At 35.0% G+C, this 288358-nt stretch overlaps 2 long non-coding RNA genes across 4 annotated transcripts; one reads left to right on the top strand and one right to left on the bottom strand.

Annotated features, from left to right (window-relative positions):
- The first annotated feature begins 22438 nt into the window (after positions 1–22438).
- Positions 22439–173952, top strand: LOC112657786 (uncharacterized). 2 transcript variants are annotated; one of them, XR_007412286.1, is made up of 11 exons: positions 22439–22911; positions 30998–31112; positions 35402–35478; positions 36635–36930; positions 66565–66665; positions 113986–114083; positions 117763–117888; positions 136770–136836; positions 162654–162699; positions 163100–163228; positions 167331–173952. It is a non-coding gene; the product is annotated as an uncharacterized LOC112657786 (long non-coding RNA). The 2 variants fall into 2 exon arrangements; XR_007412287.1 differs by lacking the exons at positions 36635–36930; positions 162654–162699; positions 163100–163228 and having other exon boundaries at positions 22441–22911.
- On the bottom strand, positions 54101–110956 carry LOC112657787 (uncharacterized). 2 transcript variants are annotated; one of them, XR_003135292.2, is made up of 5 exons: positions 110828–110956; positions 106650–106774; positions 60221–60304; positions 58978–59131; positions 54101–54289 (listed from the first exon to the last, which is right to left on the bottom strand). It is a non-coding gene; the product is annotated as an uncharacterized LOC112657787 (long non-coding RNA). The 2 variants fall into 2 exon arrangements; XR_003135293.2 differs by lacking the exon at positions 60221–60304.
- Positions 173953–288358: the final 114406 nt, after the last annotated feature.

A 288358-nucleotide genomic window follows, 5' to 3' on the forward strand; every position in this document is an offset into this window, starting at 1 on the left:
AAGAAAAATCAGTTTCATTGCCAATAGTGTAGTAAGTAGGCATTATCTTAGCTTATTACTGCACATTGGAGTTTATAATGCTTTAATGAAGGATGAAGGAATAGAATTGAGTGGAACATCATGAAATGATGAGGTTCATAAGGACAATAACATTAAGGACTGATTTGGAAATACATTTTTGTTTTTCCAAAGGACAGATATTAATATGTAACATCATTATTAACTTGCATGTTTAAATATAATATGCTTTGAAAAATATAGTTTAATAAGTGCATAAAATGTTAAATTTGTTGCAAAAGTAAATATATATAATTATATAAAGGAAAAACAATTAATTTGGAAAAATATATTTGAAACATAAGGTAAATGTTTTAAGAGTATCACTTGTTAAACAAATGAAAACTGTCCAAGGAAAACTTTCCTCTGGGAAGCTATAAAATAAGATACGCCAAAAAGATGCTTTAATTCTTTTTTTTTTAATTCAAATTAGGTAACATATAGTGTATTATTAGTTTCAGGGTAGAATTTAGTGATTCATCAGTTGCAAATAAAACCCATTACTCATTATATCAAGTGCCCTCCTTAATGCTTTTCACTTAGTTACCCCATCTACCCATCTGCTTCCCCTCCAGCAACTCTCAGTTTGTTCCCTATTGTTAAGAGTAGGTGCTTTAATTCTAATTTTCTTGGTTAATAGCACGAAAAGCAACAGCTTGAGGGTTTTTTCCACCTCTGTGAATGTTTGCTAACCTTTATTTTATTGTGATCTCTGGTGATATTTGTCAACATTAGAAGGTCAAGACAACAATTGAGAAGATGTGTATATGTACATTCACATACACTATTGACAAGTCACTTGGACTAATTATAAACTCTAAGACAGAAAATATTCTTCTTAGAAATAGGAAGAGAGAGGATAGGATGCCTGGTTGGCTCAGTCAGTTCAGCGACTGACTCTTGGTTTAGGCTCAGGTCATGATCTTGCAGTGTGGGGCTGAGCCCCACATTGGGCTCTATGCTCAGTGGACTGCTTCAGATTCTCTCTCTTTCTACCTCTAGCTCACAAGCTCTCTTTCTTTCTCTCAAATAAATAAATAAACAAACAAATAAATACATAAATCTTAAAAAAAAGAATAGGAAGGGGATCTTCCATTACTCTGGTAAAAGATTAACTGGATGTATTTAATTTCATAATATTTTATGGCTACACTTATAAACCTCTTCCTTTGTAAAGGATAAGTATTGAATGAAAACATTTTCTGGTCAACAGCAAGAATAAATGTTCATTTGGGGAATTTAAAAATAGTGAAAGGGAATAAAGGGGAAGGGAGAGAAAATGAGTGGGAAATATCAGAGACGGTGACAGAACATGAGAGACTCCTAACTCTGGGAAACGAACGAGGGGTAGTGGAAAGGGAGGTGGGCAGGGGGTTGGGGTGACTGGATGACAGGCACTGAGTGGCACACTTGATGGGATGAGCACTGGGTTATGATATATGCTGGCAAATAGAACTCCAATGAAAAATATACAAAAAATAAAAATTAAAAAAAAAATGATCACATGTATCTGGAATCCCCATGACAGCTTTTATCCCACATTCCCAAGTCAGTTTTCTGCTCTGGGACAGAAACTCCATGGGAAAGGAGAATGCAAGATCAGGAAACATGAAAAGTCAATCAAGCCACTTGGATATCTATAACATTCTACTTGACTAAAGCACTTTTATTTTACAGAATGATACATATTTTCACTCCTTTAGAGAAAGTGTGCCATGTCTTACACTGAGATCAATTATCACAAAGAAGATTTGACTAGCAGAATCTTCATAGGTTCAATTAGCCACAAAGTACTATCCTTTGATATAAGAGTTAGATAATAGCCTGCTCCAAACATGATTTCAACAGTGCAGAATCCACAAAGATTTTTGAGCTCCAGTATATGCACACTTTACTAAAATCTATTCCACATCCTCATTCTCATTCCAACTATACCTTAATAAAATGGCAGAAATGTTACATTCTCAAGACAAATATTTGTGAATTAGTGAACTGAATAATTTTTATAATGACCTTTTCTTTCTTTCCCTTCCTTTGCACCTTATTAAAGTACCATATCTGAGAAACACATCTCCAGTCTGGGCTGGATGCTCAGAGCTATGGAGATAAGGATAAAGGATGTATACTAACTCTGTTTGAAGTGAACTGTAAATTCTTCCAGGTTGAATTCTTTTTTTTTTTCTTTTTTAAGATTTTATTTATTTATTCATGAAAGACACACACACACACACACACACACACACACAGGCAGAGACATAGGCAGAGGGAAAAGCAGGCTCCATGCAGGGAGCCGGACATGGGACTTGATCCCAGGTCTCCAGGATCATGCCCTGGGCTGAAGGCAGTGCTAAACTGCTGAGCCACCTGGGCTGCCCAATTCTAGATTGAATTCTTAGAGGATTCAATATGTGTAATAAAACCTAAATTCTCTAAAAATTTGGATACTTGTGAAACATCACAAAAATGCCAGGATATGTAAAAAAGGTAGAGTGGGAGCTCTCAAGACAAAAGGCAACAATGCAAAATTTAAAACAGCTGGCAGCATGTTCTACTTCATGATATGAAAGTGTCTTAAGCAAGTTCTTGAATATATAAAATTAGGGACAGTATTGGGGAAATTCATATTAGAAAAAGGTGAACTGATTTGCCTAAGGTATCTTAGGTTCAAAAGAGGAAATGAAGTCTCTAAACAGCCAATCTCATGCTCAATTCAGTTTATCATGCCTGGAGTAGGTGAGCCAATATGTAACTCAAGGTCATTGAAAATTTCATAGTATATGTCTTATGAAACAATTTTAATGAAATGAGCTATTCCAGTACACTCACAGGTGTGTAATAGCATTTTCTTTTGATCTTTAATTCATTTACTTCACTTTCTCCTGAGTTGCTTTAAAGTAGAATTTTAACAGTTAGTTGCAAGTTCTTCAAGCTAACTCTTTATTACCTAATCTTGTATTCTCTGGAGCAAATGGCCTTGCCTAAGAAGGAGCATAAATAAGTACAGATGTAGATGAAATTTGATTGGACTTAATAGGCAAAATTGATTGTGACCATATATTTTTATGATTTATTTCCAATAATATTAAAAGGGAATCCTAAAAATAGAAATACTAATCAAATTATGCCTATGTCTCATATGAGCATAGATGTAAAACAGAAATCCATTGTTTATTATCTGATTGTAGATCACGGATATTGACGTTAACTGAATTTCCATCACTTCAATTTTTCTATTTATATGGTAATATCTTATTATAGAAAGAGTGATAGTGAAGTATAAAATATTATCATATAAGATGTATATAATTATAACTATATAACATATATAACTATAACTATATATAACTATATATAATATATAATACACATATATATAATTTTAACAAAATTTATGTAAGAAAAATTATTGTATATTAGGATAATCTACTTAGTCATTGCATTTAATTTAAAAATTCAAGTGACCATTAGTTTTGAAAAACAGTTTTCTAAATTTATGAGTGCTTTGCTCATGAAGAGGTTAATTCCAACCACTGACTATAATGTTATAGGACTTCTAGAATAGAATAGGAAAATAAGGTCTCAGAGAATCCATGAATGCATAATACTACTAGGATATACAACAGTAAAGGCATATAAATAAAACCTAAAATTATTGAGTCCATATATGTGATTATAACTAATATAAGGAAAAATTTTAATGAGAAGAACATTCTAAGAAATTTTTTAAAGAATGGAGAGTTAAGTCCTAAGAATGTTAATGGTAGAATAACTGTTTTCATATATGATTCTATCCTTGTTTCATTTTAATAGGAAAAGTAAAAATGATACTTATTATTGATATATTACTGTAAGCTGAACAATTCAGTTTAAGAAATTGCAATTAGATGTCTCTTTGCCGAAAATGTATATTGTATTAATATATTAATTAAATATAAATCAGTTATTTATATATTATTTAGTTATTATTATGTAGCATGATTTTTTTTTAATTTTTATTTATTTATGATAGCCACAGAGAGAGAGAGGCAGAGACATAGGCAGAGGGAGAAGCAGGCTCCATGCACCGAGAGCCCGACGTGGGATTCGATCCCGGGTCTCCAGGATCGCGCCCTGGGCCAAAGGCAGGCGCCAAACCGCTGCGCCACCCAGGGATCCCTGTAGCATGATTTAAAAAAAAACAAAAAAAAATTTATTCTAGCTTCCCATCTGGAAATTTAATATGAAAAAAAAGGCGAGCCTATGAGGTTAAAATTTTTTGCATAAATTTCCCCCACTGAATTTTACCAGTCTATATTTTGTTTTACTTCCTTCAAGGTAAACATTTCCTCAGGACCCAAATCAAGGAAAACAATGGATGGTGAAATGTGAATGGTATCATATATGTGAAAAAGCAATGTTTTGAAAGTTAGAAAACAAAGATTTTCATCTAGCTTGTTCTAATTACTAGCCCAGATAGCTGTATTTTGTCCCAGAGGTTCATATATTTTTCTTGGGATTTATAAATGTTCTTGGTTCTCATTAATCCTTTATGTAGAGCCTCATATTTAATGACTCAAAAGAAACTCTAATGGTGCCCTTGTGATCTGATCAGTCTCTTTAGTTCAAAGTGAGGCAATTCCATAACATCAGGATAATATTTTTTTCCTATGTATTTTCCTCTTCTGGCCACCTTTGTGAAACAACTTTGTTGTTGCTATTATTTAATTCCATCATCAGCACTGTCAAGATGTTCTTACTCATCTTTTCCTCGTGTCATACTGATGCCTTGCTCCATTATTTTCAGTCAGTAAATAACCACACGGGAATTAATTTTTTGTCTCTACCCTCAAGGCTCTTAAATTTGATGAGGGGGTTTTGCCAATGAAACTTTTAGAGGTCTCGTCATCATTCCAAAAGTGTCTGAATATCCATGTATATGTGACTGGGATTCTAACTGACATGGATGCTGAAATCAGCCTCTAGATACTTATTGCTACGCCGTCAGCCTCTTAGGTGGTCTTTGCTGCTGGCTTGGTGCCATCACTAATCTTACTGGAGTCACAACTATGTCCAATTTTCTAGTATTCAGGGGAGAGTCATTAGTCATTAATTCTCCTGTTGTTGGAGAATTAATAATTTGTGTGGTTATTCACTTATAGTCACTATCACTCATACTGTTACAGTCAGTGTTTGATGGAGTCATTGTTAGTGAAGGCAAGAGTTTTGTCCACTTTTGGGCCAATAAAGAGGATGCTTTCCAATCATCCTTTCTATAAACTAATTTTGAACCATCTTACCCTTTAAATTTTGATATACCTGTGAATTTTTGAGGTTAAATTTTAGTTTTTATGGAAATTCAATCATCTGAAATAACTGAGGCTTCAATGGTAGCATTATTCTATCCAGGGCTCTGATAGGACAGATTCCTTTGCTAGAGGTAATCTCTGAATAATGAGTTCCACTTGTGCTGCTTTTAGTGTAGACTCACATGAATTATTCCTATGTGTATCTATATGAATGCTTGTGAATTTTAAAAACTATATCATTTTCAATTATTATTTCTGATAGTTTTTTTTTCCCTGAGATTTCTGAGGCTAGTAGAAAAGAAGGCTGTTGATATCTAGTTAGAATCTCCTCCTAGGTAGAGACTACTAGGGCTCCAGTCATACCCACTATGGCCAAATGATTTTTGGCTACATAGTTTGTGTAGCAGATGCTATTGGTGCTCTGCTCAGATGCTCTCAGGTCTCTTTAACTAGTTCAATGCATTTCTTCTCTAGTTTCTGTGTTCTTTTGCTTCTAACAGCTGTACTTGTGACTCTCTTCCAGGAAGTTTCCCAGAGCTACATGAACCATTTTGCATACATGCAGAGAGAGTTAGAGGTGCTCGTGGAAGTTAAATCATCAATTGATACCCTTAGCCACTGATTGAATGGTTGACTGATTTGAGAGTATAAAAGGCCAGCATTGCACAGTGAAGTATAATTTATAGTCTAAAGCTTCCCTGCAGTACCAAAGTGAGCCTTAAACTTTTTCCATGTGTAGATTCTCTGAATCCAGCTTTGTTATCCATAAGGCTTTGTTGACCTCAGTTTCCAGCCTGTGGAAGGACAAAAAAAAATCATAGAGAAGGAACATCTTCCTCTTTATCAAATGAAGGATTAACACATACCAGTTCTAATTGTATACTGTTGGCAAGAATCCGCAACAACACCAGACCTAAATGTCAAAGGGCTTGGAAACTACTTCCCTAGTACTAACTCTTTGCTATGGAAGGGGAAGACAAACTGTGGTGTCTTCCTAGCTATCGGAAACACTGTGGTTTTATTGGAATCTCATCATCATAATCAGTCCCCTTGGTAAAGTTCATATAGGTTTGTTTTAACAACTATTATGAAAAACACAGATTGTGAATTAAATTCTGCTCTGAATGTGTATGTATATGTGTGTATATGCTTAACATATTTTTAAGTGTTTCTCATGGAAAAATTGTGTTAAGCATATGGACTGAAGAAAATAATTTTAAAATATTATGAGTTTTTAGTTTACAGTATAGGAGAGGAGATTAATACAGAAATCCCCAACTGAAATGCTGAACTGAATTAACAAGTATTATATTAGTTGTATATATAATATACACACACACATACAAACACAGTTAGATAAGTGAATATGTATGTGTATATATCAGATCAAAGGAAGTAATTATAATTTATGGGAAAGAAATTTTTTACAATATAGGTGACATTACAACTGAAACTTTATAGAACATAGAATTTTCATAGATTGGAAAATCCAAGAAAAATATTCCATACACTGAAAATTTGGGGTAAATTCTTGAAGATATTTAGATTATATTGTTTAATGAAATTATGAATAGATTATTCATTGATTGTTCTGGAGTATATATGATGATGGTTTAGAGATACACACAAATTAGGTTTCAGAGGAATTTGTATGCCACGCAGTGGGTATTGCACTCTATTCTTGAGGGAATCAAAGTTATTTGTAAATAGAAAAAAAATCTTCAAAAAATTAAACTGAGAAATGTGGATATTTTGCTTTTCAACTATACATTCCTTAGGCTGGCTTTCAAAATCAACCATAATCTGATAACCTGAATAACCTCTGATCAGTTCATTACCTGAGATTTTTTTTTTCTTGTTTTCTTATCCTTTAACATATAGGCCTTTCCCAATGTTGTTCTCTACCACAAAGCTTTTCTGGCTATTCCAGTTGTCTTCTGAAGTTCTTCCACTGAACTTTCATGGAATTGATTTTACCTGCTTCTCATCTGCATTTACATACAAACTTCTTTTTTCAACTAAATTTTAGACATTTCTCACCTAAGCTTTCATGGTGTGTTTGTTCTATATTTATTGAAAAAGATAAAACAGTACCAAATACAAAGTACAAAGAACAATTTCTTTGTTTGTTGATTGGCAGAGAACTTTCTGCTATACAAGGGATGTCGTTTAACTCAGGTAGCGGAGTGGGAGCTCTTGTCAACACACTGTAGGAAAGGACTAAAGGCATTTTCTGTAAAGATCATGTTTACTCTATGTACGGGAACCTGATGGAAGTGTGGTTATGTAAGGATTTTGTAAACAGCTCAAAGGCTATTTTTTTAAATGAACATCTTTATTCCATGAGATATTAATGGCTAGACTCCTACTGTGTTGGATGCTTGCACAGTCTTCAGACCAATTCTATAGCAGTTGGACATTTTTAAATTAATCACTGTAGATTGAAAATAAATGTTTCTGAAGTACTAAGTTGATAGGGGAAAGCTTCAGGATAAATGAGTTCTAATAGAAAAATGTCTGCTCTTCTCATAACCGATCTGTATAGTGAAAAAAAAAAAGGATTCTGTTGGCTGTCCACAAAAATTCATTGAATTTCTGCCATAAAAAAAGCTCATGATATTGCTTTGACCTAAATCTGATAGTAATTTAGTACCAGTTTCTTCCATAGTAACCCTAAGACAAACTGTGGTGTCTTCCTAGCTATTAGAAACACTGTGGTTTTATTGGAATCTCACCATCATAATCAGTCCCCTTGGTAAAGTTCATATAGGTTTGTTTTAACAACTAGGTCTGATTCTGAGCAAAACAAATTACCTGTCTTGTTATCTGTTTCAGTCTGTAACATAAATAAAAATTTGCATCTTATTATTATTATTATAGCAGCATTGTCTTTGCCAAAATAACCAAAGATTAGTGCCTCTTCTGTTATCAGTCTCACTATGCAAGTGTTTAAAAATAATATCTTATACATTGGTGTATAAGTTTATACTTATTGGAGGGCTTTCCATTTTTTAATTAACTTTCATTGTGTGATTGCAATGATTTGCACAGTTTTAAATTACCAACCATGTGTTCAAAAATACTAGTTTAATCTATCTTCTGAGTCCAAGATTCATATGTTCAAATTTCTCATGGATGACCTAAGGCCCCTCAAACTCCAGTACTGAGCACATTTTCTTTTTTTTTTTTCCTTCACCAAAACTTTTATTTGCCTTGTATTTAGAATTTGATTTAGTTGCACCACTTTCCCTCCAAATATTCAACCGAGGCCTCTTTTTTCAGTCCCACCATTCCTTTAATTACTCAAGCAAGGTCTTCTACACTTTCTTAAATTTCCTCAACTCCTATTCTCTCCATCTTTCCTACATGTTTAAGTTCAGGCCCTCAAAACCCTATACAGACTATAGGGCATAGCATCCTAATTGTTGCTACTGAGAGCTGTTGTGTCTGGCCCTACCTCCATTTCCTACTCCCCACTGCCACCAGAATAATCCACACACTATTCTCCTATTTAGGACACTACATGGATCCTTGCTGGCTATGGAGCAGAGTACTAGTACCTCTTCACATGTTGTCCACTCTTCAAATCTCTGCAGGCTCTGACTCTTATTCTTTACTCCCATATTGAACTACATATAGTTTCCATTGCTCACTCAGCTGTTTTATTCCTTCATGTTTTGTAAACACAGTCCCTCTGTCCTAGGGTGCATGAAGTCTCTGTTGGTTGCTAAATTCATATCCATTTTTCAAAGGCTTACTCAGATGACATACTGCTGAGGTTTCACTGGACCATTTCCCAGTGCAGTGCCTGGCATGCCTTTCCCAAAAACAGTCTGTTCTATTCCTGTACTTTTATATAATTACAGTATATATAACATTGCTATAGGTATTATATTTTCAACTTTTATCTACCCAAATAGTATGGTTCTTGTATGCAGAGACCTTATAGTATTCTTGGCAAAAACTCTCTAGCATATAATGCAGTGCCTAACATATTGTAAGGACTTGTGCATTTTACTTAAGCCTAGCTGATCTTGTTAGATTTCTGTAATATAGGTTAGTAGAAATTTTACTCATTATACACACGAGGGCTTCATATTACATGGCTAAATAAATAAAGGCATTCAGAGATAAACTTAAGCTGAAAATATAAACAAAATACTTGGCACTTACCCTCTAAAATGTTGGGGGTATATACATGCACACACATACACATACACACAAACGTATATATTAAGATTTATTTATTTTAGAGAGAGCGAGACCGGATGCCTGGGTGGTTCAGCAGTTGAGTGTCTGCCTTTGACTCAGAGCATGATCCTGGAGCCCTGGGATCGGGTCCACATTAGGGTCCCTGTGCAGAGCCTGCTTCTCCCTCTGCCTATATCTCTGCTTCTCTCTGTGTCTCTCATGAATAAATAAATAAAATCTTTTTTTAAAAAAAAGAGAGCAAGAACATGAGCAGGGGAGAGGCAGAGAGAGAGAAAGGGAGAGACGCAGACTCTGCATTGAACACAGAACCTGATTGAGGGACTTGATTTTACAACACTGAGATCATGACTTGAGCCGATATCAAGCCAGATGCTTAACTGACAGAGCCACTTAAGCACCCTAAAAATAAATTATATTATTAAAAATTTCTAATATTATGTAATTAGATTTTTTACATACATGCTCACCCAATGTAAACTGAAATTCCAAAAGTAAGACATTTGTATTTAAGTAACTTGTTATTTTGATTACTGAGGCAGATAATTATGAGAGGCCGCATCTTTAGTAGTTAAGAGTGTGTGCTTAGCAGTAAGACTTACTAGTTTGAGTTGTGCTTGTGTTTTCTCTATTTGTGTGGCCTTGAACAAGTAATTCAATATTTCTATGATTTGGTCACTTCATCTGTAAAATGTGTCCTGCTGGATGGTTGTAAGGATTAAATATATTATTATGAGTAGAATTATAGTTTCTGGCACATATTGTATAATCTACAAGCAGTGTAATTGTTGTCATCTATAATTAGCAAGCATTAAGGAATCCTAGGGAATACACACATATATGTGTGTGTATATTTACATATGTTATATGTATGTATAAACAATGGAGTACAATAGTTTCTCTGATCAAAGTTCTGACATCTATGAGCTTAGATCATCTATGCTTTCTTAACTTTTATTTTCAGCTAGTAGTGAATCAACATTAGAGTAGGTCTTGACTCTGGTTGAATAGGATTCTTTGTTTAGTTATGACAGATTCATAGAATCTTCAAAAGACCACGGCTTTATGGAAATGCTTTGAACACACTTACAAAAGGAAACACTGTATTGGTAAAGATGGTAAATTAGGAGTAAGGCATTTTTAGTAGAATTCATTAAATAGCAAATGGTGTTTTATCCCGTGATAGAACGTTTCCAATGTTTGAAAACACATTGCCTTTTTAGATGGCTCATTTCACCTGTAGACCCATCTGAGAGCTTGAAAAACTTTCTATAATAAGATAAAGGTTAATTGGGATTATCAAAGTCTTTGGATATGGTCAAATCTGAGGCTGAAAACTCAATCGGGCACTCATTTTCTGTGTCCAATAGGAAAAGTAGCAAATATCCTGAGATTCAGTAACATGGTAGCTGGTACCTAGTACACACCCTACAAATATTTACTTATGACCTTTTTTACTTTATAAGAAGTTATATTCAGTTTATTTTCAGCTTTCACCCACTAATACCTTAAGATTGTACAACATTATTACCTTATTTATATAAATCCCTTTAAGATAAAGATCTAGAGACTTTTAACTATTTTATAACATTTTTCAAGACATAATTTTATTAACTGATCATGCTCCTCTAGATGTGTTTCCTTCTATCTTTAATATTTTTTTTAAGATTTATTTATTTGAGAGAGAGAGCAGGGGGAGGGGCAGAGGGAGAGAGACAATCCAACCAGATGCCCCGCTGAGCACAGAGCCCAATGTAGGGCTCCATCAGAAGACCCTGAGATCATGAACTGAGCTGAAATCAAGAGTTGGATGCTTAACCAACTGAGACACACAGGCACCCTTCTATCTTTAATATTTTTTAAAAGGCATATTGTATAACTAGAGAAAACAATCTAGGTATGTTTTGACTATAATAGGTATACAAGTTGTAGAAGTTTATTTTTAATTGATTAAAAAGAAGGTGAAACTTGCTTTTATGTTCATCTTATACAATTGACAATTAATATTGAGAGGATATCAATTGAAACTCCGAAGCTGCTTTATAATTTTCTACCATACTTTTTGCTGGTAAGCCACATTTCTTTCCAATCATTTTTGTGCAATTAGGTTTTTGGACATAAGATATCCCTTGTGTAACCTTATAATTATTTTGATTAAATCCGTCTTGTTAAATTTGGCCCATCACTTGAGCCTGTCAGATCTTGGAGCATGATCATCATGCCTACCAAATTCATATAATTCACACATTTTCTGAACTTACCTTGGATATTTTAATGCAAGTCATTAAGGAAGTAGAAGATGAGGCTCTGTGACTTTCCATATCATCAAAATGGGCAGTGATTCCATATCAACATTTGAATATGGCCAGTTAAGCAGTCAATTCACCTAATGTCACAAATATCAATTGAAATTAGAAATGTAGAGACTTAAATTTTTTCTTGTGCTTATTTAATACTGAGTTTGGGAAAATGGTAAAGTGCTTTGTATTAGATGTTTCTTCCATTTATATAAATGGAGGAGACTAAAGCTAAACTAATATTGAGCTTAAGTAGTAGATTTACACTAATGGTATCAAGACTTCTGTCTTATAACCTTGTACTTAGGAGGAAATAAGCCAATTCGGAGAAGCTCTTTTGTTCTGAACTACTTTCACCGTTCTGTGCCCTACACCAGTCTCTCTCTGTCCATCTTACACACAGACACACATGCTCACACGCCACTGAACTAACTGCCTTGGTGAAGAGGGACCAGTAAGTAATCAGTTCAAATATGACTACACTAGACATTCTGTCCTTATCTTCAGGGCTTATCTTCTGTCACTAAATTGTATATCCTTAAAGGTCTTTTGCCTACTTGTTCAACTATTAAAAATCAAACCAAAACAGTGCTAAATTCTCTTTTACATCATTGTAGATTTCCCTATTTCTCCTTTTAGTTAAATTTTGATTTTATATATTTTGAAGCTCTGTTATGAGTTGTGCACAAATTTAGTATTTCTCCTCTTTCCTCCCTTCATTATAAAATGTTCCTCTTGCATGCCACAAAACCACCCTGACTTCAGTGGTCAGAAAACCTGGGAGTCAACTCCAACATTTCAGTCATTCTTATTGCATATCCAACTCTATCACCATGTGAATTTTACCTCCTAATTTATCTTGATTCTGTTTATTTCTCTTGAAATGTATCCCCGCTATCTAGCCTTCTATCTTCTAACTGGTCTGCTTTCATCAGTCTTTCTTCCCTTAGAGTATTTTTTATCAAATCAGAAATCTGATTATGTTCATCAGGTATTGTCATTGTTTCCCTTCGTTTTTCATAACCTAAATCTTTAATGTAGCCTACATAGTCCTGAATATGTGGCCCTTTCTCTCCCCTCCCCCCTCATCCCCTCCCCTCCTCTCCTCTCTTTTCCTCTCCCCTCCTCTCCTCTCTCTGGCTTATCTCGTCATCCTTCCTTTTTAAATTCTGCTTAAGATACAGTGGCCTTTCTTACGTTCCTTTTAATAATCAGGGTCCTGTCATCATAAACCTTTTAATATTCCATTTCTTCTTGAAAGAAAACCTGGAACCATTCTTTTTATCTAGAAAACACAATATACAAATCACAATTCAAAACCACTTCCTTAGGGAAGCCTTGCTAACTATGCTGACCAGATAACATTCTCCTATTTTATATTTTCTGTTGTGCCATTATCTCTCATTCAGAACACTTATATTTATGATTTTATGTTTATTTTGGCATTTGATGCATTTCTATCTAGTCTTATTAGACAATAGGCTCTTTGAATAGTTCTATTTTCTTCACCAAAGTATGTATATCTTGCCAGGGATCTGGCAAATATTTCCTGCCCAATAAAAACTCGTTGAATGAACAAATCAAATGAATGAAGAAGATGCATTCACGGCCATTTCTACATTGGCTAAAATAGAGCAAAATAAGAGCAAAATAAGTCTGAAGTTATTTCAAAATTTTCCAGAAAAAAAAAATCATAGCCAACCTTCTCATAAACACTTGGCCCTTCCTTCCTTCTCTCCTAAATGAAATTGCTGTTTTAACACTTAGTGCTTAAATGATTGTTCTTTTTAAAGCAATGCAAATAATAGCAATTATACAAATTATAATATTTTCCTATAACTTATACCCCGATAAATTTTTGTAATCATTATTTAAGAATAGTTACTGTATTCTTTGCAGGTAATGCCTTTAGCAGTGAAAATGCCAATTTAGAGACATTTTTTGATGACCTTTTTCCCTTAGCTGTTGTCACCCACCATCAAAATCTAAAAGTTCAAGCTTTTAGTGAGATATAGGATTTGATTGAATGTCAGATTCCTCTATGCATCCTAAGTTATTCATGTCTAATTGTGAGACAGAGATCCTGTATTTAGAAAATGTAATATTTAAGCTGCTTAATTTTTTATTTATGAAAAAAATGTATATGAGGAAGAAAATGGTGAAATGGCAAACAGGAAGCAAAATGAACATGGTTTTTCTATATATATGTGTGTGTACAAGTGTAAATTTAAGTAATTAATTAATAACTAAATATACAATGAGAAGCTAGGTTATTATCAAGTAAGATAATTCATATATTTTTATTAGCTCCTTTTTTGCCCTAAGTAAGCACTTGGTAAATATTGATATTGATAGTTGAATTATCACTATCATTACTGGAGCTGTTCTTATTTAACCTTTAAATTGTACCACATCCTTCTCTTACAAATGTTCAATTTTATAATAGAAGACTTTTAATGGCCCAGAAATTTTAATGGCCCAGAAATAGACCATTACAGAGAGTCATACTTTCTTGCTGGTATAATCCATCATGCTAAGTCTTTCGATGTCTAGGTTTCTTAAATCCACATGAGGAAAAATTGAGGAGGTGTTGATTGAATAATAAGCTTTTAATACAATATTAACAAGTAAAAAGTGTGCCTCATATGGAGTTGCTAATTTATTTTGAACTAAATTATTGTTTGCTCTAGTTCTCCTTTATTTTTGTTATAAACAAAAATATTTCCTTAACTTCTAGCAAGGTGTATAGCATACAGCAAATAGTAGGTGTAATAAACATTTACTGTGAAATTAATTAATTAATGAGATCAAGCTAAATTTTGATGATAGAAAATACACTGATTATTCAATTTTATATGAAACTATGAAGCATGCATTCCACTATGCATGGTTAAGTTTAGTTTTTTCTTTGTTTAGACATTAATCTTATCAATTCATTGTTTACCTCATATGATATACCAGGCAGTGTCAAACTGAATCTTAAGCAGAGAATAGGATGTAGCCTGACAATGGAGGTTAGGATGGCTAGAATGTGTGAGGAGGGAGAGGGTAGGCTACAAGCAGAAGGTCAAATCAAATCTGACCATGTTTGGAAATGAGGTGGTATTTAATAGTTCACATGCACTACAATGCTATTTGAGTGAATATACTTCAGCGTATCCTTATAAATGCATATCCTTATCCGTGGAATGAGATTTATGAAAAAATGTTTATACATTTTGTCAATTCTATAATTCTGTAATTCTTTACCGATTTTTTCTTTTCTAAAAAGGACAGTTTTAAACATGACAAATTACTGTTTCATCATAGATTTTTAAATATTTTAAGGCTTAAAATATTCAAGGGAAGTAATAAAATTACCGGATCAAGATTTGCTTTTTTGTGTGTGAAATAATTATTTATTTATTTATTTATTTATTTATTTATTTTTAAAGATTTTATTTATTTATTCATGAGAGACACAAAGGAAAAGGCAGCGACATAGAGGGAGAAGCAGTATCCCTGTGGGGAGCCTGATGTGTGACTCTATCCTAGCACCCCAGGATCATGACCTGAACCAAAGGCAGATGCTCAGCCAATGAGCCACCCAAGCGCCCCATGAAATAACTTTTAAATGCATTACTTTCATGCCTTCTGAAGTTGGCTAGCATTCCATTCTTGCAAGTACTGGAACCCAGGGTCATGTTCTGAACCTTTTACTGGACTTCTTGCTTCTCTTGTACTCTTACAACATATATATCCCTCAGGTGAAATCACTACAGGAATAAGAGTTCTGGATGATTTCCACATTTTGAGGTGCTTGACATATTTAAAAAAATGTTAAAATTCCACAGCATTGTGAATGTTCACACATTACAAATAATACTTAACAAACACAAATAAAAATTGTTATTTGTAATCTCACTAATATATAATATTGAGAATTTATGGTATATGTCCTTAGAGAATTGGAGACCTTGCACAGTTTTTGTGTGTACTCTCCTTTTGGTCAGCTCTGCCCATTACTTAATATACTCTATGTGTCTTTATAACAATAAAAATAGAACTTAACCAATACTGTAGTTATCCAATGTAATATAAAGCCAATATACTTATAATGCATTTCCAGTTTCTGTTAACTTTTCAAAAAAATAGGATATACCTAAGTACACATTTGAACTTGTTCATACAATGTATAGACATAAATTAAAAATTAGGCATCTATATTTATGACTGGGATACAGATAATTCTGGCCATAAATCACATATCTAATTGAATAGAAAATTATAATATAGGAACACATGAAATGCCAACCTCTGCCAATCATTTTAAAACTTAAAGATATCTAAGGATGTATAAAATGTTCTGAAAACTGAATATTTTTTGAAAGTTGCAATAGGTTTTATTTAGGAAGAAAAACTGGTTTATGATTAAGTTGAGTATATTTCTAATGGAGAAAAAAGTGAAAGGTCAAGTTTGTTTCTATTAAAGAGATTTCCATAAAAGAATGACTAATCACAAAATACTTGGTTACAATTGATAAAATAATATAATTTGGATGCTATTAAAGATTAAAGCAAAGACTCGGTCTTAAGAAAAGAAAGAAAGTATAATATACAGAATTAAATTTAACTATAAGGAATTAAACTGTGTTTTTTCATGAATTAAGTAACCATTATGGGCTAAATAGTATCTCCTCCAAATTTACATATCAAAGTTCTAATCCCCAGTATTGTAGGATATGACTATACTTGGAGATGGGGTCTTTAAAGAGATAATTAAGTTATAAATAAGGTCATCGAGGTGGGTCCTCTTCTGACATGACTGAGGACCTTGTAAAAAGAGGAAATTAAGACAAACGGTGACAGAAGATCATGTGAGGACACAGGTAGAGGATGGCCATCTACAATCAAGGGAGAGAAGCCTCAGAAAAAAACAACCTTTCTGACATCTTGATTTCAGACTTATGGCCTCCAGAACTGTGAGAAAATAAATTTTTGTTGATTAAGCCACTTTTGTGATACCCTGTTATGGTTGCTCTAACAATACACCAATTAAAAACTCAAAGTATAATTAATGTTTCTGTAACTAACATGTTGTAAGCATTAGGAGAAATCTCTCAAATGAACTAAATTACTTTGGTGATAGGCTTCCAATAAAACTGTTATTTGTATGCTAAAAATTCCTAAAATATGGAGGTCAAAATGAACAAAATCTATGGGAATTGAAGCAGAATAAAACAGTAATATTTAATAAGCAGCTAACTAGAGATATCTTCATCTTAATCTCACTAATGCTCAGTGAATTATAGGGGCTTAAAGAAATGCCATCTCTGCCTTCACAGAATTTCTGGTGATGATGATAATGATGATGATGATGATGATGATGACAATAACCATAGTTTGGAAAACCTGTCATGTGTTAAGCAGTTTACCAAGAACCTCATTGTCTCACTTAAAGGGAAAGTCATTATTTTTTCCTTACTTTACAAATGAAGATCAGAGCATTTAAATGATTTATCTAAAATTACACTATTAGCAATTAGGGAGTTGCCCCAGATTCTCTACTCATAATCACTAGTATTTGCTCATTTAATAAAGAAAGAAATTCCCCAAGAGACAAATTATAGACATACAGTAACAAATATATACAACAACTGCATACTCAAGTATATGTGTTGCTCTAATTTCAGTGTTTCATTTTTTCTTGTCATATGGGTATGTTGATGAAATTGGAAAGACTGCTACTATTTTAATATGTATGTGCTAGTATATGTATTATTTTATAACATACAGTAATAAAATGTGAAATAATATAAGCCATCTTCATCTTTTATTTATACAAGTACACTATTTTATACTATAATACATGTTATTTTTTAATTTAATTTAATTTATTTTTAGAGCATAAGTGAGCTAGTGTAGGGTAGTGGGAGAGGAAAATATAATTTTTTTTTAAGATTTATTTATTTGAGAGAGAAAGTCAATGAGTGACTGAGCATGGTGGGAGGGAGAGTCTTTCAAGCAGACTCCCCACCGAGTATGGAGCCTGCCATGGGACTCAACACCAGGCTTGATCTCACAACCCTGAGATAACAACCTGGGCCAAGAATCAGAGGCTTAAATAACTGCACCACCTAGGCACTACAAAAGAAAGAATCTTAAGTAGGGTCTACACCTAGTATGGAGCCTGACACGGGGCTCAATCTCAAGAACCTGAGATCATGACCTGAGCCAAAATCAAGAGTCAGATGCTTAACTGGCTAAGGCACCCAGGCTTACTGGCTAAGTAACCCATGAGTTACTTTTCAATGTTACTGACTATTATAAAAGTAATTATTATTTAATCAAAATTTTAAGTGGTGAATATATGTAGCTGTACATATTTGGTAAAGTATTCAATGTTCTTTTTTAGGAATTGCCATATTGCAGGCATATTTTAGCTTTTAGTAAATAGTCTTCTTTTAGAACATAGAATTATCCTTCATTTCTAACAATTTTTTAAATTAGTCTTTTTTTTTCATTTTTATCTTCCTTTCCTTTCTTTCTAGTCCTGTAGATTTCAGGTTTACCTCTATATCTTTTATGACAAGATCAGAGTTGTACTTCATGACAGCCAAGGTAAACAGCATGAGAAGTCGAGCTCCCTAATTTACAGAGAAAAAAAATTGTTCATAGAACTCTAGTAAATAATTTCTGTAATAATTGAAAGCTATATCATAACTAAACTTCACCTTTTTAAGTCTGAGACAGAAGGATGGTAATATTTCTTATGTCAGTGACTATATATTACTACAAATATTTTGAATGGAATTTTTACAATGCACAACTATAGAACTAAGCTTATAAAATAATCATATAATATTAATAACAACATTAAAATAATAACTAATACTGAGTTTTTACCCTGTGAAGTATCTTACATTAAGCACCTTACATGCATTTTTCTCAATTGTAATAATATTATTGGCGCCTTTTATGGTTGTACTTATCTGTGGGATAAAAACATGGAGGAACAGCACATAGTGATCATGTAACAGTCAATGCAAGGTCAGCTGGAAATTCTAGCATACCCAGTTTGCTACGATATCAGAACCCGAACTTATAAATTCTCTTATGGGAGCTTTTAAGATTATATTTCTCTGGATAGATGTATAAGATATAACTGAAGTTTAATCAGCAAGATGCACCTTTTTTTTCAAAGAATGCTCCAGGACAAACTTTCTCTCCAGCAGATAGCTACAGGATACTGAGAGCAAGTCTCTACTTGCTCAACCATGGTTCTTAGCATAAAAGCAGGATTAAGTAGAGTTTGCTTTTTGTATAATTTTTCACAGAAAGATTTCTCTAAAGATGGGGACTGCATAGGTTAGCAATCAAGAGATCTCCCCTGCACGGCTAGAAACAGAGAATAGGTAAAATGTGGAGAGCCCCACCACATCTTCCTTATCTTTCCTGACTCCATAGAAACTTTTCCGATTCTGAGGAATGTGTATTTAGCACATCTGATTTCAAAGCGTAGATCAAAATTTTTCTTTTATATTAATGGAGTTATTTTACCTCGAAATTCATAGAAAAAGGAGTCACTTTATGTTCCTGAATTAAGATTTAGTAATACACCAACATAATAAATGTATGCACAAATTATTACACCAGCATTTTTACATAATGCATTTTTATACTTATGCTGAAAGTCAATAGATTAAGATTTTGTATAAAGGTATAACTTTATTCCTTTCAGTGAGCACAGATTTGTTCTCATTGAATTTTGGTGACTATCAAGAGTAATATATATTAGGAAGAAGAGGTATTAATAACAGCTAATACTTCCAAATATGATATGAAACCCCACTTAATTATATCTTATCTGGAAAAGAATAATAATTAATAATATATTTGAAGGTAGAAAAAAGTCAAAATGAAGATAAATATTAGCCAAAAAGTTAGACTTTAGAGTCAGTACCGCAGAGGATGAACTCATAGTTGGAAGTAAATGAAATATTTCTCACTTCTTCTGACAGAACTTGATTAATTCAAGGAATGCTTTCTCTGCTGCTTAGCTTCTCAGCACTCACACCATCTGCCCATATTCGGCTTTGGTTTCTATTTGGTTTTACTTGTGAAGCAACATAAAATGAGAAACTCATTAAAAACTTTTGAGACACATCCCATGTAGACACACAGAAACCACTCAGTAGCTGCCAGTTTTATAGAATCAGATACACATGATCTGTATGGAATATTTTTTGTTTTTAAATTCAGGATTTTAGGAGCACCTGAGTGGCACAGTCAGTTAAGTAGTGCCCTACTCTTCGTTTCAGCTCTGGTCGTGATCTCAGGGTCATGAGATCTTGTGCTCTGTGCTTGGTGTGGGGTTTGCTGAAGACTCTCTCTCCCTGGGCCCCTTCCCCGACCCCTTTCTCCCTCTCAAAAATAAATAAATAAATCTTACAAAAAATAAAAATAAAATTCAGGATTTTAGTCTAGGTATCTATGGTTAGTAATGGAAGCCACATTCAGAATATATAAAATGCTCTGAGGTTGATAGTATGCTGGATATTATGCATAACCTTGTAAAGCTTGATTTGATTATTCCAATTTAAACTGAAGTTTTTTTCTCTGAATTTCTATAGTTTGTGTACTTTTAAAATACTCTTTATTGCCTATTAATTTTCATTACTTTTCAAGCATGATTATTTCCTGTTTCTCATTAATTGAAGGCAGTGATCTTGTCTTTTAAAAATAAAATCAACATTATAGTAAAGACTACTGCTTGTTGATTACTTGCCAATTACTAGTCTGTTGTAAATGTTACCTTCCTATTTTACTTTTGAATATCGCAGGAAGGTACAGCAGGTTTAAACTCAATGATTTTTTTTTTTTATTTCATTACCTGCTTGGTGGTAGGTTTTCTGTAGCAGGTTTTCACCATTTATATTTCATTCTATCCTCAACAAGACTATGTATAACTGGGAATTACAGTATTCTCATTTAACAGAGATTAAGATAAATTAAGTGATTTGCCTGAGATTACAATTAGTAGCATTCAATAGAGAAGTGTTGAATCCCTATATTGTATACCTGAAACTAATATAATACTGTATGTTAACTATACTGGAATTCAAATTAAAGAAACAACAATAAGTAGTAGCATTCATTCTCAGTACATCACAGCTGTAGTGACACTGAATTAGAATGAGTGGCACCATATTACGGTGTGGTGAAATATTAAGGAAAAGAGATTCATGAGATTTCTCCCAATATATTACATCAGGACTCCGGGTGGCCCAAAAGATCTCCAGTTCTATATGCTTTTTCAAAACCTCAATGCTGCTTCTTTATGAGTGGAATAGTATTAAACATTAACTGATTAATGAATTTAGGCAATCTATCTTAATATTTTTTAGAAAAGAACTTGTTTAATATGATCTATTTCATGAATTCTCAATGTTTGTGTCTTTCGGAAGAGTTTGGAGCTTGCATATGTACGTGTATATGCATAGTTTGTTCTATTTCAATATGTTTTTATTTTGTATTTTCCCTGACAGTACCTATTGTGGTTTGAGCATAAATTACTATATGTGATACTGCTCTATGTTATGTGTTTATCTTTTTGCATGATGGGGGAGGTTTTCTGGCATGTTATAGCATCAGTTATCTTCCAAGTATAAGTTAAAAAATAAAAGAATAATTGCATAGCAATTTTTAGATACTGCTCATCTTTTCATATCATGTGTAAGGATTGTCAATTTTATATCCCTAGTTTAAATGTTTCAGTGACAAGTAAAATGGTAAATATAATATTTTATTATACTTGACTTTGCCTTATGACTGTTGATATAACCATGCCTGTTTATAGCAAAGTTGGGGAGTGCTGCTAGATGCTGACAAATATGAATGACTCAATTCAAGACACTGTACTATTTATGTTAGTGTTCTGTTGTATGATCTATGCTACTTTGCACATGGTGGGCTGTTATATTTGTGAAACTCTCCATGGTCTTGGTTGCCTCTCCAATTTTTTGATTGGCACAGAAAAGTTCTAAAACTGTCCAAAACCACTCTTCATAATGTTATTATCCAGAGACCTCCATGGGACTTGAGTGCCCCTTAGGATATACAGTCATAGATAAGTTTCCTAATGCTTTCTGTTCTTGCCCATCCTTACCTTTGATAATTTAGTTGGCACAGAGATGGTAGGATAGAATCCTGGGTAGGCGTTCTGTCATCCATGTCTTTCTTTTCTTTGGATCTTGACCAAAGCTTTTGAAATGAAAAAAACACAAATTAAAAAAATGTTTTTAGGTGCTATAAAAATAAAAAGTTCTATTCCTAGAAGTTTAAACCCCTATTAAATTATTCCTTGATTCTGGTGGTAAATCACTAGTGAGGAGGACTTTAAGAATATGATTTTGATAAATTTTAAAATAAAAGAAGTTGAATTCATTTTTCTTGATTTTTGTTTTTTTTTTTTCTTGATTTTTGAATGGAGCCAGGATTTTTCTGTCTTCATTTTTACAGCTGGAATTTTTAATAATTTTCAGATAAGTGAAATTTAATTTGGTTTCAAGCATATACAGAAGTTTGTGAGGAAGGAAAATATGAATTTCTTGGCATTTCAGTGACAAGGCTTTACATTAAACTTTTATTGTCATCTTTCTTGAATCAAGAGCAGGAAAACGCAGTCCTGAGGGGAGTTTCATTTGCATATTGCTCAACAGCTTGACGTCTTCAATTGGAACACAGCAAAGTGTACAACAGGCCACCTGATTTTTCATAGCCGAGAACGAAATGGGAAATTGAAGAGAAAGAAGAATTTCATTCCACTCCACTTATTTGGTTTAAATTCACTTCAAAAAAATATGAAATGTCTCATTCAGTTTAATTCATGCAAATGAAGCCTATAGAGGATGACAGAAATCATATGGTAAAGACTTTCCCAAATGCTCTGACTGAGAGTGAAGCAGTTTTACACCGTTTTTGAGGGGGATACCATAAAATACTGTTGAAATAGCTGGAGATTGTATTGAAAACCTTCGTAGATTGGAGGAGAGTAATAATTTAGGATTCAAATTAAAAAGAAGGTAAGTAATTCAGCAAAACATTAGAGGGCTTTCATCTCTTTAAAAATTAATGTTCTTTTTCTTTACCATTTAAGTTGGAAAACGGACTATATGACTACATATTCTCTTGATAAGTGTGTACATATAAAGACAGTATCCAAATAATTTAGTTTATACAAGTCCTTTGTCTTGAAACACCCAGGTAATTGAAACAAAAGAAGAATGTTGACTGTCTTTGGCTCTGTTCATTTAACTATTGTCACATTATTAGCTTATTTTTCTCTTTACATTTTTATTGCATTTTAAATAGTAAAATAACAGATGTGGCTGTTCCTTGAGGACTGTGAAATGTATGTAATTTTAGTTACTATCTTCAGTATTGTTGTTATTCTAACCCTGCATGAATTCTGTATTTCCAGTATACATGTGTTATATATTTGGTCATGAACATTCATTGACTATTCAGTTTTATTACTGCTCTGTCTTTACTTAGAGCATTCGTCTCATTTGTCTGTGGGTTTGTTGTGCTCTCTGATAGACTTTTAATAGTATAGTCTCTGAAAATGCCACTATATAATGCAATTAATTAATTGATCTCCTAAAATTCAACTGACTTTGAATCTGTGTTTTTTTTTTTTTTTTTTTTTTTTTTTTTTTTTTACTTCTCAATAAGCCTTTGTGTTTATACATCTGAGCTTTAGTTGTGGAAAAATTTGTATTATACCTTTGAAATGCTCTTCTCTCTCATTTCTTCCTTCTCTGTTAATTATGCTATGTGTCATCTCTTGGATTTGTTAGAATATTCATCTTATTTTTTTTCATCTTCTCCCCCTACTTTTCATTGTTTCATCATTCTATTTTAACTTCTTATTTTTTCCTCGTTTATTTTCAATGCTTTTATTGAATTTATCATTCTAGTTATAATATTTTAATTTGTAATAGCTCATTAGTTTGCAAATATTCATTGTTACATTATCATGTCCTTGTTTTATTTATGCAATATTACAGCTTTCAGAGTTATTCATTATAGTTTCTTCACAAGAGAATGTCTTTCTCTTTTCTCTGTATTCTTTTTTCCCTGGATTCATTTTTTATATTTTTCTTTGTGTTCTTTTTTTCTTTCTTCCATGTAATATGCATTCTCTAATGGCTGCTGATTTTTAGATATCTATTCATATTTGAGAATGAAATATGAAAGAAATAATTAGACTCTTAGTGTTTGTAGTCAAGTTTGCCAGTACCTGGAAGTCTATTGTCTTTGGTCATTCTTCTTCTCTAGCAAATGTATATCTGGTCAGCCCTGCAAAATTTGTGATGGCCAATGCAAACTGGAAATGCAGAGCTCCTTGTTAAAAAATTAAGAACCTCAAGACTGCAATCACAGAGCTTTAAAATAAAAGTGTGATCCTTCTAAGTGTGGGTCCCCATAAGATGACAGAAGATGCATACCCATGTATCTGGCCCTATTTCTAGTTAATGTTTGCCTGAAATCCAGTGTTCTGGGAATTGCAATCCTCTGCAATTCATCCTCTGTAGTGAACAGACCTTGGTTACTTATACTTGCAGTTAATTCCCCATTTTTTAGCCTTGTGCCTCACTTATACCTTCTACCTTTTTCTTTGTTCTCTGTTTTAAAAAGTCTCTTTAATTTCTATTGAGAATAAGGACTACATTTTCTAGGGGTAGAGTGATGTGTTCTCCAGCACAATGGCAAGAGGCTGTCTATCCTTTCTGTGTACAGACTTTCAACCCACCACCCAAATTTCAGCCTATGTCCTATATCTGCATTCTGAAACCTTCAAGTCCAGGGTCCCAAGAATATTGTTTTCTTTTAGATTTCTCCCTTTTAAAGACATAAGTAGTAGCTTTCCCCACTCTTTTAACTACAATTCATTTTATTCCTCTATCTTCTTTCAATTTTCCAAAGCTTTGTTGGGATCTCTTGTCTTTGGTTACCTTTTCTCCTATTCCCCTTATTCCTATGATTGTATACTTGGCTTTCCTGCTTTGTCTCATTTACCATGGTGTACTGTAGAATAGAGGATCCATTGTGTGTCCAACCTGCCATAAGAGTAATTATCTTCAAAATATTTAAAAATTACAAATAAATGCATAAAAATAAGGAAATGTCTTGCCTTATTAATAATCCATTTAACACTAATATACATTTGATCCCTGAACAACTTGAGGGTTATGGGTGTTGACCCCTGTGCAGCTGAAAATCCATGTATAACTTTTGACTCTCTCAAAACTTAACTACTAGTAGCACAGTGTTGACCCAACGCCTTACCAATAACACAACTAATTGATTTAAACATGCATTGTATGTTATATGTATTATATTCTTACAACAAAGTAAGCTAGAAAAAATATTATTTAAAAAATCATAAGGAAGAAAAAATACACTTACAGTACTGTATTGGAAAAAAAAATCTGCCTGTAGGTATACTTGCACAGCTTTAACAGGTGTTTTTCATGATCAACTGTATATTAAAAATAAAACAATAATAAAAAAATCATTGGACTTTGACATTTCTTTTGTTAGTATGGAAAGTAGAGTGGAATTTGGGAGAAAATGAATTTAAGGATTTAAGATTGAGAGGGATATTAAAAATTAAATTAAATGTAAGTCTTTAACCATTTCTCAAACAATATAGCAGTTCTGTCTCAAAGTTTACACACAAAATGTATTTGTCTCCCCTTTGTGAAGGAAGTAAATGAGTGAATTTTTAGAAGTCTTCCAGGTGACTAACTTGACTCCCTGGTTTCCATTAGATACTAAAAATTTATTGATGTTATGGTTCATGAGAAAATGAAGTACAACAAAAACCTTTACCAAATTTAAACATGGTAGAGAGTAAGAGGAGAAATGACATTGTTTAAGATGGTTGCTACTTTTTTTTTTTTTTTTTTTTTTTTTTTTTTTTTTTTTTGCTGGTTTGCTTTTCTACGGTCTCATTAAATTCCACTTTACTCTTTTGTTTTATATAGTAGAAACAGCCTTGTGTCTTGATATTTTAAAATATATTCCTCTAAAGAGGTTGGAATTATTTATTTTTAAATATTACTTTGGAACATTCATTATATTGCCATTAGATTGCTGTAATATATTACAATCAGGGATTTCTTGAAAACCACTTGGAAATGTATCACTTGGAGATTTTCACTCAACATCCAGGAATGAAGGAGAGCATTGAGTGTATTCAATTACAATATCCAGTCAGAGAGGGGTAGTGACCATAGAGTGTCTCTCATGTCAGGAATTTTTTCATCATGAAGGGAGCAGGTTACTAGGTGAAAATGCTAGCTTTAATTTGTTTCGAGCCTTTTCATAGAAACCAATAGAGATATATCATCCTCATATCTAATGTATCTTTTTTTGAATACCATTCTCCTGATGCATATTTTTTTCAACAGTCTAATTCATCATGGATCTTTAGACTATTAAGAGGTGTATGTTTCAATGAATAATCTACAGTGCTCTATTCTTGATATCCTTTGATATCATTAAGACATAGCAAGGGATTAAGGGTACCAGCTGTGGTATCAGAAAGACTTGGATCTTGAGTGCTGGATTACCATTTACTAGTAAAATAAATGCGAGTAAATTATAAACTCAGCCTAAGCCAAAAGTTTTCAAAATTGTGTGCATATTGGAATTACTGGGAGTTTAAAAATATGTACTGCTAACCCTTGAAGAACAGGTTTGAGCTGCATAGGTCCACTTATATCTAGATTCATTTTAATAAATACAGCACAGTGCTATAAATGTATTTATTTTCTCTTCCTTATAATTATAATATTTTGTTTTCTCTGGCTTACTTTATTGTAAGAATGCAGTATATAAATGCATCACATTCAAAATATGTGTTAATTGACTGTTTATGTTACTGGGAAAGGTTCCAATCAATAATAGGATATTTGTAAAGTTTGGAGGGAGTCAAAAATTATATGTGGATTTTTGACTGCACAGGAGTTGGTACTCCTAACCCCTGATTGTTCAAGGGTCAACTATATTCAACATCAGGATGCATTATGTGTCAAATAAATCATTACCTTTGTTTTTGGGATCTTGCCTCACAGAGCTCCCTTAGTGACTTTAATAGATAGCAAGGGCTGACAATGTAGCCTCCAAGCCTCATTCTCCTCATCTTTGAAATGGGTATAATTATAGCAACATTATTATATGATTATTTTAAGAGTTAAATGGGAAAAAATGCATGCATAGTACATATCACAATGCCTGTAGCATTATAAATAATTCATAGCTCCCACTCCCTAGCTGAACTATAAATACAGTTAAGGAAGTGACTATATCCTTCTTGTTCACTATTTTATGCATGGAACATACAAAGTATTTTTGTGGATTCAGTGAATCACTTGCCCTGTCTTTAAAAAGAGGAGAGAGACATTGTAGCGTTGACTTTTGTTTAGACTCAGAGACACTTACAACAGAAAAAAATATATATACATATTGATTAGGTTCTGCTGTAGAACAACTTCTTTTCTAAAATGATTGTCCTAGTTATTATTTCTTTCAGGCTAATATATTACCTTATCTTAAAAGATACACATATCTGCCTTCCATTGTATCTATAGAACTTTCTTTTTAATTTCCCTGTCCCTCTTCCCCTCTTGCCTTCCCTCTCTCCTTTCTTTTCATACTTCTTTTTCTTTTTTCTTTCCTCCTCCTCATTTCCTTCCTTCTGCCTTCTCCCCATACTCACTTTTCTATCTCTGTCTCTATCATAGGCAATCTTTCTTGGTTCCAGGATAAATTGCTTTTCTCTTAGCCTTGACTGGCAGCACTCCATTGACTCTGCTTACTTATCACAGGCAATAATTGTGAATTTGTCTTCTGAGTTACAATACCCTCCTTCCTTGTATTTTAGTGGTACATTTTAGTAATTAACGATCCAGCTTTGTAAATGACAAAAAAAAAAGTACAGGTTGTAACTCCAACATTTGTATTATTCTTCTTCCATAGAGCTGATATTAATGTTACTTATTAGTTTTTTATACACTGATTTATTCTACCAAAATATTTTGGGTCATTATCATGTGTCAGGCCTTTTATTGATACTAAACAGAACAAATATACACCTAGCCTCAGAGAAAGGCATAAGCTTGTGGAAGTCTCAACAAATAAACAGATTATTATTGAACAGAGCAATGCATGCTGCAGGGGAAATATTAAGCATCTTCCCTATACTTCGTGGAGTGCACATTGTAAGGGTCTTCATTCAGTCCTGTCTACATGGGAGGCAGGGGCAGGGCTCATACCATCTGAACTGTAGTTCAAAGAAGGAAAGTAGGAGTCAACTTTGAGGAATAAGGGGCAAGGGAAATGGGACATGACTCAGCATTCTGGAGTAAGGAGATTGGTGATAAATGAAGTTGGAGAAGCTGGGGAAGCTGGGTATTAAGGAGCTTGGGCTTTATCTTTGGGACACAAGGTAACCTTTAAAAATTGCTTAACAACTTGAATAATGCATAATAGAATTTCCTTGAAAAATCAGATTTACATGTTAGTGTAAGGGAAAGTAAGAGGAGAGCTGAAGACATAAAAAAAAATAAAAAAAAAAAGCAGAGAAATAGGTATAATGTGATACATTTTTAAGCCAATCAGGAATAATCTCACCCTTAACATTAGCTATAATAACAAAAAATGTTGAGCACTATATGCCAGGTAGTTTTCTAAGAACCATACTCCTAGTAACCACCATATAGGTAGATTATATTATCATAATATGATGACGATATGAAAGGTAATAACCATCAGTAGTTAACTGCACAGATGGGAGGCCAAGCCACCTGAGGTCAAAGCTTCACTTCACTTGTTTTCCATCTGACTTTGGACTAATTGATTCATGCACATAAATGCATATACATAATCGAAAAAGTTTTTTGGGCCAGTTAGGGGTTTCTTCAACCCATACTTGCCACTTTCTTGTTCAATGGATTTTAATAAAATAGTGAAAAAAAGTTGTAAATAATAGCAAAAGAAATGATGTTCAAATCTGATTGAAGTTAAACTTTAAACCTCCATCAAAGAAACAAAAATCAAACAAAAACGAGATGAAATAAATTGTGTGCAAACGGGGACTCTGGAATTTGGAGTAGGGTAAGTAGTAGAATGACACAGGAAGAAGGGGACATAAGTAGACTGATTCCCTGATGCTGTTTGAGGAAAGGGGGGCTCATCTGAATTTCAGTTTTCATCTGAAAAGAAACTTCATAGAAAATGCCTTTTTGGAATCCTGCCTTTATTGCTTCTCAACAGTGTGACCTTGGACAGATGACCAAACTTCTCTTTTCTTCCAGCTTCCTACTCCACGCTTACATAAACAATAGCATTGAACTCATAAGATGTTGTGAAGATTAACTGAGCTAACAAATATAAAATACTTAGGTAGTTCTGACACATAATGTCGGATATATGTTATCTATTATCATTGTTAAAACATCCTTCGGATTTCATGTATTACCATATTTGCTTAGTAGTAAATTGTGTATATTTCTAATCTTAAATTTTTAAAACTTTAGGGCCATAGGCAAGAATTTCCTCTCATTGCTTCCTGAACTGTGGTATGTTCTGCCTTGGTAGACTTAAACTATAATTTTAGTGCCAATCAAGGAGAGCTTCTAAACTGTCAGTGAATAGTGCTCAAAATTGGGTACCATGCAGAATGAGTAGCAATTGCAATAATCATCTCTTGTCTATGGAAGATGGTGGTCATCTCTAAGGGCCCACTTGGGGAGCTAGATGATGTCAAACATGCATGCTGCAAGCATAGTGCAGGAACTTAGGTTAATAATGTTAGAAACCAGCTGAATGTGGGAATTTGGAAGAAATAGCATATGGAAGGTGATTCATGTACTCCTTTATCTAACATGAAATGTAAAATGAATGCTAGTTTGTTTTGTTTGTTGTTGTTTCCTGGGGAAAGAAAGACCTCTGGGTAATATGATTACAATATGACAAAAAGTTCAGACATTTTTTCAGAGGCTAAGAGGTGTGCTTGGGAAGGAAGAATTTGGACTACACACTGAACACCCTTGGGGGAAGATGAAAAGAATCAAATGCCTTAGAGATTGAGATACACAGCTGGATAATGCAGAGATAGATCCTTTAAGTTGGAACATGGGGTGAAAGTTGGGAAGGCTTTTGCATCTGTGTTTGACTGGTTACTGAATTTGGAACAAGTTTTCTGCAGGGCAAAAATTTCTATGGAAGCATAAGTTTTTCAGCACCCAGCAGGGAAAGGATAAAAGAACTTGCAGTTTCCTGAGATTAGATTTTTTTTTTTTTTTTTTTTTTTTTTTTGCCAGTATTGTGGCCTGTACTGGAAATACATGGCACAAAATCAAAAATCAAACATTGCTGATTTACATGAGCAGCCCAGGGCCAGGGAAATGGTAGCCAACTTAAACACAGAAGTAGCCTAATCTTATTCAAATTTCCTTCTAGGAGAAGCAAGTTGAGAGAAAAAACAGCACAGCACAAAACAAAAGAATAAGATTGTGTGGTTGTGGCGAGGTCCCATATTTGCGTCTTCATGCATAGGTTAGAGTCAGATGTTAAGAGATGATTTGAAGTAATTGTAGTCCTGGTAAAGGCAGTAGGTATATGAAAATTATGAGTTTCAGATTGGAGTGGAGTTAGGTGTAGGACTCAGTAAGTTACCACCTGTGTTGACCACTTTCTTCTAATATAGGTAGAATGAGTATATTCTCTGGAGTCTACCCAAAAAGAAATCCATTCTTATTGTGAAAAAGAAAAAAAAAAAAACAGAAGGAAAGAAAAGAATATCCTCAGAGCTATGGTACTGGGAAATTGACAAAGGCTCCAGATGAAAGCCAGTAGAAGTCCAGGAAATGAGGCTAAACACTGAATCCGAGCTGTGTCAGAAGTTTCAGGCACTTTTAAGAAGACTGACAAAGTCTTAGTAAAGATGCATGAGCAGGAATTATGGGTAATTAATGCCAAGTACTACTGGATACTGAATAACAAGTTAACATCACTTTTAGCCATTGGAGTGGTGGTTGATCTATGAATCAGGCCATAATTCATAAGGTTTTAATCCTTTATACTGACTACAAACAGATTCCAATAACCTGGGAAACAGTGTGCTGAAACTGGATTTTTGCAGAAGAGACAAGAGGCTACCTAATAATGCTACTTCTGCAAATGGGTGTCCAGAATTGAAAGGTGTGACTGAGTAAGTGTTCTATTTGAAATCAAAATTTGTTTTTGATGCTGCATGCTATTGTTGCCTATAGGATGGTAATATTATTATATACTTGCTAAAAGTGCAAAACGTCAGGAAGCACTGGACCCAGATTCTGAGACATTTAAGGTAGATTTGATTTTAATAATTCCTGAGCCTAAATTATTTTTTAAAGGATAGTTACAAGATAGGAATATTTTTCTATCTTTACAAGTGAGACATGCATGATCTGCTTAAAAAGGAAATAGTGCTTAATAGAGTAAAAATAACCCAGAACTTTTGGGAGTGCTGTAGAATGATCACTTTCTCCAAGATCAATTTTTCTAAGGACAGCATAATAAAGAACTTTTAATTAATGCCATTAGCTTCTAGTCTGGCAGGTATTATGGGTCACTGAATGTAGGAACACATCATAAATCTTGGAAAATTAGAATATATGTGGGTAAGAGAACACTGAAAACAGATGAAAGTGATGACTGCATCGTTATAAACCCAAGGTGCACCAGACTGCCTGCAGCATGAATGGTTTCAGCTTCAGATTTAAAGAGCAGGTATAACTAGAGAGCCATCAAGAAGACAGGGCCTCTTTTCAGCAACCATTACCTGTATAGGGCCAAAGGCAGAGTATGGTTCTCAAAATTAACATGCACAAAACTGAATTTTTGATATTCCCTCCCAAAATGACTCCTTCTATATCTTTGTATCTGCGACACACCTCTGTCTCATTTGTTCAGGTCAAAACTCATTCTTGACTCCTCAGTTTTTCTCTCATACCCCATTCTATTAACAAAAACTATTAGATCTCTCTTCAAACTGTACTGAAAGTTGGATGACTTCTTACCACAACCCTTCTTACCCTCTGATCCATGCCACAACCATCTTATGCCTTATTCCAGTACCTTTCTACATGGTCTTCATTGTTCCATCTCTATCCACAGTGGTATTCATTAGGACCTTTTGTTAATGTCACTTTTCTCACACTGGCCATATAATAAAAATCTACTCCCCTCCCCCACTTAAACTTCTGTTTTGCTCATGTGACTTGATGGGCCAATGAAATGTATAAGAATGTACATGTATCCTCTCTGGGCAGTAGCATTAAGAACCAATGTGATTAATGGAATTTACATAATCAATTCACTATGGTTCCTATTATAAGCCCCCCAACCTTGCCGACTATGAGTAAATCTGTAGGATGAGAGAAAAATCAGTTTTCTTGCTTCAAGCCTCTGAGACTTTCAGGGTGCAACCAGTTTAACTTCACCTATCCTAACTGATAAATTGTTCCAGGAGATGCCAGAACAGGAACAAAACCCAAAAATATTTGGCACTGGTTATGGCATTGTGTGGTAGGTGTCAAGGAAATATTATTGGAGGCCAGATGGATGGTAATCCATGTTATATAGTGGGAAAATTCTAACCTATGGTCACATGGAAAGCAAGTATTTTACCCATTGAGCTTGTAGCTTTACGCAAGAGAATAAGTGAACATCAACAACTAGTTTCTTACTTTCGACTTCATTTTGACATGTTACAACAGGAAAAAGATAAAACAATTGGTTGGCTTGCAAGAAAGAATGAAAGAGATTAAAGAGAGTTCTGAAATGTGGGATTTGGCAGAATAAAGTTACAATTGACTTCTAATTCCAGATAGTAAAAAGAAAGCTGTTAAGGCTTTTAAAAAACAAAAGGCTAAAATTCAGCCTGGCAGCAGCAAGGGCCAAAACAAAAGAATGGCCATCAGCCACCTGTTAAAGTCTCTCAATGAATGAATTCTTTACCTCATAAGTCTTTTCAGTTGCACCAGAAGGTCAAGAGAAAAATACTAGGGATGGGCCTCTCCCAGGATATCTGTTAAGTTTATATTCACAATAAAGTCTGGAGAGCAGGGCACATCTCCAAAACAACTTAAGTAGGATTATTGGTACATGAAGATGACTGTAAATATTAGGAATTAGGTGACTGTAACTTTGCAATAATTGTACTGTTGAAAACCCCACGAGCCTGTGAAATTATGACTATTAAAGATTTAAAATATAGTCCCCAGACCCCAAATCTTATGGTGGTAAAGATTTAGCAAGCTGCTCAGCTTGCTAAATGGACAACATTTTCTTATATCCATTTCAGATGTATACACTGAGGATAAGGTATACAGGTCAGAGCCCAGAACCCTTGAGAACTATAAACTTGAGCACTATTCTCAGGTAGCTAACCCTCACAGTGGCCACTCAGTGGGAATGGAGAATTTCTATGGTTCGGTGACTTCTAAGTGCTTCCTCCCCATGTCCATTCTTCCTATTCCTTACCAGAAATATTTATTCAAGTGATTCTATTCTTGTTCTGTGAATCCAGTGGGAATAGGATAGAGGGGTAGATGGTAGAGCATTTTTGTGTATTTATTTCTTTTTTAATTTCTAGGTCTTTAGAACAAGAAGTGGCACATCTGGACTTTTATAGATATATTTACTTCTGCTCTTAAATCATAATATTATTAGACAGAATTCTTGAACTTTCTTGGGGAGTGTTAGGAGGTTATTTTGCATGTGGGGAAGGGAGCAAACTAAATATTTGTGATCATCAGGGAAGCATATTAGGATGTTTGAAAATGTCTGTTCTGCTTTGGACAAATTGTAGATTGAAATTCTTTACCCAATTCAAAGCAGTCAGGTTATATGATTTTCATGGGCCAGTGAAATGTGAGCAGAAGTGATAGTAGAACTCAGTAGCAGAAGCTTGAAGAGTCAATATATGGTTTGTCGTGCCTTTGTCTTTATACTTTGGTTATGAAAACAAGTCCATTGGTTTGGGTCTTTGAGTAATTGCAATGGACATAATCTTCTTTTGACCAAGAATATAGATATAGGACAAATGTGAACTAGTTTTAGGTTGCAAATTATTTGTTTTCAGGATATTTATCACTTGTTATAACTTGGCCTATCCTAATTACTACAAACCCAAATTCTACCAACAAGGCAGAACCTAGAATGATCATATTAAAGCCTCATATTATTCACTCCTCTTCATGAACCTCTCCAGTGGCTCAGAGTAAGACAGTCCTAATATGAATTTTCTTCCTTCTAACTTTCTAACCTAATTTTCTTTGACTCTCCATTTCATTCTTTCTACTGTAGCCACACATTAGTGACCTTGTTCTTCTTAGAACATGGTAGCCACATTCACCCTTTCGTTTGCTATTTCTTCTGCCTAGAACACTCTTAACCCAATTATACACTTGATTTTCTCTCACTTCTTATCACTTTATCTCTAATACTTTCCTGGCCACCCTTTATAAAACAAAGCAATAGCACCTGCTCTTCCATTTCCATCTTCATTTGTTTCCCTTTCCTTTAAAACACTTGACACTCATTGGCATATTGTATGTTTACTAATATACCTCTCCCTACCTTTTCCACATATTGTGCACATACTAGAATCTAAGTTCCTTGATAGAAAAGGCATTGTTTTGTTTGTTGCTGTATCTCCAGTTCCCAAGACACTATGTAACTGACAGCAGTCAATAAATACTAAAAGAATGAAAACCAAAAGAGATAAATTAGAGATGTGTCTTTTTTTGGAGGTGCTTGTGTAATTGGACAATATAATTTTCTTTGGAAGGAAGTAGGGACATTGCAGGAAAGAAAGAAAATCCATATTATGGTTCTGGTCATCTAGAGAAGGCAGAATGAAACTGACACTTATGTACTATAGTTGACTATCTTCCATTAAAATATGTGAAAATAATTATTTACCAATTAGGGATATACATAAAAACAAACAATTTTTCTGTCTTCAGTCCCTGCAATTGGGAGAGCTAAGAGAGTGAAGAGACGTTGGAAGAGTTAATACACATTTGTATACAGCTGTCAAAGCCTTTACACTCTGAGGTGCCAGATTAGAAGGCTTAGAAGAGGAGCTATATCTAAGAATTTAGGAGAAAAAAAGACTATGGCATTTGTTGTTAACAAGATAATTGTTGATTGACCTATCTATAAACTTTACTTTTTTTATTCAAAGCCTTTCAAAAATACATATAATAAGTATATGTATGGGGTAACTTTTTCTTTTTCTTTTTATTTAAATTCAAGTTAGTCAACATAAAATATATTATTAGTTTCAAGATAAGATCTCTTTTCTAAGTGGATTGATAGTAAGTCTCTAGCATGTAATTTCCATATCCTAAGGGATAACAATATGTTGTCTCTTTAGTGAACTAAAATTTTAGTCATTATTTGTCATACTTGAAATCTATGGATGTTGATTTTCTATTGCTCACATTTCAGATCACTGACTTCTTATCTGGCGATTAGATGTGAACTACCGTGGATGTAAGAATCACAGTCTCTCCTAAAAGAGAAAGGTAAGGCTCAGGCCCACTCCAAAATTTTGGGGGCTCAGGGCAAGAGTACAAATGGAGGCCCAAATAATAATGTATTGATATTAAAATTTACCAATCAAGCAGAATATAAACTACATTCTTTATTCTGTGCTAGAATGACACCTTGCCCCCTTCAAATCCCACACCTAGCTCCATATTGTGGAAGGAAGGCCCTCTCTTGTATTTTTATGGATACTTTAACCTTAAATACCTAATCTCTGTATTCAAACCCTATAAACTTCTGATCCTTTGGCTATGTCTTGGGACTAGGAATACACATACATCTTTTTGGATTTTGGAAGATCCAGGGGAGAGGCCAGAACAGGTCCTAGAAACAAAGTTGAGTAATTTGTCCAATAATTCTGAGACCTTTGGTATACGTGGTCTAGACATGGGGAGTATATTTTCAGGTTGGATATATCTCTTGACCTTGCAACCATTTTTTCCCTCTGGAAAAGGGGGTGGAAAGTTGGTCAGAGAAAGTCCAAAATGAGACTTTCTATACTGCAGATCCCGGAATAGTTGCTTCTCTTGCTCACATTTAAAGGCAGTGTTGAACTAGTAAGGTTGACATCTAGAGGCTCTTCCACAGGATAAGACATATCAACACAAGCTTGTGTGTTTTATAACCCTAAACCCCTACTGAGCATGTAGCTCAGTGGGATTATTCAAAGCTGCAGACAGTAGTAGAAAGCAAAAATTAGGTCTTTAAGAGGGTAATATAAACTTTGACTAAAGACTGTTCTTTTTAGGAAGAGTAGAACATTTAATTTATTTAATGAAGTATTTTATGGAGCAATTTGGAACCTCATAAAGGTGCAGTTAAAGCAATTGGTGCTGATTCAAAGAATATTCCTTGCATAATGACTTTGGATCCTTGGGGAGAGAAGGAGGCTATCATTATATAGAGTGTAGTGTTCTTGGCCCATGGTCAGCAAACAGTTTTAGTTGTACAGGAACTATCCAATGCAAACTATTGAACATCATAGTGTTCTATCTACATATGCTGCAGATCTGCCTATAAATCTCTGAAATTAATATGCATTAACTTTTGTTCATTAAAACTAGATATTTTGATGCTGGGTAATTTACTGGTATTAAAAAATAATTGCATCTCTGTATGCTTGAAATCCTCCAGAGTAGCAGGACTGCTTGTGAGAAAAGTGCTCCTCTTAAAGATACAGTCTGACTCAAGAGGAGATATTGACTATTGATTGCTATGGAAAATATTAAGAAGTGTTTTGGACTACTTCCAATCATCCAACTGAAGGATCATCCAACACAAAAGATTATCAAAGCTTTGTTAAACATGTAAAGAATTTTCCTCTTAAAATAGGCAGTGAAATTACTGGATTGCTTTCTCCAGCAATTCTCAAGTTTTGGATCAGAGGAATCTCTTGAAAATTATTGTGGACCCCAAAGAGATTTGGCTATGTGAGTTATATCTATTGATATTTACCATATTCAAAATTAAAATTTATAATTTAAAATATATAATATTTATTAAAATTACATGAATATATATGCAACAGATAGTTTATAAAATATAACTATATCTTTCCAAAGAAAATAGAAGCTGGCATTATTGAGGCACCTGGGTGGCTTAGTTGCTTAAATGTCCAACTCCTGATTTTGGCTCAGGTCATAATTTCAGAGTTGTGGGATTGAGCCCTGCATCAGACTCTGTGCTGGGTGCGGAGCTTGCTTAAGATTCTCGCTTTCAAAAAAAAAGATTCTCTCTTTCCCTCTCTCCCTTATTCACATGCTCTCTCTGTCAGTCTGAAAAAGAAAGAAAAAAAATAGCATTATTTTGAATTTTTCTATTGTTTTTTTTTACTGCATTGAAAAGCACAAAGTTTGATTAGCAAGTTAAGTTTGGCAGTATTGTTCTATTCCTTATTTTTCCTTCTTTCTGCTCCCTCTCCCCCACATTCGAGACAGTGTTAGGTTTTGATTGTCCTCCCTTTGAGTAAACAACAAGAGTACAGATATGAAATTCCCATTGTTCGCTGCCCTGATGAACATCTGAACAGATGTTGGGCAGGCAGCATGCACTGCATGATAGGAAGGAAATACGACCCTTAGAAATGGTACTAAGAGCTCCCAATGTTGGGGCGTGCTCACAACACTTTGATAGATATAAATTAGGAGTTAAATGTGTAGCCAAGATAGTAATTTCCTTGCTAGGTATACCAAAGGATTATATATGGATTATATATGTTATTATATATATATTTATATATATATTTTAATATTTTAAAAAATTTATTTATTTGAGAGAGAGAACAGAGTGAGTGAGAGAGAATATGAGTGAGAGGGAAGGGCATAAGGAGAAGAAGCAACAGGCTCCCTGTCAAGTGAGCTGATGTGGGGTTCTGTCCCAGGACCCTGGGATCATGACCTGAGCCAAAGGCAGATGCCTAACTGACTGAGTCACTCAGGTGCCCCTGGGTTATGTACTTTAATATGTGAAAATGATTACCTGTAAGATTTCCACTTTTCTTATTTGAAGTAAAGAACAGACATTGGTTATTTTATCATATAGGCCTTAAAACATGGCACAGCACTTGCTAATATATTTGATATGCTTTCTTTTTTGGATGCCTTGCTTTTGATGCTTTGATAATTTAGTTTGTATAAACATAAATTGCTCTTCAAATACTTCTAAAAATACTTTATGTTAGAAATATTTTCTCATAATCATATTTCTTTCACTATGTTATCAGGTGTTATTATGTGATTATATCTCTGGGTTCTTTCTATTTCTATTAGACTATAAACTCTGAGAGAATAGGATGCTAGCACAGAGCTTGACACATAGTATGCCTTCATAGTGTTGCTTAAATATTTAGGCCTCTTAAAGTAGTAGTAGCTGAAGGCTAGCCCCACTGTTTCTGACTCATTGACTCATTATTCATTTTGGTTTTCCCTTTCTGGCCCTTCTTTCTACATGTGTAGATGCTCAGTTCAGTATCTCTTGCTCACTCCTTCCCCACATAAATCTTAGATATTTTGAAAATTATTGAGGACCTTATCAGCAGTGACTTGTGGTATTTCAAGCCCTAATGCTCTTTTAGCTATGCACACTTAGGCAAGTATTAAGGTCTAATTCTTTTACCTCAACTGAATCTAAACCCAGCTATAAAATTTTATCATTTTTTAATCTGTTTGCATTATTATATTTATCACACCGTATAATAATTCTCATTTTATCATATTGGCTATTTTTATTTCTTTTTTTATTATTTTAAAAAAACTTTATTTGAGAGAGTAAGAGTTCATGAGCAGGGGAAGAAGCAGATGGAGGAAGAGAGGGAAGAAGGAGAGGGAGAAGCAAACTTCCCATCGAGCCAGGAGCCAGACTCGGTGCTTGATCCCAAGACCCTGAGACCCTGACCTGAGCAGAAGGCAGACACTTAACTGACTGAAATACCCAGGCAGCCCTTGTTTGCTATTTTTGTAGGGGAAAAAAATAAGCATCTTAAACAATTATTTCTGATTGATTAATTAGTAGGCACTGTATATTTATAATTTATTTTCATAATTTACATGGTACAATTGCATCTATTATTAAAGAAGATATATCACATCCCAGCAACATGTTTTGTTGTCAAAGCTTCAACACCAGAATATTAGACACAATAAAGAAAATAAAGAAAATATGTATCAGCACTTTAGAAGGAGGTAGAAAAATGTTTAAAAATCATAGAAAAAAAAAATGATCTTTGTCCAAAGGAGAAGAAGGAAAGATCCCTACAGCTTGACTAGCAAAACAAAAAAGTATGAAAGGTATGAGAAATTCTCTATGAAGTTTATTTTCCAGACACATCTATGCAAGATAGATAGGGTAGGGAATGTCCTGGAATTTAAAGAGGTTGTAACTTAGGCCCTTTGGCAGCTGTGGTGGCTGGGATGGTCTTTCTGAAGCCCAAGCTAGGCTGTTTCCTGGTGTGTGTCTATGGGCTTGAAATACCTTGGAAGAACCCTTTTTAATGCCTTCCTCTGGCTGTCAGGAATGCTTAAAAGGTTTCTATCAGACTTACCGCTCAGAGATGAAACATTTGAAGTGCACTGTCTGGTTTAGGTAATACATTGGCAGCAACTATTTTATTTCAAAGAAAATCCATCAATTAACAAGTGAACATGACAGATAGAGTGACAGTGTTTCTCTGTGTTCAAAAGAGGTAGCTAAAGAAAAGGGAACACTGGGTATCTGAAGAGGAAAAATCACCCCTGGGGAAGAAAAAAAGAGCCCCCTGAGAATGCAAAAGCTCACAAAATAGATCTGTCAGATCCTTTCAGACTTTGATGAAAGACACAGTGCTTGATATTAGGAAGACTCTGGGCAAAACAATTCTTCACCTTAGATGAATTCTAAGCCCAACTAAAGACAGAGATTACCATGAAAGGAAAAATGAACCAAGAGTTGGAAAAGATCAGTGCAATGCAGAATAATTTTGCCTACTCCATAATTTGCTTAGGATGAGACTTACCTACCTCCAGTCGGTGCTGACACAATAAAAATCCAGGCATTAAGATAGTTTTTAATTTGAATCTGTGGAGGCATGCTATCAAATGCCATTACATCTTAGCAAGGCCAGCATGAACGTTAATATGTTTGCTGTCAGAAAATGTGTCCTAAAATTTTAATATAATTTAACTAGCATTAATATGTGCCTTCTGTGTATAGCACTATGTAGGTGCTATTGGCAATGCATTGATAGAAGACAAAGAACTTGCCTTCATAGAAGTTCTAATAGAATAGGACAGCTATGGTATAGAGGCAATGTGTATGTATTTAAGTGGGCAACACTTTTATTCCTAGAGCTGTATATTTTTATAATCAGTAGACTCCTAAGCATACAATTAATTGAAGTAGAAATCTTGCAAATTATTTTTTTAAAGATTTTATTCATTCATTTGACAGAGAGAGAGCACAAGTAGGGGAGCAGCAGGCAGAAGGGGAGGGAGAAGCAGGCTCCCTGCTGAGCAAGGAGTTCAATGCGGGGTCTGGATCCTAGGACCCTAGGATTATGACCTGTGCCAAAGTTAGACGTTTAACTGACTGGGCTATCCAGGTGTCCTGCAAATTGATTTGTTAGTATCTCTTACTTAATATTTCAGAAAACATATTGTATTAAAAGCATGTGTTTAGTGATTATCTACTTTTAATTAAAACAAAAATGAAAAGTTTTTGTTTTGGGTTTTTTTTTTTTCTATAAAGAACAGAGAAATTTTATAATGACATTAATTTATTAAAGACCCAATCTAAGGCAGGCAACTTCCAAGACCCCTTAGTGGTCCTTCTCCCCTACTGTTCATAGCATTGTGTAGTTCCCACCACTTTGGATAGTTCTCTCCTGTTAGCTAACTAATGGAATATTGAAGAAATGAAAGTGGATTTCTGAGGCAAGTTCAAAATAGTCCTTGTGGCTTCTGCCTTGCTGTCTTGTGGACCATGGGCTCTGAAGAAAGTCAATTGCTATATTGTGAAAACACTCAAGTAGCCCAGCAGAAAAGGCCACATGGTAGTAAATTATGTTTCTCCAGGACAACCAGAACCAACTTACTAGCCATTTTAGTAAGCCATTTTAGAAGTGGATTTTTCAGCCCCAAACAAGGATTTCACATGAATGTAGTTCAGGCTTGTCTGTATCTTGACAACTTGTTAAAAACTAGACTACAGGTCCAAAATCAAAATGGAGTTCCTTACGTTAAGTCCCACATCACCAAACAAAGACTTAAGCACAAGTTTGGCTTTCTCAGGAATGGGAGTCCTACACCAGGTAATCAGGAATCCCCTGATCAGTATTACTTAGGTCATCTGCCTGATAAACCCCTGCCATTCCCTAAAGGAAAGTAACCTCGTTACAATCAGCCCACTTTTTTGCCTAGTATAACTTCCTGTGCCTGTTCCTTTCTGCCTATGTAAGTTTTTCATTTTGTACAGCTCTTAGAGCTCCTTTCTATTTGTTAGATTGAATATTGTCCATTCCAATTGATTTTTTGCTCAAATAAACTCTTAGAATTTTAAATATTTTATCTTTTAATAAACTTCAGCAGAGAACCTGTGCCAGCAACACTCCGCTAAGCTCTAATGTAATTCCTGTCCCAGAGAAACTGTGTAATGAGAAAGGTTTATTGTTGTATTAAAGCATATAAGTTGGGGGGGGGGGTCATTTTTATATGTAGCAGTTGATAACAAATCCATAGCCTTTAAGTATTCTTTTCAATCTTAAAATCAATGCAGACTTTGATTTCGACTTCATGTGAAATACTTGGTTATATTAGAGTATCAGCTTGTTTCTTTATGCGTTCAACCTGGTTGTCTCTAATCAAGCAGAAGTGTGATGCTGCAAATACCTTTTCTTTTGCTTCAGGAGTAGCAAGTAGGCCTTCTTGTCAACTGTTTCAACCTCTTTAATAGCTGGTGAAAGTGTTGCTGTCAGCTATGGTTGTTTTCTTTAAACTAACACTAATTCAGTATAAGCAAAACACTTTCCTCTTAAATAGTTAAGCTTCTCAGACTCAGTGAAATCTATTTTCCTTTTATCCATTCTTTGCTCAAAACATAATGCATAATAAAACAATACATATCCTTGATTACTATAAAATGAAAGTGATGGAAGAGCATATCTGCCTGTAATAAAAACATCAAAAGCAATTTAGCTGCCCAACAAATGTAATTTTAACAGGGCAGGGTATATTATGTTTGCAGAAGATATGTGAGCATATTTTATTTTCAAAGAGTCAATGTTGCCTTTTTAAAGGGATATTTTCTATATTTCAAATGTAATAGTATAATTGAGATGAACAATACCATTTTAATATTCTTATAAGTCTATCCCGATTTTGACCTTCTAAAGCTCGACTACCTCCAATCTAATCTCCAAATTTATGCAACCTGCCTACAAACCAGAATATAAATTCATATTTAATTTATAAATATATAAATTTTTTGAAAATCCAGTATTAGTCATGTACCTTTTCTTATGGATAAAGTATTTAATTTTGTATTACTCTAAAATAGTTGAAACATTTTTTTGTGTGTGTAACTTTTATTTTACCTACTTGGTTTATATGTTCACAAAGACCAAGGAGATTTTGAAATTTTACTTGCTGCTCTGAGCTCATTTAAGCTTGGAAATGATGGAGCAATTTTAATGTATAATATGTCTAAGTAAATTTTAATATTATCTTCCCTTGAATATATTTCAGCAAATGCAGTGTATTTTAATTGGTATAAACACCAGCAATAATAATACAAAATATATAGAACAGTATTCAAGATTTAACCTATAAAGTTAACCAACTTCACAAACATAGTCTATGATTTAATGGCTACAAGTGCTAAATCAAATATAACTAAGGCTGTTGCCTGGAAATTTTACCAAAAGCCTTCTTAGAATATTCTCTTCTTTAAGGCAATGTTGTTCCTTTTTTATTCAAATTATCCACATGTTTACTTAATTCCTTTAGTTTGCATGTGTAGATATGGTCTTAATCCCTAATGTTGGATGATGGTAAAAATATAATTTGGTCCCACTGAATCTAATGAAGTGAGGGTATTATGCTCTATTATTCTCCAAAAGATCCATTTATGTGCATTGCACTCTGGTCTAAAAAATAAATCTTGCAGTTCAAATTGCCATATGCTCAGAATTTTAGCACAGGTGAGAGCACAGTAAGACCAGCTGCTATTGCTCTAGATAATGATATCATGTAAACAAGAGAAAATATCTTTTGAAAATGAATACATATTACTCTTTCAGTTTGGAAACAGAGACATTGGAAAAAAATAAATACGGATATTCTTAACACTATTTTAATATCCTTGTCTAAGTTTAGAAAAACAGTTTTTCTCTGACTTCCGTTGGTTGATTGGTTTGGCTTTCAAAAATTACTTCCTTTTTAATAAAACATAGGTTATATAATTGATATATGTATTTGCATGTGATTTTAAAATAACAGTACCATAACAGTACTCACACTAAAGTTACAAATATATGGGGCACCTGGGTGGCTCATTGAGTGCATTAAGCATCTGCCTTTGGCTCAGGTCATGATCCCAGAGTCCTGGGAGTCTGTGTACAGCTCCCTGCTCAGGGGAGAAGTCTACTCCTCCTTCTCCCAGTCCCCTTGCTTGTGTTCTCTCTGTCAAATAAATTAATAAAATTGAAAAATAAATAAATGTACAATTATATGTATGGAATAAAAATCCAGATAAGACATAGTTCCCAGTACTTATGGAAATTTAGCATATGATAAAGTTAACAACTCAAATCACTGGGACCAAGATGGGCTTTGTAATGAATGGTATTGGGACAACTGTGTAGCTATTTGGAAAAAGAAAGACACAACTAGTTTTGTGCTCCTCACCATGCACAAGAATTAATTATGAATTTATTAAGAAACTAAATATTTAAAAAATTGAATCCATATAGCTACTAGAAGAATACAGGAGTCAATGCTTATGTATAACTCAAATCCAAAGATTTTGAGATTAACTGATAAATTTGATGATGCAAAAATATGCATGGCAAAACAATAACAGCAAAATTCTCATCAACAATGGCAAAAGACTTCTGATAAGTTGAAAGAGAAAATTTGTAATGTATGGCACAGAAAGGGGACTAATATTAGTATACAAAGAATCTTAAAAACTAAAGAACAAAGAATAAAAAAACATGGAAATAAGCAAAACATATGAAAATACAATTCAATAAAAGATATAAAAATAACATGAAAAATCCAAACAAATTCATATCAAACTAATGAAGTACTGTCTCTCAAAAAAAGTGAAAAATTTAAAAATATGACAATACATTTTGTTGGGGAGATAGACTATCTTATACGTTGGTTGTTAGAATACAAGCAGTAAAACCCTCTCAAGTGGGATTTGGCAATAGATAAGAGGCCTATATATGTACTTATTCCCAAAAGAGCAATTCCACCTCTAGAAATCGACCATGATGATATATCTCCCACAATATGAAAATAAACTTTCTCAATGCAAGATTATTCATTGCAGAATTATTTTGGTGGATTTCAAATAATTGAAACAACCTAAATTTCTAAATTGAATAATGTTTTAATAAACTATGACACAGGGGTGCCTAGATGGCTAGTGGATTATGTCTGACTTGATTTCGCCTCTGTTCACTATCTCAGGGTTATGAGACTGAGCTCTCCCCCACTCGGCATCAGCTCTGTGCTCTGTGGCAGTCTGATGGAGATTCTTCTTCTCCCTCTACCCCTCCCCCTGTTCTCCTTCTCTCTCTCTCTCTCTCTAAAAATAAATAAATAAATCTTAAAAAAAATAAACAATGACACCTCCACATAATGGACTATGTAACTGTAGTAAGGAATGAAGAAGATTTCTATGAACTGATGTGAAATTATTTCCAGGATATTTTGTTAAGGTATCAAAAGCAAGCATATCTATTTAATACTGCCCTTCTTATATGAGAAAAAAAAAAGGAATATAAGAAATAAAAGAGCAGAAGAAATACAAGAAGGGCAAACCAGAAAGTAATGAGATTTTGTTACCTGTAGCATGAGGTGTAATGGAGAGAATGAAGGAATGAGAGCAGTGTATTAGGATGAGGGAGAGACACAGGCAGAGGGAGAAGCAGGTTCCATACAGGGAGTCTGAGGTGGGACTCGATCCTAGGTCCCCAGGATCACACCCTGGGCTGCAGGCGGCGCTAAACCGCTGCGCCACCGGGGCTGCAGTGTATTAAGATGAGAATAGAAATTCATCTGATTATCCTTTTTATATAGCTCTGCTTCTTAAAAATATGTGAATATTACACATACTCCCCCCAAATAAATAAATAAATAATTAAAATCAACCAGGTTGTGGTTGGTGGGAATCTAAAATGGAATTTAAAAAATAATCAATGAACCTAATTTACTACAAATGAATACCATACACACTAAAGGGAGAGGTGAAGAAAAGAATAAGCCTAAGAAAGGCTGGCAAGTAGTAATCTGAGTATAAACCATATGGCTAAAGACAAAAATAGCTGTAAAAATATTATGATCTACTTTTTCAATTTATTTTTCATGGGACATGGGGTAGCAATTCTAAAAGTAGTTTATATGTATATTAAGATTGAAGAAGTAAAAAAAAAAAAAAAAAAAAAAAAGAAGAAGTAGATGACGTTATTACAGTTAATGAGAGTTATGTTCTATAAAAATAACAAATAGAGAAAGGAGGGTGGCTAGAATGAACCCCATCCTGTTGAGGTTTAATTGGAGATATTCATAGAAATTCATACTCTGTTTCTCTGGCTCTCTGGCTCTCTGTCTCCCTACATCTACAGATTGATTGAGAGATAAATGTAGATGTATATGTATGCATGTGTTAATGTATTATACATACATATATTTCCTAGTTCTGTCCACTGAGGGGCCCAGAAGGCAAGAAAAGCCAGTACCACACACAGTATCTAATGCCATTCCAAATAACGGGGATTTGTTGGAGAAAACACTTATCTCCAGGGTCAGGTCAATGAAACACATCATAAGGTTAAAATATCTTATAGTACCAGAAACAGCAATGCAGTGTTCCACAAATGATGGAGGCATGTCTAAAGGATAAAGGATCCAAATGACCAAATCTGGGACAATTTTAGCAACAAAATAAATAATGATAGAATTGATATGTAACCTAAAGAATAAAGTGATTATTCCTAAGCCCACATTGATATTAACAAATTGAATCAATCAATAATTAAGTTGTGGAACAGCTTTTCCTTACAACAAAATTTCAATTAATAAATATGGAAATAATTAAAAATAGAAAACCATCATTAGGCAAATATCACAGTAATAATGGCAAAATCCATCATTGTATGATAAAGTAGTTGGCAGAAGTATGATGAATAATAAGATATTTACATAATATCTAAGAATCTTCTCACAAGATAATTATTAAATACAAAAGGAAAATAAGAACATTATAGATAAATCTCACAGATACCACCTTAACCAAGTGATCGAATTTGACATTACCAAAAATAGAACATACCAATATCATGTATTTACTTACTGAGGAGAGTTCATTGCCTTTAGAGTTCTTGCTCAAAATAAACAATCCCATTCTAATCATGAGAAAACATCACATAAATCAAAATTCAAGAACATTTTATAAAATAACTGACTAGGTCCCTTCAAAACTGTCAAAGCAACGAACGAAAAGATTGAAAACTGTTTCCTAAGGGAGTTTCTACCTATCTGTCTACGTTCTAAATCTCATAGCTTTATCGTTTTATTTTCCCTCTTCTGATCTCTTTACACTTGTTGGTTAATGCCTTATTTAAAACACGTTGTTATCACTTTTGGAGTTTCAAGAGAAAATGGGGGCTTATATTGCATGCTTTATCAAGAACATTTTGAAGTGAATCTAGCATTTAATATTTACTGCAGTATATTGTAGTAAAGAATACAATGGCTTCTAGAAAACAACAATGTCTGGATTTTTTGTCAAGGTATCCCCATCATTGCTTCTGTACTATCAGTGCAAATGATGGCATAGTAAGAAAGCTATGAAAATGCGAGAAAACAGTTGACAAATGGTCTCAGGGATTCCATGTCCTCAGAGCCTACTTTAAAAAAGAAACTATTCTAAAGGATATATTTTAAGACAAAAAAATTAAGTAACTTCTAGAGGATGTACTCAAAGAAGAAATAAGTCTTAAGAAATATTAGAATGTTAAATTTCTACCATTCAATAATTAATGATGAGAAATATAACTGTGTAAATAAAGATAAACTTCGAACGTATAAAACAAGCAAGAACACAATTCTGTTTTCCTTTCAAAAGGCTGCACTGTCAATTTCTTTAATACCTTCGGAGACCTCGCCCGGACCTATAATTTCATTTCTTTTTTTTTTATCATTTTTTTTTTAATTTATGATAATCACAGAGAGAGAGAGAGAGAGGGGCAGAGACATAGGCAGAGGGAGAAGCAGGCTCCACGCACCGGGAGCCCGATGTGGGATTCGATCCCAGGTCTCCAGGATCGTGCCCTGGGTCAAAGGCAGGCGCCAAACCGCTGCGCCACCCAGGGATCCCTATAATTTCATTTCATCTCCTGTGGGTTAGGGTATGGGCGAAATAGATAAAGGGGATTAAAAAAGTACACTTACCTTGATGAGCACTGAGTAATGTATAGAATTGTTGAATCATTACCTGAAACTAATAAAACACAGTTTGCTAATTATACTTCAATAAAAAATGCTGAATAAAAAAAACAGTTACAATGTCATGAAATGTTTGGGAAAAATTTACCCAATATTTACTAGACCTTTAGTAAAAACAAACAAACAAAAAAAACAAAAAACATTGCTAGAGGAAATAAAAAATATACCAATACATTGAGAGATAGTCCATGACCATCAATTGGAAGACTAAATGCTGCTAAGATTTTAGTTCTTAAATTGATCCATAGATCAGTTTTTTTTTTTTTTAATGGAAATTGACAGGCTGATTCTAAAACTTATTTGGCAGTGCAAATAAATAAAGTAGCCAAAACAATCTGCTAAAGAACAAAGTAAAGAGGTTAAACTATGTGATTTTAAGACTTTCTCTAACACTACAATAATCAATACAACTTGACAGTGCTATAAACATAGACATATTGAAAAATGGAACAGAAAGAAGTGTAGCAGTGGGTGCCCGCAATATTCCCAATTGATTTTTGACAAAACTAACAAATGAATTAAACACGACAATGTAGTCTTTTTTTTTTTTTTTTTTTAAGGTACTGGAATATCTAAATCCTGATATGTAAAAAAGAAATCTCAACTCATGTTTAACACCATATATAAAAATTATTTTAAAATTGAGTATGCACTTAAACGTAAAGCCAACAATAAAGATCACATAAGAAAGAATTCATGTGACTTTATGATAGATTTCATAAACAGAGGATAACAAAAAAACACTAATCATAAAAGAAAAAGAGTGTTAAATTGAACTTAATCATCTTAGGAAATATTTGGTTTGAAATATACCCTTAATATGAAAATGCATGTATATTTCACAATTCATACCTTGATATACTGTTTTAATATTTATTATATATTTAATATTTATATTCATTTTTATTTATTATACATGCATATATTTAAATGTTTTATTCAAATATAATAAAAAATCTTACAACTTAATAAGAAAAAGACACATGACCCAATTAGAAATGGATAAAGGTTTATACCTCATAAAAGACAAAATAGACATTAATAGGCATTAATAGACATTAAAAACATAAAAGATGATTAACATCGTTAGTCTTTAGAGAAATGCAAATTAAAACTGAAATACTCCTCGCACTTACTAGATCTCCTAAAACTAAAAAAATGACTGATGATAGCAAATGTTGAGGAGGCTATGCAGCAACTGGGACTCATACATATTTTTGTGAAACATTTTGGTGATTACTTATATAAGTTAACATAAACTTACCATATGACTCAAGATTCTTTTTTTAAGATTTTATTTATTTATTTATTCGTGAGAGACACAGAGGGAGAGAGAGAGAGAGAGAGAGGCAAAGACACAGGGAGAGGGAGAAGCAGGCTCCGTGGGGGAGTCCAATGCAAGACTTGATCCTAGATCACAGGATCAGGCCCTGAGTCAAAGGTAGACACTCAATCACTGAGCCACCCAGGCATTCTTCAATAATTCTACTCTTAAGAGAAATGAATACCTAACACAAAATATTTGTCCAGAAAGTGTCTTGCAAAATTATTTTTTCTAGAAGCCCTATTCATTTATTTATGATACCTCAAAACTGGGAAGAATTCAAATATCCACCATCAGGTACATATATAAACTATGGTATATTCAATGGAATATTTGTTAAAAAATTAAAAATTGAACTACTGATACATGCTACTGTAGTGAGGTATTTAAAAAAATACAATACTGAGTGAAACAACTCACACACAAAAGTACGTAGTTTTTTTTTTTTTATCAATTTATGTGAAATGCTAGAAGGTAAACTAACCTTTAGAGACAGAAAACATTTGATAAAATTCTCCTGGGAAGCCATCTGGCCCTGGACTCTTGTGTCTTGGGAGGTTTTTGATGACTGCTTCAATTTCCTCCCTGGTTATTGGCCTGTTCAGGTTTTCTATTTCTTCCTGTTCCAGTTTTGGTAGTTTGTGGCTTTCCAGGAATGTGTCCATTTCTTCTAGATTGCCTAATTTATTGGCGTATAGCTGAATGGATAAAGAAGATGTGGTTTATGTATACAATGGAATATTACTCAGCTATTAGAAATGACAAATACCCACCATTTGCTTCAACGTGGAGAAAATGTTTTGATGGATGGAAATATAAGTTTTCTTTTGGATAGAAGTTAAAATAGGCTACATTCATCAAATTATATAAGACATAGGACACATTTTATTGTAAGTGAAACTTTAATAAATGAACTAAAAATGTAAAACAATACTACCTTTAATGTCACTATTCATAGATTATCCTTTACTCTTTTTTTTGTATTCTATAAGGATACTTCTATCTATATAAATACTTATTAAAGTAGGTGCATGGTCCACGCATTTTCTCTTTACTTTTGCAGCTAAGAAATTTCACCTGGATGAACCAAAATGAGGATAATTTAGCAAGATTCATATTTGATATTTACTGGTATTTTGGAGTCTTTTTGTAGCACATGATTATTTTTTTCTTACATTACTATTTTATTTTCTATCATCTATCTCTTGTATTTTCTTTTATTCAAGAACTGTTAACAGGATGTGTGTTGGAATTTTAGGCTCTGTGTCTCTGTTTATCAACACTTATTTCCTACTTCAATTTCTGTGTTCTTTTATTCTGCATTCTTAGAAAATTCCTTATTTGACCTTTACTTTCCCTACTCATTTTATTTTTAAATGTTCAGTTGGATTAATTTATTATTATCAGGACATTTTGAAGGTAATGTTACTGTCTTAATTTCAACAATCATAGCTTTAGTTGCCAAAAATTGCAGTATTTCTAGTTCTGAGAAAACTTTTCAATTTCTAGGTATGATAGCTACTCAAAGTCTCCAAAAATTAATTCCTAATTATAATTATTTTAGAATTTCCTCCTATTTTCTGGTGTGTTCTTTTGCTTTGTCAGTTAAGACTTTATTGAGCTCATGGCTTTTCCTTGTAGCTGTTTGTTTTTTATCATATATTTTGCAATTTTTGACTGCTCTGATCCCGGGACTCCAGGATCAGGTCTCAGTGCTAAACCACTGAGACACCAGGGCTGCCCTTGTTGTTACTTTCTTACTGTACCCAAGTTATAAAATAAATCATATCATAGGTATGCATGTATAGGAAAAAACATAATATATTGGGTTCAGTACTGTCTGCCATTTCAGGCTTCCAGTGAGGGTCGGGGAATGAATCCACCATGGACATGGTGGGGTCTACTCTATAGGGAAGTGGAAAACACAGTACTTTCTTAGCTTACTTGGGAATGTCTGGGAGTGTAGGTTTTGATTGTAGTGTCCCCAGCTCCAGTGTTTTGGCAAGGAAAAGAAGGACAAGGACCTGTAGACTAGTGCTTTTCTTTAGTGTGTTTGAGCAACTTTAATTTTTTCCCCCTGGATGAAGAAGAATCTCATTTTTTCCTAGTGGCATTGATTTTACTTCCAATGTTATGATTTTTATTTTTGTTTTGTTTTCATTTTGGAAAGAGAGTTCAACATATTTAAATAGTCATCTTGAACCAGTATTACTACTTGGCAACTTTCATTTCAACAATAGAAATTCCATGTGTTTACCTCAAATAGTATTCTTCTATGCATTATTTAAATGGCTCTCTTTCATCACATTTTATCAATGCAACTGCCATAATGACTTCACTAATCCCTTTCCATCTTTCCATACTATCACCAAATCCCTGGTGTAAAATGCAAATTGTGCATTTTTAACATTAAAAAAAGCACCTCTAAGAAATTCTGAAAATAACTACACATATATATTTACTTCATCTTGTCCTTATTCAGAGTTCTGAAATTTAAGCAAATTCATCCCAGATTGTATACATAGTCCTTTTCTAGTGGCAAAGATATTTGATATACTATACTTGAAACAGCCATTAGTCTAAGTCATAATCAAAATTATTAAAACAAACATGGCTAATAAAAGAAAAAAAGTTGAATTCAACACTTTAATGCATCTGCTTTGAAGTTCCACTTCACATAATGCTGGCTAATTTTCACATCTATTTTTCTCTGAACTGACTTCCAAGGATATTAGAGAAATGCTTGGAAAAACATATTTTAAGGGACAATTCCTTAAAACATCAATTCTAAGAGTAAGATGAACAAAAGCTATCATACAAGTGGATAGCAAATGAAATTTTCTCGATTCGTGAGATGAAGATGAAACCTTGACAAACTTCCACATAAAAATCTTCAAAAGCTTATCACTTAAGACATTCATGATAAATTTTGATTATTTGTTCTGGGTTTTCATGAGTGATAATAAACAAAATCTGGGAACTTAACTCTATTTTGCCAATGAGTTTCTTTTTTTTTTTTTAATTTGCTTATCTCCCAGTTCATCTTGTTGTAATACAAATACAAATGCCACAATTAGTTTTAAAAAATCAACATAGGGACATCTGGGTGGCTCAGCCATTGAGCATCTGCCTTTGGCTCAGGGCATGACCCTGGAGTCCCAGGATTGAGTCCCACATCGGGCTCCCTGCATGGAGCCTGCTTCTCCCTCTGCCTGTGTCTCTGCCTCTCTCTCTCTCTCTCTGTGTCTCTCATGAATAAATAAATAAAATCTTTTTAAAAAATCAACATAATGATGTTCCATTAACATTTCTCTAAAGTAAAATATGACCTTGAATCCAGAAATAATAACCTTTGAAAGGTAAATGTTGGAGGAAAGTTAGAAATAACTTCATATACAATACCTCTGGCATGTATATTAGAACCAAAACACTTTGTGTAGTCCAGAACTGATTGATGTCCAAATTAACCAACATTAGTATGCCTTAAAGAACTTCAAAGCTTCCATCTGAAGCAGAGACTGAAATAGTTAGGTTAGTTGTTATTTTTGTCCTTTGGACTTGTCTTTTTTCTCATAACTCGACCCATGTGAGATTTTATGTAGTCTCATGACTTTAACTGTCACCCCTTTACAGATGACTTTCATCTCAGAGTCCCTAGGTAGGAGCTTTGGATCTATTTCCAATTGCACAATTTGACAGAAGCATACTTTGTTCAAATAGTACTTCAGATCCAAGAAACTTGCTCTTTCCCAAGTGTTTCTACAACAATCAACTGCACTACCATTTTTTTAACCATCCAGATCATAAAGTACAATTTAAGTCATCTTTAACTTTTCCAACTTCTTTACATTGAATTCATTTAAAACTTCTATTTTCCTGCATAGCTGATCCTATACCACACTTTTTCATTCCTGTGGTCTTTGCCTTAATCTAAGGCCTTCATCACGTTCCACCTAGAAAACCATGCCCTAGCCTTTTAATTTGCCTACCTGCCTTCTTTCTTCTCTCACTCCTTCCTGTTTCTGTATTTTACCTCTGGTCTCTTTGTCATAATTAACCAGACATATTTGTCTTAAAACATAAATATTATGATACTGAAATTTTCTGAAAAATCTTTAGGGTCTTCTCCATGAATAGCTAATGGCCCTTTTTCAGAAATGTTTACACAACAGTATCTCTCCCCACCCATGCTCTTCTGCTATGGACTTTGGCTCTATCCACCAAAATTCACCCACCTGAATCTGGCACATATTACAGCTTTGATCCACTGAATAAGGTAGACTTGATGTGCTACCTCCTGATGAAACTCTTAACTGCTGTGCAATTTAACACTTTTTGGCCCTTGAAAACAAATTGCCATATAAAAAGTATTACCATGCTTTATGAAGCCTGAGGCACATAAAGTATGGTAATACTGGAGGAGAAATGAGAAAGAAAACATCTAGTCTCTGGACATGTGAGTAAAGAGGAGGCTTTGGAAGTGCATCCTGCAGCCTAAGCTCTTCCATCTGACTCCATGTTGAACAGATATGAACAAACACATCACATCCTTCCCAAATTCCTGACTCCTTCATTTGTAAACAAAATAAAATGGCTGCATAATTTTTTGGCATAGTTTATTTTGCAGCAATAGATAATTGAAGTGATGGCAAATAATTTTTTAAAAATAATCTAATATTTTTGCTGTAATCTGGACAAATCATGACTTCTAGCCAAATATTTTACTTTGTTGAACTTATCCCAATTGTGCAGATCAATATTAGATTACTTCTTATTTTTTCCTTTTACTATAAACCTGCATACTTTATATTCTTTACAAATACTGTTAACTTGAACTAAAACCCTCCAAAGAGGCAAGAACTCCAAAGGCTAATCATTCTTGTAAGCTACTACTCAAATATCACCAGTTTCTAAAGTGTTACTTTGTTCCTGCAGCCCCAAATTTCTCTGTGTGTTCATCATCATAAAAGCATTTTCATTTGATATTTATGCCTTTCTTGCTTTTATCACATTGTGTCCTTACATGGTTTTCTCTCCCTTGCCCATGTTTGTTAAGTAGGCTAGGCTCAGTGGGGGTAAAAATATCCTAAATTTTATTAACTCAGATAACCCACAGTGCAGTAAATGAGTGTCAGTGAGTGGCTTTGCACTCTAGTGGTGGTGATTTCATCTAGTAGTTCTTAAAAGTCCTTCTAGCAAGTGTTTTACAGCTAGGAGATCTTCACATCCTTCACTGGATCTTCTGCATCTGTCCTATAGCTGAGGAAGGAAATAGCAAGCAAAGGATTTCATCAGCAGTTGAGAAGCAAAGTTAATAAGTAAAATATAGTACTTTTACCTACATTCCTAGGGTTGGAATAAATCACAAAGTTCAATTTCAATGCAAAGCAAACTAAAATTATATAATAAGAATCTTAAACATGTTCTTTTAAGTTTCCATGTAGAATTTTTTCAGCAAAACTATGTCTTGGTACAGAGTTGATGAGCCATATGACAGACTTGAGTTTAATTTGATCAGGTACATCCAGCTTGCTCTTCAGAATGGCAGCTCAATGTCCCTAAGCAGCAGATCATGATGGTTCCTGTCAGTTTTTTTTTTATCTTGCCAACACCAGATATTATGGTATTTTTACTTAAACAAGACCAAGAAGATGTTTATGTATACAATGGAATATTACTCAGCCATTAGAAATGACAAATACCTACCATTTGCTTCAACGTGGATGGAACTGGAGGGTATTATGCTGAGTGAAGTAAGTCAGTCGGAGAAGGACAAACATTATATGTTCTCATTCATTTGGGGAATATAAATAATAGTGAAAGGGAATAGAGGGGAAGGGAGAAGAAATGTGTGGGAAATATCAGAAAGGGAGACAGAACATAAAGACTCCTAACTCTGCGAAACGAACTAGGGGTGGTGGAAGGGGAGGAGGGCGGGGAGTGGGGGTGAATGGGTGATGGGCACTGAGGGGGGCACTTGACGGGATGAGCACTGGGTGTTACTCTGTATGTTGGCAAATTTAACACCAACAAAAAATAAATTTATTTTTAAAAAAAACACAAGTCCAGTAGGCATAAAAGAATATCCCATTGTTGCTTAACTATTTAACATTCAATTATCTATTAATTATGAACAAATTTAATATATTATTATTTTTTAAAATAATTTTTGACACTTACTTTTTTATAACTTTGTCCTATTTTTCCATTGATATGCAAACTTTTCCTTTGGCAAACTATTGGCAAACTATTCTTACATATTTCATGCGTCTGTGTTATATATCATCCTACCATCTACTCTCTATAATTTTGGTAGCGGTGTTTTAATTGAATAGAAATATTCAATTATAATTTAGTCAATTTATCTATTTTCTAATAATTTGCATATTTAAAAATTTGTTTAAAAATTCTCTTCCAGAGTCTATTTTCTTGCATTTTTTGTAAACATGATACTTTTTCTTTCACATTAGTTCTTTGATCTATCCACTGTATGCTCATATATGTCATATTAGATAGGAATTCAACTTTGTCTCTATATACTGAGTCAGTTTTTTAGACGTCATGGCCAGAGTAGTTTGTACATTTACCATTGAATTGCAGGATCATTTTTATCATGTATGTCTTGTATGTCATACATATCATGTATGTATATTAAGGATCATTCTTTCAGGCCTCCATTTGTTCCATTAGATATTTTTCTGTTTGTGCAACAATACTATCCAATTTTTTTTATTATGGCGTTGTTGCATGTTTTAATGTCTAGTAGAGTAATTCCTCTTGTTACTTTTTTCATTTTTTTAAGATTAAGTTAGCTTTTGTGGATCTTTATTTTTTGAATAAATTTTATAATAACTGAATTGAAATCCTGAAAAATATCAAAATGCAATATTGAATGGGATTGCATTGAATGAACATATAAGGCATAATTTGGGGAATAAGCAGCCTCTTTGTGTTATGATTTATTTTATGCTATCACTTTTTTTGGAGTTTTAGGTCTCTTAAGATCTTTATAGCTGATACTCTAAATAGTTTTCTACTTGATTATATATGGTATAGACAGATACAAAATTTTATGACTTGATTTTATTTCTAACAACTTTACAAAATTATTTTATCAGTAACAAAAACCTTTGAATATGGATTTCTAAAATGATTTTCAGACATTTGTAAATACAGCAATTTATTTTTCAATATTTATATATTTTCACTTTGCAATATTGGTGATCAGGGATAGTAGTATTATGCTAAACAGTAGTAAGTACTCTGGGTATCTTATATTTTCTATTTTTGTTTAGTAAAATACTCTATCAAGTTAACAGTACTTTCTATACTTTCTATTTTAAAGTTTTATGGCTTTTCAGGATGCCTGGGTGGCTCAGGGGTTGAGAGTCTGCCTTTGGCTCAGGGCCTGATCCCTGTGGTCTCGGGATCGAGTCCTGTACTGAGCTCCCCCTGAGGAACCTGCTTCTCCCTCTGCCTATGCCTCTGTCTCTCTTTCTCTCTCTCTCTCTCTCTCTGTGTCTCTGATGAATAAATAAGTAAAATCTTAAAAAAAATAAAATTTAAGGCTTTTCAGCTTTTCCACATTTTTTGAGGCAGTAACATGATTTTAAACTTTAACTTATTAATGTGGTAAATTATCATTACACTTATGCTGATGTCGAGGTATCCTTGCATTTTAAAGGTAAAACTACTTGATTCTGACTGTATTTTTTGAGAACAGTATCAGATTTGGTTAGCTAATATTAAGATTTTAATGTAATATTTTATTTATTAATAATCAAATTTAAATTTAATTTAGGATTTTTGATTTAAAGTTCAAAGGTGAAGTAGATCTATAATTTTATTTGCATTGTATTTATTTGGTATTAGTATTAAGATTATATAAGCCTTATAAAATGAGTTTGGTTTCTGTAACTCTTTCTTCTATTTTCTCTATAAAATATTTTCATTCTTATCAGAGACCTACAAAATAGAAATTGTCATTCTTAATTTATAGTTGGTATAATTTAAGATGGAAACTATTATAATTTTCTCAAGGGCCAAAATTTCAACCAAAGTCTATATGATACCAAAGTCTATTGAACTTTTCTATAGTTACATATAACCTGTCCATATTCACGAAATATCCGTGAAATGTATTCCAGCCTGGTCAGGAACCAGGCTGACCATGTCTGCATCCTGACTGCCATTTGCCGCCTGAATGATCTTGATTACTGTATTAGAATGAGTGATATGAAATTACTGATATTTGGATGTTTTAATTTATAAAATGACAGTATCATATGATTTAACCTAATATTTAATCATTTGTATTCCTCAATTTCTTCATCTTTACTAGTGTGTTAATAGCATGAATCCTTTTTTTTTAAGGAACATTACAAATCTATGTAGGTAGGTTTCTAGAATAGTTCTTGAATGATAGTAAGAGCCTAGGGCCAGTAGCTTATTATAATTACCACTTATTTTTAAAAGTTAAATCTAAGTGTGTCACCTTTATGTTAAATTTTTATACATCACATGAAGATATAATTTTCAGAAAGTGATGCTGGATGGAGGTTCACACTAGTGTAGTGATTTTTACTTCAACATTAAACATTGTTTCAAAAAAAAAAACATTGTTTCCAAAACAGAAGGAAATTTTCTTACAAAATTTTGGATTTGAAGGTATGCAATTTTTAAAATTTTTATTTATTTTATTTTTTAAAGACTTTATTTATTCATAGAGACACACAGAGAGAGAGAAAGAGAGAGGCATAGACACAGGCAGAGGGAGAAGCAGGCTCCATGCAGGGAGCCTGACATGGGACTCCATCCCAGGTCTCCAAGATCAGGCCCTGGACTGAAGGCGGTGCTAACCCGCTGAGCCATCCGGGCTGACCTGTTATTATTATTATTATTATTTTAATTTTCGCTTTTAAATAGTGAGGTTTTTGTTTTACCCATAATATGCATTGTTTTAATCATCTAATTCATTATTACTCATTTAAAACAAAGTGTTAATTATAATTGCGTCAGAATGCCAGCTCTGCATATCTACTTAAAAGCATTTCAGTATTTTATAGCTGAAAGTGTTTATTTCTCTTTTTAAATTTTTTTTTAGATTTTTAAAATTTATTCACGAGAGACACAGAGAAAGAGAGGCAGAGACACAGGCAGAGGGAGAAGCAGGCTCCATGCAGGGAGCCTGACATGGGACTCGATCCTCAGTCTCCAGGACCACACTCTGGGCTGAAGGCAGCGCTAAAACACTGAGCCATCGGGGCTGCCCAGAAAGTGTTTATTTCTAATTTAGAAGATTAATGTCTTGCAGTTGGGATACAGGAATGACAAACACAAGGGGATGACTGCAGAGGGAGATTTAGAGTGAATTCTGGCAAATAGAGCAACAGGCAAAATCTCTACTGGTTATTTTGTTGGTATTGTAGAACCAGATCATAAGCATTATAATTAAATTAGAAGAAATGTCCTAGTTCACATCAAACTGGAGGTTAAAGAGTATTTATCCTTAGTTTCAACTGGAATCCAAATTCATATTCACTCTGTTAACCTGCAATAGCAACATGAATGGAATAGATTGCCTTGTACATAAATATTTTTATAGATTGTTTTCCCTTTTATCCCAATTTATATTTTTCTTTATTATGATTTATTCAATTTTAGGTAACATAAGCTGCTAATAAAAATTCAAAAATATAGACTTGCTTTTTAAAAAATTCAGCTTAATTAGTGCTTTAAAAGAATGTCATATATATTTCTTTTGTCACTTAAGATAATTTCAAAATCTATAAGCTATTTTTTTAATATTCAGGTATACATAATATCCATTCAGTAGTTACTTTGTTCTAATAATGATAATTTTTAAAACAGCAAAGTTAGGATTCAGAGCCTGATTCAAGCGTGTTTGGATATATAAACACTCTCTTACCTCTTTTTAGAGAACTCACCCTTTCTGCAACTGAGAACTGCTGTGTAAGTGGAGTAAGTGGCCAACTGTGTGGCTGGCTTTCAGAGACAGTTGTAAACATTTTGCAGTTGGCCAAAAACATCGTTTTGATTAAACTTTCTTCCACTGGATAAAACACTGTCTCCAGAAGGCACCTGTTAAAATCAGAAATGAATTATTTGCAAGGAGGACTATGCTGAACAGAATAGAGATGTTGGTTAAACTTATGCATATCGCCCTGGAGAGAGCTCAGTTCCTCAGATAAAGACATGAGGATACTAAATGATGAAATTTTTGCCTGAGGAATTTACCAGGCACTGTAAACACAAAATGAAGTTCGAAAGAATAGAATGGTCATATTTGAAACATATGGAAGGGAATTATTTATCTGTGTTTGTTCTAAGGGATTTTGTACTATCACACACTTTCTTTTTTAACTCCTTCCCAGATGACCGTATGGTTCTGTAGGTAGGGTAAAATACAGTGTGGAGCCCTGAGCCTAAAAATAGAAAGCACTGAACTGGAGGTAGAAATGGGGAGAAGGTGATTTCATTTATGTACCTTCTAAGCATGAGATACTTTTAACTCTTAATCCCCGCTGGACATGAATTATTAAATAGCTAATAGTATAATACCAGAAAGATAACCATTAAAAATAATAATGTACCTGCTTTTATCACTATTTTTAAAATACTGTCTAGATATAAATCAATAAATTCTATAATTTATATAAGCCAATAAAATTAGGAGAAAAACAAAAGTTATAATCTTATTTTTGTATGTTACCAATCTACTATATGACTGCTAAATAATTAAAAATAATTATATTTGTTGTGGGGAATATGTCTGTGGTCCATGAAAATATATATTCTTGAGATATATAAACTCATCTTAAATGAGATAATCCAAATAATCCAGCTATTTCCCTGAAAATGTATTGTTTAATATCTGAATATTATTAAGCCATTCTTTATTTGATCATTTTGAAATTCAAGTAAGAAAATGACACTGATCTTGAATTGTGTGAAATTATTAAGGGGATGCCTGGGTGGCTCAGTGGTTGAGCGCCTGCCTTTGGCCCAGGGTGTGATCCTGGAGTCCCGGGATGGAGTACCACATCGGGCTCCCTGCATTGAGTCTGCTTCTTCCTCTGCGTGTGTCTCTGCCTCTCTCTCTTTCTGTCTCTCATGAATAAATAAATAAAGTCTTAAAAAAAAAAAAAGAATTTAAGCATAATTGCTTACATAACTCCAAGCAAAATCAGAATGAATTTGGTCATATTCCTTTACAACACCATCTTCAAAGGACAGAATTTATTTTGGGTAGTCCTATTAACCAAAATAAAAACAAAATCAGAAAATTTTCATACCTTTACATTCAATGAATACACTTTCTCTTTATTCAATGATAAAACTTTAAGCTTTTTATTCAATGATAACTTAAAATTATGATATAATACTTTATAGAAAATAGATTGCCTTTATTTTATTATTATTATTATTATTATTATTATTATTATTATTATTATTATTTTTAGATTGCCTTTAAACATGCTTTTTTCAGTATTGGCTTTTATCATTCCAAAGTTAAAGAGAGATTACAAAAGAAATAGAAAACATAAATACAGATATTCAATCAGAATATTATCACTATTTTTGTTCTCCCCAAAGTAGAATGCAATTATAGCTTGTTTTCAAAATGGATGGTTTGAAACACAAATCTCTAATATTTCCCTAATCATTTCAAAAGGAAATAAGTATCCTTTAAAAGTAATTCTGAGAATAGGAATGGTGTTTTTTAAAACAATGTTTACTAGGAGAGGTTTTGCTAATAATATGAGGATAAAATTTTTAAAAATCATGTTTTTAATGCTATATATTTATTGAACATCGATTATACCAAGTTATCTTGTAACTGTATACTTGAGCATACTTGTAAATGAGCATACTTGTAAATGTCTCCTCTCATCTTCTGTTTCTCCCTCTGTCTCTGTCTCTATGCCTTTGTCTTTAGTTCCTTTGCAATTTTGATATATAACAACACAATATGAAAAGATACTTAGCAATTTGTTTCACAGGTAATCTTTCAGCTATTATAAAATGGGGTAATATTTTATTATTTTTGCCTGCTACTAGATTAGTATATATTTACATCTGTGAAACTACTACCATGTGCGTGTTTGGTCGCTCATTCATCCACTGATTTTTTTTTTTTTTAACCTATACAATGTCTTATATCCACAGTAATCCCATAAGGTGTATTTTGTTAGTGCTATTTTACTTTACTTTATTTTATTTATTTATTTAATTTCATCAATAATGAAAGTAAGCATCTTAGTGCCTGAGTTACTTGCTTAAGATTCCATAGGAATCTTAACAGGAAAGATTTTAGTAGACTAACTGCCTGTCTTCTGATTCTCTCCTCTTCCTGGATAGCAGATGGACTAATTACAATCTATGAGTATACTTCTTTCATTTTCTTTTCTTAGAATTTACCTAAGCAAAATTGAATTGATTGAAATGCTTTACTTTGTATAGTATTTTGTATTCTGTCATATATGATAGATAAATAGGTAAATAAATAGATACATGTATATATGCATACATATAACCTACAAATATATATATGGATATATACATATTATATATAATATAATTCATTCGTTTATTTATTCATTTTTATTTCCTTTTATGACCACAATGCTCCTACCAAACTTTCAGACTATCTTCAATTTCCAAAACTTCTGTGAAACTCCGATTTACTCAATCCCAAAGATCCCTCCATTATTTCATAATATTAATGACAATGATAATAATAAATACAACAATTTAATGTTAATAATATCTGATATTTATAGAGGTCTTATTAATTCCAGTCACTGTCCTTTGTGTTTCATATGTAAAACTGCACTTATTTCTCAAAACTCTATGAGATAATTACTATCAATATGCCACTTTCACAGATGAGGAAATAAAGTCACAGGAAAATTCATTAATCTGTTCAGAGTCACAGCTAATAGTGATAGCATTAGAATTCTAAGTTCAGGCAGTCTGACTCCAAGTCCATACCCCTAACCAATAGTCCTTACTTGTTTTTTAATAATACTTCTGCATTTACATTACTTATATCATTTTGCCTCACGTTATAATATTTTGAGTAGGCTCTCTATTACACATATTTTAACTTAATATTTAATAAGTATTAATCTTGCACCAGGAACTGCTATATGTGCTTAAAATATAGCACTGAGAAAGAAATGGTAAATGGAGGAAAGAGAACTTAAGAAATTTAACACTGATGAACTAAATGATTTAAAATATTGTTAACTATTATAAATACAACAAATATTGTGTATTGTAGGATATAACTTAAAGGTCATATTGGATTAAATGGTCATGGAAGGCCTCTCTAAAGAGAAAGCATTTGAGGTGAGATGAGCCCTGGATGAAAGAAGTTGCCAGGAAAGCAAATACCAGAGGTCAGAGTGTTCCCACACAGAGGGAACAACAGATTTAAAGGATGTTTTAAAATGAAAGGACTTTCCATGTGGGAGAAGTGAAAAGGAGGAGATGATGTTAAGAAATTAATTCTAAGAGAAAGGAAAGATCCACCTTATGGGTGCCTCATTAGTTTGATAGACGATTGGTTTTTATTTTAAACGCATGAAGTCATTGACAAGATGAAAGGAGGGAAGCGGAAGCGACATAAGCCAACTTCATCCCCCCTTCCTTTATTTTGAGGACACTCTCGCTGCTACATGGGACTATAGGAAAGCAGTGGAACCCATTAGAAAGCTATTGTAGATTTTTATGTGTGACTAATGTTAATACAGAAATAGGTAGAGAAATGGATGAATGTAGTTTTGAGGTGAACAAACAGGAGCTAATATAGTCTCTTAAAGGCAGAAACAATTATTCACTTTTATATGTCCAAGAGTGCTCTGAATATAGTAGACCTTTCATATTTCAATATATTGAGTGTGCTTAAATGGCAATTGCATCAGCTAAACTATTTCAAAGTTCTATTTTATTTCTAAAATACAACAGTAGTTTTAGAGTTAGAATGTTGATGTTTATATGTTGAAAGAGTTACTCTAAAAATCTTTCTAAAAAGTGAAGTAACTCTTGCCTGCTTTCTCTCTATTGGCTAAGAGGAAAATTTATAGCACTAAATCTATATATTATAAAGAAGAAATGTCTAAAATCTATAATGTAAGCTCTCATCTCAAGAATGTAGAAAAAGAAGAGCAAGAGAATTATAAATGGTATAAACCTATTAAAAGAAATAAAAAAAAGGAAAATAGAAAAAAATGAGTGAAACAAACATATGGTTCTTTAAAGGTATCAATAAAATTAGTAGATTTCTAGCAAGATTGACAAGTCAAGAAATGGAAGACACAGAGCACCAACATAAGGCATGAGACATATGACATCATTACAGCCCCTGCAGACATGAAAAAGTGAATGGCTGAATATTTAAAATATCTCTACAAACATAATTTGTCAATTTAGATGAGATAGATAATTTTGTTCAGAAGCACAAACTACCATAATTTACCCACTATGAAAAAGATACTTTGAATAGTGCTGTAACCATTAAAGAAGTTAGTCATAATTAAAAGCTTAAAGAAATCTCCAGGTTGAGATATTTTCTTTTTTTTTTTACAAATTTTTAAACATATTTTCTGTTGTGTATGTTTTTTTTTTAAGATTTTATTTATTTATTCATGATAGACAGAGAGACAGAGACAGAGACAGAGACAGAGACAGAGACAGAGACAGAGACACAGGCAGAAGCAGGCTCCATTCAGGGAGCCTGACATGGGACTTGATTCTGGGACTCCAGGATCAGGCCCTGGGCTGAAGGCGGTGCTAAACTGCTGGGCCACCAGGGCTGCCCTCACTGGGTAATTCTACAAGATATTTAAAGAAGAATTAATGCCAAATCTCCACAATCTCTTCCAGGAAATCCAAGAGAAGGGAACCAATGCCAAATCATTTTATGAGGCCATAATTTCCCTGATACCCAAACCAGAAAAACAAAACAGTACAAAAGAGAAAACTACAGATAGATGTTCTTGAATAGTACAGTGCAAAATTCCTCAAAATATAAACTACTGAACCTGATAAGTAAAATATATTATCATATATTGTATGATAATATAAAAAGTAGTGATATGCCATGACCAAATGGATTTCATTACAGAGATGCAAGGCTGGTTCAAAATTTAAAAATCTGCCATATTAACAAGTGAAAGAAGAAAAATCATATGATTATGTCAATCCATGCAAAGAAAGCATTTGACAAAATTCAACATTTATTCATTATAAAAATTCTCAGATATCTAGATTTGTATAGGGCAAGTTTTACAATTCGATTAATTTGATAAGGTATATGTAGAAAAACATACTGAGCTCTATTCCTTGTTTCCCTTCTCTCTCTTGCCCCTGCCCCTCAGTACCAAAAGACTTGCAGCATTTTTACTTTTATCTTCTCTCTCTCTGTTTTTTTTTAAATAAAGATTTATTTATTTGAGAGAGAGTGAGTGTGTATGCTTGCATGATCAATGGAAGGGGCAAAGGGAGAGAGGATCTCAAGTAGATTCCATGTTGAATGTGGAGCCAGAAGTGGGGCGGGATCCCACTCCTGAAATCATTACCTGAGCTGAAACCAAGAATCTGACACAAAACTGACTGAGCCACCTAGGCCACCATTACTTTGCTCTTCTAAAGCTTTTTGTTTGGCTTCTTGGCTTGGTCGATCATACAGTTTCAGAACTCAGCAGAAACTTTGAAGGGACAATCAGATGAGCTTTGGGCTTAGGTTTTTCTTTCTTTCTTTCTTTCTTTTTTTTTTTTTCCTTTTCCACCATGATTCTGACACTTCCAGTCTCACATTTTGTCTCCTTAGTCCTGCAATACTGCCAAAGCTGTTTTCTCTGTCTCTTAGTATAGTCCCTCTTCCTGGGTTCACTCCCTAGATCCTCAGACTCTTATGTCCAGATTTGGTGAATGCTTCAAGGAAAAAAATCAAATGGCTGAAAATTGACTCACTGATTCATGACTCCCTCTTCTTTAAGATTTTGTCTTCTCAATTTTTGGCAGCCTCAAAGACTCTCCCATATAATCAGAAATTCATTTACAATTATTTTTATCATAGCTTTTCCAGTTGTTTTCTGTTTTTTTTTTTTTTTTTCTAGTTCTTGTTTTTTTGTTGTTGCCTCTTGTTTTCTGCTTGTTTTTAGTTTCCAACAAAATTGCTATGTCTTGTAGTACTGGGCGGGGGGCGGGGCGGGGGGGCTGGAGTAAATTCAGTAAGTTATTGGTAGCTGTTGTTTATCAAATTGCAAAAGTTCCCCTACAGTCCCAAACCTTTGGCTTGCTGCAAGCTACATTATCTTAGCTGGAAGTAGAATCTTAAAGCAGAGGTTTCTCAAAGCTTAGAGAAGTAATCATGTAGAAGTGACACGGAAGTGAGGAAGACACTGATGCATTATCTGATCCTGAAGAATGTGAAGTGTTGGAGGAGTAGTCTCAAAAAGAGTGTCACAAAGGAAAACTGAGTGTCAGTTAATGCAATGATAAAGAAGGAATAGTTTGCAATCATTGTAGAGAACTCTATAAAATGGAACCCAAAACAACAGTAAAACACATTTAACTGTTTTTGCCTCACTGCTTTGTTTCATTAGGCTTGTTATTTCCATGGTTTTAGGTTATCCCTAGTACGGTTTATATTCTTGCCATTAGACCTAGTGATCTGTTTGTTTAGTTATAAGCCAAACCATATATTGGACAGTTTAGATCCAGTCATGTTCTCCATCAGAAGTTCTGAATGCTGTCCTTTTCAAGTAGATTATGTTCAATGGAAATAATTCACTGTTTGAAAACACAGAAAAAAATTAATATTTATGCTGTTTATAGGTGAGAATGAATGATTTCCAATAGGGATTTTGGATTTTCAAATAATAGTCTTCATTATTATAAACCAAACCTACTTAACACACATAGATATTTTTAAATAGTTTTAGTATACTACTGTTTTAAGGATTCAGGCTAATGCAAATCTCAGTACGATGTTTACATGATTTCTTTAAGTGAAGGCCATAAAATGCATTAATTACACATGGATATAGGCTAATTTTCACATGTATTGTGTATATTTTTGATAATATAATATGTCACTTCAGAGTTTTGTGGATTTAGGTTGGCAAGATTATATTCCATTTCATACAGTCTTAAACAAATAGGAAATGTGTTATTTTACACAACTTAAAGTAGAAGATAGTATGATCAATTATGTCATTAAAGTCCCAAGGTCTTTCCATTTGTCCATTTTGGCAACTGCAATAAAACTCCATCACAAGATATATATCCCCCTGTGTTTGCAACAATACTACTCAAAAAATATAGGCATTTCCTACTGAATTAACACTGTTCAGAGGCAGACATTTCCAATGTTTCCCTTTTAAGACTGAATAAGTTTTTCCTAGAAATACACTAACATCACTAACCAGAATTTTATTTATTTATTATATTTATTTATTTATTTATTTATTTTTACTAACCAGAATTTTATTCTTCATTTCTAGCTATTCCAGTCATTGATGGGGAGCTCCATGATCACTTTGGGTCAGAAATCTCCCATGAGGTTAAGGATGGAACTGGTCAACTTGAAAACAAATGGTCAAAGGTAAGGAGTGAAGTGTGGGCCACTCTATTAAAGTAAAATTTCTTTCTTTTTTTAAGAAAGATTTATATATTTGAGAGAGAGAGAGAGAGAGAGAGAGAGATAAAGAGAGAGAGCACGCACATGAATAAGCACAAATATGGAGAGGGGTAGAGGAAGAGGGAGAGAAAGAGAAAGTCCTAAGTAGACTCTGTGCTGAGTGTGGAGCCCACTGAAGGGCATAGAGCCTGTCAGGGGGCCCAATCTCATGACCCTGAGAACAAGACCTGAGCCAAAAGCAAGAGGTGGACACTTAATGAAATGTGCCACCCAGGTGCCCCTAAAGCTAGATTTTTGATAGGGAGGATGAAAACGAGGGAGTTGGTGAATGCTGATAGTTACACGCAATGATCCATAAATGACCATTATTTTATATCATCTATTGTTCTAAATATTTTTACATGTTTTTTATTTACATTTATTTCATAATACCCTCTAGATTATTTTATAGATTAGTAAGGGAGTGAAATACAGAAAATGCATTTTACAGGTAACTTGATCTTTTCTCAAACCCTTAATAGTACAGCTGGGAACCTTATCTGTCTTCACTCCTATTACTGCTTGATTTTCTGTTCACTTTTCTGTATGCTTCTTGAAAAGAAATAGGCATTATTCACAGAAGCTTTTCAGTATTATTCCTGTACCACTGTAGATTCCTGAACTTTTTTCTCATGATAATTTCTCTGTATTCCTGGGTAAAAGAAAGCTAGCTACCATCATTTGAGCTAGGATTTGTGGGAACATTTTCTCACATCAGCTATTCACTGAAAACCTAAGTAGCTTGACTCAAATGAAACAAATAAAGATAATTTATGTTTTATGCAGTTTCTTATTTTATTGACATTAATACACTCTTATAAAAATATTTTCCTCAGAAATGAAATGGTTTGGGAAAATTATGGTTTCATAATTTTTCTAGTTGTAGCTTGCTTTAATGACTATATGAATTTGTAAGGAGTTGTATGTATGGTCACTTTGGCCCTGAATCACTTAAAATGTATTTGTATACTTTACAGATGTAAGAAACAAATAATGTTTAACATTATTTATTTTGTTTCGTTCTTTCTTTTATTTTCTTAGGGAAAATTTTTATTTCCTTTTAAACCATGACAACAGATTTATATAGATTTATTGTAGAAATGACCTGATATTTTAATTACATCCTTTTTTTTTTTTTTTTTTTTTTTTTTTTTTAAAGAGAGAGATAGCAGGATGAGGAAGCAGAGAGAGAGGGAGAGAGAGAATCTCAAGCAGGCTCTGTGCCCAGCACAGAGCCCAATTTGGGGCTGGATCTCATGATACTGAAATCATGACCTGAGCAAAAATCAAGAGTCAGACACTTCACTTACCCGACTGAGCCACCCAGATGTCCCCATAGATTTTTTCTTCGTGATAAAAACTTTTAAGATCTACTGTCTGACTTTCAAATATGTAATACAACATTATTAACCATAGGCAGACATCATTCTTTACATCACACTCCCATGACTTTTTCATTTTATAAGTGGAAATTTATTCCTTTTGAGCCTCTTCACCCTCCTGCCTCTGGCAATTGCTAATCTGTTCTCTGTATCTATAAACTGCTTGATGTGTTTTGGTTTTGTATTTGTGTGAGGTTTTGTTTTGTATTTGTGTGGGGTTTTTAGAATTTACATGTAAGTGACATTATATGTTATTTATCTGTCTCTGTTATTATTTCACTTAGCATAATGCTTTCAAGTGTCTTTTTAAAAAAAGATTTAATTTATTCACGAGAGACACACAGAGAGGGGCAGAAACATAGAGTAAGGAGAAGCAGGCTCCATGCAGGGAGCCCTATGTGGGACTCAATCTCAGATCTTTGGGATCATGCCCTGAGCCAAAGGCAGATGCTCAACCATTGAGCCACTCAAGCATCCCATACTTTCAAGTTTAAATAAAAAATTGGCACTATATATATATGTTATACATGTGTGTATATACATGTATGTATATGGGTGTGTGTGCATCTATATATATGTGTGTATATATATGTGTATATATATATATGTATATTACATTTTCTTTATCCTTTCATCCACCTATGAACATTTAGGTTGTGTCATGCCTTGGAAATTGTAAATAATGAGCCCAAGGATAAACATATATTTTTAAATTAGTGTTTTTGTTTTCTTTGGATAGATTCCTAGTATTGGAATTGCTGGATCATATGGAGTTCAGCTTTTAACTTTATGAGGATAAAAAATTGTTTGAGGATGTTGTTTTCCATATTAGCTGTTCCGATTTACATACTCAACAGCGCATGATGGTTCCCTTTTCCCCATAACCTCACAAACACGTGTTTAACTTTTTCGCAAGACCCATTCTAACAGGTGTGAGGTGATATCTCATTGTGGTTTTTTATTTTTTATTTATTTATTTATTTATTTATGTATTTATTTATTTATTTATGATAAGCACACAGTGAGAGAGAGAGAGAGAGGCAGATACACAGGCAGAGGGAGAAGCAGGCTCCATGCACCGGGAGCCCGACGTGGGACTCGATCCCAGGTCTCCAGGATCGCGCCCTGGGCCAAAGGCAGGCGCCAAACCGCTGCGCCACCCAGGGATCCCCTCATTGTGGTTTTAATTCGCATTTCCTTAATGATTAGTGATGCTGAGCACGTTTTCATGTACCTGTTGTCCATCTGTATATCTTCTTTGGAAAAATAACCATTCAGATCTTTTGCTTGTTGTTTGTTTGGTTTTTGCTATTGAGTTGTATGTTTTTTATATATTTTGGGTTAATCCCTCATCAGATATATGATTTGCAAATATTTTCTCCCATTCAGTAGGTTGCCTTTTCGTTTTGTTAAAGTTTCCTTTGATTTGTAGAAGACTTTAGTTTGATGTAGTCCCACTTATTTAGTTGTTTTTGCTATCTTTGTTTTTGGAGTCAAATCCAAAAACTCATTGCTAAGACTTATGACAAGGAGCTTACTGCCTATGTTTTTTCCTAGGAGCTTTATGGTTTGAGGTCAAATTTATTTTTAAAATGATATGAACATGTTTGATTTTTTGTTTTAATTCTTTATTTTTCCCTTTTTACTTGCACCATATGCTTTCCCTAAAAGAATATTTAGAAAAAAATTCTGTAGTTCTCCCTTTCCTACTAGACTATAAGATTAATGAAGGGAGGAAACCTGTGAGTCTTGATTATTGGAGGTGTCCCCAGGCATAGGCACTTAACAGAAATGTGAAATAAATGTTTGCTAAGGCTAAAAGCTACAAAAACATTGTTGCTTTGCTCCACAAATATTTTTAATGTGGTCATATGCTTGCCAATTATGTTGTACCAATTGTTCTTACTCACTTCTTTGTATTTATTTATTTTAAAAATGTTTATGTTTTAAAATCATATCTAACAAGTTAGATCATTTTTTGAAAAATCAATTTAAAGTACAATATTTTTATTTTGGATTTTATTTTCAATATTTTTCTTATTATTTAGAAAGTGAAACCCACTTTTAGTTAGTTTTTGGAGAGATTTACTTGGCTGACCTAAGCAACATCCTTCCCACAAACGGTTTAAAACAATGCATCTAGTATGTCTTTGGGTGAGAGTGGTGTAGGGTGGTTGTTTGTATAGTAAATGTGTGTGTGTGTATGTGTGTGTGTAGTCCATGAAGTAACAAGATGTATAAATTTCCCATGATGGTGCTGACACAGATGAAGTAATCTCCCATGAATAAATTCAAGTATTTCACAGCTGGTATAGCTATTGTTATTTTTTGAAAGTACGATGACTATATTAACTCTTGGGAATATATATATAATCTATTTAAGATAAGTGCTTAGGTTTTGTTGACAACTCATTTGAATTTATAGCAAATGATTTGTATTGCATTTCTATTAGTGTTAAAATTGATTGCAAGTAGCTCAATTAAATTTATTTAATAAGAAAAACTGAAATGAATACATTCTGTGACAGATATCAACTTCCAAATAATCTAGCAAGGCCTGGCATCCTATAATATTCAGTCTATCCAAATTGGCAGGAAAGCCTTTTGGAAAGAAACAAAATCAGTACCTTTGTGTTATCCTGAAATTGCCTGAGGGCCTACTGTCTCCACAGCCAACTTCTCTTGGCTGAAGTGACATTTTTACATAGGGAATTTAAAAATTGGTCACTGAATGGTTAGACATGCAGAAATTATATGTGTGGTGAAGAAGAAAAGGGATTTGTCAGAAATAAATGTTAGATAGTAGTAAAAATACTCTTTATAAAAGATATTTTAAGATATATTTCCCATTAGAAATAGAAGGGAAAAGCTTGTGATGCTACTCACAATGAAACAATTTTCTCAAATATCTCTAGACCTTGTTACTCTGAAATGGAGTGTGTACCTTTGGGATGTGAAGGTTATTTTTGTTGGAAATGTGACAAATTGAAGGAGTGCTGGTTGGTGTGATCAAGTAGAGCACCCACAATGCAGTGAAGTGGGAAGCTTTGAAAACATTAAGTCTAATCTAAGGGTATGGAAAATCCTTACAAAATCAAACACATAGAGGCTGCAGTTTTCTCACTCTTATTAACTAAACTGGATGATTTTTTTTTTTTGGTATTTTGCAAAGAATGATAAAAATATTTCATTAAGATATTATAAATAAATTATACATCATTATCATTTATAATTATTTTTAGAGCCAAAATCATTTTGTTTACAATTTACAGTGCCTGCTTGTTACTGAGAGATAGACAAATATGGGCTCAAATTCTGGCACACAGATTCTCGTTTAAACTGTTTTATTCTCAAGGCCTATCTTAGACATAAAATTCTGTACCATGTTTGTAATGTATAAAATCATTATAACATTAAGAAAAAATTAATCACATGCTACTGTATCATTTAGTAAAGATATACTGGTTAAGAGAAACACTGAACTCCAAGGGCTGTGTGTCAAAACTCAAACTTTTTATCATTTCCTTATTTATAAAATTCATTCTACTTCCCAAGGATGGATCAGATCAATTGGTCCTATAATCTTGTAATTGACTTGCTTGATTAACTTGAGATTCAACTAATTTTATCAAAATGGAACTCCGGTGCTTCAGGGAGAGGCATGTAAATCATAGAAGTCTCATTGAATCTAGATTTTTACTCGATTTCGTTCATCCGAATTCAGGCTTCAAGAATGCTTATGCAGGTATTCTTTTCCAGTTCTTCAGCATTCTCACTAAAGACGGCCTCTCAAATGCCAGCTTATGAGAAGGACTGTGAACAGGGCTTTGCTAATTTTTCATACTCAGTGCTGAAGCACATAGCTTTTATCCTTTTCAGAAAAAAAACAAGGGCAAGAGACTGAGCCAACTTGAACTATTCTTATCTGTTCAAGTTGGGCCTAATCACCTTTCAGGTACACAGGTTTTTTTCTCAGAATTCCCAATGGCTAATGAGAGAGAAACAGGGCACTCAAGTGGATCCATCAGTTAAGCCTTGGACCCTTGATTTTGGCTCTGGTTGTGATCTGAAGATCCAGCACCCCGTGTCAGGCTCCGTGCTCAGCATGGAGTCTGCTGAGCATTCTCCCTTTGCTCCTCCCACCTGCTCATGTCACTCACTCTCTTTTGCTCTTGCTCAAATAAATAAATAATATATATATATATATTTTAAAGGAGACACAAATAAGCAAAATAAACCTATGGTGTTGTTATTCATCTCTATTAATTTAAAACTAATGATTTTATGTTTGTATAATTTTACTTTATTATTTTCATAATCTCATTTGTATTATGTTACATATGTTTTAAATTTTTACTTAATACTTAAAATCATTCATATGCTCTTATTTTCCATACATAATTACTAAATGCCTTGTTGTAAGCCAACATTTCTTAAATTTCAACAGGAAATTTAACTAGGAAAGCTTGGAACAACACACTTTGATTACTCAATCATTTTCCTACATGTTCTGATTTACTAGAGCTGAGGTAGTGCCCAAGAATTTTCATTTTTAACAAGTTCCAGTTGATGCTAATCTTGCTGGTCTCGAGAATCACTGGTCTAGGCATGTGGTAAAGGGGGCATAATTTTAACATACTTTATGCATCTTTTATCGACATACACTACTGGACAAATTACATCTATAAACTCAATGGAGTCTTTTACATGAATATATTGTAGTTCATTCATTGGATGGATTTCAGCACAGCCAGTCAACAATTGTTTCCTGTTCTTGTCCTCTAAGATTAGTGCTATAATAAACATTCTATTCTATGTATGTCCTTAGGAATTGACATTTTATTCCCATGCTATCATTGCTCAGAAGTGAAATGGCTCTGTTTTAGGGTTTAAGAATTTTAAATTTTAATAGGTATTTTCTGATAGTCTTAAAGAAACTTTGACACTTTACATTTCTATCAGTGATGTACAAAATTCATCTGCATTTCAAACAAATGGTTACATATCTATTTAAAATTTTTGCCAGTCTGATAGACATAAATTGCTAATTCACTTTTATTTTTTTTTTTTTTTTAAAGATTTTATTTATTTATTCATGATAGTCACAGAGAGAGAGAGAGAGAGGCAGAGACACAGGCAGAGGGAGAAGCAGGCTCCATGCACCGGGAGCCCGATGTGGGATTCGATCCCGGGTCTCCAGGATCGCGCCCTGGGCCAAAGGCAGGCGCCAAACCGCTGCGCCACCCAGGGATCCCGCTAATTCACTTTTAATATGTATGTCCCTATTAGATTGAACATATTCATAAATTTAATCATTTGAATTTTGTTCTTCTATCCATAGTATGTTTTCATCTATTGAAGGCTTTTGCTGTACTCAACTACTATAGAAAGTACTTTTTCTCTTACCTATATTAAAAATACTTTCTAGATGCAGAAATTGTATATTAACATTATTTTCCACAGCTATTCATATTTTAAAAGAATATTTACATATATTCATTTTGTATCTTCTTTGTCATCTAGAAGTAAGGTATTCATCCTTATGTAATACATTTAGTCCTTTAAATTAACATGCAAGATTCTTATTCCAGTTTTGGCATCTAATTTGTTAATTAAATTGGAATATAATTTTCTATGTGACATAAGATAGAAGTATTCAGTTATTTGTTCCTATAGTTATTGAGTAACAATATCATTAAGTAATAGTGTCTTTTCTCAGTGTTTCATTTACTATGCTTTTGCCATTATCAAAGAGATTAAAGTGATCTTTTAGGATGTATTGACAAAGTGACTCTCACTGTTATATTTATTACGTTAAAAGCTGTTTGGTGGGTTAAAGTCTTGAATTCAATATTTACTTTATCTAATTCTAAGAAACTATTGTAATTCAAATGAAATTCTTATTAACATTGTTTACTCACCTGATGTTCTTAAATTTAGATTTTTTCCCATCCAAAAACATGATGTGTCTTTACATTTATTCAGACATTCTGCTGTATCTCAAATTTTATTCTTCATACAGATCCCTGTATATTTGTTAAATTAGTACCTGAGTATTTTGTTTGCTATTGAAAATAGAGTATTTTCTATTGTCATTTTTACATTTTTTTGCTAGAATGTTAAAAAAAAACTGATCTTTTTAAAACATTTATCTTAGAGCCAGATACTGGATGCAATTTTTTTATTAATACTTATCATTGTTTTCTTGTTTAAGATATTTGCTTTTTGTTAAAATTAGTGAATTGGTTTGTGTATTACATGTTTTTCTTAGTGTAAGTAGAGTTTCATCAGGTGGCTTTTAATAATCTATTCATACTGAACATAGCAAAATTATTTTTAAAAACTAAAAACAGCTGGACAGTATGATTTTTGAAAATTTGACAAATATTATCATCAGACAACTTTGTGGTGGCAAGTAATACCTTATAAAATGACCCAAATGAAAAGCAATGTGTGTTGATGTGGAAGAGACACATAATCGCATGATTATGATGGAATTTGGGGGAGGAAAGAATCACAACAAAAAGCAGTACAGAGTTTATTTCAGTTATATTGGCAATCATGACGACTATATACTTCAAAGTGTAAATCAAACGTTGCATTCATGAAGAAATTCAAAGTCTAAATCCAGTTACTTCTGGTTACAACATAGGGGTGGGGGAAGAGGAGAGAGGTGATTTGTGTCCAATTTTTAAGACTCATGCACTTGGATTTAAAATGCAAAGTTATAGGCAATGTTACAGAAAACTATATTTGGTGTGTGTGTAGGTATGTGAGAGCGTTTGATTATATCTAGAGCACTGTCTGTAAAACATTTAAAATGAAGCAAAGAGCTCAGAGAATGAGATTCACCCCCAAGTGATGTTCAGAGTCAAGGTTGTTTTTCTCATATTAGAAAGCCGTTTACTCCATGCTGTTTTTGAGAAGGTGTCTTTTCAAATGCTCAGTGATATAGTCCTGAGCATCAACAGCAGGAGGGAGAATTGGTTTTCTATCTTCAGTTTGGCCACATAGCTATTGAAACTACATGAAACTACAGGGTCAAGGATCATATCATCCAAAGGACTAAAGGGGAGTCTTTGTTTTGTTTTTTTCTCTCTCACTTCCCCCACCCCAAGGCAGGATGGAATTTTCTCAGTTCAGTATTTGGATACAGAAATTTGGAAAGGAGAAACTCTGTCATGGAATAATAAATAGAACTATATTTATGACATAAACTAGAAATGATACCATTGTAATTTTGTACTATTAAAAGGGAAAAACGTTATATTAGAAAGTATGTGCAAAATACACTTACTGGAATATAAAAGGTTAAATTTTTGAATTATTAGACATGTGTAGTTGATATATTTAAGTTTAAAAAAAAACTATACTTGATTCCAATGTACTTTCTCAATGAAATTTTCTTTTTTTTTTAATTTTTTTAAATTTTTATTTATTTATGATAGTCACACAGAGAGAGAGAGAGAGAGAGAGGCAGAGACACAGGCAGAGGGAGAAGCAGGCTCCATGCACCGGGAGCCCAACGTGGGATTCGATCCCGGGTCTTCAGGATCGCGCCCTGGGCCAAAGGCAGGCACCAAACCGCTGCGCCACCCAGGGATCCCTGAAATTTTCTTAAAACAATTCTTTATGCTATTTCTATTAAGACATTCACTATTTTGGAAGTGTTCCAATATGACGCTATAACATTTCAATATCCACCTTTTAAAATTCATCTAATCCTGGCAGAACACCTAACTATGCCAGGCATAATCCAGATGCTGGGCTGTGTTAAAGGAACAAACAAGAACCCTTGCCCTTGTGAAGCTTACATTCTACTTGAAACATACAGTAAATAACTAAATTATACATTTTATGGTACATAACAAAGTGCTAAAAAATACAGGAAATAGAATGGGGGAGTAGATGAAAAGTTACATAAGATGAATAAAATGCTGGTATTTGAGCAAAGACTTGAAAGAAGTGAGGAAATTGGCATCTGGGTATCAGTGAGGAGAGTGGTACAAGTGGAGCTGGAGTGGGTACAAAAACTCCAAGCTGGGAGCATGTTTGACCAGTCCCAGGAAATGTAAGAAGACCATTATGGCTCTAATAGTGAGACATTGGAAGAGTGGTAAGAAATGCTATCAGAGGTAGTAGGGGGAAATATCAAGGCCTTGAAGTAGCTTTTATTTTGACTGAATTAGAGAGTTGGGGTGGTTGTATGTAGAGGAGTGTTCCAATATAAATTTTTTAAGGATCCCTATGGCTGTGGTACTGAGGATAAACTATGATGAGGGGAGCCAGGGTTATGAAATGTGTTTGAATTGATACATTTTGAATATAGTCTCCATGACTTCCTGGTAGAAAGAATGCAAGGTTTGAGATAAGAGAGATCTTAAGGTTGACTCAAATTTTGGACTAAACAAGTGAAAGAATTCATCGGTAATGGAGTCAGGAAAGATTGTAGATGGCTCAGATATGGTGGGGGGGGAAGGAGAATTCAGTTTTACACAAGTTTCTGACACTATTTTCAACTGGAGAGGTTTAGATCTATAATATGTATATACTATATTACATGTATATGTAATATTTAATATATTAGATGGATATGTAACATATATATTCCTCAAGGAACAACAACTTAGGTATAGATATATACTTGGGAATTGTAAACAAAATTGGAAAAAAAAAAAAACAGCCCTAGCATTAAGAATGGTACTAATGGATCAACATAGATCCCGTAAATAAATGTAATTTTTGTGTAACCTTAATCAGAGTATTGCAGTACCCTGATCCAAACTACCACATTTGTAAAGCTTCTATGATAGCTATTCTCTGGTTTAATTCCAAAAATAAGCATGTTAAAAATATCATGACTGATATTGGCAAATCATTCTATATAAAACAATTATGAATAAAACAATTTTTAAGCATTCAGCTTCTTTTTTTTTTTTTTTTTAAGATTTTATTTATTTATTCATGATAGTCACACAGAGGGAGACAGAGAGGCAGAGACACAGGCAGAGGGAGAAGCAGGCTCCATGCATCGGGAGCCCGACGTGGGATTCGATCCCGGGTCTCCAGGATCATGCCCCGGGCCAAAGGCAGGCGCCAAACCGCTGCGCCACCCAGGGATCCCAAGCATTCAGCTTCTTACAACTATAAACACTCTTCTATTTATAAAATCTCTTATTTAAACTTCATTTCAGAAAACATATTACAATATAACTTTACTATCAGTTAATAAACTCTTTTACTGTGGAGAATACAAATGACAAATATAAATGTGAACAGGATGGATTCAAGGAAAATCTTCCTATAAACTTCTTGCCCTACTGCTGGTCCTGGGTTAGAACCGTATTCTAATATGCTTTATCAGTGACATGGATCACCACAATTCTTATGTACTCTGTGAATTTTCTGACAGTGACAGTTATTTTATCTGAATAATTTGTGGACAATCATTGGTGTATGATCTGAGCTCAGTAAATTCTTGAATAAAGTGGTCCTCATTCCTCCACTCTCTGAGCTCATATTTGAAATTTGACAACATTTAAACTTGAAAATAAATTTTGAATATAAAAACATTTTGCAGTAGGAATGAATATTCATAAAGGAGTTTACCTACAAATGCTATGAATAGCCCCATTGTTTTCATTATTAGTTTAAAAATACAAAAAATTCTAAAACAATGATTAAAACACCAATAAGGCATATAAGTGTTTAATACATTCATACAGATGATTCTATTCTGTAAGTAAAAGGTCATACATATCTAGAAATGTTCAGCTATCAAAATAAGGTATCTGATAAAGACAAACTGTAGATATCACAGGCTTTGCTTTTTTTTTTTCAGTAATAGTCAATTTGGAATTTGTTTTATAGTCTGTTTTGTACAACAAATGACTTCACTTGACTAACACGTGTAGTTTAATATAAAACATAAATTCTTGAAAATGTGACCCTACATTTGTAATCCTACAAATGATTAAATCCTACATAGTTTCTATGGTTGAGTTGTAGATTGAATAGAATCTTTCATGGTGAATAAAGGGAAATGGAATATGATCACTTAGAGATTACTTCTGTGCAAGAGAAACTCAAAGCAAAACACAACAAAACAGTACACAATAACATTGCCAAGGGAGAATAATAACGTTATTATTCTTAGTAATGAAAGAGCAAGAGAAATCGGTCCAGTAGTACATGCAGGAAAAGTTCACATGAGTTTGTTGTTTATAGTCTCCCTCACTTAAAAATCAATGAAAACATTGGGAAAGCCACAAATGTACCTTGTAATTGCAAAGCGTTATGATGGTCTTATTTGCCCTAATGACAAAACTTAGAATATATACAAAATCTTTGAAATGTTTGTCTATAAATCTTCTATAGTGATCACTTATTTGGAAAATGTTTCAAATGGTACACATCATTAATACTTCAAAATGAATACTAAAATTTTGAAATAAAATTATGAAAAACCTTCATAGCATCGATAAAAAAAAAAACCTATCATTTCACACAATAGTCATTGCCTACAATGTAAATTTTACTAGGCTTTGAAAGTAAAATATTGAATGGAGAAAATCTTGCTTCAAAAGGCTTAACACTCTTAACTATAGAGAACAGAGGGTTGATTGGGGGGGATGTGTTAAAAGGTTGTTGGGTAATAAGGGCACTTGTGATGAGCAATGGGTATTATCTGTAAGTGATGAATTATTAAATTCTATGTTAACAAGTGGAATTTAAATAAAAACTTGAAACAAAACTAAAAGAAAAAAAAGGCTTAAAATTTTGCTTGATATTGGTCACATTGAAAAGGGAATAGCAATTAACATTTGTTATACTAATTGCCTGTGATTGGAGTATAGTGTGCCTTCAGAGCAGTTAGGCAGTACCAGTTAATAGAATAGAATTAGTCATACACTGTATCAGTTTCCTATTGTGGCTGTAACAAATGGTCATTGATTGAGTGGCTTAAAACAACTTTTGTACTGTTCTACAGCTAAGAAGTCTAGAATGGGTTGCCTGGGTTGCATTCCTTCTGGAGGATCTAGGAGAGAATCTTCATCTTGCCTCCTCTAGTTTCTACCGGTTGCCTGTAATCCTTGACTCATGGCTTCTACTTCCAAAGCTAGTGGTGTAACCTTTTTCAATCCCCATCCACTATATTTATAGCTTTCTCTGACTCATCCACCTACCTCTTATTAGGATTTTTGTGATTACACTAGGCCCACCTGAACAGTCCATGATGCTCTCCTCAAGATTTTTAACTGGATGACCAAAAATCCCTTTCGCCATGTAAAATAATATATTCCTGGGGATTAAGTCACAGGCATCTTTGGGGATCACCTTGCTTGCCTACTCAGGAAACATCTTACTTTTTTCTTGTAAGTTACATATAAAAAGACCAATTTCTATTAGGCAAGAAAATATTTAAGAAATGATTCTGTGACATTTGATTATTTATTTAGAGAGAGATCCTCCATTTTGGTGTTCCCCTCACAAATTGATCAGATAAAGAATTCTATGAGAATCTTCTATTTCCAGGGGATGCCATTGGTATAGATTATAATGGGAATGGCTTCACTGGAGTTTTATAGTATTACATTACATGACTAACCACAGCTGCACTTTTTTTTTTTTTTTTTCAGCAGCACTTTTTTAGGATACCAATGGAAATTACAAAATTCTTCAGAAGGGATTTGGCAATTTGTATCAAAATTCAACTATGTATGCCCTCCTGGTAACTTCCTTTTTGTTTAAATATACAGTATATTATATATTTTTATAAGAAAACTTTTATGTATAATGATAGTCATTCTAATGTCTAATTTAATGAAACATTATATAAACAGTATAAAATTTATGATATCAGTAGTTTAAGTAAAATATTTAAATCCATTTGTAATATTTAAATCTCACAATGAGTTTCTACTGTTAATTGGGCATACTTAAGTGGTATAATCAGAATAAAAGTTTCAAATAATAGAGAGTTAAATCATAGTTGATTTCCATACATATTTATCTCCTTTGTCTACCAGTACCCCCAACAAAATGTAATAAAATATATTAATCTATTACACAGAAGTATACGATTGGTAAGAGTGCAGTAAAATTTCAATAAATGGAAGACAGGAAGTAGAAATGTGGTGACTAACTCAGGAGAATAGAAGGACATACAACTCAAGCACATTGATTTTAAACTGATCCTTATTTCTTTGGATGATTTCATTTTTGATTCAAAAATCTCCAGATGGGGGATGCCTGGATGGCTCAGAGGTTGAGCGTCTACGCTCTGGTCAGGGCATGAATCCAGGATCCAGGATCAAGTCCCACATTGGGCTTCTTGCAGGGGACCTGCTTCTCCCTTTGCCTGGATCTCTGCCTCTCTCTCTTGATGTCTCTCATGGATAAGTAAATAAAAAAAAAAAAAATCTCCAGGTGGATCTCTGTTTTTTCAAAGTTTAGGACGAAAACCTTAGGATTGCTGGAAAGGAGAAGAGAGGTCTAATATCTCATTTTCTAGGAGTTCTGCAGGCATAGATGTTGCCCTGCCCTACCTACCACCAATCTTGGGCAGCCAAAAAAGTGACATAATTGCACTCTGTAGGTCATGCATTTTCTATTTTCTCCCTTAGCTATTATCAGTTTCTCACCCCCCAATCCACCTCTGCTTATTAGAACCCAACACTTCCTTTTCATCTAAAGAAATTTGATACTCTTTTGCCCTAAAATTATAATGAATTCACTAAATGGATTTATCACATGGATCTTTGTAACATTTTTGTAAGATCCAATTCTTTTAAAAATCTCATTTTGCTTACTTCTGGGTTCCACACTTCTGGAAGTGAGTATATGCTTTTTTTTCTTCCTCAATATAACATGTTTCTTCTGGTTAAATCTAAAACTATATATCTGCAGTTTGACAGTGTGGATACATTCATTGGGAATGTATTTCCTCGTTATTTCATTTGATTTACTAAGCAATATTTCATATTTGACTATTTACAGCACATTTATCAACCAAAGCATTGCCACATGGATAAGATAGCCTATTGTGAAGGAATGTAGTCTCACGAGACAGATATCGAAATCTAATGTTGAATAAATAATCTAACTGAGGTATGTACAAATGTATATGGGCATGCACAACAATCACCTTGAAAGGGACTTCACATAAAATAGGTCACTGAGTTGATCCTAGAAAAATTGAATGAATACCATGAGATTCAGAAAGCTTAACATTAGTACCAGAATAATTAGTATGTGCAAAATCAGACATAGATGGAAGAATCTTCTCAGGAAACATAATAGCTAAAAAAACCTTAATTCGTGTTTTGGGGACTTTAATAGTAGTTCTAAAAATATTTTGGGAAAGTTCTGGGCTTTGATTTTCACTTTCCTGCCAGTCATTTAACCTCTCTGCTGTTCCTTGAGTATAGGTTTTTTTTTCTTTTTTCTTTTTTTTCCAGTTTCTATCTCTTCATTGCAACTCTAATAGCTCAAATTCAAGCTCACATGAGTGAGTACACTAATCACAAGAATGACTGAGTTTATGAGCATCCTACAAATCTCTTCACAAAGTTCACTACTATAATTCAGTTGGACAGGTAGTTACTTGAGTAAAGGAAAATAAAAAGGCTGTCTAAAATTCGTTTATTAAATTAAAAAAAAAACACAGAGAAAAAAAATGTACTTTTCAGCAGTACTACTTTCAGAGTAAAAAGTGACCTCCATGCTCTGAAAATGTCAGTAAATCGTCTTTGCTCATGTAATTGAAAAATGACTGGATGTTTGTACGTTTGCAGTTTTGCATGTTTCTCACCAAATCATACTTAGAATCCAAAAAAATGTGAAATTCATAGTGAAAGTTGAGGACAATATCATTAGCCTTTGGGATACACACTATTTAGTAGGTCATATTTTGCCTAACTCACATAATTTAAACTAGCAACACTAAGTTCCATGTCCTAGTTGTCATATGGCTGGGTATTTTTGTTTTCTTTTTTTTTCTTTCTTTCTTTTTTTTTTTTTTAAGTGACCTCAGATGCAGAGGATTGGCTTAATTCTATTCATGGAACATTATTTCTGTGCAAGGCCCACTTTTTTCTGTTCTACCACTATTTGTTTCTGTATTATCTGTTATGTCCTCAACATTATGCATTTTCCATTTATAACAAAGTAAGGAGCAATTATGAAATGATAATTCAGTTGTGTACCTATTCAAATTGAAAAATTAAAGGATCTGATTTCCAAAGATCCTTATTTTTCTCTGAAATCTGTAGTGAATTAAAATCAGTTGAATAGTTTAATGAAAGGGAGCTGAAAATTAACGCAAATGTACTATGTCCTCTGTCAAAATAAACAAAATGATTGGGCCAATTTCTTCTAGTACTATGCCAGGCAGGTATAGAAACTATAATTTTACAGAAAAAAAGGCACTGGAATTTGAATAATTTGCCAGTGGATTACATTCATGTATGAATCTAAAAGTATCCAGTTACTTTCCATTCTCCATGTCTCGGGAGAGACATGTTATTTGCTTTGAATTTTCCGGATGACTATTTAAATAATTGTATCCTTTAAACTTTAGATCTAAAAAAATAAAAAATAAATAAAACAAAAAATAAACTTTAAATCTTACCTTAACACCAAAAACAAAACCTGCTAGAACTTTGCTTGTTTATGCATGGTTTATAAAGTACAAAATTCAAATTATGTACTGTTCTATTAAAAATCATTCTTTTAGAAAGTAGATTTCAATACAGACAATGGAGCAATTGCTTGCTTAAACAAGTATTGGTAATTACCCGAGGCTTATTCCTTTGTTACAACATGAAGAAATGCATAAATCCTAATGCCATCCAGTTACATAACATTTCGTGAACTGAATTAAAATAAGCATTTATACTTTATTTAGCAAAGAGAATTTGCCACATAAGGGGGTTCAATTGAACTATTTCATATACATACTCACACACTCGTTTTCCTCAAGTGCAACCAGACTTCATAGTTGAGATTTAATCATCTTCTATGAAAAGTGAGAAACAATATGATCGGGAAAAACAGATTATTTATAAATTGTTCTACCTCTGTTTGTAGAGCAGGAAGAAAATTTGGATATCAACTGGTTCAACCGTCTCCCTGTACAATTGTGGAAATGGGTTAAATGATCTGCTCAATGATGTTATTTTATAAAATGAATCATTTCCTTATAAGACTCCCACTACCAGTTTGGATCTCTGGACTTTGGACTGCTTTTTTTTTTTTTTTTTTCATCATTGATTGATCTTAAATCTATAATAGGATTCTTAAAATATCATAGGGAAACTAGTGTGATACGGTGTGCAGGATGGTTTGGAGAAGCATAAAGAGATTAATCCAGAGATCATGGTAGATGAAGAAAGGACAATGGGAAAATGGAAATAAAAGATACTGAAGCCCAGGATGTGGTTAGCATGTTGGGAATTAAGGATCTAGAAAGTCATAGACTTGCTTAAAGTTTTTTTTTTTTTTTTTTTTCTGTTTTTGACTTGCTTGAAGTTAAAGAAGACTGCTATGCTTGCAAAGGATATTTTAATGGTACTGACACTATCAAAACAAGAGCTTGAATAATGAGATCATTTGTGGACAGGGAACTGTAGGCTTATATGCTTCGCACATATGAGAGAGAAATACTAGAAATAAAATCAGTACTTCCCAATAACTTCAAAACTTTACTGCCTTCAGTAAGAGACAAGATTATACAAAATTTTAAGATAAAAACCATGAAAAATGTCTCATGATTTCAATAAGAATAAGGTTGCACAAGGTGTGGAATGTACCCATACAGAAGGATCAGATTTACTGACATAGCAAATTATAGTTTAAGTTTATAAATAACTGAATATTAAATGGCTTAGCTAGTCAACACATTTGTCATGCTTTTGAAATAAATGGCTGTGCTATTTATAGTTTAAAAATAGTAATTGTAGTACATCTTAATTTTAAGAAGATTGTTATGCTTTCTGTAGAAATTTTGAGACACCTCTTGTGAGCAAAAAGAGATGAAAATCCAAGGAAATTAAGAGGCCAGTACTAGTAATTTCCCAATCTGTAGTGAATGCAAGACAATCTTGTAGAAATAACTAACTTTATTGGCTCAATGACAGTGGGAAGTAGACAAGCTTCTGTATTCCTTGAACGTCAGTGAAGACTTCTTATGTTAACGTCTTTTAAACATTTGCATATAACCATTTGGTTAATTTGGAAAGTTAGGCAAAACGTCTTAGAAGAAGAATCTTTAACTTCTAGAGAGCAGGATCCAACCTGAAATGAAAAATAGTTAACTGCCCTTTGCTGTAAATAATCAAGCACATGCTTGGCACTTTGTCTAGGATTCCTACTGGTCATTGACCAGTAGTATCAGGAATAGTAGACCATCTGCAAAATTCACCATATTAAATACTACAATTATATTATTCTAAAAACAATATACATAGAACTCTTAAACCTTTATATCACTTTGGAAAACTAAAACCTTGTACCACTTTGGAAAATAGGAACTGGTCTTTGGCAGGAAGAACAAGGGCTTTCTCTTAGATTAGAATTAGGCTCATAAATATTTTTTATTTTATAATATAAAATAGATTTAGAGAAAAGTTGAAAAGATAATACAGGGATGCCTGGGTGGCTCAGCAGTTGAGCATCTGCTTTTGGCTCAGGGCGTGATTCTGAATTCCCGGGATAGAGTCCCACATCGGGCTCCTTAAACGGAGCCTGCTTCTCCTCCCTCTACCTGTGTCTCTGCCTCTCTTTCTGTGTCTCTCATGAATAAATAAATAAATAAAATCTTAAAAAAAAAGAAAAGATAAGATAATACAGGAAGTATTTCCCCTGACTTAACTTCTTCTTTTTAACATTCTACACCTCATAGTACATTTGTCAAAACTAAGAAATTCCTACTTAGTATGTTACCATTAACTAACATCAGATTTTATTTGGAGTTTAACAACATTTTCATCAAGTTCTTTCTGTTCAAAGATCCAATTCACCATAACAGTTTCTCTGCCTTTATTTTCTGTGACCTTGGTAGGATTGGAGAGTAATGGCCAAATGTCCTACAGAATGTCCTCTAATCTGGGCTCCTGTGATGTTTTTCTCATGATTAGATTTAAGTTACGGATTTTTGGAAAGAATATTGGAGTTGAAATGCCCTAGTGCTCAATTTATATCAGAGATTAAATGGTATCCACATACTGTAATTGGTGATGTTAAGCTTCATCTTGGATAATATAATGTTGCCAGGTTTTTCCACTGAAAAGTATAACAATGTTCCTTATATCTATTCTGTTCTTTGAAATAGAGCCTAGTTTACCCAAGGGGTGAAAGAGGATTAAAATCCAACTTCTTAGAAGGGGAAGTACTACATGTTATTTGGAATCCTTCCGTAAAACAGATTACACAAATAGTTTTTAGAACAGCTCAGAATACAAATTTTATTCTGAATAATGTATTACAAATAATGAATATTAACATGTTTTTCACAATTACATTATACCTTTTGTCAAAATATGAAATAATTTGTACAGTTAGGGTTGAATTTCCCCTATATTTATGTTTTCAAAATTCTTCCTTTCTATCTTTGACTCAACCACCTTTAGGAAATGGTCCTATATGCAATGCTTCATGATTTATTACTATATAGTAGTCCTAAAAGAATCATATGGTTTTCATGTAAACTTTTACATTTTTCTTTAATCTTGTAATCTTTTTATTCTTTACTATTGCTTTGAGATTTGTCCATATTTATGTCAATAGTTTATTTTGTCTGCTGTGTTTTATGTTTTGAATATGACCTTTTTCCCTTTAATTACTAATGGACTTTGGGTTGCTTTCCATTTTGAGGCCATTACAAACATTACTTAGTGAATAGGCTTATAAATTTCTCTTTGGGCATTTGGAGAAACTCATTACAGAGAAGCTGTTTTTCAACTGCAGCTGTATGTTAGAATTCCCTAAAGAGTTTAAAAAAGAAAAAATCATTGCCTGGGCTGGACCCTAGATTCTTCCTTAAGTAGCAGATTCTGTGTAAATGGCTGTGTATATTCTTATAACTCCCAAGAAGTCCAATATATAGAGAGCAGTAAAATTATTATTCATAGATATGTGTGGAAATAGACTTGTGTAGTATTTCTTTCAACTATATTAGATCTCTCTCTCTCTCAAAAGTGGTTGTACTACCACTATATGCAAGTTTATTTTTTTTAAGATTTATTTATTTATTCATGAGAGACACAGAGAGAAAGAAAGGCAGACACATAGGCAGAGGGAGAAGCAGGCTCCCTGCAGGAAAACCGATGTGGGACTCGATCCCGGGACTGGGATCACACCCTGAGCCAAAGGCAGACACTCAACTGCTGAGCCACCTAGGCATCCCTAAAATTATTCTTAATAAAATCCAGTTTAAGGAATGAATCATAAGTGGTTTTCACTCAAGACAAATATTCAATATATGTGTTTGCTGAAAAGCTTTAAACATTCTGGTATCCCATGTTTCCAATATTTATTTCCATTACTTTATTCCTTATTTATCCCATCATAAAATTCATTAAGTAAGAGAGACTACAGTGAACTGGCAAGAATGATTTTTTGGCATCTATAGAGAAGAATAGGACTCATTTTTTTTTCTGCCTTAATCGCATAACATATGGTTTTAAATTTTTATCAAATTACCTGACTTGAAAATGGACTGATTTGCATGATTTTACTGAGGCATTGGTATAGCCCTGAGACAGCCAACTTGACCCGATCACCAAACCATAGAGATGAATGGCATTTTTGAAATTTTAGAAGTCTGAGAAGTTTTGGTATTAATTTTTAAATGGTTAGAGAGGATTCCAACTCTGGTTCTGGACTTTTGTTGTTAGGAGTTTTTACTTCTTACCTTAAGTTATCATGAGCTATCTTCACTAACTCTCAAATTATGTAATAATCCTGTCCAGACATAGTGCTGACTGCAACTTAGAAGCTCAGGCCAGGAGAATACAGATGGCTAAGTGAGAACACCAAAATTGTGTAAGAGCTTGAAGAAAGATCAGAGTTACTTTAAAAAAATAAGACAATACTAAACAAAAAGTTGCATAGCAATATCGCATTTGGGAGTTTTCTTCATGCTTTCTTCAGTGACATTTTCTTTTAGTGATATTTTATTTAAACTAGTATTTTTCAGTATTTAAAATTTTAGGGTTTCACTTGCTATTTTCTTGAGCTAAAATAACACAAAAATATAGAGAAAGAAGTGACCAAGAGGCCAAGACGAAAGCCAAAGTCTTTCTAACTTAACCTGAGAAGCGAACATACATTATTTCTATTGTATATGGTTGATCACATAGACCAATTCTGGAAAGGTGTGAGGGAACTACAAAAGAGTGTGGTGTGAATGTCAGGAAGGGGAGAAATTGGGGATCATTTTTTGCATCTGGCTATATATATATATATATATATATATATATATATATATACTTATATATACTTAGTGCAGATTCACTATAAAAGTTGAACAAATGTGATTGTTACTTTATACAAAAATCCATTGTTTTATTGGATTCTTTTGCCAGATCAGTTAAATGAGGGACAGAGGTTTCAAGTTTCATTTATGATCATGAGATTAGTGTTAACTAATGATAGTCTTGCTGTTTTGATATCAGAGCCCATTATTTTTCTACTGAATGCAAAAACAAAACCAAACTTTTCTCTCTTGTATATGTCTGAATACGTATTTTTGTATGTGCAAGTGATATGGTTAATATTAGGCTCCTAATCTTCTCCCTGCCCCAAACTTGTTCCTCCAACTATGTACCCTAAGTTAATGGCAACTGCATATTTACTTAAGTCAAAACTTGGAGTCATCTTTCACACCTACACACAATCTAGCAGCAAATCTTGGCTAAACTTTCCAATCACTTCTCTTTAACTCTCTTTATCTAAACTCTTCTGACCCCAAATAACAGCAGGATTCACTTGGATTATTATAGAAGCCAATTTCATCATGTTCTCCACACAACAGCCCCCTAAAAATTCTATTAAAGGTTGAGTCTTCTTATTCCATTTCCCTACTAAAATTTCCAATAACTTCTCATGTTATTCCCACTTAAAGCCTAAGCCTTCTCAAGGCCCCACACATAACTTTCACATTTCTGATGAAGTTCTCATGTATCTTTTCACTCGCTGTCTCCTATGTTCTGTCCTTTCATTATGCCAGGCTCATATCACTTGTTTGAACTCCTATTAATTTATAAAACAGTTAGGGCTTTTTTTTTTTTTTTAATACTTTTCCTTCTTTCTGGTATTCTCTTATCTGAAGTTTTCATTCCTTCATTGAGATCTTTAACCAAATACAAATTCTTAGTGATGCCTTTCCTATTAACCCTATTTAAGTTGCATTTTCTTCTCTCCAAAATACTTCCCTTCTTTCCTATTGTACATTTTCCTTAATAACTAGAAGAATCCAATATACTTTTTTTCTCTAGTTTCTTAACATATCATAGTTAAAGTAGGAGGCCAGAACTTTTATTGTTATGTTTATATAATATTATAAGAAAACTACTTGTCAGGAAATTGGTACTCTACACAGTAAAAGAAATCCACCATAAATAATCACAATCATAAAGTTTTATGTTAGGAGTGAAACTAATGTAACTTACTATTACTTTAATAGACATTCCAAAAAGGAGGAGTGAAGCAAAACAAACACAACCGGCTCAATTTATTACATTGGTCACAGTAGGCTTTGAGGGTGCTTCATTCCATATCAAAGGCTTTTGAGATGTAGCAGTGAACACTAGGTAGTGCAGATCTATCACTTTTTATTTTTTAAGGCAAATAAAACACTCTATTGTGAAGTTGGAAAAATATGGCAGAAAAAGGATCAGATAAGTGAAACATGTTTATGGCCACATTTGAAAAGTTGATCTATTGCCACTTACAGAAGAAATCCTAAAACTATTCCCACTGGACTTCAGTTACTGACTCCAACAAAATGAATGTACTGTATGTAATCATGTGTATACTGGTTTAAAAAAAAAAAAAAGTGAAGGTAAATCAAGTAGGGATTGAGCTAGTTACTGTCAAAAGGAAATAAAGGCAGATTGGATTCCTGGGATGATAGGATAAGGAGCCAGTGATTCTATGGATTGAGAGGGTTTTAGAGAAAGGAATGAAAGAAGAAAGACAATCCTTAAATAGTTTTTCTTCAATGTATTATTGATCAGTTTAAATTCTACTTTTAGAATTCAATAGAATCCTTACTCAAAATACTGGTTTATCATAAATCGAACATAAAATAAGTGCCCACATTCCTTAATACTGCAGTAATTTACAGTTAAACAATTCAAATTAGGCAATTGTTGATGAATTCACATTCCTCTTGGAATCACTGTTGAATTCATGCTCTTAATCCCTTGCTAGAAATGTCGCAGGGAAAGATAAGAGAGGAAATACCATAGGAGGGTATTGTTTTCAATACCTGCTATGTCTCATGCTATCATACATAATAAACTGCATATCCTCTGGGGAAAAAAAAAAAAAAAACCTCAAAGGTGGCCATTACCATTTTAATGGAGACATGGAGGTTTATTTATTTTTTAAATTAATTAATTAATTTTTGACACGGAGGTTTAAATCATTTATATAAATTGCCAAAGTCTAGTAAAGGAGCAATCAGAATTTGATGAACTATATTGAATTCTAAAAACATTTTCTACCCATACTATATCATCTTCCATTTGAGTTAAAAGAAGCAGGAACTGTATATTATTTGACCCAACCTATTGTTTGTATCCATATCTATAATCTCTAGATTGGATGAAATGGATGAAAGAAAAATTTCTAATTTGTCTAAGAATTATAAAGTAGTAATCAATCTTTTTATACATCTTCTTTTTCACACCTCACCCCCAAGTTAACTGGAGTCTAACACATACTAAATGATTAATATCAAGTTAAATAGATGTGAACCATAAATATAGGCTTAATGAATCCATGATCATCAAAATATATTAAATATAATCCTATGAAATTGAATAAAAAAATGTATGGGCATGAAAGGCTTTTCTCAATTCCACTAAACCCAAAATATTAATATACATGATTTCTGTGAATTAACCGACTACTACAAGGAAAAATATGAGTTGAGAAATTCAGAATTGAAACTTAAGGTAAATATTTTATTCTTCCCATTTTATTAAAACGAATGGAAGAAACAGCAATGGAATGAACTTCAAAATTCATCCTTCTAAATAGAAAAAAATATAAAAGCCAAAGAATAAATGAGTTATAGTGATATAACAAAGTACTCATTCAAGTAAATAGAAAAACAGAAAAAGAGATGATTGGGCAAATTCAGTAAATGTAAGTTCAACATATTTTAAAATTTAAAACACAAATGTCCAATACTGAACTAATAACTTTTAAAATTCAAATCAGTAAGGGGAAAAAAAATGGTCAGAAAGAACTCTTGTGGTGATGTAAGAGAAAATCACTTCAAGGAAGAATAATGAGCTATATATATCACAAGCCTTATTTGTGTTTAACTCTGCCTAGATCATTTGACTGCCAGGAATTTATCTTTAATCTTGAAACTTAATCTTGAATGTAAATCTTTATGTACAAGATTCTCATGAGTGTTAATGTTAGAATGGAAACGTGGTTTATTGAACTGCATTATGTAGAAAGAAGAGGCATGGTAACAAAGACTTTGGCAATACTTAAGTAAATGAACATGACACATAATGCTATATGACTTTATATTTTAAAAATTATATACAACAAAAGAGCTGGATTAAATATGTTAACCCTTTGATTTTTTTGAGTCAGATTATGATTCTCATTTTACTTCTACACTGTATATATTTAACATTGGACAAATTATTTTTATAATCAGAAGAAGTCTATCCAAAAGCAATTTCATAATTTTGTCCTGATTCTTTTGGCAAGTGTGCCTTTAGATTTTTCTGTAAATGGGACTAAGTGGGAAACCTCAGGTATCTTTTAATCTTCCTTGCTACTCAACCCCATCTTTCAGTCAGTTGCCAGGACACTTTAATTCAAGCTCCAAATACCTTTTAAAATCTATGCTCCCTGCTTTCTCCTCCCACTGCTATTGCTTTGGTTCAGTATATTCTTGGTATTCTGTGGGAATGTTAAAATAGCCACCCAACTGGTTTCCTTTGTTCCGGTCCAGCTCTACCTCCTGCCTTTCCTTCAATTCCTCTTCCTAGCCACTGCCAGAAGATCTTTCTATGACACAATTCTGGTCAAGTAATTTTCCTGATTAAAAAAAACAAAACAAAAAAGCTCATAACTTTCCCTTTCTTACAAGATTGGATGTTTTACCATGATACCTGAACTTTCAAAAAATGGGCTTTGTTTTCTTTTATGGATTTCTTTTAACACTAACCCCAATACACATGCATACAGACACATATGCATGTCCATTGTATGCCTTAAAGGGTCTAGTTACCCTATTTGCTATTTTCAAACACTTTGTGAATTTGTATTTGTGTATGCATTTTTTTATTTAACACGTTCTATTCTAAGCCTGGCAAAAATCTTACACATTCTTCACAACACAGTTCAAAAATTGCTGTTTCCATACCACATACAAATATTAAGCACATTTGTCAATGCTCCTAGAGTGTTCTAGGCAGCTAATATTTCACACTGTCTAATAAACTGTTCTTTGCTCATCTTTACCATTAATAGCTAGCTATATGATTAGTACCCTGGAGGCAAAGGCTATATCTCATTTATTTCTATGTTTTTGCGTCCTGAACTATATATATAGTGTGTAGTAGATGCTCAACACTTTTGTGAGTTAAATCTAAGTAAGTGCCATTAGGCAATACCTCAATGATGTATAAAGATTTTATAAAAGCTCTTTCTTCTGGTGAACTGAATGTTGCCATACATCTGTTATGAGAACTGATATATTATGCTTTTAGCCTCTCATTCATTACTTGACACACAGCAGTCTGCCTTTCAGTCCCACAATGTCACCGATGATATTCTCCTTAGGGTCTCCAATAAGACATTGCTGATTTCAAGGATCCCATTTACTTTGTTTTTGATGAATTAATTTCTATTAGTTTTATAGCCATTTTTTTTCTTGCTTGCACATGCTTCAGGGTTGGAGTCTCTTCAATGCTCATTTTTGAAACTTTACCTCCCCTTCGTGATTCCCTTACCCCTCTGGTGCTGGCATTTCCGTAATGCTCTGGACGCTATATCTCTGTCTTAGTTCATTTTTCATTTCTGTTCTTAAATGTTGAATATCATTTGCACTTGTCTTCTGTATGCTTGTTCCTCATCTTCAGCATAGCCTCTTTCTAATCCCCAATTTTGCAGATCTAACAATTTTTGTGAAGTGTAAATTTTATTGGTTTGGCTCCCTATTTATGAACCCTAATGGTGATCATAAATATGCTTTTGTAAACATTTTTCTTATGTGTTACGACAGAAAATGGGTAACAATCAGACATCAGCACTTCAGAGTTAGCCCAGTATTCAGTCCTGAGGATTCCCTCAGTCACAATATATCATTGCATGAACTCCCAACATTCTTGATCTCTTTCTTCCCCTTTTACATGGCAGCATCTAATATAGTCTGCATTTTATGCTTCTCACCTTTTCTAGATCCTACCACTGTAATTTCCATGAAGGCAGGAATCTTCATCTGTTCCAATTGGTTTTGTTCACTGATGTACTTAAGATTCTACAATAGTTCCTAGCACATAATACATACTCAGTTCACCTCTTTTGAATGAGTGAATATGAGTGTTAAAATTTTACCTCCGTTCTTAAACTTACAAAGTTTTAAAAAAGATTTTATTTACTTATTCATGAAAGACAGCAAGAGGCAGACATAAGTAGAGGGAGAAGCGAGCTCCCCACAGGGAGCCCAGTGGAAGACTCAATCCCAGGACCCCGGGATCACAACTTGAGCCAAGGCAGCCGCTCAACCGCTGAGCCACCCAGGCATCCCAAACTTTACAAAGTTTTATTGGTCTTTCTGTACCTTAATCTTTCTTGACAGTATTTCATAAAATCATTCCAGAGCTGTTTTATATTGCTTTAATGAGTTTCCCTGGAGATTGGATTCCTTAAAGGAATTCCTTAAAGCTCAGGCTCTGCTCTATAATTTCCTTGTACAAACCATGATCCCTAATAGCCCAGATTTGGTGCTCCTTCTGCCTGACTGACTTGTTCTCACTTACTTGCTCTTGCCTGCCTGGTACTATGCCTCTGCTTTCAAGTTTTCTGTCACCATGGTTGTGCAAATCTAGACTTGATTGCTCTTTCTTTCTGGGTGGCTAGACTAAGAGAGAATAGGACTTCTGGATTCCTGTTCAAACAGTGTTACTTATTAGCATGAAAGGGATATAATATTTCTTAATGATAAGAACAACTGGTTAGGAAAGTTAGTATAAAAAAAAAGGACATTAGATTGTTGGGTAATGAATTAGTAGAGGATGACAGAAATAAACTTCTTTTATGTGAATCAAGAATAATTAAAAGAATACTGTAGCAATTTGTGAGTTAATTTTTTTGTTGAAGAAAAATGAATTAAACATTCATATAGATAAGAGATCATATGTTCTGATATTACCAAAGTAGGAGATGACAATTCAAATATTTGGAACGGTTAAAAAAAAATTTGGAAGGGGATCCCTGGGTGGCTCAGCGGTTTGGCACCTGCCTTTGACTCAGGACTTGATCCTAGAGTCCCGGGATGGATTCCCACATCAGGCTCCCTGCATGGAGGCTGCTTCTCCCTATGCCTGTGTCTCTGCATCTCTCTCTGTGTGTGTCTCTCATGAAAAAAAAAAATAAAATCTTTAAAAAAAAACAGTTTGGAACAACAGTAAATGAGACTTAGAAACAGGGAGAAATTTCCAATATTTCTCAGAAAATATAGGACATATACAAAAACCAGAATGGAGATTAAAAAAAAAAATCAACCACCACCAAGGCTGGAACTTTTCAAAGAGGAATACAGATGACAGTTTCACCCACTAGAGGACTAGAAAATGAACTATTTTGAATGCTTAATCATGGTACTAAAATTCAGATGCCACTTAGATACCTTTCTTCATAGTGTCAAATTAAATCTGCTTGAATCCTGATGCATGTTAATTGGTGCCTGGAGATCTTCCAGTCATGTTGCAGATTGGAGTGGGAAAGGCAATGAAGAATATTTTGAGCCTCTTAAAGTTCTAAATTTCTGTCTCTATAAAATTGCATCGGAGGACATCATTGAATTCCCTCAACTGTGTACCCATTCTACTGCTGTGTTCCAGACAAGACCCAAATATTGCCTCTGATTTCCCTTGGAAAACTATCAGTCATCCAGGGCACACATGCATGTGCATGTATGGATAGAATTTTCTTGAGATTGGGGCACCTGCAGACCTATCCATTAACATATTGCTTGACTTCTTTTCTTCCTGTGAATACTCCCTTCACATATTTTCTTCACAAGTTTCTGGAACCTGATCTTTCTGAAGATTTTTCAAACTCTACAATCTTCATTTCACAAAGCAATTTAACTTTACACTCCTCCACAATATGGTTGCTCACTGTTGTATTTCCTGAACTCACTGATGTACTGTACTGTTTGCGAATCATTGACTATAGGACACAAAATAAGATTTTGAAATGTTCACTTTCCCTTTTCTGTTATTCACCAGTATGTTAGAAGGACAATGAATAAACAGATTTTAATCATTAAACCTATTATAACATCCCCCTTAGATGGCAAAAGTAGCTATATTGAGCTTCTAACTTTGGTTTTCTCTTCTAGTAGTTCTCATATTAGAAAAAGATGCATTCCTACTAGTAATTATGGCTAGAGAAATCATCAAGCACTTCCCTAGGGCCAGTCATTGCTAAGTGTGCTATTTCCATAAGTAAAACTAATGGACATTTATAAATACAGAAATAGAGAATTAAAGATGCTAAGTTTCACATAGATTTTCACTTCATTTTACCTAGATATTCACTATTCTAGCTATGATCCAAACCCATGTAATCTAATCCTCCAATATATATTACCATCACACTGTATCACACTTGCCGTTTGAGAAGAAATGTGGAGATGATCACTTGAGATCATTAATCACAAAGGATTTTAAAACTCTTGATGTTCCTACTCTTGTTCTTTTGAACCACGTTGCCTATATAATGATCATGTAATTGCTGAAATCCCAAGTTTGTAGGCATCTCCCATTCAGTAAGGATGAAGTTTAATTCTGTCTCTGCTCAGTTTCATAAAATATGGGAGTGGAATTGAATGCATTTTCCTCATTTCTTAAAATATTACCATGGGTCCCTGTTCTCTATACTGTCCTCTCATGGTGTTACTGTGCCTTCAGTTCTTTAATGCAGCCTGTAAATTACAGATTTTAAGGGAAAAAAATCTATGATTTAGAACAATGTTGTGAGACAAGGAAATTAAAGGTAAGTTGTCAGAATTATCGAACTAAGAGAAGGTGTATAAGACATTCAACCATAGGTAAACCAATACTTTATATTATAATAGGTTTGAGCCACAAAAGCTCAAGAGTTGTGATCCTTAACATACACTAATCCTTCTTACATGTTTGCTCTTTCCTCAATTAATATTCATTTTTTCTTGTTACAGTCTCAGACCAGGAACACTTAAAGTTCCTGCTAACAACAACAAAAGACAAGCTTGCTAAACAGGCAAGTATTGGCTAAATGGCAAGGTGTTTTTGTTTTCTGTTTTTGTTTTTTTTCTTTTTTTCCTTCTGTCTCTGCAGTTTTACATTGTATTCCCTTTGAAAGCAGCATTCAACTATTTTCACTCTGTGGTTCATTAATATACAGAAATCAACACTGATCTGAACACAGCTTTTTTTTTCTTTACTGTTACCTAGACTTATCAATTTGAAAAATTTCATGCTGTTGTCCATATTGAAGAACCTCATTTGATTTTTATACTAATGTGTTTAAAATGATTAGGCAAAGCCATAGTTCATTTATATTGCATTCTTACTGATTTTTATTTTTAACAATAATTGATGTATCTTGGTAGACCAAAAGGAATGTGAGAATTCCAGGCCTGACACCCTAGGTCAGATTTATCACTTTCTAGCTGCGTGTCTGTGGGCAAGCCACTTCATGAGTCAGTCATTTTTCATTTCTAAAATGGGCTTAATTATGCCTCCCTCAAAAGTTTGTTCTGACCAATGAGACAAAAGGAGTGAAAGTGCTTCTTTATAAATAGCAAAGTGCCTGGTAAATGTTACATAATTACTTAAAAATATTTTATGTTTATGGAATGTAATACGTATTTTATATTTTATATATATTTAAAAATACGAATGTGTAGGTCCTACACAAGTTTAAGGTATAGATTACTCTGAAGCATATACATCCAATGCTCAACATTAATGCTTAAATTAATACATGGTTAAAAAGATTTTGCTTTAATTTCATTCTTGAGGTAATTGTTGAGTTATGTTATTGCTCTCATAATGTGAGAAAATAATGTAACTTACTTTCCTAGATACCCAATTTGAAACTTAGATGTGGCTGATATATTTTAATTTGGAGACACTATTTACTGAGAGAAAAACAAGGTACAATTTATATCTATTATTATATTTAGTACTCTTAGTATTGAGTTGGAAGTTTTTAGGATATTCAAAAGGCTGTGATACTGAATTATTTAAAAATCTATCCCATCTACTGGCTTGGGATTCAGGTGCTTAGATACTTATAGCATGATCTGTATGGGCCTAACAAAAGGTGCTGACTCGCTTTCAGGAGTTTTGAACATCATAACTGTTCTGATTCTATATCTGTTCTACCTGCCAGCTGCTTCAACTTCCACTATTTCTCAGTTGATTGCTGGTCATCTAATTTTATGTCATGAAGGTTTTGTTTTTGTTGGTATTTATTTATTTATTTATTTATTTATTTATTTATTTATTTATTTTAAAGTAGGCTCTGCATTTTGTGTGGAGCCCAGCACAGGGCTTGAACTCACCACTGTGAGATTGAGACCTGATCTGAGATCAAATCGGAGGCTTAGCTGACTGAGTCACCCAGGTGCCCCTATGTCATAAGTTTTACTGAACTTCATTGCAATAATCTAGGACTTGAAATCTTACTATCCCAGGCAACTATTGGCCTTTTGGTTTAAGCATTAATAGTAAGATGAAACTTAGCATCCAGCAAAAATTCATTATTGAGTTTTTACATTATCTAAAGTGCTTGTACTTAAGAAATAGATGTTTGAAAGTGGCTCAGATATTATCAAGTTACCAGATAGGCAAAGGAAAATGAATCAGAAAAGGGTTAAAAGACTGGTAACCCATTTTGCTTTTATCTCCCTCTTTTTGAGGAGAGCCGTTATCAAATAGAAAGGAGTTTTGCAAGCATTTATGGTTTAAGAGTAGTTTAAAAAAAGAAAACGTAGTTTTATTTTTCTATTTTAGCAAAAAAAACACCTTTATTTACAACGTAACTTATTTTTTATTTATTTTTTTTTTTATTTATTTATGATAGTCACAGAGAGAGAGAGAGAGAGAGGCAGAGACATAGGCAGAGGGAGAAGCAGGCTCCATGCACCGGGAGCCTAACGTGGGATTTGATCCCAGGTCTCCAGGATCGCGCCCTGGGCCAAAGGCAGGCGCCAAACCACTGCGCCACCCAGGGATCCCTACAATGTAACTTAAATACAAACTTTGTAAAGACTAAATTCTTTATTTATAAGATGAAGTGATGAGTGAGTTGGAGCCCTGAAACTCCTCTTCCTTAAGACACTGTAGTTAGTTGAGGTAAGTGTCAAAGAAAAGCAGTTTGAAAGTTGAGTTAGAAAAATACTTAGCAGTCAACATGGAGAAGTATGTCCTCACAATATTGAAAATACTTAAAGCCAAGGGACTAATTGTGAAACCAACCAAACGGTGTTTTGTTAACCAATCAGGCTGAAACAGTGACTGGAGCAGTGTCTGGCACTCAGGCAATGCTCTATAAATGAGTGATTACTGAATGCTAACTGCCAGGAATTGGCACACACTGGCACTCAATGTCAAATGAAAAGAAGCATTTTGTTAACTTGTTTGATGCAGAGATTTCAATATTCAATATCTTGAATATTGGACATTTAAAAAGAATGCATATTTCCATAGGTAGAGAAAATTATTCTTCTAAATTCTATTTTGTAATGAGTATAGATTCCCAGCAAACTAGCTGCAAAGATAATACAGAAAGATTTCTTTAAAATTTTTGTTTTTGTTTTAATTCCAGCATAGTTAATACAGTGTTATGTTTTAGATGTACAATACAGTGATACAACAATGCTATACATTACTCAGTGCTCATCACAATGAATATGCTTTTAATTCCCACTCACTCTCCCACCCTTCTCCCTCCTAATAACCATCAATTCTCTATAGTTAAGATTCTATTTCTTGGTTTGTCCCCCTTTTTTTTCTTCATTTGCATTGTTTCTTAAATTTCCCATGAGTGAAATCATACGGTACTTATCTCTGCCTGATTTATTTCACTTAGCAGTATACCCTTTAGTTACATGTTATTGTAAATATCAAGATTTTATTATTTTTTATGGCCGAGTGATATCGTGTGTGTGTGTGTGTGTGTGTGTGTGTGTGTGTGTACCACCTCTTTTTTATCCATTCATCTATGGATGGACACTTGAGCTGCTCAAGTTGTTTGGCTATTGTAAATAATGTTGCAATAAACATAGGGGTACATATATCTTCTCAAATTAATGGCTTTGCATTCTTTGGGTAAAAACCCAGTAATGCAATCACTGGATCATAGAGTAGTTCTATTTTTAACTTAAGTATACTCCTTGTTTTTCAAGTGACTGCACAGTTTGCGTTTATAATAGTGCATGAGAGTTACTTTTCCTCCACATCCTTGCCAATACTTATTTCTTGTATTGTTGATTTTAGCCATTTTAACAGGTATGAGGTGGTATTTCATTGTAGTTTTGATTTGCATTTCCTGATGAGTGATACTGAGCATCTTTTCATGTGTCTGTGGCCATTTGTACATTATCTTTGGAAAAATGTCTGTTGGTGTCTTCTGCCTTTTTTTAATTGGATTTTTCATCTTGGGGGTGTTGAGTTTATAGATTCTTTATATATTTTGGATACTAACTCTTATGGAATATGTCATTTGCAACTATCTTCTCTCATTCCATATGTTGCCTTTTGTTTCTGTTTTGATTCCGTCCTGTGCAGAAGTTTTTATTTTGATGAAGTCCCAATAGTTAATTTGTGCTTTTGTTTTCCTTGCCTTAGTAGACATATCTAGAAAAATGTTGCTATGCTGGTGTCAGAGAAGCTACTAATTATGTTCTCTTCAAAGAATTTTATGTTTTCAGGTCTTTAATCCATTTTGAATTTATTTTTGTGTGTTGTATAAGAAAGTTGTCTCATTTCATTCTTTTGCATGTAGGTCTCTGGTTGTGAAGACACTATATTTTTCCCATTGGATATTATTTCCTGCTTTGTTGAAGATTAATTTATCATATAATTGTGGATTTATTTCTGGTTTCTCTATTTTGTTCTGTTGGTCTATATGTCTATTGTGGCAGTACCCACACTAGTGCTACTTTTTTTTTTTTTTTAACCAAGGCTTTGTAGCATCTCTTGAAATTTGGGATTATGATACCTTCCAGTTTTGTTCAAGATTGCTTTGGCTAAAAAACAAAACAAAAACAAACAAACAAACAAAAAGATTGCTTTGGTTATTCAGGGTGTTCTGTAGTTCCATACAACTTTTAGGATTTTTTGTTGTTGTTGTTGTTCTGGTACTATGAAAAATGCTCTTCGTTTTGATAGAGATTGCATTAAAACCACAGATTGCTTTGGATAGTATGGACATTTTAACAATATTCTTCTCCCAATCCATAAGCATGAAATATCCTTCCATGTGTTTGTGTTACCCTCAGTTTTTTCATCAATGTTTTATAGTTATCACAGTATAGGTCTTTTACCTCTTAAGTTTATTCCTAGGTGTTATTTTTGTTGCACTTGTTAATGGGATTGCTTTCTTAATTTCTTTTTGCTGCTTCATTATTAGTGTATAGAAATGTAATTTATTTCTGTACATTGACTTTTGTATCCTGTGACCTTATTGAATTCTAACAGTTATCGGGTGGAGAGTTCAGAGATTTTTATATATAGTATCATCTGCAAATAGTGAAGTTTTATTTATTCCTTACCAATTTGGGTGCCTTTTATTCCTTTTGTTGTCTGATCACTGTGGCTAGGACTTCCAGTAGTACATTGAATAAAAGTAGTGAGAGTGAGGATGCCTAGATGGCTCAGGAGTTGAGCATCTGCTTTCCCTCTGCCTGTGTCTCTGCCTCTCTCTCTTTCTCTCTGTTTCTCATGAATAAACAAGTAAATCTTCAAAAAGATAAAAGTGGTGAGAGTGGATATCCTTCTCTTGTTCCTGATCTTAGGGGGGAAGCTCTCAGTGTCTTACCATTGAATATGATGTTAGTTGTAGATTTTTCATATAAGACTTTATCATGTTGAGGTGTGTTCCCTCTAAAACTGCTTTCTTGAGGTTTTTTTTTTTTTTTAATCATGAATGGGTGTTGTACTTTGTCAAATGCTTGTTCTGCAACTATTGAAATGATCATATGTTTTTTATCATTTCACTTGTTGATATAGCACATTGGTTTGTGAATAGTGAAACACCCTTGAGTCCTAGGATTAAATCCCACTTGATGGTACTCCTGGATGGCTCAGTGGTTGAGCATCTGCTTTGGGCTCAGGAAGTGATCCTGAGGTCCAGGATCGAGTTCCTATGAGGAGCCTGCTTTTCCCTTTTCCCATGTTTCTGTCTCTCTTTCTCTCTCTCTTTCTCTCTCTCTTTGTGTCTCTCATGAATAAATAAATAAAATCTTTAAAAAAATAAAAAAATAAACCCCACTTGATCATAGTGAATGATTTTTTAAATGTATTTTTGGATGTGGTTTGCCAATATTTTATTGAGGATTTTTGCATCTGTGTTCATGAGAGATCTTGCCTTACAGTTCTTTTGTGCTGTTTTTATCTGGTTTTATTATCAGGGTAATGCTGCCTTCCTGGAATGAATTTGGAAGTTTCCCTTCCTCTCTATTTTTTTTTTTTGAATAGTTTGAGAAGAATAGGTATTAACTCTTCATGAAATGTTTAGTAGAAATTATCTGTGAAGTCAACTGGTCCTGGAGTTTTGTTTCTCAGGAGATGATGACAATGTAGTTTTTCTTTCCTTTTTTCATTTTTTAATTGCCAGTTCAATTTCTTTAATGATAATTGACCTGTTCAAAATTTTTGTGTCTTCCTGATTGAGTGTTGGGAGGTTATGTTTCTAGGAATTTATTCATTTCTTCTAGGTTCAATTTGTTGACACATAATTTTTCATAGTATTCTCTTACAATCTTTTGTATTTCTGTTATGTCAGTGGTTCTTTCTCCTCTTTCATTTCTGATTTTGTTTGAGCACTGCCTGCCTCCCGGGCTAAAGAGTTATCAATTTGTTGATCTTCTGAAATAACTAGCTGCTGGTTCTATTGATCTGTTCTATTGGTTTTTTTTGTTTTGTTTTGTTTTATTTATTTCTGTTCTAATTTTTATTATTTCCTTCCTTCTGTTTTTTTTAAGATTGTATTTATTTATTAATGAAAGACATACACACACACAGAGGCAGAAACATAGGCAGAGGGAGAAGCAGGCTCCATGCAGGAAGCCCAATGTTGGACTCGATCCTAGGACTCTAGGCGTGATCCTACGCCCTGGGCCAAAGGCAGACGCTCCACCGCTGAGCTACCCAGGCATCTCCTTCTAATGGTTTTGATTTTTGTTCTTTTTCTAGCTCCTTCAGATGTAAGGTTATGTTGTTTAATTGAGATTTTGCTTGCAGAGCAATTTCTTGTACTCTTCCCCGGTTATCCAGCAATGGTTATAGCTTACATTAATATGTTACAATATCTACACTAGTAAAATTGTTGTAATGTATATAGTTGTATTGTAGGTGGATTTTTATCACATTTTTTGAGAAGTATAACCATTACAATCAAGACTAGAACTATTTCATCACCACAAAGATAGGTGTCAAGATTTAACAGTTCAAGTGAAATGTAGAAATACTGTGTTCCTTTAATTTTCTGCACTCTCCACTTTACATAATATTGAAGAGATGGACTTTCCGCCTGTTGTGTATCTTGACTCTGTTGTCATAATGTAATTGATTATATAAGCATGGCTTTATTTCTAGGCACACTATTCTCTTCCATTGATCTATGTGTCTGTTTTTATGTGAATACTGCACTCTTTGATTACTATTGTTTTGTAATATATTTTGAAGTCAAGGATAACAAAACCTCTGGCTTTGTTCTTTTTCAGATTGCTTTGGTTTATTTAGGGTCTTTTGTAGTTCTACACAAATTTTAGGATTGTTCTTTTTCTGTGAAAATGCCATTGGAATTTTGATAGTGATTACATCGAATCTGTAGATTGTTTCAGATACTGTGGACTTAAAAGTATTTCTCTAATATATGAACATAGCATATCTTAATTATTTCCATTGTCTTCAATTTCTTTAGTGTTTTTAAAGTTTCAGTGTAAAGGTTAAATATATTTCTAGGTATTTTATTCTCTTTTTTTGCAGTTATAAATGGGACAGTTTCCTTAATAACTCTGAGAGTACATTACTATATAGAAATGCAACAGATTTTTATATACTGAGTTTTGTATCCTGCAACTTTACTGAAAAAAATTCAGTTGTAACACTTTGTGTGTGTGTGTGTGTGCGTGTGTGTGTGTGTAGAATCTTAAGGTTTTTCTATATATAATATCTCATTCTGCAAATAGTGACAGTTTTACTACTTCCTTTCTAATTTGGATGATTTTGATTAGTATTTCTTGCCTGATTGCTCTGACTAGGCCTTCCTATAGTAAATTGAATAAAAGTGGCAAAAGTAGGCATCCTTGTCTGGTTTCTAATCCTAGTAGAAAAGCTTTCAGCTTTTCACTGAGGTGATGTTAGCTGTGGGCTTTATATGATCTTTGTATATTATGGTATGCTCATTTCCTGTATACTTGTTTGGAAAGTTTTATCACAAATAACTATCGAAGAAAAAATATTTATTTTATCTTTTAAGGATATTTCCCTGGGTATAAATTCTAAGTTGGAAGTCTTTTTTCTTTTAACATTTAAAAAAAATAACTTTTTTTTTGCTTATATGATTTTGAAAATTCCATTATAATGTTTAATGAGACAAATATTAATATTTAACACTTCATTATATTTGTATCAGAACAAAGGAAAATTAAGGCTATATATACTAACCAGAATAAAAGATTTTATAAAACAATTTATATGACTATCCAAAGGAGGTGTACAAAAGAAACTTGCATTCATATATAGCACACAACACTGCAACAAAATGTACTGAGTTAGAATTCTTGAAATAGGGTAACTTGTTAAAATAGAACTTTATTTAAATTTTATAATAAAAATCCATATGGGCAAAATTAGAATATTTGAGCAATCAAACACAATTTAAGAGATTTATAAAGAATGTTATCTTAAAATAGACATTCTTTCCATATACTTGGAACATTGTTCACACACTAAAATTATATACTCAGCCACAAAAAAACTTAATAAATCCATGTAGAGGTAAAGTATGTTTATCTGACTCTGGATTTTTTCAAGATTTTCTTTGTTTTTTGCTTTATATCGTTAAAGGAATATGCCTAAGTTTTGTTGGGTTTTGTTTGCTTGTTTTGGTACTTGCTTGTATTCTTGTCACAAAACCACAGATCTAGAAAGTATAAATTTTGGGAAGATCTATGCCAGTATTCAAATACTTCTCCTCCTTCTGTCTTTTCCTCCAGGTATTCCAATTGTATATTACAACTTAAAATTGTCCCAGAGTTCTTGGATCTTCTGCTGCCTTGTGTTATACTCTTTTCACTTCAATTTGAATAGTTTCTATTGTTTTATTCAGGGTCACTTATACTTTCCTGGCCTATGTCTAGTCTACTGATATTATTAAAGAATTCCCAGTTTCTATTTATTCATTTTTTAATATTACCTTTTAATTCATCCTTAATTTCTCTCTACTCATATTACTCACCTGTTATTGCCTATAGTCTATTTTTTTCCATTAGAGTCCTTAATATATTACTGTTATCTTAAATTCTCTGATAATTATGTGTCCTGTCTGAGTCTGGTTCTGATGACTGTTTTGTCCCTTAGGCTGTGATTTTCTTTATATTTTGGTTGTGTTTAATATCCTCTGTAGCTACAGGTGCCAGTGGCTTCAGATTTTTCTAATGTCCATGTATTTTATATAAATATATTTATCCCTCCTGATTTTTGTCTTAAATATTTCTCAGAATCTGTATCTTTCATCTAATCCAACTATAATCCACTGTTACTATATTTGACTCTTATATTTGTTAGTATAGTGGTAAGGTACAGGGGAGGTGGCATGTTCAATAATATCCAGTTGCATATCATTGCTTCAGGGATATTGTGTCTTGAGGCTGTGACATTTACAAGTGTTTGTCCAGTGGTATAGCTCTTCCCCCCAGGCTCCTACTCCATTCCTTGTCTGCAGTTTTCTTGAATGTTTCTTCCAAGCTCAGTTGTCAATTAACTGTTATACTCTAAGGTGATACAAAATGGCTAGAACATACTAGAGTCAGAGGCATTACCTTACACTAGCTGACAGAAGGCTCTGGCAAAATATTACCCTTGTGAAGAAGGCATTTGCTATGGAGAACTCTCCAGGTATATTTCACAGTGAGTACTTTTTCTGTGCCCTTGACAGAGCCACCAGGGAATCAGTATGAAATCTTTAATAGAATACGTTGGGTTTCCTGATTTTAAGGAGCATGGACATATGGGAGTTCCCTAAGACTCTAGGCCCAAGATTTTCTCATTCTCCATTTCCAACAGTTTTTCAAAATTACCATGTTTCTTCCAGTTTATGGCTTCAGCTTCTCTAAACAAACAGATATAAGCTGTGATTGCCTGGATGCATTTGTCTCTCAATTCTTGGTGTGTATGGGTTTACATGGCTCATACTGAGTCAGCTGATCTTTTATAGATGACTTATATAAGTTAATGTCTTCACATAGAAGGGAATTATTTGGCTCCAGATTCTGTTATTCCAGAGCTAAACTGTGCTGTATTCTATAGAAGACTGAAAGAAAAGGAGAAAGAAAGCAATAGGAAATTGCTCTCTTCTGTAAATTTTGAGATAAAATATCTGTATAAACCTGAGTAAAAATATATTCCTTTGAGAAGATACTTGAAGTATTTGAATAAACAAATTTAATACCCCCATTACAATAAGCTGGATCTTACACCTTTTCTAAGTTCCTTATATCCCTCATGGTGAAAATATAGTATGTTAAGAGCACCTGAGTCCATGGATTTGAAGAAGAAAATTGTGAGGCCAGCTTGAAGAAAGAATTTTTTTCTCAGCCTAATTATTGAGTTGCTTGCTTTAAAAAATATATATATATATTTATTTATTTATTTATTCATGAGAGACACAGAGAGAGAGGCAGAGACACAGACAAAGGGAGGAGCAGGCTCCACACAGGGAGCCTGATATGGGACTTGATCCCAGGACTCCAGGATCACGCCCTGGGCTAAAGATGGCGCTAAACCACTGAGCCACCCGGGCTGCCCAGTTTCTTTCTTTCTTTCTTTCTTTCTTTCTTTCTTTCTTTCTTTCTTTCTTTCTTTCTTTTCTTTCTTTCTTCTCTTTCTTTCTTTCTTTCTTTCTTTCTTTCTTTCTTTCTTTCTCTTTCTTTCTTTCTTTCTCCTTCCTTCCTTCCTTCCTTCCTTCCTTCCTTCCTTCCTTCCTTCTTTCTTTCTTCTTCTTTCTTTCTTTCTTTCTTTCTTTCTTTCTTTCTTTCTTTTCTTTCTTTCTTTCTTTCTTCCTTTCTTCTTCTTTCTTCTTTCAATATATTTAAATGTAGACCATTTTCATACATATATTTTAGAACTTGGTCTCTGTGACTTAAAAATTCTTGATTTTATAAGTGTAGAATTACATGTGGTGCTCCTTTCCAGAATTCTGAGATCATGACCTGAGCCACCCAGGCACCCAACATATGGAAAATTTTCTTATTTCTATTTGTTTCATTTACTTCGTTTATTCACTGGTGGTTATCAAACTGAGTCCTTTTTCTTTACTTTCCACATGTGCAATTAAAAAAAAGTGACTCTTTATAGTCATTGATATTCCTATATATTTTTCAGATTTGCTCCAGATCAATGATTAAATACACTGTTTATCATTTACTGTTTTCATGCTAATATAAGGCACCAGGAATCAACATATTTTCAGTCTATTCTTCATATGATAGTGATGAAATTCAGGAATTATAGTAGCTTGGCTACGTTCAAAGAGTTTCTAGGAATGAGGGTTGAATTAGCCCTTCTAAATACTGAAATATTTGAATTACATATTAAAATATTACCTGTCATTTCATCTTTGCTTTATGAATCCTTCCCCCAGATGGGCAGCAAGGTGAAGTGAGCTCCTACATCACAAATTCCTGGAGCAAAATGGATAAGCATCTCTTTGGTCAAGTCCCCCTAACTCCTAATGGGTAAAGAAATGCAAAATATTATTTCAGTATTTTTAGAGTTGTGTGTGTTATCTAGCTTTATAAATGCCATACTTCTGAACCCTCTCTTTTTTTTTTTTAAGATTTTATTTATTTATTCATGAGAGATACAGAGAGAGAGAGAGGCAGAGACACAGGCAGAGGGAGAAACAGGCTCCATGCACCGGGAGCCTGATGTGGGATTCGATCCCGGGTCTCCAGGATCGCACCCTGGGCTAAAGGCAGGCGCTAAACCGCTGCGCCACCCAGGGATCCCTGAACCCTCTCTTAAAAAAAAAAAAAAAAAAACTATTATAATTAAGCTTAATGTGAAGTATAACCATGATCATTTATGGTGATTTTGAAGGAAAATACCCTTGTTATTGTCATAACAGATAGCAAAAAATGACTGGTAAATTTGCCAATGGACACCTATTAATGTTTTTGAAAGCTGGAAAGAACACTATGGGGGCAAAAAGAAAATTGGAGTGATTGAGGATTAACTAGAAAATGAGGAAACATAAAACTAAATAAGGGATTAAATTCCAAGATGCTTTCTGGTGACCTACGAGCAAGAGAGCTGTATTGAGAAAAGGAAATGGAGTTAGTGGAATGTTGATTTCTTGTTCCCGTTTTAGCAAATTGAACCTTAAGGTTTTTGCTTGTAGGATGGTAAATTCCAGAAGAGGGGCTTCTCATCAGTGGAGCTAATTAGACGGGAAAGGTCATGAGACTGGAGCACTAGGTAAAACAAAACAACCACAACAAGACATTAGGAAAGAGGAGGAGGATTAGCTGAACTCATGCTGGTTGGAAAAGAAAGTATAACTTGTCTATTGATTATCAACTGAGTAGCTGGAAGGTGAGAGTTCTTAAGAATGGAAAAAGTGATGTTAGAGGCAGTGGGGACAGGATAGAAGAGTTTAATAAATTGAGAAGTGTGGTATATAACCTATCAAGAAAGCCTTCATACGTGGGTATGTATGCATACCTATATAAAGACAGAAAACTAAAAGAATGTGAATAGTTTAGAATCTATTCTTTGGATGAACACTGAGTCCAGCCATGTTCTAGGCACATGATTAGGAATTGAATATACAGTGTTGGACAAGAAGGACTTGATCCCTCCCAAGTCATAGTTTTCAGTGGAGGTGAAGCTCATGAGTCTTTGGTATTGGAAATCTAATTCTTCTGTATTGCTGTATTTTCTCAGCTTTCCTCACAGAAACATGTGAGGAAACATGCTACTAATTAGATAAGACACAAAGCAAAGATCTAAAAAAGATAAAAAATTAAGATTAAAATAGACCAGTGACAGTAAAACATGATCTCCAGGATCATGCCTTGGGCAAAAGGAAGATGCTCAACTGCTGAGCCACCCAGGCATCCCCACTTTTGTAAAATTTAAGGATATATACACACTTTACAAAATATTTAAATATATACACTTGGAGTTTAAGGAGGTGTTCCTAAATGACAGTCATCCTACTGAAAATTGTATAAGATTAAGAAGCATCATAAGACAAATACATCATCTATATTATTTTGATAAAGCAGAATCTTAAGTTGATATTTCATATCCATATATTTTCATCAGTATTCTCTATTTTACTACAGTGAAGAATGCACTAACAGAGGCATGGTGTATTATAAGTTGCCCCCCCCCTTTTAAGTGTGCTGTGGTTGTTACCTAGTTTAATGTACAGATTACTTAAACACATAGTGTATTTACTATTTACTAGTGTATTTACTTCCACTAGTTCACAATGTAAGTGGAGCCCTAAGATCTAGCTGTGAAGTTGTATTCACCAAAGTGTCTTGAAATAAGTTTTGTCATTGCAGCTGTAGTTGCTGCTTTGAACAGAGTCCCATTCTGAGACTCAACACACACACTGGCCTTTCCAAACTTTCTGATATGTCATCAACACTTTCAGAGTGCAAATGTGTGTGTTGGACTTCTCCCAAATATAACTTTAGATTTGTGAAAATTTTCAGAGAGTTGAGCTAAATCCACTTTGTCTTTCAGCATGTAAGAAATTTGAACCAGAATTTATCACATTTTCACAAGTCCAGGTTTCCCCACTATCTGAAAGTAGAGTGCTCTTATGGAACTCTTCTGAAGCTGAAATGGAGTAAAGCAAAGAGTGTTTTCCACTTTTTGGAAGTTAGCATTAAACCATTTAGCATATGAAAGATCTACGTTAGTACTTGTTTTCACTAACAAATCCGAAGAGACTTTTTCTTGTACTAGAAAGGTAGATCTCTGGTAAAAAAGCAGAGTGGTGTAATGTGAACTTCTGGAAAGTGGAGAATGGTTGTATCTCAGTGGGCATTTCTCAGAATTTAGTAATATTAGTAAACACATTCCTTGTGACGCGAAAAATCATACAGGATTTAAAAGACAAAAATAAAGTTCTGTACTTTCATTTCTTTGGTAAAATATTTCCAGTCTAAATGAAGCTGTTTTGATTATAAACAAAAGAATTGTCAAGGCAATTTGTGATTGTTTTCATTCAGAAATAATAATTTAAAAATTCCATTTGCATCAATTTTTAAAATAGCTTGTTCTTGAATAGAAGTGGAATAAAGATTATCCTATATTTGTATTTTCAAATGTGGGTGATCAATTCCTTTATCAGTTGTCTTCCCTCACTCCTGAATTGCTTCAGGTTGAAAAGGGCAAGGATTTCTGGAAAGGGACATAGAAACAATTATGAAAATTACATTTCTATTTCCAGAGATATCACTTGGTTCAGAATTCAAAGTCAATTTTTAAAAAGACAAATATATTCCAGAGCTAGGGGAAAGTAATGTGATACTCAGATCCCAGAAATGAAGAGAAATCACAATTCAGTCACTATGCTATTCCTTATTCTGGAAAAATCTGCCACTATCTGGTAGTGTAGCATATGGGTATTTTAAAGGTGTAGAGCTGGGAGAAAGAAAAAGACAGGGTCCCAAGAAATAAAGTTGGATCAAACACCTCACATTTTAAAAAGTGAGTTGCAAAGGTCAGAATACCAGTGAGTGAATTGCAAACACATTACCTCTTTTGGTTTCAGATAAAAGGGAAATTAGCATGCATAGGTCTGTTCTTCAGATCTATGCAGGTTTTTCTAAAAATTATTTTCTAGACTAGATAGATCATATAGCATTTGTCTTTCTGATGTACTTCATTTGGCATTATGCCTTCGAGGTCCATCTAAGTTGTCATAAATGGCACTATGCCATTCTTTTATGTCTGAACAATATCCCATTGTGTGTGTATATACAAAATTTCTTTATCCATTCATTCATTAATTAATGCTTAGGTTGTTTCTGTTTCTTGGCTATTGTAAATAATGCTGCGGTGATGGTGGAGGTGCATATATCTTTTAAGTTAGTGTTGTACTTTTCTTCGGATAAACACGTAAAGTAGTGTTGTTGGATAGTGTGGAAGTTCTGTTTTTAATTTTTTGGTAACTTTGATAGTGTCTCCACTGTGATTGTGCCAATTTACAACCCAACCAACAGTGCATGAGGGTTCCCTTTTCTAAACATCTTTGACAAAACTTATTTCTTTTGATAAATGTCACCTCATACTTCTCAGAACAGCTATTCATTGTGTTTTTTTCATTTTCCTGATTAGGGAAATGGAGCATTTTTCCTGTGCCTGTTGGCCATCTGTATGCTATCTTTGGAAAAATGTTCAATTCCTCTACCCACTTTTTAGATTTTTTTTTATTGAGTTGAAGTTCTTCATGTATTTTAGATATTAACTCTTTATTGGATATAGGATGGTCAAGTGCCTTCTCTCATTTAGTGGGCTGCTATTTCATTTTGTTCCCTGAGGGAGAGCTTCATTGGCCACTAAACTTGTGACAAACCTGAAGCCTACTTCTCAGGCCAAAGCTCCAGGATAGGCAAAGAGGCCTCCTTTACAGAAAGACTGGCAGGCAAGTTAGCCTCCCTCTATTATCAGTACAGTGCCCTGGGGGTGATGGCCTGCCAAGAACTCTTTCCAACTTTTACAGTCTTGTGGGGCCCAGGAATGCAAGCCCCAACTCTACCTGAGCCAGGTGATTGAGGGGCATCTGCTGGGCAGAGCTGCAGAAACCAGGTCATCAGATGAAATAACCAAGGCCCCGGACACATGTAAATCTCCCCTCTGGGAGCCAGTTATACTCTGGAGTACAGTGGAGGATAAGCACAAAGATTGTGCCTATGCTCCCAGTCATAATGGGAACCACAGTCACAATGGTTAGCTAATAGGTCTCCTTCACAGAAAGAATGAACTCTTGAGTTTGTTGTAGCTGTTTAAGGATTCTATTGGCTATAATCCTGTAGGGCCCATGAGCATAAGCCCTACTGACCACCTAAACCAGGCAACATAGAGGTGTCCTCTGGCAGTAGTCACAAAAATCAGGGCCCCTGACAAAGGTATGAGTTCTTTCTGGGTAACACCTGTTACTACAATCCACTGGATCAGGAATGCCAACTCCCCTAACATCTAGAGCCAGGTGATCAAGAAGCATCCCCTAAGTGGCAGCAATTTAAAAAAAAAATTAGGGCACTGGATGTGTGTAAGAAATCCCTTCCAGGAGATCCTGGTCCTCTGAAGCATGGCAAAAGAAGAATGTGAAGACGGCACCTCCTAGTCTCCATCCCCTGGGAATGTTCCAGCAGGCTCCTAGATTTGTGTGTTAAATTAGATGCGTGCCCCTCAGGCCCAAGCTTTAATACAGACAGGTGAACATGCTTTCCTTTGGCCACAAGCAGCTGTCTCTGAGCCGGGCTCTAGAGGATGGGTGTGAGTTTGAATGTGTGGGCTCTTTAAGAGCAGTTTCTCTGATTCTACAGTCTTGGGGGTCTTGCAATATGAACCCTGTTGGTTTTCAGAGTTAGATGTGTTTAGAGCTTGTCTCTCAAGTGTCATAAATGTTCAGGTGCCTGATGTGGGGTTTGAATCCTTGGATCCTCAGAGACATGTTTCTAGTTTTGCATTCTCCCGAGACTGTGTATCCTTGCACCAGGAGTGGGGTTTATTGTGAGATTCTGTTGCAGCCTCTGAATCCACTTCTCAGTTTTCTTCCATTTGTCCAATGTGTAGCTGTTATTTAGCCTTTGCATTTTTTAAAGGGAATTTTCCATATGTAGCTATAGCTTCAGTGGGTCTGTGGGTGGAGGTCTGTTCAGGATCTTCCTACGTCACCATTTTCACCAGAACCTTCTGGAATTTATATTTTCTGTGTCCTGAACAGTGTGCTGCCAAAAATTTAAAGTGGCTTCAATTACCAAACAGAAGCAAATCCTCAATGGAGTTATTTCACATCCAGGCTGTAAATTATCCCACAGATAAAAGTTTAAGGAAGATAGCTTGCAATAAAACCACAGACAAAAAACACATGAGAAAACCAACCACCATGACTGAGTCCAGAGAAATAACCAACTGCACAATCATGCACCAAAAATTGCACGTCTGTTATTGAGTCCAGAGTATAGAATTAGCTTATAAATGCATTTCATATTTTAATAAAATATCTTAAACATGAAATAAGTAGCACCTCATAAATAGCCAAACATTTGAAAAAGAACCACTTTCTAGAACTAAAATACAATTAGAAAGTAACCTGAATGGATTATGATAGCTAGTCAAGCTACAGAACAGCAAAGGTAAATGATCTTAAAAACAGCCTAAGAAGAATAAAAACTAGATTAACATTTAATTTCTCAAAAGCAATAATAGAAACAAGAAGTCCTATCTACCATTCAACTATAAGAAGAAAAAAAAAATGCTTAAAACTATGTATTGAGGAAACTATTTTAATATTGTAGAAGAAACTATTTTTAGGCAAACCAAATTCTCAATATAGGCTCTTCTAAACATAAGAAATATTATGTGTGGAATATAAGAAATGAGCAAAGAGGGGGGAAAAAGAGGGCAAAGCAAGAAACAGACTTAGCTATAGAGAACTGATGGTTACCAGAAAGGAGTTGGGGGGCGGATAGGTAATAAAGATGATGTAGATTAAGAAAATGCACTTGTGATGAGCCCGGGGTGTTGTACAAAATATCAGTTCAACACTTTTATACACCCCAAACTAATATCACACTGTATATTGAGAAGCTGGAATTTGACTAAAAACTTTAAAATTTGAGGTTTATATTTTTAAAAATTGGATTTGGAAGTTCTAAAATGCAAAGAAGAATAGCAAAATATTAGCAATTACATGATTAAGGCAAATAAATACTGCATTTACAAAATCATAATGGTATGATAATGATGGCCAATTAGTGGTTTTCTAAAAGAATATTGAACATTCGCTTATATATCCTACATGCCTAGAGCAATGATGATGGTAAAAGAGGGAGGCCTTAAAAAAAAAATCATTCTAATATCTTTGAATAGCTGAAGAGAAAGATAAATATATTGATAAATGTAAACATACCAATAAAGGCCTTTACTGCAAGAATCTGAACAGCCCAAAGTTAGCCTCTTTGGAAGTCTGCATATTATAGATCTGATAAATTGACTTTTTAGCCTTTCTATTGGCTCTTGAAGTTTTCTTGCTTTTTTGATATACTTCAGCTGCTCCCTCATTTGCCTCCTCATCTCTCCATTCATGTTACTCTAGAGTGTCTCTTTGTAATATTGTCTGTCCCTTTGGAATACTGTTTGAACAGCTGTTTGTGCCGAGAACAACACTTATTGTGGTTTTAATCGACTGCATCTCTTAAGATATTTTTTTTCATGAATTGAAGTGGCTTTTAACAGTAGAGTTTGTGTGTAAGGGGAAATTCGTTTTCTCACTATTGTATGTATACATTTGTGTCATGTATCCTATAACATCACAAGGGAGAAATGTGGTATAATGATATAATGGAAAAACACTAAGAAGAATTTCTTGTCTCTGCTATGCACTAATTTGCTCTGTGATCTTCTCAGTTCACCTAACCTCTCTGGATAATAACACTTGTTCTTCCTACCTTGAGGATAAAAAAGAGCTAATAGCTATTAAATTGCTCTGAAACAGTTCAAAGTGTTACTATTACAAAAGAATAGGCCACTTATCAAAGAAAAAAAAAGAACACAGCTAAGTCTTGCAGTCACTTCACTTATTTTTTGTCAAGCCTTAGGGAAATATTCAATCAAATGTTGAGCTATCCACTTTAGAATCCTTCAAGCCCTAAAATGATCAATATTTGCCTCTCTTTCTATTTGTACCAGGTAGCTTTGATATGTGTACAAGGTTAAGGGAGAAAACTCAGTTTGGATGTGTTTTCCACATGATGATAAGGTCTGATGCTGGCTACAATGTATTGACTGTAAGTATCAACATAAAATATTTTAATTATTCATAAATAGTGTTTTGAATGGGAAAAATTCTTCAGGTATATTGGAGAACTTCTTTTTTTTCTTGGAGGTGTTTATAAATTAGCCCAGACTAAGTGTGTAGAACCTTATGAAGGCAAATAGATGAACTGCATTCTATATAAATGTTCTTCTTTTATACAACTATACTGGGCCAATTATTTTACCTATCCTGGAACATGTAGCTTTTTCTAAGAATGATTACTTGATCATTCAGTCATGTAAAATAATTACATTAAGATTCTTCTCTTTACAGTGAGAATGTGGTTTCAACCAACTCTCCTCTTGAGAATAGCTAAGGAAATTGAAAGAAATTAATTTTTAATGATTTTTCTTAGAGGTCTAGGAGGAGCTAACAAATCAGTGAGAAATTGGAGAAACAAAGTGAGAAAAAAGAAGGAACTCTGGTAATTCTAATAGAATTACTTTTAGTTCAAAGTTTCTTCCAGTGTGGCTGAGAAGTTGAGAGACTGATGACTATCCACGAGGATTCAAGCATCGGGGGGAAGAATTTGGAATTCAAGGCCTACCAAAATGGAGCAGCCATTATTAACCACTAGACTTAATATATTCTGTCATTGTGAACATCCTACTCTTGGGGCAAGATGCTTGCCCCAAAATAGGATGATAACTTCATCCAAAACCTCAAATTATCTCTCTATATTAAAAAAATACAGTGAATGTTTTTAATAAAATAATAATCAAGCATATGTAGAAACATGAACTTCAGTTGACAAATCAAAAGACATTATAGACAATAAAAAATCCCTGTGAATCCAGGGTGCGGTAGGATAAAAAGTTTGTGATTAGGGAAGTAAGACAAAATTGAGAATTTAAGTCAAGAACTGACAACTATTGAAAAGAACTAAATGGAATTGATAACTCAATGAATAGGTTATGTTCTAAAAGATTAACTATAGTTAAACTATAGTTAAAAAGCAAGTAAGTACAGTATAAGACATCAGAAGAAAATATCCAGAGAAAAAGAATAAAAAACACTGGAAATTGTGCAAAGGACATATCAAGTACAGGGAAAAAGTCTAATATATATACTTGGAGTCCTAGCAAGGAGAGGGGAAAGAAGATAGAAGTAATATATAGAGAAAATAAGAAGAAACAATTTCAAACTATCAAATATTGAGACTTATGAAAAACATATGAATAAATCTTAAAAGCAAGAAAAACAAAATGATGTGTTCTGATGGTACAAAAATAAGATGGGACTTATGCCTTAAACAGTGAAGATCAGACTAAGATTAGTATATTTAATGTTCTGAAGGAAAATAACTGGTGAGTAAAATGATAAAACCCATTAATATGTCCTTCAAGAAACCAAGTAACTAAATACCAACAGCTCAAAGGCTATTAACAGATATTAAGTATGATGAAGGGTAAACTGGTGAATTGGAAAATATTTTTCTAAAAGAAAGAGATATGTGAAGTTCTATTTGTTGTTTTATAAACAAATTATCACAAACTTAGTACCTCAAAACAACATGTGTTTATTATGTTGCAGTTGCTATTGACCAGGAGCATGAATATCATCTCCCTGGGCCCTCTGCTTAGGGTTTCACAAGGTTGTGTTCAAGTTGTCAGTCAAGCTGTGTTCTCTTGTATAGCCTGGGGTGGTCCTCTTAGCTCATTCAGTGACTGGAAAAAGTCAGTGCCTATAGAACCCAGGTTCTTGTTTTCTCATTGAATGTTGGCTAGGGACTGCTCTCAGGTTTTAAAGATCGTCTTAATGTATATTAATGCATGTGGAGCAATCAGTACTCTCAAGTGCTTCTGATCGTAGAGAATATTGCTACAGATACTTTGAAACACTGTCTGGGAAGGTCAATTACATCTGAAAACTGATATATAATCCAGAAATTCCTTCTTAGAAGCACCTGAAACATAGGTATATAGGGTCACCAAAATACATAACAGAATGTTCATCACAATACATTTGTATTACAGTTTGTAATATACCTCTTGTTATGGACTGAAGTGTCTTCTCTCCCAATTTACTATATTGAAGTCCTAACCCCAGTGCGGCTGTATTGAGAAATAAGGCCTTTGAAGAGATAAAGCTAAGTGGGGTCATATGGGTAGTGCCAAATCCAGTATCACTGGTGTCCTTATAAGAAAAGGTAGAGACACGGGGGATACATGTACCACAAAAAGGCCATGTGAGGACACAATTAGAAAAATGACCATCATCAAGCTGAGGAGAGAGGCATCAGGAGAAATCAGACCTGCTGGCACTTTGGTCTTAGACTTCCAACCTCCAGAACTGTGAGGAAATAAATTTGTTGTTTAAGCCACTGTCCTATATTTTGTTAAAACAGCCCTACCAAACTAATACAATATCCATACTGAAAATAACCTGAAAATTACTCGATCTCCATCAGGAATAGAATAGATTTTGCTATAGTCATGCAGTGAAATACTATGTAGCAACGAGGAATAATGATTTACAACTAGATACACGATATGAGTGAATCCTACAAAGACAACTTTGAGAGCCAGTGTCAGTCATGAAGTAATAATAGATATTTTATACCAATTTTACTATAATTTTAAATACATGTAGTTTCTATTAATTTCATAAGTATTGGGCATTGAGTCATACTTAATTTGACAAATATTTGATTTGCCTACTACATTCCATAGAATGTGTGAGGGGTCTATTATTGAGCCAATAGAGATTCCCATCCTTAGGTAGTTTATATTCTAGCAAGGGATACTCAAAAAACCACCACTGTGGTAAGTACATAATTAGTCTATTGGATGGGTGCTCTGGGGGGAAGAAAAAAAGTAGTAAAAGTGGAATCAGTGGTATTTGGGGGAAAAAGTTGCAATTTGAATAGCCTGTTCATAATAGATCTCATGAAGGAGGCATTTGAACCATTGCTTGAGGTATGAGTGATTTTTTGAGGAGAATTTCAGGCGTAGAGAAGAACTGGTGAAAAGACCCCAAACTGAGAATGTTCCAGACAAGACTGAAGAATATCAGTGGGTTCAGAAGGCCTGGAGCAGAGTGAAAATGTGAGAATTAGAAAAATGATTGGGAAGTTTGGAGATGGGGAATAAATAATGTGGGCTTTTAAGCAATTATAAACACTTTGGTTTTTGAAATGAGGCATTTGGGAAAGAGCAGTGATGTTATGATTTACTTACTGAAAAGATTACTTTAACTGCTATGTGTTGTGAATAGACTATAGCAGGGCAAGAGTAGACACAGGGAAATTTGTTAGGTTACTAGAATAATCCAGGTAGACATGATGATGGGTTAGGGAAGAGTGTTAGGTTTGAATGTAGTAAAAAGTGATTGGATTTTGGATGCATTTTGAAAATAGAGACTGAAGAATGATCTGATAGATGATGATACAGAATGAGGAATAAATGGCCACAGGAAAAAAAAAAGTTGCCATAACCTAAAATGAGAAATCCTGGGTATGGAATGATTAGGTGGGAAGAACATGTCAGGTTAATATGTCTCTTAAGCATCCAAATGAGAATGTTCCTTAGACATGATGAGGTTATCAATTGCTACATAAATTATACCCCAAATCATGCTGGGGTACAATAGCCATTTTATGATATTTCATAATTCTGAGGAATGATTTAGGTTCAACTATGGAATTTTAGATTGTCACCTTTGGAGTCTCATTAGGATGTACCAGAAACTGACCTGGCTGAAATATCCAATATGGCTTTATTCAAATGCCTAGTATTTCTCTGTGGATGGCTGGAAATCTAGGACATGGAGGCCAGGTAAGCTTCTCTCTCTCTCTTTTTTTTTAATAATAAATTTATTTTTTATTGGTGTTCAATTTGCCAACATACAGAATAACACCCAGTGGTAGGCTTTTCTCTATAGGGCGATTTCATGTCTCTACTTGGTCTCTCTGGCCCAGTAGCTGGACTGCTTAAATGATGGCACAGGGCACAAAAGCACAATACCAGAACTTGCTAGGCCCTCATAAGGTTTAGAACTTGAAATTGGACAATCCCACTTCCTCAGTGTTTATTGGATTAAGGAAATCACATGACCCTACTCAGAATCAATATGGCAGCAGTCTCTAAATGCTATAGGGGTGCAATTCACTAGAGCCATTTTGGAGATTTGGGGGCTAAATGTCATAAACACATTAGATATGAGAGGTCTATTAGGCATCTAAGTATAAATATCAAGGAGATAGTGAGACATAGGAGTTGAAATTTAGTAGTCTGGTTTGGAGATAAAATTTCTAGAATTTTTGGCATATTGAGTACGTGAAGTCCCCAAGAAAGTGATTTACATGAGAATCAAATAGTGAAAATGTTCCCATTATGTTTTTTATTTTATTTTATTTTTTTACAAAGTCTTAGTGAACTTGAGGCATTTCACACTTGATACAAGATACATAGGTAGACAGATAGTGATTTAGTTGTATGGCAACCTAGGGCTCATTGTGTTACCCTGTGAGTTTGTTGTATTATTTAGCTGATATAATTTAAAAGAAAAACAAAAGTGTGTAACTTAGCTGGATGTACAGTGTGGCCTTGAGGTAAACTAAATGGAAAAAATATCCTGCTCTGATCCCTTTTAGATGTCTCTGGGTATGGGAAAACACTAAGAAATTGTCAAAATATCTTGAGGGGGTTAATGGTTAGTCTCATTAGTCTCTGCTGGACACAAAGGCTCAGAGGAAGTAGCCTTAGAAAGGTTCGAAGTATTTCCATTTTCCTGTTGAGTGTCGTCTCCCCACCAGTTCCCATCGTCTACTCTGAAAAGAGCAGAATAATACCCCAGGTTGAACCTGACCTATGTGTTACCCATTGCAGTTGAAACTTCCTGTGCTTTTCCAAGCCTGCTCTCTCCAAAAGATTTAATAAAATCCAGGAATGTTTGTTGAGCTAGAGGGATAGAGTCTGCCTTGCCTTTGATGGATAAGGGTATTCGATGGAGGTTTACAGTGGTAATGACCAAATGCAGGTGTGACAGTGGAAAGAAAGCTGGTCCTGCCTTGTTTGTGAGACAATGCTCTCTGCCAACTTTTCCTCCGGACCTAAAACAATAGCCTAAATGGCTAAAGAATGCTTGAAACAGATATGTCAGCTGTGCCTTTGGACTTAGGAATGAACTAACAGTGTTTGAACTGTGCAGGTCCTCTTATATTGCAGATCTTTTTATAAATACAGTGCAGAACTATAAATGTATTTTCTCAGGATTTTCTCAACATTTTTTTTAGCTTGCTTTGTTGTAAGACTGTAGAACATAATACATAAAATGTGTTAATCAGTTGTTCATTATCAGCAAGGCTTCTAGTGAACAGTAGGGTATTAAGCTTTTGGAGAGTAAAGTTGCGTGTGGATTTTTGACTGGAGGGTAGATTCTAACCCCACCTTGTTGAAAGGTATTTTCTTTTGCTATGTAAACACTGATAAGGCAGAGCCAAAGTTTGAGGGTCTAGTTTAAGCAGAGAAAGTCAGCCACTTAAACTAAGTAGTACTTTAGATATTTGGCAAAAATTAGATTAGGCATAAGGAGTCCTTAAAGTCTCTGGGTATAATTGACTCACAGTAAATGAGACTTGAGTTTAGGCAATGGCATTTTAAGAAGAAAGAGCATGAGTTGGCATGGGTGCTCCTTCTTCCTTTCTCCCTGGGGAAACTAGTTTAAATAGTAGGTGGCTGTTTCAGAGTTAAGATATTCCGTGATCTGGGTTCTCCAAATATGCTATTTTAGTATCCTTGACAACTGCTTCAAACTGTGTTTAATATAGATCTTTACGAGTAGAACCAAACCATTTAAATTGCATCTTCTCTTGGTATGATATAAACGTAGAGTAAATAGACTAGTCACTCTTTAGTTACTGTCAAAACTACACTGAGCAACGTTACTGGATGCATATGAACTTGATTGCACCACTGAATTGGGAAGAATTAGGCTCAAGGGGAATGGATGCTGATTTGGTAGCCTTCCCTTCACACTTCAGAGCCCTTACAGATTTACAGCAAAATTTGCCCTTTTGAGATAATCTGTGCCTGCTTCTTCTGTATGATGCTTTTTTTTTTTTTTCCTTCAGTACTAAGCATAATAGTTTATGGAACCCATTTTTTGTTTCTTAATGAGGAGAAATCACCCCACAACAGTGTTTACCAGTAGAGGTGTGTATGTGTGTGTGTGTGTGTGTGTGTGTGTGTGTGTTTGTCGTTCTCTGTTTCTAGTTGCAGCTACTTGTGTATATTTCAAATATGAAATGATACATGCAGCTCCAGTCCAAGTTTCCAACTGTATGGAATCTACCTACCATCTTCAGGATTGATAGGAAGATTTTCCTTCTCATCCACACATAATAATTTTATTCCCAAAATGCAATAAAACCATCCCTTGTAGCTTGTTAAACCCACTTTCTGCTTCTGAAAATTGAATATATGGAAGTAGAACTTCTGGAGGAAGCTGGGAACTAAGGGTGCAAATAGCATGCATATATCCTCACAATAAAATAATACATAATCAGGTACAGCTGTTAATTTAGTTGACCTTCAGAAAGCTTTAGTGTAGGGCAGCCTGGGTGGCTCAGCGGTTTAGTGCTGCCTTCAGTCCAGGGTGTGATCCTGGAGACCTGGGATCGAGTCCCACGTTGGGCTTCCTGCATGGAGCCTGCTTCTCCCTCTGCCTGTGTCTCTGCCTCTCTCTCTCTCTCTCTCTCTCCATCTCTCATAAATGCCTCTCTCTCTCTCTCCGTCTCTCATAAATAAATAAATAAAATCTTAAAAAAAATATAAAAGATAGCTTTAGTGTCGTATTCAGTGACTGGGGGAAGGGACCAGGAATGGGAAGGTTAAATGTATTTTTATCTTCAAAGGCCAAAATGAAGCCTGAGTATAATGCTAGGTATTTTCACAAACTCTGCTACAGATCAGATATAGGTTGCATGTAAGTTGAAGGCTTTGGTTTTAGTATCGTTTAAATTTTAACTTTGTATCTTCATAAAGATGTTTGTAGAAATTTGGAAAACATTCTGTCCAGGGCTGTACTTCCTCCAACTGTTTGAATTACAACTAGGCTTTTAGGTTCTTTCTTTAGTCATTTTGGGTTAATTCCTGTCCTCCATCCTGATTTATAGCACTTCATAATTTGACCTGCTTTTTGTTTGGAGCTTCTTGTAGTGCTCTTTTCTAAAACCTCTGGTGTCTCATCTCTCGCTAGGGAACAAATCATTGCAATCTCAATGCCATGAATGCATTGAGCTTATAATTCATGTGTATGGAGGCATCTATCACCACACCTTCCAGTTCAAGCTCATAATTCCCCTGTGGATATTGTAGGGGAATAAACCACTGATGCAGGTGTAGAACTGCTACGGAGCAGAGAGGAATAAGTGACTAAGTAGTTACTTTATTTAAAACTGAGGTTTTGCCTTGATATTATTCCTTCCCTAGTACTTGATCCTTTATTTTTATTATTATTATTTTTTATTGATCCTTTATTTTTATTCTATTCTACCTCTCCATTGGTCATGGTCAGACAATAATCTCTGGAAACCAAATTTAAAAATCTAGCAAACAAGATTGAAACTGAGAAGTGGGAGATCCATGTAGATTCCTGATTACAAAATCCCCAACTGGTCTCTAGTTTCTGAAACTCTTTAGTTTCCACTTTCCAAATGAAAGCACATTTCTTTCTTAGAACACTATCTAAAACTCCTGAAACCCTATTCTCAAAACCATGCCTTTAGAACAGCTTAACTTTTTGTTTTGTGTTTTTATTAATTCCAGCATAATTGCAGTGTTATATTTGTTTCTGGCATACATTACAGTGATTCAAAAAATTCTATCCATAGTTCTATACATAAGTGTACTCTTAATCCCCCTCACCTATTTCACCCATCACCTCACCCACTTGTGTGATAACCACTAGCTGTCTATATTTAAGAGTCTTTTTTTCATTTATCTCTTAGAAGCTAGGAGAGGCATAGAAATCTCATTTCTTCAGATTCAAGTTGATTAGAAATAGAATATTGAGTGCTAATTATCTGTAATTATTTTTGTTATGAATCTATTTGAATCCCCATGTATGTAAAAGCTGATGTACTGACTGATCCATGGTCTCTTTCTTATAAAAAAAGGCACAATATAGAGCCCACTTAGAATTTATTTTGTCATCTACTCTCCCCTTCTTGACATTCCCATACTGAATTCTCCAATTCCCTCTTTACCTTTCAGTGCAACTCACTGTGGACTTAAGAAGAAAGTGAAACTGTTTGATCCATCATAGACACTTGTGTTATTTATTTATTTATTTATTTATTTATTTATTTATTTATTCATTCATTCATTCATTCGTTTGTTTTAGAGACAGAGCATGAGGGGGGCAAAGGAAGAGGGAGAGAGGACCCACAAGTAGACTGCTTGCTGAGGATGGAACCCAAAATGGGGCATGGTCCCAGGAATCTGAGATCATGACCTGGGCCAAAACCAGAGTCTGCTGCTTAACTGACTGAGCCACCCAGGCACCCCAATACTCATGCTTGATCTAGCATGCTTTTATGCCTCATTGGTGGGACAGTGCTGTCTACAGCTAAGCCCTGGGAAGTAGCTGCTCTCATCCTTACCCTTCACAATGGATCTGCGTTTTTTGTTCCTGTTAGCACATCAAAACTAGTCCAGAATTCACTCCTCTGGGACACATATTTAAGAAAAGAAAAGACTTTTGTCAGGGTTTTCTAACTTATTGGACAGATTCCAGTCTATGATGTAAAGCTTCATAATTTTATTTTTGCTTCTTCTATAGGACATATCTAGTATTCCAGATCACCCAGGCTCCTGTAAGCTAATACTATTCCATTTGGCCATAGGTGGTCTTGAATTGATGCAGATTTGGCAGTTTATTTCTAGTTGTAATTTTAGAGACCCTTAGGAATCACTCTAATCAGAGATGTTTGCCTCTTCAAATCAAATGAAAAGCATTCTACCATTCTAAGCTAAGGTTATGACCTATATTAAAATTAAAACGAGGGGATCCCTGGATGGCTCAGCGGTTTAGTGCCTGCCTTTGGCCCAGGGTATGGTCCTGGAGTCCCAGGATTGAGTTCCACGTCAGGCTCCCTGCATGGAGTCTGCTTCTCCCTCTGCCTATTTCTCTGCCTCTCTCTCTCTCTTTCTCTCTCTCTCTCTGTCACTCCTGAATAAATAAATAAAATCTTAAAGAAAAATTAAAGCTAACCATCATCGACTTGCAAGTTTTGGAGGATCCATATATTCCATTCTTTCTGAATAGGAGGACAGTAAGAGCGAATGGAAACCACAAAGCTTTTGTAGAAAGGACTGCTTAACAAAAAGTTGTAGAAGGAATATGTAATCAATATTCATTATTTTGCCTAAAATCAGTTATTAGGACTTCAGTTAACGTTTAGGGTATTATTTTTCATTTATGAAGCATTAGAGAGATGTGTTAGATATGGAGGCTTTCCATATCTGAAGGTGTTTTCAGGGGATCCCTGGGTGGCTCAGTGGTTTAGCGCCTGCCTTTGGCCCGGGTGTGATACCGGAGTCCTGGGATCGAGTCCCACGTCGGGCTCCCTGCGTGGAGCCTGCTTCTCCCTCTGCCTGTAACTCTGCCTCTCTCTCTATGTCTATCATGAATGGATAAATAAAATATTTTTTAAAAAATGAAGGTGTTTTCAGTTTTAGTCCTTTTATTCATATAAATACTGGAAATTTCATTTCCTACCTTTGTAATACAATTTCGGCAACTAAAATCCTGTTTCCTGCTTCGCATCCTGGTGGCTTTGTTTCCGTTGTTTCAGAATGTATTTGTGTGTTGTATTGGTTTCTTATGGTTGCTATAACAAATTACTAGACTTAATGGCTTAGAACACATGTTTATTATCTTGCAGTTCTGGAAGCCAGAAGTCCAAAATGAGTCTTAACGGTTCTAATAATTTTTTTAATTTTTTAAAATTTATTTATGATAGTCACACAGAGAGAGAGAAAGAGAGGCAGAGACATAGGCAGAGGGAGAAGCAGGCTCCATGCACCGGGAGCCTGATGTGGGATTCGATCCCGGGTCTCCAGGATCGCACCCTGGGCCAAAGGCAGGCGCCAAACCACTGTGCCACCCAGGGATCCCAGTCTTAACGGTTCTAAAAGCAAGGTGTCAGAGGGCTGGGTCTCTGGAGGGTTGCAGGAAAATCTGTTTCTTTTTCTAGCTTCTGGAAGTATCTGCATTTCTTTACTCCTGACTCCTTTGTTGCATTATATTTCCTCCTCTTCTGCAATCAAATCTTCCTCTACCTGCTTTTTATAAGGACACTTGTTCAGATTATTCTATATTACTTAAATGTAATCGCATCTCCAGATTCTAAATTAAATCATGCTTGTAAAGACCTTGCTGGCCATTTAATGTAACATTCATAGAGGTTCAAGAAATGAGGACCTTGATATTTTGGAGGGCGGTTATTTGACTTACCACATATGCTTATGTATGTATGTATAATTATGTTTTAAAATTTGTATTTCAAATGTTTATTGGGTGTTAGCCTAAAGCTATTGTCACCCACATATATTTATTTGATTGAACATTAGCTGAACTGGAGAAATTATCATTTCATATACAACCTCCACAAATCCACACTGTCATGTAGATTTTATTGTACTTAAATATTTCAGTATAGAAGAAAAAGTTTTCACGAAGAAAGACCACTCTCCCAACCCAAAATTTGATTTGAATTGAGATAGACAAGTTATTTTTTAAAAATATTTTTCATTTACAAATTAACATATGCCATGCATATGTGACAATATATTTAAAAAGTAAATACAAAAAAAACAATTTACATGTGAATTAAAGAACAAATTGAAAGGATAATACCCTTTTTCAGAATAAGAATCTTAGGAAACTGGTTGAGAATCCTTCATGAAAAACCAACATCTAATTTTTGAGTTCTCCAAAGGTCATCCCTGTGTATTTGTAGGTTATTGATATTTGCTTTGAGGTTTCAGAGGGTTGGGAAAATATTTGAAAAAGAAGAATTTTTGACAACCAGGGAATGTATCTTTTAGTGCTTTTGAAAAAGGACTGGAATCTGTAGCCACCATGATGAATAGCACTGCAGGAAGTCTGCTGCTATCATATCAAACGTTAAACTAAAAAAAGTGGTAAAATCTGGATCTCCTAAGGAATAACTACTTATGCTATGCTTTTGACATAGTAACCAAAATAGGTCCCAGCCAGTATAAACTCTGTCACCATAAGTCTCGGGGTAGGTAGAAAGAAAATGTTTAAGATGACTATAACTATTGGCAAAAGGAGCAAAGAAATTTGGTAAAGATAATTTCAGATGCCAATTTAACCTGGGATTCCATGGCAAACACAGACAATTTGTGATTCTCATATCAACAGGGATGCTTAGGGTTAGATTCAACACCTCTAGGGATGCCTGGGTGGTTCAGCGGTTGAGCGTCTGCCTTCGGCTCAGGGCGTGATCCTGGATCCAGAGTCCAGGATCAAGTCCTGCATCGAGCTCCTTGCAGGGAGCCTGCTCTCCCTCTGTCTGTCTGTCTGTCTGTCTCTCTGTGTTTCTCATGAGCAAATAAATAAATAAAATCTTAAAAAAAAAAAAAAGATTCAACCCCTCTATATTGACATAGCAATCCTAATCATCTACTGCAGAAATGGGCGGAAATGGTGGTCTCTAATTCTAGATGGGCTCAGGACATTTTTGTGTGAAATCTGGAATTTCAAGAAAAATGGAGCCAAAAATATATATGTACATAAGCAGAGAAGATGGTCTTTTATTTATTTATTTATTTATTTATTTATTTACTTATTTACCTATATGTCATCCGTGGGTTGGAGGAAGAAAAATCACCAAGGGAAGCAAGTGGTTATACTAGTAGGTTTTAAGAAGCAATATTACTGATTATAGCAAGCCCGGTCAGTGTCCTTCCCCCATATTTAATCATTTCCTTGTACACTGGCCAACTTGTAACTTCTGATATAAAGTTCCATTAGCTTAAAGGTTTTTTTTTTCCAGATTTTTGAGCTTTCTCACCAAGCTTAGTCTGCTCAGAGTGCAAGAGAATTAATGATACCTGGAACAGCTTTCAAGCAGTTGCCCTCAGTGGGATAACTTGAATTAGGTCGTGTTCCTTTTTTTTTTTTTTTTAATTTATTTATTCATGAGAGACACAGAATGAGAGGCAGAGCCATAGGCAGAGGGAAAAGCAGGAGCCTGATGCAGGACTAGATCCCAGGACCCCGGGATCATGACCTGAGCCAAAGACAGACGCTCAACCACTGAGCCACCTACGTGCCCCTTACATCGTGTTCTCTACAGGCTCTCAGAGTTTCTCAAATGGATTGAGCTCCCTGCCCACAGAGGTAATTTGTCTGTCAATGTATTCTTTAGTGTCTCCTTTTCCCCTCCTCATCTCACCAAATAAACAACTTGCCTCCAGATGTTTGTCATGGGATCTGCTTCTGGAGAACCCAAACTAATATAATTTTCATTGGAGCCGGACATAGGAAAGTGAGTCTCAGGATGGAATTCTGGAACTTGATCACATCACTCCCTGGCTGGCCAGAGGCTGTAAAAACATGATTGTGTGATATGCTCTGGCATGCTGTTAGAACAGAATTAAAATGACTCTCACTTGTGGATATTAATAAATAAAACATAAAGCTCGAAAATCTGGAAAAAAATCTTATGGCTTATGTAATATGTCTAGCATTTAGAGATATGAGGGCAATAGTGAATATAAGGACTAAGCAATTCGTTTGCTGCTTAGTGTATGGATAAAAGAAATTGACAACGTAAGGTCTGATGTAAAATCAGAAGGATTTGATGATCCAGGTATAAAGAAACTTTCTTCTCTTGCAGTAGAGGACAAGGGGGTATTGGAAATCACTAGTCACTCAGTTGTGATTGTGCTTCCCATCCCTTTATATTTCAGCTCTGCTGAGTCAGAGGTCTGGTTGCTAAAGGCAGAACGGTTGCTTCTATCATGTAGCACAGTAGGAATCTCCCTAATCTTAATTATGTTTTTTTTTCCAGGCCAATTTTGGACATGTTAGGACCACAGATTAGCAGACAAAGGAGTTATTATACTACCTTGGATAAATAACTCTGATTTTCATGAGGAGATAAGATTGCTGACCCAACAACTGGCCCAATTTGATCCCTAATGGGATCAAGAATGACTGTATCTGGAGCTTAGAGGATTCACCAGGAATACTTTGGGTACTCTCATGTCTGGTTATAATTGTAGATGGAAATTGTAAAAAAAAAAAAAAAAAAAAGGAAATTGTAGCAGTCATGGCCAGATAGTATCAGGGTAAACAGAAGTTCAAATTCTTCAGGTTTATTGACCTGGGTTTGCCTACTAGAAAAGCAATCTAGAGTAGCAGAAGAGCTGATCCAGGGTAGAGAATCTAGAACTGGTCCTGGAGGAGACAGGTGATATCATTTTGTGACCTTGGTAACAACTATAGAACTGAGGGTATAGTTTGTTGCACAAACCCTCCAAAGGCCTCTCTCTCTCTCTCATTCTCTCTCTCTCTCTTTCTCTCTTAAAAGAAATTGTGGTTAGCCACTACATTGAATAATCAATGACAGGATAGAGTAAAATTTATGATGGGCATGAGTAGATCTAAATACTACATGTGCCCTCATTATTTTCACATATACCGGCCCATCTTCAAAAGTCAGCCACTGCCTTGCTTTATCTCGGGCTTTTTTTTGACCTTGATAACCTAGTCTATAAACCACAGGTAAGTCTACATGAGTATCTATATTTACCACACTCTCCCCTCTTCTCCGGGAGCAACCCTCAACCAAAGATTTCCAGAAGTTGGTAGATAAATATTCTAGCACCTATCACTCTTACTTGGGTGGGAAAATACTAACACATATGTTCTGTCTTGGTTCTAGAGTTCTGAGTGGGATTGAGAGCTAGTTGCCTATGGTGGCAACTAGCTTGATAATTTAAATGTGCTCAATATTGGTTACATTACTGTATTAGTTTTCTATTGCTGCTATTAACAAATTGCCACAGATTCAGTGGTTTGTAACATAAATCTATTATACTATATAGTTGTAAAAGTTTGAAGTCTGAGATGATGGATCTCACAGGCCTAATATCAAAGTATAAGCAGGGCTGCATTCCCTATGGAGGCTCCAGGGGAAAATCCATTCTCTTGCTTTTTCCAGTTTCTGGAAACTGCCTATATTCCTTGGCTCATGGCCCTCTGTAACAATCCCTGCAACTCTTATCTATTAGGTTTGCCATCTAGTACTGCTTTTGGCTCTCGTTTTTATGACTATTTGGCAATAGAACTAGTTTTTCACTTAAAACAAAATCAGTGAATTTATATTGCTCTTGTCTGAGCTATCATTCTTTTGGCAGATGGCTTAAATGACTTGATACACACTTGAGAAATTAAGGTAAATTTGTTCCACATTAGTGCCTTTGTTGGCATTATATGTCAGGTCACATAGCCCAGTAGCTGGGTGGAGAGTTGGAACATTTTTTGTAACCCTTTAAAGCAAAAGAAAATTAGAGCTTTTTTAACATATTTAGCCAAAATGAAATAGGGCTTGTGAAACTCAAAAGTAATTCTCTAAATTTATTATTTTTGCCTTTTATTTACAAAGTGGTAAGGACATTTTAGGATTATAATAGTTGTACAGGTAACCCACATTTATTTCTAGAATGCTAGCAAGAGTAGAATTGGTCTCTGAGGATGATAAGTCACAGTTGTCAGGGAGACAGTCAAAATAGAAGAGAGCACAAACTTTTCTACTTTGGGTAGGATGAAGTTGAATCATTTGTGTGAAATTATTTTCCGGGGAAAAATAAGTCTAGATACATTGGAAAGCCTTGTATGATTTCCTATTTCATTACTTCCCCACATTGCAAAGTTCCTCTATGAAGTTATTAGTATGTGAAATTTTACTGCCATGTCCCATGGAAGAACAGACCTGGCCTAAATGTGTCTATCTGTCATCATGAACATTAGATATGAGCGTTGGAAATTGGGGAGCTCATGTATAAAGAAGGTGCATAGAGGAGGAAGAAAAGGGATGAACACACTGTGTTACTTCTTCCTGTTCCTAGAGGCAATCAGAGTGAATGGAAAAGCACATTGGAGTGGGGGTCAAGGCCTAGCTTCATAAAAAATCATTTTTATACTCTGATTCTTAGTCCTTTTATCCACAAATGATTATTAATTTATACTATATAATAGGACACTTCTCTCTCAGCTGTAAGAATGCACTTTCCCTAGTAAGGGCAAATATAAATTATAGAAACTTAATTCTCCCTGTTTAAGTAAATGTTCTACAGAGAGAGCATTTACTTTCGATAATTTAGAAATTCTTTCCCAGTCTCATGAAATGTACACAAATCTTCTTAAAGCTAAATATGCTTCTGACTTTAGGACTCAGAAATATATTTTATAAGGACCTAGAAACCATTTTTTGGAAATCAAGGAAGCTAGCGCCTCTATCTCCCAGTCTCTGGGTGGGTGCAGGAGCCTTATTTTGGCAGACCCCTTACTTCAACTTATACTACTGCTTTCTGTTATAAAGCTAGGAGAAATCTGTTTGCTAACTGGCCTTAACCAAATGGGAAAAAAAAAAAAAAAAAAAGATTGTCATCTCAACTACCAAGTGAATTTGGGATGAACTGTGTGAGAAATGGTGCTGTGAATGCTGTAACTTGAGGAACCATTGTTTATCTTGCAAACATGTATGTAATGAGTGGTATCTGCGTTGTTGGAAAGGGTAAGATTTCTTTCTGTCTTTGCAGCCTTTTTTGAGGGGATTGCCTGTGATGCACCTCACATTCTGGGCTTATTCAATAATGAAACCGTCTTCTTTCTCTTCTCTCTTCATAGAAAGCTTTTTAGGGCTTTAAGATTTTCTTAAAATTCAGTTTCCCTCAACAACCTGTATATAGTCTCTAATCATTAAAATGATTAAATTACACTCTCGGTAGAGAGTTTTGAAATGTGTCAGATAAAATCTATAAAGAATCATATTTATCTTTGAAACGTTGCACTCTGAAGAGAAGGAAGGTCAGAAGTGTCAGAATTTTACCAGAACTTTTTCTTCCATATTGCCTTGCAGCTTCCCTACGAAAGATGCTATGTCCTCATTTCTGTTGTCAGTCCCTCTCTTTTCCACAGCCAAAAAGTCATTTTACAAGGTAAAAACATGTGAACTTTAAAAATAAGTTATTTTACCAGTAAAAAAATGGCTTTGATTCAGGATTGTAATTCAGGATTTGCAAACGATGGTGAAGCCATCGGCAACTCCAACAAGAGGTAGAGGAAAGTTACCTTATGCAGAAGGAGGAGGAAGTAGGGGAGGGGTTGTTTTGAATAAAAGTCCAATGGAGAAAATTAAGAATTCAGGGTGATGATGGTTTTCATGGCTGACTTGCAGGGATAGCCATTTTTTTTTTGGAGGGAATGGCAATGTACATCTTTGCCTTTAGGGCCTCGTAATTAATTATTTCCTGTTGGTGGTCATCTTGTTAGGATCTGTAATTGACATGTCTGGTGGAGGCTTTAACTCACAATTCTTCCTTACTGATGTTGAGGGGTGTGGCTTCCTCTTCTGTCTCCTGACTCCACTTCAGTGAGGTTTCCCTTTAATTATCACAAGCAATACATGCACATTGTTCTTTGAAACATTACTTATTGGCTTCCAAATCCTTCTTGGTCCATATAATCTAGACCTTCATATTGTAATTTATCCTTTAGAGGGAAGAAGCATTTATAATTTGTAATCTATTTTATTACTCTTTTCATTTAAAAATGATGAAAATTTAAGCCAATCATGAATTTTGTAACTACCCTTTCATACAGATTAGGAGTTAAACAAAGGTTAGAAGGTCAAATGCTAGTTCTAAAATGCCCAGTAAGGTTCAAAATGCAGAAGTCTTAAGTGTAACAAGTATTCTAGTTGTGAAAATTCCATTTCATAGCTCAAGAAATGAATATGCTAGTTAAGTAATTTCCTCAACTTGTCAAATGCAACAAATGTAGAAAAGTATACAATACTGTAAAAATTCAGGTTTATTGGGAAGCGCCTGAGAGGCCCAGTTGGTTAAACATCTGCCTTCCAGGGTCCTGGAATCAAGCCCCACATCCAGCTCCCTACCCTGCGGGTAGTCGGCTTCTTCCTCTGCCCCTCCCCTTCCCTCTGCTCCCATGTGAGCAGACTCTTCATCAAATCTTTAAAAATATATGTTTGATGGGAGGGAGAACTTCATTGTGAAGTATTTCTAAAATTCCTTAAAGTGATTTGGAGTTTTTTATATCATCAAGGACATGAATAAATGTTTTATAGTCATTTGTGAAATAATATATTAACATACCTGAGATAACATAACCTCCTCAGAGTTTGGGTCACCTTGACATATATATTGGTTTTGGCTAAGTAAACCTATGAAAACCACAGATGCTACAGTTACATTAGCTGTGTTTCTTCACTTCAATTTGCTTTTTAAATCCACAAAATGCTTTCAGCTGGTAGTGCAACCATACTCTCTATAATTAGAATGTTATTAGCCTTAAAAGGCAGATCTGGAGGGAGCTTGTTTTCTCCTGTAACTTCAGGCACACCAGCCCTGAAAAATTATCTCTGAGCTTTTTCCCTAGAGACCTAGAATCCATGTCTTCTTAAAGATTCAAATTAGTCACAGGGCACCAACAGCAGTAGCATTGCAAGATTTTGCTTATTCTTAGTCTTTAACTAATTGCCCCATTTAAATGGCAGCCAACTTTAAAAAAATCAATAGTTGCTTTGCTCAGATGTTGGTGGAATTATAAAAAATCCACGTTGTAAATCATGTTGCCATTAGACAAAGGATATCATTCTTTTAATCACTTGTTTCAAAACCCTAATTGTACAGTCTGCCAAGTCCTGTGTTATTTGGACTCAAATAAATATTATATTTAATCTTGTGTAATCAGTTTAATGTTTGGAAGAAACAAAACAGCTACCTTGCAGGACTTCTAAATGCCAAGCATGCATGTCTCACCATCAATAACACATTATTGCTTTGGATGGAAGTGAAATTCAAGACAATTGATGCCTCAGCTGCTGAGGAAGCAGAAGAAGCATCAGGTGATACAAAGTTGCTTGCTCAGTAAAATTGCTGCATGCTGAGGAGTTCAACCATTCTTGATCTCACTGGGAAAATCCTGCTTCAGTAAATTGAACAATGCTGTTTAGTGAAATGATTCAGATGAGACAATTCCTAAAGTATGGATTGTGGATTTCCACAAACTCACATTTTCATTGTATAGGCTGTCTAATTCTATAATGCTGATTTATATCACAGAAGTAGTTTAAAAACATGTCTGCAAATTCTTTGACGCCTTTCCTTCAAAAGACAAAAACAGTATCCCTTACCCTTGAAAAACTGAGCCTTTTGACAGTGTCAGCAAATAGAATATAGTGGAAGCAATGCTGGGTGACTTCCAAGAGAAGGTTAGGTATGTTCAGGTAGGAGGTTTCTGTGGATCTCTCTTAGGACACTTGTTCTGGGAGCCTCACTGCCATGTAGGAAGTTCAGCTACCCTGAAGCTGCATGGAGAGACCAGAGAGTAAGACCAAACAGAGACAGAATGCTAGGAATCCCTAGCAGTACTCCTAGCCATTTGATCTCCCCGAGTCAGGTGCCAGAAATGTGAGTGGAAAAGTTTTCAAGATGTCCCCAACTCCAGCCACCTTCAGATTGCAATTGTGTGAGCTATCCAGAGGGACAAATGCCTACCTGAGCCCAATCAACCCACAGAATCATGAACAAAATAAGTGATTGCTATTGTTTTAGGCCATAGATTTGGAGTACAATAATAGAAAACTAGGAATATTGCTTGTACACTTTTTTAGTAGATTTATAAGCTAAAAGTATATAGTTGCTTGAACACATTTAATTCATTTCTCTTTAATTAAAGGTTTTCCCACATTACATGAAACTATTACCATACATGATTTCCAACTCTGCTTCTCTTTTATGTAACTTTATATCTTAAGCCCAAATGCAATAATTGAACTGAAAATGCCTAAGAAGCATAATTATGGTATAAAATATCCTTAAACTAATGAGTATAAAATAGATAAAATGCTGTCTGGCAGGTGTTTCTGCTAATTTCTTCCTGTTGAATATGAGATACATGGATGTTAATTCATTTCCTTAGAACAAATATGGATTTATATGCGTTCTAATAAGTTCTTTTTATTGTATCTAAAACTTAATGTTAAAGAATAAGGTCTTGTCCATCTTAGGGTCAGTCTTTCTAAGGATTGAATGTATACTATTAAGGTTTCTAAGATCTGAAAGATCCTTTATAAACAGGGGATCAGATAAGAGGACTCTGAAATTTGTTTTTATTTTAATTATTTAAGAAAGGAAAACACCCAAGATCATGACAATTGATAAATCTCTCTTAGCATCATTACCTTAACACATCCATTTTTATTTTATAGATTACTTTCTAATAGGCCCATATAGTTGAATTTGTAACGTATCTCTATATACTTATTTTAGAAAATACCTAATTTGGTAACACATATTTGTATTTTTATCTGCTTGGGCTGTTATTCAAAGTCCCATCCTAAGAAAGACTACGGTCTCCTTGCTTCCCTGAATGAAGTAAATACGTGGCCACCTTAGAACAGAGATTTAAGTACAAAGATTCTCTTCATGTAGCCTTTTTCCTAAACCCATATTTGCCCTCCGTATCATATTTTTCAGGAAAAAAAAATAAGTCCTATTGATTCTTTTTATTCCATCTAACATGGTAGAGCATTGTATCAGAGCATAGGATAGTCTAAAAGTCAGGGAAAAAATCTAAAAATATCACCTCAATACAAAAATGTTTTTCTCTCTAACATTCCATGGTCACAGTGTCAGCAGGAGCTCTTTTCATTTCAGTCCTTAGTGTCTCAAGCAGACAGAATAGTATGCTATACAATGTTGTTGACTGCTATGACAAAGAAGTGAGAACTCTGGAAGGTCCTTAATTAACAATTAAATGCTCAGCATAGACATATATCATGTCATTTTATTAAAACTAAAAGGGTCAATTCAGTCACCAGACAGAACAAGTACAAACCTGCCATATGCCTTAAACTGTTTGGCTAATAATATTAATGATGACCTTAGGAATAAAGCAGTAAAATGATAATTGTAAATTTTCAATTTCTAATGTCATGATTACAAACCATATAGTTTATACTACAAAACTGATTGATAGAGAAGGTAGGGTTAAATATGAGCTAATACAAATAAGATCTTGTCCCTTAGATTACTCACAATGTGATAAAACTTATAAACTAAAAGCAGTACTTAAAAAGGGATAAAACTTGTGCTAAAGCATGTGATAAAGATGTGCAGAATGCCTAATGGAAGCAAAGAATGGAATACTAATTCAGCTTAGGTGGTGTAGATTTTTCAAAATGTTATAGATTTTTTTTTTTAATTTTAAAACTCAGCCAGACTAAAGTCAAATAAAATGTCATGTTAAGAAAAAATCTTCACAAGCTACCAAATCGTAATCTTGCAAATTTAAGTTCTATTTGTGATTTCAATTTCAATGAAATATTAAGAATCTTCAATCCCATTTATTAAACCAAAAATGCAGTATATTAAACCTCATAGTTCCATGGTTAAAACACATTTAAAACCTGTCCCTGGGACGCCTGGGTGGCTCAGTGGTTGAGCGTCTGTCTTCAGCTCAGGGCGTGATTCCCGCGTCCTAGGTAGGATCCAGTGGGCATTGGATTCCCCACAGGGAGCCTGCTTCTCCCTCTCTGCCTGTGTCTCTTCCTCTGTCCCTGTGTCTCTCATGAATAAATAAATAAATAAAATCTTAAAAAAAAAAAAAGTCCCTGAACACAAAACTCCTACCTCTTAAAAAGAGGTTAAAAATAACTCTTTTTTTTTTTTTTAATTTTTATTTATTTATGATAGTCACAGAGAGAGAGAGAGAGAGAGGCGCAGAGACACAGGCAGAGGGAGAAGCAGGCTCCATGCACCGGGAGCCCGATGTGGGATTCGATCCCGGGTCTCCAGGATCGCGCCCTGGGTCAAAGGCAGGCGCCAAACCGCTGCGCCACCCAGGGATCCCTAAAAATAACTCTTGATAATAGTTAATAATCAAATGGTAGGCACTATGGTCAACCCCCTTGCCTCCTCCACTGATCACAGGCACCATTCTTAAAACAATCTTTGGAGGTAAACACTTTCCCTTTACACAATCTCTACAGATAAGAGAATTGAAACTCGGCTGAAGTGACATGTGTGAGGCTTCCTAACTATTAAGTAGAGTGACTGTTGCAAACAACCTCTGACATCACAACACAGACTCTTTTTTTTTTTTTTTTTTTTAAGACATAGGCAGAGGGAGAAGCAGGCTCCATGCAGGCAGCCTGAGGTGGGACTCCATCGGGGTCCCTAGGATCACACCCTGGGCAGGCTGAAGGCGGTGCTAAACTGCTGGGCCACCAGGGCTACCCACAACACAGATTCTTAACTCAATTTAGTATATTCCACAAATATTAGCAGACTTCATAAAATTAAGTCAGACTGAATAAATGTATATTAATATAGGGTATGTATTTTTAACGAATGCCTCTTAAAAATAATTATCTCACATTACCTAAATTGATTTTTCTTAACACAATTAAGTTATTAAATGTGAAAATCAGTTGACTCATCATCTAAATGCTGATAGATTAAAACCCAAGATTTAACAATGTTTTAATATCTGGGTATCAGTTCAAATGCATTCTAGTTTTTACAGGATCTTATTTACAAAAGCATAATGAGATATTTTGGGTTAATTAAATCATGAAAGAGAGCTATTGAACCAAAATTGGAGCATATTTTAACCATTGCTTTTTTAGAAAACATGATAGACCTATGTTAAAATCATCTAAAGTAAACGGAAAATATTTCCTGCATAGTGATGAAGGAAATAAATTTGTATTTTTGGTGCCGCTTCCGTATAAAACAAAATGACATCAACTACACAGCAATAATAACAAAACACAACTTACTAAAATCTTTAGGGTAAGACTGACTCCATTTCTTCTCTTTCCTAGTTGAGAGTATATAATTAATCTATCATAAGAACTCCAGCCTGAATTACAAATATCACATGGTCTGTGGCATTGTTTGCAGACTATACCAAACTGGGACGCCTGGGTAGCTAAGTGGTTGAGCATCGCCTTTGGCTCAGGCGTGATCCCAGAGTCCTGGGATCCGGTCCTATAATCCAGTCCCACATCGGGTTTTCTGCATGGAGCCTGCTTCTCCCTCTGCCTATGTCTCTGCCTCTCTTTCTGGGTGTCTCTCATGGATAAAGAAATAAAATCTTTTTTAAAAAAAAAGACTATACTAAACTAAAAATACTATAAATATGATGAGATCCCAAATTGATAACTGTTCTTTATCCTTTCACCTTTCTAGATAATGCAAAGATGACCAAAGATAATTTATTTCCAACAAGTTGATTTTAAATTCAAATGATACTGTTTCCTCTGTCAAAAGAATAAATACTGAATGGTTCATGAATGATTAAAAAAGGTATACTAATCTTTGGAAGATAAGGATAACAAAAATGTGGTTATTTTTCTCTCTTACAGATACACCCTCATTCAACATGAGGCATTAACTTGAAAAAAAAAATCAGGCCTTCAACTTCAGAACTTGGTAGGTGGTAAAAAAAGAAATACGTAATTGAGCCTATACAGAAACAATCGTCTTAAACGCATTTTATATTTATTCCAGGATTTTTTCCCCACTTTGATTCATAGATACTGTTTTTGTGAAGATCGCTCATAGCAGATAATGCCTTCCATGGTTTTAAAATTCCTTATATATCAAAATTGACCACTGTGACCCTCATTATCAACTTAACTGGCAAGAACCACTGAGACATGGCATTAGTGCTGCTTTACCACACTGTATTAGATAAAATGTGTTCTCCAAAATAACATGTTTAAATTATCCCTTTTTATCCACTGTGGATTGTGAGTGTATTTATTAACAGTCTATTAATTTTGAAGTTATTGAAGCCAAAAAGAACTATAGGTGAACAGGGTCGGGGGTAACAGCCCAGGTTGCTGGAATTAAGCAATTTGAATAGCTAAGGCAATGAGTGGATTGGTTTTCTATTAAGGCGATAGCCAGTATTCACCTCCTAGGTCTTCCGTGGAAAAAATAACTTTGCACATGATTTTACAACATCAATTGTACCTTCTCCAGATAAGTTTGATAGATAAGGGGAATTCTTACTCCTGCTTTTGATGAACAAGTTATATATTGACTTGAATATAGGTATGTTGTCCATTTTCTGTAAACGAGCAAAATATGCATAATGCAGAAAAACAGATGTGTGAAGTACTGAATTGTGACAAAGCAGAAAGTCTTTAAGAGGAAATAAAAGAAGATAATGGTGATTGAACCTCAGAAAAAACGGGAGTATGTGAAAGGAAATAATGGAGAGAGAAAGAAGGCAAAAAGAACAGTGAATTAAATCAGAAAAAAATTGAGTCTATCAAATTGAGATCATCTGGCCATTGAATCAAAGTAAATGAGAGCAATCAGCTTGTCATATCTAGGAACTGTCAAGTGAGCATTTTCAACATTCATCTAGGAACTCTACCTATATAAACCAGAAGAAGGGTCCTGCAGACAAGAGGCTAAGAGAAAATCCTTAGTTGAGAGAAATCTAACTTAATTTTTAAATTCTGGAACAGAGAAGACATCACTTGCAGTGCTGTTGTCTGTAATATGCCAACCTCTTTGCAGTCAGCATCCACTGATTTTCTACACTTGAGATATAAAAAGACATTTGACTTCTTTGAATAGTTGACAGAATGAATAATGTACTAAAATTGTAGTTCTGAAAGAGTATGTTAGAGGAATTACTTGGGGAGGTTGACAATAATTCAAATCTCCAGGTTTTACTCCCAGAGACTCAGATCAGTGGGTATGGAGTGATATATCCGGTAACTCTTTTGAACCAATTCACTTAGCCTTTTAATGCATGTCAAGAGGCTGATATTTTACCTTACTTGCAAGCTGACAAATTAGCCTGCCGCAGGTTCATGTATATCAGCAAAAGATAAAAGATTCCTGGGTCAGAGACTAGAGACTTTGTTACTCATGGCACAGAGTGTAGAATGATCATCCATCTGCAGTAGTTTCCCTTCCTCCAATTCCCATAGGTCAATGCTGATGGGTTCAGATGGATGTCTGCACATGCATAGGAGAGGAATCCTGAAATTAGGATAGCTTTATCAAAACCAAACTCTAAACTCTGGGTACAGCTTAATGAGTCCTATGACTCCTGCCACTTGTCTTGACCATCATCTTTAGAAGGCATGAGTATAGGTAGATACATTCATTTTTATTTAGAAGTACGTACACATGATTTCGAGTACTATTCCCTTAACAATTATACTTTTTACCATCAAAGCAAACCTTAAGGATATAGCTTTACTAATAGTTGTGTTATTTCTGTAACTGTTTTACCACAAAAATATCTCCTTATCATTTTTTTTTACCTCATGTGACATCTTTTCTTATCATGACTACACTATCTAGGGGAAAGAAGAACAAGTGCATGATTAGAGAATGTATTTTTATTCATTTAGAGACTACATGAGAAATCTCATTTCCTTGTTTGTCACATTTAATTTTGACTCAAATTCTAAGCTAGAATTGGCTTTGCTTCAAGTTGGTCACTTCTAAAAAATCAATATTCAACAATACAGGCTTGCTACTACTGGTGGCGCTTTAGATTTTATTTTCTGTATCCATATCGCTGTTCGTATGCTTTTTCCACCTAAAATTCCCCTGATTACATCCACATGTTCCACCATATATTTCTCCAGTGCCATACTCTCCATAAAAATCCTCTAGTCCTTAAGATTATTTTACCTGAACTCTTTATTCTGAGGCTAGTTTACCTTTCCATGTCATTTAACCACATCTATCTTGGATAACAAACTGAATACGTGCCTGTTTTTTCTCTGAGACCATGAGAATTACAGGGCCATGGATCAGGTATTATTCAAAATGTTTTCTTCCTGGTGCCAAGCATGGCTAACTCTCTCAGGTCCTCTATTGTTCACCTAAATAGCCAATCTAGCACTCTGGCACTCAATCTCAAATTCAATTATCAAAATTGTTTTTTCAAATAATATGTCACTATGTATTTTCTCTATTTTCTGAATCACTCACCCAATTAACCCCATGATAGCAAATACTTAACTAATTGTATTTACTCTATTTTTAGCATCTAAAGCAATGCCTGGAAATAACATAGATGTTGAATAAACTAAAACCCATAACTTTAAAAAGCGTTCACCTAGCATGACAAATATTTCCATATGAAATTAACATATTTATTGTAATTATTTTATCAGTTCACCAAACAATTCTTTATTTTTTAAAGACATTATTTATTTATTTATCCATGAGAGACACAGAGAGATGCAGAGAGAGAGGCAGAGACACAGGCAGAGGGAGAAGCAGGGTCCATGCAAGGGAGCCCGATGTGGGACTCGATCCCTAGTCTTCAGGATCACGCCCTGGGCTGAAGGCGGCGCCAAACCGCTGAGCCACCCGGGCTGCCCTCACTAAACAATTCTTAAAATGACTGCTTAGTTCTGTTCCATTCTTCTGACTTAGATAAGGTCATTACCTGCCTTTCAGAGACCACTAAAGATTAAGAACCTAGTAATTAAAAACTATGAGAATTAGATGTATGCATATACAGGGAGATATATTTAAATTGGTTAGCTCCATGGAAAATGGACAGTAACACTTGCTATTTCAAAATAGTAAATTACCTTAGTTACAAATACTTCTCCACTTCTTTTATTTTTTTTTTTAATTCAGGTTTGAAATTTTTCTACCAAATCCAAGTTAGTGCTACCCATATATTTGTTAAGGAAAATGTACTTAAGCTACAAAAGTCATTTCTCACACACTATTTAGCAGCCCCTTCTTTTATTTAAGAACTAGTTTCATTATTCCCTAAAATATCAGATGTGGACCATCAGAAAAGTTATTTGTATGGAACTTCTCAAAATCCCACATCAGCGAAACATAAATCTAATTCAGTAACAACTTAACCTTGTTGCATTTGACTTTTCTAGTAAATATTAGACTTTTTCTGTGTTCTACCAAAATTTTCTCCACAGTAAATCTACACCAATAATACGTTTTATATCTTTTATATATTTTGTACTTTTGTATATTTTATATTCTATATTTCTTTTACATATTTTTGCAGTGATAAATATCTGGCCGAAAGTTATTTTGAGGGATTAAATGTGAAGTCTAAACATTTAATCAAGGAGGCTAAGCACTTCATTTGTAAAAGTAGTGGTGCAAAGATAAACACAAGCAAAAAAATATATATATATGTGGCTATTTTCTAACTTGGGTGATGTTTTTGTTTTTTGTTTTTTCCTCAAAGAAGAGACTGGTGATTTCTGCCTGACATAGGAAGTGAACATTTAGATGACAAAAATTGGCAAATACTATTATATCATTAGGTCAAAAATTAGGATTCTGGCATGTAGAGAATTACTGAGATGGACAAATACTGATTTGAATAATGGACAAGGATAAAATAAGCCCACATCTTGAAGCAAACTGAGATAGTGTCGTTGTTCCTTATGTTTGGACCTTTGTCTTAAACATCGGTGTTACTTCTAAAGGGTATTAATTATGAGGTAAGTACAGAAAGCAAACTCAAATATGATTCAAAGTGGTATACTATTATCTCTATATTTTATTTCCCAAGCCAGGCATCACATTTTATGAAAGAGGATTTTAATTTACCAGTGTCTCTTTGATTTGGTATCAGCTGCCTACTTTCCAAAGTGTGAAAGAAATTCTCCTTCTCTGAAATAACTCCATTTCCACAAATAATATCAATTCAAATAAGTATTAAGAATTTGGTCTCTCGATGTTTAGATGTAGAGTCAGAATAGTATACTGTCAAAGTTCAAAGCTGATGACTGGTGGCAAAGTCAGATCAATTTTTCTGCAACACGATTCTAGGTTAAACGTCTTCAGGAAGTAGTTTAGACAATATAGAAAGATGTTAATTTGAAAACATTTTTACACTGTAGGTAATGATGATGATTTCGTTTTTGGAGATTTTTTTTTTTTTTAAAATCATAGTAAACACATCACCCTATACTTTCAAATACAATTACCGCCTCTTCCTATCTCCCCTTTAGCTGTAGATTTCATTCTGTCCACCTATTGCACCCACCTGCAATATTGAAATCTTGCCTTTTAATACGACTTCTCTATTTGCTTCATTGACCTATTATGTATTGCAAATCCAATCTCGCTTAAAAATATTCTTTCCTACTCCTATAACTAATGCCTTTCCCTTCTCTTGTTATTTTCCATTGCTATTTAATTTTACTGCTGTATTTTTATGTTACTCTGAAATGAAATTTAGAATAAAAAACTTCTAAGAATTGCAATATTGTGATAACTAAGCAGATACTCTGTCATATGTATTATTATTGTGGTATTTATGTGTGATGTACGTGATGAAAAGCTGTTAGCAAATTTTATGCTCACTTTCTTGTAATGTAGTGCTGATTTCTAATCACTTTTTGAAGCTGCTTTTCAGTTTTTCATCCTAATACTGTTGAATATAAACTCTACAATGTAAGAAAATAAGCCATAATCTCATAACATTGGATACAGGGTATATTTTTCAGAGGTCAAGCTTTTAATTCAGCTGATACTTTACAGTACGTATTGCCTGAATTGTAAACATCTCTCACACAAATATAACTGCCCAAGTGGGTGAAACCCCAGTGTTCACTGGTGCACCCAGGGAAACTCTTTTTCTTTGTCCTATACCAAGGCCATCACAGTGGCGTCTTCAGAATAGCTGCTGACATGACGGACGACTCTCCTACTTCCAACTTTTTGATCTTCCTTCCCCTTTTCTGAATTGGCAGTTGGTGCTGCTGCTTGCTGAATCCAGTGATACGCCAGGGAGTCTGTTTCTCATGTCCTCCTTCCACATTAAGTCCTCCTTCCACATTAAGGATGCTTTATCATGCAACGAAAACATTGGCTTATGCATATATTGCTGGAAAAAGACTTGGAGATGCTCCTGTGTCTCTCTAGAAAGTCAAATTTCAACTGTGGTCTCCATTTATAAGTATGTGTCATGCCATGCACAAATGTCACAAAGCTTTACTAATACTTAAATAGCAAAGATTTATGATGTTTTTCACAAACATTACATATGTGGGAAGTCCAAGCTAATCTGTATTTCGGTATTTCATTTGTTTTCCAATATGCTTTTTGAATAAGTGTAGTTAGTTATGTTATGAACAGAATAAACTCTCAGGTAAGCTAAGCTTTGTGCAGTGAATGTGAATATTTCTGGTGGCAATAAATCCTTTCTTCTGAAGAACATCTACTGCACTTCCACCCCTAAAACATGATGATCTCAGATTTAGTGATTTTTAAAATTTATTCCATATCTGTCTTTAACATAATCTAACTCTAGGCTTGTGAGTACCTGACATTTTACCCAAGCCTTAATTATCAGGATGTCTCACTCTGTCACAGTGATAAGCTTACCTACTTGTTTTGGAAATTATCTGAATTTATTGGCATCTTCATGAGAATGTTTTACAGAGCTATAAAGATCTTTCAAAGAAGGTAAGTCTGAAAATGTGACTTGCAGAGAAAGTGAAGCCACAAAATGGACAGGAGAGATTGGGTGACCCTGTTCTAGGTTCTTGTAGCCTATGTCTGCCTTTCATCCTTGCAGCCCTGGCATGGTGGTAGAGGCTTACTATAGTGCTATTCTCTTGATTGCTTTCCAGAGCTTGCTTTGATTTCTCAGGCTCTTCCATCACTGGCATAATACCTACTCTCTCTGTTTTAAATGCCCAGTCGTTCCCCCATACTTTTTCTGTTTGAACATGGATAGATTCATCTTTTAGATCTTATTTTCTGTGTGTTCGTTCATTTTGGCAACAATACTTATTCCCCAAAGGCTTACCAAGAAATCTAATAGATAAAATCAATAAAAGTAGAGGTACTAGTAAAGCTGTTGAGGTGACATGATTGTATATAACCTAGCTGGCTTGATTTTTCTATTTCTCTGCCTTCCCAAATCCCTAAACACTACTTAATACAACTAAAAATACATGGCTATATTCTTTTCAGTTGAGGACATCTAGCTATACTGAGAACATATAGATGCCTTAAAAATAGAAGAATCTTACAAATCTCGATGTAATTCCTCATATAGGAATGGTGAGGTCATTGTTTCATTCAGATAAACATCTTTGAATATATGTCTCTCATATCTGCTAATCACTCCATAAGCTCAGTTCAGCCTTAACTTTAAAATTTGATTACACATCTTTTCCTGATACTGTTCTTTACCAGAGACCTTAACTTTTTTTGTGTCTTCCCACCATTATAAGACTTCTCATTTCTCAGGGCTATTTGTGGCCAGTTCCATCACTCATCTTCAAAACCCTTAACTGCTTTACTGTTGCTGTATGCACTGCCCCCTGCCCCCGAGCTCACTCTTGAGCTTTCTGTCTTTGTCTCTGTCTCTCTTTCTCTCTCTCTCTCTTGCTCTTTCTCTCTTTCTCACACACACACACGTGCACCCCAGCACTGCATTTAAATAAGCCATAAAACCTTTAGATAATTGATCATTTTTTGTTCTCTTGGACTCTTACCAACTAATTCTGACCATCATAGACCCTGATCTACAAGGATCAAATCCCATCTTTGTAATCCACACCAAATTGTAGATGTGGTATTTCAAAAGAGTTCTATCAGAGGAAGTAAATTGTGGGATGGCTAGATTGAATGTGGTAATATACGTATAAGACAATATTGATTAAGTGGGAAATGCTGAAACAATTACACAGCAGTAAGACTGCTCCAAGCAACAATTCACAGTATCAGACATCCTTTCTAGACCAGACCTGCCAGGGGGCAGCTTTCATCCCTCCACAGCAAATCATCTTTCTTGAGACAGAGTAATCCATTCAACAATTATTTATTTAATATCTATTCTTTCCCAGTCAATGTATTAAGAACTGGGATTACAAGCATGGATCGTATCTTCAAGTCCCTTGCATTTTAATATAAAGATAGGGGTGTAAATGATTACAATGTGAAATTGTACAATTATAATGAAAGATTTGACAAGGTACTAATGAAGTTGAGAAAATTTGGATGTAACTAAGGCTACTTGAAGAGGTTTTGCAAAGTGGCATGCCAGGCTGGACTCTGAAGTTACTCTATGTAAGTGATGCATGGGGGGAAGAGTATGGTTGGAGGTGAAGCCCTGATTTGGGGATCCAGCCAGCTTCCCAAAGCCAGATTATTTATTATTATAAACAGGTGACAGTCACAGTACCTTATTGAACACAATACATGTTTTGTAAAAATGAACAGAAATAGTGCATCCTAGTGAAGTGGCAAGCCTTGGAAACAGGCAGAGTCTAAGCCAACCACCCCTCTAAGCATTGTTTTGAATATACTTAAAATTCTCATTGATGTTGCAAGATATATCAGAAGCAATGCATGTTAAGTAGTTAGTGCAACATCTGTCATGTTAGAGGTACCAAAAATATAAGTTATTCACAATAGCCTGAATATTAGTGAAAGCAATAAAGGTGGCTGTGCTGGCAGAGTGATTTTATATGGTCTCTTGGAATTACTTCATTAGTCATGTCATTCTATGCCAGCCAGATCCTAGAAGGAAAGCCAAATCAGGATATTCAGAGTATTTTTTTTCTTGTGGCTGCAGTATTAACAAATAATGATGAAATTTTTTTCTGTACTAGGAAATGTGCTTAATTTAATTTAATGGCATATAAGTAGCCCTAGTTCTGTCCAGGTCCTGATTTTAAAGTCCATTATAACCTATCACTGTGGAAGTGTCAAATCCACACCCATATGTAGGTCTTCCAGTGACTGAGGTCAATCTAAATAATGGCCTCCATTTATGCTGTCCAAACCTATTGTTTTCAAAAAGAACTCAGAGGCTGATATCTTTGAGCATGGAGTTCTGGCTTGAGTGAAATGAGACTATTGTCACCTCCAGGGAATAATTAACTAAAGGTTTAAGCACTGCTCTTGGGGAAGAGGTGGGTTTTTGGGGGAATTGAGAATCTCCTCAGGAATTCTTGGAATGGAAAAAAAATTGCAAACGCTAAGACTCTCATATAGTAGGGACCAATTCTTTTCTTGTCCTTTTTGAAGTATGCATTTATTAGAAAACAGAGACTCTAGAGAAACATCTATCCATTCACACAAAACAAATTCACAGCCTGGGCTTAAACTAAAATTGTCCTTATATGAAGAGCTAGTAGAAGTAGCTGAAAATGACAGCCAGTATGCCTCATCCTCACTCTTTACTAGTGAAATGTCATCTACATTCACTAGTAATTCATTAGTAATTAATTGAATCAGGAATATTTTAAAGCCACAGTTCATTGGTATTGTTATGTGCCTTAATTTTACTTCGAAGTATCTTACCATGAAGTATTTTGATATTTGAAGTATGAATTTTAGGAGTTTAAGTATTTTTCCACAAGAGATTTTAGAAGACTTATTTTAAGATCTCTTATGTAGATAAATTATCTGTAAAAAACAGACTAATCTTAATCATATTCTTTGTATTGTTGAATCCAGTCTTAAATTTGAGTACCTCTGGCTCCTGTGTGATTTTTCTGAAAATTTAATGTTAATTTAAAAAAATATGTCAAATGCATATTTTTAAGGGAAAAAATGATGAATCTAGTATGTACCAAGTAGGTTTCACCACACAAACTTAAATCCACACATTTTTTTGTGTGTGAAGATTATTTCTACCATGTGAATGAGACATTAGGGGCATGGCAATGTTTGCTTGTGGGTCCAAACTGCTTCGTGGTTATAAGACAACCAGTTAACAAGGAATTCACTTGAAAAGAAGATTTTCACTTGTTGATTCTCTTTTCTGGATTTTCATTGTCCCATACCATCCAACATTAAATCGTGAAAACAGTATCAATATTTAATGATGTAAAGCTTTTATCACATGATGTATTTCACTTCTGACTACTGCTGAGAATAATTCTACTGTTCAGTTCTCCAAAAGCACTTTCATGGGAAGTTACCTTTTTGTTGATTACAAGGCATATTTGTTTTCATGATAGTTTTCACTAGTTTGAGGTAACTGCAGTGGTGGTGCAAGGAAAGATGTTGTAGAATAATGCATAGTCTGTAATCTTAGAGAAATCATGTAAATGCAATGAGAAACAAAAAATCATGTCTTAGCAACCTTTTCTAAAGTGATTATATTGATTATATTTCTAGGTCTAAAGGACCTTAAAAACTTTTCCCGAGTTCTATATTTAATGAAAAGGTATTATCCATTGTAACAAAATTTCAAGACACTGGAAGTGCTACAATACAGTTGGATGGAAAGTAGTGATAGACATTATGGAGCTGTGTTACCGCAGGGATAGTGGAGCAAACATTTTAGAGAAATATATAGTTCCATGACTAAATTAATCAAATCACAAATAAAATTGGCTTAGCTAAATGCATTATGGTGTGCATTTACAACAGAATAGTATGTAGCCATTAGACAAGATGGTATTTAATGATAGGGGGAAATGTGCATAAGCATTTTGTTCAAAACACATGGTTAAAGTTTTTAAAAGTTGATTCAACTTTAGAAACTTATGATTTTTCTTAAGGTGCAGATGTTTTAATGAGTAAAAAAGTCTATTGAAACAACTGATAACACTAGCATTTATTAGGATGTTTAGTTGATTGCTAAAATAATTATATTTTCTAAGCTGTCTAGAGTGAATATATATTTCTTTGGAAATAAGATAAATCAATGTTATAAATGTTTGTATTTAAAATGGTCCTCTCACATCTTAAACACATGCATAGATGGCTGGGAATATGACATTCTTTATGCCTTTTAACACAATGCTTACTGTAAAAGAGTTCCTAAATAGTGAATAAATGGAATTATAATTGGTAGAAGACCAAGTTTTTTTGTTTGTTTCTGAAAAGGAGTAGATAATTGGAGAACATGATACACATCTACTTAGTCATGCCCAGAATGCTGTCCTATTTGGATACATACACCATGTCTTTACCTTTATGTAAAAAGTTACTAATGTTATTGAGTGTGTTCTATTTTTTCTCAATATCCTGGTTTCAGTTCAAAATCTCTAAATTGGTTAAGGATCCCATACTAGAGTTCAACCTGGAGTTCCAACATGTTATAACACAAACCAAAATATTTTATACATTGAATGACCTTGGTTATTTTGTGCGGTTTGTCATTGGATATGATGGGATAAGAAATTTTCATTTTATATGCATTCCTGGATTACCCAATCAAATACTAATTTTATGGTTTCCACTCTATTAGGCACCTTTGATCTCTCCTTCAGAGCCTACTCACTTTCTTCTGCTTTTTAAAAGTTGTCTGTTATTTTAATACACAGTCTATCTTTTACTGTGATTCTTATTTGTGTCTTAGTATCTTTCAGCCTTCCTCTGGCAGTTGGTATACCAAACATGATCAATCTCTGGCCCGTAGTTATTATTTTGGGGTATTGTTTCTTTTGTCTTTAAGTTCTCTTTTCTATGGTCTTTTTTTCCCCTGTAATTATTTAACTGATAGTAATAGTTGAATTCATTAAATGCCAGCTGGCATTGTATGTGATTATAGAGACCAAAAAAAAAAAAAATCTCTGGTCCATTTCTTCTTTCATTCTTTGGTCTTTCAGTCTACAGATATTAAACTGTAGTTGTTAGAGGCTGAGACTCTGAAGCCAGCTTACCTATTTCAAATCCAAACTCTGCCACTAATTAACTGTGTGACCTTGGACAAATTCCTCAACTTAAAAAAAAAAAAATTCCTCAACTTCTGAATTTGTTTCTTCATTTGTACAATGAGGTTGATTATGGACGTGTTGCAAAATCATGGCCCCTTAAAGATGTCCATGGACCTCCAAACAAGATTTTGCAGATGTGATTAGCAGTCCTGAGATGGAGAAATACTCCTTAAAAATGAAATAGGCAGGAATTCAGAGTTAGGTAATGCGATGAAAGCAGAGCACAAGGATAATGTAGCATGATAAAGGCATGACTGGCCACTGATGGCTTTGCAGATGGTGGAATTGAGCCATGAACCAAGAATGTGGATGGCCTTTCTAAGCAAGAAAAGCTAAGGAAATGGATTCTTTTCTCAAGCCTATAGAAGAAAGTCTTGTTGCTAAATTAACATTAGCCCAGTGAGATCCATTTTAGAATCCTGACTTCCAGAATGATGATAAATTTGTTTTTTTAAGTCATTGAGTTAATGATAATTTGTTACAGTAGCAGTAGGAATATAGTAGGGCTTCCAGGAGAATTCTAAAAATCAATATTTGTGAAGCAGTTAAAGAGCATCTTATAATCACTATATATGTGTTTTTGCACAATATTTATGTAGGTACCTAAAGAAATAAGTATTGAGAAGTATCAGGTGCCCCCTACAAATACTTCACATGCATATAGACAGAAAATATATGTAAAGAATTATCCCTATTCGGTTGTAATATACCTTAAATGAAACTACACAAATATATTAGAAATGGTATATATCTATATTATATGTAACCTACATTATAAGGGAAAGCTGCTGAGGCTTTGGCATACTCATGTAATGATAAAACAATAGGGATCTGGAATAGATTCTATGTGTAGTTGCTTTAATGATGTTAGGGTAGTATTCTTAGATCTAACATGTGAACCTAATGCTTGCCTTTGCTTAAATGCTGAGGGAAAAAAGCTTTCCCTAAAACAGTGTTTAGCTCAGATGACAGAACTTTAGTTGTGAGATACCCAACTCAGTTTTAGAGAAAACCACAAAAGTATAGCATGCACCTTGGTGCTTGAATGGTAAAAGGCCTTTCTTTACTTGTGCCCAAGGGAAGTAAAAATCGCCTTTGAGAAACCTGGATAAACACCAATCCCCTCAGAAAATGCTGCAGTGGGAACCTGATGCAGCTGGTCCACTTAGGATTGACATTACAGGTGTTCTTATTCAGTGAAGAGGTTGCAGCTGTCAGTATAATCGCAACAGATGGCCATCCAGGACTCCTTGTCTGCCACTTGGGCTGAATCAGTACATCGGTAATGCCAAGTATTAAACCACATTCCTGACTACTGGGAGTGGGTGTTTCTCTTCCCCAGCCTACTCGAATGACCACCTAGAAATGGTGTCATAAAAGATCTTTCAATCTCAGAGAGATTTTAAGAGTATCTCTGTCTCCCACAGGTTAGACCAAATTCAGATACTGGGGCTGGGAGGCATTCTCTTTTGAGAGATGATCAAGGGGATTATCACTATTTCATCAGAATACATATTGTCATCCAGGCCATCAATAACTTGTAGTAACTGAAGTCTGTGTTGTGCAAAAACATCTATCCATATATCTCCCTATTGGTACAGTTTGATTTACACATAATAGAAGAGAGACATCTGCAGTTTCCTGGTATTAAAACTAAAGAAAACTAAAAAGTACTTCTATTTGAATTACAAAGAAAGCTTTTGGGGGAGGAGCAAGATGGCGGAAGAGTAGGGTCTCCAAATCACCTGTCTCCACCAAACTACCTAGAAAACCTTCAAATTATCCTGAAAATCTATGAATTCGGCCTGAGATTTAAAGAGAGACCAGCTGGAATGCAACAGTGAGAAGAGTTCGCGCTTCTATCAAGGTAGGAAGACGGGGAAAAAGAAATAAAGAAACAAAGGCCTCCGAGGGGGAGGGGCCCCGCGAGGAGCCGGGCTGAGGCCGGGGCGAGTGTCCCCAGGACAGGAGAGCCCCGTCCCGGAGACGCAGGAGCTGCACCGACCTTCCCGGGCGGAAAGGGGCTCGCGGGGAGTTGGAGCAGGACCCAGGGGGGCGGGGATGCCCTCGGGCTCCCCGGGACAGTAACAGCAACTGCGCGCCCAGGAGAGTGCGCCGAGCTCCCTAAGGGCTGCAGCGCGCACGGCGGGACCCGGCGGGACCCGGAGCAGCTGAAGGGGCTCGGGCGGCGGCTCCGCGGAGGGGTCTGCGCGGCCCCGGGAGCAGCTGGGAGGGGCTCGGGCAGAAGAAGAGGCTCCGTGCGGAGGGGGCTGCGCGGTTCCAGGAGCAGCTCGGGGGGCTCGGGCGGCAGCTCCGCGGAGGGGGCTGCGCGGCCCGGGAGCGCGAATCCACCAGCGCAGGCTCCGGAGCACAGGGCGCCGGGACACAGCCCAGGATCCGGCCTCCCCCGGGACAGGCAGAGGCCGGGAGGGCCCAGGACAGCGAGGACGCTCCTGCCCCAGCTGAGCAGATCAGCGGCCCCGCCCGGAGCCTCCAGGCCCTGCAGACGGAGAGCTCGGAGTTCCTGCCGGAGCTGAATCCAGGTTCCCAGAGCTGCCCCGCCACTGGGGCTGTTCCTCCTGCGGCCTCACGGGGTAAACAACCCCCACCGAGCCCTGCACCAGGCAGGGGCACAGCAGCTCCCCCAACTGCTAACACCTGAAAATCAGCACAGCAGGCCCCTCCCCCAGAACACCAGCTAGACTGACAAGTTCCAGGAGAAGCCAAGGGACTTAAAGTACACAGAATCAGAAGATACTCCCCGGTGGTTCTTTTTTTGTTTGTTTGTTTTTGTTTTTGTTTTTGTTTTGTTTTGCTTTTTGATTTGTTTCCTTCCCCCACCCCCTTTTTTTCTCCTTTCTTTTTCTTTCTCTTTTTCTTCTTCTTTTTTTTTTTTTCGTTTTTTTTTTTCTTTTTCTTCCCTTTTTTTTTCTCTTTCTCTTTTCTTTCCTTCTTTCTCTCCTCTCTTTTTCTCTTTTTCCCAATACAACTTGCTTTTGGCCACTCTGCACTGAGCAAAATGACTAGAAGGAAAACCTCACCTCAAAAGAAAGAATCAGAAACAGTCCTCTCTCCCACAGAGTTACAAAATCTGGATTACAATTCAATGTCAGAAAGCCAATTCAGAAGCACTATTATACAGCTACTGGTGGCTCTAGAAAAAAGTATAAAGGACTCAAGAGACTTCATGACTGCAGAATTTAGAGCTAATCAGGCAGAAATTAAAAACCAATTGAATGAGATGCAATCCAAACTAGAAGTCCTAACGACGAGGGTTAACGAGGTGGAAGAACGAGTGAGTGACCTAGAAGACAAGTTGACAGCAAAGAGGGAAACTGAGGAAAAAAGAGACAAACAATTAAAAGACCATGAAGATAGATTAAGGGAAATAAACGACAGCCTGAGGAAGAAAAACCTACGTTTAATTGGGGTTCCCGAGGGCGCCGAAAGGGACAGAGGGCCAGAATATGTATTTGAACAAATTCTAGCTGAAAACTTTCCTAATCTGGGAAGGGAAACAGGCATTCAGATCCAGGAAATAGAGAGATCCCCCCCTAAAATCAATAAAAACCGTTCAACACCTCGACATTTAATTGTGAAGCTTGCAAATTCCAAAGATAAGGAGAAGATCCTTAAAGCAGCAAGAGACAAGAAATCCCTGACTTTTATGGGGAGGAGTATTAGGGTAACAGCAGACCTCTCCACAGAGACCTGGCAGGCCAGAAAGGGCTGGCAGGATATATTCAGGGTCCTAAATGAAAAGAACATGCAACCAAGAATACTTTATCCAGCAAGGCTCTCATTCAAAATGGAAGGAGAGATAAAGAGCTTCCAAGACAGGCAGCAACTAAAAGAATATGTGACCTCCAAACCAGCTCTGCAAGAAATTTTAAGGGGGCCTCTTAAAATTCCCCTTTAAGAAGAAGTTCAGTGGAACAGTCCACAAAAACAAAGACTGAATAGATATCATGATGACACTAAACTCATATCTCTCAATAGTAACTCTGAATGTGAACGGGCTTAATGACCCCATCAAAAGGCGCAGGGTTTCAGACTGGATAAAAAAGCAGGACCCATCTATTTGCTGTCTACAAGAGACTCATTTTAGACAGAAGGACACCTACAGCCTGAAAATAAAAGGTTGGAGAACCATTTACCATTCGAATGGTCCTCAAAAGAAAGCAGGGGTAGCCATCCTTATATCAGATAAACTAAAATTTACCCCAAAGACTGTAGTGAGAGATGAAGAGGGACACTATATCATACTTAAAGGATCTATTCAACAAGAGGACTTAACAATCCTCAATATATATGCTCCAAATGTGGGAGCTGCCAAATATATAAATCAATTATTAACCAAAGTGAAGAAATACTTAGATAATAATACACTTATACTTGGTGACTTCAATCTAGCTCTTTCTATACTCGATAGGTCTTCTAAGCACAACATCTCCAAAGAAACGAGAGCTTTAAATGATACACTGGACCAGATGGATTTCACAGATATCTACAGAACTTTACATCCAAACTCAACTGAATACACATTCTTCTCAAGCGCACATGGAACTTTCTCCAGAATAGACCACATATTGGGTCACAAATCGGGTCTGAACCGATACCAAAAGATTGGGATTGTCCCCTGCATATTCTCGGACCATAATGCCTTGAAATTAGAACTAAATCACAACAAGAAGTTTGGAAGGACCTCAAACACATGGAGGTTAAGGACCATCCTGCTAAAAGATAAAAGGGTCAACCAGGAAATTAAGGAAGAATTAAAAAGATTCATGGAAACTAATGAGAATGAAGATACAACCGTTCAAAATCTTTGGGATGCAGCAAAAGCAGTCCTAAGGGGGAAATACATCGCAATACAAGCATCCATTCAAAAACTGGAAAGAACTCAAATACAAAAGCTAACCTTACACATAAAGGAGCTAGAGAAAAAACAGCAAATAGATCCTACACCCAAGAGAAGAAGGGAGCTAATAAAGATTCGAGCAGAACTCAACGAAATCGAGACCAGAAGAACTGTGGAACAGATCAACAGAACCAGGAGTTGGTTCTTTGAAAGAATTAATAAGATAGATAAACCATTAGCCAGCCTTATTAAAAAGAAGAGAGAGAAGACTCAAATTAATAAAATCATGAATGAGAAAGGAGAGATCACTACCAACACCAAGGAAATACAAACGATTTTAAAAACCTATTATGAACAGCTATACGCCAATAAATTAGGCAATCTAGAAGAAATGGACGCATTCCTGGAAAGCCACAAACTACCAAAACTGGAACAGGAAGAAATAGAAAACCTGAACAGGCCAATAACCAGGGAGGAAATTGAAGCAGTCATCAAAAACCTCCCAAGACACAAGAGTCCAGGGCCAGATGGCTTCCCAGGGGAATTTTATCAAACGTTTAAAGAAGAAATCATACCTATTCTCCTAAAGCTGTTTGGAAAGATAGAAAGAGATGGAGTACTTCCAAATTCGTTCTATGAAGCCAGCATCACCTTAATTCCAAAGCCAGACAAAGACCCCGCCAAAAAGGAGAATTACAGACCAATATCCCTGATGAACATGGATGCAAAAATTCTCAACAAGATACTGGCCAATAGGATCCAACAGTACATTAAGAAAATTATTCACCATGACCAAGTAGGATTTATCCCCGGGACACAAGGCTGGTTCAACACCCGTAAAACAATCAATGTGATTCATCATATCAGCAAGAGAAAAACCAAGAACCATATGATCCTCTCATTGGATGCAGAGAAAGCATTTGACAAAATACAGCATCCATTCCTGATCAAAACTCTTCAGAGTGTAGGGATAGAGGGAACATTCCTCGACATCTTAAAAGCCATCTATGAAAAGCCCACAGCAAATATCATTCTCAATGGGGAAGCACTGGGAGCCTTTCCCCTAAGATCAGGAACAAGACAGGGATGTCCACTCTCACCACTGCTATTCAACATAGTACTGGAAGTCCTAGCCTCAGCAATCAGACAACAAAAAGACATTAAAGGCATTCAAATTGGCAAAGAAGAAGTCAAACTCTCCCTCTTCGCCGATGACATGATACTCTACATAGAAAACCCAAAAGTCTCCACCCCAAGATTGCTAGAACTCATACAGCAATTCGGTAGCGTGGCAGGATACAAAATCAATGCCCAGAAGTCAGTGGCATTTCTATACACTAACAATGAGACTGAAGAAAGAGAAATTAAGGAGTCAATCCCATTTACAATTGCACCCAAAAGCATAAGATACCTAGGAATAAACCTCACCAAAGATGTAAAGGATCTATACCCTCAAAACTATAGAACACTTCTGAAAGAAATTGAGGAAGACACAAAGAGATGGAAAAATATTCCATGCTCATGGATTGGCAGAATTAATATTGTGAAAATGTCAATGTTACCCAGGGCAATATACACGTTTAATGCAATCCCTATCAAAATACCATGGACTTTCTTCAGAGAGTTAGAACAAATTATTTTAAGATTTGTGTGGAATCAGAAAAGACCCCGAATAGCCAGGGGAATTTTAAAAAAGAAAACCATATCTGGGGGCATCACAATGCCAGATTTCAGGTTGTACTACAAAGCTGTGGTCATCAAGACAGTGTGGTACTGGCACAAAAACAGACACATAGATCAGTGGAACAGAATAGAGAATCCAGAAGTGGACCCTGAACTTTATGGGCAACTAATATTCGATAAAGGAGGAAAGACTATCCATTGGAAGAAAGACAGTCTCTTCAATAAATGGTGCTGGGAAAATTGGACATCCACATGCAGAAGAATGAAACTAGACCACTCTCTTTCACCATACACAAAGATAAACTCAAAATGGATGAAAGATCTAAATGTGAGACAAGATTCCATCAAAATCCTAGAGAAGAACACAGGCAACACCCTTTTTGAACTCGGCCATAGTAACTTCTTGCAAGATACATCCACGAAGGCAAAAGAAACAAAAGCAAAAATGAACTATTGGGACTTCATCAAGATAAGAAGCTTTTGCACAGCAAAGGATACAGTCAACAAAACTCAAAGACAACCTACAGAATGGGAGAAGATATTTGCAAATGACATATCAGATAAAGGGCTAGTTTCCAAGATCTATAAAGAACTTATTAAACTCAACACCAAAGAAACAAACAATCCAATCATGAAATGGGCAAAAGACATGAACAGAAATCTCACAGAAGAAGACATAGACATGGCCAACATGCACATGAGAAAATGCTCTGCATCACTTGCCATCAGGGAAATACAAATCAAAACCACAATGAGATACCACCTCACACCAGTGAGAATGGGAAAAATTAACAAGGCAGGAAACAACAAATGTTGGAGAGGATGTGGAGAAAAGGGAACCCTCTTACACTGTTGGTGGGAATGTGAACTGGTGCAGCCACTGTGGAAAACTGTGTGGAGGTTCCTCAAACAGTTAAAAATATACCTGCCCTATGACCCAGCAATTGCACTGTTGGGGATTTACCCCAAAGATACAAATGCAATGAAACGCTGGGACACCTGCACCCCGATGTTTATGGCAGCAATGGCCACGATAGCCAAACTGTGGAAGGAGCCTCGGTGTCCAACGAAAGATGAATGGATAAAGAAGATGTGGTTTATGTATACAATGGAATATTACTCAGCTATTAGAAATGACAAATACCCACCATTTGCTTCAACGTGGATGGAACTGGAGGGTATTATGCTGAGTGAAGTAAGTCAGTCGGAGAAGGACAAACATTATATGTTCTCATTCATTTGGGGAATATAAATAATAGTGAAAGGGAAAATAAGGGAAGGGAGAAGAAATGGGTGGGAAATATCAGAAAGGGAGACAGAACATAAAGACTGCTAACTCTGGGAAACGAACTAGGGGTGGTAGAAGGGGAGGAGGGCGGGGGGTGGGAGTGAATGGGTGACGGGCACTGGGTGTTATTCTGTATGTTAGTAAATTGAACACCAATAAAAAAAAAATTAAAAAAAAAAAAAAAAAAAAAAAAAAAAAAAAAAAGAAAGCTTTTGTGTATTACTAACAAGTGCTTAATATGTACTAAGTATTATGCTCTAATGCATTGCCTTTTAAACCTAATAATTCTGTTATATACATGTTGATTCAACCCTCGTACTTCATAGATGATAGCACCAGTGTATACATAATTGTTGCAATATACACACAGTTTATATTCATCTGACCTCAAAGACTGCCTGGGGCAACTCAATACTTCTGCCTTTAAAACTTCTTCTGGGCACTGTATGATTACCCCACAAAACCCAGGGCCAAATTTTAAAATAGGAAGCAAACACACACATAACTGTTAAATCCTAACAGTTTGGAGAATCAAGTTTGCTCTGTGACCTTATCTGGTACATCTCTAGATATTGAACTTGACTGTGAACAGCTGCTATACTAAATATTAAAAACCCACAGGAAGAACAGAGAAGCTTGCACCACAGAGGGCCTGACAGTGCCTTTATCAGAAGGCCATAGCACTAAATCAATGTAGCTGAAATGTACTTTCATCCCAAAGTGCTCCAATCTTAGAAGTTACCTGAAAGATGCAACACATTTATCTTCCAGACAACAGATTCCTAGTGGGTTTCTCCTCGATTTTCCTAAGCTGCAGGACTTTCTACCACCAGGGGGCGCCAGAGCAACAATCAAGACACTGTAGATTCTTAAGTAAAAAGACATAATTTTCTCCTGAATCATGACTCATCCATGGTGTTGGGGCAATAGATGGCACCTAAGGGCACAATTCGTGATCAACCAGAGCTTTACAAGAGTCCATGATGTTAATTTTAATTTAAGGAAGGATAAAATAATTTATACAGAGAATACCGGAACTCTATTAGAATATTCCTCCTGCCAAATATGTCTGAGTCATTACCAAGAACTATTTTCTTTTGTGCCTACTGCTTTACTTTTTCTAATGGAAAGGGTTCCTAGAGGAAAGACCCAAAAACCTGTTAAAAAGATCAGAGACAAATAGTAAAATCAGCTACTTAACAATAGAAATAGTGGCATTTGGATTAAGAAAGCATTTTTTTTTTTTTTACTAGAAAATTCTTGGAACTCTATATAGTAAATATTAGCCCTAAAACTCCTTCTAAGAAATTTTAAGAAGGGAAAGTTCCCAAATATCTCACTGCAGCACTCAGAATAACAAAGTTTTCTTGCATGTTTTCTCTTCACATACTTGTTTGTGTATATGTGTGTCTGCACCATAGATGCCATGTATGTTACATAATATATGTCCTGTGTGCTTTGTAACAATTGATATGTACTGTTTACATGTATACTTTTTACATTTTTTCACTTTGTATATCATGAACATCTTTCCTCTTAGGCCGTAAATATCTACAGTCCCTGACTTATAAGGGTTCATCTTAGATTTTTTTGACTTTAAGATGTCGTGAAAGCAATATGCATTCATTAGGAACAATACTTCAGATTTTGAATTTTGATCATTTCTTGGGATGTTGTGATACTATCCAGTATGATACTGTCTTGTGATGCTGGGCAGTGGTAGTCATAGCTGCTTGTCAGCCACGTGATCACCAGGGTGAACAACTGACAGAGAACCTCTCCCTACTCATAAACTATTCTGTTTTTTACTTTCAGTATAGTATTCAGTACATTATATGAAATATTCAACACTTTATTATAAAATCATTGTGTTAGATGATTTTGCCCAACTGTGGATTAAGATAAGTTTTCTGAGTATGTTTAAGGTAGGCTAGGCTGAGTTATGTTCAGTAAGTTATATGTATTGGCTGTATTGTTTACTTAAACCCATAAAAAGTTGAACAGTGGCATGTTACCCCATTGTATGTCAAGAAAGATCTGTAGTTCTTTTTAAATAAACTAGATATCTATATGTCTACATTACTAAAACAATATAAATACATTAAGTTATATAATTTTCTTATTTTTTTAAAAGATTTATTTTAGAGAGTGCAAGCAGGTGAGCTAGGGTGTGGGGGAGCTGGGTGGGGGAAGAAGAAGAGAGAAACTCAAGCAGACTCCATGCTGAGCACACAGAGCCTGACTGGGGCTCAATCCTATGATCCAAGCCTACAACCTGAGCCAAAACCAAGAGTTGGAAGCTCAACCCACTGTGCCACCCAGGCACTCCTGTATTGTTCCCTTTAAAAATATATTCTTTTACCAATTTAAGCCTGTTATATATTTGGCATGCAATAATTCACTTACGTGACTGGATATTTCTACTTCTTTAAGGAAGAAACCCTTACATACTACATACCTCTCCGGACAGTGACAGTATGCATGGACTTGTGATAGACTGTTAGTCTAGCGGTAGAGACAGCAGCTTACTTCATTTAGTCTAACATTTCACAAATAAACATTCATCACTTTAAAAATACTAACCTAAATCTCGGGATCCCTGGGTGGCTCAGCAGTTTAGCACCTGCCTTCGGCCCAGGGCATGATCCTGGAGTCCTGGGATTAAGTCCCACATTGGGCTCCCTGCATGGAGTCTGCTTCTGTCTCTGCATCTCTCTCTCTCTCTCTCTCTCTTTCTGTGTGTCTCTCATGAATAAATAAATAAAATATTTTTTAAAAAAGTAAAAAAAAAAAAAAAAAACTAACCTAAATATCTGCAGACATAGATTGTGATGCGTCATTCTAGATTAATTCTTCAATTTGCTTTGACCCTAGAGAGTGCTCCTCAAATTTTAATCTGCATGTTGATCACTTGGGGAGCTTGTTGAATTGCTGATTCTGATTCTATAGGTCTGGAGTGGAACCTGAGATTCTGCATTTCTAATTAGCTCCCAGGTTATGGTCGCTTGTCTGTGAATAGCTGACCAGTGAGATCTTATATTAGAAGATAGGATGTAATTCACATGGGGTTGTTTTGATCCTAGGAAATGGCAGGAAGCAGTAATTTGAATGACCTTTCCAATTCATAAAAGGAACTTTTCTCCCTTTACTTTTTAGTGATTCATTTGTTGGTGCTTTACATTTGATCGAATTTTTAATACTATCTTTGAACATGGATTAAGAAAGCTCTCTGAGGAAAGTAGCATGGTTAATACTTTATGTGAGATACTATTTTAACAGCAATATATTAGCCAGATTTAGGAGTAAGTAAGAGCAATGAACTAAGAAACAAATGGTTTCTTCACCAGGTTTTATTCACCCTGCCAAGCACCACTATCCCTGCCTGATATGTGTGAAGGTGCATGGCAGCCTTTTTACCGTGGGTAAACTGTTCGACATACATAACAGATGGGGTCATAACTTCCCAATTCCATAAACATAGTCTCCACTCCTGGAGGCAGTAATGTATTAAGATGCTTTTTCAATGTGTTTATAGTAGGTGCATTGCTGGCATTTTACACGTTATTGAAGCTCAGGGCAGCAATAACTTGTAATGTAGTTTTCAACATAGCTTCAATGTGTTTTTAGGGGTGAGGTACAATAGATAAGAAATACCTCTGTAAATTATTCTTTCATTCTGTCACTTGGTTCAAGAGTGTTATGCCTGGCATTTCAGTGTGAATTTGTGATTGTTTGGCCATTATTATTTTGATATTTTGTCCTTTGTAGAACCATCCTGTCAGTGAGGTTTACAGTTACCTCTACTAAATGGTATCCCTCTATAGCACACTCAAATATTGTTCCCAAGATTGATAGCGGCCTGCTACTCTCGAAAATCCAGTTAACCTCACTGGAGACACAGTGTCCCCAAAAGACAAGAAAAAAAATATGACTCCAGTGGAAGATACAGGAAATATATTTCAGGAGGGAAATTTATATTTTAAAGTTTTTTCTGTGAGCATTATCTTGATGTATTGAGCAAACACGTATGTAAGATATCTAGCAAGTGCACTAGGACTTGGATACACATTAATTTCAGTGACTTTGTTATTCCAGTTTCTGAAACTTAATTTCAGGAAACAATGACGTAGTAACAAGAAAATAATTACCACTATGCAGGAGCTCAAAATTTATGGAGGAAAACCTCAGATTAAAGGATGGGAATATATTAATAAATACGTTATAGTGAATACCTAAGTGTAAGGTGACAGAGAAAATACTCAATTGTTTGAAATGTTGATGGGGGAAGTCAATGGATGGCAAAGCAAAGATATTATTGCTCTTGTTATTATTAACTGAAAATTTAGTTCTCAAAATTCTCCATGCCACCTCTACTCCTCCCTATTTTCTACACAAATAGTGTTACACATTCCATAGACAAGGAAATTGTATTTTCTTTTCCATAATATCTAATGTATTTTTGTTTTTTATTGCAGTCTTATAAATGATCTCGTGTACTAAATTTTATCCTACTGACAAAAAAAAAGAGTTTGCTTATTCACCATTTTATTCTTGTCCCCAAGATTTACTTCCATCTCAGTAACTATTAATGGATACCATAATTGCCCACAATAAAATATTAGTGTTATTTTTGGTTTTCTATGTTGTGATAAAACAGTTGAAGAAATGGCTATAAAAAACAGACTTTTGATATTATGCATCAGTTTCTTGTTTGCAAACTTCAATAATTTCCTAATGGGGATAACACTTCTCTTCATTACATTTGAAAAGAATTGATGGGATTAATGGATTGAAATGATGATGATGATGATGATGATGATGATGATGATGATTTTGTCTCACAGTACCAGTAATGGTTCTGTTTCTCTGGAGAACCCAAACTAATACAGTAAATATATGATAAAATCTGTATAGAGGTGCTACAGGGGATAGATAGATAGATAGATAGATAGATAGATAGTGGGAAATAGGAGTCAATTTTGGACATGTTTAATTTGAGATGTTACTAAACAGACAAGTGAAGTTATCAAAGAGGCATGTATATTTTGGAGAATCTTAGTAGACGTATGAATTAATATGTGGGATTAGTTGTACATCTATAGTAAAGACAAAAGATTGAGGCACTCTAATCGTAAAAAGTAGGGGTGAAAAACAGTAGAGTAGGAGGTATGCTAAGAGTATGTAAAATTCTGGAAACCAAGTGGGAAAAAAATGTTATCAAAGAGGTGATACTGATCATTTGTGCTGAATGCTGATTATTGGTCAAAAGGAATGTGTAATATGAGAGAGAAACATTGAATTTCACAATGTGAAGTTTATTGATGGCCCTGACAACATGAGTTTTAATTACATAATGAGGACAAAAGCCTAATTAGACTTTGGCTAAGCGAGAAAAGGGAGACTGTTTGCTATTGCTGCCATACAACGTGTGACAGACTGGTTGGCTTAAATAACAGAAATTAATTTATTCACAGTCTGTAGGCTGTATATCCAAGATCAAAATATCAGCAAGGTTGGCTTTATTCTTAGGCTGCTTTCCTTGGTTGGTAGAAGACCATCTTTTGTCTTTGCCTTCTTGTGGTCTATCCTTCCTGTGTCTGTTTCCTAATACCTTCCTCTTTTAAGGATTAGGGTCAACTGTAGTTAACTCATTTTAACTTAATTACCTCTTTGAAGATCATATCTTCTAATATAGTCACATTTTGAGATACTCTGGATTAGAACTTTGGTGAGAAATAAAATAGCCTATAGCACTCTGCTGTCTGGTTCTTCAAACTTCATGGCCTTAATGCAAAATATATTCACCCTATCCCAGCAGCCCCAAGGGTCTACACCTATTTCAACATTAAATCCAAATTAATTATCTCACATAAATATCCTCTAAATCAGCTACTGTTGAGAATAAAGATATAATTCATCCTGAAGCAAAGTTCCTTATCAGCTGTGAACCTGAGAAACCAGACAAGTTATCTCTTTATAAAATACAGTGTAGCACAAGTGTAAGACAGACATCACCATTCCCAAAAGGAGGTATTAGGGGAGGGGAAAGGACCACAGGTTCCAGCAAGTCTGAAAATTAGCAGGGAAAATTCCATATGATTCTAAGCCTTAAAATTAATTGTTGGGCTCAGTGTTCTTTCCTTTGTGTCCACCAGGGAGGTGGTACTAATTTATATGCCCATCAGTGTAGTGTCTCTTTCTCTTAATTACAGTAACATTGTTAGGTATTGGAGGTTGGGTGGCAGACACAACACAGCCTACAACAGGGATTGTAGATGGTACTTCTGAGGAGTATTAATTTTCAAAAGTCAACAAAGATATGAAACAGTAACGATGGGAAAAGATGACATTTGATGTAGAAGAAAGAGGAAGAAATTGCTACATTAATGTCCATAAGTACACTAGAGAAGATGGAAACATGTAAAAATGGAGGAATTTCTTGGTTTTAGGTGAAAATACATAGGAAACAGGCAGGTACAGATACTACTAGGGGTTCTGATGTGGGGTGGAAATATGTGGAAGTTCTCTTGTGAGCTTTCCTTTCTTTCAGCTAAATAGAAGAAAAGTAGAGCCAGGTAAAGTAGAGAGAAAAAGAAAACACACAATAGTAATTTAGGATAATTTTGTCATAATGTTATCCTAGGAGGAGCCATTCTGGTTTTAAGGGATTTTTGTTAGACATTTTTGATTTGTAAAACAAAAAAACTGAGAATGATGAGTTTTTTCTCGCTTTGACGTTTTTCTCCTACAGTATGGCAAAGCAAGAAAGGGGCAAGTGGAACCAGGATATTTGTAAGGTAATGACATTAATAATTAGCCTTGATATATTAAGCAGTGTAGGAATAGAGGAAAGATGTAAAGGTGACAAAGGAAAATGAAATGAAATAGAAGTGCTGGGAAGGTCAAGAGATTTTTGGAGTCCAGCTTCTCTAAAGAAGGGGCCTGAAAATAGAGGAAATGGTGATCAATGAATGTCACATTTTGGAAACTTAGATTTCAATACTGACTTGTGGCAATTTAGTGAAAGGGTATGTCTCTATTTGTAGCTGCTGCTGCATTTAATGCAGTTTAATGAATAGTTAGAATCATTTGAAGAGTTCATTATGTTTAGTTAAATTAGTATTCTATGCTACCTTATAAATTACCACAAACTAAATGGCTTAAAACAGCAGTCATTTTATTCAACCATTTCTGTAGGTCAGAAGGCTGGGAACTGCAAGCTGAACTCTTGCTTAGAATCTCATAAGACTGAAATCATGGTCCTGGTTGGCTGCATTCTCATCTGAAGGCTCAATAGGCAAGAATCCACTCAGCAATTGCTCTCAGGTTGTTGACTGATTTCATTTCATTGTAGCAGAGATTTTTTTGGCAGCTCTTTAATTTTTTAAAGTCAGCAATAGTCTACTTCAAATCTGGGACTTCTAGACCATCTTTTAAATGACTTTCCTGAATAGACTAAGGCTACCAGAATAATCTCCCTTTGATTAACTTAAAGTAAGTTCATTGGAGGTATTTAATTGCATGTAAAAATCAATCACTTGTGCCATATATTGATTAGAAGCAAATTCCAGGTTTTGCTTACCAACAAGATGAGGAGATTATAAAAGGCTGCTATTCATGACTGGGGTGGCAGTTAGTTTAGGCTCATGCAAAAGTGTGTACATTGAACTATGTATTATTTAAAGATGCTTTTTCAGTTTCATTTTCACCTATAGAGTTTTAACTGCATAGAGAATCACCCTGCTACAAATGTAAATTACAAGAAAATCGGGGATGAGAGTGGAAAATAACTTTTCACACATTGAATGTAGGTAGCATAGGTCATGGATTACATGAGAGAGTATCATGATGGAAGGGGAAATATGATACCTATGACTTCTAGCATTATTACCTAGAGAAAGTTTCTATCCATGTCATAGAAAATGTCAGAGGGGATCCAAACATGACCTAGTTGAGTTGGGAAGATAGGAAGATACTTGCAGAAATCAAATTGACTATAATTTTAAGGGCAGCACATAAGAAATAGAGGAGATTGATTGGTAGGTTGGTGGATAGATAGAATAGGAAACTGTAGGGAGGAAGGGAGGAGAGAAGAGGGTGTGCTAGAGAGACCACAGAAGGATTCTTTCAAGTAGTTGGCTGAGTATTGACCAGCCTTCCAAGGGGACCAGGGATGGAACTACTGGGAAGCAATGGGTAAAACAATTAATGAAGATCACGTAGGGTTGAGAACAATTGGCATTCTCATCATCCCAAATAAAAATACCTCTTAATACACAGAGCATCATATAGTGGCCAAAATGGTCATATCTTAGCTATAAGACTAAACTAACCCCAGTGATAAATCTGCTCTGAAGCTGTCCAAACTGAAATCGAGCATCAAAAGAAATAAAGTGAAGAAATGTAGATAAATTGTGACCTAGAATAAATTTCAATAATCTTTACAAAAATACATGAAAATTGAACATTAAACAAAATGATTTGCAAAACTGCCATACAGAAAAGATTACTAGGCATACAAAAAAGGTAGAAAAATAGAAAGTATTATCAAGAGACAAATCTATCATTAAAAACAGATGCAGAAAAATCAAAGCTGGAATCAGTAGACAAGGAGTTTAAAGGAACAATTATACATTTAATGTGTTCAAGGATTTAAAATAAAGCCTGAACATGAAGTGAAGAACAATTAAGTTACAAAAGACTCTGATGAAACTACTTGACATAAATTCAATATCTGAAATGTAAAAATAAAGTTAAAAAAATACTGCATGGGAGTAATAACAGACATGGAAGAAAAAGATCCATGAACTTGATGTAGCAATAAAACAATAGAGGAAAAGTCCTGGAGACAGAGACTGTAAATAAATGGATTATCATGTCCAGTGAGACAATATCAGGCTAACATTTTATTGGAGAGCATACAGATAGGTCTACATATTATTTAGAGATAATGGCCAATTTACTTCATGGGAAAATAAAAAATCAGCAAAACCATGCTGAATAAACAAAGCAGACCACACCAGAGCACATTTGAATAATAATAAAAAACCCTAAAAAAAAGTAATTGAGAGAAAATATCTAAATGGTAGCCAGCGGGGGAAATGACACTTCTGCATAGAACAAAGAATGCATATAGATTTGACAGAAGTTAAACTTGCCAGAACACAAAGAGGAATAACCTCATTAAAGTGCTGAAAGGAAAAAAAAAAAAAAAATAACAAAATAACAAAAAAAACTGTGAACCTGAAATTGAATATCAAGCAAAAAATACGCTTCAAATATGAAGACAGACTTTTTAGAGAAACCAAAGTTTACAAATTTCAGTGTTATCAGACCTTTGTGACAGAATTATGATGAAAGGAAGCATTTGTGAAAAATGAAAATGGCACTTGATAAAATTTTGCATCTAAATGAGGGTTTGGTAAAATTTAGCCTGCTGCCATATTTGACTTAGGATGTGTCTATCTGTCACTATTTCTTGAGAAGCCTGAGAGGTCAGAATGTTTTACATTGTTAATTTTTTTTTTAAAGAATAAGCATATTGGACAGAAACTATGTAGAGCCAGTAAAGCCTAAACAATTTATTGTCTGTCTTTTTACAGAAAATGTAAAACTTTCAATCTAAATAATGAATATCACAGATGACAAACATAGCAGCATAAGTGACACACAAATGTTTTTCAAAATATTATGAAAAATAATGACAACAAAAAATGATAACAATGGCTGTTTAGGTAGGAATAAAATGTATGACAATAAAAATAAAATATCTTATTGAATGATCTTAATCTATATGAAAGGTAGTATAATTGGTGGTAGATGGTGATAAGTTAAAGATGCATATTGTGAAACCGAGGACAAACATATTAAATAAAAAGCTAGTAAGTCAATAGCAAGGATAGGAAATATTATACTCAGTTAATCTAAAATAATACGGTTAAAAAGAGGAAAACAGGGATGGTCAAAATGGATGATGTTCTGTGGGAGATTTAGGCTTCCAGTTACTGAATGGATATGTCACAGAGCTGAAAGATAGAGCATGGGGAATATACTTAATGACACTGTGATTGGGTTGTATGGTGGCAGACGGTACCCTACACCTCTTTGTGTTGAGCATAGCCTAAGTATTAAAGTTGAATCACTATGTTGTACACTTGAAATGAATGTAACATTGTATGTCAACTATAAGCAAAAAAATTGAAAGGCAAAATGAAGAAAAATTGACACAGATAAGCAAGATTTTAGCAAAATTGTATCAATAATCTCATTAAATATATGGTCCAAAAGTTGTAATTAAAATGTAGAGATTATCAGACTGTAATAAGATGCAGATTCCTTTTCTCTTTAAAAGAAATTCACTTTAAATACACAGATACGGATTAAAGTGCAATAATGAAAAAGGTCCTTATGCAAATGCTAATTAGAAGAAAACTGGGGGCTGCCTGAGTGGTTCAGTAGTTAAACAACTATCTGACTCTTGGTTTCAGCTTAGGTCATGATCTCATGGGTTGTGAGACTGAGACTCACATCCAGCTACATGCACGGCCAGGTTCTCTTTCTCTGCCTCCCACTCATGCTCTCTCTCTTTCTTAATCTTAAAAAAGTTGCAAGTAGCTTTTACTCACAGGTATGATGGAGTAACAGGAATCCGATTTATTGCCCTTCTGTAAACAACGATGATACATATAGGAAATAACTAGACTAAATATAGGAAATAACAGTTTTCAGACACTAGAACACAGGCAAGGTAAGAAAACAATCTCTGACAGAAAGGAACAAAATGAGGTAAATTGTATGATTTTCCCTACTCTTCCGTTTTCAGGCTCTAGTAAAAGGAATAGGGCTATATATGGAGCTATCTGATACCACCACATTGAGAATTCACAGTTCCGATTTCAGGGATGCCAAAGCAAATACAATTTATGGGGCCAAGCACTGGAGAGGAAGGTGTGCAGGGAGGAAGAGCTAGAGACTAGCAGGATTGGCAGGGAGTCTCTCAAGGCTTTGATTGTATATGTTGGTAATAAAACACTGGGAAAGCAAGGAAATAAAAACTGAAAAGGGTAAGTCAAACAATTTCTAGAGATCATGTAAAGCTTGAATAGTCCACTTTTTAAAGAACCATAGTGAACAGACCTCTTTATACATGGGAAATGGAGGAGAATTCATAGAATGGAATTAGCTCAGTATTAAAGCCAAGTTAGTCCTGGTACCACACTAACAGATTGTTTAGAAAATAAAAGGAAAATAAAAACCAGGAAGAATATGCCTATTACCTGAAAAAGTCCAGAGAAATAGGCACAAATGGGAATGCCATTAGGGATGTATGCCAGAGACTGAAAGGCCAGAAAAAGAGGAAGGAATATTTTTTCATGTTTCCATCCTTTACCTAACCACATTCTCCTACCAATTTTCTTCCCCTCTCTAGGCCTGATTTTTATCTTTTTCAGCAGCAGCAGATGTTGATTCCAGCAGAATTTTAGAGTTTTCCACAACACTCTACAAAACATCATGTCTTGCCTCAGAAGCAACTGTATCAGCCAGCCAGAGAAACTTGGTTACGAATCAAATTGTACAAGCACATGGACCCAAGTTTGTAAGATGACCATCTATAAGACACTATTTGCTTCTCCAGAAAATTAATGACAAGGAGGATGAAAATTGAAGGCCATGGAATCAAAGAAACGGGAGCTGTAACTCAAGAGCTGGTGGATTATCAATCAAAAAAAAAAAAAAGAGAGAGAGTTGTTGATAATTAGGGAAATGTGAGGCTAGACTATCTATTAGGTAATATTAAGAGATTTTAATGACAAAATTTTTAGATGTGAAAGTGGTATGGTTTATATAACAATTGTCAACATGATACATGCTTCAGGTATTTATGAGTGAGATAATCTGGTATGTTAGTTTTGCTGAGAGGATTAAACTTTAAAGGGATAATTATATACCAAAATTGTTAATAATTGTTAAACCTGACTAATAGGTACCTGGGTTCATTTTATAACTTTCTACTTTGTATTTGCCAATAACCTCCCAAACAAAACATCATGGAGAGAGATGCTGGAATAACATACTCTTCTTTTTCTAAAATTTAAATTTCACCTCACTCTAACTTTGTTAATGTTGTTATTTAAAGGGGCCTTGCAGTTTAAACCCTCTTGATACATCCTCTATAAAATTATCAAGTTTTCCTCCTAAGTATCGTAAGCACACTGTGTTGTTTTAGAGAAAGTTTTGCAAACTGCTGTTTGAGCCAGGTCAGGCTAATTTCTATAAACAGCTGTGCTGAAGTCTCAGTAGCTAAACAGTTTTATCCCTTGTTTGACTCACCATGGAAAGCAAGTTGGTGTTGGTGATGAGGGATTATACATGGATCTTAATATACTTAGACTGTTTGCTTCCATTTGGCAGAGAGACAAGTGTGGAGAGGTTGTGAGGGATCAGAAGGGAAGTTTTAGAGGCGAGGCTGGCACATGGCATAGCATATATCACTCCTGCCCACATTCTAGTCACCACAAATCAGTCTTATGGTCCCACCCAACTGTGAGGGAGGCTAGAAAATTTAAATTCCTGTGTGTTAAAATCAACTAAGAGATTTACTGAATCTAAAATATTTTCTTTACCACAATAGACATTTGGTTTAATAAATACTTTCATATGTTTACACTTATAAACAACCCATTTAATTTAATTTAATTTAAGCTATCAAAAGATAAACTGTCATAACAGGAGTATGAATGGAAAGCTTAATTCCTGAATTTGATTGGCAGTAAATGCTTTTGAGCCATATGCCAGGATTAATATCCACCATTCATCAAAGATGTATTGAGTGCCTAACATAAGGTACTATACCAGGCACTAGGGATGCTGGTCAGGGATCTTGCAAGCCAGGATCTGCTACTCTATGAAGGAGAATTAAGAAAGAATGTAGGTAATCACTACACATCCTGCAAAGAAAATGCCATCTCTAAATGGAACCAAACTAATAAGAAATGAGAAGGTAAATGTGTTAGCCAAATGAAACGGAGGTTTGTTTTAATGTGTGCTCTCAAGCTCCCAGCTAAAGGAGTGGCACGTGTAAAGATTTGGATGTTGGCAGAGCATCTGGACATTTGACAAACTATGAGAACTTAATGTTTCCTGAGTCTAGGGTAGAAAGAAGAAAAAAAAAAAAAAGGTACAATGTGAAAGGAAGTAAATCCATCTGGCTAACTATTTTATTAGGTGAAGGAGTTTGGACTTCAAACTGATATCAATGAAGTGCAAACCTAATTCAGTTATACATAATATTGGCTGCTTTGTAAAATTTAAATTTATTTAATAGAATCTCTAATTTTATTGAAGCTGTATCAAAAGGGTGCTATAATTTAAAATCTTTCAATAGCATTCTATTAAACATCACATTTTTCTCATAAGTTGGGCCTTATTTTCTTAGAGAAAATATAGATAGGATAGAAAGTTTACCTATTTCCAATAAGTTCATAAAGATTAGGACTCTATTCTTAAAGGACGATGTGATATGGCATATTTTTAAGGAAGAGTGATGCTATAAAAGTCAATTCAGCTTCTCTGAAAGAAGTAAATACTAAACTTTTACTAGTGTTTTTCTTCTAAACTTTTCTGTTAAGAATGACACTAATACGGTAAAAGAAAATATAATTTTATATGAAGTAGGTTTTTATAACTCAGGTCATGTATGTAATGATTTTCTATTAGATTAAGAAATTCTGTTTTATGAACCTTTTGGATTTTTAACACTCCTTTGTAACAATGGCACATTTACTTTTCCTGTATTTTCTTACATGCAAAGAAATGTCATCTACATATACTTATGCACATATAAATAGAAATACACATTTAGGCTTTTTTTTTTAAATAAAGCTTTTACTTATTTATTCATGAGAGACACAGAGGCAGAGACATAAGCAGAGGGAGAAGCAGACTCCCCATGAGGAACCCGATGCGGAACTCGATCCCAGGATCCCGGGATCACAACCTGAGCAAAAGGCAGATGCTCAACCACCAAGCCACCCAGATGCCCCCATTTGGGCTTTTTTATTTCATATTTTTAAATGCTATAGTATAATGTATTAAATGTGGCTTAGGTTGTCACTAATACCACTTGATATATATGAATATATATTTGAGATAAATAGTAATAAAGATTTAATATAACTAGAAAATAGAAAATTGTATTTATTATATGTAGTAAAATGTTTAATTTTGACTTACTTGAATGTATGATTATTACTAATTATTCTCAAGTGCAAGTAGTCTTAAATACACAGAAAATATTTCCAAAATTTAGTATCATATTGCAGTAGGGACATAAGTAGGTTGTCTTTTTGAATGATACTGAATATTTCTTTCTAATAAAGCTTTCAGACATTTGAGAATAAAATGTAAGTGCTAAAATATGCAAATACAATTTATAGTGTGTTTTTATTGTTAGCTTCTGATTACTTTTAGAAAGTATGTCTCAGGGCACCTGGGGGGCTCAGTCGGTTAAGCATCTGACTCTTGATTTCGGTTCAGGTCATGGGCTCAGGATCATGAGATCAAGTCCTACTTTGGGCTCTGTGCTGGGTATGGAGCCTCCTTAGGATTCTGTCTCTCCATCTGCCACCTCCCCTCAAGGAAAAGGATGTTTCATAAAAAGTATAATTATGGAAATCAGAAAAGCTAAAATTAAACTTGTTTTTTGTCTTATTAGATACTCATAATAAAATTACTGCATGTAATGGGTACATATAATATGTACAGTATACATGCATACATAAACATGTATATTTACCCAAAGGCAAACTATACATCACTGATTTATAACCAATTTCTTTAAGCCTCTAGTGGCACTATCACAAAAATAATTTTCAAGACAAATATTAATCTACTTCATTTTATTGATAGTATAGGATTCCATTTCATAAGGATGACTAATATCATTACTCACATTTAGATAATAACCGAGTAGTCAAGCTTCACTCTTTGCCCCTCTATCTCTTTTCCATTTTTTTTAAAGGTTTTATTTATTTATTCATGAGAGACAGAGAGAGAGAGATTGAGAGAGAGAGAGAGGAAAGACATAGGCAGAGGGAGAAGCAGGTTCCATGCAGAGAGCCCGATGTGGGACTCAATCCCGGGTCTCCAAGATCTCACCCCGGGCCTAAGTCAGGCGCTAAACCGCTAAGCCACCCAGGGATCCCCTCTTTTCCAAAATTAACACATGTGCATATTCAAATGCAGGTTTTTAACTACTTTTCTATTGTCTACTAAATAAAATTCAGAATTGGGATCTTGCCAATAAAGTATAAAAAGGGCAGTTGATGTATGTTTATATTATTGTAGCTCAGTTTCACTTTATTGTGTGCTTAGTATGTTCTGGGATGAAAGATGTTGTGGTCTTTATTTTAAATAAATTGGAATTTTAGATAAGTGATTTGAGCAAGGATACTTGTTGCAGATCTTTGAGGTCACATTCTGAAATAACCATTTCACATTCATAGGCATATTAAATACTGTGTACTTGATACACACTGAATTCAGATATCAGCATTTCAAGGAATCACTGGTAATTTTTTTTTTTTTAATCAGTGAGATTAATAGAGTATTCTCTACACTGCTCAAACTCCTTTTGGTGACCTATGAAATCTACTTGGAATGTCATTTATTACTTGACCTTGATTATTGAACTCTTAACCTTTACATCTGGAAGTGGTTAAAATGATATAAAATACATGTCTTATATAGGCTCCATTTTCATCTAATGTATGCTAGAATGCTTAGATTGTATGTAACATTGCCATGGCACATGTGACAAAAGTTGGCTTGGCCTGATTCCAAGGTGTACAGACAAAACTCAAGCTCTTCAAATACATTCTGTGACTTTCACATGAGAACACATAAAAAAAGTAAAAAAAAAAAAAAAAAATTTCTGGTAATATGATTTACTTGATTACATTGGAGATTGGTTTCTCTCCCCTAACCTAAATATTTCCCGTCCTCATGAGTGTGCTTCTGCCAATTCCATTCTTCTCTGCTACAATTAGTGTTCTGTGCGCTAAGGCAATGAGAGTTGCATTTCAAACTCGCCATTGGGGAGATAAATCATTTCTTGTCTGGAATCTGAGTTGAAATCAGATTGCTTTTTTTGTTGTGCCATCTCCTTTCTTGTCATTAAACTCCCCTTTAGCAGTAACACATCGAGGAGTAAGTTTAATACTTCCTGTCCAAGGAAATGAAAATTAAAGTCATTATAACCCCTGTTTTGCAAATAAAGAAACTGATATTCAGAACAATCAAAGAACTTTTCTCCCCTAAGGCAAAACAGCAAGGAAATGATAGATTATAACCCAGGAATTCTATTCAAAGTCCAGTTCTTTTTCTGCTACCAAAAAAAAAAAAAAAAATGACCCTGTCTAGCATCCACTTTTCATTATTGAACACTGGGGACAAAACAGATCCTCCTTCTTAAAGACTTAATGTCAACTGAATTTCAGGGATTAATGTTTCTCTTATTCAGAGGAAATTAAAGAGGCCCTTGGCTTCGGGCTCAGTGATTTCTTCAGATTCGCTTTCAAATATGATTCTCACTTTAGTAGTTAGACTAAGGCCTAATTTCTTGGGAACAAACCCCTGAGCCTGGTCCCAATTCTAGTAATGACACTAGAATATTTAGATTTATTAAATTATCTTTTACATTTAATACATGTGCTAGGATAAATGTCATGCAACAATTATGATACATGATAAGATCTAAAAGGAGAGTATAAAAATGTTATCAATTACAAATATATTAATAGTATTATACTTTCTAGGTTCCTAAATTCCTTAATGCTATTTATTTATTTGTTTATTTGTTTATTTATTTTTAAATATTTTATTTATTTATTCATGACAGACACAGAGAGAGAGAGAGAGAGAGAGAGAGAGAGAATGAGGCAGAGACACAGGCAGAGGGAGAAGCAGGCTCCATGCAGGGAGCCTGATGTGGGACTTGACCCTGGGTCTCCAGGATCACTCCCCGGGCTGAAGGCGGTGCTAAACTGCTGGGCCACTGGGGCTGCCCCCTTAATGCTTTTTAAACCGCTTTGCTGCTATGCTCTTACCATCCATGCATTCACTGAATGAACAAACATTAATGGAGTGTTTGGAATTTTGACATTGAAAGGCAGACCCTACTCAAAGGAAATGGGAGGGGTCTCAATACCTACTTACCCTTCAAACACCTATGCCCTACCTACTCATCAAAAATGCTAGCCATAAAGGTGAGGCTGCTTCATTTTTACTTTTCTGCCTGATATTTTCTGGGACATGAGAGATTTTTTTTTTTTTTTTAACTGGGGCTCCTCTGGAATGGCACATTCTGCAATTCTGAAACTTTGTCTCATTGCTAAAGGAGCTTTGTTTTGTTTAAGAGACAGACCAACCCAAATGTCTAACTTTTATAAATTTGTTCTTTTGGCATATGCTCAACTACATAACTATATTATACAAATTTACTAGTATCTTTCAACCCAGTTAAAATGGCAGAGATCAAGTAACAGTACTTTTGATTTCAAGCAATTGTCATCTAAATCAAAGGAAAAAGGTTTAGGGGCACCTGAGTGGTTTAGTTAGTTAAGCATCAGAACCTTGATTTCAGCTCAGGATGTGATGTCAGAGTTGTGAAGTGGAGCCTGCTTAAGATTCTCTCTCTCCCTCTGCTCCTCCCCACCCTTTCTCCCTCTTAAAACATACAGAACCTCCCCCCCCCCGCCCCCCGCCGCAACACACACACACACAGGGAAAGGTCCAATGTTGTGCTAAGGTGTTTGCGGATTGCCCCAAAAGTTCATGGTGATTAAAATAATCAACTCGCTGATGAGGTTATTTAAAATATTTTAGACTGGGACCCCTGGGTGGCTTAGCAGTTAAGTGTTTACCTTCAGCCCAGGGGGTGATCCTAGAGACCTGGGATTGAGTCCTGCAATGGGCTTTCTGCATGGATCCTGCCTCTCTCTCTCTGTCTCTGCCCATGTCTCTGCTCCTCTCTCTCTCTCTGTGTGTCTCTCATGAATAAATAAATAAAATCTTAAAAAATAAAAAAATAAAAAAATAAAATATTTTAGACTGATGAAACCATAAAGACAATAAACCATTAAAATTAGGACATGGTATAAGTCTAATACAGCCACATCCTACCAGCTTTGTTAAAAAGGAATCTTAGAACTTTGTCTATCTGTGATCTTCATATATATAAGGAAAACAGAGAAAAATACATATTTAAATTTAGAATATATCAGTGACTACATTTCCATTCCTGGGTTTTCTCTGTGTCATCTCTTAACCTCTATGTGTCTTCCATTTGTGAAATGACAATAGCCACCTCCTACATCACAAAGAGGTTGATGAGATATAGAAGAAATATTTTAGCTATGTAGAAAATGTGCCAAGGCATCCTGCATTCGTGACCATGACCTTTGCCTGGGACCCTTAAATCCTTTTGTATCCTCACTGAGAATTAATATCCAATAAAAGATGACTAGGGAAAAAAGTGCCAAGAAAGGGTACTTTTGGAAAAAAAAATCTTTAAAAAGTGTCATTTCTTATAGAATCATCAAAAGGCTCCTTTAGTGAAAATATGAAATTTTTGAGAAAATCCTTAAGATAAAGCTAGAAGAATATTTTACAATGTTTATATTTTATTTAAAATATTATTATTGACATTAATAAGTCAATGTCAACTCAAAGTTTTAAATACAACTGTTTTTATTCTTTGAGTATTATACAAAATCATTTGAAAGTAGAAAATATCTGAATGAAGGCTTGAAAGAGTGAATTAGTAAAGAATGATGAGATAGATGGAGGAGCAATGATGATTGTTACTTAAAGTAACCAGTCCAGGGGTGCCTGGGTGGCTCAGTGGTTGAGCGACTGCCTTTGGCTCAGTCTGTGATCCCAGGATCCTGGGATCAGATCCTGGGATCTGAACTTTGTACAAACTTTGTACCTCTTGTTCCACAAGAGGCTCCCCACAGGTGTCTCTCATGAAGGAATTAGTAAAATCTTTAAAAATAAAAAATAAAATAATAATAATTAACCAGTCCAAATGACTCACCACAATGAGGGTGTGCCCTGAGGTGGGGGGGACAACTATGTGGACCATGGAAATGCCCTTTATGCTTAAAGTGCAGGCAGCTCTCCTGTGGATCTTTTGATAGACATGGCATTTTACACCTCACAGATGACTGCCAACCATTCTTCACATGTGAATATTGAGAAATTTCAGCTTACTTAGCAGAGAGCACAGTCACTAAGGGTTTTGATGGAAGGAGTTGAACCTCAGCAGCATCTTGTAAAGATGATGAAGCCTTTGAAGTGAAGAGGTCCTGGAAGAAAGAGCTGAGGTTCTACAAATCTAAAGGGATCAAATGAGACAAAATGAAAATACATTTATATGCCCGCTGGTGAATTCCTGGGACTTGTGGGATGTGTTTGTAGTTTTGTAACTTATAATGTTACCAGTGGAAGATTGTTGTAAATTGTGGAGAAAGCTTTATTAGTGTAAGAAAACATTGTTCATAATTGATACATAAAAAGAAATGAGCAAATTAAAATATATATATATACATATATATATATATATATATGATATTTAGTGAGCAGAATGATGGATTTAGTGTTCATTTATTTGGGAAATGTTCATGCAGCTCTATGTGTCAGACATTGAGCTAAGTCTTTGAGAGTCCTCAATGAGTTCAGAGTTTCAGAGGAAAAGGCCTACTGAAAGCTAAGATCATGTGATAATGACCATAACAGATGTATGTAATTACACTAATTAGTGTTACAGAAGAAAGAAAAGTTTCCAAAAGACTTTAGGAAGTAGGCAAAAACTTCAAGACTACTGCAAAGTTTGGTATTTTTAGATGGTAAAGTATAGGAAACCCAGGGATGAGATCAGAGAGGCAGAGTGAACTATTATCTTGATTACTGTTCTTGTATGCTTTCGTTGCTAGGTTTTTGGGAGCCATTAAACGATCAGACTGGTGTTTTGGAGTGATACTAAATCCAGAATTAAGACAAGAAACTTGTATTACTTTGTTATTGCTGCTGTTATATATTATTAGTAATATATACACTATAATAAATTACTGAATTTAGTGGCTTAAAACAACATAAATGTATTTTTATAACAGTTCTGTAAGTCAGAAGTCCAATATCTTTTTCACTGGCCCCAAATCAAGCTGTAGGCTCCTTCTGTGATCCCTCTGGGGAGACTTCATTTCAGCTTCTAGTGGCCACCTGTTTTTCTTGGCTGGTGTCCCCTTCCTCTGTCTTTAAAGTACATCACTCCAATCTCTGCCCATATCACATTCTCCTGTTCTCTGATAAATCTCCCACTGCCATCGTCTTATATAGATACTTGTGATTAAATTTTTAGCATATCCAGATATTTTGGGATTACTTCCTACTGTCAAAATCTTTCAATTAATCATGTTTGCAAAATCCATTTTGCAAATGAGCTAGCACAGGGGCCAGGGATTAGGACTTGGACATCTTTTGGGTCCATTATTTAGGCTATCACAAAGCCTATGTTCAATTATAGGGAACCTCCTCCATATATTCTATCACATACATGAATATACACACATAGACTCCAAAAAAACATGGCATAAAAACCAAGGAAACAAAAACTCACTAGCACAAGAGCCTGCACTAAGTCAATGGCCATGAGGTGGATTTGGTAAATGGTTGGGTATGCACAGTATGGAAATCAGAAAATTAGAATTAAAATCAAGATTTATGGCTTGTATAAGATGCATGGTAGTATGATTAACCAAAATGAGAAATTTTGGTTAATAGACCTAGATGTGTTTATCACAAAAATCTATAGTTTAGCTCAGCATTCAATCAACTTCTGTTTTACAGATCTGTAGCCATTTCTTTTAAAATCAGTTCCCATAAAGTGTGTGTATTGAATGATCGCTCCCACCATGACCACTCCATTCCATACTAGAATGATAAAGGAAATATTTCTTTCTGCTCTGTCGGCATGGAATATATTTCTGTGTTGTGAAAGGGTAGTGATTAATTTCAGATCAATGTATTTCAACAATGTGAATGTTCTCAATGTTAGTACAAACTTTGTACCATAAAATACTTAAGGATTTTCACTGTGCTGTTTTAATTATTACTGTTTTAAATTTTTATATGCTGCTGCTTCATATTTTTTAAAAGACCAAGGCATAAGATGAATCGCTGCCATTTCAAAAACAAATCTAATCATTCCACTGTGGAAAACTAATACCAAATTTAATGTACACTTTCTTGAATTCAGTCTTCCACAAACATCACTTTGATTCATATTTTAGTCTGGTAAAAAATACCAGAGTTAAACCTAAGTTTATAAATAATTGGATATTAGAGTTTCAATTCTATCAAAAGTAATCACTTCAAAGAACAGTAGATATAGTGTAATTTCTGAAAATAGAAACCAAATATTTCCTCTTACATATGGTTTAATGTGAATTATTTATATATAATTGTTTTTTGTCTTTTTATAATTTAGAGATTCATTTAAATCTTAGACAATCATTTTCTATAAAAAATCTAAGAAGGAAAATAATCTTCATAATCTCAAATTTCAAAAACACCAAAAAACGAATCAAAGTACAGATTATAGAAATGAAAAACTCCCATGTTTTTATTTGCCCCTGAGAATGTCCCTATTTCCTACCTGTGTGATAGTACTCAATTAACATCTAAGTAGAGTTATAAGGATCCAAGAGTTCTGCATAGCTAACTTCTGTATTTTATACACTCTAATTTAAGGCATGTGTTTCAGCCCACTATTGACAGTAGAAGAGAACATTTAAAACCAGTAGCTACTGGAAATAGAATGACAAACATACCACTACTTTTTTTGGCAGAAATCTTTTAAACTGTAATTTGGCCTCCTCAATAGTTTTATGTCTAAGGAATGATTGTTGGAATGTATTATCTCCTATGAATTTGACTATTTTAAATACCTCAGTTAAATCATGTTGTATTTGTCCTGCATTTGACTTATTTCACTTAAAATGAGTGAAACTGGAGAATATGTTGCTATCACATATGTCCTTGTTTCCATCTTTTTTGAAACTGAATAATAGTCTATTGAATGTACATTCAACATTTTTATCGGTTTACCCGTCCATGGACATTTAAATTGTTTCCACATTGAATACTTTGAATAAAACTTCATGGGAATGCAAATATCTTCTTAAGATGGAGATTTTAGTTCTTTTTTTAAAATAAATAATCAGAAGTGGGATTTCTGAATCATATGGTACTTACATTTTTTATTTTTTTAAGGAAACTCCATACTGTTTTCCATAGTGGCTGCACCAACTTACATTTCCACCAATAGTGTACAAAAATTCCTTTTTCTCACATTTTCACCAACATCAGTTGACTTATATTTTGATAGCCACTATCACACATGTGAGGTGATACCTCACTGTGATTTTGATTTTCCATGACAATTAGTGATGCAGAACATCTGTTCGTGCATTTTTTGACAATGTGCATGTCTTTGGAGAGCTATTTAACTCTTATGTCAAATTTTAATCAAGTTGTTCTTCCTTATCTCTGGAAGTTACTTAGGTATTTGGATATTAACCACTTACCAAAAATAGGCTTTGCAAGTATTTTCTCAGATTCTATAGTTAACCATTTTCTCTGTTAAATATTTCCTTTGATGTGCATGTACTTTTTAGTTTGATGCAGTTCCATTTGTCCATTTTTGCTATTGTTTCCTCTGCTTTGGCATGTTATCTAAGAAATCATAAGGAAAAATATTCATGGAATTGTTTTCTTCTAGTATCTTACAGTTTGCACTATTACATTTAAATCTTTCATCTGCCTTGAGTTGATTTTTGTGTATAGCATGAGATTAAGGTTGAATCTCTATCTTGCATCTGAATATTTAGTTTTCCTAAAACCATTTGATGAAGAAATTACCCCCTTACTATTTTATACACTTGACATCCTAGCTGAAGATCAATTGGCAATATTTATGTGGATTTATTTCTTGCCTCTCTATTCTGTTCCATTCATATATATGTTTGTTTTTACACCATTACCACACAGCTTTAATTACTATAATTTGGTAGTATATTCTGATATCAGGAAGCGTGGTGTCTCTAGCTTTTTTGTTTTGTTTTGTTTTGTTTTGTTTTGTTTTGTTTTTCTCAAACTGACCTATTATGGTCATTTGTGGTGTGATACAAATTTTGGAAATTTTTTTTCTGTAAAAGTCATTCAGTTTTGGTAGTTTGTATATTTCTAGGAATTTATTTCTTCTAGATTATCTAATTTGTCCAAGTCTAATTGTTTATAGTAGTCTTTCATGATCCTTTTTTTTTTCTTGTGTTTTCAGTTGTAATGTGTCCTCTTTTATTTTTGATTTTGTTCCTTTTTTTCTCTTAGTCTATCTAAGGATTAGTCAATTCAGTTTCCAAAACTTCACTTTAGGTTCATTGATTTTTTAATTTTTTTTTCTAAATTTCATTTATTTTTACTATATTATTCCCTTTTTCCTAGCTTTGGTCTTAGTTTGTTCTTCTGTTTCTAATTTGTTCCTGAGTAAAATTAGGTTGTCAAGATCTGTCTTCTCTTTTATTTTTTTTTTTTTTTTTTTTTTTTTTAATTTTTATTTATTTATGATAGTCACAGAGAGAGAGAGAGAGAGAGAGGCAGAGACACAGGCAGAGGGAGAAGCAGGCTCCAAGCACCGGGAGCCTGATGTGGGATTCGATCCTGGGTCTCCAGGATCGCGCCCTGGGCCAAAGGCAGGCGCCAAACCGCTGCGCCACCCAGGGATCCCATGTCTTCTCTTTTAATGTAAGCATTATGTCTATAAAATTCCTTTTTAACACTGCTTTTGCTGTATCCTAATTTGGTATGTTATATATTTGACTGTTTTCATTTGTCTGATATTTATTAATTGACTTTTAATTCAATCCTTGTCTCAGTGTTGAAAAATTTTAAGAAGTCACAAACATGTCACAATTAACAATTTTACTTTTGCTATTGATTTCTAGTTTATTTCATTGTGATTATAAAAGATACTAGGTATGATTACAGTCTTCTTAAATTTGTTAAAATTTGTTTTGCAACCTGACATATAACTTGTTTTGGATTTCCTGTGAGCTTGAGAGGAAGATGTATTCTGTTGCTGGGTGGAGTGCTCTGAATGGTCTCCTGGGTCCAATTCATCTGTAGTGTTGTTCAGGTTCTGTTTCCATATTGACTTTCCTGTCTGAGTGCTCTATCCATTATTGAAAATGAGATTTTAAAATCTGTTATTTCCTCTATTCTTCCTTTAGTTTTTTTAGTATTTGCTTTATATGTTATGTGATGTTTATGTAGGTTTGTATGACTACATTTGTAATGTTGTAATATGGCATTATTATATTTATAATTGTTACATCTCCCAAGTAAATTGACCCTTTTATTATTCTGTAAAATCCTTCTTTGTCTCTTGTGATAGTTTTTGATGTAAAGCCTATCTTTTTTTTTTTTTTTTTTTTGTAAAGCCTATCTTTACTGATATAAATACAGCTATCTCTCCTTTTTTGATTACCATTCCCATGGAATATCTTTTTTTCCATCTCTTCACTTACAGCCTATATGTGTCCCTAAATCTGAACTAAGTCTCTTGTAGGCAGAATATAGTTGTATCTTTGCATTTTTAAATCCCCTTTAGTCACTCTGTCTTGCAGGGAGATTAACCCATTTTCATTTAAAGTAATTACTGATGGGAAGAATTTACTCTTACCATATTATTGTCTCCTGTATGTCCTGTTGTTCTTTTGTCTCTTCTTGATTGCTTTCTTAATATTTCATTGATTTTTTGGTATCAATATGGCTTATTTTTTTTTTACTTTTATTTGTTTTCTACATGTATTTTTTGGGGGGGTTATCAAGGTTTGCCAAAAATATAGTTACAACTTAAAATATACTATTGTAACAACTTTAGTAGCATCCAGCAACTACACTTTTACTTAGCTCCTCACTTCATCTCCCACTTCATGATTTTGATATCACAGTTTGTATCTTTTTATATTTATCAACTAACATACTTTTATAAATAATTATTTTAATATTCATCTTTTAACTTTTACTAGAATTAAACTTTTGAATTAACTTTTAATTAAACTTTTTAATTCTAGTAATTTAATTCTAGTTTAATTCCTGAGAGCTTTCTTAAGTAATTTTTGTAAATCAAGTCGGGTGGCAATGAACTACCTAGAATGTGTTATTTGTATGAAAAAGATTTTCTCTATTTTTGAGGGATTGGTTTGCTCAGAATGGTATTCATGGTTGGCAGGTTTGTGTTTTGTTTTTCTTCTTCTATACTTCAAAGATTCTGCTGAAAAATCTGCTTATAGGAGTTAAGGAAATTCTCTTGCTGCTTTTAAAATTCTCTTTGTCTTTGACTTTTAACAATTTACTTATAGCATGGCTTGGTGTGGATTTCTTTGAATTCGTTGCATTTAATATCCATTTGGCTTCCCGGATGTGACTGTCCTTTTCTTTCCTCAGATTTGAGAAGCTTTTTGGCAATTTTTATTTTATTACTCAAAAAGATTTTATTTATTTAAAAGAGAGAGAGCACATGAGTAGGGGGAGGGATGGAGAGAGGGGGAAAGAGAGAATCTCAAGCAGTGTCTGTACTGAGTGTGGAGCCCAATGGGCCTGATCTCATGAACCTTAGATCATGACCTGAGCCAAAATCGAGAGTCAGATGCCCTAGTGCTCCTGGTATTTTTTTTTTATTTTAATTTTTTCTGTCCAATTTTCATATAATGGGGATTCCTTTATGTGTATATTGTCCACTTGATAGTGTCACATAACTTTCTTAAGCTTTCCACACTAATTTTAAGTGTTTTTTTCTTTTTTATTCCTGTGACAGGATAATTTTCATTGACCCATCATCAAGTTTACTAATCTTTGCTTCTGATTGACCTAGTTTGTTGTTAAATATCTCATGATATTTTCAGTTCTGTCTTGTGTTCAGCTTTTGGACTTTGGTACTTTTTAATATTTTCTGTTCCTGTTGAAATTCTCATGTTGTTCATGCATTATTATCCTGACTTTGGTGAGCATTTTTATAATAGTTATTTTTCTCTGTCAAGTAAGTCATATCTATATTTCATTAATGTTGTTTTCTGGAGACTTAACTTGTTCCTTTACTTGGGACACATTTTTTCGGTGTCTTCATGTTTTTTGACTTTTTATGCGCATTAGAAAAAAATTAAAAAACTTCCTCTCCTAGAGTTAACAAATGTCCTGGTGCAGAAGACCATCATGAATCAGCCAACCAGATATTCAGGGGCTTTTCAAACTTGTGCTAATGCAAACCTTTGCCTTTTCTTTTCTTTCTTTCTTTCTTTCTTTTTTTTTTTAAGATTTATTTATTTATGATAGAGAGAGAGAGAGAGAGGCAGAGACACAGGAGGAGGGAGAAGCAGGCTCCATGTTGGGAGCCCGACGCAGGACTCGATCCCGGGTCTCCAGGATCGTGCCCTGGGCCAAAGGCAGGCGCCAAACCGCTGAGCCACCCAGGGATCCCCAAACCATTGCCTTTTCTTAACAGCAGCTAGGAGTCCAGGATTTCCTAGGTTCCACCAGTGCTCAGAGTTAGGCAAGATAGAAGCTATTTCCTTGGGCAGCTCCTGGGAAAGTTGGAAGATTGGGTGTATGGTCCAATTCTTTCCCTTGGCAGAAAGAAGCTGAATCTTTTACTTACTGACTGTGCACTCAATGGATGAAGGGGACTGCTTGCATGGTATTCAGACTACCATCTTTGTTCAGTCATTTCCGGAGTTTGTTGAGGCCCATTAACACAAGAAGATAGGAAATACAGAAGCAACTCCCTTGGACAGCCCTCAAGAAGTTGGAACATTGGAACTGCGGTCCACCTCTTTTCCTCCCTAGGTAGAACCTGGAAGCCAGGGCTTTCCTCCTGATTCCATGACACTGTGCTGGGGATATGGATTATGGAAAGAAGGTGTCTTGAGTTATTCTAGCTTTGATATGGCTGATTTCATGGTTGCTCAGAATTCAGGGGCCTGTCAATTAGTTTCTTAATTTCTTACAAAGGAAATATATTCATGTATTGTTGAATCAGTATGCCTTATAGAGGAAAAGTGTCTAGAACTTCCTCTTCTGCCATCTTTCTGATGGACATGCTCCTAAAACTACAAATTTTGAGCATATATACTCAACTATGAAAGGTCCTAATAACTTGTGCAGGTTTGGGAGTACCTCTTAAATCTGTGTAATTTCTCACAAATAAGACTTGAATGGCATCATGGTTATATTTCTATCTCTGCTTACGGATGAACAAAATAAGGTGGTAATGGGACTGTATGTGAATAGTACATAAGAACTGATTATATTCCTCGTGGGTTTGGGAGGATAGAATGCATGCATTTTAGACTGATTGATTTTGGAAACCCAGAGATCTTTCCACGTTTTTTTTATTCCCCACATTTATCTTAGGAGTAAAAATCAATCAAACAGAATGTGAATGGTAAGTATTAATGAATAATAATTCATAAATTTGATGATTTAAAGTTTATCTTTATAATCATTATTTTCAGACATACATATACCCTTACATCTGGTGGGTGCTCATTTGTCGCTTCAATGAATGAACAAATGGACGAAAGTTCATATAAAATCAATGGTCAGTATTCTTTATGTGTATAATTCGAGTTAACAAGAAATAGCCATTGACATTTTAGTCATTACATATGAGTACTGATTACACTTTGATTTTTAAATATATTTTAGCTTCAAAATATTTCTGCAATAATTTGAGTAAAATATAAAATTAAATAAGCAAGTGAAATGTGAAGCTATCATAAAAGTTATACTTGATTTTTTAAAAAACATGAATAACAAATCATTTTACTATTTTTAATAAGAATATGTTGTATATTTATCCTATTCAAGAGAAGCTGAATTGGATTTGAAAATGAAGTTAAACAGGGATAGCAGTTTCTAATTAAATTAAATATAACATTATAATAGTATAATACTTTGCATTATGGGTACAGAAATTTTTATAATGATGTTCTACTCAAAAAATACTGAAGAACATGGTTCAAAGAACATGGTTCAAAAACCTTCTTTCTGCTAAACAGCAGCATATAGAACCACATGAAATAAATATACCTATCAGTATACTCTATAGGATTAGTTATCCATATTGTTTTGAGGGAAAAATAAAAATTAATGTGTGTTGTAAATTTTCCTTGCCAGAGATATAGGGGGAAAAAAAGACAACGCTAAATAATACTGTCTTGACATATTTTCACTTCCTTTAAATTTTAAGATAACATGAAACTATTTCTAATTTATTAATATAAGAAAACAGAATTTAGCTTGATTCAGTGCATTAATGGACTTTAGTATAGTAACTTTTTCATAGTATATCCCAAACTGAAAAGAAAATACATGCATGTGGAGATGTTTCAAAATGAGTGGGGACACTTACGATCTGGTAAGATTGGAATTTATTTTATATTGCATACTTTGGTTATATGTAAATGACAAATGAGCTCTTGGAACCAGGAGCTAAAGAAGCTAACCAAATTTTGTAACTACTCTTAACTATTAAAATATGGTATAACTAAATTTCTTAAAGCACTAATTTTAATAAAAGGAGTATGTCTCCCAAATCATTTAATTAGATATGAGAATAAGTGGTATGTTTCTGGAACACCTGGGTGGCTTAGTAATTGAGCATCTGCCTTCAGCTCAGGGTGTGATCCCTGAGTCCCAGGATCGAGTCCCACATCAGGCTCCCTGCAGGGAGCCTGCTTTTCCCTCTGCCTATGTCTCTGCCTCTCTATGTTTCTCATGAATAAATATATAAAAACTTTATAAAATAAAAAGTAAGTGGTATGTTTCTAAATAAAAAGTATAATGTCCCTGTAAAAACTGTGAAAATTATAAATAATAAATATATGAAAACCAAAGGTATTACTTTGAGATATCACCTCTTACTTTGATAGAATCGCCTGTTTTGGACTAGTGCTCTTACTGAGAAAAACCAGAAAAGCTGGATATCTATGTCAAGGCAACAAAGATTTGCAAAGGTAGGCAGAAATTCATGGGCAGACATCATGGAAAAAAGGGAGCTTGTCAAACCTGAGCCAGTATTCTCAACTCTCACTTTCCTCTTTGTGGCATTTTATGAGGGCAAGAATCTGCTGATTCGTGTAATTGGCTAAGAGAACCACTGCTAAGGAAGAGAGAAAACAGTAGCACTATTAACAATTTCATGAAAATAGGGAGACAAAACTGAGAGTTGATGACCAAGAGTGTTGCTAGGACTTAAGACTCCATGATCCCAGAAAGAAGGGAGGTAATGAGAAATGAGCATTAAACTTAAACTCAAGTTTTCTTTAAAGTATTTTCTGAATTCATAAGCAGCATAAAACATCAGTGCAAGATGCCAAGTAAAAGGAGCCTGAAAAGGAGAGTAAAATTTTTTACAGTGTTTTGTTACTATGCAGACACAAATTTGAGTTTAGGAAACAAAAGGCTCCATGATACACTACAAGCTCTAGGTTTATTTCTCGGGAAGAGTAGAAGCAAATAAGACACATGGAGCCTTAAAAAGACTGAAGCCCAATACCAAGCAGCTCACTATTGATTACTGTAAGGAGTCTTTGATTTTTAGAGCCTACCAGAGGATTGGTGAACCTACTCTGGAATAACATAATATCCACAGGCCTTACAATGTTTTATATACAATTTCTAGTATTTAAACAAAAAAGCACAAAATACTAGATGAAAAATCACCCTCAAACTCTATAACATACCACAATTATCTACCTCTTGTTCATCCACCTGTGGTTTAATTGGGGCTAAGTTGCCTCAATTTGATGTGTGGATAGAACAACCCTACATTACATGTGTTTATTCTAGAGCCCATGGTAAAGGAGTATTATCTACTCAACAGAAGTTTTTCTCATGATAGCAGAAGGTAAGAGGTAGATTGTTACTAAAGGATCAAGGAGAGACCCATGATTCCCATTAAAGTCTAAACTATAATATTAGAAATTGTCACTTCCACTGAGAATATACTGGCTAAAAAGAGTCACAGAGAAAGCCTCCTATCAGTGGGGTAATGCAACCTGTATGAGAAGAACTGTGAAGTCAAATGACTAAGGGCATGCATTAAGGGAAGACAGGAGAATTGAGAAGGTAATGGCATCTACTGTAGTCCATTTTGTTTACAATTATCCTCACACCTACCACAATCAGAATTCACTCAAATCCATTCACAAATACTCAAAAGTTTAATCTAATCATGGTATTATGCTTCAAATCCAGAATATTGTTGTTTATATCTGGTCTGGATGAGGTTTCTTAATCTGGAGAGCTAGTAAGTAAAACGGCAAGTTTTCTATCCCTTGTCACACATAGTTCTCAATATAAATTCTACAATAGGGATGGGTTATCTGTAACAAATTTCTAATTTGAAAGAGAAACAAGAGGAACATGAAGCAATCTCTAGAGTCCATAACAATTCTTGGATTCTGTTGGGAAAAAATATTATCTGGCTCCCTAATGTGGAGTTAAAGAATAGACCTTCTTTTGCTCCCTGTGATTGGCTCTCAGTACATTATTTTCCCATAATCCTTCTCTCCATCCATTCTTTCTTTTCCACTGTCTTCCTTGTTTACCACAAAGAGAAAATGCCTTGCTTGGTAGCTGAGCAACTTTCTGTCAGTCTGCTGCCTAACAGTGAAAAGGTGGGATCCCAAAGGTAGCTTCACATCTCAGCCATGTTCTGTTTGTTTATTTAGGTACTGCCAACATAACTTTTTTTTTTTTTTTTTTTTTTTTTTTTTTTTTACCTCAAGAGGTTCAATCTGACCCCATGTATCAAAGCCACATGAGTAATTATTGTCAAGCTGCCTTTCTGCCTAGGCTTTTTTTTGTGTGTGTGTGTGTGGATATTTGGGGAATATAATGATTTTGACTATGTCTTTATCTTTCTAGAAACTATATATTTAGCTAAAAAGTTCTAGACACAATTTTTATTTTCTCAAAGGTATTAATAAAGAGGTTTAACTATACACTTGGTTAACTACTAACTTATTTTCTCTGAGAACATCTTTCAATGATGGAATCCCACATACCCCCTGCTGAAGCTGTCAGTGCCTTGATCTGGTAAGGAACAGATTAATTTTCCAAGCATCTTCTAGGCATTTTTTATTCTTTCTTCTTTTTAATATTTTATTTATTGATTCACGAGAGACAGAGACAGAGACACAGGCAGAGGGAGAAGCAGGCTCCATGCTGGAAACCTGATGCGGGACTTGATTCCGGACTCCAGGATCATGCCCTGAGCCAAAAGCAGGTGCTCAACCGCTGACCACCCAGACGTTCCCAGTTTTTAATTTTTTCTAAGTTTTATTTTCAAATTAGCTAGTCCCCCCACCAACCTCATCTGTTTCTTGTGGTTCCTTGTAAAATGCAGCTAGCAACAGCCAACTCATAGATTCAGCATTCTGCTTCAAAATCTCACCCCACATGACAAGTTAATTAGATATATTTTCTGCCTTCCAGGTTATCACAGGTGACAGTTGTACCAAATATTTCACAGTAAATAATAGAGATCATCATATACTTCAACTATCTATAGTGATTTTCTTATGACATATACTTTTCCAATTTTAAGAATAATTTCCTTACTGTTGTCCTGTTCCTAAAGTCACTGACACGTATTAGGGTTGTGTGTGTGTGTGTGTGTGTATGTGTATTTTCCTTGCTCTACCTTACTTCTATGTACTAATTTTTGCCTCATTCAACTATTGGCACAGTAATCTTGCTGGACTAATAATCTTAAGATTTTTGGGCCTTTAAATAAGTTATTTTTAAAATAATTTTTTCATCACCTTTATTATTATTTAAATTCAGCTAGCCAACATATAGTACACACTTAATTTCAGACGTAGTGTTCAATAATTAATCAGTTGCAGTGCTCATCATATCACGTGCACTCCTTAATGCCCATCACCCAATTCCCCCATCATTTCACCACCTCTCCTCTGGCAACCCTCAGTTTGTTTCCTAAGAGTCTCTCATGGTTTTTCTTCATCTCTGATGACTTCCCTTTCAGTTTTCCATCCCTTCCCCTATTATCCTTTATGCTGTTTCTTATATTCCACATATGAGTGAAATCATATGATAATTGTCTTTCTATGACTGACTTATTTCACTCAGACTAATACCCTCCAGTTCCATTCATGTTGATGTAAATGGTAATTATCCTTTCTGATGTCTGGATAATATTCTATTGTGTATGTATACTACATCTTCTGTATCTATCCATCTGTTGATGGACATCTTGGCTCTTTCCACAGTTTTGCTACTGTGGACAGTGCTGCTATGAATTTTGAGGTGCAGGTGCCCCTTCAGATCATTACATTTGTATCTTTAGGATAAATACCTAGTAGTTCAATTGCTGGGTGGTAAGGTAGCTTTATTTTTAACTCCTAGAGGAACCTCCATGCTGTTTTCCAGAGTGGCTGTACCAGCTTATCACTAATAGTGTTATTTACCTTCTTTTTTTCTTTTTATCTATTCATCAACTGTCTTGCAGGCGGTCTTGGATAGATTGAGCTGTGCTTGGTTTTAAGCTGGAGATTGGGCTTATGTCCAATTCATTTGCCCTTCTTTTTCTCAGAATGAGGGCTTGTTCTTTCCTTGATAGAGTTCAGAAAGTCCTAGAGGAGCAAGTAAATGTATGTTTGCTGTCTCAATGTCTAGGCTCAGAATCCACATAGACATTCTTTCGGCCAAGATAAACCACATGGCTAAGCCTTAAATCAATGGACTGAGGAAGTATATTCAACTTATAGTAGAAGAAACTTTAAAGTTACATGATAGAGGCGCTTGATGCTGACCAGAGATGTGTTTGAAACAATATGGCAATTTCCCAAACCAAAAAATAAGACTAAGGAGGAAAAGCATTAAATGGAAACAGAGCAACATGTTAGATTTTATTGAAAAATACAACTAAGAAAAAAAAAAGATGAAGTATAATTTATCATAAAACAGGAATTTGTACATACAAGCAATTAAAATTCTTTTTTATACTAAATTTATTTTTTATTGGTGTTCAATTTACCAACATACAGAATAACACTCAGTGCTCATCCCGTCAAGTGCCCCCCTCAGTGCCTTTCACCCATTCACCCCCACCCCCTGCCCTCCTCTCCTTCCACTACCCCTAGTTCGTTTCCCAGAGTTAGGAGTCTTCATGTTCTGTCTCCCTTTCTGAAATTTCCTACCCATTTCTTCTCCCTTCCCTTCTATTCCCTTTCACTATTATTTATATTCCCCAAATGAATGAGAACATATAATGTTTGTCCTTCTCCGATTGACTTACTTCACCCAGCATAATACTCTCCAGTTCCACCCATGTTGAAGCAAATGATGGGTATTTGTCATTTCTAATGGCTGAGTAATATTCCATTGTACACATAAACCGCATCTTCTTTATTCATTTATCTTTCGATGGACCCCGAGGCTCCTTCCACAGTTTGGCTATTGTGGCCATTGCTGCTAGAAACATCGGGGTGCAGGTGTCCCGGCGTTTCATTGCATCTGTATCTTTGGGGTAAATCCCCAACAGTGCAATTGCTGGGTCGTAGGGCAGGTCTATTTTTAACTCTTTGAGGAACCTCCACACAGTTTTCCAGAGTGGCTGCACCAGTTCACATTCCCACCAACAGTGTACGAGGGTTCCCTTTTCTCCGCATCCTCTCCAACATTTGTGGCTTCCTGCCTTGTTAATTTTCCCCACTCTCACTGGTGTGAGGTGGTATCTCATTGTGGTTTTGATTTGTATTTCCCTGATGGCAAGTAATGCAGAGCATTTTCTCACGCGCCTGTTGGCCATGTCTATGTCTTCCTCTGTGAGATTTCTCTTCATGTCTTTTGCCCATTTCATGATTGGATTGTTTGCTTCTTTGGTGTTGAGTTTAAGAAATTCTTTATAGATCTTGGAAACTAGCCCTTTATCTGATACATCATTTGCGAATATCTTCTCCCATTCTGTAGGTTGTCTTTGAGTTTTGTTGACTGTATCCTTTGCTGTGCAAAAGCTTCTTATCTTGATGAAGTCCCAATAGTTCATTTTAGAGTTTGTTTCTTTTGCCTTCGTGGATGTATCTTGCAAGAAGTTACTGTGGCCGAGTTCAAAAAGGGTGTTGCCTGTGTTCTCCTCTAGGATTTTGATGGAATCTTGTCTCACATTTAGATCTTTCATCCATTTTGAGTTTATCTTTGTGTAAGGTGCAAGAGAGTGGTTTAGTTTCATTCTTCTGCATGTGGATGTCCAATTTTCCCAGCACCATTTATTGAAGAGACTGTCTTTCTTCCAATGGATAGGCTTTCCTCCTTTATCGAATATTAGTTGACCATAAAGTTCAGGGTCCACTTCTGGGTTCTCTATTCTGTTCCATTGATCTATGTGTCTGTTTTTGTGCCAGTACCACACTGTCTTGATGACCACAGCTTTGTAGTACAACCTGAAATCTGGCATTGTGATGCCCCCAGACATGGTTTTCTTTTTTAAAATTCCCCTGGCTATTCGGGGTCTTTTCTGATTCCACACAAATCTTAAAATAATTTGTTCTAACTCTCTGAAGAAAGTCTATGGTATTCTGATAGGGATTGCATTAAACGTGTATATTGCCCTGGGTAACATTGACATTTTCACAATATTAATTCTGCCAATCCATGAGCATGGAAGATTTTTCCATCTCTGTGTGTCTTCCTCAATTTCTTTCAGAAGTGTTCTGTAGTTTTTAGGGTATAGATCCTTTATATCTTGGTTAGGTTTATTCTAGGTATCTTATGCTTTTGGGTGCAATTGTAAATGGGATTGACTCCTTAATTTCTCTTTCTTCAGTCTCATTGTTAGTGTATAGAAATGCCACTGACTTCTGGGCATTGATTTTGTATCCTGCCACGCTACCAAATTGCTGTATGAGTTCTAGCAATCTTGAAGTGGAGTCTTTTGGGTTTTCTATGTAGAGTATCATGTCATCAGTGAAGAGGGAGAGTTTGACTTCTTCTTTGCCAATTTGAATGCCTTTAATGTCTTTTTGTTGTCTGATTGCTGAGGCTAGGACTTCCAGTACCATGTTGAATAGCAGTGGTGAGAGTGGACATCCCTGTCTTGTTCCTGATCTTAGAGGAAAGGCTCCCAGTGCTTCCCCATTGAGAATTATATTTGCTGTGGGTTTTTCATAGATGGCTTTTAAGATTTTGAGGAATGTTCCCTCTGTCCCTACACTCTGAAGAGTTTTGATCAGGAATGGATGCTGTATTTTGTCAAATCCTTTCTCTGCATCTATTGAAAGGATCATACAGTTCTTGTTTTTTCTCTTGCTGATGTGATGAATCACATCGATTGTTTTATGAGTGTTGAACCAGCCTTGTGTCCCGGGAATACATCCTACTTGGTCATGGTGAATAATTTTCTTAATGTACTCTTGTATCCTATTGGCCTAATGTACCTATTGTATCTTGTTGAGAATTTTTGCATCCATGTTCCTCAGGGATATTGGTCTATAATTCTCCTTTTTGGTAAGGTTTTGTCTGGTTTCGGAATTAAGGTGATGCTGGCCTCATAGAATGAATTTGGAAGTACACCATCTCTTTCTATCTTTCCAAACAACTTTAGTAGAATAGGTATGGTTTCTTCTTTAAACGTTTGATAAAATTCCCCTGGGAAGCCATCTGCCCCTGGACTTTTGTGTCTTGGGAGGTTTTTGATGACTGCTTCAATTTCCTCCCTGGTTATTGGCCTGTTCAGGTTTTCTATTTCTTCCTGATCCAGTTTTGGTAATTTGTGGCTTTCCAGAAATGCGTCCATTTCTTCTAGATTGCCTAATTTATTGGCGTATAGCTGTTCATAATATGTTTTTAAAATCGTTTGTATTTCCTTGGTGTTGGTAGTGATCTCTCCTTTCTCATTCATGATTTTATTGAGTCTTCTCTCTCTTCTTTTTAATAAGGCTGACTAATGGTTTATCTATCTTATTAATTGTTTCAAAGAACCAACTCCTGGTTTTTTTGATCTGTTCCACAGTTCTTCTGGTCTCGATTTCATTGAGTTCTGCTCGAATCTTTATTAACTCTCTTCTTCTGCTGGGTGTAGGATCTATTTGCTGTTTTTTCTCTAGCTCCTTTAGGTGTAAGGTTAACTTTTGTATTTGAGTTCTTTTCAGTTTTTGGATGGATGCTTGTATTGCGATGTATTTCCCCCTCAGGACTGCTTTTGCTGTATCCTAAATATTTTGAATGGTTGTATCTTCATTCTCATTAGTTTCCATGAATCTTTTTAATCCTTCCTTAATTTCCTGGTTGACCCTTTCATCTTTTAGCAAGATGGTCCTTAACCTCCACGTGTTTGAAGTCCTTCCAAACTTCTTGTTGTGATTTAGCAATTAAAATTCTGTAATTAGTTTGAAAAACTGAAAGTGTATACTTAATATGTAGATTTGACAAACCAAAAATTATTAAAATGTAATAAATGAAAGTGAAGTATTCTATCATAAATGTGATATGACGTCCAATAATGAGAAGAGAAGACAATTGCCCAGGAATATTTGAGAACCTAATGACCAAGGAGTTTCAAAAAAATGAGCTGAGGAGCTACATATTTAGGACCCACAATTAAACTTAATCAGGATAAAAACAACTACCTCCTATACAATAACAAAATCTCATCTAGGTACAAGAAAGTAACTTTTGAAAATGAAAGACAAAAAGACAATATATCCCTGGGGGTGGGGGTACTTAGAAGGTGCTACCTACAGTTTTAAGCTATTTTTTCCAGTGGAAACTATGGACACCCAAAAACAATTGAATGCCATATTTAATGTGTGAAAGAAATATCAACATGAACTCTGAAGATGATACCAAGAAAAAATTATCCTTCAAATTTGAAATTGGAAAAGATATGCAGAACACTGAGTTGATTCAATGCAAATCTGAATTCTAAAAAAAATTCTAAAATCAGTTTTTCAGGCAGAAGAAATATCATGTATCAAAAAAAAATAAAGAATGCACAGCAAGAGAAAGCTATTTTTAGATAAGTCAAAATATTCACCATGCTATACAATGATGAGAATGTATTTTGTGGTTTAAAATAAATGAAGAAATAGAATCACCCAAACAATAAAATGAAAAGCAGGGAGGAATAAGTCCTGGAATTTTGATGTGTTAAGGTCCTTATATTTTCTTGGAAACTCATAAATTTAATACAATCAAGAATGCAAGCCATAATTTCTGGTACAATCACTAAAATTATCAGCTTTGTAAAAAATGCTCGTGGTATTGTGATAGGGATTTCATTAAATATGTAGAATGCTTTGGGTAGTATAGACCTTTTAACAATATTTGTTCTTTCAATCCATGAACCATGGAATGTTTTCCATTTCTTTGTGTCATCTTCAATTTATTTCATCAGTGTTTTATAATTTCCAGAATACAGGTTTTTCACTTCTTTGATTAGGTTTATTTCTAGATATCTTACAGTTTTTTGTGCAGTTATAAATGGAATTGATTCCTTGGTTTCTTTCTGCTGCTTCATTATTGGTGTAGAGAAATGCAATAGATTTCTGTATGTTGATTTTGTGTCCTGTGACATTAGCAAATTTGTGCATCAGTTCTAGCAATTTTTTGGTGGAGTCTTTTGGGTTTTCTATGTAGTATTATGTCATCTGGAAATAATGAAAGTTTGGCTTTTTCCTTGCTGATTTGGATGCCTTTTATTTCTTTGCATTTTCTGATTGCTGTGGCTAAGACTTCCAGTACTATCTTAAGTAACAGTAGTGAGAGTGGACATCCTTGTCTTATTCCTGATCATAGAGAAAAAACACTCTCCTTTTTTTTTTCCTATTGAGGATGATATCAGCTGTGAGTTTTTCATATATGGCCTTATTATATCGAGGTATTCCCTCTAAACCTACTCGTTGAAGGTTATCATGTATGGATATTATACTTTGTCAAATGCATTTTCTGTACCTATTGAAATGGTTATATGGTTCTTATCCTTCCTTTTATTATTGTGGTGTATCACATTGATTGATTTGCAAATGTTAAACCACTCTTGCAACCCAGGAATATAACTCACTTGATTGTGGTGAGACTGTATTTTAAAAATATACTGTTGGATTCCATTTGCTGGTTTTTGTTGAGAGTTTTTGTATCCATGCTCATCAGAAATATTGATCTGTAGTTTTCTTTTGTAGAGGCATATTTATCTGGCTTTAGTATCAGGGTAATGCTGGGCTTCATAGAATGGTTTTGGAAGTTTTCCTTCCTCTTCTATTTTTTTGGAAAGTTTGAAAAGAGTAGGTGTTCACTCTTCTCTAAGTGTTTGGTAGGATTTGCCTGTGAAGCCATCTGGCCCTGGCCTTTTGCTTGTTGGGAGATTTTTGATGACTTTTTAAATTTATTTGCTGTTCAATTTTTCTATTTCTTCCTGTTTCAGTCTTGGTAACATATAAATTTTTCTAGGAATTTATCCATTTCTTCCAGGTTGTCGAATATGTTGGCATAAACTTTTTCATAATCTCATAATTGTTTGTATTTCTGTGGTGTTGGTTGTTATTATCATTTGTGATTTTATTTATTTGGGTCTTTTCTCATTTTAGTAAGTGTGGCTAGGGATAAATCAGTTTTAGTAATTTTTTCAGTTTCTGTATAATTTCTGCTTTAATATTTATTATTTCTTTCATTCTACAGGATTTGGGCTTCTTCATTTGTTCTTTTTGTAACTCCTTTAGGTGTAAGATTATCTTGTTCACTTGAGATTTCTCTTCCTCCTTAAGGTAGGATTATATTGCTTATATTGCTATACACCTCCTTCTACAACAAACTATCACCTCACACCCATCAGAATGATTAAAATCAACAGCACAAGAAACAGGTGTTGGTGAGGATGTGGAGAAAAGGAGTACCTCTTCTTGCAGTGCTGGTAGGAATGAAACTGGTGCAGTGACTCTGGAAAACAATATGGAGTTTCCTCAAAAAGTTAAAAATATAACTACCCTATAATCCAGCAGTTGCACCGCTAGATATTTACCCAAAGAACACCAAAATACTAATTCAAAGGGATACACATACCCCAATGTTTATACAAGAATTATCTACTATAACCACATTATGGAATTAGCCCAACTATCTACTAATTGATGAATGGATAAAGAAGTGGCTTATATACACAATGGAATATTACTCAGACATAAAAAAGAATGGATCTTGCCATTTGCAAAACATAGATAGAGCTAGAGAGCATTATGCTAAATGAAATAAGTCAGAGAAAGATAAGTACCATAAGATTTCATTTATATATGAAATTTGAGATGAAATAAATGAGCAAAGGGACAAAAAATAGAGGCAAATCAAGAAACAGACTCCTATCTATAGAGAATAAACTGATGGTTACTAGAGGGCAGGTAGGTGGAGGGGATGGGTTAAATACATGATGGGGATTAAGGACTGCACTTGTAATGAGTACCAGGTATTGTGTTGAATCACTATTTTGTATATCTGAATCTCATATTACACTGTATGTTAATATTAAATAAAAAATTTTAAAAGCTAATGATTATCAGATATAACTAAGGAAAGACTTAATGAACCAGAATATATTTAGAAGAATCCATGAAGAAAAAAATATATGGGATATAGTCAAAATGACATGTAAGTTTAATTGACATCTCAAAAGGCAAAGAGAGAGAAAGAATATGGAGAAGAAACAATACTTAACTAACTGAAATTAAAAACTCAGAGGATAAATCGTTCTACACATACTTATAGTAGCATTACTTGCTAATAATCAAACATTAGAAATATCCCAAATTGGGAGGTGGGTGGGGGTTTGGGGTGACTGGGTGATGGGCAATGGGGGGAGGCACTTGGTGGGATGAGCACTGGGTGTTATGCTATATGTTGGCAAATTGAACTCCAATAAAAAACAATAATAATAAAATGAATAAACATAAGCTTGGTATGATTAAAAAATAATAAATAAAAGTGACTTTATTTATTTATTTATTTATTTATTTATTTATTTATTTATGACAGTCACACAGAGAGAGAGAGAGAGAGAGGCAGAGACACGGGCAGAGGGAGAAGCAGGCTCCATGCACCGGGAGCCTGATGTGGGATTCGATCCGGGGTCTCCAGGATCGCGCCCTGGGCCAAAGGCAGGCGCCAAACCACTGCGCCACCCAGGGATCCCTAAAAGTGACTTCTTGAAACTTTCAAAAAAATAAAAAATAATAAAAATGCCTTGCACACACACACAAGAAATATCCCAAATATTCAGCAAGGATAAAATAGATATATAAAGGTGTGTAATATGCATCCCATAGAATATTATACAGTAATAGTATATTAATTACAGCTATATCCAACAACATGGATGAATAGCTGAAAAATCATATGGAACAAAAGAAAACAGTATATACCTTATGACATGAAATTATATTCAAAAACAAGCAAAACCTTGCTGTGATATTGATACTTCTAGTCAGGATAGTGGCTACATTAGGAATAAGACAATATCTAATGTTTGAGAGGTATGTGACAAGGGTTTCTTCTGGTGTGAGCAAAGTTCCAGTTCATTATGTGAATGGTGGTTGTATAAGTATCCTCACTTTAAAAAATTAATTTATGTTCTTCAAAAGATTAAATAATGGGGAAATATGACTAGGGAAATATGACTAAGTATTATGATAATATTAGGGTTCTAATGCATAGAAATTTGAAATTCATAAGTATTTTCTTTAGGGATTTTAACACTTAGAGGTAACCGACCCACAAAGTAAAGAGGCCTCCAATAAATAATGAATTATGAAGGCAGACTACTGGTCACCAGAAGACGTAAATACTGATATCTCACTTAAAACCATAGTTTAGAAACCCAATCACATTTGATCTAATTCAAGAAGGTTGTTTCAGCTTATTGCATAAGAAATTATACACACACACACACACACACACACACACACACAGGCTACAGTGCTCATTTGCTATTTTATACAAGAATAATACTCTTTATTTCCAAAGAAAAGAGACCCATTCAGGAAACTTACATAAAAGCAAGCTTATTGTTAGATGCTAAATAAGTCTCTTTTCTTTTAGAAAAAAAAGTAATTATCATTTTTAATCCCTATTATATAAATCAATAAATTCACATGTTTGATTTATAAACTGTACTGTGCTTAAATGGACTGAATGAACTGAAATAAGGATTCCATTCTAATCTGGGAATTACCTACTTTCTTGGAAATAGTGCCTGGTACTTGGGGAATGCTCACTACTTCTCAGTTATTGTTACTTTTGTTATTATTGGTAACCATGTGCCAAGATAGCATCTTATCATTTCCACTGAGCCTCTTTTCTTTTGAAATATCAAATTATTAAGTACATAACTTTCTTATCTTTTTTGTCTTTTCCATTTTAAATATATTCGGAGTAGAGAAACCCAATAGTCATCCTAGCATTCCTAGTGCACTAAATCCTTTGTAGTTAATCACTTTCTGGAATATTAACCAGCCTGCCTGTTTATGGCTGCTCAAACTCTTCTGCAAACTAAAACTAATTTAAGCTTCTTTGGTGGGTGGCTCCCATCACTGAAAGTTACAGCTAGAAAGGGAGTTGATTTTTGACTGAAAGTATGGCTAACATTTCCCAGAAAATTCTCAGGTAGACCAGTAGTTTCAAAAAACTGAAATGACACTTTCTCTTTCTATAGGTGAACTATGTTATAAGCTACATATCGCTATGTCATTTTATTGCATTTATTTTTTCCTCACTTTTTCCAACAAATATTTATCAGAATTTCTATACGCTAAGCACTGTGCTAGGCATTAAGGAGGCACGATAAGAAGCAATTCCTATCCACACATGGGTCTTGCGACAGAAAGGGAGCATAGGAACTGAAAAAGGCTGTGGTTACTGTAGTAGAGAGAGTTGAGGGAAGCATGGTATGAAATGAGGCTGCCATATTATGAATGTTGATATCATTGTAGTGTTTGAATCATGGGAGGTGTGGTGAAGTAAGTTTGAGGAAAAATTACCTGGTTTCAGTTCAGTTTCTTGGAGAGTATGTAGTTAGAAGGAAATTGGAGAAATATTTCAAATTTTAATGACATCAAGTTGAGTTCTGTATACACAGCCTCACAGCAGGGGGTGCTATCATTGAGATAATGATCAGATGGACTCCTGTGTGGAAGGTGTTATTCATTCTAAATGTGTTTGGAAGCTATTGCTATGTGTCAAGTGCAGTGGAAATTTGATCACATTTGTGTTTCCATGTGATAATTCTAGCTACCGTATGGAATTCCAGAAACTTGGATGATTGCCTTTCCTACTTTAACTTTCAAAAAATCCTCTGCTCCACTTAGTATCAAATCAAATATTCTCTAGATTTTTATCCCATTCAGGCATATCTTACAGGCCTGGAAAAACATTCCACTTTTTAAAACATTATGTACATATCTCTAATACAGTCTATTTAGTTTAAATATCAAAAAGAATCCTATAGCTTGCTAATTAATTCATTTATTAACAAATATTTATTCTGTGCTTAGCTTGTGCAGAGTACCCCTTCAGGCACCAGGGATGTAACCATGAACAATACTGTGTAACCTCTGCTTTCATGAGGCTTATGTTAACATCTACTCACCAGTTTTAAGCAACTGCTTAGAGACTTCTCTAACTATAATTAAATATCCCATGTGAAAACATTGGATGCTTATCTAGCAAGTACTAGGAAATAATAAAACCAAGACTCTAATGGCCTTAGATGGGTGATAAAAGGATCAGAAAGTTGCATATATGACTGTATCTCAATGATGGAACTAGCCATAGTAAGAAAGTTCCAAGCAGAAGGAACAAACAAGTACAAAGGGTTTAAGATTGGGGAAAGCTAACATATCCATAAAACAAAAAGATCAGTATGGCCAAAATTGCATCAGAGGAAGAGGAAATTGAGGTTGATGATGTCAGCAGAAGACCATGGGCCTTACAGGCATATGAGGGATTGGGGTGGCAACATAACAATGTTTTATTTGGTTTTAAATTGTTTTAAAGTTTTTCTACATTAGAAATACTCTGTAAACAGTATTATGAACCACGTGTCTAACCATTCCTGGAAAATTTACCAGTTTAATTTGCTTAAAATTTTTCCCCCAACTTTTACAGGTAAAGGTAAAGCACGCAATTCAACTTTTATCATGTTCAATTCAACTTTTATCAACCAACTTGGAAAGCTGGTTATCATCCTAGATGTACTTGTGAGTTTTCTCTGTTTTTATTTATTACTTTCTTATAATTGGAGAAAGGAAGACATTTTTATTGTTTCCTATAACCAAAAGGACTAAAAACCTTTAAAAATAATGGAGAAGAAATGTGTGGGAAATATCAGAAAGGGAGACAGAACGTAAAGATTCCTAACTCTGGTAAACGAACTAGGGGCGGTGGAAGGGGAGGAGGGCAGGGGGTGGGGGTGAATGGGTTACGGGCACTGAGGGGGGCACTTGATGGGATGAGTACTGGGTGTTATTCTATATGTTGGCAAATTGAACACCAATAAAAATAAATTTATTATTTAAAAAAATTGAAAAAAACAATGGACAGAGTGAGGGGTATTCAACAGCCTGAGAATATCTTACTATTTTCAGATTTTGAATTTTGTTTTACCCTGTGTCCAATAGAACTTCTGCGTAGAGAAAAATGCAGAAGGATTTCATTAGTTTTACTTTGTAAAGCATGGGTGCACAAAGGTGCCTCTTTGGTAGACTGGAATGTATATATGATATACCAGAATTATCACCAGCATTTGAAAATATTCATATGGAATAAACTTGGTGTGTGGGGGGTAATGGTAGACATTAGAAAAATGAAAATAGGGATCCAGGTAAAAATTCATGTGTGTATATCATACTCATTATCATATCAAGTCCTGTATTATGAATATTGAATTTTATAAATATTACAAATAAATATTTTATGACTATTTTATCATATTTATGCATTGTATATATGCAAATGCATATACATAATATTGATGGGCCTATAGTTGTATACAGATATATTTGTATGAGTTTGCTTATATATATATATATATATATATATATATATATATAAAATCATTTGAGAATTTGGAACCATTATGTGTGGACTACATATCCTAGTGCCTAACCTATAGGTCAGAGGCACTTTTGATCTTTCTCCTAATGCTCTCTACATTCAGTCAAGTGATAAGGGGGAGGTATGACTCTTTCAAGGAAAATTAAAGAGTTTTTTTTATGATCAGTTCAACTGATAGAGACATTATATACAATTATAAATATTAATGTTCTTTAAAAGAAAGAGTTTAGGTTCTCACTTAAATTTTTAATTTTGCTGTTATATTATTTCCTAATGAGGTTTATTTTTATGGTTCAATTAATTTGTAATATGGAATTAAAGGAGATGTATCATTCCCTGGATGTAGGGCTATTGGGAGCATAAGAAGAGCTGACACCATTAAAATATTGGAGGAGAAACACAAGTTATAAAATAACATAAAATTTCCAATAATACCATATAAATGTTTAAAGTCATTTATGGAAGGTACTTAATAACCTCAATAAATGACAATGGAATCACGACTATAACAGTAAAATACCTGATGTTTAAAATAACCTTCAGCTATGCCTTCTATCAAGTATTTGAAGGGTATGTTATTCAGAATCTGTAAAGCTGATTCTGCCTTCCACTCAGAAATTCTAGGATTCAAAAACAACCAAGTTCCTTGATAGGACATTTTTTAAACATAACCAAATAGCCATCAAAACTGGAAACCACTGTGCACTTGAGACCTAGACCAAAGTGTTCTACTGTCCTAGTTTCTCTCGCATTGGACCTTAGTAAGTGAATAATCTATTTCTTCATTTGTCTGCATATAAATAAGAACTTATTCACCCCTGTGAATTTTTTTCTTTTTCTCCCACCTAATTTGACATAACATGGAAAAAATGAGAAGTGGTACTTTGGTTATTGAACTTCTTTCATGATGTCTCTAATCATTCTGTGGTTCCTTAAAAGGTAAATTAATTGACATCACTGAATGTGTCTAAAATTAGATTTAAAAAAATGGAGTGAGGCCAATCTATAGAATAGAGAATATTTGTTGAATAAGAAAGATAACATGAAACAATAAATAAATCAGTTGTTAAAGGCCACAGCATAAATGAACATAAATGTTGAAGCTAAGCTAGTAGGCTATAATAAATCAAGCTGGATATTACTGGGTATGATGAGTGAGAAGTGATAGTCCTTTAGTGTGAAAGACCAGTTAAGGCAAAATCTTTTACTTTAGGCTCCTGTAATAATGTTTGGGCTTTTTTTGGAATCGTCTACATTCATCAATCTTAGGATGAGGCATTGAAGGGGCAGATTCCACTGGATACCCCTAGTTTCACAAAAATCCCTGCTGGTCCTGCTTTCCTCATTAGATAACTCCATATTCTTGATTACATCTTGCCTTGGTATATTAACTAAATCTTATGTTGCTCTGCAGAATTTCCCTTTCTTTTCAATTGCCTTATTTTGTCATCTTAGTCAATATTAACTAGGTTTCTAGAGGTTGGAATTTGTGCTCCATAATCTCTAGGATATACTAGCAGCACTCTCCTTGCTGAAACCTTTGTCCTCAAATTTGGTACTTAAAGCTCCTTTGGACATCAGCATTAACATGTAAAGATCTTGGAAGGATATCACTTGTATCCTTATAACCAAAAAAGCTAGAAAAATTCAGAATAACCATTTTTCTTAAAATCATCAAAGACTTGGGGGATCCCTGGGTAGCTCAACGGTTTGGCACCTGCTTTTGGCCCAGGGCGCGATCCTGGAGTCCCGGGATTGAGTCTCAGGCATGGAGCCTGCTTCTCCCTCTTCCTGTGTCTCTGCCTCTCTCTCTCTGCTTCTCTCTCTATCATGAATAAATAAATAAAAAATTAAAAAAATCATCAAAGACCTGAAATTGGAAGGAAATCATCCCAAATCTGGAAAGATGGGTATCTCTAGACAGCTGAGGTCTGCTTACTAGAGCAGAAGAGTCTGGGACCATATGTAGTTAGGGATATCAAAATGGCAGTTTTGATGAATTGCTACAGGTTGAAAGTATACTAGGTTGAGTCAGACACTCATAGGTCCTCAGTTCTAAGGGAATCTTGTCATATTCATTGGCTTTACTTCTAGGAATCCCACCAGATTATCAAAGTGAAAAATCCAAGAAATATTCCCTCATAGCTGTAGCAGAAGAGAAATCTTTATAAAATACAATGAATCTGGTCTATAGTACATTCTAATGTTGCAGCCTTATCCCAATTGGGAGAAGCAGATTCATCCTGTTACAGCCTCCCTCCAGTCCTCCTCTTTGATTTAAAAAAAAAAAATGCAGTGCACAGGAGAGAAGGCTTCAAGGATATTCAAGGATATTCAAGGATATTCATAGATTAAGGACACTACATTGAGGAAAGGAAGTAGGAGACTGGGAGAAAAAGTCATACTACTGAAAAAATATGTGTAAATGTGACATCCCTAAGATTACAGGCCCATTGAGGCCATCTGAGATTTAACTGAAATTTTACAGAATACACTTTCCTACGCTTAACCTACGTACCTACACCCACAAACCTCCAGTGTACTATCAGTAGATTAAAGTTGAAAGAGCCTCAGTCTTTGTTTGGGGAGGAATAGTTACAGAAGTCAAAGTTTAGAACCCTTTCCTAAGTAAAGAAGTGCCTCTGGGAGAGAAAAAGAAAGTTTTCATAGCATCTATTCTGAGCTCCCTATCTCAGGGCTACTCTTCAGTCATCCTTTAACTGAGAACCAACTATCTTTGCTCAGAAAGCACTGACCACATGCATAGAAATTAAAACATTCACACTTGTTCCCCAAAATTTAGTATACAAGAATGCTAGTTATGAGGTGTGTGTGTATGCATGTATATATGTATATACATATATATACACATGAATACATGTGGTTGAGATATTATGGATATTTTAAAAATATTAAGTACAGTTGAGTTGTCAGTTTTACAGTTTTTAAAGTTAATACCTGGGCACCTGGGTGGCTCAATGGTTGAGGGTCTCTGCCTCTGGCTCAGGTCGTGATCCTGGGATCCTGGGATCGAGTACTGCATCAGGATCCTTGCAGGGAGCCTGCTTCTCCCTCTGCCTATGTCTCTGCCTCTCTCTGTGTGTCTCTCATGATTGAATAGATAAATAAATAAATAATCTTTAAAAAAGTTAATACCTCACTCATTTATGTATTTTATTTTACTGTTAAATGTCTTGACTATAAGGTTTAATTTGGGCCTATGGCATCATGTCAACTATAGCGTAATTGATTTATTTTTATTCGAATTTTATTTTTTAATTCTTTTTTTTTAATTTATTTTTTATTGGTGTTCAATTTACTAACATACAGAATAACCCCCAGTGCCCGTCACCCATTCACTCCCACCCCCCGCCCTCCTCCCCTTCTACCACCCCTAGTTCGTTTCCCAGAGTTAGCAGTCTTTACGTTCTGTCTCCCTTTCTGGTATTTCCCACACATTTCTTCTCCCTTCTCTTATATTCCCTTTCACTATTATTTATATTCCCCAAATGAATGAGAACATATAATGTTTGTCCTTCACCGACTGACTTACTTCACTCAGCATAATACCCTCCAGTTCCATCCACGTTGAAGCAAATGGTGGGTATTTGTCATTTCTAATGGCTGAGTAATATTCCATTGTATACATAAACCACATCTTCTTTATCCATTCATCTTTCGTTGGACACCGAGGCTCCTTCCACAGTTTGGCTATCGTGGCCATTGCTGCTATAAACATCGGGGTGCAGGTGTCCCGGCGTTTCATTGCATTTGTATCTTTGGGGTAAATCCCCAACAGTGCAATTGCTGGGTCGTAGGGCAGGTATATTTTTAACTGTTTGAGGAACCTCCACACAGTTTTCCAGAGTGGCTGCACCAGTTCACATTCCCACCAACAGTGTACGAGGGTTCCCTTTTCTCCGCATCCTCTCCAACATTTGTTGTTTCCTGCCTTGTTAATTTTCCCCATTCTCACTGGTGTGAGGTGGTATCTCATTGTGGTTTTGATTTGTATTTCCCTGATGGCAAGTGATGCAGAGCATTTTCTCATGTGCGTGTTGGCCATGTCTATGTCTTCCTCTGTGAGATTTCTCTTCATGTCTTTTGCCCATTTCATGATTGGATTGTTTGTTTCTTTGGTGTTGAGTTTAATAAGTTCTTTATAGATCTTGGAAACTAGCCCTTTATCTGATATGTCATTTGCAAATATCTTCTCCCATTCTGTAGGTTGTCTTTGAGTTTTGTTGACTGTATCCTTTGCTGTGCAAAAGCTTCTTATCTTGATGAAGTCCCAATAGTTCATTTTTGCTTTTGTTTCTTTTGCCTTCATGGATGTATCTTGCAAGAAGTTACTGTGGCCGAGTTCAAAAAGGGTGTTGCCTGTGTTCTTCTCTAGGATTTTGATGGAATCTTGTCTCACATTTAGATCTTTCATCCATTTTGAGTTTATCTTTGTGTATGGTGAAAGAGAGTGGTCTAGTTTCATTCTTCTGCATGTGGATGTCCAATTTTCCCAGCACCATTTATTGAAGAGACTGTCTTTCTTCCAATGGATAGTCTTTCCTCCTTTATCGAATATTAGTTGCCCATAAAGTTCAGGGTCCATTTCTGGATTCTCTATTCTGTTCCACTGATCTATGTGTCTGTTTTTGTGCCAGTACCACACTGTCTTGATGACCACAGCTTTGTAGTACAACCTGAAATCTGGCATTGTGATGCCCCCAGATATGGTTTTCTTTTTTAAAATTCCCCTGGCTATTCGGGGTCTTTTCAGATTCCACACAAATCTTAAAATAATTTGTTCTAACTCTCTGAAGAAAGTCCATGGTATTTTGATAGGGATTGCATTAAACGTGTATATTGCCCTGGGTAACATTGACATTTTCACAATATTAATTCTGCCAATCCATGAGCATGGAATATTTTTCCATCTCTTTGTGTCTTCCTCAATTTCTTTCAGAAGTGTTCTATAGTTTTGAGGGTATAGATCCTTTACGTCTTTGGTTAGGTTTATTCCTAGGTATCTTATGCTTTTGGGTGCAATTGTAAATGGGATTGACTCCTTAATTTCTCTTTCTTCAGTCTCATTGTTAGTGTATAGAAATGCCACTGACTTCTGGGCATTGATTTTGTATCCTGCCACGCTACCGAATTGCTGTATGAGTTCTAGCAATCTTGGGGTGGAGACTTTTGGGTTTTCTATGTAGAGTATCATGTCATCGGCGAAGAGGGAGAGTTTGACTTCTTCTTTGCCAATTTGAATGCCTTTAATGTCTTTTTGTTGTCTGATTGCTGAGGCTAGGACTTCCACTACCATGTTGAACAGCAGTGGTGAGAGTGGACATCCCTGTCGTGTTCCTGATCTTAGGGGAAAGCCTCCCAGTGCTTCCCCATTGAGAATGATATTTGCTGTGGGCTTTTCATAGATGGCTTTTAAGATGTCGAGGAATGTTCCCTCTATCCCTACACTCTGAAGAGTTTTGATCAGGAATGGATGCTGTATTTTGTCAAATGCTTTCTCTGCATCCAATGAGAGGATCATATGGTTCTTGGTTTTTCTCTTGCTGATATGATGAATCACATTGATTGTTTTACGGGTGTTGAACCAGCCTTGTGTCCCAGGGATAAATCCTACCTGGTCATGGTGAATAATTTTCTTAATGTACTTTTGGATCCTATTGGCCAGTATCTTGTTGAGAATTTTTGCATCCATGTTCATCAGGGATATTGGTCTGTAATTCTCCTTTTTGGTGGGGTCTTTGTCTGGTTTCGGAATTAAGGTGATGCTGGCCTCATAGAGTGAATTTGGAAGTACTCCATCTCTTTCTATCTTTCCAAACAGCTTTAGGAGAATAGGTATGGTTTCTTCTTTAAACGTTTGATAAAATTCCCCTGGGAAGCCATCTGGCCCTGGACTCTTGTGTCTTGGGAGGTTTTTGATGACTGCTTTAATTTCCTCCCTGGTTATTGGCCTGTTCAGGTTTTCTATTTCTTCCTGTTCCAGTTTTGGTAGTTTGTGGCTTTCCAGGAATGTGTCCATTTCTTCTAGATTGCCTAATTTATTGGCGTATAGCTGTTCATAATATGTTTTTAAAATCGTTTGTATTTCCTTGGTGTTGGTAGTGATCTCTCCTTTCTCATTCATGATTTTATTAATTTGAGTCTTCTCTCTCTTCTTTTTAATAAGGCTGGCTAATGGTTTATCTATCTTATTAATTCTTTCAAAGAACCAACTCCTGGTTCTGTTGATCTGTTCCACAGTTCTTCTGGTCTCGATTTCGTTGAGTTCTGCTCGAATCTTTATTAACTCCCTTCTTCTCTTGGGTGTAAGATCTATTTGCTGTTTTTTCTCTAGCTCCTTTATGTGTAAGGTTAGCTTTTGTATTTGAGTTCTTTCCAGTTTTTGAATGGATGCTTGTATTGCGATGTATTTCCCCCTTAGGACTGCTTTTGCTGCATCCCAAAGATTTTGAACGGTTGTATCTTCATTCTCATTAGTTTCCATGAATCTTTTTAATTCTTCCTTAATTTCCTGGTTGACCCTTTTATCTTTTAGCAGGATGGTCCTTAACCTCCACGTGTTTGAGGTCCTTCCAAACTTCTTGTTGTGATTTAGTTCTAATTTCAAGGCATTATGGTCTGAGAATATGCAGGGGACGATCCCAATCTTTTGGTATCGGTTCAGACCCGATTTGTGACCCAATATGTGGTCTATTCTGGAGAAAGTTCCATGTGCGCTTGAGAAGAATGTGTATTCAGTTGAGTTTGGATGTAAAGTTCTGTAGATATCTGTGAAATCCATCTGGTCCAGTGTATCATTTAAAGCTCTCGTTTCTTTGGAGATGTTGTGCTTAGAAGACCTATCGAGTATAGAAAGAGCTAGATTGAAGTCACCAAGTATAAGTGTATTATTATCTAAGTATTTCTTCACTTTGGTTAATAATTGATTTAAATATTTGGCAGCTCCCACATTCGGGGCATATATATTGAGGACTGTTAAGTCCTCTTGTTGAATAGATCCTTTAAGTATGATATAGTATCCTTCTTCATCTCTCACTGCAGTCTTTGGGATAAATTTTAGTTTATCTGGTATAAGGATGGCTACCCCTGCTTTCCCTTGAGGACCATTCGAATGGTAAATGGTTCTCCAACCTTTTATTTTCAGGCTGTAGGTGTCCTTCTGTCTAAAATGAGTCTCTTGTAGACAGCAAATAGATGGGTCCTGCTTTTTTATCCAGTCTGAAACCCTGCGCCTTTTGATGGGGTCATTAAGCCCGTTCACATTCAGAGTTATTATTGAGAGATATGAGTTTAGTGTCATCATGATATCTATTCAGTCCTTGTTTTTGTGGACTGTTCCACTGAACTTCTTCTTAAAGGGGAATTTTAAGAGCCCCCCTTAAAATTTCTTGCAGAGCTGGTTTGGAGGTCACATATTCTTTTAGTTGCTGCCTGTCTTGGAAGCTCTTTATCTCTCCTTCCATTTGAATGAGAGCCTTCCTGGATAAAGTATTCTTGGTTGCATGTTCTTCTCATTTAGGACCCTGAATATATCCTGCCAGCCCTTTCTGGCCTGCCAGGTCTCTGTGGAGAGGTCTGCTGTTACCCTAATACTCCTCCCCATAAAAGTCAGGGATTTCTTGTCTCTTGCTGCTTTAAGGATCTTCTCTTTATCTTTGGAATTTGCAAGCTTCACTATTAAATGTCGAGGTGTTGAACGGTTTTTATTGATTTTAGGGGGGGATCTCTCTATTTCCTGGATCTGAATGCCTGTTTCCCTTCCCAGATTAGGAAAGTTTTCAGCTAGAATTTGTTCAAATACATATTCTGGCCCTTTGTCCCTTTCGGCGCCCTCGGGAACCCGAATTAAATGTAGGTTTTTCTTTCTCAGGCTGTCGTTTACTTCCCTTAGTCTATCTTCATGGTCTTTTAATCGTTTGTCTCTTTTTTCCTCAGTTTCCCTCTTTGCCATCAACTTGTCTTCTATGTCAGTCACTCGTTCTTCCACCTCGTTAACCCTCGTCGTTAGGACTTCTAGTTTGGATTGCATCTCATTCAATTCATTTTTAATTTCTGCCTGATTGGATCTAAATTCTGCAGTCATGAAGTCTCTTGAGTCCTTTATGCTTTTTTCTAGAGCCACCAGTAGCTGTATAATAGTGCTTCTGAATTGGCTTTCTGACATTGAATTGTAATCCAGATTTTGTAACTCTGTGGGAGAGAGGACTGTTTCTGATTCTTTCTTTTGAGGTGAGGTTTTCCTTCTAGTCATTTTGCTCAGTGCAGAGTGGCCAAAAGCAAGTTGTATTGGGAAAAAGAGAAAAAGAGAGGAGAGAAAGAAGGAAAGAAAAGAGAAAGAGAAAAAAAAGGGAAGAAAAAAAAACGAAAAAAAAAAAAAGAAGAAAAAGAGAAAGAAAAAGAAAGGAGAAAAAAAGGGGGTGGGGGAAGGAAACAAATCAAAAAGCAAAACAAAACAAAACAAAACAAAACAAACAAACAAACAAAAAGAACCACGGGGTGTATCTTCTGATTCTGTGTACTTTAAGTCCCTTGGCTTCTCCTGGAAGTTGGCCGTCTAGCTGGTGTTCTGGGGGAGGGGCCTGTTGTGCTGATTTTCAGGTGTTAGCACTTGGGGGAGCTGCTGTGCCCCTGCCTGGTGCAGGGCTCAGTGGGGGTTGTTTACCCCGTGAGGCCGCAGGAGGAACAGCCCCAGTGGCGGGGCAGCTCTGGAGCCCTGGAGTCAGCTCCGGCAGGAACTCCGTCTGCAGGGCCTGGAGGCTCCGGGCGGGGCCGCTGATCTGCTCAGCTGGGGCAGGAGCGTCCTCGCTGTCCTGGGCCCTCCCGGCCTCTGCCTGTCCCGGGGGAGGCCGGATCCTGGGCTGTGTCCCGGCGCCCTGTGCTCCGGGGCCTGGGCTGTTGGATTCGTGCTCCCGGGCCGCAGCCCCCTCCGCGAAGCCGCCACCCGAGCACCCCGAGCTGCTCCTGGAACCGCGCAGCCCCCTCCGCATGGAGCCTCTTCCTCTGCCCGAGCCCCCCGAGCTGCTCCCGCCCCGCAGCCCCCTCCGCGGAGCCGCCCCCGAGCCCCCCCGAGCTGCTCCGGGTCCCGCCGTGCGCGCTGCAGCCTTTAGGGAGCTCGGCGCACTCTCCCGGGCGCAGGTGTCTGTTAGCGTCCCCGGGAGCCCGAGGGCATCCCCGCCCTCCTGGGTCCTGCTCCACCTCCCTGCGAGCCCCTTTCCGCCCGGGAAGGTCGGTGCAGCTCCTGCTCCTCCGGGACGGGGCTCTCCTGTCCTGGGGACACTCGCCCCGGCCTCAGCCCGGCTCCTCGCGGGGCCCCTCCCCCTTGGAGGCCTTTTGTTTCTTTATTTCTTTTTCCCCGTCTTCCTACCTTGATAGAAGCACGAACTCTTCTCACTGTAGCATTCCAGCTGGTCTCTCTTTAAATCTCAGGCCGAATTGATAGATTTTCAGGATGATTTGAAGGTTTTCTAGGTAATTTGGTGGAGACAGGTGATTTGGAGACCCTACTCTTCCGCCATCTTGCTCCTCCTTATTTTTTAATTCTTATTTGAATTTTATCTAACATACAGTGCAATATTGGTTTCAGGAGTAGAATTCAGTGATTGATCACTTACAACACCCACTGCTGATCATAACAAGTGCTCTCTTTAATACCCATCACCCATCTAACTCATCACCCACTCATGTCCCTTAATCAACCCACAGTTTATTCTCTGTCATTAAGAATCACTTATGGCTTATTTCCCTCTCTCCTTTTTTCCCCTTCTCTTCCTTCCCATATTTTCATCTGTTTTGTTTCCTAAATTCGACATATGAGTGAGATCATGGTCTTTCAATGACTGACTTATTTCATTTAGTCTAATATACTCTAGGCCCATCCACGTCATTGCAAATGGCAAAATTTCATTCCCTTTGATGGCTGAGTAATATTCTATTGTATATACCACATCTTATTTATCCTTTCATCACTCAATGGACATTTGGGCTCTCTCCATAGTTTGACTGTTGTCAATAATCCTGCTATAAACATGGGATGATTATACATCCTCAAATTAGTACTTTTGTATATTGGATATATACCTAGTAGTGTAACTGTTGGATTGGAGGGTAGTTCTATTTTTAGTTTTTTTGGGGAGCCCCCCATACAGTTCTGGAGAGTAGCTGTGCCAGTTTGCATTCCTAACACAGTGCAAGTGGGTTCCCCTTTCTCCATATCCTCTCCAACACCTGTTATTTCTCATGTTGTTAATTTTAGCCATTCTGACATGTGTGAGGTGGTATCTCATTCTGGTTTTGATTTGTATTTTACTGGTGAGCGATATTGAGAATCTTTTCATGTGTCTGTTAGCCATCTGGATGTCTTGTTTGGAAAAATGTCTATTAGTGTCTTCTCATTTTTTAACTAGATTATTTGTTTTGTGGTGTTGAGTTTGTCAAGTTTTTATATACTTTCGATACTAACTCTTTATCAAATATGTTGTTTGCAAATATCTTCTCCCATTCTGTAGGTTAACTTTTAGTTGTGTTGTTTCCTTTGCTGTGTGGAAGCTTTTTATCTTGATGAGTTTTCAATATTTCATTTTTGCTTTTGTTTGCTTTGCCTCTGACACTTGTCAAGAAAGAACTTTCTACAGCAGAAATCAAAGAACTTGCTGCCTGTGTTCTCTTCTAGAATTTTGATGGTTTTGTGTCTCACATTTAGGTCTTTTTCCCATTTTGAATTTATTTTTTCAGGTGTAAGAAAGTGGTCCAGGTTCATTCTTTTGCATGTACATAGATTTGCAGGTATAATTTTGTGTCCCATGACTTTGCTGAATTCATGTGTGTATTCTAGCTATCTTTTGATAGAGTCTTGCATGTTTTCCACATAGAATATCATGTCATTTGCAAATAGTGAAAGTTTGACTTCCTAGCTGACTTGGATGACTTTTATTTCTTTTTGTATGATTGTTGAGGCTAAGACTTCTAGTACTATTATGTTAAATAGTACAGTGAGAGTGGAAATCCTTAATCTTATTCCTGACCATAGGGGAATGGCTCTCAGTTTTTCCCCATTGAGGATGATATTAGCTGTGAGTCTTTCATATGTGGCCTTTATGATGTTGAGATATGTTCCATCTATCCCCACTTTGTTGAGGTCTTGTTTTTTTGTTTGCTTTTTAATCAAGAATGGATGCTGTATTCTGTCAAATACTTTTTCTGCATTTATTGATATGATGATATGGTTCTTATGTTTTCTTTTAATAATACGGTGTATTATATTGATTGATTTGCAAATATTGAACCACCCTTGTAGCCCAGGAATAAATCTTACTTGATCATGGCAAATAACTCTTTTAATGGACTGTTGAATTCAATTTGCTATAATTTTATTGAGAATTTTTGCATCCATGTTCATCAGGGATATTGGCCTGTAATTCTCCTTTTTTGTAGGGTCTTTTCCAGTTTTAGAATCAAGTAATGCTGTCCTTGTAAAGTGTGTTTGGAAATTTTCCTTCTGTTTCAATTTTTTGGAACTGTTTGAGAATAGGTATTAATCCTTCTTTAAGTGTCCAATAGAGGGGGTGCCTGGATGGCTCATTCAGTTAAGCATCTGCCTTCAACTCAAATTATGATGTTGAGGTCCTGGGATCAAACCCCACATTGGGCTCCCTGCTCAGCAGGTGTTCTGCTTCTCCCTCTCCCTCTGTTTGTTTCTATATCATTTATTTCTGCGCTAATCTGCATTATTTCCTTTTCTCTGCTGGCTTTAGGCTTTATTTGCTGTTGCTTTTCTAGCTCCTTTAGGTGTAAGGGTAGATTGTGTATTTGAGACTTTTCTTGGTTCTTGAGATAGGTCTGTTTTGCAATATACTTGCCTCTTAGGACTGCCTTTGCTGCATCCCAAGGTTTTGGATGTTGTGTTTTCATTTTCATTTCTTCCATGTCCTTTTTAATTTCTTCTTTAATTTCCTGGTTGCTTTATTCCTTCTGTAATAGGATATAATTTTACCTCCATATATTTGTTATCTTTCCAAATTTTTTCTTGTGCTTGACTTCAAGTTTCATAGCATTTTTGTCTGAAAATGCATGATATGATCTCAAAGTTCTTGTACTTGTGAGGGCTGATTTGTGACCCAGTGTGTGATCTACTCTGGTGAATGTTCCATGTGCCCTAGAAAATACTATGGATTCTGCTGCTTTAGGATAAAATGTTCTGAATATAACTGTTAAGTCTATCTGGTTCAGTGTGTCATTTAAAGTCATTGCTTCCTTGTTGATTTTCTGCTTAGATGATCTGTTTATTGCTGTAAATGGGGTGTTAAAGTTCCTTATTATTACTGTATTACTATTGGTGAGTTTATTTATCTTAATTATTAATTGATTTATACATTTGGATGCTCCCAAATTGGGAGTATAAATATTTATAATTGTTAGATCTTCTTGATGGATAGACTCCTTAATTATGATATAATGCTCTTTTTCATTTCTAGTTATTGTCTTGGGTTTGAAATCTACTTAGTCTGATGTAAGTATGGCAACTCTGACTTGCTTTTGACATCCAGTAGCATGACAGATTGTTCTCCATTCCCTCACTTTCAGTCTGAAGGGATCTCTAATTCTAACATGAGTTTCTTGTAGGCAGCATGTAATGATGGATTTTGGTTTCTTTTTTTCTCCATTCTGATACCATATGTCTTTTTATTTTTTTTTTTATTTTTTTTTCCATATGTCTTTTTATTGGAGTATTTAGTCCATTTACATTCAGATTGTGAATTTAGTGTCATTGTGTTACCTGTAGAGTTGATATTTCTGGTGATATTCTCTGTTTCTTTCTAGTCTTTGTTGCTTTTTGTGCTTTTTTCCCCCTATTCATTTTTGCAAAGCTGGATTTAGTGGTCATGAAATTCTTTAGTTTTTGTTTGGGAAACTCTTTATCTCCCCTTCTATTCTGAATGACAACTTTGCTCGATAGAGTATTCTTAGCTGCATATTCTTCCTATTCAGCATATTGAAAATATCCTGCCACTTTTTCTGGCCTGTTAAATTTCTGTGGACAGATCTGCTGCAAATCTGATCTGTCTTCCTTTGCAGTTTAAGAATTTTTTCTTCTCTTGTTGCTTGCAGAATTCTTTCCTTGTCTGTGTATTTTGTGACTTTGACTATGATATGCGTTGGTGATAATCAGCTTTTGTTTGATTTAATGGAAATTCTCTGTGCTTCCTGGATTTTGATATCTGTGTCCTTCCCCAGATTAGGGATGTTTTAGGTATAATTTGCTTGAATAAACCTTCTGCCTTCTTTTCTCTCTCTTCATCTTATGGGACTCCTATCATATAAATGTTATTATATATTATTATTTTTTGTTGTTTTTTGTTGTTTTTTTTTAATTTTTATTTATTTATGATAGTCACAGAGAGAGAAAGAGAGAGAGGCAGAGACACAGGCAGAGGGAGAGCAGTCTCCATGCACCGGGAGCCCGACGTGGGATTCGATCCCGGGTCTCCAGGATCGCGCCCTGGGCCAAAGGCAGGCGCCAAACCGCTGCGCCACCCAGGGATCCCGTTATTATATATTAATAACACTGAGTTCCCTAAGTCAACCTTTGATCCATTACCTTTCTTTCACTCTTCTTTTCAGCTTCCTTTCCCATAGTTTCTATCATCTATATCACTGGTTCATTTCTGTGCTTCACCCATCCTCATTTTTATAACCTCTATTTGTGTTTGCATCTTGGTTATAGCATTTTGAATTTCACACTGACTAGATTTTAGTTCTTTTATCTTTGTAGGAAGGGATTATCTTCTATGTCTTCTATGCTTTTTTTCAAGCCCAGTTAGTATCCTTATAATTATTGTTTTTAATTCTAGTTCAGACATCTTATTTATATCCATATTGATTAAATCCCTGGCCATGAGTTCTACTTTCTCTTCTTTCTTTCTTTTGGAGTGAATTTCTCCATCTTGTCATTTTGTCCAGAAAAGAAAAGAAAAAAGAAAAACAAAACAAACAAAACACAAAACAAACCTGGATCCTGGGTGTGTTTTAGTCTGCTTGTTAAAATAAGTTATATCCAAATAAAATAAAATAAAAATATATATGTATATATATAAATTTTTAAAAATAATGATATTTTTTGAAAGTTAATAGAAAAAATGAAAAATAATAAATGGAACTAGATCCTATTTCCCTTAGAGCTGAAGCTTTGCAACTCTATGATTGGCACAAAGGAGATGTTTATGCTGGTCTTCTGCAGTGAGGGGCCTGTTGTGCTGATTCTCAGGTGGACTTGCCCTAGTGGAGATGAACATTCTGGGCACAGGGTATGGAGCTTGGTGTCAGTGGCTTCAGCCCCCACTAAGTGGCACTGTTTTGCTCCCTGAAGACTTTCAGCTCTAGATGAGTGGGGTGAAAATAGTCTAGCCCAGGGGCTGAGAGTTTGTGTCCCTGTCCCCACTTTTCAAGAAGCCCTCACAGAAGAGCAATCAGAACTCCTCCTGTGTATTTGGCTCCTGTCAGATCCCTGCCTTCACCTTGCCTTTGTCTGAACCGTTTTATCTCAGGTGCAGGACTGGGGTTCAAAACTCCAAATTTTAGGGACTCCTGTGGTGCAAGACCTGTGCTGATCTTCTGGGGAGGTTCTTGCTATGCTTTTGCCTATCATTAGCTGGAGGCAGGAAAGTGGTGGCATGATCACATGATGGTTCAGAGTTTATGTCAGGGAACCAGTACCCAGGTTCATTACTCTCGGCTGGAATCCCCACTCCTATGCCTGGGAACAGGGAAGCATGATGGCATTATCAGTTCTTTTTGCAACCCAGGGGATCCTCAGACCACATTGTACACTCTTGGGTCTCTGCCTCACTTCTCCACCTGAGCACCTCTAAACCAGGTATGACCCTGGTGGTGACAGGCTTATAAATTTCAGATTTTGTGCTATACTACTTATCATACTTTGAGATAGTCTCCATAAGCAGAGCTCCCTCTCTACTGCAGTACTCACAGTTATATCCTCCTCATATCAACTCTCCATACTCCTACCTTACATAAAAGGGTCACTTTTCTACTTGTAGACTTTCAGTTTTGTTCTCTCAGACATATTGATTTCTTGGGTGTTAAGAATGTTTTGATAATTATCTAGCTGTGTTCCCAGGATGAATCAAGCTTAGGGTCCTCTACTCTTCTGCCATCTTGACTCCTCCTCTTGAATAATTTATTTTTATATAGTGCTCCAGAAAGGCATCATATAAAATATATTTATCAGGAGACTTATATAGAAAGGTAAGTGAAAGCACATAGAGAAAGGCTTCTGCTTTGGGTTAAGTACTTAGGTTTCTGAAGGAATAAAAGAACTGGTCAATTTACATAAGAAATATACATGAAAAGACAAGACTTTTTCTCGAAAATGTTTGTAAGCTTTGGCCTTTATACAAAATCCCTGAACTTTGTGCTTTAGGTATTAAGCTTATTTATTAACCTGAAAAATCAGTTAGCTTAATTTGTTGGATGACACTTGTAATGTATATTTTTTTCACCATGCATAAACCTGAAGTTAAAAATCATCCATTTTTGAGGCATATGTGCCCTGCATTGTTTTAAGATTTTTTGTAAAACCAAAGACTGAAATAAATGTGTTTATTACATTTCAGATATGCCTGAAAGAAAAGTAACTAGAAAAGGTCAGCTGTAGGAAACAAGCCTGTAAACACCCCAGTGTAATGAATTATAACTTCTGCCTGCTGTAGATGCAGAGGATGACTCCTATATCTGAAAACATGTGCCTTGAAGTTTTCAATTACTCTCAGGAAACTGAACATTTCTTCCACAAAATATTTGACAAGGCTAGCTGACAAATAGAACTCTGCAGAAGGAAATGTTGTTGGATCACTGGAGTGTGTTTGAAAGAAAAGCAAGAAGTAGGTCTTGCCTTTTCACAGATGAAAAAGTAACTACTCACAGTATCAAGTCCTGGGTAGTAAAACTACTGAAGTCCTTATTCTGGCATCAAATGACCTTTAATGCCAGACAAAGGAAGCAAGGATAATATCTTAAATGAGAAATAAAGGCATTTTATAATATTACATACTTCAGTTTAAAGTTCAGGTAATGCATTTAGGATTTCCTATATATGAAATTATATGGCGGCAGCTTTTAATTTTCAGATATTATAGGAGATGCATGGAATAGACAAAGACAAATCAAATGGAGCAGAAATGAGAAGAGAGGTCTAAAGCCATTAATAACTAGACCTTAAGTCCCTCAAACATCATTCCGAGAATGTCACTTCAATATTTTCTCAAAAATAAACTATATTCTCCATTTTATCAGAATTTTTGTCCCAATGCAATAACCAATAGCAATATTATACAATTTTGTAACTTAAATTCATACAGTCCTGAGTAAGGAGAATTATTGGAGGCTTGAATCATCTTCTAATACTGGGAAACCTGGAATTGTTCCAAAGCTAGAATACCATCATATCTTTATGCAGTGAAAATATTTTCTAATCATTTTGAAAGTATAGGTTAAAGTACAAATACACATTTTATTGTATCACAGAAAACTAAAATACCTTGTATTTCAGCATTAGCTTTGACTTTCTTTTCACCAAGTATAGTGCTAATACATTATTTTCTAGTGAATAGAAGTGCTTCTTTTGTTTAATACCTTTAAACAGGGTGTTTTTGAATGCATATCTACTAAAAGCTTCAACTTTCCTAAATAAAAGTTAAAATACTTGCTCATGACTGATTATATACTAACCAAGATTACTCACTGACGTATTGCCCAAAAGGAAGGAAGAATACTGAAATACTGTGAAATAAACAATATTTAAAATGTCTCTTTTCATCTCAGGGATATGTCACGAATCTTAAAGCATTTCTACTCTTTTATGTGCAATAGGGGATTTTTTTTAAATGTATAACAGGAAATTTTAGCGTCCCTGAGCAACCAGGTCTCAACTGGCATGGTAATAGGGTTAACCATGAGAAGAAAAAAAATAAGTGTTCCGAAAGAGATCTCAGTCAAATACAGCATGAACTCTAGAACAAATGAACAACATTTTTAGTCACCTTTTTGTGTCCAGGAGACGAAGACTCAACCTATATTTTCCCATATGTCTCATGTCCATGAAAATAATTTTTCCAGACACTCAGAAAATTTACTATTGTATCCCAGTTAACAGAATGTTCAATGTATGTGATGGACAATGATTTTTTTGAACATTCGAAAGAAATATAGGTCACACCAATTCCAAAGATTTGAAGCCAAATGAGTGTTTTAATAAAATGTTTAAAGTGAAAATACCCATAGGGATAAGAGGGGGTAGGGGATAATAATTGAGAAGGCACAAAGTTACATAAAAGAAACCATACTGAAGAAAGCAGATATTGTGCAGTCTCAGTTACATAAGAGATTTGAAAAAAAAAAAAGTCTAACTGATAAAAACAGAGTCGAATAGTTAACTAGACTGGGGAATGGGGAAATAAGGAGATGCTAGTCAAAGGATATAAGCTTTCAGTTGTAAGAGGAATAAGTTCTGGGGAACTAGTGTATGGTATGGTGACTATAGTTTAAAATATTGTATAACATTTATTAAGAGAATAAATATTCTCATGACACATAGTAATTACATGATAATAAATGTGAAATGATTATAACAATTAAGTTAATTAACACAATGTATATATCAAATGATTACATTGTATGTCATATATATATAAATATAATTTTATTTGTGAACTATAAAGATGGGGAAAGATTTTTTTAAAAAGGTTTTATTCATTTATGAGTGAGGGAGTGAGAGAGAGGAGAGAAGGAGTAGAGAGGGACAAGTTGACTCCTCCCTGCTCCTGCATCCCACGTGGGACTTGATCTCAAGACACCGAGCTCCTGACCTGATCTTAAATCAAGAGACTAGTGTTTAACTGACTGAGCTACCCAGCAACCCTGATTTTCAAAAGCATTTATATAAAAATAACTTTAATATTATTTCCATCTTCTTTACCAAAAATGTTTATTTTTGCAAGTTAAAATTAGTAGCAATTATATATGCTGTTTTGTCATACACTATTGGTTAATAATTGTGTCTAAGAATAGCAAATATGATTCTATTGCTTTATCAGACTCTTTATTCTAGGGTGTACCCTGTTTATGGCCTAATCACATTTTTGTAACCTATGAAACACTACGCATTTACGTAAGTATGTAAAAACTGGATGCATATAACAGATTGCTAGACGGTAACTATTGAGATCTGCTTAGAGAATGGCTGGGTGGCTTAGTTGGTTAAGCCTCAGACTCTTGATTTTTGGCTCAGGTCATGATCTCTGGGAAAAGTGATTGAGACTCGCGTATGGATCTGAGCTCAGTGCAGAGTTGGCCTGAGACTCTCTCCCTCTCCCTCTTCTCTCCCCACTGCTGTACACACACACACACACACACACACACACACACACACTTTCTCTCTCTCAAATAAATAAAATCTTTTTTAAAAATCTATTTAGGAAATTCCTGCTGAAATGAGGGACTAGGTATCCTTCCTTTGTACTTTTAGTAGCCAGAATTAACATGAATACATGTTGATTCAGTGAAATAAAAAATAAAACGCCACCTTTTTCAGTTATAGTTGGCAAAGACAGATAGTTTTGTCTCCCTGATTTAAAAGCATATATATACGGGGCAGCCCAGGTGGCTCAGCGGGTTAGTGCCGCCTTCAGCCCAGGGCCTGATCCTGGAGACCCGGATCGAGTCCCACGTCGGGCTCCCTGCATGGAGCCTGCTTCTCCCTCTGCCTGTCTCTGCCTCTCTCTCTCTCTCTCTCTCTCTCTCTCTCTGTCTCTCATTGATAAATAAATGAAATCTTAAAAAAGATTTTAATCCAAATTCTTTTGGGTTATTTAAAAAAATAAATAAAAATAAAAGCATATATACTTTTCATGTTAGAAAAATGAAAAAAAATTCAAATCTACCATTTCGCTTTATTTCTCTGACTGCTATTTTTGTAACTGAGAATTCAGAAAAGTGACCTAATTTTTCTGGAGGTTGTAAAATAATTGTCCTGGCTTTGTATATGTTAATGTAATTGATCTGCATTTAAAAAATTAAGTTAAAACTTATATTTATGATTAGACTGATTTCGTACAAGGTGAAAAAGATAAACTATAATCACTAGATAAGATGGTGCAAATGATGAAATGTGCTAGTGTATACAGTGACTATGCTAATAATTTGTTACGTACTATAAGTTTAAAAAAGGGTGCCCATTACATATAAAATTCCTTTCCATTAGTTCAAAGCAAGTGAAATAATCCTCATGGTAGATTTCTAGATAAGAAGATAATATTGAGAAGTCTAATTTGATATCAACTTTATTAATTGCATTTAAATTACATTAAATAATATCAGATTATCCAACTAATCTTGCTTTGTCCTAAAATTATTGTTAACACAGAAATATCTTCCCCCTTCCCCTAGATTCCTACCTTTTACTCCTGTGGTCTCCAACTGATTAGCTTCAGACTTTTATTATATTACTTTTGTGAACCAAAAACAGTGAGTTCCAAAAGATTTTTTGTTTGCATTTTGCAATAATTTTACTTAAAACCTTTGTAAAAAAATACAGACTTTCATGAAGTATTTTGAAAAGAGACAAAAGAGAAGGGGCATGGCAAAAACCTAACTTGTCTGTTTTACTCGCACAGGTTCAACAGGACTGATTTTTTACATTCATATAAATGATACCTATGAAGCTGAGAATGCTGTCACAAGATAAGCATCTATCTTTGGATCTCCCACTTTTTTTTCTCCTCTGCAATGTTTTATTATAAATATATTCTTTTGGGTTAAATATTATATTCAAGAATATCTGCAAGCTTGCTTTTTTTTTTAAAAAGATTTTATTTATTTATGATAGACACATACGAGAGAGAGAGAGAGAGAGAGAGAGAGAGAGAGAGAGAGAGAGGCAGAGACACAGGCAGGGGGAGAAGCAGGCTCCATGCCAGGAGCCCGATGCGGGACTCGACCTGGGGCTCCAGGACCACGCCCTAGGCCAAAGGCAGGTGCTGAACAGCTGAGCCACCCAGGGATCCCCTGCAAGCTTATTCTAAAGTAATAAAAATGGAATCATTTTTCATAAAGTAATAAAAATGGAGCCATTTCGAAGTAGAGAGGAATAGCAAAGACACCTTCACACCATATATGTCTTTTCCCTAAGCAGTAACAGAGGTTAACAGGAAATACCACATTTCTCATTAGCCTATTTAAATAAAATAAGCCTAGAGTTTAATTTGCACTGTTTAGTGAACTGATCTCCTGTCTTCAGTCCTAAGAAGTAGAATGGAAAGACAGTCTTCAGAGCTCAATGCCCACAGGAAAGATCTCAACTTTGTAACTGCTCAGGAACTAAACTGTTTACTACTTGCCAGGAGCACCATCAGAGTAGTCCTTCAACACACCAGCCCAGTGTTCATTTTAAGTCTTCAACTATCACTTTCTTTGTGAAACAGACTTTTTTCCTTTTCTGAGTAGGGGCTATATTTTTTTGGTCTAGCTCCTAAGACTATAGTTAAATTGTAACTGTTGAAGAGTATTTGAATGATACAGTGTTTTAGTAACTAAAGTCTTTTAGTCAGTGTTATATACGTGAGAATGGTCCATGCTCTCATGTGTAACTATCATTAATTCATTTTCACTGCTGGGGCATTTTCCGTTATATAAATATATGGCAGCTCACTCTGCTGATGGGCATTCAGGATGTCAGCAGTTTGGTGTGTTTACAGAAAATTCTTTAATGAATTTATACATGTTTTTTGGTCACATATATGCTTTTTTTTTTTTTTTCCACATATATGCATTTTGTTAGAAATATCCCTAGACTAAAGCTGGGTGGCAAGAGCCTCCAGGACAGGAAAGCCCAGCCCTGGAGAAGCAGGAACTTTAGAAATCCGCACTGGATTCTTCCCAGATGGAAAGATGCTCAGCAGGGAAACTGGGCAGAACCGCAGGAGGGGCAGTGAAGCCTCCAGTTTCCCAGAGTCACTAACAGAGGAAAGGCGCCCCGGGGAAGAGTGCACCACACACTGGGGGCCGAGCTCGGTAAAGGGCTGGAGCGCACCCGGCCGGGCCTCAGGGAGAAGCCGGTGGGTCAGGCGGGGGCTCCGGGCAGAGGGGGCTGCGCCCTGCTGCCTTCGGGAGCTGCACCCTGGGAGCAATTCCAGCAGCGCAGGCTCCGGAGCCCAGGGCGCCAGGGGACACAGACCAGGAGCCTGCGCTCCCCCCGGGACAGGTGGAGGCCGGGAGGGCACAGGACAGCGAGGATGCTCCTGCCGCCGGGCACCCCGGAGCTGTGCAGGTCAGCGCCCCCTCCCCCCCCCCCCCCCCCCCCGCCCAGCCCCAGAACACCTAGGCCAGTATGGACTGGGAGCTGCGGTAGTTACTGGGGGAGCTGACTCCAGAGCTGGAGAGCTGGCCACCGCCAGTGGGGTTGTTCCTCCTGGTGTCACTCTGTGCCTGGGATGGAGCGGGGCCCCAGGAACAGGGGCCTCACAGAATAAACAGCTCCCAATGAGCCCAGCACCCAGTAGAGGGCAGGGCAGCTCCCCCAGGTGCACACCTGAGAGTCAGCACAGCAGGCCCCTCCCCCAGAAGACCAGCTGGAAGGACAGGGGACGAGCAAGTTCTTGACCAGGCAGTGTTGTAAAGTTCCAGGGAAAGTCGAGGGAGTACAGTATATAGAAGCAGACGGTACCCCTCCCTTTTTTTTTCCTTTTTCCATTACAACTTGTTTTTATATCAGACTATAAATCTCCATTTTTTTCTGTTCCCACCTTAACTACAATATTTTATCACCTCTTCATTTTGAAGTTTTTTTCCTTTTTGACTTTCATATTTCTACAATTACAAGTCTTACATATATTTCCACTTCTAGATTACCTTCAACATACTCAATTTTGGGAGATATATGCGATATGCTTTTTTGTTTTGTGTTTTTCGTTTTCTCTGCTTCATTTTGTTCTACAATGGTGGAAGTAAATACCTTCTAAAACATGACCAGCATGCACCCAGAACCAAGCGGTATACCGTGCTGGTTCATTCTGTGAGATTATATTCTCTCTTCATTCCCAATCTGCCCCCCTTTTATCTCATTTATGTTTGGGTGGTGAATGTTGGGGCTTTCTACAAGTATTTCTGGTTTATATAAATTTGGGACTGAGCATCTTCTAACATACAGAACTTAATATACTCAGAAACAAGAGGATCACCCTCTAGAACACCTTAGGTAGACTACATTCTCCTTCCACTACAACTTCTTCACCACCACCATCTCCCAGTCCCCCCCCCTTTTTTAATTTTCTCTTTACTTTTGCTTTTTTTCTCTCTCTTTTTTTTTTTTTTTTTTACTTTTTTTCTTTCTTCTTCTTCTTCTCTGGGATTCTTGACCTTTACTTCTTACTACTTTGTTTTAAAATTTGTTTTTCACTTTGGTGGTCCTTTTGTTTTATTTTGTTCTGACCTTTGTTTTTATTTTCTGATCTCTGACCTCATCAGAATCATCTAGGGTGAAATTTACTTATGTCATGGTTGATATTCTTGACTCAACCTGCTCATATAGCCACTCTGCACTGAACAAAGAGACTATAAGGAAGAAGTCACCACAAAAGAATCAGAAACAGTATTCTCTGCCACAGAGTTACAGAATTTGGCTTACAATTTGATGTCAGGAAGCCAGTTCAGAAGCACAGTTATAAAGCTACTGGTGGCTCTGTAAAAAAAACAAAACAAAACAAACAAACAAAAAAAAAAAACATAAGAATTCTAGAGACTTCATGACTACAGAATTTAGATCTAATCAGGCCAAAATTAAAAATCAATTTAATGAGATGCAATCCGAACTGGAGATCCTAACGATGAGGGTTAATGAGGGAGAGGGTTTATGAGGGAGAAGAAAGAGTGAGCAACATAGAAGACAAGGTGATGGCAAGGAAGGAAGCTGAGGTAAAAAGAGAAAAACAATTAAAAGACCATAAGGAAAGGTTAAGAGAAATAAATGAGAGCCTCAGAAGGAAGAATTGATGTATAATTGGGGTTCCAGAACACGCCGAGAGGGCCAGAAGACCAGAAAGCATATTTGAACAAATCATAGCTGATAACTTCCCTAATTTCGGGAGGGAAATAGGCATTCAGATTTAGGAGATAGATAGGTCCAGCCCCCAAAATAAAAATAAAAATAAAAATAATTAAAAAAAAAGTTCAACACCTCGACATTTAATAGTGAAACTTACAAATTCCAAAGATAAAGAGAAAATCATTAAAGCAGCAAGAGACAAGAGATCCATACCTTATATGGGGAGAAATATCAAATTAACAGAAGACCTCTCCATAGACACCTGGCATGCCAGAAAGGGCTGGCAGGATATATTCAAAGTACTAAGTGAGAAGAACATGTAGCCAAGAATATTTTATCCAGCAAGGCTCTGATTCAGAATAGAATGAAGGAGAGATAAAGAGCTTCCAAGATAGGCAGATCTTGAAAGAATATATGACCACCAAAACCGCTGTGCAAGAAATATTAAGGGGGATCCTGTAAAAGAAAGAGGAAGCCTAAAGAAATAATCCACAAAACAGGGACTGAATACCTATTAGGATGACACTAAATTCATGTCTTTCAATAGTAACCCTGAACATGAATGGGCTAAATGATCCCATCAAAAGACACAGGGTTTCAGACTGGATAAAAAAGCAAGACTCATCTATTTGCTGTGTACAAGAGACTCATTTTAGACCTAAGGACACTTACAGCCTGAAAATGAAAGGTTGGAGAACCACTTACCATTCAAATGGTCCTCAAAAGAAAGCTGGGGTAGCCATCTGTATATCAGATAAATTAAATTTTATCCCAAAGACTGTAGTAAGAGATGAAGAGGGACACTATATCATACTTAAAGGATCTATCCAACAAGAGGAACTAACAATCTTGAATATTTATGTCCTTAATGTGGGTGCTGCCAAGTATATCAATCAATTAATAACCAAAGTTAAGACATACTTAGATAATAATACACTTTTACTTGGTGTCTGTAGCAGTTTCTACAATCGACAGATATTCTAAGCACAACATTTCCAAAGAAACAAGAGCTTTAAATTATACAATGGACCAGATGGTATACCGCAGATATATACAGAACTTAATACCTGAACACAACTGAATACACGTTCTTCTCAAGTGCTCATGGAATTTTCTTCAGAATAGTCCACATACTAGGTCACAAATCAGGTCTCAACCAAAACCAAAAAATTGGGATTGTCCCCTACATATTTTCAGACCATAATGCTTTGAAACTAGAACTGAATCTCAAGAAGAAATTTGGAAGAAACTCAAACACATAAAAGTTAAAGGGCCTCCTACTAAACGATGAATGGGTCAACCAGGAAATTAGAGAAGAATTAAAAAGATTCATGGAAACGAATGAAAATGAACATACAACTGTTAAAAATCTTTGGGATACAGCAAAAGCAGTCCTAAGAGGGAAATACATCTCAATACAAGCCTCCTTCAAAAAATTGGAAAAAACTCAAATACACAAGCTAACCTCAACCTAAAGGAAGTGGAGAAAGAGCAGCAAATAAAACCTACACCAAGCAGAAGAGAGATAAGATTTGAGATAAGATTTGAGAAGATAAGATTTGAGCAGAACTCAATGAAATAGAGACCAGAAGAACTGTAAACAGATCAACAAAACCAAGAGTTGGTTCTTTGAAATAATTAATAAGATACATAAACCATTAGCCAGCCTTATTAAAAAGAAAGGAGAAAAAAAAACTCAAATTAATAAAATCACAAATGAAAGAGGAGAGATCACAATCGATACCAATGAAATACAAACAATACAAAAATGTATTATGAGCAGCTATTCACCAATAAATTAGGCAATCTAGAAGAAATCAATGCATTTCAGGAAATCCACAAGTAACCAAAACTGGAACAGGAAGACATAGAAAACCTAAACAGGCCAATAACCAGGGAGGAAATTAAAGCAGTCATCAAAAACCTCCCCAAACACAAATGTCCAGGGCCAGATGGATTCCTAGGGGAATTCTATCAAGCGTTTATTTACTTATTTTTTTAACAATTTTTTTTATTTATTCATGAGAGACACAGACAGAGGGGGAGAGAGAGAGAGAGAGGCAGAGACACAGGCAGAGTGAGAAGCAGGCTCTATGACGGGAGCCTGACTTGGGGCTCCATCCCGGGTCTCCTGGATCATGCCCTGGGCTGAGGGCGGCACTAACCCACTGAGCCACCTGGGCTACTCAACAATTCTTTTAAAGATTTTATTTACTTATTTATGAGAGACACAGAGAGAGTGAGAGGCAGAGACACAGGCAGAAGGAGAAGCGGACTCCATACAGGGACCCCAATGTAGGACTAGATCCCAGGACTCCAGGATCACGCCCTGGGCTTAAGGCAAGTGCTAAACTGCTGAGCCACCAAGGGATCCCCTATCAAACGTTTAAGGAAGAAATAATACCTAATCTACTAAAGCTATTACAAAGGGTAGAAATGGATGGAATTCTTCTAAACTCATCTTATGAGGCCAGCATCACCTTAATTCCAAACCCAGAAAAAGATCCACCAAAAAGGAGAATTACAGACCAATATTCCTGATGAACTCAGATGCAAAAATTCTCAACAAGATACTAGGCTATATGATCCAACAGTACATTAAGATTATTCACCATGACCAAGTGGGATTTATCCCCAGGATGCAAGGCTGGTTCAACACTCATAAAACAATGTTTTAGATCACATCAACAATAGAAAACAAGAACCATATGATCCTCCAATAGATGCAGAGAAAGCATTTAACAAAATACAGCATCCATTCCTGATCAAAACCTTCAGAGTGTAGGGATAGAGGGAACATTATTCAACATCTTAAAAGCCATCTACCAAAAGCCCACAGCAAATATAATTCTCAATGGGGAAAAACTGAGAGCTTTTCCCCTAAGATCAGCAACATGACAGGGATGTTCATTTTCACTACTGGTATTCAACATAGAACTAGAAATCCTAGCCTCAGTAGTCAGACAACAAAAAGAAACAATAGGCATTCAAATTGGCAAAGATGAAGTCAAACTCTCCCTCTTCGCTGATGACATGATACTCTACATAGAAAACCCAAAAGACTCCACCCCGAGATTGCTAGAACTCATACAGCAATTTGGCAGTGTGGCAGGATACAAAATCAATGCCCAGAAGTCAGTGGCGTTTCTATACACTAACAATGAGACTGAAGAAAGAGAAATTAAGGAGTCAATCCCCTTTACAATTGCACCCAAAAGCATAAGATACCTAGGAATAAACCTCACCAAGAGGTAAAGGATCTATACCCTAAAAACTACAGAACACTTCTGAGGAAATTGAGGAAGACACAAAGAGATGGAAAAATATTCCATGCTCATGGATTAGAAGAATTAATATCATGAAAATGTCTATGCCACTCAGGGCAATTTACACGTTCAATGCAATCCCTATCAAAATACCATGGACTTTCTTCAGAGAGTTGGTCAAATCGTCTTAAGATTTGTGTGGAATCAGAAAAGACTTTGAATAGCCAGAGGAATATTGAAAAAGAAAACCAGATCTGGGGGCATCGCAATGCCAGATTTCAGGTTGTACTACAAAGCTGTGATCATCAAGACAGTGCAGTACTGGCACAAAAACAGACACATAGATCAATGGAACAGAATAGAGAACCCAGAAATGGAGCCTCAACTTTATGGTCAAGTAATATTTGACGAAGCAGGAAAGACTATCCAGTGGAAAAAGGACAGTCTCTTCAATAAATGGTGCTGGGAAAATTGGACAGCCACATGCAGAAGAATGAAACTAGACCATTCTCTTACACCATACACAAAGATAAACCCAAAATGGATGAAAGATCTAAATGTGAGACAAGAATCCATCAAAATCCTAAAGGAGAACACAGGCAACACCCTTTTTGAACTTGGCCACAGCAACTTCTTGCAAGATACATCCATGAAGGCAAGAGAAACCAAAGCAAAAATGAACTATTGGGACTTCATCAAGATAAGAAGCTTCTGCACAGCAAAAGAAACAGCCAACAAAACTAAAACTCTTCAGAGTGTAGGGATAGAGGGAACATTCCTCAGCATCCTCCTACAGAATGGGAGAAGATATTTGCAAATGACCTATCAGATAAAGGACTAGTATCCAAGATCTATAAATAACTTATTAAACTCAACAGCAAAGAAACAAACAATCCAATCATGAAATGGGCAAAAGACATGAACAGAAATCTCACAGAGGAAGACATAGACATGGCCAATAAGCACCTGAGAAAATGCTCTGCCTCACTTGCCATCAGGGAAATACAAATCAAAACCACAATGAGATACCACCTCACACCAGTGAGAATGGGGAACATTAACAAGGCAGGAAACAACAAATGCTGGAGAGGATGTGGAGAAAGGGGAACCCTCTTGCACTGTTGGTGGGAATGTGAACTGGTGCAGCCACTCTGGAAAACTGTGTGGAGGTTCCTCAAAGAGTTCAAAATAGAGCTACCCTATGTATCCCTAATATATTTATCCAGCTCAAGGTAATGATGATATTTTTCTGTGTAATTTCATAGAAGATTCTTTATAAGAATTTGTAAACAATAGCATTTTATAAACAATAGGCCTGGAACTGATATTTGTATGTAGTTAGTGTGATATAAGTATTAACATCATTTCCCTGTATGGATATAAAATGGTCCTGAAACTAGATATTGAAAAGATCATGCCTTCCCCACTTCTTTGTGGTGCTAATTTCTTCATAACTCAAATGGCTAAACAGGAATTGTTCAGTATCTTTCCTCTCTATCTCTGTCATGTTTGCGTATCCTTGGGCCAAGAGGGCACTACCTTAATTACTATACTTATAATAAAGCTGCTAGTATGTTCTTTTTAAAATTTTCCTCAACAATGTCTTAGCTATTCTTGATATTTTGCATTTCCTTACAAATCCTAGAACTGTATTGATATTTCTAGAAAAAATAATGTATAGCATCAAATCCACAAATCAATCTAAATTTGGAGAGAATTGACATTAAACCAATCCAATATTAAGGTATATATCAATAGAAGTCTTTACTTTCTTACAAGTCTGTCTTATAATGCATAGAAACTTTGTACATCTTTTGCTAATGTTTATGGGTACTTCTACACTATTTTAAGTGGTATATTTTTAAAAATGGCGTTTGTTACATATATATATAAAAATATAATTGATTTTCATCTATAGCACTTATACTATCATGCCATCTGTTAGAGTATTTCCTTAAAATCCTTTGACTTTGTTTCTTGCTTTCCTCCTTGTGAGGGCCTTCACTGCCATTTGTTTTAAAAGTGGTCATTGTGGGCATCCCTTATGTGAACCCTGATCCCAGAGAAAAAGCTTTCAACATTTCATTGTATTGTATGTTCACGATAGGTTTTTAAATTTTTTTGTATATAAACTTTATCAAATTAGATAGTTTGCCTTTCCTTCCTGTTTTAATAAGTATATCTATTAAAGAAAACTAAATATACCTTACTAAGACTTTAAAAAGTTCATGAATGGATATTGAATTTAATCAAATTCTTCATGTTTTGAGATTATCATATATTTTTTCTTAATTTTATGTATTAGATTTGCAGTGGTTGATTTTTGGATATGAAATCATCTTTGCCTTTCTGACATCAATAGCCTCAAGCCAAAGACCACCACAAAAACATTTATATTTAATCAATTTGTGTTTATTGATTATTACAGCAAGGGAGAATGCACAACATATAAAGCCCCAGAATGTCTCAGTAAGGGGCTGTTAGAATGTATAGAACTTGGATGGATTGGGTGATTTTCAGGAACAGTCAAGAAAGCCAGACTTTGTTGTCTATTGAATGCTTTTAGCACAAGGGGGCGATTTTGTGATTGGGTATTTTAATGCATCCTATACATAAAGTGCAAGATTCAGATTTGTTTTGTTTCTGTCGTTGGCAATGGAATGGCAGTAACTCACATTAACCCATCTCAGGGAATGCTTGGCTATTGTGTGGTGTGAGCAATATTTTGTTTGTTTTAAAACCACTTAATTAAAGTATGATTGACATAAAAAAGCTGTGTGTATGCGAACATGCTTGTGTATTTAATGTACACAACTTGATGAGATTGGAGATTAATGTATGCTAGATGTGATAATGGGGTGATTTTTTTTAACAGAGTCGCCTTGTCTGATATTGGTACCCTACAGAAAGATTTATTTTTATAGGAGAAAATAGAAATCTAGGTATGATTACCAGGATACCTATTAGCAATATCAAGTCCTAGATGACAGTGCCAGGCCCAGCTCCTGAGTGGCCAAGGCTGCTTTTGTTTTTTGCACTAGAATTAATACAGCATGATCTAGTTTATATAGTACTGGTTTGGTTTGCTGATTTCATTTAGGAGTTTTGCAGTTGTGCTCATCAATAACATTGACCTGTAGTTCTCAAAATGTCCTTGTCAGATTTTGGTATCATGTTTGTGTTGATCTTTCAAAAATGAGTTTTGGACAGTCTTTTGTTTTTTAACTTTATATTTCTGGAAGAATCCAATGTAATAATTTATTGCATACCTCCTAGGTACTTTTATTATATCAAAATATATAATTCCCCAGTAAAAAGTAAAGATAACTTGTTATAATAAATAGAGTGGATTAATCACCACAAACATGAGTTGGTTTAAAGCAATTCATTCAAAGTACCCTACATTAACTTCTAGCAAGTAAATCCCATGTATTTCTATGTGTCATATCTATTTGAGTAGATTTTCCATGTATTTTAAACTTGATTACAGTTATATTGCAACTAACAAACTCTGAAAATATTCTATTACTTGAAAAATAGCTAATTGGATGTTAGTTTACTCAATCTGACAAAAAATACTATTACTCTCAAAATTTACTAATAGAATAATCTAGAACACTGACATATCAAACCTATTTTCTAACCATCCTATACTGAGATAGCCTTCCTAATCAGTTTATAGAATGTCTAGAAGAATGTTAATTGGAGTTCTGCTAACTTCTTAGCAGATGTGGCTGGCTTTGAGTAAGGATATTTTTCAGTTGATCAGGAATAACAATGCCACATAACCTCAATACCAAGGCTTTAGGTTGATTAATAAAACAACAATATATATTTTAGCACTCCAAGATTATTTGCTTTTGAAACCAAGAGCGAGAAGCGACTAAAATGATACCTAGTAATCAGTTATGAAACACAGTCATGAAACGCACCAATTGTGAAAAGTCAAACTAAGATCATTCACTGTCTCTGTCTCTCTGCCTCTGTCTCTGTCTCTGTCTCTGTCTCTCTCTCTCTCTCACACACACACACACACACACACACCAGTGCATGTTTAACTGGTGAAATCATAAGGTTGGTAAATTGTATCAATGACAATGTTCTGGTATATTTTATTATGGAAGATGTTACTACTGGAAAAAACTGGATGAAGAATATACTGGGTCTTTATTTCTTAAAACTACATGCGAATCTACAATTCTCTCAAAATAAAAATTTAAAGACAAAGATTTGATAAGTAAGATATGGTCAAGATAAGTGATGCAAATAAAATATAAAGATCTAAAGTATTTTCAAGTCATGGTACCTGATGTTTAAAAAAGACCTCTGAATTCAGATGTTTTTGACTCTATTTTCAAGTTAATTTGAATAAGCATTTAAATTAAAAGATCCACTGGTCCTGATTTGAAGGAGTGATTGAGGAAGACACTTAAAGTTCCATGTAATACTATATTTTCTCATATTTTAAATGATCAAGTTAATCTCAGAAACAAAAATAAAGCTTTTTCTTTCAATAGATGATTTTTAAAAAACTTCAGAAGTAGCTATAGTTATACATATATGACCCTTCAATATTCTGTTACTTTTTATCCTTAGGAATTATTGTGTTTAATTCAATTTTGGTAGTGTATCAGCTATAAGTTAATATTAGGTATATATAAACCAGGTAAGAAAAGAGGGCAAAAGTGGTTTGAGACCCCAATTAACACTGTGGTTCTATCACACTTTAAAAAAATTTTTTTAAGAGCTGGCAGGTTTTAGTGCAGTCACTTGACCACTTTTCTCTTTTCTGTATATTTAACCAGTGTAGTCAGGTTTTAGTTTTTTTTTCCAAAAATCATAGTAAAATAAAAAGGGGAAAAGAAATGTCATAGAAAGCAGATTGGCAATAATAAAATGTGAAAGCCAAGAAAGTGATAGCGAAAACAGAGTAGAAATCAGAAAAGCAATGCTAAGCAGTCTTTTCTATAAGGCAAGCAATCATCAAAAGATGAATGAGAATATCAAAAATTTCACAAATGGTGAAGTGATACATCGTTGATCTTGGATCATTAAAAGTTTATGATTAACAACTATTTAAGATTGCAGATAAAATACCTGTTTCATGAAATATTTTTTATAATGAAAAAAATAGTACAAAATATTTTTGTGACTTTCTACTGTATTTTCATTGTGTGCATATTAAGCGCCAGGAAAGTTTATTTGGGGGAGCTGTAACAATTATTTGAGGTAGAATATGCAGCTTTTTCACTCATTTTGAGGAAAAAGAAATTTAGAGAAGATTTTCACAAGGTAACTAAGCACAAAAGCTGAAAAACTGGAAATGAAATTATTTACAAATATACATGTATATAAAACTAAAAATTTTAAATGCTTTCATTTTCCCTGAAGTACAATGTTCATCTATTGCTTGAGGCCTCACATTTGCTTGCTTGGGGTTTAAGTATTGGTGTTTAAAGCTTAAAAAATCAGCTAAGTAGAAAATTTTACTTCTATTATTTCCTATGATTATGGTTTTAGTGTCATTGTAAATTTATTTGGAAACTAAGTCTCAATTTATCTGGACTTTGTGTGGTGAGTGACCCATGCTACAATAGTGTTTTACAAAGAAATTACCGAGATCTGGAAGATTAATACTAGATTACTGAGGAACAACAACAAAACTGGAACAGTTCAGTCTGAGGGAGTGCATGTTCAGAATTCCTGACAATGCACAATCTTCCGTAGGTTTACCTTGGCTAGGCATATATCCTCCATGACATAAAACCCAACCAATAAGCAGGGCTTTGCCTCAAACACCTGCATAGTGAGCTGTCTTTCGAAAAAGAAACATAATCTCTGGTGAGGGGAGAGAGGGATTAGTTCTTGAAAAGCAGATAGAAAAAGAGCAAAGCTTTCATTCAGCCTTGAATGAATGTACCAAGAAAGAATTATAAAAACTGAAACATTTCCAGACTGTTAATGGCATTCCTGCTGAGAGTGTAAGTTCCTGCAGTGTGCAAAGGAACTCAGAAGAGTGGTCTCCCAGACAAGAAGATTGATTCTGTAATTCTCTGCCAGCACTACAGGCTGTCAGCATGATTGCACTTGTTTCTCTAAAAGCATTAGCACGACAATTACCGATCATTTCACCATGCCATTTACATGTTTGTGTCCATCTATCCCTGAAACCCAGGAAATTGATAATGCATTGCCCGACATTTTTTGCTGTTCTATGTAGGGTAGCAGGTAGCCAAAGTAAAATCTGATGGCACTTGGGAAAATCAAAGGCTTGTGAGTTTGTAAATTAGGTACACAAAAGAGGAAAAGTTAATCAAGTATGCTTGGCAGAGAAGGATCAGAATGGGCTTTTCTTGCTTTAGTAAAATATTTTGATCAGTAAGGGAACACAAGAATGTGCCGTTTCATATTTTAGTCTTGTTAATGGACTAAACATAACCATACATGCTTGCAAATTATAATTTTTTTTAATTTTTAAGTTGTTATTTATTTGAGAGAAGAGAGAGAGAGAGGATCCTATGTGAGGAGGGAGGGACAAGGAAGGAGGGATAAGGAGAATCTAAAGCAGACTCTGCCCTGAGCCCAGAGCCCTGACATGGGGCTCAATCCAGACTGTGAGATCATGACCTGAGTGGAAACTAAGAGTCTGACGGTTAACCGACTGAGTCACCCGGGCACCCCAAATATCATTTTTGAAATTTTGATTCCACTGTGGTTGACATACAGTGTTATATCAGTTTCAAGTGTACAATGTAGTGATCTAACAATTCTATACAATACTCAGTGCTCATTATGATAAGTGTACTGTTAATTCCTCTCTCCTCTTTCAACCAAACCACCTCTTCTCTGGTAACCATCTGTTTGCTATAGTTAAGAGACTGTTTTTTTTTTGGTTTGTCTCTTTTTTTTCTTTGTTCGTTGTTTCTTAAATGTCCTCATATGAGTGACATCATAGGGTTTTTTTTTTTTCTCTGACTTCACATAGCATTATACTCTCTAGCTCCATCCATTTTGTTGGAAATGGCATTTCATTCTTTTTATGGCTAATAAAGAATATTTATATATATATCTCACCTCCATTCATCTATTGATGGATACTTGGGCTGCTTCCATAATTTGGCTTTTGTAAACACTGTCATGAACATAGGGGTCCCTTTATCTTTTCAAGCTAGCATTTTCATCTTCTTTGGATAAATCCCCAGTAGTGGAATTACTGGATTGCACGGTAGCACTATTTTTAAGTTTTTTAGGAAACTCCATATCTATTTTCCACAGTGGCTGTACCAGTTTGCATTCCCATCAATAGTACATGAGGGTTCCTTTTTCTCCACATCTTTAACACTTGTTTCTTGTGTTTTTGATTTTAGCCATTCTGACAGGTGTGAGGTGAGATCTCATTGTGGTTTTGCATTTCTCTGATAATGAGAGATGTTGAGCATCTTTTTGTGTATCTATTGGTCACCTATACGTTTTCTTTGGAGAAATATCGGGTCATGTCTTCTGCCCATTTTTAAATTGGATTAATTGTTTTTTGGGGGGTGGAGTTAAGTTCTTCATATACTTTGATACTAACCTTTTATCAGATATGCTGTTTGCAAATAACTTCTTCTCTTATATAAGTTGTCTTTCAGTTTTATTGACTGTGTCCTTTGTTGTGCAGAGGCTTTTTATTTTGATGTAATCCCACATGTTCCTATGTTAGATTTTGCACATAAAGTAGTGAGTAAAAAAGAAAACTGGCCTTTTTGTATGTACTATAATTTCCTTGGCCATTTTCTTAATATTGGCTTTTTATTCTAAATCTTGACATAACTTTCATAAAACTGCATGAAGGTATTTGTAAATAATTTGATTGCTTGTATCTTTGTTTACTTAGGATTAATAGGACCATTGGGTCAAAGTTACAGTATCTATTGTGTATTATGAGACTCTTATAAAAAATGTTGGGCCAGTGTAACTTCTTAGTGATAAAGCAGGACGATGCTTAATTGACTATTCTTACTAAATTAAAATAATACTTTTCAAGATTTTCCATTACTACTAAATGGAACACAGGTTTCACAAAGCAACTTATTCATGAAATTTGTTGTCTTTTATAAAAGCGTATCTTTGAGGAAGATATAATAATTGTAGAAATGTACACAACCAACATTGGAGCATCTAAGTATGTTAAGCAAATTCTAACAAATGTGAGGACAGCAGTAGAAAAAAGTTAAATACCCAAGTGTCATCACTGGAGAGATCATTTAGACAGCTAAAAAATAAAACGTTAGAATTACACCATATTTAATACCAAATTGACAAACACATATAGAAGATTCCATCCAGCAATGACAGAATAAACATTTTCTTCAGGCACATATGGAATGCCCCAGTGCACTAACTACAAAACTTGATACACATTTATAAATTTATATAGTGTATATCATATACTGTAATTACCACTCCGATAAAGAATTTGTATTGCAAAGGAATTTCATTTGCCAGAGGTACCATTTCTGGATCTAGTGCTTGATCCTTTTTCTGTGATTATTTAAAAAATGAACTGTAAAAAGTAACAAAATTGAGGAAAATGCAAATAAGTACATGAAATTATTTTTAACCTAACTCTTAGAAATAGCAATTGTCATCTAATTTTTTAGTATACACACTTTCATTGCGTTGACCAAAACCATAATCGTGTCTACTTGTTCTTCTCTTTCTGTGTTTTTTTTTTAACATTTTCCTCTGACTTTAAATGGTTTTTAAAATCAAGATTTTTAGTAGTTATCAATTATTTTAGTTTATCAAATATTCTAAATATTAATGCTTTAAATATTAAATGTATTTTATAGTTTTTTTAAAAAGCTCTTAAACAATATTGGCAATTTCTTTCTTTATGTTGTTTCAGTGGATTTTGCTAAATAAATAAAGTATGACTAGCTCTATATTTTTTCAACTGAAATTTTCATTCCTTATTCTTTTTCAAACTAATGACATATAAATATTAACATTTTATGTATTTTTTCTTTTTATATTTATAATTAAATTTGACTTGTGTTGTTTCTCCTACACATATTTAAAAAAGAAATGTGTATTTGTGTCATCAAATCTACCAGTATTGTCACTTATAATTTCTTTTATTTTTGCTTCTAAAAGTATGCTCCATTTATATACACCTGCATAAATACTCACCTGTATCTTCTTATTGTTGTTTTAATTTTATGTTTAACCCTTCACTATATCTGAAATTTAAGAATTTAGCTTATAAGTAATGTAATTTTAATATATATTACCGATGTATCCCAACACCACTTCCTAGGATGTTCATTATTTCATTGATAACTTGTTTCATTCACCCACATTCTCCCATTATTGCTGTTATTCATTTATGGTGAGGCACTCAATCCATATAGTAAAGAAACCCCTATGCCTACTTCCAGATGATTATGGAGGGCAAAGATTCACTCTGCTTATTGACTAACGAATGTCTGTAGAAACCAAACTTAGCCTTCAAAAGAGAAAAATAAACAAAAATTAAGTTATTCCTATCGTCTAAACTGGACCATAAACACTCATTCCTACACAAGATGGAGTGGACTTAGTTCCCAGTGGCCAGTATAGACATTAAGATATGACTATGTGGTGGTCATGTGTTGAAAAAGAATCACTCTGCAACCAGTGTTGGCCACTGGAGTATAGTATGAGCCACTGCTTATCTGGAAGTGACTCTGCTAAGTTTTAAAATGTCACATGCCATATATTATTACTCGTTAGGGGCTTCCTAGATTATATTTATTAGGTCAATACAGATAAAGATACATGGAAATATATATTTGAAATGGACATTTTTCTCATTTTCTTGGACTTATTTTTACTAGTATAACTGTTACTAAATGGATATTTTTAATCTGGAAAAGATGTTAAAAACTTTATAAAATCGAACATCTGTTAGAATAATATTTCTGAGTTGTAGTAAACACTATGTAAACTTAGCAACTCATGTGGCCAATAAAACTTTTACACTGAATCTTTTTTCTTTCCACATACTCAAAACTTTTCCCTTACAAATGATCATTTCCCTTCTTTATCATCAATTTTCTTTTAATATTATGGGTAGAAGCTCTAATACACTGTTATTTTTATCTTAAGAAAATCATGCTGTAATATCTTCCATTTTAAACCAAAATACTTTCTTGTTCTTTCAGCTTCACACTTGTCTATCCTCTTTCATAGTTAAACTTTTTAGAAAGTATCTATAATTCTTTCTTTTTACTTTCTCTTCTTAAATATTTACACAACAATAATAAAGTCATAATAAACATATGCTAAATAGTGGCATTTTACTACAAATCTTAAACTAAAAGCAGCTACCTCTTGGCCTTTACTCCCCACCTCTCAAGTTCCATTTTTTAATGGCCACAATCTTAATTATTTTACCTAGTATTTATGTCCATAATTCTGTATTTTTTTATTTTTAAATATTTTATTTATCTATTCATGAGAGACACAGAGAGAGGGAAAGGTAGAGACATAGGCAGAGGGAGAGCAATGTGGAACTCGATCCCGGGACTCCAGGATCACGCCCTGAGCCAAAGGCAGACGCTTAATCGCTGAGGCACCCAGGCATCACTAGAATTCTGTATTTAAATAACTGAATTGTTTGGTATGTTCCATATTTATAAGTAAACTCAAGGTAGTTGCAAAAGCTGTGTGGGAAGAGTCATCAAATCCCAAAAGAATTTAAGATTTCTCTAACTTTATTAATACAGGTAAAATATCATGAATATAAATTTGTAACAGGAAGAATTAGAGGTCTCTGGAGAGGTATCAGTGCCCTCACTGTCTTAATGTTTTTGCCTTCAAGATAAATATTGATCAAATCCTCATGAAATATATCCCAAAAGATAATTTTACATTTTTCCATTTGATACTTTTACTGTAATGAGTTAATCAGTCATTAAGTCATAGCATTATCAGGTTTAATTTTTTTTCATGCATACCTCAAGTTTCTGCTTAAAGGATATAGGCTAGAAATTAAATCTTCAGCCAGGAAGGACTGCCTCAGAGAGACTGTATTAGGTAGCTTTAAAGATTTCATTTATTTATTCATGAGAGACAGAGAGAGAGAGGCAGAGACACAGGCAGAGGGAGAAGCAGGCTCCATTAGGGAGCCTGACATGGACTCCATCCGGGGTCTCCAGTATCATGCCCTGGGCTGAAGGCGGCGCTAAACCGCTGAGCCACCTGGGCTGCCTATTAGGTATCTTTAAATATTGGTATTATAAGGGGTGCCTGGATGGTTCAGTCATTTAAGTGCTCACCTCTTATTTTTGGCTTATGGGGTTGTTGATATCAAGCCCAGCCCCAGTCGGGTAGTCTGCTAGAAGACTCTCTCCCTCTGCCCCTCCACCCATTCTTTTTTTCTCTCTCTCTTTCTCAGATAAATAAATTAAAAAAAAAAATACTGATAGTACAAGAAATAGACTCTTGGGTATAGGACTTAGAGTTTCAGAGCACCAGTACTTAGACAACTTATAAATTATACATAGGACAGACTTAGAATTTTAAGGATTCTTACTAGTTTAGAAAGAGATAACCATGAAATCAGATTTCAAGTAGAATTTATTATATAGGATGGAAGGACTGCTAGAATGATGAGGTGTTACTAATTGTGATTATTTGCTTTGGAATATTCTTGCTATATTTTGAAATATTCTATTTTTCATTTAAGAGGAGATTTATCATTTTTCATCTATCTTTAGACTTCAATTTCTTCAATTTAATAGATTATGTTTATTCAAACTACAATGAGATCCTTTAAATGGTAAATTGTTCTGACCTCTTGAAATTTTGGAACAAATACTTTAAGTTCTTTTTGCTTGTTATAGCAATGTAGTTTTGTATTGTTTTTTTGTTGTTGTTGTTTTTGTTTTTTGTTGTTGTTGTTTTTTGCATAGGTTCACTAGGAAACCATCCTTCTCTAATTGAATAAATAGTTTGTGCAACATATATACACACATTTAAATTTGGGAGTCTGATTTTATATGTATATATAAGACTTTGGATTAATTTTATTTTAATTAAAAAATTTCGATATCCATGCTTAACAACTTTGTACAAAACTCAAAAATCTTAGAAAGATATGCATATATTATTTCTTTGTGTTTGTATAAATTTTTAATTCTAAGTTTTAATTCTGTTGATGTTGGTGAATATGGTAAGAATGTATGATAGATTTTACTAATATATGTTAAGGAAGATGCATATATATGAGATTATATACATATAGGAAGATTATATGTATATTTCTTACACATGAGAGGATCAGTTTCATTCCTCCCCAGGAAACCAACCTTCCTAGAACATCTCTTCCTCCAGTTTATTTTTTATTTATTTATTTATTTATTTATTTTAATTTTTATTTATTTATGATAGTTACACACACAGAGAGAGAGAGAGAGAGAGAGGCAGAGACATAGGCAGAAGGAGAAGCAGGCTCCATGCAGGGAGCCCGACGTGGGATTCGATCCCGGGTCTCCAGGATCGCGCCCTGGGCCAAAGGCAGGCGCCAAACCGCTGCGCCACCCAGGGATCCCCTCTTCCTCCAGTTTAAATTGGTTTCTCTTGGGCCTGCTGCATAGCTATCATTGCAGTAGGATTTTTTCCTCTCACCAGTTAGGCCTCTTATTTCCTAGATCCTCTATATTCACTTCTCATTTTGATGGAGCAAATCTAGTTAATCTTTCTGTGTTCCCCCAAAACAAGTGAATGGGAAATACTATTTCCTTGAGAAGTTAGTACAAAATATCTATCTTCGTAGTTCGGCTTAATATAGATCATAGTAATTTTTAACTGAAAATTTTAAATCACTTTCTTGGTATTTCAGTTATGATATCTAATGCTTGATAGTTCTTGACCATAGAAAGTCAAATACTTTTTCTCTATAAACTTTTACGTTTTTTTTTGTCTTTAGTGTACTAAAATTTCATAATTTCTGTATCTCATGGTATGTGTCTTTGTGTGTGAATATAAGTGTGTGTGGATTTTTAAACATTTAGGGATCCCTGGGTGGCGCAGCGGTTTGGCGCCTGCCTTTGGCCCAGGGCGCGATCCTGGAGACCCGGGATCGAATCCCGCGTTGGGCTCCCGGTGCATGGAGCCTGTTTCTCCCTCTACCTGTGTCTCTGCCTCTCTCTCTCTCTGTGTGACTATCATAAATAAATAAAAAATTAAAAATAAATAAACATTTATGCAGTTAATTTCATAGGAACCATAACTGATATATGATTAAAAAAAAATCTTGCTGGGATGCCTGAGTGGCTAAGCGGTTGAGCATCTGCCTTCCGCTAAGGGCGTTATCCTGGGATCCAAGATCGGGTCCTGCACTGGACTCCTTGCATAGGGCCTGCTTTTCTCTCTGCCTGTGTCTCTGGCTCTCTTTCTCTCTGTGTTTCTCATGAATAAATAAATAAAATCTTCAAAAAAACCCCACAAAACTCTTGCTAAACTGATTTCCTAGTTCTATCTTTGCCACTGATCCTTATTCTTGAGAATTTGATAAAAATCAGTTCATTGATCAGAGAAATAAAATCTATTTCTGAATTTTCCAGGTCTCAGCTGTCCCTTTTACTGAGCTAGACTTTGTTTTTTTTTTTAATTTATTTTTTATTGGTGTTCAATTTACCAACATACAGAATAACACCCAGTGCTCATCCCGTCAAGTGCCCCCCTCAGTGCCCGTCACCCATTCACCCCCACCCCCCGCTCTCCTCCCCTTCCACCACCCCTAGTTCGTTTCCTAGAGTTAGGAGTCTTCATGTTCTGTCTCCCTTTCTGATATTTCCCACACATTTCTTCTCCCTTCCCTTATATTCCCTTTCACTATTATTTATATTCCCCAAATGAATGAGAACATATAATGTTTGTCCTTCTCCGATTGACTTATATAATGTTTGTCCTTCTCCGATTGACTTACTTCACTCAGCATAATACCCTCCAGTTCCATCCACGTTGAAGCAAATGTTAGGTATTTGTCGTTTCTAATGGCTGAGTAATATTCCATTGTACACATAGACCACAGCTTCTTTATCCATTCATCTTTCGATGGACCCCGAGGCTCCTTCCACAGTTTGGCTATTGTGGCCATTGCTGCTAGAAACATTGGGATGCAGGTGTCCTGGCGTTTCACTGCATCTGTATCTTTGGGGTAAATCCCCAACAGTGCAATTGCTGGGTCGTAGGGCAGGTCTATTTTTAACTCTTTGAGGAACCTCCACACAGTTTTCCAGAGTGGCTGCACCAGTTCACATTCCCACCAATAGTGCAAGAGGGTTCCCTTTTCTCCGCATCCTCTCCAACATTTGTGGTTTCCTGCCTTAATGTTCCCCATTCTCACTGGTGTGAGGTGGTATCTCATTGTGGTTTTAATTTTTTTTTAACTTTTATTTATTTATGATAGGCACACCGTGAGAGAGAGAGAGGCAGAGACACAGGCAGAGGGAGAAGCAGGCTCCATGCACCGGGAGCCTGACGTGGGATTTGATCCCGGATATCCAGGACCGCGCCCTGGGCCAAAGGCAGGCGCCAAACCGCTGCGCCACCCAGGGATCCCTCATTGTGGTTTTGATTTGTATTTCCCTGATGGCAAGTGATGCAGAGCATTTTCTCATGTGCATGTTGGCCATGTCTATGTCTTCCTCTGTGAGATTTCTCTTCATGTCTTTTGCCCATTTCATGATTGGATTGTTTGTTTCTTTGCTGTTGAGTTTAATAAGTTCTTTATAGATCTTGGAAACTAGCCCTTTATCTGATACGTCATTTGCAAATATCTTCTCCCATTCTGTAGGTAGACTTTGGCACACATATTTGAACACAAGTTGTTGATTAGGGAACAGTGGTAGGGGAGTAGGAGACAATGAGAAGGAAAGCTCAGAAACCTACCAAAAATATAATAGATAATGGATATTATCAGCATCCACTATGGTTATCTGGAGCTTAATCCCTCTGTGGAACTCTATGAATCTTATTGCCAAGGCATCAGTTGGCAAACATTTACAATCTGCCCTCTGGGCCAAAAGAGAGCCCCAGGGAGAGTCCTAGATGCTGAAGTCTGAAGAAGGGCTGCATGAAGAAAGATTCTGTAATGAGTGGATGTGGGGGAAGGCACCTGCTCCTCCACCCTCCAGCTATAGTATCCATGGTTTAATATAATATTGCAGAAAATTTTTGTTCTTAGTGATTATCAGCTGGGGCCACAGAACATAAGGAAGAATTTAACCTGCTTTAGCTTAAGTGGGTTCAAATTGAACATTGGGAGGACACTGGAGGTAAGACTCTTTCATGAATAGGGAATGTTAGATCACTCTTTTGAGCATAACTATTAGAAGCCTAAAGTACACCAATTTTCCTGAATTAGTGTCATTGGAATATCAGCATGAAGAAGTTACTTCTTTGTAGTCTAATCCTTGCATTCATTATACTTCAGACAGTTTGATACCTAGAAACTGCTACACTATTAAATATCATTCTTCCAAATTCTTTATTGTAGTAGTACTACTTACAAGTGTGGCATATTTAGAATAATAATTGTTTTCAGCAAAGCAGATGGTAAGCTCATCCTAGGGCTATTAATGTTAACATTTATTCAAAAGATCAAATGAATGTGCATGTATCATTTTCTTGGTTTAGACGCCTCCACAGTTTCTACTAGTTCTCACTCAAAGAAATGTTCCTTTAACATTTGTGTCATTTATACTATGCTGCTTTGAATTCAAAGTGACAGAAAAAGAACACTTCATGGAAGTACTATTTCTAAGATAATTTCAGTGTTCTCCTTGGAGACCCTTCTAATTGTTCCCAAATTAGTGCCATGAATCCTTAGAAGAGGAGCACCTCATATGTGCTCGAAAATCATCTCATTTTAGGTCTCTCTCTACAGAGTGTGAATTATATTATATTATATTGTATCTATATTATATTATATTTGATATACATTATACATATCATATATAAATATTATGTGTGTATGTGTATATATGTACCTCCCTCCTCTGCAGTTCACTAGGTTATGTCTCTCTTTGTCAACAATTCCAAAATGTAGGTTTTGCTATTAATAGACATCAATGTTTCTAGAACATAAACTCTGACTTGTCTATTGCTTATAGAGCTGTTCATTTCCTTTGCTGTGCTCGACCATCTATAGCACATCCTGTTTCTGGTACCAATCACTGAAGTTTTATTTATTTATTTATTTTTTATTTTTTAACGAGTTTTATTTATTTATTCATGACAGACACACACACACACACACACACACACACACACACACACACACAGAGGCAGAGACAGAAGTAGGCTCCATGCAGGGAGCCCGATGTGGGACTCGATGTGGGCCTCCAGGATCACACCTTGGGCTGCAGGCGGCGCTAAACCGCTGCGCCACCAAGGGCTGTCTCAATCACTGAAGTTTTAAACCTACTTATGTACCTATCTAATACAGTAGTTACTGCCCAGCTACAAGTGAATTTTGAGCACTTTAAATGGGATTATTGTGACAAGTACAGATTTTCTGAATTTTTAACTTAAACAATGATCTTTGAGTTATTGAAAAATCCTTAAGTATGTTTGGAAAAACTTGGTTATATGAATCTACCTTTACACTTGCACATTAAAAAAAAAAAATCTAAATGCAGTCAGCTATTTCCAAAGAAAATTTAACATTGGTTTGGGAAGTGCTGTAAGCGTAAAATGGAGCTCATATTTCAAACTTTTTTATATACTTTCTAATGTGGTAAATCTAAAGCTTAATATTACATATGTGCCTAGCATTATAATTCTATTGGACATTGCTATTTTACACTCTTAAGACTGAGGTACTCTTTAGCTTACTTTAATGATGTTCTTTTGGGGAAAGATAATTTAAAAGCAAATCTCTTATCAATCTCTCCACAAATATAGAGGGGTAAGGAAAAATATTTTATTATCAGAAAAAAACATGAAATCAGAATGTGATACACATCACAGGAAATCTGCTAAAGAGATTACAGGATAGAAAGTCTCATGCTTCCATACAGGGGGAGGAATATGCAACCCATTTCATGCATGGTAGTTAGTCTTCAAGTAGAGAATTTTATAGCACCTCTTAACACACAGTGTTCATTCTCAATTCAGGTGGGTTTCAAAACTCCAAATTTTAAGGACTGGGCATGGTGTAGACCCCCACTGATCCTCTGGGGGAGAATCTTGCTGGACTCTGGCTGGTACTGGTTTGTCCTAGAAAAGCAGTCACACAGCTGTGCAAGGGCTTGGATTTTTATGGTAAAGCAGAGCAAAAAGCTAGCATCGAGATTGGCTACCCTCAGCCAGCATCTCTGCTCCTATCCTAATGAAGAGCAGCTCAATGGCACCCACTGGCTCTTTGATCCCCTGAGAGGCAGTACTACCTCTCCCAAATACAGTCCAAGGAGGGGAGCTCTCTCTCCCAACACAGCCCAGGGGATCCTCAGAGCATACTGTCTGCTCCCAGGTCTCTGCTCTTCTTCACCACAGGAACGCCACTATCCCTGCCAGGCTCTACCTGGGCGATGGTGAGGACTTCTGAAACTTAAGATGTTCCACTCCACTGCTTATAAAAACTTCAGATAATCAGCCCCTCTTGTTTTCCAAGTCAATGGTTTTGGGGAAGTTTTTTCTTTTCTTTTCTTCTTTTCTTTTCTTTCTTTTCTTTTCTTTTCTTTTCTTTTCTTTTCTTTTCTTTTCTCTTTTCTTTTTCTTTTCTTTTCTTTCTTTTCTTTTTTCTTTTCTTTCTTTCTTTCTTTCTTTCTTTCTTTCTTTCTTTCTTTCTTCTTTCATTTCTTTTTTTTTTTAAAGAGAGAGTAGGGGGAGAGGCAGGAGGCAAAGGAGAGCGAAAACCTTAAGCAGGCTCCATGCTCAGTGTGAAACCTGACCCAGGGCCTAATCTCAGGACCCTGAGATCATGACCTGAACTGAAATCAAGTCACATGCTTAACTGATTGAGCCATCCAGGTGCCCCAGGAAGTGTTTTTCTTATGCAATCCCCTGCAAGCCCCTGCAAGCTGCTTTATCTCTCTCTCTCTCTCTCTCTCTCTCTCTCTCAAATCAGGCCCCCCTCCCCTTCATAGTACCTGCAATTCTTTTTTCCCCCAAATCACATCAGTACACTTCCTACCCTCCACTACATGGTCTTTCTCCCTCTAGTTGTGCAGTTCATTTTCTCAGTCCCCAGAATGATTTGATAATTATGTAGCTGTGTTCTATGCACCCCAACATTCATAGCAGCACTATCAACAATAGCCAAATTATGGAAAGAGCCCAAATGTCCATCAACTGATGAGTGGAGAAAGAAGATGTGATATGTATATGTATATATATATATACATACCTACATACCACATGTGTGTGTGTGTGTGTGTGTGTGTGTGTGTGTGTATATATATATATATATATATATATATATATATATATATATCAGTCATCAAATAGAATGATGTCTTGCCATTGGCAACAACATATATAGACCTAGAGGGTATTATGCTAAGCAAAATAAGTCAGAGAAAGAAAAATTTCATATGATATCACTCATGTGGAATTTAAGATACAAAACAGATGAACATAGGGGAAGGGAAGGAAAATCAGAATAAAAACAGAAAAAGAGGTAAACCATAAGAGACTCAAAGATAGGGAACAAATTGAGGGTTGCTGGAGGGGAGTTGGGTGGGGGGATGGGCTAAATGGGTGATAGCCATTAGGGAGGGCACTTGTTGGGATGGGCACTGGGTGTTGCATTTAAGTGATGAAGCATTACATTCTATTCCAGATATTAATAATACACTATATGTTAGCTAACTTGAATTTGAATTAAAAAATTATGCATCTGTATTCGATGGATGAGACAAGCTTAACGTCCTCCTACTACTCTGTCATCTTAATTAGTCCTTAATTTTATTTTTTAAATTAGACACTCAATTGTCCCTAAAATTTTTATTTACTCCTATCTCACTTCTCACTAATTTGCAATAGACATCTTTACAAACATTGAAATACATCATTTCCCCCTTAGGACTCTGAAGATATTTTGCCTTACCTTTATTTATTTATTTGAATCAGTATACTTACCAAACTTTCTATTTGTGTATTTACTCCGCTCCTCATTGCTAACAAAATAATCCCATCTTGTTTGTGCTTCCAAATCTCTTCAACATACCCACCTTTGAGCTGAATATATTGCTGAGTAATATGATAGAGATTTATTTGAGTTTGGCATGTCTGTGCTGTTTCATGCCACGTAATAATTCAATATTATTTAGATACATTTGTCAATGACTTGGCATCTCCTGTGACAAACTTTCCTCTCTAAATATGTTGATGAACAATATCTCTTTCTCTTTCTTCAGGATACCTTTGACACTTTCTCTGTATCTTCTGTTTTATATTCTTGTGTGATAGTAAGGTACAGCAACAAGATAAGACCAAAAGCAGGCTCAAAAAACAATTGTAAACTACTAACAGGTCCTAGAACTGGGAGGTCTGACACTCTGTGCAAGGCTAAGAAAACACCAGGTTAGTCAAGAAGGGTGAAATCATTAGGCCAGCGCTCTTATGGGGGTTTTCATAGGAAAAGCAAAACTGGGCAGAGTAAACTGTTAAGGATTGGCTAGCTGGATAATTTTAGTAGGCTCTAAACTATAGGAATGTTACTTAGTTGTCTGGTACCTGGCTCTGGGATGATTAAGGCAGAGGAATATTGCCTCTTGACCCCACACTGGACACAAAGAGGACATATATTCTGAAATGGTTAGTTTGCATCCCAAAGGCATGCTCATTAGCTATCTCTAAGACTTGCCTAATCCCCAGACAGTTCTTCAGCCTGAAAAGTATTTATGGAGGTAAACCTTATACAGGAAAATTTAATTTCTCAAATTTAAGGAGGATGTATTTCATTGTCTTTGTGTAGGTGTGTGTGTGTGTGGCTTGCTTGGATTCTCTTCCTGAGAGAATAAACACTTTTTAATTGGCTTATCCTTAGCCATCTTATTTTCCATATATTTAAATAAAGAATGATAGATCATTAGTATTTATATGCATCACAGAAATGAATATCACGCTTAAAAGTTTAGAGTCTTTAGAAATAGGATGAAGAAGAATAGAGGAAAGAAACTATAGGTAAATAATAAAAATTGTATATTATATGGAGTGTGAAGGATAGTTTCAAAATGAAAATATAAAGTATAGAAATGCAAGGTGTATATAGAAATAAAACTAAATAGAAATAAGGTTCGAGTTAGTTAGAAATAAGTACAAGAGAAAATAAGCTGACAGTAACCACACTCTCTGAAAAAGTATTGCAATAAGAGGAATATTCAAGCATATTTCTGATTTAATAGTTTTCAAGAGTAATACCTAATTTACGTTTTTTTCATCCTACCCACACTTATTACATATGAAGAATATGGGTATAAAAATGCCCTTCTCATGGTTTGTGTATAGTATACTCTGTATCACTGAAGGAAAATTACCTTTGTATCTTCCTAAGCTACAATACTTTTGCACAAATGGATGTAATATAGTTATAATGTTTCGGTGTTATTTCCCTTTCAGATAATTCTTAAATTTCATTTCAGTTTCTGCTTATAACCATACTTAAATATATTTAGAAACAAAATGAAAATTATTTTCTAAATAATTTTATATTTCCAGGAATTGACTCCGTGTATATAAATAAATGGTATTTTTAGATGAATATTACAGTTGCATATTAATAAAAATAAATTCAATGATCATTATGCTAGTCTTTCCTCATTTGATCTTGACATTTATCTTCTATTAAGCTATTTAGAAATTAAATTATTCTGTAAGAGGCATTCTAGAAATTCAATCAGAGAAAGCATTCTTTATTTTTTATGAATGACTAGAAAGCTATTTCAAGTATCGAATTCTCATTGATTTCAGCTTTGTGCCAGATGTATAGAGAAAGCTAAAACATCATAAAATTTGTAATTATAAGCCACTATTTTATAATTGAAATGAATTACCTAATATAAAGCTGTTTGTGAGTTTAAGACTTTCAAATAATTTCCACAAATTCTATCTTCCCTACTTATCATCTACTTTAAAAAAAAAAATACATTTTAGCAGGAGTATGTGACTATTCACACCAAAAGTACTACTTTGATTTTGGTAAGTTCTAGACTGATTATATAACTAAATATATGCATACATATAAATACTTAAAATATTGCCAAAGTCATAAGCAATCAGATAAGTTATTTTTCTTAAAAATTACACTGCACTTTATATAATGAAATTAGGCTATGAAATTCCGAATGGAATTCACTTGGTGGCTCAGTGGTTGAGTGTCTGCCTTGGCTCAGGTCATGATCCCAGGGTCCGGGGATCAAGTCCCACATCAGGCTCCCCATGGGGAACCTGCTTTTCCCTCTGCCTATGTCTCTGCCTCTCTGTCTCTCATGAATCAATAAACAAAATCTTAAAAAAAATAAACACTTCACATGTCATTTCTGGTTATGTTAAGTAAGAGAAGGAGTTGTCACTCGGAATATTTCGAGTCAACAACAACAAAAACCAGAAACGCTTTTAGTATATTTGTGACTATTAGATTTTTAATTTTTGCTAAAGAAGTATTTTCATTGTCATTTTGGGTCAGAAAGTTCTTCTTTGTCTGCTGCCTTATATATTGTCAATGTTTTGCATCTATAATCTCCATTAGAAGAATCCACCTTCCATTTTTGTCATTTGTAAATGGCTGCAGACATTGCCAGATAGCTCCCAGAGGAGAAATTTGGGCCTCAGTGGAAAATACATGAGGAATGGTGCTGAAATGTAGATTACAATAAATTTTAGTGACTCCTTCTTTGGCAAATGATTTCTAAGCATTTTGCATGTATTGTCTTATGTAGTCTTCACCTTGACCTTATGAGATTATTAGGGAAACTATGAATCAAATATGTAATGACTTTCTTAATAGCTCATAACTAATAAGTAGTATATCTTGGCTTTGAACTGTTTGCCTCTCGAACCTGTGCTTTTGAACTAATACTATATTCTTTAGCGATCATAAACATAGATTCTTCTCATCAAGAGATGGGGTTTGCTTCTCCTTTCTTTGAATCTGAGAGTGCTCTATGGCTGCTTTACCCTACATAATATAAAGGCAATGAAGTTGTGCTTTATTCTGGGCCTATGCTTTGATGATTTTTTTTAATACTATAGACTCTGGAAACCCTTGTATTTTTGTAAACTGACATTACATAATTATGAGTTTGTTTTAGTAAGAGTTTTTGGGAGGAGACAGGTGTATCAAGAAAGAAGAATTGAATATAAGAAAAATATGAGTTTTGCAGTTCTGAGCAAAGTTGATTAAGATAGGGGAGAGGGAATTTGGAAAACCTTTCATAGATAATGTCATCATATCTTGAACAGATAGAGTATAGGATTACAGAAAGAGCAAACTTTGGTTCAAAGCCACTATTACCCGTGTGTCCATGGGAACTTAGCTTTTTATGTGTTTCCATATGTCCATGTCTTCCTAATGACATATATCTACTTAGATTTCACAGCCATTCTCCTTCCCAGGAATATAGACTTTTGGAGAACAGGAAGTAAATAGCTGGGAAAGAGGAGGGTATGCCTATAGTAGGTCAGATGGTAGTTAATTATACTGGAATTGCTGTTTGTCTTCCTGGGTTCTCTCTTCAACCTGGTCTGCTCTTCCAGGGATTTTCTCACTCATTATTTGGTATCATGGGCTGTCCTCTGTGCTTGTCATCACCAACATGGCACATGTTAGTAGTATATATTTGATCCCTTCTTATGGACAGCTTCAAAGTACTTTTCCAAAGGGCTCCCAGGTCTATGAAGTGAGGACCTTTCAAAACAGCAGCTTTAAGCTTTTTCAACTTTTAAAGGTGGTAAAGTTGTTTCCAAAATATTACATTACAGTTAAGAATTTTATCTCCTCAGAGATGAAGAAAACCTCTACACAGAAATGTTGCTTAATTTCACACATACTTCATTCAAGGCTTGTATCCAGTCTAATCAATATGCATTCTCACAATGCAAATAATAATGTTGAAACTTAAAGGTAAATACCAATATATATGAACTAGCAAATCATAAATAAAAGTCATAGGAAATGTCAGTTTTCTGTATTTTCTTTTTTTTAATTTAAATTCAATTAATTAACATATGGTGTATTGTTTGTTTCAAAGATACAGTTCAGTGATTAATCAGTTGCATATAAAGCCAATGCTCATCACATCATATACCCCCCTTCATGTCCATTACCTAGGTTACCCCATCCCCCCCACACCCCTCCCCTCCAGAAACCCTCAGTTTATTTCCTATGTTTAAAAGTCTCATGGTTTGTCTCCCCCTCTGATTATGTCTTGCTTTATTTTTCCTCCCTTCCTCTATGCTCCTCTGTTTTGTTTCTTAAATTCCACATAATGAGTGAAATCATATATTAATTGCCTTTCTCTGAGTGAATTATTACATTTAGCATAATACTTTCTAGTTCCATCCATATCATTGCAAGTGGTAAGATTGCATTTTTGATGGCTGAGTAATATTCCATTGTGCATATGTGTGTGTATATATATATATATTATATATATGTATATGTATACATTCATATACATATGTATACATATATACCACATCTTCTTTATCCATTCATCTATTGATGAACATCTGGGCTCTTTCCATAGTTTGGTTACTGTGGGCATTGCTGCTACAAACTCTGGGGTGCAGGTGCCGCCTGGGATCACTGCATTTCTATCTTTGTGGTATATACTAGTAGTGCAATTGCTGAGCTGTAAGGTAGCTCTATTTTTAACTCTTTGAGGAACCTCTATACCATTTTCCAGAGTGGCTATACCATCTTGCATTCTAACCAGCAGTATAAAAGTGTTCCCCTTTCTCTGCACCCTCACCAACACTTACTGTTTCCTGACTTGTTAATTATAGCCATTCTGACTGGTGTGAGGTGGTATCTTATTGTGGATTTGATTTGTATTTCCCTGATGCCCAATGATGTTGATCATTTTTTCATGTGTTCATTGGCCATTTGTATGTTTTCTTGGTGAAATGTCTGTTCATGTCTTCTGCCCATTTTTTGACTGGATTATTTGTTCTTTGAATGTTGAGCTTGATAAGATCTTTATTGATTTTGGATACTAACCCTTTGATACATCATTTGCAAAAATTTTCCATTCTTCAGGTTGTCTTTTGGTTTTGTTGACTGTTTTTTTTTTTGCTGTCAGAAGCTTTTTATCTTGATAAAGTTCCAGTAGCTGATTTTTGCCTTTGTTTCCCTTTCTGGAGACATGTTTAGCCAAAAGTTGCAGTGGCCGAGGTCAAATGTTTGCTGCCTGTGTCTAAAGATTTTATTTATTTATTTATTTATTTATTTATTTATTTATTTATTTATTTATTAGAGAGAGAGAGAGAGAGAGCATGAGTATATACAAGCAGAGGGAGCCAGAGGGAGTAGGAGAACCAGGCTCCCCACAGATCAGGGAACCTGATGCAGGGATCCATCCGAGGACCCTGGGATCATGACCTGAACTGAAGGCAGATTCTTAACCAATTGACGCACCCAGGTGCCCTCTGTCCTTTCTTTTATTAATGTGGTGTATCATGTTGATTGATTTGCAGATGTTGAACCACCCTTGTAGTCGAGGAGTAAATTCTGCTTGGTGTGGTGAATAATACTTTTAATGTACTATTGGATCCTACTGGCTAATATTTTGGTGAGAATTTTGGCATCCATGTTCATAAGGGATATTGATTTGTAATTCTCTTTTTTGGGAGGTAGGTCTTTGTTTTGGGGAGCAAGGTAATGCTGGCTTCATAGAGTTTAGAAGTTTTCCTTCCATTTCTATTTTTTTAAATAGCTTCAGAAGAATAGGTTTTAATTTTTCTTTAAATGTTTGGTAGAATTCTCCTGGAAGCCATTTTGTCCCGGACTCTTGTTTTTTGGGACATTTTAGATTACTGATTCAATTTCCTTACTGGTTATGGGTCTTTTCAGGTTTTCTACTTTTTCCTGTTTCAGTTTTGGTAGTATATGTGCTTCTAGAAATGCATCCATTTCTTCCATATTGCCTAATTTGTTGGCATATAGTAGTTTATAATGTTTTTAATTGTTTGCATTTATTTGGTGTTGGTTGTGATCTCTCCTGTTTCATTCACAATTTTATTAATTTGGATCTCTCTCTCTCTCTCTCTCTTTTAAATAAGTCTGGCTAGGAGTTTATCAATCTTATTAATTCTTTCAAGGAACCAACTACTAGTTTTGTTGATCTGTTCTGCTGTTCTTTTGGTTTCCACTTCATTGATTTCTGCTGTAATCTTTATTAATTCTCATCTCCTGCTTGACTTAGGCTTTATTTGCTATACTTTCTCCAGCTCTTTAGGTGTATGGTTAAGTTCTGTATTGAGACTTTTTTTTTGTTTCTTGAGAAAGGCTTGCATTGCTATGTACTTCCCTCTTACATCCACTTTTGCTTCATCCCAAAGGTTTTGAATAGTTGTTTTCATTTTCATCTATTTCTGTGAAAATTTTAAATTCTTCTTTAATTTCCTGGGTGACCCTTCTTTTTTTTTTTTTTAAGATTTTATTTGTTTATTCATAAGCGACACACAGAGAGAGGCAGAGGCATAGGTAGAGGGAGAAGCAGGCTCCTCGCAAAGAGCTTGATGCAGGCAGGACTCAATCCCAGATCCCAGAATCATGCCCTGAGCCAACAGCAGATGCTCAACCACTGAGCCACCCAGGCATCCCATCCTGGGTGACCCATTCATTCTTTAGTAGGATGCTCTTTAACTTTCATGTATTTATGTTCCTTCCAAATTTTACTTTGTAACTGAGTTAAGTTTTAAAGCATTGTCATCTGAAAAAATGCAGGAAAGGAGTGGCTTTGTGTAGAAGATGACAGATGGAGTCCAGACATAATGCTCTCTGACCACCAGAACCAAATTCGTGGGGTATCCCATGCATGGGGAGGGTATATCTGTAGGTTGTGGTGGAGCTGCAGCTGTGGCCTGATTGGATTGGGTAAGTCACTCGCCCACCTGGCTGTAGTGCAGTTGCAGGGCAGGATCCTCTGTGCATTTGAATCAGATTTTTTGCTTTTTTGTTGTTGTTACTGAGCTCATGAAGTTTTCATATATTTCCAATATTAACTTCTGTCTAACAAAGAGCTTGCAAATCTTTTTTCTTCCATTCTGTAGGTTGCCTTTTAGTTTATTGAGCGTTTCTATTGCTATTCTGAAGCTTTTCAGTTTGATGTAGTTTCACTTGGTGATTTGTGCTTTTGGTTACTTGTGCTTTGGGGTCCTGTCCAAAAAATCATTACTAAGACACATGTCAAGGAGTTTGTTCTCTATGTTTTCTTATAGCAATTGTATGGTATTAGATCTTATGTTTAAGTCTTTGATCATTTTGAGTTGATTTTTGTGAGTGTAATAAGACAGGGTTCAATTTCACTTTTTTATGAGTGTTGATCCAGTTCTTCCAGCACCACTTTGAGGAGAAATTGCCATTTCTTCTTTGGGTGTGCTTAACTAATTTGTCTAATATTAGTTGACCATATGGTGTGGGAATTCATTCTGGGTACTCTATGCTATTTCATTGGCCTTTGCGTTTATGTTTTATACCACTGTCAAACTACTATAATTATTTTTATTTTGTAATTTTCATAGAAAATAAAATGTTTTGAATCCATAGATGGTTTAGGGTAGTATAGATATTTTAACAGTATTTTTTTGGAGTTATAACATGAGATGTCTTTCCATTTGTGTTGTAAATTCTTTTAAACAAAGTCTTACAGTTTTCATTGTACAGATTTTTACTTTCTTGGTTAAATTGATTCCTAGGTATTGTTTTTAATGTTATTTATTATAAATGGGATAGTTTTTTTTCAGATATTTCATTATTAGCATATAGAAATGCAACTTATTTTTGTATGTTAATTTCATATCCTGCAGCTATATTGATTTTGATCAGTTCTAGTAGTTCTTTGGTAAAGTCTTTGGGCTTTGTTTATAGGCAAAATCCTGTCATCTGAAAATAATCACAGGTTTGCCTTTTCCTTTCTGATTTGTATTTCTTTTCTTTGTCTTCTATAGTTTCTCTAGCTGGAACTTCCAGTACTATATTGAATACAGGTAGTGAGAGTACGTGTCCGTGTTTTGTTTCTCATTTAAAGTAAAGCTTTCAGTTTTTCACCATTGTGTATAAAGTTATCTATGAATTTGTCATACATAGATTTTATTATGTATGCTCCTTCTATACTTCATCTGTTGAAGGTTTATGAAAAAGTGATGTTAACTTTTGTCAAATTATTCTATTTGTGTCCATTGCGATAATTATTTGATGTTTGTTCTTCTCTAATTATGATGTATTATATTTTTTTGATTTGTGTATGCTGAACTCCTTGTATCTCAGGGATAAATTTCACTTGGTATGCTGTCTAATCATTTTAATGTGCTTCTAATTCAGTTTGCAAATATTTTTTTGAATTTTTTATTTAAGATTTTTGTTTAAATTCAAGTTAGTTATCATAGTGTAGTACTGGATTCAGGAGTAGAATTTAGTGATTCATCACATACATATAACACCCAGTACTCATTACAATGCATGCCTCCTTAATACCCATCACCCAATTAGCACACCTCTCCACCCTCCAGCAATCCTCAGTTTGTTCTCTTATGGTCTGCCTCTCTCTCTTTTTTAAACGTATTTTATTTTTCCTTCCCTTCCCCCATGTTCATCTGTTTTGTTTTTTAAATTCCACATGACTGAAATCAAATGATTTTTGTATTTCTCTGACTTATTTCACTTAGCATGATACACCTTGGTTCCATCCATGTCGTTGCATATGGCAAGATTTCATTCTTTCTGTTGGCTGAATAATATTCCATTATATATATATATATATATATATATATATATATATATATACACACATACATGCACATCACATCTTCTTTCTCTATTCACCAATTGGAAGACATTTGGGCTCTTTCCATAATTTGGCTATTGTTGATAATGCTGCTATAAACTTCTTTATTCTTCTACTCTTTGTATTACAGTTGCTTTCTATTGAGTTCTTTATCCCAATTTAAAAATTTTTCAACTCCAGAATTTCTTTTTTATAACTTTAATATCTTTGGTGAAGACTCCTTCTGGTCATGAGTTTTTCCCTAGATTTCATTAAATTATTAAGCTGAATTTTCTTATAATTCATTTAATTTCTTTTAAAAATATTTATTTTATTGAACTATAATTAACATCTAGTGTTATATTAGTTCAAGTATACAATATAATGACCCAGCAATTCTATATTTTTCTCAATGCACAGTAAGTGTACTCTCAATCTCCTTTATTTCACCCTACCTGTCCACCACCAATCCCTGGGAACCTCTAGTTCTCTATATTTGGGTTTGTTCTTTTTTGTTGTTGTTGTTTTCTTTTGTTTCCTAAAATCCAAATATGAGTGAAATGGTATTTGTCTTCCTCTGATTTTACTTAGCATTATACCCTCTAGATCCATCCATGCTGTTGCAAATGGCAAGGTTTCATTTTTTATGGCTGAGTAATATTCTAATGTGTGCATGTGTGTGTTTACACACACATATTACATCTTTGTTGGTTCATCTGTGGATGGACACTTGGGTTACTTCTATACCATGGCTATTGAAAATAATGCTGCAATAAACACAGGGATGTATATATCTTTCTGAATTAGTGTTTTTGTTTCCTTTGGGTAAATGTCCAGTAGTAGAATTGTGGTAATTTTATTTCACATAATAATTTTATTTTAATTTCTTGAGAAACCTCTTTACTTTTTTATAGTCGCTGTACAAATTTGCATCTTCAATAACAGTGCACAAAGTTTCCTTTTTCTTCGCATCCTTGCCAGCACCTCTTACTTCTTGTCTTCTGATTTTGGCTATTTTGGCAACTGTGAAGTGATATGTCATTCTGGTCTTAATTTTCATTTATTTGATTAGTGATGCTTAGCACCTATTCATATGTCTTGGCCATCTGTATGCCGTTTTTCAGAAAAATGTTTATTCAGGTCTTCCAAACTTTAAATCAGATTTTTTTTTTTTTTTTTTTTTTTTGGTGTTGACTTGTACAAATTCTTTATATATTTTAGTTACTAGTCACTTATCAGGGATAACATTTGGAAATATTTTCTTCCATGGAGTAAGTTGCCTTCTTGTTTTGTGGATTGTTTCCTTGGCTTTGCAAAAGATTTTTTTGTTTTGATGTAGTTTCAATAGTTTATTTTTGCTTTTGTTTCTCTTATTTTAGGAGACATATTTAGAAAAATTTCTATAGTCAGTATCAAAGAAATTACTGTCTATGTTTTCTTCTCTAAGTTATATGGTTTCAGGTCCCACATAAAGTCTTTAATCCATTTTTAGTTCATTTGTGTGGTGTAATAAAGTGGTCTATGGTGTAAGAAAGTGATCAGTTTTATTCTTTTGCATGTAGCTGTCTAGTTTTACCAGCACCGTTTGCTGAAGAGCATCTTCCTCATCCTGCATTCTTGACTCTATTGTTATAGGTTGACCATATAGGCATGGATTTATTTCTGGAATCTATTCTGTTTCATCGATCTATGTGATTTATTTTGTGCTGTTACAATGCTGTTTTGATTACTATAACTTTGTAGTGTATCTTGACTTCTGGGATTGTGATACTTTGTTCTATTTGTTTGTTCTATTTCAAGATTGCTTTGGCTAATTAGGGTCTTCTGTAGTTCCATATAAATCTTAGGATTATTTGTTCTAATTCTGTGAAAAATGCTCTTGTTATCTTGATAGGGACTGCATTAAATTTGTAGATTGTTTTGAGTAGTACAGACATTTTAACAATGTTGGTTTTCCCATTCCATGAACAAGGAATATTTTCCCATTCATTTATGGCACCTTCAGCATCTTTCATCAGTATTGTAGAGTTATCAGAGTACAGGTCTTTCACTTCCTTCACTTCCTTGGTTTCGCTTCCTAGGTGTTTTATTCTGGTAGGTATAATTGTAAATGGGATTATTTTCTTAATTACTGTTTTAGCTAGTTCATTATTAATGTCTAGAAATGGAACAGATTTTGGTATATTTATTTTGTGTTCTCTGACATTACTGAATTCACTAGGTAGTTCTAATAACTTTTTGGTAGAATCTTTAGGGTTTTCTATATGTAGTATTATGTCTTCTGCAAATAGTGACAGTTGTACTTCTTAGCAATTTGGATGGTATTTCTTTTTTTCTCTTATTTGGCTGCTTTGCCTAGGGTTTCCAGTGATATGTTAAATAAAAGTAATGAGAGTGGACATCCTTGTCTTGTTCCTGATCTTACGTAAAAAGTTGTGTTTATTCCAATTGAGTATAATGTCAGCTGAAGGATTTTCATATAAGGCCTTTTTTATGTTGAGGTATGTTCCCTGTAAACCTACTTTGTTGAGTTTTTACACTGAATGCATGTGGATTTTGTGAAATGCTTTTTCTACATCTTTTGAAATGATATAATTTTTATCCTTTCTCTTATTGATGTGAAATATTATGTTGATTGATTTACAAATATTGAACCACCCTTGCATTCCTGGGATAAATCCCACTTGATTGTTTTTAATGTATTGTTGAACTTAGTTTACTGATACTTTGTTGAGGATTTTTGCATCTGTGTTCATCATGTACATTAGACTTTAGTTTTCTTTTTCTTTCTTTCTTTCTTTCTTTCTTTCTTTCTTTCTTTCTTTCTTTCTCTCTTTTCTTTCTTCTTTCTTTCTTTCTTTCTTTCTTTCTTTCTTTCTTTCTTTCTTTCTTCTTTCTCTTTCTCTCCTTTCTTTCTTTCTTTCTTTCTTTCTTTCTTTCTTTCTTTCTTTCTTTCTTTCTTTCTTCCTTTGTCTCTCTTTTAGCATCTCACAGAATTAATTTGGAAGCTGTCCTTCACTTTTGTTTTTGAATTCTTTGAAATGATAGTTGTTAACTCTTTCAATATTTGGTAGAAATCATCTCTGAAGCCATCAGGTCCTAGATTTTTGTTGAGAGGTGGGTTTTTTTTTTCGAGTTTTTATTTAAATTCCAGTTAGTTAACATACAGTATAATATTAGTTTCAGGTGTAGAATTTAATGATTCATCAGCTACACTGATTTAATTTCATTGCTGAGAATTGATCTGTTCAAATTTTCTATTTCCTTTGGATTCAGTTTTGGAAGTTTATATGTTTCTAGGAATTTATCTAATCTGTATCATCCAATTTGTTGACATATAATTTCTCAAAATACTCATAAATCCTTAGTATTTCTGTGATGTTGGTTGTTATTTTTCCTTCCTCATTTCTGATTTTGTTTATTACCCCCTCTTTTTTTGAAGAATCTGGCTGAAGGTTTATCACTTCTGCATATTTTTTCAAAGAACTATCTCCTGGTTTCATTGATGTGTTCTTTTTTTTTTTTACTAATTAATTTTATTTCTGCTCTAATCTTTATGATTTTTTCCCTTCTACTGGTTTTGTGTTTTTTTTTTTTCATAGCTCCTTTATGTGTGAGGTTAGACTGTTTGAGATTTCTCTTGCTCATAGAGATAGGCCTATATTGCTATATTTGCTGCATCCCAGTGGGTTTAGACCATTGTGTTTTCATTTTTTTTGTCTCCATGCATTTTTTAATTTCCTTTTGATTTCTTGGTTGACCCATTCATTGTTTAGTAGCATGTATTTAGTCTCTGTGTATTGATAGATTTCAAGATTTTTTCTTGTGATTGCTTTAATTTCATACCATTCTGGTCAGAAAAGATGCATAATATGAGGTAAATCCCTTTTTGAATTGATTGAGGCTTGTTTTATGGTCCAATTTGTGATATATTCTGGAGATGTTCCAGGTGCACTTGAAAAGAATGTACATTTCACTGTTTTTGGAAGGAATATTCTGAATATATGTTAGGTCTATCTGGCTCAATGTGTAATTCAAAGCCACTGTTTTCTTACTGATTTGCTGTCTGGATAATCAATCTACTGATGAAAATGAGGTGTTACAGTCCCCTACTGTTATTGTATTACCGTCATTTTTTTTCTTTATGTCTGTTAATAGTTTTATGTATTTGGGTGCTCCCACATTGTGTACATAGATATTTTGCTGTATCTTCTCGTTGGATTGTTCCTTTTATTATGTAGTGTCCTTCTTTGTCTCTTCTTAGTTTCCATTTAAAGTCTATTTTACCTGAAATAAGTATTGCTAACCCAATTTGATTTTCATTTCTGTTTCCTTGTTAAATATTTTTCCATCTCTTGACTTTCGATCTGCATGTGTCTTTAGGGCTAAAGTGAGTCTCCTGTAGGCAGCATATAGAAGGTCTCACTTTTTTATCCACTCAATTACCATATATCTTTTTAAAAATTATGTATTTTATTTAAATTCAAGTTACTTAATATATAGTGTAGCACTGGTTTCAGGAGTAGAATTTAGTGATGCATCATTTACATATAATACTGAGTGCTCATCCTGACAAGTGACCTGCATATCACTCATTCAGCCTATCCCCCCATACCACCCCTCTAGAAATCCCCAGTTTCACCTTGTATCTTTTGATTAGAGCAGTTAGTGCATTTTCATTCAAAGTAATTACTAATAGATAGTACTTATTGCCACTTTGTTGTTTCACAGTTGTTTTTATATATATATATATATTTTTTTTCTGACCCTTTCTTCTTGTTTTGCTCTCTCTTTTTGTCTGATGGCTTTCTGTAGTGATATACTTGAATTTTTTTCTCTTTGTTTTTTGTGTATTCTCCTGGATTTTGGCTTCCTTCCCAAGATTTGGGAAAATTTCAGCTATTGTTTCTTCAAATAAATATTATGTCTCCTTTTTTCTTTCTTCTCCTTCTGGGAATGCTGTAATGCTGATGGTGGTCCATTTGATGATGCTGAATTACTTTAAACTCTTTGCATTTTTTTTTACTCTGCTTTTTTGTTGTTCAACTTGGTTCCTTTCCATTACTCTGTCTTCCAGATCACTGTCTCCTGTAATCTGCTATTGATTTCTGCTTAATGCATTTTTGATTTGTATTACTGAATTAATATCTGTTTTTTTTTATTTTCTATCTTTTTGTTGAAGGTCTCACTGAGATCTTCCACTCTTTTCTCAAGTTCAGTATCTTTAAGATCCTTACTTTGAATTTTTAATCAGGCATAATTTTTAATCAGGCCATCTGTTTCAGTTAGGTCTGTTTGTTGTGATTTTGTCCTTTCAGTTGGGACATGTCATCTGTCTCTTCATTTTGTCTAACTCTTTGTGCTTGTTTGTATATATTAGGAAGATCAACTATGTATCCTGATCAAGTGGTGGCCCTCTGAAGATGAGGTCCTGTGGTGCCCTCTAGTGAAATGTCACCTCTTCATCAGAACCAGGTGCATCTAGGAGAATTTTCTCTGTGGGTTTTATGTGCCCTACTGTTGTGAGTGAACCACATTTGCCTTCAGTCCAATTGATGGCAGTTTTTGGTTCCTTTGCTGCTAAGAGGGCAGTCTGAGGCTGTTATGTGCTTGTTGTATTTGGGCCGCGGTCAGACCAAATGCCTTCGCTCAGTGTATCTGCCTGGGTTATGGTCCCACCAAAGTAGGGCACTCTCCTTGTATTATCCCCTGAGAAGCTTCCCTACGCAAGCAGGGCCTACAGTCAGTGCAGATACCTTCCCCCAGTCCATCTCCTTGGATTACATATGGACTGCTGTGTGTGGTTACATCCCCCTTTGAACATGGTGACATTACTTTGGAGTGTTGCTGGTCTTTTCAGGGGCTGCTTGTAAGATGAGATATGGCAAGAAGTACTTTGGAAGGATGCTGATGTGTGGGCAAGTTTGGATGAACAGATCCACAGAAGTCAAGAGTGAGGCATGCAGTATTAGCAAGATAGGTAGAGAGTGTTCATGCTGTTTCTTGCAGGTGTCTGTGTATCTAGGCTCTATTGTTCTTGGGGAATTCTCTTAAAAATTTCTGTCCCTCCAGCATATGTTCTAAGATTATTAAATAATTTTTCATGTACACTATGTGTGCTTTTCAAACTGCTGTTTCTATGCTGTATCTTGATGGGGTTGTTAGACTTGCTCCTTAAGGGCTGAGACTGTTTCCTGTCATCCTCTAGCTCTCTCAGATCTAAGTCCACTGTTCTTTAAGTATCTGGAATTAAGCCCCAGAAAACTCATGAAGTTAAGCCCCTCTGGTTTTCAAACTCTAGTGTCATAGGGACTCATCTTTCCAATATAGATCCCCCATGCTGGGATGCCTGGTGTGGGGTCTGCTGTTCTCCCTTATTAATGTTTGTTGTATCCCTCACTTTTGTTAGTCTCATGAGGAGTTTGGTTTCTGACCACATTTCTATCTCTTCTACCCTGGAGATGTGGCCTTTTCTCTAGTATTAACTATGGAAAGTCTCTTTTGCCAGTCTTTGGATCATTTTCTGAGTTAGTTGTACTGATATAGCTATTATGTAGGTGTGTTCACGGAACGAAGCGAGCTTAAGATCCTCCTACTCCACTATCTTCTCTTTGAATTTCTTTGTAACAGTTATTTTGAGTTCTTCATCAGCTAGGATGTAATATTCTGTGCCCTTAATTTTGGTTGCTGGAGAGTTATCGTTTTCTTGTCGTGATACTATGTTTCTGTTGTTTTTCTTATTATTTGTAGGTTTGCATTTCTAGCTTTACATTTGAAGCAGCAGATACATCTTTAACTAAGCTTTTACATTTTCTTTGATTATTAGAATTATTTTGTATTTCAGGGGGGTAGTGATAGAGCTTAATTTTGGGATTTCTACCTTGTCCAACCTTGGTCTCTTTTGTGAACTTGCTGTCCTAGATGCACTAGAAGGAACACTCAGGAAGCCAATAGCAGAGTAGAGGGAGTTGTGGGTTTAGCATTTGGGTCTTTGGTGGTACCTGTGGGACTGGAGGGAAGATCCTTGAGTTGGGGTACTCCCAGAAGCTTATGAGCAGACTTCCAGGTGAAGTCCTAAAACAAACACTGGGAAGTGCATTCCCTTAATATTTTTTGATGATAATCTATTTCCTTCCCTTTTATTCTCTCTTCCCAGTCATGGAGGTCCATCCTCAGGTGCTTACGTGTTACTGGAGAGAACAGGTTTTTCCAGCCACAACCCACATTACTTTGATAGAAAAGTAGTCGCTCACTACGTAAATTTCTCCTCCTCTGTGGCAGAGGTTGCCACTGCTACTGCTACCAGTTTAGCCCTAGTTGTTTTCACCCCTGGGAGTGTGCAGCTCTGTTGAGTTTCTCTGTTCTGTCTTCTGACTTGTCTCTATCTCACTCCCATGGTATGCTGGTTGTTCCCTCAAGCAAGTGGGAATTCTACAAATTGTCTCTCTTCCATGGGTTTCTGTGCAGGTTTTCACTGTCCTCTTGTTCCCCCTGATTGCATAGACTTAAGGTGGGCTAGTTGCTAACTTGATTGACTCTATGGTACTTCCTGGAGTTTTGTTTATTTTAAGGTGTACACTTGGGCTAGAATCCTCCTGGGTTTTTGGTATAAGGTACAGAGGCACTTTGTTCAATTATGGGTTTTTAATTAGGTTTAAAAAAGAAGTGTGAGAAAAGAGAAATGAATTATGTCATCACAATACTGACACCATTCCTTGCTAACTTATTTTTAAATATTAAAATTTTGAGGATATTTATACAATAAAGGAAGGATTTAGCAGACAGGAAGAAATTAATGACAGTGAAGAGAGAAAAATTGCTGTGGAGAAAAATATGGGGTGAATAAAGGCAGAAGTGTCAGTTGCAATGTTTGTCACCTAACTTTATCAACATATGTATATCTTAAAGAGCACATTATAAGCTCAAGTGTCCTGCAAAGGAAGCCCTAGTTCCATTAGAAATAATAAAAGCTAACTTTGTTGCATACTTAACAAGGCACTATTAGCTTTTTATATATAATTTATACACAATATGATTTAATTATACATCAACTAATATGGCAAGCATATGATAAACCCTGGTTAACAGAGCTTAATTATTTTTAATAATTATACAAACAGAATTTGAATCCAGAGGCACCTGGGTGGCCTAGTCAGTGAAGCATCTGACTCTTGGTTTCAGGTCATGATCTCAAGGTTGTGGGATTGAACTCTGCATTGAGCTCCACACTCTGTGAAAAGTGTGCTTGAGATTTTCTTTCTTTCCCTCTCCCTCTCCCCATCCTTGCATGTGCATGCTCTCTCTCTCGCTCTCTCTCTCTCAAATAATAAATAAAATCTTTAAAAAAATAAATTCAGACATCTAGTTCCAGCACTTGAAAGCCAAATGACCCCCATTAATGTCTCTCACAAAGGTAAGAGGTTGTGGAGACCAAAGGGAAAAGGAAACCTACAGTAAACCTAACCAGTTAGTTGAAGTGAATTGAGTCATGGTAAAAGAGTTGAGGGGGATGCCTGGGTGGCTCAGTGGTTGAGCATCTGCCTTCAGCTCAGGTCATGATCCTGAGGTCCTGGGACCAAATCTCACATCAGGCTCACCACAGGAAGCCTGCTTCTCCCTCTGCCTATGTCTCTGCCTCTCTCTCTCTGTCTCTCATGAATAAATAAATAAAATCTTAAAAAAAAAAAAAAAGCTGAGAAACTTCCCAGAGGGAATATGAAGTTCAGGGAATTAATAATTAATGAAAGGGACAGTACTTATCAGTTTCTGACTATCCCATATAATAGATATCATATATAAGGTGTCTATTTTCATGTTCATAAATGTGTTGAGATAGTTATTCTAACTCTTACTTTACGAAGAGAAACTTAAGGCTAGGGAGGAAAACAACTTGCTTAACTTCACAAATTAAAATACCAGAGATTGGGATCCCTGGGTGGCGCAGCGGTTTGGCGCCTGCCTTTGGCCCAGGGCGCGATCCTGGAGACCCGGGATCGAATCCCACGTCAGGCTCCCGGTGCATGGAGCCTGCTTCTCCCTCTGCCTGTGTCTCTGCCTCTCTCTCTCTCTGTGACTATCATAAATAAATAAAAATTTAAAAAAAATAAATAAATAAATAAAATACCAGAGATGAGATTTGAACACAGGCCTATCTGATTTCAGTGTTTACACATTTCTCTTTTTTAACCTAATTATATAATTCTGTCATGTATTTTGGAAAATTGTTATGTGACAAAATAGTAATGAACAATAGAAATATACCTGCACTATTCCTTAAAATATAAATTTGCATTATTCCATCAATGGCCTAAAAAGTTTGTTACAGTTTTAATGTAATTCCATAATAATCCTGAATTTTGGATCTACGTGGAATACTTGTTTTGGTCCTGCGTATTGATGAGTAGTTTGGCTTGGTTGAAGTTTAGATACCATTGTAATAAAATTGACAAATCAGAGTTTTGATATATTATAAATTTAGTCTTTGCAATATTTTGGTTTATAACACACTGATTTATTTTGAGCTATAAATTATAAAACATTAATATTGTTTTACAATTTGCACTCCCATATTAGAAATCCACATTAAAAAGTTTGGTACTAAAAAATCTTAACTGCTGAACTACTCCAAAATTGTAATGGTCCAATACTGAGGTTAAAATTTCTAGGTAAAAATCATCTTTTAAACCTATTTACTAGGGTGCATGATTCTATAAAAAAAATTGTCTCCAATATGCTAATACAAATACACATATCATTTTAGATTTTGGAATAATCCAAAATACTGTGTATTCTTTCCATATATAAGTTGGGATGGAAGTTGAGTTCTTATTTTAGCATTCAGAAAATTTGAGCTTAAGTCATCATAAACTAGAAATGCAAGTGTCTCTCAACACTATAAATGATATTAGAGCAGTATTAAACAAAAAATTTAACTTTGATATAGCTTTTCATTGCCTTTTGGGGAATATGACCCCCATTTCTATGTTTAATACTATTTGCATTGCATCCCTAGCTTTGACTCTACCCGAACATGGATGGTTGAACATATCTTACAATGTTATCTAAGAAAAATATTATTTAATAATATGAAGATGAATAAAGTTATTGAAGTATAGCATAGGATTTTGAAATATATTTTATATATTAAAATACCTAGTCCCAGTTATATTTTGAAAGCATCTAATACTGCCAGAAAAAAAATGGAGAACTTGGAAATAAGTCATCTTAATTAATGAAACACTCTTGCTATTTTCAGCTTATTATTGATCGAAAATAGGCCTTAAGAGACAGGGCTAGTGAAATACCTAAGGAAGATTTTTAAAATAACGTATCAAATAATGTTTAGTATAAATATATTAAGTGAAATAAGTCAGAGAAAGACAAATATTATATTATCTATCCTGTATGTGGAATCTCAAAAAAAACAAAACAAAACAAAACAAAAAACAAAAAACCAACAACTACAAAAACAAAGAATACAAACAAATAAACTCACAGAAACTGAGAACAGGTTGATGGTTGCCAGTTGAACCTCACAGATACTGAGAACAGGTTGATGGTTGCCAGAGGAGGTGCTGAAGGGTGAAAGAAATGGGTGAACTGTTTTGTTTTGTGTGTTTTTTTAGTTTACATAAATTGAATAATAAATACTTGTTAGAAAGATATTTCTTACAGTCTACTTGCAAGCTGTATACAACAGTATTATTTCAGTGAACAGAAGTGACACATGTTCTTTAACGCACATAGTGAAGGGTTTATATATATATATATACACATATATAACAAATGACTTACAAACTGTGTTCCACACAATGTTCTTTCAGTGAGTAGAAGTGTTATTCATCCTGTAATGCATATGGTGAAATGTTAAGGACAATTATTAAAAAGTTTCTAAGAACGCACATTAACATACAAGAAAGAGAAGGTGAATTTTTAACCTCATTTTTGGAGGTTATGAACTTGCATTGATGGAATATATGAAGAGGCCTTTTTTAAAAAAATTGTATTTATTTATGATAGTTACACAGAGAGAGAGAGGCAGAGACACAGGCAGAGGGGGAAGCAGGCTCCATGCACCGGGAGCCCGACATGGGATTCGATCCCGGGTGTCCAGGATCACGCCCCGGGCCAAAGGCAGGCGCTAAACCGCTGCGCCACCCAGGGATCCCAAAGAGGCCTTTTCATTTTTTTTTTTTTTTTTTTTTTTAAAGAGGCCTTTTCAAATGATACATCATATCATTATACTATGAATTTGGCAAATAAACTAGTTTGGCAGTTGAACCAAATGCCAATTTCTGGCTCTCAGCCAGAATGAGAGCTAAGAAAAAGAATCAATGAAGATGTGATTATGTTAATGGATTCCTTCACTTCAAAGTTCTTAATAATAATTCTTAAGGAACAGTGATTTGGTAAATAAAATTAATAGTTTTAAATACTTAAGTATCGGGGTGCCTGGGTGGTTCAGTCAGTTAAGTACCTGCCTTTGGCTCACGTCATGTTCCCAGGCTTTTTGGGATCAAGCCCCGCATCAGGCTCTCTTCTCAGCAGTGGTTCTGCTTCTCCCTCTCCCTCTTGTTCTTGCTGTCTCAAATAAATAAATAAAACCTTTAAAATAAATAGCTACTTGAGTATTGATCAAAGAATGTCTATTAATTTTCATGTTTAGTAAAAGTAGTTTTTGCCAGCATAATGTGAATACCTCGGAGGATTCTCTTCCCCCAGTGAAAATTTCCTCTTACCCTTAACTATAGGATAATGAAATACCCTGTAGCATCAGTAGTATACTTGGATAACAATTTCCTGAGTCTTAATAGAACAACAAACTTGTCTGTAGACTGTTAGCAGACAGATCTATCAATTTCCTGTTGTCCAGTCTAATATATACAGAACAATAGATTGCCTAAAGTATATTTTGACTACCCATACATTCTAGAACAATGCAACTTTTACTATGCAAGATATTGGTTTTATAAACAGGGAAATATATTAATCATGAGGACAGAAAACAAGTGTCTTTTACTTTTTCTAATGATACTTTTCCTCTTTTAATCTGGGGAGAAGAAATATTTCAAGTGTAATATCAGGAAGAAAAGTTTTCTTTTGCTTTATAAAATACCCTTGAAAAATCTTGGTGAAATATAGAGAAACCCAGCCCTCTGAGATAAAGGCACCTCAGTTGGCACCTTATAATCTCTTTAAATATGATAATGTTTTCCAATTATTGTTAAATCACAGTGGCTAAAACTGAGAAATTTCATAGTTGTATGTCAGATTGGCAGATGTACAGATTTGGTCAAATCTGTATTTAAGAAAATTTAAAACTCTGTGCATTTCAAATCCAATTGTTTGAAGAAATAGAAAAGAGAATATCTTAAATGTATGCAGCAAAGTGTCTCCAAATGAATATTTGGGGAAAATATGTTGTAACAAAACTAATAAGTTTTTACATAAAAGATCAATTTGATTGTATCTGCATGTTTGCTTTTCACTTGTCACCCTAGGTTTGAAAAATAAATGTTCTTAGGAAGAGCATACCAGACCAACTATTATTCTTCTTTTGACACAGAATGAAGGCAAACTTTGTAATTTCTATTCTACTTGTGTAAACTTTTTCAATCCTCTATTTGTTAAACTTGAGGTTAATTCTCCAAGTAGACTTCTATCTTGGCTTGTCAATTGTGACCATTTCTTGCTTACTAAAGTAGATAACTCTTATCTTTCCCAAGCCCATTTATTTTATCTTTATTACTACAGAGCCAGGCTCTCAGGCTTTCTTACACTTATTTTATTACAGTTTTCTTATTACTGTATTTTTCACACACTAGTGATGGATTGCAATTGGCCTTTTGTCTTTCAATTCTGTTATAATAAAAAGAAAAAAATACCTTTAAAGTCATATTGGAGAACGTTCAGTAAGAAGATTAAGTTACAGTTTATAATCCTGCACCTTTATTTCTTTGAGTGAAATAATACCACATGGTCTCATGTTTTTAAAATAAATTGGTCAGAAATGAACTTCAGAGATCTTCAAATAAATTGTAAAGAGAGAAAATTCTTTAAAAAAGAGAGGGAGAGAGACAATTCTATAACACAGTAAAAAAAGTTGTTTCTGAAATAGTCACTAATTTATATACCGATCTGTTTTCTTGTGGTATTTATGACCAACTCAGGAATTTGATTCTGCCTCCTGCTATGATTTTGAATATTCCTGTCCTATCAACAATCCTTACTAATGTGAAATTATTAATTAAAAATAAAAAACTCAGATGCTGTAGTTATATTTTCTGTGATGTACAAAGGGAAGAAATAAGGAGATGAAACTAAGTGTTGGGGATAGAGAATGAATGATTATCTGTAGCTCTAAATTTGATCAACCTTCTGCATCTGAGGAGAGTATTTGTTACAATGATTCTTTTTTTTGTTATTTTTTTTGTTTTTTTTTTGTTACAATGATTCTAATAAAAAGTTCTGCTCTAACTACTAACTCTAGTATCTATAGATGTTTTCATTACAACAAATAAAGTAAAAAATGCCATTTGTCATATATGAGTAATGAAAAGTTTAATAAAAATGTTCTGAAAACTACATATATACATACATATACATGCATGCATATATGCATAGGTATGGTGTGTACAAGAATATGAATGTATATTTGCATTAGTTTTTATTATTGCCATTTAAAAATTACCACAAATTTAGGTAATAAACTTGTTTTAAGTGACTAATAGTTATATAGGCCAGAAGACTTATTTTGGATCTCAAAAGTCTGCTATCTAAGTGTTGGCAAGTCTGTGGTTCTTTTTAGAGGCTCTAGGGGAGAATCTGTTTCCTTGCAGTTCCAATTGTTTGCAGTTAATATCTTGTGGTTGTAGGACTGAGATCCTGGTTTTTTTCTGGCTGCCAACTGATGACTCTGTTTTTAGCTTCCAGAGACCATTGATATTCCTTAACTCATGATTTGTGTCCTCTCTCTTCAAAACAAGCAAAGGGTATCTAGTTCCTCTCACATTTGGAATGCTATATGGGCAGTCCCCTTTGCCATGTAAGGTAACCTATTGACTGACTCCAGGGAGTAGGGTGTTGACATTTTGGGGAACTCACTATTCTGCCTGTTGCAGTCAACCATCTGGCCCTCAAAGATTCACATTTATAGCATATGCAGAATAGATTCACCAATCCAAGACTCCAAATGTCTTAGCTTATTAGAGCTTGAACTTAAAGCATAGAATCTTAACTAAATTTTACAAGCTTTATTTTATTATCTAAATCCTTTAAGTTAGGTATGGATGAAGTTCTGGGTATGATTTGTTCTGAGAATAATTTCTCTCTGCCTTTGGAACCATGTGTGAAACTAAAGAAGCAGATTATTTGTTCCCGAAATGCTATGGCAGGGCGGGCATAGAAAACTAGTGATGTACATTCTGGTTCAAAAAGGAAAAAAAAATGGAAGGAAAAAAGGAGTCATTGATTTAAAGAAATTTTGAACTCCATCTGTGAAAACTGCATTTAGTTTTGAGGCCTGAGGATAATTCTGTATGATTATTGATTTCACCCTCCCAGTACTCTGCTGGATCTTCTTAGTTGTCCTTCCTTTTTCATGAAAACAGATTTTTTTTGTAGCTGAATACTTCTACTATTTTATTTCCTGCAAATAGAATTTCTGGAATCTAAAGATCTTTCATTTTGTAGTGTCCCTTTCAATCCAAGTGGGAAGAGTTTCTGCGGTTATACAATTCTCAGAAACTCTGTGTATCTCTTTGTATGTCACAAGGATTCATGCCATTAAACAAAAATCTTCCCTAGGCAATACTGTCTCTATTTTGGCTTTTACTGAGATGGCTAAAAAAATAAAAAACCCTCAAGTTCCCTCAAAACTTTGAGAGGTTAAGCTTGAGATGTTCACATTTTCTCAAAGAACCTTTTATGTAATATACTACTCTATACTTCTTATCTTTCTGAGATACTAGCAAAATGTGGTATGGTCATATCTTTGACTTCCTCTAGAACATAATTTCCTGACTGGGAATTTCTTAATTGTATGTGTTTTTGCCATGTGGGTAGGTTGAATTTTCACAACCATTGTTTTAGTTATATTTTATTGAAAGTTTTTTAGTTTGTCATTCTCCTCTAGCATTTTTATAAGGGGGCATTCGTTTTGCCCAACACAAGGTAAACACACATGAGCCTCATTTTCAGATTGATGCACTTAAAAATAAATTTTCCTATGTTCCTTTTTTTACTGCACTTTGAGAAATTAATTTCATAAATGGGTGAATCTTTATCAACCTAGGAACCTACCAGCCTTGTGTGATCATTAAACTATTGCTAATTTAAGCTAATGCATATTTGGGATTATTTGTTACTGCAGCATAATGTAGTCTGTGCTATCAGATGAGGAAATTGAGTGGATTTCTATTGATAAATGATTGATTTCAGGGTTGAACTGAAAGGAATATTAAAAAAAGTGTCAGTTAAGAGAAAGTCTTTTTTTTTTTTTTTTTTTTTTTTAGAAGCATGGATGCAAGGAAAAGAAAATAAAGATGTGTAAGTAATCCAAGCAAACACTAATTAAATATGGGTAATTTTTGGGTACTTATTATATACCACAGAAGAAATACTGATTTTTGTAGCAAGGAAAGTATATTTTAAGGGACAAGATTCTTAGACAGTTATAAGAAAATGGTACACAAAAAAGAGTGATTTGTATTAAGTAGCAGGGTAATTTTGCCTTATAAGTAGATTTAAAAATATGACCTTTGTTTAAGGCTAGGTTGTACCGATTATTTCATAGCAAAGAAAGTCTAGTTTTGCTATTTTCATGGAATCCAAGATGGGAATTGTAATATAACCACTTTTATGATTTTTCACCCCTGTTCGTCTTATTGATCTTTTTCAAAACCAGAACACTGAGCAGAAAAAAATAATGTTTGATTTCTTCTTAAGATGTTCTTAAAGTCATAAATTCAATACAAGTTGAAATGAAATATATTTGATGGAGTGAATTTGCAATGCCAGTATCCTTTGAAGTACATATTAATTGTTCACTATAAACAAAGAATTGTAAAAACATCATTGGAAATCCTTCACAGTGAATGTAGTTTTAATTTGTAAGTGAAAAAGAAGAATGAATATTAATCTTCACTTGTGAAATTATGAATGGTTATAGAATGTATTATTTCCTGCTCTTATTGGATACTTGATACAAATCTCATATATTTAAAAGTTTAGATTGTTGATGACAAGGCTTTTCTCTGGACATCCATTGATAAATAATTGAAGACACAGTGTCTCCTTCGTTTTTATTTTAAAGAAGTTCAGTTTCTTCTCATAATTTAGATTCAATACATCTTTCTATTTTCACCCACCAAAAAGGAATCAGTTTTATAGTCACTTGCTAAGTTCTTTTTTAACTCTGTTTTCCTTAGGGAAACCTGATGAATAGTATTGGCTGTTGCAAAAGGATTCCTTTATTTAGCCTTTGTACTTTCCAAGAATTTTGAACATGTAAGAATGTAGTAAAAGAATGAATAAAATTCTGCAATTTGTTTTAAATTTATTTCTTCTAAATGTCACATATTTAGAAATAATGCTTCTCTTAACTTTCTCTATATGCCTGATCAGGATCACACTCTACTATAAAACTGAATATTCTATATTGAAAGTATTTTAATAAAAATGGTTAGGAGTTAAGATTTCTGAGTACTTCAGTCATCAAGAAGTAAGCTAAAATGTTTAAAGTACTGCAAAATTCTGTAGCTCTTCATTTGTAAAAATGTCATGTTATTTTTTTATTTTTTATTATTATTATTTTTTTTGTAGTTTCAAGTTTTTATTTAAATTCCAGTTAGCTGGGCAGCCCAGGTGGGTTTTTTTTGTTTGTTTGTTTGTTTGTTTGTTTTTTATTTTTATTTTTTTTAATTTATTTTTTTTTATTGGTGTTCAATTTACTAACATACAGAATAACACCCAGTGCCCGTCACCCATTCACTCCCACCCCCCGCCCTCCTCCCCTTCTACCACCCCTAGTTCGTTTCCCAGAGTTAGCAGTCTTTACGTTCTGTCTCCCTTTCTGATATTTCCCACACACCAATAATGGAATACTTTTAGAATTTTAATAAGATAATTATGTGTTAAATAATCATGTATATGTTTAAAAAGCTAGGTTAAGGGGATCCCTGGGTGGCTCAGCAGTTTGGCGCCTGTCTTCGCCCAGGGCGTGGTCCTGGAGTCCCTAATAGGGCTCCCTGCATGGGGCTTGCTTCTCCCTCTGCCTGTGTGTCTGCCTCTCTTTCTCTCTCTCTGTGTCTCTCATGAATAAATAAATAAAATCTTAAAAAAAAAAAGCTAGGGTAAGTCTGCATGAAACAGCTATCAGGCATAGAAATGTTAAACATAGATGCATGTTGTAACCAGAAAAAAAATTCATCCATCCATTAAACTGCTGATATATGTGTGTAGCACTATGCTAAAACCCATATGAGTAATTGCTTATACAATCCTCAGAATTGTATAGAGTTGAGTTCACATAGGATTTCGGGCTTTGGATAGGTTATATAATTTTCCCAAGATCACATGGTTAAGAATGGATCTAGGTATAGATCTTAGTAGGATGTAGATTTGAACCTAAGTGTGTCTGATTCTAAAGTTTGTGCTCAAGCAGAGGTAAAAACAGGCCTATACATAAATCAATATTCTCCTGCCTTACTGGGCATCAGAATCACCTGGAGCTTTCTATTCAGTTGATCTGGAGTATGACCCAAGATTTAGCATTTCAACAATTTTCTGGTTGCTGTAGTATGACCCAAGATTTAGCATTTCAACAATTTTCCAGTTCCAGTAGCATTTCAACAGTTTTCCATACTTGAATATCACTGCTAGGTAAAAATTGGTAATACTGTTTATTATTATGTAAAGCCATGAAGAATCTTTTGGATTATGTTCACACTCTAAGAAAACAAGGAAACATATAATGCTTCTAAGAAGAACTTCCATCAAAATATGTATTGTTCAAGGAATCAACCTGGGAAGATTTCATAGGTAGAAAAATATTCCCTAAATTTGTCCAAAATAGTGCATTTCTCAATTAAGAACTGATCTTGTCATATCTTCAATATTATTAATTTGTGTTCCTTATGATTATGTCAGGACTTTCTTGAGCAAGGTACAATGACTTTAACTGCCAATCTGAGAGCCCTAGAAAACAGAATCAAGATTTCATTGAGTCAGCTATATTTTCAGGTAAAGGGCAACCCATGCTCTAAACTTATTTTACCATCAAATTATATATCATACCATTGTTTACTGGCCTAATCACATTCATTCTTTCGTAGTGATATAAATTATTTTAAACCAAGCAATGAATCATAAGTGATCATTCAAATCAATTGATTGGTACTAACAACAAAAAATACAGATATTTTGACTCAAAGTCTACAGTCCTATGTGGATGTGTCAAGCTGTCACTTCCTTAAAGTAATTTGCAAGGTGTCATCAGCCTTCTAGAAAAAATCTCTAAGTACCCTGTGTAAATATGAAGATTGAGATGCTGAAGTGGAATGCATTTCCTTATCTTAGTGAGAATATAATGATAAACTAGTAGAAGTCAGTTGACATAGTTGATACTGAGAGACAAGCTAGGCACAATTACCACAAAAATGGTGATCAGAGTTTTGGTATACAAAAATCTGTGGTGAAAATACTTGATTATGAGACTCCTAGAAATTAAATAACTGGACACCTTAACAGATGCTTATTTGACATATATAGGCAACAAAATTCTAGTTTTGATGGAAGAAAACTCTTTTTGAGGTAGCACGCTATGATGAAAATTTAGTGTTCAACCCACGGGTGTTGGCGGATACTAAGCTCCTTAAATGGTAATGTGTGTATATGTGTTTGTATGTGTGCATGTGGGAGGGGACTCTATCTCTTCGAAATGGTACACTGCAATGAATCCACAAGTGTTTATGCATGAACATTCCTGCAGGCCATATTCAATGGCATCAGTAGCCATTTGTTTAAGATCAGTGTGCCCTCAGAAAGGAAAAATTCTCAGGCCTTTTGTGAAATATTTTATTGTGGCTCTGAAGTGATGGTAATCCTCAGAAACTAAATTCACCATCGTGACCCAGTCTGAAACTACAGCTTAAGGAGTTTAGGCAATGAGTAAAGTCTTGTCTCTAGTTTATCACACATTGTTCTTGTAAGACTATAGCTGCACTTTTGGCTTCTTGATCAATATCAAAGTACATATTGTGACCAGAAGAATCCCCATGTGAATCTCTGACCTGTAGAGGGGATTTTACAATAGGAAAGACAAATAGAAACCACTGGAACTCCTCAACTCTTCCTTTATGTAAACTGAAAGCAACTTTATACCTTTGGAAGTATTGCAGAGGACTAGGAAGACTTGAAAGATGCAGCTGTGGTAACTGCTCCCACAGCTTGTATTATGTGTTTACCAGGGTAGAAACCAGAATGACCATAGGAAATGACAGTAGGTCATTGTTAATGTAATGAGATAGTGATGCTAACTAAAGCTGTGATTGTGGGAGTATATATATTTAATAGGGGAATCCTCAATCTCTGGCACTGGCATAAAGTTTTTGCCCAGGAAAATAATTTTATATTTCTATCCCCAATCAGTAAAGAAAATGACGAGAATCAGAAGCTTATTTACTTTTGATATGACTACAGGGAAGTTTATCATAATGTAGACACCTTGGTCAGCTTCATGTACTACACAATACCAAGATGATCCCTTATTTTATGCTAATTGGGCCTGGAAAGAATGAAGTTGAAAATATCATATATGATTTATTAAGATGAATGTGCTGGAGTGTGGGAGATATGCCTCATGGGAGTTTGGCCAAAACTATCAATTAAATGTTTAAGATCTGAGACATGCTGGGATATATTTTCTGAAGTGAGAGACAAGTTGCTGGACCTCTTGTTATTTTTGGCTCTAAATAACTGATTAGGAAAAGCTGCTTTACTTACTTGGCAATTTGTATGACTAATCGTTTTTAAAGAAGCCCAGATATATGTTACATATTGCATGTACATGTTGCTCAGTTGGACCTCTTATTCTATCAAATGCATTGAGAGTGGAAGTGTCTAGGACAGACAGAAGTGCTTGATGGACCCTCTGCCAATCTCAGTAGAGAAACACTGTGCAGAAGGGCTTTGGAGGAAGGCCAAGTTCTCTGCTGCCTACTACTCATTTCTGCGTGAAAAACATCTTCTGACTTTCTCCTAGGCTCTAGTAAATCTAAATGACTGACCATAGGGTCTCAATATGCAACCAAAACTGCGAACGTTAATTTGGATTTTTATAACTCCTCAAACCATGAAACTGTGTGTAATGACATTTCATTATAAGATTGAAATGATACATAACAGGCTTAAACTGACACAGAGCACAAGTAGCTAACTTATGAATATGGTATCTAGTTCTACTGTTGGCTTTCTCTCAACTGGGTCCATAGCCTCTGAATAGTTAACAGATGAGGAAAATTATAGCCCTAGTTTAAAGATGGATCTATACAATATGCCATCTTTAACTAGAAGTGGATGGCTACTTTCCTATAGCACTATCCATAGGCAACTCTGAAAAATAGTGGTAAAATGAAAAATAAAAAAATTTTAGATGATACAACTGATTATTTGTGCAAAAGGTAAAATAGAAACAAAAGTGAAAAAAAATGGGTAACAAGTCCTTTGGAGAGCAAGCATGTGACTAATCTCTTGTAATGAGTACACAGTGAGAAAATATTCAGTACATTTATGAGATACATGTATGTATGTATGTATGCATGCATGCATGTATGAGTGATAGGCTTCTCTGGTTTCCTGACACTTCCTATTTTTCGTAAGTGAAAAACACTACCAAAATAAACTTCTTTCTTAGAGTGTGAAAGATCCCATATACAAATAAGTATTTCTGGTTCTTCATCAAAGAATCCTAGTCATCTTAATTTTGTTCACAATGCTGTGAACTGTCTGAAAAATAAGTATACAGACTGCAGTATATAATTATAACTGATTTTTTGTAAGACTATTTGGGAATATAATCAAAAGGCTTTCAACTAAATATTAACATTCAAGAATTCTCATATTTAGTACACTTGTTTAGCAAAATCATCAGGTGACATGATTTTAGGAAATAGTACTTTTACATGTGGAAAGTAGCAAGGCCAATTTAGATGTTGTGCAGGACCATTATGAGGAAGAACATCCAAATCCAAAGTATCTGCACAATCCAGAAAAAATTATGATACTGGTCTTTGAGTAAGCAAAGAGAAAGCTGGAGGGAAATCATACATAATAGCTATATCAGGTATAATGTTATATTAGCCATACCAACCATGTTTTTCATTGTATTAATTGGCCTTCAACACAGGTGAAATTGCTGAAGTGAATTTATTGATTAGAATGCAAGAAAATAATTTTCAGTATTTTTCCAATTGCAAATTATATTTTGAGCAAAACACATACCCTCTTAAAATAAAAAGAAATGTAATGATGTTTATAATAACGTTATATTTTTGATGGGATGAGCACTGGGTGTTATATTCTATGTTGGCAAATCGAACTCCAATAAAAAATATACAAAAAAATAATGTAAGATTTAGAAATAACAGAAACTAATAGATATCAAAAGACGAAAGTCTAATAGTTCATTCTTCTCTGATGTTTAATGGGAAATACCATTCACTGTTATATTTAAAAATCATACTTTCTTGCATCTCCTATTTTTCAGTGGGTATATTTTGCGATTTTTCACAATACCATTAATTATAAAATTTTAACTCCATGATAATGAGAAAATGTTAGCAAGAATTTTCTCAATTCTTGTTTATAAACATAATTTTATTTGAGTGGATTAAGGTAGAAATATATCAAACAGATACTTTCGACACCACAGATTAAGAAAGGCCAGAGTAAATGTTATTTATTATCCATTTTAATCTTATTTTGTACTTAATTAGGACAGCTTCATTCAGGAGTGTGATCTGACATTAATCTTGTTTTCTGAATACAGATGAAATATGAGCTTAATAAAAATTCTGCAACTTATCATCTTTAATTCAAACAAGATTTCTTACCCCTTACAGCTTTAGCTTTTCCCAACAGCATGGTAACGTCAGTTATCATTTGTCTCTATAAAGAAATCTGAGAACATAAGGATATTTTTTTGCATAAAACTATATTTGAAAAGTTTCATCTATTTTCTGACTTAGCCAGAAAGCTTCACATAAAGTGTTACATATGAGCATTTTAAATGTGTTATGTATGCATAAAGAAGGACATTGAGAAATTATTTTAATTTTGTGAGCAAAGAGATACACAATATGGAGAATAATGTGATTTTGGACTTGAATTTTTGAAATGATTTTTATCAAATTGATAGTCTTAATTATGTAGATATTTTCTTATTTTATAGATACTCAGAGTCTTCTACATATGGACTCTTTCTGGGTAAATGTTGGTTAAACAATGCTTGTCCATTTGTCCAAATTCTGTTTCTCACAACAAAAATGACTAGTTGTATTAAGGGAGAGATAAAGCTCATTTTTTATTTAATCAAACCACAGAATATTTATTTATCTAATATGCATGGTTTACTGAACTTTTTACTAAAAATCAAATCATGTTTCAGTTTCAAATTAAAGAACAGAATCTGGAATTACTTTTATGTCATCTCTGTGTTGTGATATGTTATCTACAACCTAAAATGACTCTTCAGTCTTTTAAATAAAAAAGTTCTGGCTTATCGTTTGGTATGTCCTTAGATTATTTTTGGTATGTTTATCACTAGTAAAACCACTGTCTTCCAGACTTTTACAGATAAAATTTGCTATTATCCCCCTTATAGGGAACATTACAAAACTGCCCAAGATGAATATTGGCAATTCATCTAAATATAAATATTGGCTTATTTCATTATACTAAATATTTCAGTTATTCTCAAATAAGATCTATATACATTAGCTATAGAGATGTGATAGCAATTAGAGTACTTGAAAACTGTATATTCTTCATAGAATGACACAGCGTTTGTAACTCAGAATTGAGTTTTATGTTTAATTAGCTTGTCTTTTGTGTTTAATGAGCAACTGCAGGTTAAAAAAAAATACTAGAAGCTTTTTAAGTGATGTAACCTGAAGTGTAATGTTTTATTTAAATGCTTCTCCAAAATTTGGTTCTTCAAAACTATGCTCTTTCTTCACTTGTATGGGATACTTACTTCAGCTTTCCAGCATATATAGACATCAGACAACTTATTTGACAATTTAAACTTTTACCTGGCGCTTTTTAAAAATCTGTTTTGCATGTAGATCTGGTCCAGCTGGTACCAACCAGCTGAGATGCAAACTGAATTCGTTCTTTTTCAAATACATTAGGGCCAGACAAACCAGTTGCGTGTTTTCAGAAATATTTCAAATGGCTTCTGACTTAAAACAACATGTGATGTTTATCAATAAGAAAAAAACCTGTCCTGATTTAAAATAATACATATGCTAACTCATTAGACTTTTACCCAGGTTAAACGCTTTTTAAATTTTTTGTATTAAAAAATAATTCATGCTTACAATGATTAAGCAAAACCTAAGTTACAAAGAAAAAATAATAAAACTTCCTTGGAAATCTCACCACTCAGTTATTTAACACTTTGACGAGCATCTTTTGAAACATTATGGGTTCATACACATGACAAGTCCACATATAGTATAATATCATTTATATAGTACTAATCATAATTTTAAAATATGGTTTTATTTATCCAGGAATATGCTCTAAACAATTTGCTGTATTTCTGAATTCTCCTGAAACTAATATTACACTAAATGTTAACCAACTGAAATTTAAATGAAAACTTGAAATAAAAATAAATGTATATACAAATATATGTCTACACTTCTGTGTATATATGTGTGTATATAAATATTTCATTTTAATTTTTGAATTTTTAGCTCTATGTGTTTGTGATATGGAATAAACAGTATGCATATTGCTATCATGTATCTTCAAATATTACATGATGTTATAAACAATATAAGAAATTTATATTAGTGTAATCTTTACTTCCCTCCCATACTTTGTGAGATTGTTAATGTTCTGTATTTTTCATATAATAAACCCATACCATTTTTCATTTAACAATCAAATATATTTTAAGCAAATGAAAACATGCAATTTTTTAGATGGCCACATATATAATCCTTTGGCTATTTTATTCATCTTATAGATCTAGGGTACAAGCAGTTAAAACTTTGCTGCAGCCTGAAAAACATTTAATCATTTTTCATATTGCTAGTCTGATAGAAGTGAATGCTCAAAAAGGAACCCTCAAAATAACCAAAACTCAATATTTTATTTTATTTATTTTATTTTATTTTATTTTTAAATATCTAATTTTGGTATAAAGATTTTAGACATAGTTTTCTTATGTTGCAGTTCTTTATTTTTATTTTTTTTTATTTATTTTTTATTGGTGTTCAATTTACTAACATACAGAATAACACCCAGTGCCCGTCACCCATTCACTCCCACCCCCCGCCCTCCTCCCCTTCTACCACCCCTAGTTCGTTTCCCAGAGTTAGCAGTCTTTACGTTCTGTCTCCCTTTCTGATATTTCCCACACATTTCTTCTCCCTTCCCTTATATTCCCTTTCACTATTATTTATATTCCCCAAATGAATGAGAACATATAATGTTTGTCCTTCTCCGACTGGCTTACTTCACTCAGCATAATACCCTCCAGTTCCATCCACGTTGAAGCAAATGGTGGGTATTTGTCATTTCTAATAGCTGAGTAATATTCCATTGTATACATAAACCACATCTTCTTTATCCATTCATCTTTCGTTGGACACCGAGGCTCCTTCCACAGTTTGGCTATCGTGGCCATTGCTGCTAGAAACATCGGGGTGCAGGTGTCCCGGCGTTTCATTGCATTTGTATCTTTGAGGTAAATCCCCAACAGTGCAATTGCTGGGTCGTAGGGCAGGTATATTTTTAACTGTTTGAGGAAACTCCACACAGTTTTCCAGAGTGGCTGCACCAGTTCACATTCCCACCAACAGTGTATGAGGGTTCCCTTTTCTCCACATCCTCTCCAACATTTGTTGTTTCCTGCCTTGTTAATTTGCCCCATTCTCACTGGTGTGAGGTGGTATCTCATTGTGGTTTTGATTTGTATTTCCCTGATGGCGAGTGATGCAGAGCATTTTCTCATGTGCATGTTGGCCATCTCTATGTCTTCCTCTGTGAGATTTCTGTTCATGTCTTTTGCCCATTTCATGATTGGATTGTTTGTTTCTTTGGTGTTGAGTTTAATAAGTTCTTTATAGATCTTGGAAACTAGCCCTTTATCTGATATGTCATTTGCAAATATCTTCTCCCATTCTGTAGGTTGTCTTTGAGTTTTGTTGACTGTATCCTTTGCTGTGCAAAAGCTTCTTATCTTGATGAAGTCCCAATAGTTCATTTTTGCTTTTGTTTCTTTTGCCTTCGTGGATGTATCTTGCAAGAAGTTACTATGGCCGAGTTCAAAAAGGGTGTTGCCTGTGTTCTTCTCTAGGATTTTGATGGAATCTTCTCTCACATTTAGATCTTTCATCCATTTTGAGTTTATCTTTGTGTATGGTGAAAGAGAGTGGTCTAGTTTCATTCTTCTGCATGTGGATGTCCAATTTTCCCAGCACCATTTATTGAAGAGACTGTCTTTCTTCCAATGGATAGTCTTTCCTCCTTTATCGAATATTAGTTGCCCATAAAGTTCAGGGTCTACTTCTGGATTCTCTATTCTGTTCCACTGATCTATGTGTCTGTTTTTGTGCCAGTACCACACTGTCTTGATGACCACAGCTTTGTAGTACAACCTGAAATCTGGCATTGTGATGCCCCCAGATATGGTTTTCTTGTTTAAAATTCCCCTGGCTATTCGGGGTCTTTTCTGATTCCACACAAATCTTAAAATAATTTGTTCTAACTCTCTGAAGAAAGTCCATGGTATTTTGATAGGGATTGCATTAAATGTGTATATTGCCCTGGGTAGCATTGACATTTTCACAATATAAATTCTGCCAATCCATGAGCATGGAAGATTTTTCCATCTCTTTGTGTCTTCCTCAATTTCTTTCAGAAGTGTTCTATAGTTTTGAGGGTATAGATCCTTTACATCTTTGGTTAGGTTTATTCCTAGGTATCTTATGCTTTTGGGTGCAATTGTAAATGGGATTGACTCCTTAATTTCTCTTTCTTCAGTCTCATTGTTAGTGTATAGAAATGCCACTGACTTCTGGGCATTGATTTTGTATCCTGCCACGCTACCGAATTGCTGTATGAGTTCTAGCAATCTTGGGGTGGAGACTTTTGGGTTTTCTATACTTGGTGACTTCAATCTAGCTCTTTCTATACTCGATAGGTCTTCAAAGCACAACATCTCCAAAGAAACGAGAGCTTTAAATGATACACTGGACCAGATGGATTTCACAGATATCTACAGAACTTTACATCCAAACTCAACTGAATACACATTCTTCTCAAGCGCACATGGAACCTTCTCCAGAATAGACCACATATTGGGTCACAAATAGGGTCTGAACCGATACCAAAAGATTGGGATCGTCCCCTGCATATTCTCAGACCATAATGCCTTGAAATTAGAACTAAATCACAACAAGAAGTTTGGAAGGACCTCAAACACGTGGAGTTTAAGGACCATCCTGCTAAAAGATAAAAGGGTCAACCAGGAAATTAAGGAAGAATTAAAAAGATTCATGGAAACTAATGAGAATGAAGATACAACCGTTCAAAATCTTTGGGATGCAGCAAAAGCAGTCCTAAGGGGGAAATACATTGCAATACAAGCATCCATTCAAAAACTGGAAAGAACTCAAATACAAAAGCTAACCTTACACATAAAGGAGCTAGAGAAAAAACAGCAAATAGATCCTACACCCAAGAGAAGAAGGGAGTTAATAAAGATTCGAGCAGAACTCAACGAAATCGAGACCAGAAGAACTGTGGAACAGATCAACAAAACCAGGAGTTGGTTCTTTGAAAGAATTAACAAGATAGATAAACCATTAGCCAGCCTTATTAAAAAGAAGAGAGAGAAGACTCAAATTAATAAAATCATGAATGAGAAAGGAGAGATCACTACCAACACCAAGGAAATACAAACGATTTTAAAAACATATTATGAACAGCTATACGCCAATAAATTAGGCAATCTAGAAGAAATGGACGCATTCCTGGAAAGCCACAAACTACCAAAACTGGAACAGGAAGAAATAGAAAACCTGAACAGGCCAATAACCAGGGAGGAAATTGAAGCAGTCATCAAAAACCTCCCAAGACACAAGAGTCCAGGGCCAGATGGCTTCCCAGGGGAATTTTATCAAACGTTTAAAGAAGAAACCATACCTATTCTCCTAAAGCTGTTTGGAAAGATAGAAAGAGATGGAGTACTTCCAAATTCGTTCTATGAGGCCAGCATCACCTTAATTCCGAAACCAGACAAAGACCCCACCAAAAAGGAGAATTACAGACCAATATCCCTGATGAACATGGATGCAAAAATTCTCAACAAGATACTGGCCAATAGGATCCAACAGTACATTAAAAAAATTATTCACCATGACCAAGTAGGATTTATCCCCGGGACACAAGGCTGGTTCAACACCCGTAAAACAATCAATGTGATTCATCATATCAGCAAGAGAAAAACCAAGAACCATATGATCCTCTCATTGGATGCAGAGAAAGCATTTGACAAAATACAGCATCCATTCCTGATCAAAACTCTTCAGAGTCTAGGGATAGAGGGAACATTCCTCGACATCTTAAAAGCCATCTATGAAAAGCCCACAGCAAATATCATTCTCAATGGGGAAGCACTGGGAGGCTTTCCCCTAAGATCAGGAACAAGACAGGGATGTCCACTCTCACCACTGCTGTTCAACATAGTACTGGAAGTCCTAGCCTCAGCAATCAGACAACAAAAAGACATTAAAGGCATTCAAATTGGCAAAGAAGAAGTCAAACTCTCCCTCTTCGCCGATGACATGATACTCTACATAAAACTCAATATTTTAAATTTGAGGCTGAATCTTCTGGCTACAGCTACTTATACTATATGTATGTTTATTTGTTGAATCATTTTAAGTTAGAATTGTTTTTTCAGTTTCATAAAGTAATCATCAGTCATTGACTAGAAGCAAAAGAAATATATTAGGTTGTTAAGTTTTTAGGACATTTTCTGAGGCCATTAACTAGGAGATACTCATCCCAAACATCATAAAACTCCAGCCAATTACAAGATAAAGAACAGAAAATTTTAGATAAGTGAACAGTTTCCCAGTTTCTCTCACTTAAAGAGCCAAAGAAAATCACTTATCCTCTGCTTCCCTTTTCTCTGGTCTATTCACAATGGATACTAATGCAGTAATCCTCTTTAGATGTTGCAAGGGAAGACTATATATGATTTAAAGCCATTAGAAAGTTTAAATATTCAATCATATGAATGAACTGATGATGTGTGTGTGTGTGTGTGTGTGTGTGTGTGTTGGTTTTATGGTGATCTATCTATCTAGAAACTCTTAGATTTACCATGGCAGTGGAATTATGTCAGAATAAACACAGAACTTTTATCTTACACTGTTGAATTTCTTAAGTAGAATCTGACATGAAGATTCTTATGAATGCTTTTTTTAAGAAGCTTTTATTCAACATAAAATTAACAAAAAACCCTCTACATGTGCTTTTACATAGCATGATGTCCCGTACTAACAGAAGACCTTATAATAGCTGAGTTCAGTTTTATTGGTGTATTACAATTATTTCATGTACAGTTCAGAATTAGCATAGTGTATTCAGGTCTAGCTATGATTTGCATAACAGTTTCAAAGATAATTTAATAAACACCACCATAGCCTCAGCAAACCTTGTTGAGATTTAATTGGATTGTAAAATAATTTATCTAGTTTTCATTTTATTAAGTGTTCCTGCTGTGTATTTGTTTTAAATTGGAGGAATTAATTTTGTAATCATTAGTGTTTACTTTTCTGTATTCATTCTCTTTGGAATACATTACCTGGATAATTTCAGTCCTGTAACACTGTTTCATGAATGGATTTGTCAAAAGTATGATTTTTTTATTTACTAAATGGACTGTGCCTGGGAGTTCTTTGACATCTGCAGGTGGGAGTAAGGGTTGTTGGGAGGAGAGAGATGTAGAAATTAATTGCCATCTTTAACATATCATATTGAGGATATTTGAGATTTTTGCTTCATAAAAAGAATGTGGCATTAGCTGATGTGCATTGAGGCAGATTTCCTATCATGCTATTCTTCATTTCTTTTTTTTTAATTTTTTTTATTTATTTATGATAGTCACACAGAGAGAGAGAGAGAGAAAGAGAGAGGCAGAGACACAGGTAGAGGGAGAAGCAGGCTCCATGCACCGGGAGCCCGATGTGGGATTTGATCCCGGGTCTCCAGGATTGCGCCCTGGGCCAAAGGCAGGCGCCAAACCGCTGCGCCACCCAGGGATCCCCTATTCTTCATTTCTAAATGACCTAATTTCCTGATTTGATTATAGCTCGATTTTAAATAAAGTTTCTAAAGGGATATGCTTGCTTCACTTAACGGTTAATACTACATGCTCTTAATATATATGCCTTAAAGACACTATTTTTCATGTCTGGATGCAGGATGTGAGGGTGAGTGCTTCCAGGATAAGAAGTGATAATGAAAAAAAAAAAAAAAAAAAAAAAAAAAGAAGTGATAATGATTGAGTTAGGAATTGAAAGAAAGTAAATTAAGAATAAAGATTTAATTCTTAGATCTTCTTGCAATGAAAAATACTTTAAAAGTATCTATCCAGGAAAGCTATTATTCAAAGAAATCTTAGATTTTGAATTAATTCCCTGGTCTTGTAAGAATGTTTGTTTATATTGTTGTAAGTTCTTTACATATAAAAAAATTCTGGAATTGTATTACAGTAAATATGAAACATTCATTTTGTTGAATACCCATTGTATAATGATTTTTATGTAAAGAAATACACTCAGAATCCTTGAGCAAAAGACCATTTTTACGATGCATGAGATGATCAGTTAAAACTGTATTTAAGAAATGCTAGTTAAAGGAAATGTTCAAAAAGCCCCTTAGTAAAATATATCATAACTTTAATAACAAAGTGTAATTATTCAAAATGCATAAATAAGATATAATATTTATATATTTAGCCATGAAAATCGTTAAGAATAAAGCACATGAGGTCTGCATGAACTTGTCATTTATGGCAAACTATTTGGTAAATATATTTTATATGCATTTACAATAATATGCTGAAAAATAAATTATATACCTTATGTTTACTATATCAGCAGTACCCTTATGTTTTACAATTCGAATTGATGAGGGCATTTTAGTGATATCCGGCTGAGTAAAAGCTCTACATTTGAAAAGCGGATCATTAAATTTAATATGGAGCTTTTAGGTATAGTTGATCTAGTCTTGCTATTTAGTGTATTATTAAAGTGAAGTTAGGGTTAGGAACAGTGATTATGGTTCATACAATTTTATGAAAAAAAAATTAGAACATGCATTTTTAAGCTCCCACTCTGTAGAGAACTCTTTGGGAATGTTCATAGACAAGAAAAATATGAAGACCTTGACCTTAAAAGATTACATTCTAGTAGAGATACAGACCTGTATACACATAAATAAGTAAAGATACACAAAATGTGAGTACAAAAAAACGTTAACTGTTAGCTTGGTAAATAGGAAATCAGTCAAGTATTTCTAAAAAATATGTTTAATATATGCTAGTTTCCTCAAATTTGATAATGATTACAAAATCAGCGAATTTTGTAAGGAAAAATATCCAAGGATAAAACTAAAAAACAAAACATAAAAGCCAACATTTAAAACATAGAGAAGAAACAATAAGAAAATAATGATGATGTCTAAGATAAAAATATTTTCTAGAAAAGAGGGTGCTAAACAGAAATTTCTAAGATTACTTTTAGGAAGGTGAAGGCTGTGGAAAAGCCATTGCATGTTTTCAATTCAAGGAATGAGGATGCTTTAATGGAATTTTTTAGTAAGTAGAATGATGGGATCAGGAAACATTTAAGTTCAGCAATGAGTGATGAGGAAGTTAAGTACTGCTTATAGACTTCTTTTAAAGGCATTTATTAGCTGAAAATTTGCAAAAGAATAACAATGATGGAGAAATGTTAGTTTGGAAGACCTGAGATGTTTACCTAAATAGAAAGTTTAAGAGAGAGAGAGTGAAGATGTGAACAAGTAGATGAATTAAGCTTCTGGAGAGATTATGAGGGAATCAAGTCAATGTGCAATTAGAAGAATTATCCCTGAAAAGGAAGAATACTTCTCTTCCTCTGAACAAGCACAACATGCCAATAGATTAAATATGAAGAGAATGGGGTGCAGAGTATAGCAAAGTCTAGGGGATTTGCAATAAATGACACAACTTTTTTTTAAATTTTTATTTATTTATGATAGTCACAGAGAGAGAGAGAGAGGCAGAGACACAGGCAGAAGGAGAAGCAGGCTCCATGCAGGCTCCATGCACCAGGAGCCTGACGTGGGATTCGATCCCGGGCCTCCAGGATCGTGCCCTGGGCCAAAGGCAGGCGCCAAACCGCTGCGCCACCCAGGGATCCCCCACAACCTTTTTATAACACTAGACATGACATTTTCTGTTAAAAGTGAGAAGCCAGAGTGGCTCATTTTGTTGAGCGTCTGCCCTCACCTCAGGTCAGGATCCCAGGATCCTGGGATCAAGCCCCAAGTCAGGCTCTCTGCTCAGTGGGGAGCCTGCTTCTTGTTTCCCTCTGCTTGTCACTCTGCCTGCTTGTACTCTTTCTCTGTCAAATAAATAAAATCTTTTTTCTTTTAAAAATGAGAGATAAGCAGATGGATTTGGTGCTTGAGGATAGACAATTTTCAGTAGAACATATGATAATACAGGTTTTGAACTACATAAGTACACTTATGTGGATTTTTTTTCAAACGGCACCGTAAATGTATTTTATGATTTTCATATTTTCTTTAAGCTTTAAGAATATGGCTTATAGTACATAAAATGTACAAAACGTGTTAATAGACTGTTATCACTAAGGCTCCCAGTCAATAGTAGACTATTGGTAAAGTTTTTTGGGAATCAAAAGTTACACGTGAACTTTCAATTGCATGTTCAAGGGTCAACCGTTAATTAACTTTATGACTATGCAATATTATTTCATTAATGTTTAGGCTTTAGGAACTTATTGATCTATCATGTGAAAATAATTTTAGAGAATATCAAATTAAAGTAATAAGGAAATTTAAGAAAACAATGCATAGGTGATAAAAATCAGCTTGCCAAGAAGGTTAGAGACCAAGTAAGTTGGGCAGGGATGGTGGCAATGCATACATAGCTGAGATACCTAAAGGTTAGCAGGAAAATTCTGGTAGTAACACTGAAAAAGTATTATAGGAGTTGCTATTATAAACAAAGCATTTGTTTTAAAATATGTTGACCAAAAATATTTTGATTGTTCCCTGTCTGCACATACTTAGAAATTAGGAAAATCTAATGAATCACGTATTTATAATTCCCCAAACAAAATTCCAACTCTTATTAGATCTCAAGGGGGAAAAAGAACTATTGGAATGTTCAGTGTGATCACTATGAAATGACTATTGTTTTAGGTTTTTTACTTTTTAAAAAAATTATGTTTTTCTCTGACTAATCAGAAAATTCTCAAACTTTTGTCTTAGCACTGATGTCACATTCTCTGTAATAGCATAGTTATCTTCCTATAACATTTATGATTTGGATTATAATTCTTTAAACATTTGTCTCCTCAATGAAGAGGACAATATCATTAATCTTTGTATCACAAGTGCTTGTGTATTACCTGAAAATACATGATTTGTAAATATTTCTTTGGATGAGTAAATTAAATAATACCACATTCTTCTTCATTTTTTCTTATACTCAGTTTTTTTTCCATTACTTTTGAACATCATCTACCAAATCAGAGGTATAAAAAACCTCAAAAGCCATTGTGTGTCTTTGAAAATTACAGAAGTCTTTGTTTTATTACTCTACGCTTTAGTCTTTCTTTTTAATAAATTCAAGTACAAAGGCCAATTACATTGGTATCTGGATACTCATCACTATCATAAAAATGTCACCTTGATAGTACTTGTTAATCATAGAGTCTTTTTCTTCTTAGAAGCCAACTGATAATTGTATATCCATTTTCTGCTTTGCCCTGCTCTTTTACATGAAGTAATTTCTCATCCTCTCAGGATCTAGGTGATTATATAGCAAGATTAATTATGTACAAGAATTCCTACTTCCAGTTGTATAATAACTATATCTCTTTGCAGAGTACTTAACTTTTCTATATGAGACTGTGACTGTGACATAGGTCATTCATTTGGATTCACAACTATTAGGAAATCATCTTGTCTTTATATAGAAGAGGAAGTTGCTTAATAGCTATGTACAGAATGTGTGTGGAAAAAATATTCACTTAAAATTTTAAGAATATAAATGCTCTTTTTGCAAAAAACAAAAACTATTTGTCCCTTAATTCTATGAGCAACACTTTAGCTTTTCCTTTTCTTCTTCTTCTTTTTTTTTTGTCCCTATCTTTTTTTCCTCAAATAATTGAACAACTACTCCACTTCTCACTTTGGTGTTTAAATCTAAACAAATGAGTAAGTGAAAGGAAATCCTAGGAGATCTGTTTTTGAAAGATCAAAAAGAAAACCGTGTGCTGAATGTATTGGTAATATTTATTAGAGTTTCAAATTAGATGTT

The sequence above is a fragment of the Canis lupus genome, chromosome 8, assembly GCF_003254725.2.
Source record: "Canis lupus dingo isolate Sandy chromosome 8, ASM325472v2, whole genome shotgun sequence".
NCBI classification, from domain to species: Eukaryota; Metazoa; Chordata; class Mammalia; order Carnivora; family Canidae; genus Canis; species Canis lupus.